At 37.9% G+C, this 288,358-nt stretch overlaps 15 protein-coding genes across 35 annotated transcripts in view; 7 read left to right on the forward strand and 8 right to left on the reverse strand.

Annotated features, from left to right (window-relative positions):
• Positions 1–517, reverse strand: part of LOC131367874 (myelin-associated glycoprotein-like) — a 10,223-nt gene extending 9,706 nt beyond the window's left edge. For all 3 annotated transcript variants that reach the window (XM_058413493.1, XM_058413492.1, XM_058413490.1), the window contains exon 1: positions 305–517. The gene's annotated coding sequence lies outside the window, so the exon portion shown is untranslated. The remainder of the gene's footprint in view (positions 1–304) is intronic.
• Positions 518–7,054: 6,537 nt separating this feature from the next.
• LOC131367875 (myelin-associated glycoprotein-like) lies at positions 7,055–13,194 on the forward strand. The gene is made up of 7 exons (XM_058413494.1): positions 7,055–7,141; positions 8,075–8,140; positions 8,248–8,622; positions 10,595–10,888; positions 11,230–11,329; positions 11,662–11,694; positions 12,594–13,194. The coding sequence occupies exons 2-7, from the start codon at positions 8,095–8,097 to the stop codon at positions 12,748–12,750; spliced, it is 1,005 nt and encodes a 334-aa protein (XP_058269477.1). The 5' UTR covers positions 7,055–7,141; positions 8,075–8,094; the 3' UTR covers positions 12,751–13,194.
• Positions 13,195–36,785: 23,591 nt separating this feature from the next.
• Positions 36,786–49,181, forward strand: LOC131367876 (myelin-associated glycoprotein-like). Of its 3 annotated transcripts, XM_058413497.1 has the most exons (11): positions 38,534–38,632; positions 41,255–41,313; positions 41,421–41,795; positions 42,548–42,841; positions 43,155–43,254; positions 43,493–43,531; positions 44,702–44,734; positions 44,904–46,549; positions 46,847–46,918; positions 48,280–48,322; positions 48,488–49,181. In XM_058413497.1, the coding sequence occupies exons 2-8, from the start codon at positions 41,268–41,270 to the stop codon at positions 44,932–44,934; spliced, it is 918 nt and encodes a 305-aa protein (XP_058269480.1). In that variant the 5' UTR covers positions 38,534–38,632; positions 41,255–41,267; the 3' UTR covers positions 44,935–46,549; positions 46,847–46,918; positions 48,280–48,322; positions 48,488–49,181. The 3 variants fall into 3 exon arrangements, with proteins under 3 accessions (XP_058269479.1, XP_058269480.1, XP_058269478.1); XM_058413496.1 differs by lacking the exons at positions 38,534–38,632; positions 44,904–46,549; positions 46,847–46,918; positions 48,280–48,322; positions 48,488–49,181 and adding an exon at positions 36,786–36,931 and having other exon boundaries at positions 44,702–44,847; XM_058413495.1 differs by lacking the exons at positions 44,904–46,549; positions 46,847–46,918; positions 48,280–48,322; positions 48,488–49,181 and having other exon boundaries at positions 44,702–44,847.
• A 7,425-nt stretch (positions 49,182–56,606) lies between these two features.
• Positions 56,607–77,198, forward strand: LOC131368335 (uncharacterized). Of its 3 annotated transcripts, XM_058414390.1 has the most exons (29): positions 56,607–56,745; positions 56,883–56,962; positions 60,528–60,810; positions 61,897–61,975; positions 62,068–62,448; positions 62,616–62,906; positions 63,089–63,385; positions 63,633–64,004; positions 65,381–65,668; positions 65,792–66,082; positions 66,353–66,727; positions 67,042–67,329; positions 67,423–67,716; positions 67,892–68,266; positions 68,351–68,638; positions 72,855–73,148; positions 73,234–73,272; positions 73,371–73,712; positions 73,871–74,167; positions 74,257–74,368; positions 74,475–74,507; positions 74,606–74,632; positions 74,952–74,999; positions 75,117–75,149; positions 75,279–75,305; positions 75,403–75,453; positions 76,011–76,079; positions 76,335–76,374; positions 76,578–77,198. In XM_058414390.1, exons 4-29 carry the CDS (start codon positions 61,939–61,941, stop codon positions 76,632–76,634), a joined length of 5,046 nt encoding a protein of 1,681 aa, XP_058270373.1. In that variant the 5' UTR covers positions 56,607–56,745; positions 56,883–56,962; positions 60,528–60,810; positions 61,897–61,938; the 3' UTR covers positions 76,635–77,198. The 3 variants fall into 3 exon arrangements, 2 of the variants coding, with proteins under 2 accessions (XP_058270373.1, XP_058270374.1); XM_058414391.1 differs by lacking the exon at positions 60,528–60,810; XR_009207030.1 differs by lacking the exons at positions 76,335–76,374; positions 76,578–77,198 and having other exon boundaries at positions 75,117–75,148; positions 75,277–75,305; positions 76,011–76,053.
• A 9,746-nt stretch (positions 77,199–86,944) lies between these two features.
• Positions 86,945–109,704, reverse strand: si:dkey-24p1.1 (uncharacterized protein LOC556718 homolog). 5 transcript variants are annotated; one of them, XM_058413956.1, is made up of 18 exons: positions 109,565–109,704; positions 100,390–100,456; positions 99,731–99,836; positions 98,141–98,545; positions 97,754–98,044; positions 96,572–96,829; positions 96,107–96,376; positions 95,272–95,547; positions 94,631–94,906; positions 94,249–94,518; positions 93,286–93,543; positions 93,082–93,166; positions 92,459–92,555; positions 90,313–90,443; positions 90,147–90,201; positions 89,889–89,974; positions 89,717–89,783; positions 86,945–88,755 (listed from the first exon to the last, which is right to left on the reverse strand). In XM_058413956.1, the coding sequence occupies exons 3-18, from the start codon at positions 99,810–99,812 to the stop codon at positions 88,534–88,536; spliced, it is 3,129 nt and encodes a 1,042-aa protein (XP_058269939.1). In that variant the 5' UTR covers positions 99,813–99,836; positions 100,390–100,456; positions 109,565–109,704; the 3' UTR covers positions 86,945–88,533. The 5 variants fall into 5 exon arrangements, with proteins under 5 accessions (XP_058269939.1, XP_058269941.1, XP_058269937.1 ...); XM_058413958.1 differs by having other exon boundaries at positions 100,395–100,459; XM_058413954.1 differs by having other exon boundaries at positions 100,390–100,459.
• Positions 104,100–105,239, reverse strand: irgq2 (immunity-related GTPase family, q2). The gene has a single exon (XM_058414319.1). It carries the CDS (start codon positions 105,237–105,239, stop codon positions 104,100–104,102), a length of 1,140 nt encoding a protein of 379 aa, XP_058270302.1.
• Positions 109,705–119,580: 9,876 nt separating the features above from the next.
• Positions 119,581–137,636, reverse strand: mag (myelin associated glycoprotein). Of its 5 annotated transcripts, none has more exons than XM_058413960.1 (13): positions 137,511–137,636; positions 129,400–129,510; positions 128,011–128,084; positions 127,525–127,893; positions 127,130–127,426; positions 126,653–126,910; positions 126,280–126,540; positions 125,778–126,083; positions 125,385–125,484; positions 124,740–124,842; positions 123,501–123,554; positions 120,023–123,197; positions 119,581–119,667 (listed from the first exon to the last, which is right to left on the reverse strand). In XM_058413960.1, the coding sequence occupies exons 3-12, from the start codon at positions 128,054–128,056 to the stop codon at positions 123,057–123,059; spliced, it is 1,935 nt and encodes a 644-aa protein (XP_058269943.1). In that variant the 5' UTR covers positions 128,057–128,084; positions 129,400–129,510; positions 137,511–137,636; the 3' UTR covers positions 119,581–119,667; positions 120,023–123,056. The 5 variants fall into 5 exon arrangements, with proteins under 5 accessions (XP_058269943.1, XP_058269942.1, XP_058269946.1 ...); XM_058413959.1 differs by lacking the exon at positions 137,511–137,636 and adding an exon at positions 132,121–132,311; XM_058413963.1 differs by lacking the exons at positions 123,501–123,554; positions 137,511–137,636 and adding an exon at positions 132,121–132,309.
• A 735-nt stretch (positions 137,637–138,371) lies between these two features.
• Positions 138,372–145,844, reverse strand: lsr (lipolysis stimulated lipoprotein receptor). 2 transcript variants are annotated; one of them, XM_058413965.1, is made up of 11 exons: positions 145,602–145,844; positions 143,724–144,050; positions 143,290–143,409; positions 142,931–142,987; positions 141,779–141,925; positions 141,296–141,490; positions 140,915–140,971; positions 140,573–140,701; positions 139,970–140,237; positions 139,429–139,885; positions 138,372–139,085 (listed from the first exon to the last, which is right to left on the reverse strand). In XM_058413965.1, the coding sequence occupies exons 1-11, from the start codon at positions 145,642–145,644 to the stop codon at positions 139,050–139,052; spliced, it is 1,836 nt and encodes a 611-aa protein (XP_058269948.1). In that variant the 5' UTR covers positions 145,645–145,844; the 3' UTR covers positions 138,372–139,049. The 2 variants fall into 2 exon arrangements, with proteins under 2 accessions (XP_058269948.1, XP_058269949.1); XM_058413966.1 differs by lacking the exon at positions 142,931–142,987 and having other exon boundaries at positions 145,602–145,843.
• Positions 145,845–147,284: 1,440 nt separating this feature from the next.
• LOC131368085 (lipolysis-stimulated lipoprotein receptor-like) lies at positions 147,285–150,623 on the reverse strand. Its single transcript, XM_058413936.1, has 3 exons — positions 150,432–150,623; positions 149,274–149,600; positions 147,285–148,973 (listed from the first exon to the last, which is right to left on the reverse strand). The coding sequence occupies exons 1-3, from the start codon at positions 150,472–150,474 to the stop codon at positions 148,849–148,851; spliced, it is 495 nt and encodes a 164-aa protein (XP_058269919.1). The 5' UTR covers positions 150,475–150,623; the 3' UTR covers positions 147,285–148,848.
• Positions 150,624–156,191: 5,568 nt separating this feature from the next.
• Positions 156,192–162,513, forward strand: tmem106ba (transmembrane protein 106Ba). Its single transcript, XM_058413934.1, has 8 exons — positions 156,192–156,345; positions 157,920–158,111; positions 158,511–158,574; positions 158,813–158,972; positions 159,703–159,843; positions 160,683–160,732; positions 160,828–160,881; positions 161,583–162,513. Exons 2-8 carry the CDS (start codon positions 157,922–157,924, stop codon positions 161,701–161,703), a joined length of 780 nt encoding a protein of 259 aa, XP_058269917.1. The 5' UTR covers positions 156,192–156,345; positions 157,920–157,921; the 3' UTR covers positions 161,704–162,513.
• A 150-nt stretch (positions 162,514–162,663) lies between these two features.
• seraf (Schwann cell-specific EGF-like repeat autocrine factor) lies at positions 162,664–168,630 on the forward strand. The gene is made up of 5 exons (XM_058413935.1): positions 162,664–166,769; positions 166,944–167,039; positions 167,274–167,378; positions 167,735–167,830; positions 168,360–168,630. Exons 1-5 carry the CDS (start codon positions 166,535–166,537, stop codon positions 168,470–168,472), a joined length of 645 nt encoding a protein of 214 aa, XP_058269918.1. The 5' UTR covers positions 162,664–166,534; the 3' UTR covers positions 168,473–168,630.
• Positions 168,631–169,683: 1,053 nt separating this feature from the next.
• vwde (von Willebrand factor D and EGF domains) lies at positions 169,684–193,838 on the reverse strand. 2 transcript variants are annotated; one of them, XM_058413029.1, is made up of 32 exons: positions 193,375–193,838; positions 187,281–187,474; positions 185,698–185,929; positions 185,527–185,592; positions 184,057–184,289; positions 183,702–183,791; positions 183,468–183,597; positions 182,551–182,765; positions 182,382–182,455; positions 181,959–182,235; positions 181,548–181,744; positions 180,551–181,332; positions 180,321–180,457; positions 180,098–180,244; positions 179,384–179,470; positions 177,792–177,906; positions 177,282–177,532; positions 176,586–176,805; positions 176,308–176,445; positions 176,086–176,160; positions 175,573–175,716; positions 175,042–175,419; positions 174,486–174,581; positions 174,303–174,398; positions 173,581–173,676; positions 173,297–173,392; positions 172,459–172,554; positions 171,976–172,071; positions 171,389–171,484; positions 170,762–170,857; positions 170,526–170,623; positions 169,684–170,432 (listed from the first exon to the last, which is right to left on the reverse strand). In XM_058413029.1, the coding sequence occupies exons 1-32, from the start codon at positions 193,448–193,450 to the stop codon at positions 170,424–170,426; spliced, it is 5,133 nt and encodes a 1,710-aa protein (XP_058269012.1). In that variant the 5' UTR covers positions 193,451–193,838; the 3' UTR covers positions 169,684–170,423. The 2 variants fall into 2 exon arrangements, with proteins under 2 accessions (XP_058269012.1, XP_058269011.1); XM_058413028.1 differs by having other exon boundaries at positions 179,366–179,470.
• A 1,718-nt stretch (positions 193,839–195,556) lies between these two features.
• si:dkey-30e9.6 (uncharacterized protein LOC564083 homolog) lies at positions 195,557–197,957 on the forward strand. Its single transcript, XM_058413030.1, has 5 exons — positions 195,557–195,614; positions 195,965–196,423; positions 196,888–196,972; positions 197,159–197,295; positions 197,834–197,957. Exons 1-5 carry the CDS (start codon positions 195,612–195,614, stop codon positions 197,912–197,914), a joined length of 765 nt encoding a protein of 254 aa, XP_058269013.1. The 5' UTR covers positions 195,557–195,611; the 3' UTR covers positions 197,915–197,957.
• Positions 197,958–199,632: 1,675 nt separating this feature from the next.
• On the forward strand, positions 199,633–201,928 carry arl4aa (ADP-ribosylation factor-like 4aa). The gene is made up of 2 exons (XM_058412837.1): positions 199,633–199,791; positions 200,718–201,928. Exon 2 carries the CDS (start codon positions 200,764–200,766, stop codon positions 201,397–201,399), a length of 636 nt encoding a protein of 211 aa, XP_058268820.1. The 5' UTR covers positions 199,633–199,791; positions 200,718–200,763; the 3' UTR covers positions 201,400–201,928.
• Positions 201,929–248,010: 46,082 nt separating this feature from the next.
• On the reverse strand, positions 248,011–266,773 carry etv1 (ETS variant transcription factor 1). Of its 5 annotated transcripts, none has more exons than XM_058412949.1 (13): positions 266,624–266,766; positions 266,084–266,237; positions 265,769–265,847; positions 265,408–265,455; positions 261,293–261,346; positions 258,023–258,152; positions 256,582–256,773; positions 254,946–255,199; positions 253,592–253,660; positions 253,401–253,469; positions 251,802–251,971; positions 250,048–250,149; positions 248,011–249,876 (listed from the first exon to the last, which is right to left on the reverse strand). In XM_058412949.1, the coding sequence occupies exons 2-13, from the start codon at positions 266,126–266,128 to the stop codon at positions 249,655–249,657; spliced, it is 1,434 nt and encodes a 477-aa protein (XP_058268932.1). In that variant the 5' UTR covers positions 266,129–266,237; positions 266,624–266,766; the 3' UTR covers positions 248,011–249,654. The 5 variants fall into 5 exon arrangements, with proteins under 5 accessions (XP_058268932.1, XP_058268933.1, XP_058268931.1 ...); XM_058412950.1 differs by having other exon boundaries at positions 266,084–266,240; positions 266,639–266,739; XM_058412948.1 differs by having other exon boundaries at positions 248,012–249,876; positions 266,084–266,240; positions 266,624–266,773.
• Positions 266,774–288,358: the final 21,585 nt, after the last annotated feature.

Raw genomic sequence — 288,358 nt, forward strand, 5'->3', positions numbered from 1 at the left:
GAGGTTCACCCTAATGAGGCTGCTTTTTTGTAATTAGGTGCTTACTGGTTCGGAGGTTTCCAATTACTTCAGGGTGTGTGTTCAAGTGGTATACAATATAGTGAAACCACATTAATTTATTAATTTATTTATTGTACCATTAGCAATACGTTACTGATAGTTAAGTTTGCCTTATTAAAAAAATAAAACACTGAACAGCATGCATAATTTTACAAATAATATATATATATATATATATATATATATAAATGAATATATATATATATATATATATATATATATATATATATAAATTAACTCTTACCTTTTTCTGTAGACGTCACAAAACTACTAATACTAACTAATTTGTCGTTATTGTTACTGACCCTAACTCAGCATTCGTGTGTTCACCTCTTAATCACCATATTTCCGAAAGGACCAGTTAGATCGCGTGCCTACTATGTGAAAAAGAAATTAAAACTATTTCCTCTGTAAATCCCCTATAAGGTCCAGCTGTTTGTAAGAAAGGAAGTATGTTTGAGTTATCACCAGCAAGGCAGGAATTCTACAAAAAGTAGTTAGTTTCAGTTCTGCTGTGGAGGAGAGAAACTGCATGTGAAATATCTGCGTCTGCCCAGACGATGGTGCTCCAAGATCATGTATTATGATCTGTTGTAGCAATAGACTTTTTTTCTATTACTATTATAAATCCCAAGCTGAACAGAGCAATAAAGACATTAGTGGCGATCCAGGAGGTCTCTTCCTGATGGTGTGTTTGTTGGACCAGTAAGAAATTTACATACAAGGGTAAAACATTTCGACACAGTAGTATACACTAGCTTACATGTATTTGGTAATGTGACCCCCGTTACACATAGTAGACAGAGTAAGAGAACTGAACACATTATTATTTTTATTATTTAAAAAATAAAAAATAAATATAATAATAATAATAATAATAATAATAATAATAATAAAGATAATGTCATAACAAATTTGTATTTGTATTATATATTTTAATAAAATATATTATTATTATTATTATTATTATTATTATTATTATTATTATAGTAAGGGCATCCGGAGTTAAACCTATGCCAAACATGAGGATCAAATGATCCGCCCCCAAACAGCTAACAATCAGCAACAACAACATCAGAAGCAGCAGCAACAACAACATTATATTATACATTATTATTATTATTATTATTATTATTATTATTATTATTATAAGGAGACTGTGAGCCTCGAATTCTCCAAGTGCATTTAATTTAGTCTAAAGATAGTTTGCTTCGACATCTGCATAACAATTAAGAGTGTAGAAAACATCATGTAACACTGACCTCTGGGGGAAACCTAAAGTAACAGTATAAACTTGCTTTTACATTTTCCCATCCTTAGCGAAGTAAAATTAGGGCTTGAAAAGAGATGTGTAATGAAGGGTGTACATACCACAAAAAAAGCAAACACTTGGTTTGTGATCAGGTATTTTGCCTGCACCTCCTACTACAAGAAAGTTAAATATATTTGTAAAGCAGATTCAGTTGATCGCTGAACAGATACAGAATAGTTTTTCTGCATTCAACATCCAAAATGTAAGTTCATTCTCCTTCTATTTATATAATTTTATATAACTAAACAATATTTGTGTTGCTATAATTGTACAGTATTTTTTTTTTATCTGTATGCAAGTGTTTTCTTTGAAATCATGTTTTCTTTGGAAGGCTATACATGTAATATAAAGTTAAGGAAGACAATATTTGAGTGAATTTGAATCCACTTTGAGTTGTGAACACAATATCTTTAGTCATGATACCACCAAATAGTTTTATTTGAAGTTCACTTTTCCAATTTCACATTAATCCATAGTTAATGCCATTAGGCAAATAAATACATAAATAAAACCGATTTGGATCATTTCTATATCATTTGTGAATGTTTTCATAATTGGCGTGAGAGAATTACCACTGATGGTCATAAGAACATAGTAACTTTTTTTTGTTAAAGTGACAGTCAGAATTATTATTTTTTTTTTTTGGCAACATTTCACCAGACTTCCCACAGCTTAACTAAACATGTGTTAAGTGATGTATCTCACATCACTTAAACGTCTCTCAGTTTTAATGAACTAAGCTGTGAAGGTCAGGGGTTCACACACTTTTTTCAGCCAGAGACCTCTTTAGCTAAAAAAAACAACAAAAAAACATATGCACAGATTTTCATAATTTTCTATTTCTTGGAACATTTTATGCTTGAAACACAACATTTGGTTTTCTAGTTATTGAGGATGTATTAAACCCATTTAATTCAAGTGACCGGTCAGTCATATTTTTTAATCACAGGAACTAGATTATTAATAAAATGTTAATAATTGTGTTTTGTCATTTTCACCAGTATAAATCGATTAAACACTTGCTTGAGGAAGACTGAAGGAAATGACTGGCCTCCACTGTTTCAATTCAATTAAATTCAATTCAGTTCAATACATTTCAATTTAATTCAATTCAATTCCATTCCATTTCATTTCCCATTTCATGTATTAAATGCTGGACAGTTAAATGACCTGTGTACAAATGTATTTAAATAGATTAAATTTCATTGTTATAATCATACTTGTAACAAGGTATAACTTATTATTTACTCACCTGCCCCTGATGTACAATAGATTTCTATGTTTATGATTGTAGTCCATTATTTCCAAAGGTTTATTATAATTACTAAAAATGGTTGTTTTGTTTAGAATATCTTACAGTGATGTTGAATTCTTTAATCAAATAGCACTGATTCATTTGATTCATTTTCTATAACAACAAAAACTCAGAAGTTCCAGCTGTAACCTGAATGGTAGCTTGATATTAATGTGCTGGTTTTAATAGATTTTTGCTTCCAAAGTAACAGCTCACCCACAAGAACTTGTATTGCTCTACATAATCTATGGTTCCATCTTCCACATTGATCTTTGCCTCTGTTTTTTCGGATGTGTGGAAAGCAGAAGTTGCCACTCCAATCGAGGCCCTGGTGTCATCTTGTGTTGTGTTGCCCTGCACATTTAATTACCCTGCTGCTCAGTATTCTGAGTCTCTGGTGAAGGGAATCTGGCACAAAATGGGAGACAGGGCACATCGTATCTATGATGAAGATAGATATAATGTCATAGACAACTTTAAAGGTCACACAAGGCCTGTTGGTAGATTGGGTCAGAAAAACTGCACACTGGAAATATCAAAAATATAATCAAAAATTTTGATAAATTCTCTTTTGAGGAGGCGTGTGTACTCATCAATATGATACGTGAGTTTGGTTTTGACACATTTATCATTTTCTGTGTGTTGAAATTTGGGAAATAAGCATTCAATAATGATCAGATATATACACATAAAAAAAAAACTTTATTTATTTAGTGGCATAAACTGCATACACTACCAGTTAAATGTTTTTGACATGTTTGGTTAAACTTCAAGAGTACAGTATACAGTATTTATCAAGATACTCTAGAATGTTATATTTATATTGGAGTGCTAAAAATTATGTAACACTGGACAAATGTAGCTTATTAATATTGTAAATGGGTCATTTATCTATAGGCTTAGAGTAAAGGGTTCATGTTCCACTTGACTTTAACAACACCTTAATTTACAGTTTCATTATAAACTTGTTTGTTTTTTCCTTATTAATTTGCTGATAGTAGGTAAACTAATAAAATGTAAGTAATTCCACAAAATGTTTGACTGGCAGTGTTTATATGTCTTATGAAACTCAGTTTTGTTGTCTAAGAAAGATCAGTGTTGTAGCATCATTAATTTAATAACTTGTTGTAAAAGATGCTTTGTTGAAATTACATTATAATATTTTTTCTATATGAGCAAGTAGTTACAATTGTAAAAAGTTTAATTTATATTCTTAGACTAGACTAGTTAGATAGTTAACCTATTCTTTCCTAAATATCATCCTCATATTAATTAATTTGGAAGTTATTAAGATTTTATTTAACAGTAATAAGTATGCCTTTGCATTTGGTATACAGCTGAACCACATAAACCATCTCTGGATCATGACGAATCTGTGACAGAGGGACTTCCTGCAGTACATCTGCAGACTCATCAAGTTTCTAATTCTCACATAATTTTATTATTATCCTTCAAATCCCCCCACATTCTTGTTGCAGCTGACCTCACTCTGTGTCCGCAGGCTGTCACTGTAGCTAAAAAAACCCTGTGCCTTAATGCTTGGGTTCCTCATGCAGTTGCATACATCTTGCACACAGATAACCTTTCTATACAGTGTTTAATAAGAGATAAAAGATATATATATATATATGGGTGATTCTCACGAAACCACTGAAACACCACGGCACTAATGATTTTAAATAAAAAAAGTGTAATTTAGTAATATAAAAAAGCATCAGAATAAAGACGATACTGTTCTCTACCTTGCACTATGTGTCATTACCGCAAAGTGTCCGGCTGTGTCTGAACGTGTGTTATGATTTAAACAAATTAAAATAAAAAATTTTAGAAAAAAAATAAATGGATTTTCTACTAGATTATTCTAGATGACAGATTTTTTTTTACTGAATATTCATGCATAATAATAATGGAAAAAAGTAGGAATATGATGTGTCCATGCCTGATGTTCTCATCCTCTGCAACACTTTTTGAGGACTGTTTAAACACACATACAGAATGTAAATAAAGTTTGATTATGAGTGATGGAGCACATGGGACAGTTACTTCAAGATGGTGACCAGGTAAGACCATCTTTTTATATCTTTCCTGTTAAATGTTAAATATTCTATTGTCAGAATGTTAACACGACTTTTTGATTATCATTACCGAAACAGGAAGTTTTCTAAATTTCGAAAATTTTAAGATTTACAATTTTTTTTTATGAAAATGTACTTTATTGAGGTCTTATTATATGCATTGAGAAAAAATTAGTAAAGCCATCATGGCTTCTCTATTGTTAGCAAATAGCAAATATTGCGTCTGCCCAGACGATGGTGCTCCAAGATCATGTATTATGATCTGTTGTAGCAATAGACTTTTCTATCACTGTTATAAATCCCAAGCTGAAAAGAGCAATAAAGACATTAGTGGCGATCCAGGAGGTCTCTTCCTGATGGTGTGTTTGTTGGACCAGTAAGAAATTTACATACAAGGGTAAAACATTTCGACACAGTAGTATACACTAGCTTACATGTATTTGGTAATGTGACCCCCGTTACACATAGTAGACAGAGTAAGAGAACTGAACACATTATTATTATTCTTTAAAATAATAATAATGATAATAATAATAATAATAATAATAATAATAATAATAATAATAGCATAACAAAATATATTTGTATTTGTATTATATATTTGTATAATAATAACTAGAATGTTGCATTTCCAGAAGAAAATGCGAGTGTGATTGCGAATATGTTGCTTAAACTAAGACATGCTCAAATAATATTTAAAAGCTAAAGTCACAGTTTAAGGTTAAAGTTTAAGGTAGTTTTTGTGGCTGTAGAGTAAGAATTCAAGCTAGAGGAACAGTTTAAAGATGATGCGTCCTAAAAAAAGACTCTAGCTGACACACACACACACACACACAGTAGCGGTCTGAAGTCCTTGAAAAATACATTTAAAAGTCCATATAAAATAAACTATAATACTTATCAGCAAGAAAAGTAATAGCACACTTAAGCACAACATGAGCAACAGTTTGGCGTTGGAACCATATATATATATATGAGATATGTTGCTTAAACTATTGTGAGAACTTCTCAAATAATATATAAACACAATTCCGAGCAGGTCTCGAGCATGGGAGATGGACGCTCTACCAAATAAGCTAAACTGCGACTTGTAATGTCACTGAGATCAATGGTACTAATACTTTACATGCACTACCGCTAGCCACCGTCAAATACACAATATACTATATACACGCTAAATATGCTTAAACTATTGCAAGACATTCTCAGATAATATACTAAAGTATATTATATTATTATATTATAAATATACTAACAAACTAAAGTCACAGTTAAAATATGAAGTCTAAATGAACTAGGGCGCGCGCTGGGAACAGTTTAAAGATGATGCGTCCAACCTCTTCCCTCCACTCTAGCTGACGTCACACACACACACACACACACACACAGTAGCGGTCTGAAGTCCGTAATGCATTTAAAAATACATATAAAATAAACTATAATACTTATCAGCATGAAATAGCACACTTAAGCACAACATGAGCAACATTTTAGCGTTGGAACCATGTTTCTAGCTATTACTGTTTAGAACTAGTAGCGTGCGGAGGAACCGGAATAATAATAATAAAGAGTGACGATAACAATAAATAGTGAAGATAACAAGAGTGCGATTGCTTACGCAATCACAATAATAATAATCAAAATAATAATAATAATAATAATAATAACAACAACAACAACAAGAACGACAACTACAACTACAATAACAATAACAACAACAACAACAACAACAACAATAATAATAATAATAATAATAATAATAATAATAATAATAATAATAATAATGATAACTCTTTTTATTATTATTATTATTATTATTATAGCTAAGCCAGCCACTGAAGAGTTAACTCTCACTGCCGGTAATAAGCCTGGATAAAATGGGAGGGTTAAACCTGTGCCAAACATGAGGATCAAATGATCCGCCCCAAACAGGGAACAATCGAAACAACAGCAGCAACAACAACAAGAACAACACCACCAGCAGCAGCATCAACAACAACAACAACATCATATTATACAATATTATTATCATTATTATTATAAGGAGACTGTGAGCTTCGAATTCTCCAAGTGCATTTAATTTAGTCTAAAGATAGTGTGCTTTTATTGACATCTGCATAACAAGTAAAAGTGGAGAAAACATCATGTAACACTGACCTCTGGGGGTAACAGTTTAAACTTGCTTTTCATTTTTCTATCCTTAGCGAAGTAAATTTAAGGCTTGAAAAGAGATGTGTAATGAAGGGTGTACATACCACAAAAAGCACACACTTGGTTTGTAGGCAGGACTTTTGCTTGTACCTCCTACTATAAGAAAGGAGTTAAATATATTTGTAGAGCAGTTTTAGTAAATCACTCATCAGATACAGAATAGTTTTTCTGCATCCAACATCCGAAAGTGTAAGTTAATTCTCCTACTATTTATATAATTTTAATAATAATTCTTTCTAGACAATATTAGTGTTGCTATTATTGTACAGTTTTGTTTTATCTGTATGCAAGTGTATATCATATTTTATATAATATTTTCTATTCACAATCATGTTTTCTTTGAAAAGCTATACATGTAATATAAAGTTAAGGAAGACAACATTTGAGTGAATTTGAATCCAATCCAAATTTCTTTAGTAAGCAGACTTTAATTTTGCAGTCATGATCACAGTAAAGAAATCTATGAAATTTTTAAAGGTTGACAGGAAATGTTAGCATTGTCTAAAGTATATGAAAAACACGTCTGGTCTAAATATACTTTATAGTAGAGTTTTTCTGGCTATAAGAAAGCAGAAGCCGTTTCCTGTTCACACAGAGATCCACCAAATAGTTTTATTAGAAGTTTCACTTTCCCAATTTCACATTAATCCATAGATTAATGCCATTAGGTAAATAAATACATTAATAAAACTGATTTGGTGATCTGATCATTTCTATATCATTTATGAATGTTTTCATAATTGGCATGATAGAATTACCACTGATGGTCATAAGAACATAACTTTATTATTATAGTCTTTTTTTGGCAACATTTCACCAGATTTCCTACAGCTTAACTAAACATGTATTAAGTGATGTATCTCACATCACTTAAACGTCTCTCAGTTTATGAACTAAGCTGTGAAGGTCAGGGGTTCACAAACCCCTGTTAGTTAATAAAATGTTAATAATTGTGTTTTGTCATTTTCACCAATGTAAATCAATTAAACACTTGATGGTGTTGAGGAACACTGAAGGAAATGACTGGCCTCCACTGTTTCAATTCAATTCCATTTCATTTCCCATTTCATGTATTAAATGCTGGACAGTTAAATGACCTTGTGTACAAATGTATTTAAATAGATCACAGTTCAAGTTGCAGCATGGATCTGCAGACAAAAATACTGTTCAGCTGGATTTGTCTTCAAGGTATAGAATAACATTCACTTGGGTTACATGATGTTTCGATTTATTTCATTCTTTATTAAATACAGCTGCAAGTAAAACATAAAAACTCTGTTTATCATCTTCCACAGTGATCTTTGCCTCTGTTTTTTCGGATGTGTGGAAAGCAGAAGTTGCCACTCCAATCGAGGCCCTGGTGTCATCTTGTGTCGTGTTGCCCTGCACGTTTAATTACCCTGCTGCTCAGTATCCTGAGTCTCTGGTGAAGGGAATCTGGCACAAAACAGGAGACACGGTGCATCGTATCTATGATGCAGATAGCTATAATGTTGTAGACAACTTTAAAGATCGCACAAGGCTTGTTGGTCGATTGGGTCAGAAGAACTGCACACTGGAAATTAATGGAGTGAAAGACCACGACATTGGTCCATACTGTTTTAGAGCTGAAATCAAAAATTTTGATAAATTCTCTTTTGAGGAGGCGTGTGTGCGCATCAATATGATACGTGAGTTTGGTTTTAAAATTGACACATTTACCAGATTTGGGAAATAAGCATTTCAATAATGATCAAATATACACTATATTGCCAAAAGTATTCGCTCACCCATCCAAATAATCAGAATCAGGTGTTCCAATCACTTCCATGGCCACAGGTGTATAAAATCAAGCACCTAGGCATGCAGACTGTTTTTACAAACATTTGTGAAAGAATGGGTCGCTCTCAGGAGCTCAGTGAATTCCAGTGTGGAACTGTGATAGGATGCCTCCTGTGCAACAAATCCAGTCGTGAAATTTCCTCGCTCCTAAATATTCCACAGTCAACTGTCAGCTGTATTATAAGAACGTGGAAGTGTTTGGGAACGACATCAACTCAGAAATGAAGTGGTAGGCCACGTAAACTGACGGAGCGGGGTCAGCGGATGCTGAGGCGCATAGTGCGAAGAGGTCGCCAACTTTCTGCAGAGTCAGTCGCTACAGACCTCCAAACTTCATGTGGCCTTCAGATTAGCTCAAGAACAGTGCGCAGAGAGCTTCATGGAATGGGTTTCCATGGCCGAGCAGCTGCATCCAAGCCATACATCACCAAGTGCAATGCAAAGCATCGGATGCAGTGGTGTAAAGCACGCCACCACTGGACTCTAGAGCAGTGGAGACGCGTTCTCTGGAGTGACGAATCGCGCTTCTCCATCTGGCAATCTGATGGACGAGTCTGGGTTTGGCGGTTGCCAGGAGAACGGTACTTGTCTGACTGCATTGTGCCAAGTGTAAAGTTCGGTGGAGGGGGGATTATGGTGTGGGGTTGTTTTTCAGGAGCTGGGCTTGGCCCCTTAGTTCCAGTGAAAGGAACTCTGAATGCTTCAGCATACCAAGACATTTTGGACAATTCCATGCTCCCAACTTTGTGGGAACAGTTTGGAGCTGGCCCCTTCCTCTTCCAACATGACTGTGCACCAGTGCACAAAGCAAGGTCCATAAAGACATGGATGACAGAGTCTGGTGTGGATGAACTTGACTGGCCTGCACAACCCGATAGAACACCTTTGGGATGAATTAGAGCGGAGACTGAGAGCCAGGCCTTCTCGTCCAACATCAGTGTGTGACCTCACAAATGCGCTTCTGGAAGAATGGTCAAAAACCCATAAACACACTCCTAAACCTTGTGGACAGCCTTCCCAGGAGAGTTGAAGCTGTTATAGCTGCAAAGGGTGGACTGACGTCATATTGAACCCTATGGATTAGGAATGGGATGTCACTTAAGTTCATATGTGAGTCAAGGCAGGTGAGTGAATACTTTTGGCAATATAGTGTATATATACATTAAAAAAAACAACCTTTATTTAATTAGTGGCATATACTGCATGCACTACCAGTTGAATGTTTTTGACATGTTTGGTTAAACTTCAAGAGTACAGTATACAGTATTTATCAAGATACTCTAGAATGTTATATTTATATTGGAACATATTAGTGCTATAAATTATGTAACACTGGACAAATGTAGCTTATTAATATTGTAAATGGGTCATTTATCTATAGGCTTAGAGTAAAGGGTTCATGTTCCACTTGACTTTAACAACACCTTAATTTACAGTTTTATTATAAACTTGTTTGTTTTTTTCCTTATTAATTTGCTGATAGTAGGTAAACTAATAAAATGTAAGTAATTCCACAAAATGTTTGACTGGCAGTGTTTATATGTCTTATGAAACTCAGTTTTGTTGTATAAGAAAGATCAGTGTTGTAGCATCATTAATTTAATAACTTGTTGTAAAAGATGCTTTGTTAAAATTACGTGTAATATTTTTTTCTATATGAGCAAGTAGTTACAATTGTGAACGGTTTAATTTATATTCTTAGACTAGACTAGTTAGATATTTAACCTATTCTTTCCTAAATATCATCCTCATATTAATTAATTTGGAAGTTATTAAGATTTTATTTAACAGTAATAAGTATGCTTTGTACTTTGTATACAGCTGAACCACATAAACCATCTCTGGATCATGACGAATCTGTGACAGAGGGACTTCCTACCCTGTTCAAGTGTTATGTCACACACACCTGTCCCACACACCCCCCAACTATTGAATGGAGTCGTTCAGATGTTAAACCCCGTGTGACCAATAAGCACAATGGCCATGGAGTTTGGGAGGTGGAGTCCCTCCTGTCCTTCACTGCCACACAGGAGGATGATCACAAGGACATCACCTGCACTGTCACTTTCCACGGCGACATCAAATCTCAAGTTACTCACAAGATATACGTAAAACGTAAGACGAGTTAGATTGCATGTCCTTCATAAATCAGGTTCTTATGATTGGCTTTTCTAAACTAAATCCTCTTTAACACCATATATACAACTAGCAGGTCTTTCCCAAAAGTATTAACTTAAATATTACAAGAAACTCACTATTTGACTATTGTTTCTGAAGTGCCCTATTTACAGTATATGTGACTCTTTGCAAGCATACATGGTATATTTTATGTTAATATTGTTGCAAGACACTTACTACAACTTATTGAAGCAAATAATTAAAGGCAGATATTTTCTTTATAGGCTCATGAACAGTATCATTAAGTGTTTAAAGGCACAAAAATGAATCTTTTACAGGTAAAGAAAATTACTCTCACATCATTATTCCTGTGGTTGCTGTGCTTGGAACCATCATTCTATTTGGAACAGGATGTTTCTTCGTGATCAAGAGATACAAGTGAGTCTGAATGAAACTGAAGATTCCAAGTTGCTGACGTGCATTATACAATTTTTCATGTTTCTGTAATATAGATTTGATTTATTAATGTTGTGTTTCTGGTATTTATGAAATTCTCAAAATTAGTTTAAATTCTTATGCTAATATCAGTTAGACATTCATTAATTCATCTTCAGTAGCTGGTCAGAGATAAGGTGGCTCCTCAGCTGATCTGGTGAACACAGGGCGCACACACAAATGCGCACACACACACACACACACACACTTATTCATAGCTAGCCATGACTGATATAATAGTTTTGGAATTTTTTTTTCTTTTACCTTACGATTAGGAAACAGATTCAAGACCTCCAATCTGGAAATGGGTGAGTAAATAATAATATAATAATAATATATATTATTATTATATAAATATAATAATATTCACATTAGACCATTGTGTTATTTTTAATCATTTGGTGGTATAAATGATGTTAACTGACTAGCTAACACCTGTATTGGGAAACTGTGCAATTAACTACAATTGTATTTGCATCCATTTCCAAGAACAAATAAGGAATATAGGAATATACAATGGGAAAAGCCCATGCAGAAAACTCCATTCTCTCTAAACCAGTATCTTAAATTACTGAGAGATCATCTACAGTAGACATGCAGTAACCTGCTGTCTTATTTAATTAATGAAGAGGGAAAATGTGGTTTCCTGTCATGCCATGTTTACAGGCTACACACTATGATGATGTTGTACACGTTTGCTTATGGCAGTACTGATCTGTTTATGTTAATAAAATCCAATTAATGCAATAATAATTAAGACAATACACACTAACAATGCATAGTGAGAAATTTTATTTTTTCTTACATATGGTAACTTTAAAGGGCCACTAGAAAAAAATAAACTAATAAATAATAAGGGTATGTTTTGATGACATTTTGGCCATTATATAATTATACATTTTTTCTGTTTATGTGATGCTTCATTCTAACAGTAACATTAAATTTAATAATAATGATTGGAAATTACTACATACCAGCATTATACACTTAGATGTGGATAAATTATTTAGTAGGTAGGGCAAGTCAACTATACAATATAAATTTTGTTTTTGATTTTTGTGTCAAAAGAATTACATTAATACATTTTAATTTATGCAGTGCCTTACATAAATTAAATTAAATTTATACCCATTGAGCTTTTCCTCATTTTGTCATGTTATTTTTTGAATTACAAAATTTGTTATTTATTTGCTATTTTGCAAAGCAGAGGGGCAGGCTCTGTGGATTTGGCAAAGGTAATTCTTGAAATGGAGGAGCTGGGACTGGAGGTGAACCAGATTTTGTTTTCTAAATCCACCCTGGTTACCTGTAGAAACCTCTCCACATCCCAGAAAGAAGAAGTTACCAAGTTACTGAGTTTCTGATGTGTTTTCTCCCTTGCATTTTCACACTCATCTCATAGAACACTGCACTGAGACTCTTGGACAGAATCCTCAAGTATTGAAATTTCCAGTATTTGGACTTCTATCTTCGTTTGCATATATAGATCTGAATATATGTGAGGCTGTTTCTCTAATTTATGCTGCATTATTAAAGTTTTCATTTGACTTAATTTTCTTTTCTACAGATATTATCATATATTTAATGGTACTTCAGTGAGTCAGTTGAAGTATGACCCCTGATCAAGTGGTGCCTTGACAACCTATTATCTGCTGCACCTGATGGTTTTTTAACCAGTCTTCTGTCAACACAATGGAAAACACTAACTCGTTCTAGTGTATGTAGCAAACATCATGAGAATGTCCAGAGACCTTTACTCTTTATTAAAATAGCACTGTAGCTTTGATTTTTGTCAGAGCTCTGAACCAAAGTTTGGTGCATAAACTCCTTTCAGTTGAAATGACAACACTGTAACCTGTTTGAATAAAACAACTTAAATACAAGATTTGTTTCATCAAATCTTCCTTTCACTTTTCAGCAATTATATCATATGAGTAGGATGGGATTGGACGTGTGATTTGGACTTTGCCGAAGAACAGAAGCAGATAAGAAGATTCCTCAGATACCCATATGAAAGTCTGTGGTAGATACAAATGATAAATATATAAAACTATTCAAATATACAGAGCTGCAGTAACATCTACAGTAAGAACTGTCCAAATAACTGTTTATCCCAAATCTGTATACAACACATTCTGTATTGGTTCAAACTGATATATCTGATGATCTGATGGATCTGTGATATTAGCCAAACAACAGAGTGGTGTTTTGTGCAAGATTTGCAAGCAGAAAATGCTGCAGTACAGCTGCAGACTCAAGTTTCTAATTCTCGCATCATTTTATTATCCTTCAAATTCCACACATTCCTGTTGCAGCTAGCCTCCTTCTGTGTCTGCAGGCTGTCACTGTATCTAAAATGTATTCCTCATGCAGTTGCATACATCTTGCACACACAAAACCTTTCTATACAATGTTTGTTAAGATATGCCTAATGTTGTTGTTGTTCTTTGGGCTGCTTCCTGGTTAGGATCACTGGAGCAGATCATCTGCTTGTTTGGATTTGGCACAGGTTTTACGCAAGTTCAGACAGGCATAGGCCCAGGCTGCATCTGAGGATGCCATATTGAGATATTGTGCCAATTTGTCTACAATTTTGTCAGTATTAAATTCACAGGTGAAAGAGGCACTGCCATCTAATGCCACAGTGACTCTGCATGACCTGCAGCCTGAAGTCATTTTCATGGCACATTCCAGGCTCTGTTCATATCCCTAAATGAGCAAGCCAGAGGCCACTGCCTGAATGATGATGCCCCCTGCACTATTCAACAGGTTATGGTGGGTACATATATATACTGATCAGGCATAACACCTGCCTAATATTGCGTTGGTCCACTTTTTTAATATATTTGCAGAGCATCATGCTCTGTGTATTCTGACACCTTTCTATCAGAACCAGCATTAACTTTTTTTTAGCAATTTGAGCAGCAGTAGCTCGTCTTTTGGATCGGATCACACGGGCCTTCACCATGAACCCTGTCGCCGGTTCACCACTGTTCCTTCCTTGGACCACTTTTGATAGATACTGACAACTGCAGACCGGGAACACCCCACAAGAGCTGCAGTTTTGGAGATGATCTGATCCAGTTGTCTAGCCATCACAATTTGGCCCTTCATCAATCTCGCTTGAATCCTTACTTCTTCTTCTTTCAGCTTTTCCCTTCAGGGGTCGCCACAGCAAATCATCTCTCTCCACCTAACCCTATCTTCTGCATCCTTACACTTGCCCATTTTTCATGCTTCTAACACATCAACTTTGAGGACAAAATGTTCACTTGCTGCCTAACAGTGTTGGGCCGTCAGGGCCAGCAAGGCCTTCTCTGCTGGCCTAAACAGCAGTTATATGAATCACTGACTTGCATTTTAACAGTGGTGGGCCGTGCATTTCACACCTAGGCCTTCACCGGTGTCCTTCCTGAATTAATCCACCTCTATACCATTATTATGACGCCACGACAATAAATACTATTCAACTGTTAAATAGCAAAGTAAAAAAGAATTTAGGCTACACTATTTCACACCTCACAAGGAATAGTCAATTTTATTATGGTTACTTTTCTCAAAAAAGACATTCTTGATGACGTATGCAGCAAACTGCAATCTCCGGAGGACACAGCATCTGAAATGAGATGCAACGAATATAGAAACACGGTATAACAGTGTGTTGTGTCACAGGCTCTTGTAGTGAACATGAATAAAATTACATTACATATAGCAAAAAACCAAATTAACACAATTCTTAAGGCCTTAAGTATTTTTAAATACTTAAGGCCTTCAGAATCAATAGTGCAGGTGTCCGTAGCTTAAAATAAGTGGCAATGAAATTGTTACATTAACCAATCAGATTTCGAGTTGGTGTCACTGGGGCCATCTAGCAGATATATATATAAATATATATATTTTAACTCACAATGGCTGACAGAGGAGAAGAAATCGATTTGGTCGCAGACATCCTTACAAATGCATTTTCAAGGCAGATAATAAAACTGACTATTCGTTGTGAGGTGTGAAATACCGTAGCCTAATTTAATTTTTACTTTGCTATTTAACGGTTGATTATTATCTATTGCCTTGGCATCATAATGTTGGTATAGAGGTGGATTAATTCAGGAAGGACACCAGTGAAGGCCTAGGTGTGAAATGCATGTGAAATATATCCCACCCACTAACAGGTGCCATGATGAGGAGATAGTGTTATTTACTTAAACTGTCACTACTCAATGTTATGCCTTGGTATATATATACAGGGGTTGGACAATGAAACTGAAACGCCCGGTTTTAGTATGGTGTAGGGCCTCCTTTTGCGGCCAATACAGCATCAATTCATCTTGGGAATGACAGATACAAGTCCTGCACAGAGCTGGTGGGGGTCCTTACGGACTTATTCAACCTGTCTCTAGCCCAAGCTATTGTGCCCACCTGCCTTAAGACCACCTCCATTGTGCCTGTACCAAAAAACTCCTGCATCCCGCCTTAATGACTACCGCCCAGTAGCGCTCACCACCATCATCACTAAGTGCTTTGAACAGCTGATCCTGGCACACCTCAAAACCTGTCTTCCTGCCACCCTTGACCCTCATCAGTTTGCTTACCATCAGAACAGGAGCACGGAGGACGCAGTATCCATAGCGCTGCACTCAGTCCTCTCTCATGTGGACAATAAAGACACCTATGGCAGAATGCTTTTCCTGGACTTTAGTTCAGTGTTTAACACTGTCATCCCTTCCAAGTTAGTCACCAAACTTGGAGACCTAGGCATCAACACATCACTATGCAACTGGCTCCTGGGCTTTCTGACCAACAGGCCCCAGCGTGTTCGGATAGATCACCAATGCTCTTCTACCCTCATCCTTGGCACCGGAGTGGCTGTGTGCTGAGTCCCTTCCTCTACTCTCTCTTCACCTATGACTGCAAGCCTGTACATAGTTCCAACACAATTATCAAGTTTGCAGATGACACCATGGTGATTGGACTCATCAGTGAGAACGATGAGTCAGCGTATAGAGAGGAGGTAGACTGTCTAGCTACGTGGTGCACTGACAACTACCTGCTGCTCAACACTACGAAGACCAAGGAGCTCATAGTAGACTTCAGGAAGGAGAAAGGTGATGCACACGCACCCATTCACATCGATGGAGAGGTGGTGGACCGTGTCACTAGCTTCAAATTCCTGGGTATCCACATCTCCGAGGATCTCTCCTGGACTACCAACAGCTCCAGTCTGGTCAAGAAGGCTCACCAGTGCCTCTTCTTCCTGAGGGCTCTGAGGAAGAACCATCTCTCTTCAGACATCCTGGTGAACTTCTACCGTTGCACCATCGAGAGCATCCTGACCGGCTGTATCACTGTCTGATATGGGAACTGTACTGTGTCAGCCCGGAAAGCGCTACAGAGGGTGGTGAAAACTGCCCAACGCATCATAGAAGTTCCACTTCCTAAGATCGAGGACATTTACAGGAAGCGTTGTCTCTTCAAAGCAAAATCATAAAGGACTTTTCTCACCCTGCCCATTGGCTCTTTGCCCTCCTGCCTTCTGGGAGGTGCTACAGGAGCCTCCAGACCAAGACAAGCAGGTTTAGGAACAGCTTCTTCCCCACACATTGACTGAACACTATTATTAGTGTATGTAACCTTTTTCTGTGTATAACCCTTTCTGTGTACAGTTTACATATGTGTACAGTCTACATATGCAAATGTTTATCATGGTATACAATATCTTCATTGCATACCTCTAAATCATTGCACTCATTGTACATAACTCCTTCTGTGAATACTGTTTACATATTTAATTATTTTCATGGTATACAATACCTTCTTTACTGCACCACCTATAATCATTTGCTCATTCGCACTCATTGTATTTACCTCCCTCTGTATACTGTTTATATATGAAAATTATTTATATATTTTTATGCTAATTATCTGCACTGCGAAAATGCACTTCAGGTAAGATGCTAACTGTATTTCATTGCCTTGTACCCACCCACATGTGCAGTGACAAAGTTGAATCTAATCTATTATATATATATATATATATATAAATAAAACAATCTGCGTCACAGTCACCGATACTATATCAAGAAGGCAAATTAGTCGTAGTAGAAAATAGCACTTCCATTCAGTAGTTGATAATGCAAGTAAATGACTAAAAATATAATTTCTCTCTTTCTCATGCTGTCCATTTTTTCTCCTTCAAAATCATTACCAATTGAGGTGCACCCTAATGATGCTGCTTTTTTGGAATTACATACTAGTTTGGATGTTGCAATTTCTACGGGGTGTGTGTTCAAGTGGTATACAGTTTAAAAAAGGCGGTTTGGGATTTTAATTAATTTATTGTACCATTAACGACAATAAGTTACTGAAGTTTGCCTTACTGAAAGAAAACAAAACGCAAGGCTTTGTTGCTGCATTTGTCGTTATTGTTATTCAAGATTCAAAGAACTTTATTAATCCCAGGGGGAAATTCCTTTGCCATGTTACAGTTTCTCTAATGAAAATAAAAATAAGAGAAAAAGAAAGAAATACAAAAATATGAAAATAAAATGAGAAAAAGAAATATATACACTGTTTTATAAACTGTAAAACAGAAATAAATACAACTACTACACAAATACTAGTGTAGAGCTGTAATATTGCACATGAGGATTGTACTTAGGTGATAATGGTACAGTAGTTTGTACATTATTGGAGAAAATGGTGAAATTGTAATGTGCATGAAAAGGCCTATAATCCTAAAACCACTATTGTGCATGAAATTGCACATGAAAAAGAAAATCTCCCAACACTTAAAGGATTCAAGATTCAAGAAGCTTTATTGTCATTTCAACCACATATAGCTGACGCAGTACATAGTGAAATGAAACAACGTTTCTCCAGGACCTGGTGCTACATAAACATACAACAACAAAGAGTTCAACACAAAAAAACACCACCACAGAGCTAGGACAGAAGTTTGTCTTAGCGATGTAAAGTGCACAGTGTGCAGCTAGGTGCAAACAGAGCATAGACAAGACAGTGCAAAAGACAATAAATACAAGAGACAACACAGGACAATTAGCGCCGAAAAAGAAAGAAAAGAACATGTGTAATGGAATGTAAGTGAAATAAAATAAGATAAAAATGAAATGATGTAAAAAAAAATATTGTGCAAAAATACAACAGCAGCGGTTGAGGTACTGCAAATAGAAATAAACATAAATACAACTATAGCAGCGCGTGTGTGTGCGTCCACACAGTCAAGAGAGAGTGTGTATGTGTGAGAGACAGAGAGTTGTATACAGTTCAGTCCTGAGTGAGTGAGTGTGTGTGTGTGAGAGAGAGAGTGTAGAACAGTTCAGTACTGGGTGTTGAGGAGCCTGATGGCTTGAGGAAAGAAACTGTTACACAGTCTGGTTGTGAGGGCCCGAATGCTCCGGTACCTCTTTCCAGATGGCAGGAGGGTGAAGAGTGTGTGTGAGGGGTGTGTGGGGTCAGCCACAATGCTGTTAGCTTTGCGGATGCAGCGTGCGGTGTAAACGTCTGTGATGGAGGGAAGAGAGACTCCAATGATCTTTTCAGCTGTCCTCACTATCCGCTGAAGGGTCTTGCGATCCGAGACGGTGCAGTTCCCAAACCAGGCAGTGATGCAGCTGCTCAGGACGCTCTCGATGGTCCCTCTGTAGAACACAGTCAGGATGGGGGAAGGGAGATGGGCTTTCCTCAGCCTCCTCAGGAAGTAGAGGTGCTGCTGGGCTTTCTTGGTGATGGAGCTGGTGTTGAGTGACCAGGTGAAGTTCTCCGCCAGATGGACACCAAGGAATTTGGTGCTCTTGACGATCTCCACCAAGGATCCGGTGATGAACAGCGGAGAATGGTCACTCTGTGCCCTCCTGAAGTCAACAACCATCTCTTTAGTCTTGTCGACATTCAGGGAGAGGTTGTTGGCTCTGCACCAGGCTGTTAGATGTTGCACCTCCTCTCTGTATGCTGACTCGTCGTTCTTACTGATGAGACCCACCACGGTCGTGTCATTGGCGACCTTGACGATGTGGTTGGATCTGTGCATTGCTGCACAGTCGTGAGTCAGCAGAGTGAACAGCAATGGACTGAGCACACAGCCCTGAGGAGCTCCGGTGCTCAGTGTGGTGGTGCTGGAGATACTGTTCCCAATCTGGACTGACTGAGGTCTCCCAGTCAGGAAATCCAGGATCCAGTTGCAGAGAGAGGTGTTCAGGCCCAGCAGGCTCAGCTTCTCAATCTGCTGCTGAGGGATGATTGTGTTGAATGCTGAACTGAAATCTATGAACAGCATTCGAACGTAGGAGTTCTTACAGTCCAGGTGTGTGAGGGTCAGATGGAGGGTTGTGGTGATGGCCTCGTCCTTGGAGCAGTTAGGACGATACGCAAACTGCAAGGGGTCCAGCGAGGGTGGTAGCTGTGACTTGATGTGCCTCATGATGAGCCTCTCAAAGCATTTCATCACGATTGGTGTGAGTGCGACGGGATGATAATCATTGAAGCAGGAAATTGTAGACTTCTTTGGCACAAAGATGATGGTCGTTGTCTTGAGGCACGTTCTCCTCACGTCAGCCGTGGTGAGACAGAGCACTGGGTCATTAGGAGGAGGGATTGTCTTCCTTGCTGTTGTGTTGTTTTGTGCCTCAAACCGAGCGTAGAAGTCGTTCAGCGTGTCTGGAAGGGAGGCGTCACTGTCACAGGCAGGTGAAGTTGTCCTGTAGTTGGTGATCGCCTGGATGCCCTGCCACATGCGCCGAGAGTCTCCACTGTCCTGGAAGTGGCTGTGGATTCTCTGGGCGTGCACACGCTTTGCCTCTCTGAGGGCTCGGGACAGTTTGGCCCTTGCTATTTTTAAGGCCGCCCTGTCCCCTGATCTGAAGGCAGAGTCTCTCGACTTCAGGAGAGCACGCATTTTTGCAGTCATCCACGGCTTCTGATTGGAGCGTGTGGTGATGGTCACGTCATCGATGCATTTCCCGATGTAGCTGGTCGATGATGCCGTTTACTCCTCCAAGTCAATAGAGTCGCCGATGGTTGCAGCCTCCCTAAACTTGTCCCAGTCAGTGCACTCGAAACAGTCCTGAAGAGCAGAGATGGCTCCTGCTGGCCAGGTTTTAACCTGTTTCAGAACCAGTTTAGAGTGTCTGACGAGTGGCCTGTATGTTGGAATCAACATAACATGTGGTCCGAGTAGCCGAGGTGGGGGCAGGGCTCCGCATGATGCGTGCCGGGAATGTTTGTGTAAACAAGATCCAGCGTGTTCTCCCCTCTCGTAGCCACATACTGATGGAATTTAGGGAGCACTGTTGAGATTGAAATCTTTGGCGATGATAAACAGTCTGTCTGGGTGAGCATTCTGCAGCTCGCTAATAGCTCCGTAGAGCTCACAAAGAGCCTCCTTAGAATTAGCACTGGGTGGAATGTACACTCCGATAATGAAAGTGGTGGTGAATTCCTGGGGTAAATAAAAAGGTCTTCATCTAACAGTTAAACTCCACTAGCGATGAGCAATAATTAGACACAAGCACAGAGTCCTTACACCATTCCGTGTTGATGTAAACACACCGCCACCACTGCCACGTCTTACTGCACAGAGCTGCATTCCTGTTGGCACAAAACACGATTAGCCTGGCTAGCTGAATGGCGGCGTCCGGAACTCTGTTGCTGAGCCACGTCCCCGTGAAAACAAAGATGCAGCAGTCTCTGAACTCACACCGTGTAGTTTGCTGGAGTCGGATGTAGTCCAGTTTATTATCCAGGGAGCAGACGTTGGACAAGATGATGGAAGGGAGTGCCAGCCGGCTAGGGTTTGTTGTTAGCCTAGCATGGACACCCGCCTGTTTTCCGCGCTTCCGCTTCCTCAAACACCGCTTGCGACGTCCTCTCTCCCGGTCACCGGCATCAGGTGACGCCGAGGACTGAAGGCTGAGTCAGAGTACATCATCATGCAAGTTAATAACTGCATGATTTCTGTACTGTAATATCGTCTGGCGGGCGTATACATGAACACCACTGTCTTTGGTGTCCATGCACTTTTAATTTCGCGCTAAAACAAAAAGAAGCACCATTTTGGTTCCAGAGTGGCCGCTGCGTGCTACTGCCGCGCTGCCATCTTGGAGGTCTCTAATATCAAGAACCTGGACAAACTGAAAGGGAGGAATTGTACAGTTTTATTGCTACAGGGATGAAAGATTTCCTAAAGCGCTCAGTACTACACTTGGCAGTGATCAGTCTCTGGCTGAATGTGCTCTTCTGATTAACCAGCACACTGTGTAGTGGATGAGAAGGGTTGTCCAGGATTGAATGGAGTTTTGACAGCATTCTTTTCTCAACAACAATGTGAACTGGGTCCAGCTCCATGCCAAGTAGAGCTAGCCCTTCTGATTAGTTTGTCCAGTTTATTTCTCTCTGCCAACTTCATGTTACATCCCCAACAGACTGCTGCATAGAAAATGACACCAGACACCACAGACTTGTAGAACATCTGCAGTGTGGTCTTGCAGATGTTGAAGGACCTGAGCCTCCTCCGAAAATACAACCTACTCTGTCCTTTCTTGTAGAGCGCTGTTGAGTTTAGTGTCCAGTCCAGTTTGTTGTGAGTGTAGACTCCCAGGTATTTGTAATCCTCAACAATCTGAACTTTCTCTCCAAGGACAGACAAAGGAGAGGCTGGGGTTCTGGATTTTTTTAAAGTCCACTACCATTTCCTTTGTTTTCCCAACATTGAGCTGTAGATGGTTGAGTTCACACCAGGTGACAAAGTTGTCCAATGCTGTCTGATACTCTAAGGTGTTGCCTCCTTGGATACATCCAACAATCACAGAGTCATCAGAGAATTTCTGAAGATTTCTGGTTCCGAGTTGTGTCTGAAATCTGATGTATACAGGGTGAAGAGGAAGGGAGAAAGAACTGTTCCCTGAGGAGCACCAGTGCTGCAGATCATGGTGTCAGACACACAGTTCTGAATTCGGACATGGGGACGTCCGGTGAGGTAGTCCATAATCCATGAAACCAGATGAGTACACATTCATGTTCTTCAACTTCTCTCCAAGTAGGGTGGGCCTGATTGTGGTGAAAGCGCTTGAGAAGTCAAAAAACAAACCTCACAGAGCTCCCCGGTTTCTCTAAGTGGGTGTAGGTGCGGTTAAGCAGATGTATAATGGCATCATCCACTCCGAGTTGAGGCTGGTAGGCAAACTGTAGGGGATCAAGGAAGGGTTTGACGAGGGGTTGCATGGAACTGAGGATCAGTCTTTCAAAAGCTTTCATCAAATGAGAGGTCAGCGCTACAGGCCTGTAATCATTATGGGCACAGGGCCATGCAACCTTAAGTATCGGTACTAGGCATGATGTTTTCCATAGAACCGGAACCCTCCCCTGATGCAGGCTTAAGTTGAAGATGTTCTGGAGTACTCCACAAAGTTGCAAGGTACAGGATTTCGGTATTCTCAGACTGATTCCATCTGGGCCTGCAGCCTTTGGGGGGTGAAGCCTGTTTAGTTCCCTTCTCACTTGATCCACTGAGATGGTGATGGTTCCAAAGGAATCTGGAATAGTAGCCACTACCTGAGGGGGATGAACTGGTGAACATGTAATGGGGCAGAGGGACGGTTGCATCTGAGGCTTGACATCAAATCTACTGAAGAATAGATTAAGCTCATTTGCATAATCAATATTACTCTCCGTCACCTGGCTGCTGGTCTTGTAGCCAGTGATTGTCCTCATGCCTTTCCACACCTCCCCCATATTGTTATGCTGCAGACCCTTTTCCAGTTTCCTCCTGTTCTGTCTTCGAGGCCTCTTAACTTCCTCTCTGTCTCCAGACTTGAAAGCCCTCTTTTTATCATTGAGAGCAGCTTTAATGTCTTATTGACCCTAACCCAGGGAAAAAAGTCTTAATATGACCTTATGGTGGCATTCATATGTGTTCACCTCTTAATCACCATATTTCCAAAAGGACAAGTTAGATTGTGTGCCTACTATGTAAAAAGAAATTAAACTCTCGGCTAAACTATTTCCTCTGTAAATCCCCCAAGAAGATCCAGCTGATTGTAAGAAAGGAAGTAGGCTTGAGCAAGGTTTGGGAAATGTGTGTGTGTGGGGGGGGGCGGTGTTTGGGGCCACAAAATGGGTGAGAATGTTTTCGATTTGAATCCCATTTCCTGTGTTTACATACATTTAGGGACTATGGAGATACAAATCCAGGAAATAATTAAGTTGATCATAATGATACATTTTGCCAAAAAGAATAGTAGGCTACTAAACTATGTATATAAAAAAAGATGTCATTTTCTTTATCGTTTAATAAGGGCCTTCTCTGCTGGCCTAAACAGCAGTTATATGAATCACTGACTTGCATTTTAACAGTGGCGGGCCGTGCATTTCACACCTAGGCCTTCACTGGTGTCCTTCCTGAATTAATCCACCTCTATACCATTATGACGACGCCACGGCAATGCATACTAATCAAAAAGTTAAATAGCAAAGTAAAAAAGAAATTAGGCTACAGTATTTTACACCTCACAAGGAATAGTCAATTTTATTACGGTTACTTTTTTTTTCAAAAAAGACATTCTTGATGACGTATGCAGCAAACTGCAATCTCCGGAGGACACAGCATCCGAAATGAGAGGCAACGAATATAGAAACACGGTATAACAGTGCGTTGTCACAGGCTCTTATAGCAAACATGAATAAAATTACATTACATATAGCAAAAAAACAAAAACAATTCAGTCTCACAAGTCTCCTTTCACTGCAGCAAAAAAAAAAAAAAAAAAAGCCACTGTCCACCCCGGGGATCTGAAATAAAGGCAAACTGTTTGTTTTGTGTAAAAGAAAACCCAAAAGCATAAATGGTTCTTGAAAAAGCTTACCAACTATTTTAAAGAATCAAAAGAATTTTATTGAAAAGTCTGCCTTGAAAATGCATTTGTAAGGATGTCCATGACCAAATCGATTTCTTCTCCTCTGTCAGCCATTGTGAGTTAAAATATATATATATATTTTTTAGTTTGTGCGGTTCGCTGCCTCTGACTACTCCAATTATCCAATCAAAGGACGGGAAATTGCTGACATAAATCGTATGCCTGCTAGATGGCCAATTGGATGGATGATTGGTTAATGTAACAATTTCGTTGCCACTTATTTTAAGCTACGGGCACCTGCACTATTGATTCTGAAGGCCTTAAGGCCTGGCAACACATGATGTCAGCCACTGGCTGAAATATGAGTGGATAAATACTCTTATCATAAATATACACTACTGGAAGCAGTGCAACCAAGAGAAAAGCTATGAAATGTAGAGAATAGACTATTGGGAATAATTTAATATGCATGGACGGCTTGTGTTACCTGAGGCAGACGTGTTTTTCTGGGCTCCGTCAAGCTGACCTACAATTTCTGCTAAGTTTCCTAGTTTTCTATCCTAGGTCATAACTTTTTATAACATCTTCACTAGCTGATGCCACATAACATTCTCATCCCAAACGCTTTTTATATCACTATTTTTATTTGTTTTCCTGAACACCCGCATACAGCTGGTTAGCCCACTAGCACGCTTACAGCTGGTTAGCCCACTAGCATGCTAACCCGTTAGCCCTGCTATTAGCACGCTAACCCACTAGCCCGGTTATCTCGAGTCTGTTTAGATTTTACATTTTCACCAATTATCTCTGTTATTCTACTTTATTTTAACACTATGTCGGTTGTGGGTTTGCCTTTGAGTGCAGGTGAGGATTCCTTCGAGTTGCACTCGGTGTATGTGGAGCTGGAGGCCATGGAGAAGCAGATCCGCGACCTTCAGGTGAAGCTAGCCCAGCTGCGACAGCGGAGAGACGCTCACCTGTCCCAGGTAAATCCACAGTGTAATACGGTCACTCCCACAACCTCAACACCGCGTGTTTCTCTGCCCACAGGAGGCAGCCCGCCCAGGTTTCGTTCACTCCGGTGCCGGGGTACCACGGAGCCTGGATGCAGCAGGAGTGGAAGACACGCGCCTTGCCCCGGCCAAGGACCTCTCCCCCTCCGCTGCCACCCGTCTTCGAGATCTCGACCCGCAACCGATTCGCTCCCCTTCGCGAGACGGCGCGCGATGTGGTGATCATCGGAGACTCCATCGTCTGGCACGTCTGTGCTATCGCGGCTAAAGGTAAGGTGCACACTCGTTGTTTTCCTCGTGTTGATGTCGCTGCACAGGTATCTGCGATCCTCACCAAGAACATCGGAGTTGTGGTTCTCCATGCTGACACGAATGACATCAGGCTGAGGCAAATGGAGATCCTGAAGAAGGACTTCAAGAACCTGGTGGAGAAGGTTCGCACCACATCACCCCCGATGAGGATCATCGTGTCAGGACCACTTCCCACGTTCCAGCGAGGAATCGAAAGGTTCAGTAGGCTTTTCGCATTTAATGAATGGTTACAGTCTTGGTGTCAAGAACAGAATATACCATTTGTTGATAATTGGAATGTTTTCTGGGAGCGTCCTAGGCTCTACCATTACGATGAACTGCACCCAAGCAGAGCTGGAGCAGCAGTCCTCTCGGACAACATATCCAGGACTGCGCACCATTTGACTGGTAAGTCATTCCTCAGATTATATCTATAATAGCTACTGTTCAACTCACCAGACTAATACAAGTGCACACATAGCTCGTCCTATAGAAACTGTGTCTGTTCCCGATTAGTGAGATTAAAAGAAATTCGTTAATAACTCTCGAAATAATCTTATCACAATTAAACCTGAAAAAGGCCAAATAGGTAAAGAAAAACAATTTCTTAAGTTTGGGCTTCTGAACATTAGATCCCTTGCACCGAAAGCACTTATTAATGAAATGATTATAGTTTCGACGCACTGTCTTACTGAAACCTGGCTTAGACCAAATGAATACATTGGCCTACATGAGTCTACTCCATCAGGATATTCCTATAAACATGAGCCCCGTCAGACGGGTCGTGGTGGTGGGTTAGGGTTAGGGTTGGTGTTGCAACGATCTATAATAATTCTCTTACCGTTACTCAGAAAACAGGATCCAGGTTTAACTCATTTGAAGGGCTTGTCCTTAATGTTGCACTCTCAGACAGGCATAAAAGATCCCTACTATATCTTGCTCTGGCCACCGTGTATAGACCCCCGGGGCACTACGGTGTTTTTCTTAATGAGTTTTCACATTTACTCTCAGATCTTTTGATCAGCTTTGACAAAGTGTTAATCGTAGGAGACTTTAACATCCATGTAGACAATGCTAATGACGTGTTAGGATTCACATTTATAGATTTACTAAATTCCTTTGGGATTAAACAAAACATTAATAGACCAACTCATCGTTTTAAATCATACACTAGACTTAGTTATATCACATGAGACTGATGTTTCCGATATAACCATTCTACCTCAAAGCGATGACATCACAGACCATCACCTCTTAGTGTACACTCTAACTGTAGAACATAGACACGTCTCTCCACGTTATAAACTTGGTAGAACTATAACTCCGACCACTAAAGACAGATTTACAAACAATCTGCCAGATCTGTCTCAACTTCTTATTAGACCCCGAAATGCAGATGCACTAGATGAAGTAACCAACAGCATAGGCAATATTTTTACCAGCACATTAGACACTGTTGCCCCCATCCAACTAAAAAAGGTCAGAGATAAAACACCTGCACCATGGTACAATAGTCATACTCACGCCCTCAAGAGAGCATCCCGTAACCTCGAGCGAAAGTGGAGAAAAACCAAATTAGAAGTTTTTCTAATTAGAAGTGGTGTCAGCTCAATTATACTCCTTCCTACAGGAAAACAATATCCTTGAAGAATTTCAGTCAGGTTTTAGGCCCCATCATAGTACAGAAACTGCACTAGTTAAAATCACAAATGACCTGCTTTTAGCTTCGGACAAAGGCTGCATCTCGATTTTAGTCCTGCTTGATCTTAGTGCTGCATTCGACACTATAGATCATAATATCCTCATAGATCGCTTACAAAATCTCACAGGCATGCAAGGACAGGCATTAAAATGGTTTAGATCCTACCTGTCAGATCAATACCACTTTGTAGATTTAAATGGAAAACTGTCCAGTGTAGTGCCAGTGAAATACGGGGTCCCACAAGGGTCAGTTTTAGGACCTCTGCTTTTCTCAGTATACATGCTTCCATTGGGTGACATCATTAGAAGGCATGGGATTAGTTTCCATTGTTATGCCGATGACACCCAGCTATATATCTCATCAGGCAGGTTCCACTTAAATCAGTCTATTCAATTAGAAAAATACCAAACACAGTAACAATTAAAAGGATCAGCATAGTATGAAAAACACAAGTTACAGAGTTAAGGTCATACCTGGCAATAGAGACACAACAACAGTGTGGGAAGTTCTGAATGCAGATGCTTACCTGAGTCTTTTGCCAATGCACCCTATATACCCAAGAGAGACAAAGGGTTTTAAAATCTATTAGTCCCCAGAAGGCCTGGTTTTGGTCGGGTTGTAAGGACACACCTGGATCAGAGATTGATTGTGATCTATGCTTTTAGTTTTACCACCCAGAGGTCACACTAAATAAGGGTTGTAAAAGACATAGTATGACCAGAGCTCAGATTGTCATCTTGTGGCCAAAGAGGGGGTTAAATAAAGTCATAAGCACATATGTATCACCAACAGGAGTACAGATTGTGTAAACTTTAGTATACTCTAATTTGGAAATTAGACCTTTTTCACCAATCACACCATGACCTTTAGAATGTCATTAAACATCAATAACATCATACAGTAAGTATATCACAATTTTTTATTCATTGAGGTTAGAACCTGAAAAGTAAAAGACTGTAAATTCTTGGTGAGATCCAGAAGCTAGTTCCACCACTGTCTCCTTGAAGAGGGGGAGGTACACAGGAATGTGAATTGTTTTATGACACCCTTCCCAATACCTCCCAAAGTCCCCAAAGTTACTGTTTTTGCTTGAAGATATAACTCATCACACTCAATATTAATACTTTTGCCTGCCACATTACACATTCATGGAAAAATATATTAAATATTTTAACATGCAAGTCAGTGATTCAGATCACTGCTGTTTAGGCCAGCAGAGAGTGTATATAGTGTATATTTAAGATAAGAGCATTTATCCAATCAAATTTATTTGTCCAATCATGTGTTGCCAGGGTTAAAGAAATCTGCCTTAAGGCCTTCAGAATCAATAGTGCAGGTGCCCATAGCTTAAAATAAGTGGCAATTACATTAACCAATCAGATTTCGAGTTGGCTTCACTGGGGTCATCTAGCAGGCATACAATTATGTCAGCAATTTCCCGCCCTTTGATTGGATAATTGGAGTAGTCAGAGGCAGCAAACCGCACAAACTAAATAAAATATATATATTTTAACTCACAATGGCTGATAGAGGAGAAGAAATCGATTTGGTCGTAGACATCCTTACAAATGCATTTTCAAGGCAGATTGTAATAAAACTGACTATTCGTTGTGAGGTGTGAAATTCTGTAGCATAATTTCTTTTTTACTTTGCTATTTAATGGTTGATTAGTATCTACTGCCGTGGCATCATGATGATATAGAGGTGGAATAATTCAGGAAGGACACCAGTGAAGGCCTTGGTGTGAAATGCATGGCCTGCCACTGCCCCCTAATATATCCCACCCACTAACCGGTGCCATGATGAGGAGCTAATCAGTGTTATTTACTTAACCTGTCACTACTCAATTATTTATATATTTATATATATACACATACATACAGTATGTATGTACTGTATAAAACGTAAAACACAGTTGCCAATACTATATCAAGAAGGCAAATTAGTCATAGTAGAAAATAGCACTTCCATTCAGTTATTCCAGTAAAACAAAAACAAACATCTAGTTGATAATGCAAGTAAATGACTAAAAACATAATTTATCTCTTTTTTTCTCATGCTGTTCATTTTTTCTCCTTCAAAATCATTACCACTTGAGGTGCACCCTAATAATGCTGCGTTTTTGGAATTACGTGCTTACTAGTTCGGATGTTGCAATTACTTCGGGGTGTGTGTTCAAGTGGTATACAGTTCAAAATAGGCGGTTTGGGGTTTTAATTCATTTATTGTGCCATTAACAATAATAAGTCACTGAAAGTTACTGAAGTTTGCCTTACTGAAAAAAAACAAAAACACAAGGCTTTGTTACTAACATGCATTTGTCGTTATTGGTCTTGTAGCCAGTGATTGTCTTCATGCCTTTCCACACCTCCCCCATATTGTTATGCTGCAGACCCTTTTCCAGTTTCCTCCTGTTCTGTCTTTGAGCCCTCTTAACTTCCTCTCTGTCTCCAGACTTGAAAGCCCTCTTTTTATCATTGAGAGCAGCTCTAATGTCTTATTGACCCTAACTCGGAAAAAAAGTCTTAATATGACCTTATGGTGGCATTCATATGTGTTCACCTCTTAATCACCATATTTCCAAAAGGACAAGTTAGATTGTGTGCCTACTATGTAAAAAGAAATTAAACTCTCGGCTAAACTATTTCCTCTGTAAATCCCCCAAGAAGATCCAGCTGATTGTAAGAAAGGAAGTATGCTTGAGCAAGGTTTGGGAAATGTGTGTGTGTGTGGGGGGGGGGGGCACAAAATGGGTGAGAATGTTTTCGATTTGAATCCCATTTCCTGTGTTTACATACATTTAGAGACTATGGTGATACAAAATTTTTAAATAATTAAATTGATAATAATGATAAATTTTGCCAAAAAGAATAGTAGGCTACTAAACTATGTATATAAAAAAGATGTCTTATTTTCTTTATCGTTTAATAAGGGCCGACCACCAAGACTTGAGAATCATTTCATGAAGTCAAAAATGTTCACCATTAATGGTGTGTGAATAAAAATTAAATAATGTGAGACTCAATTTCCACTATTAAACAAACTTTTCAACCTAACTGCTTTTCCTGAAAATGTAGAATAAATCATTTATAAACGCATGTGTGCAGCTGAATGGGGCAGTTTTCTTTGACTTTTTTCACATATTTGGGGTGAACTATTAAGCAGATGTGTTTTTCTGAGCTCTGCCAAGCTGACCTAAACATTTCGCTAAATTTTCTCGATTTTTATCTTAAATCCAGTCATACATTATAACTTTTTATAGTATCTTTATTAGCCAATAGTATCCCATAATATTCATTCCAAATGCTTTTTATATCATATATTGTTCATTGTAGGAGACTTTAACATTCATGTACTGTAGACGATGCTAATGATGCTTTAGGACTTGCATTTATAGATTTACTAAATTCCTTTCGGATTAAACAAAACATTAATAGACCAACTCATTGTTTTAATCATAAGCTAGATTTAGTTATATCACATGGGACTGATGTCACTGATATAGCCGTTCTACCTCAAAGTGATGACATCACAGACAATCATCTCTTAGTGTACACTCTAACTGTAGAACATATTAGACATGTCTCTCCACGTTATAAACTTGGTAGAACTATAACTCTGAACATTAAAGATAGATCTGGCAGATTGCTTGTGAATCTGTCTCAACTTCTTACTAGACCCCTAAATGCAGATGATTTAGATGAAGTAACCAACAACATAGCCACTATGGCTAGGGCTGAGCATCTGAGCAAACTGATAGATAGTTTCTTAAGAAACCTAAACTAGACCCTAATGAACTATCAAATTATATACCTATTTTAAACCTTCCATTTATATCAAAAATATTAGAAAAGGTGGTGTAAGGTCAATTAAGCCTCTTCTTACAGGAAAACAATATCCTTGAAGAATTTCAGTCAGGTTTCAGGCCCCATCATAGTACAGAAATTGCTGCATTCGACACTATAGATCATAACAGTCTCGTAGATCACTTACAAAATCACATAGGTATGCAGGGACAGGTATTAAAATGGTTTAGATCCTACCTGTCAGATCAATACCATTTTGTAGATTTAAATGGAGAACTGTCCAGTGTCGTGCCAGTGAAATACGGGGTCCCACAAGGATCAGTTTTAGGACCTCTGCTTTTCTCAGTATACATGCTTCCATTGGGTGACATTAAAAGACATGGGATTAGTTTCCATTGTTATGCCGATGATATTTAGTTATATATCTCAACAAAACCAGATGAAATATCTAATTTGTCTAGATTAACTGAATGTGTTAAAGATATTAAAGATTGGATGACTGATAATTTTCTATTACTAAATTCTGAAAAGACAGAGATATTACTTATTGGTCCAAAAACCAGTACACAAAAGCTCTCGCAATTCAGCTTGCATTTAGAAGGATGTACCATTACTACTAGCTCAACAGTGAAAGACCTGGACGTAATATTAGACCGCAACTTGTCCTTTGAAAATCATATTTCCAATATTACAAAAACAGCCTTCTTCCATTTTAGAAATATTGCCAGGCTTAGGAACATTTTATCTGTATCTGATGCAGAAAAGCTAGTTCATGCATTCATGATCTCCAGACTGGACTATTGTAATGCATTACTAGGTGGTTGTCCTCCATCCTCAACAAACAAGCTTCAGTTAGTCCAGGATGCAGCTGCCAGAGTTCTTACCAGGTCAAGAAAATATGATCACATAACCCCAATACTATCATTCCTGCACTGGCTACCTGTTAAGTTTAGAATTGACTATAAACTAGCACTACTTACGTTCAAGGCTCTAAATGGTTTAGCTCCCATGTATCTAGCCAGTCTTCTAACACGTTATAATCCACCATGCTCTTTAAGATCACAAAACTCTGGAATTCTGGTAGTTCCCAGAATATCAAAGTCTACAAAAGGGGGTAGAGCATATTTGTATTTAGCTCCTAAACTTTGGAATAGTCTTCCTGACAGTGTTCGGGGGTCAGACACAGTCTCCCAGTTCAAACATAGACTAAAGACGAAAGACATATCAGGCATACATTTAATACATCCCAGAACCTTGTAATCCAGTACATCTGATTAAATGCACATTATCATCTAGTGCTGCTAATATTATGAACAGCAGCTATGCTAATTACTTTCCATTTGTTTCCCTTCTTCTACACATCCCGAGGCATACAAAGATTGTGCCAGGTCCAGTGGCATCCAGAGATGGACCAGCTCAAGCCAGGTTCTGCTTTGTGAAGATTGGGGTATTCAAATCAACGCTGCCAACTTTATGTGGATGACAACAACCTCCTTATTAACATTCTACACATGCTGTTTCTGCATCACACAATTGACTATACATAAATGCACAAAGGACATTGTTCATATCACACTCTCCGGTGTTTAGAATAATTTATAATCACACTCTCCGCTGTCACCCAAATGACGATGGGTTCTCTTTGAGTCTGGTTCCTGTCAAGGTTTCTTCCTCATACAATCAAAGGAAGTTTTTCCTTGCCACAGTCGCCTCAGTCACCTCAGGCTTGCTCACTTGGGATAACATCTAGGACTGTGTTTGTTGTTTCTTATATAAAGCTGATTTGAGACAATGCTCTTTGTTAAAAGCGCTATACAAATAAAATTGAATTGAATTAAAATAAACAAAAGTTCATCACAACTGAAACTATATGGAAATGGTCAACAAAAAATATCAGGGCCCGACTTTGTTTCTCTCCCGCCACACAAGTGAGCAGGTAAATAATATGAAACCACGCACATGTGATGTGCCCATGTTTACGAAATATTCTAAACATCTGAACACACACTTCGGCTTCTACAAGAAGAGCATTTAATTTGATAATATTCCAACTGTATTCACTACTTATCATGTACACTTCTTCCCTTTTATCACCAACAAATCAAAATCTCCTGGCCCTTCATACAGCACATAACCTACCTGTAATGTTGTGCTGTTCCTGCTTCTCCCTGTCTCACCCTCTCTGTTCTGAAGCAAGTCCACCTCATCTGTCCTCTGATATGAAAATGATCATATTATGATCATATTAAGTCTAACATTAAACTAGCATCCAGTTATGTTATTACCATCAGTGGTAATTCTAACTTTTTTATTATATTGACAGTCAGAATAATAATTTTGGCAACATTTCACCAGATTTCCTACAGGATGTGACCACACATAAGGAGCAGGAGCATGGGTGGTCATGGCTGAACCCCAAAGCACCGGAGGTGGCGGGGTAGGCAGCAGTGGAAACTACCCAAAAAGGGACATCCCTGAGAATGCTAGCCCTCAGGCATTAGGATTCCTTCCTGGCCCACATGGTGGAGATGGTGGTCTCTCACCCCTAAGCACTGGGCAGCCACCCAGATTTTACATGGGGTGGCTCAGGCTGCAGCGCCAGCCTTCTTTTCCTGCCTGAGCAGACCAGGCTGTGGCTGGTGGGTACTGGCTTAGCCCAAGCTCCTCACTGTGGCAAAGAAAGAACAGGCCCTTAGGAGACACCAGGATGTCTAAAAGAAACATTGTCCCTTTTTTTTTATATCTCTGACAGACTGCCTCTCTGTGGCAACTAAATAAAGTCATGCAACAGCTGATGGCTGTTTTGTGTCGCAGACGGATAAATCTGTGGTCTGGATGAGTTCAGACCTCATGGATGAGCCACTTCCCGCAAATGAGCACCTTTAGCAGATTAGCTACGACTGCAAAACTGCCATTGTGTACAGGACATTGTGTTCGCTCCTTTTTGCCCACATCAAGCTCAGATGCAGATAACATTATATCCCCATCTAGGTCGGGAGAAATCTCAAATCGAGCTCCTGGAGGTATTCATGAAGCCGTGAAACAATGACCGAATCCGACGCATTGCCTCGACAGACGAGGGACTTGAGCCACGCTGCACAAGCGTTTGGCTGGAAATACAAGCAAGCGAATGCGGAATGAGCTTAGCGACTGCGCACAAAATTCACCACCATGAACGCCACTGATTGCTTCTCTCAAGAAGCAGTTCAGTGACATACCACTCATTATTGCCAACATCGAGCTCCTCAGAGTCGGATGAAGACAATAATTCACGTTTGTGTTGGGAGAAATCACAAAACGAGCTCCCGGAGCTAAAGCGGGGAAATCCGAGTCAGGCGAGAGGGAAAGAAAAGGGGATCACCCGTTTCTTGTTCCAACTTTACTAACTCGACCTGAGAGACCCATGATCTAAGTCAGCGCACTGCCTCAGCAGGCTTCACACAGAGCTTCAGACAACTTCCACATAGAAGCGTTACCATAGCCATGACGTAGCATCGAGCTCCCGCGAAAGGGAACTCACATCAATTAAACGTCTCTCAGATTTAATTCGTAACCTAAATTGTGCAGGCCAGGGGTTCACACACTTTTTTGAACCAGGGACCCCTTTAGAACAAAAATAAGAAAAAAAAAAAAAACATACACAGATGTCTTAGGTTTTGAGGGTGTATTAAACCCATTTAGTTCAAGTGACCAGTCAGTCATATTTTTTTAAATCACAAGAACTAGATAATTAATAAAACGTTAATTGTGTTTTGTCATTTTCACCAGTGTAAAACAATTAAACACTTGTTGGTGTTGACTACCACTAAAGGAAATGACTGGCCTCCCCTCTTTACCATTTCATGTATGAAATAGACAGTTAAATGGCCTGTGTACAAATGTATTTAAATAGATTAAACTTAATTGTTATAATTATATTTGGAACATATAACTTACTATTTACTCACCAGCCCTGATGCACAATAGATGTCTACATTTATGATTGTAGTTCATCATTTCCAAAGCTGTCACGGCCGGGACCCTCGCCCTAGGCGGGGCTCGAACCCGCCGTCCGTGGTGCGCGTGCACATGCCCACACGCAGCTAAATGCAAACCCAGGTACAGGATTCAGCGAAGCGCTACTTTTATTACATGAAGACACGACATGGGAAGACTAACAGGATACAAGACATGGCGTGGTTAAAAAAAGGAAAATAAAGACGATACTTAGATCTTGGCTCTGTCAGGAAGGTTAAACGAACAGGATTTGACGATCTAGACGGGCGCATAGACGGACAGGAACCACAGAACGAATAACAGTCAACACTGCACAGTTCGACACACATTAATCATGGACATGCACAGAAGGATAGACATTAGGGTAAACTGGTTACAGGTGACACAATCAGGAGAGAGAACAATAGGACAGGAATTACTCGAAAGACACTTGGGTTCACCTGCCAGCGCCCTCCTCAGGCCTGGCAGGGAACAGTCCAGCAATTCCTGACAAAAGCTTTATCATAATTACTAAAAAAACAAACAAACAAACAAAAAAAAACCTTTTTGTGTTTCTTGGGGCGGGGGATGGGGTTCGGGGTGCATAGTAACTACATATTGGAGAAGTTATGTTGTAAGGTACACATTTTATCAATATACATCTATGGTGTTTGTTATATATAAAATAAATACTAAACTATTACTTACGTCAGATGTTTTAATCTTGTAACAGTTGCAAGACAGTAATACTGTTCGGCTGGATTTGTCTTCAAGGTACAGAACAACATTTACTACATGCGGTTACAGTTTATTTCATTCTTTATTAAATACAGCTGCAAGTAAAATGTCAGTGGGGGGTTATGACAACGTTAAATTTGCAAGAGCTTCATTACAACCGACTACACCACCTAGGGTATAAACGGAGACCCCAGGAACTCCCTACCAAAATAGGTTCGTCATCAAGGTATGGAACAGTGGAAAACACCAACAGAAACTCAGATACACAATTCATTACAATCAAGGGATACAGAAAGAAAAAAAAAAAGGTCCAAAGTCCACACTCAGTAGCAGTCCAGAGTTAAAACAGTCTCAGCTGGGCATCAGAAAATCACAGCCACCATCCTTTTACCCTCAATTCTCCAATAAAGGCCATGGGAATGGTGATGTTGGAAAATAAGAAAACACTGGCAGCAGCCAACGTAATAGTCTCACCGCACTTCATATGCACACAGATTTTCAGTCTACTCAATAACACTATACCCTAAAAAATGAGAATCGGCCGATCTAAAAATCACTTATTTAAGAAAATCATCCAATCTGGTTGTGGACGCATGTTCTTCCCGAGGGTGATTAACAGGAATGTTAACAGTTCCACCGCTAAATCGAAATCAATCGTATTCACAGAATGACCGGATAGCAACCCCGCTATCCAGTCTGGTGTAGTCATGCGCAGAAGAATCACGTCAGTGTTCGCTCTCATCTCGCAGCACCCGCAGTAGACTCCCGCAAACATCCATCCACGCGTGTTGCTCGCCCACAGGGCTCCACGAACCGATAACCCTTCCGGCATTACACCTTCACACAGCCATACAGTAGGCCGCCACGCTGCATACTCCTTACTGGAAACGCTGGCGCAGAATCTCTTCTTCTCCTTCTCCTTCTTCTTCTTCTTCTTCTTCTTCTTCTTCTTCTTCTTCTTTTTCTGCTCCTCCTCCTCCTTCTCCTTCTCCTCCTCCTCCTTCTTCTTCTACTTCTTTTTACACAGCAACCCACACAAAAGCAAAACACCCAAAGTGAGCGCATGCACAAAAAAAGTACACACACACACACACACACACACATTTTTTATTTATTTATGAGCAAGTACTTACAATTGTGAATGGTTTATTAAAAAGGTAAGTAATTAATTATATTGATATTAGACCATTGTGTTATTTTTAATCATTCGTTGGTAGCAATAAATAATGTTAACTGACTAGCTAACACCTGGATTGGGAAACTGTGCAATTAGCTACAATTGTATTTATATCTATTACCAAGAACAAATAAGGAATATATGAATATACAATGGAACAATTCCATGCAGAAAACTTCATTCTTTCTAATCCTGACCCATGTATCTTAAATTAATGAAAGATCATCTAGAGTTGACATTCAGTAACCTGCTGTCTGATTTAATTAATGAAGGGGCAAATGTGGTTTCCTTTCATGCCATGTTGCAAAGTTATCAAGAAGTTACCAAGTTACTGATTTTCTGATGTGTTTTCTCCACTGCATTTTCACACTCATCTCTGAATATATGTGAGTCTGTTTCTCTAATTTATGCTGCATTATTAAGGTTTTCATTTGACTTATGATATCAGAGATGCACTCTACACTTATTGTTTTTGTTATTTAATTTTGATTTGCGTTTCTACTGATATTATCATACATTTTATTGATACGTTAATGGATAACTTGAAGTATGACCCCTGGTCAGCTTGTGCTTTGACAACCTGTTTTCTTACTTACAACGCTTACTGTTTTCTGTAGACGTCACAAGTCTTTGTTACTAACATGCATTTGTCGTTATTGCTACTAACCCTAAATCGAAAAAAAGTCTTAATATGACCTTATCGTGGCATTCATATTTGTTCACCTCTTAATCACCATATTTCCGAAAGGACCGGTTAGATCGCGTGCCTACTATGTGAAAAGAAATTAAACTTTCGTTAAACGATTTCCTCTGTAAATCCCTTATAAGATCCAGCTGTTTGTAAGAAAGGAAGTATGTTTGAGTTATCACCAGCAAGGCAGGAATTCTACAAAAAGTAGTTAGTTTCAGTTCTGCTGTGGAGGAGAGAAACTGCATGTGAAATATCTGCGTCTGCCCAGACGATGGTGCTCCAAGATCATGTATTATGATCTGTTGTAGCAATAGACTTTTTTTCTATTACTATTATAAATCCCAAGCTGAACAGAGCAATAAAGACATTAGTGGCGATCCAGGAGGTCTCTTCCTGATGGTGTGTTTGTTGTACTAGTAAGGAATTTACATACAAAGGAAAAAATTTCGGCACAGTAGCATACACTAGCTTACATGTATTTGGCAATGTGAATTCCGTTAAACGTAGTAGGCAGAGAACTGAATACATTATTATTATTATTATTATTATTATTATTATTATTATTATTATTATTATATAACAAATGCAACAACAGCATTATATTATACAATAATATTATTAGGAGACTGTGAGCCTCGAATTCTCCAAGTGCATTTAATTTAGTCTAAAGATAGTGTGCTTTTATCGACATCTGCATATCAAGTAAAAGTGGAGAAAACATCATGTAACACTGACCTCTGGGGGAAACCTAAAGTAAGAGTTTAAACTTGCTTTTACATTTTTCCATCTTTAGCGAAGTAAAATTAGGGCTTGAAAAGAGATGTGTAATGAAGGGTGTACATACCACAAAAGCAAAAGCAAACACTTGGTTTGTGGGCAGGACTTTTGCTTGTACCTCCTACTACAAGAAAGTTAAATATAGTTGTAAAGCAGATTCAGCTGATCGCTAAACAGATACAGAATAGTTTTTCTGCATTCAACATCCAAAATGTAAGTTCATTCTCCTTTTATTTATATAATTTTAATTATTATTATTTTTAAACAATATTAGTGTTGCTATTATTGTACAGTAAGTCTGTATGCAAATGTTACTTACAGGAATATGAGTTAATCATTTAGTCATTATTTATATAATATTTTCTATTCACAGTCATGTTTTCTTTGAAAAGCTATACATGTAATATAAAGTTAAGGAAGACAACATTTGAGTGACTTTGAATCCACTTTGAGTTAATTGTTTAAACACAATTTCTTTAGTAAGCAGACTTTAATTTTGCAGTCATGATCACTATAAAGAAGAATTTTTTAAAGGTTAGCATTTCCTGTCAACCTTTAAAGTATATGAAAGTCTAAAGTATATGAAAACCACGTCTGGTCTAAGTATACTTTATAGTAGAGTTTTTCTGTCAGTTTCCTGCTGACACAGAGATCCACCAAATTTTTCCAGTTTTATTAGAAGTTTCACTTTCCCAATTTCACATTAATCCATAGATTAATGCCATTAGGTAAATAAATACAGTAATCCCCCGTTTGTTACGTTCCAAACCCACCCGTGATAAACGAAAATCCGTGATACACAGACGCCACCCCAAAATGCTTTTTTTTATTGTTTAAGCGGTAAATGACCCTCCCACACTCTTCAAACACTGAATTCTGCTTCCCTTTCCCCAACTGCACGCAGAACCAGCAGCCAATCAGAATCGTGATTAATTGAATGGGGCATTCCGATTGGCCAGGTTCGTTCCTCCAGCCGTACTGTATATTGATTTTCAGCATCCCGGCACCGCGCTTTCCTAAACAACGCTACGTGTTCTTATTAACATTTTACATTATTCTAATTCATGTTTATGTTTTGTAATTAATAATTATTTTTTTATTAATAGATTACCTTATTTCAACATAAAAACAATTCACAATAAGGTTACCGCGATAGACCGGGAAAATCCGGGAAGAAAATTAGTTATGTTCCAAATAAAAATCCGCGATATACCGGGACCGCGATAAATGAACCGCGATATAGCGGGGGATTACTCTACATAAATAAAACCGATTTGGATCATTTCTATATCATTTGTGAATGTTTTCATAATTGGCATGATAGAATTACCACTGATGGTAATGTGAACATAATAACATTTTTATTATAGTGACAGTCAGGAAAATTATATTTTTGGCAACAGTTCACCAGATTTCCCACAGCTTATCTCACATCACTTAAACGTTTTAATGAACTAAGCTGTGAAGGTCAGGGGTTCACACACTTTTTTTCATCCAGGGACCCCTTTAGCCAAAAAACAACAACAAAAAAACATATGCACAGAATTTCAGTTCAAGTATTTGACTTAATACTCATAACTTTTGAATAATTTTCAATTTCTTGGAACATTTTATTCTTGAATTATCCTCCGACACAACATATTTGGTTTTGTAGTTATTGAGGGTGTACTAAATCCATTTAATTCAAGTAACCGGTCAGACATATTTTTTTTAATCACAAGAACTAGATAATTAATAGAATGTTAATAATTGTGTTTTGTCATTTTCACCAGTATAAATCGATTAAACACTTGCTGGTGTTGAGGGCTACTGAAGGAAATGACTGGCCGCCCCTGTTTCCCAATTCATGTATCAAATGCTGGACAGTTAAATGACCTGTGTACAAATGTATTTAAATAGATTAAATTTCATTGTTATAATCATACTTGTAACAAGGTATAACTTATTATTTACTCACCTTCCCCTGATGTACAATAGATTTCTATGTTTATGATTGTAGTCCATTATTTCCAAAGGTTTATTATATTTACTAAAAAATGGTTCTTTTGTTTAGAATATCTTACAGTGATGTTGAATTCTTTAATCAAATAGCGCTGATTCATTTGATTCATTTTCTATAACAACAAAAACTCAGAAGTTCCAGCTGTAACCTGAATGGTAGCTTGATATTAATGTGCTGGTTTTAATAGATTTTTGTTTCCAAAGTAACAGCTCACCCACAAGAACTTGTTTTGCTCTACATAATCTATGGTTAATAATAAACAGACTTTTTAAAGCATGTTGAAAAATAATTCAATGTGGGCTAATTTAGAAGCTGTATTGTCCACTGGAGTGTTGTCGGCAATCTTGAAAATGTTTTCTCATCTGGTGTTAGCACCTGGTAGACATGCCGCTCTTCTGCTCTGTAAGATAAAGTTGGTCAGTGTAGCCCTTTCATAAGTGAACAGAATTAGAGCTGAAATTGGCCCTAAATTTTATTTAAATGCTAGGCAAACATAACTCAAGATCAGCTGCCCAAGCCTGACCCACAGCACCTCAGTTTTCATTGTCTGAACCCAAACAAACTAAACTGTTTAACATTATTGCTTGAGGTGCACAGTGTTTAAAGAGTGTGTCAGATCAAAAAGATGTTTACCTTTTTTTGGGTGGTGGTGGTGGTGGTCTTATTTGCATAGTGACTACATATTGTAGAAGTTTATATAGAATATATGTTTATGGTGTGCATATATATATATATATATATATATATATATATATATATATATATATATATATATATATATATATAAATTCTAACTTATTATTGACGTCAGATATGTTTCAATCTTCAAACAGTTTAAGTTGCAGCATGGATCTGCAGACAAAAATACTGTTTAGCTGGATTTGTCTTCAAGGTACAGAATAACATTTACTTTGGTTACATGATGTTTCAATTTATTTCATTCTTTATTAAATACAGCTGCAAGTAAAACATAAAAACTCTGTTTATCATCTTCCACAGTGACCTTTGCCTCTGTTTTTTCGGATGTGTGGAAAGCAGAAGTTGCCACTCCAATCGAGGCCCTGGTGTCATCTTGTGTCGTGTTGCCCTGCACGTTTAATTACCCTGCTGCTCAGTATCCTGAGTCTCTGGTGAAGGGAATCTGGCACAAAACGGGAGACAGGGCACATCGTATCTATGATGAAGATAGCTATAATGTTGTAGACAACTTTAAAGATCGCACAAGGCTTGTTGGTCGATTGGGTCAGAAGAACTGCACACTGGAAATTAATGGAGTGAAAGACCACGACATTGGTCCATACTGTTTTAGAGCTGAAATCAAAAATTTTGAAAAATTCTCTTTTGAGGAGGCGTGTGTGCGCATCAATATGATACGTGAGTTTGGTTTTAAAATTGACACATTTACCATTTTCTCTGTGTGTTGAGATTTGAGAAATAAGCATTTCAATAATGATCAAATATATATACATTTAAAAAAACTTTATTTAATTAGTGGCATATACTGCATGCACTACCAGTTAAACATTTTTGACATGTTTGGCTAAACTTCAAGAGTACAGTATACAGTATTTATCAAGATACTCTAGAATGTTATATTTATATTGGAACATATTAGTGCTATAAATTAAGTAACACTGGACAAATGTAGCTTATTAATATTGTAAATGGGTCATTTATCTATAGGCTTAGAGTAAAGGGTTCATGTTCCACTTGACTTTAACAACACCTTAATTTACAGTTTTATTATAAACTTGTTTGTTTTTTTCCTTATTAATTTGCTGATAGTAGGTAAACTAATAAAATGTAAGTAATTCCACAAAATGTTTGACTGGCAGTGTTTATATGTCTTATGAAACTCAGTTTTGTTGTCTAAGAAAGATCAGTGTTGTAGCATCATTAATTTAATAACTTCTTGTAAAAGACGCTTTGTTGAAATTACATGCGTAATATTTTTTTCTATATGAGCAAGTAGTTACAATTGTGAACGGTTTAATTTATATTCTTTATATTCTATAGTTAGATAATTAACCTATTCTTTCCTGAATATCATCCGCATATTAATTAATTTGGAAGTTATTAAGATTTTATTTAACAGTAATAAGTATGCCTTTGTACTTTGTATACAGCTGAACCACATAAACCATCTCTGGATCATGACGAATCTGTGACAGAGGGACTTCCTACCCTGTTCAAGTGTTATATCACACACACCTGTCCCACACACCCCCCAACTATTGAATGGAGTCGTTCAGATGTTAAACCCCGTGTGACCAATAAGCACAATGGCCATGGAGTTTGGGAGGTGGAGTCCCTCCTGTCCTTCACTGCCACACAGGAGGATGATCACAAGGACATCACCTGCACTGTCACTTTCCACGGCGACATCAAATCTCAAGTTACTCACAAGATATACGTAAAACGTAAGACGAATTAGGTTGCATGTCCTTCATAAATCAGGTTCTTATGATTGGCTTTTCTAAACTAAATCCTCTTTAACACCATATATACAACTGGCAGGTTTTTCCTAAAAGTTAAATTAAATATTACATGAAACTTACTATTTGACTATTGTTTCTGAAGTGCCCTATATACAGCATACGTGACTCTTTGCAAGCATATATGGTATATTTTATGTTAATAGGGTTGCAAGACACTTGAAGCAAATAATTAAAGGCAGATATATTCTTTATAGGCTCATGAACAGTTAACTACACAACAACGAATCTTTTACAGGTAAAGAAAATTACTTTCACATCATTATCCCTGTGGTTGCTGTGCTTGGAACCATCATTCTGTTTGGAACAGCATGTTTCTTCGTGACCAAGAAATACAAGTGAGTCTGAATGAAACTGAAGATTCCAAGTTGCTGACATGTGCATTATATAATTTTTCATGTTGTTGTAATATAGATTTCATTTATTAATGTTGTGTTACTAGTATTTATGAAATATTCCCAAGATTAGTCCGATCAGTTAGACATTCATTCATTCATCTGATAACCCACACACACTTATACATAGCTAGCCATGACTGTTATAATATTTGTTTTTTTTCTTTTACCTTACCATTAGGAAACAGATTCAAGACCTCCAATCTAGAAATCCAGATGGGTAAGTAATTAGTGTTATTTTTAACCATTCGGTGGTAGCAATAAATGGTGGCAGCATGGTGGCTTAGTGGTGGCTTAGCACTGTTGCCTCACAGCAAGAAGGTTCTGGGTTCAAATCCTGGGTTCCGGGTTTACTCCGGGTACTCCGGTTTCCTCCCACAGTCCAAAAACATGTACAAGGTGTGTGGTTGTATATCTGTCTATATGTGGCCCTGTGATGGACTGGCGACCTGTCCAGGGTGTACCCCTGCCTTTCGCTAATTAGGAATAAAGTGTATAAAATATAGACAATGGATGGACTAGTTAATACCTGGATCGGGAAACTGTGAAATTAGCTACAATTGTATTTGCATCCATTTCCAAGAACAAATAAGGAATATAGGAATATACAATGGGACAAGCCCATGCAGAAAACACAATTCCTTCTAAACCTGACCCATGTATCTTAAATTACTTCGAGATCGTCTACAGTAGACATACAGTAACCTGCTGTCTAATTTGAATAATGAATGGGAAAAATGTGGTTTCCTGTCATGCCATGTTTACAGGCTATACACTATGAAGATGTTGTACACGTTTGTCTGCTTATGGCAGTACTGATCTGTTTATGTTAATAAAATCCAATTAATGCAATAATAATTAAGACAATATACATTAACAATAGATAGTGAGAAATTTTATTTTTTCTTACATATGGTAACTTTAAAGGGCCACTAGAAAAAATAAACTAATAAATAATAAGGGTATGTTTTGATATTTTGGCCATTATATAATTATACATTCTTTTCTGTTTGTGCGATGCTCCATTCTAACAGTAACATTAAATTTAATAATAATGATTGGAAATTATTACATACCAGCATTATACACTTAGATGTGGATAAATTATTTAGTAGGTTGTGCAAGTCAACTGAACAATATAATTTTTTTTTTTTTTTATATCAAAAGAATTACATTAATAAATATGTTTGTATATTACTCCTGCAAATATACAGTGTGTGTACCAGAGACTAATTCATAAATAAAAGCATCTGTCAAATCTCCAGCTCTACTAACTGCACTGCAGTTCCAGTGCATGATTTTATTTACAGAAATGTGAAGACTGATCTATTCTCATATACACTACATTGTGGTTTATTATTCTAAAAATGATGGTTCTTTTTCTTCACAGAGTATGGAGTCGTCTCTCCAGAATGTCTCGCAGGTCAGCAGGGATTAGCTTGTATACTACATTTTCCTTACCAGTCACAGTAAACTCTTTAGTATTAACTAACTCTCTTAACTATTTAGACGATAGGACTAATTTTTAAGAGATACATTTCCTACACATTCTGTAATGACTGATGTGGTTGTTTTATTCCTTTTATCAACAGGGTCAGGTCAGTGGGAAGAATGAGAGAATAAGTAGACTCATCTGTTGACTGTTTTTATACATACACTTCCAGTGCAAATCACACACACACAGACACACACACACACACACTCATACATGCTGGTACGCTTGAATAAAGTTTTAATATTTACTGCATGTTACTGTCAAACATGACTCAGATGTACAAGACCTTTTACTGATATAGTAGTCATATAGTTGCTATCAAAGTTATAACTGATCCTTTCTGAAATCAGTGCATAACAGTATGAATGTACTACAACCATATTATTCCACGTCACTGTTAATTTCTCACATCTGCTTGATTAAAAATATATATGTATATAAGTTTCAGGGAAAAAAAGTGTTAGAAAAAATGAAAATATTTGGAATAGAAAACATTATGGTGTTATGTGATGTGCATGTGTAACAAAGTTTACTACTTGTCTGAAACAAGTGGAAGATGGTGTTCATTTTAAAACAATACATGTTGTTTTATGTTTTATGCATTCATCAAAAGTAAAATATCCTGTAAATATTTACCATTTGCTAGGATTTCACTTTCTCTCTAACCAATTTGTTATGTTTATGATATTAATGCTAGTGTAATCTATCAATAGTAGAGCATTATTTAGTTCATTATGGCCAGTTAGTAAATTAGAGACATGTTCCTCTAATTTAATGGAGTTCATCCCCTTTAGATGCAGTTCATCCTCTAAGTAGATGAGGTTTATGCTTTAGATGGAGTTTATCCTCCAAGTAGATGAGGTTTATGCTTTAGATGAAGTTCATCCTCTAAGTAGATGAGGTTTATGCTTTAGATGGAGTTCACCGTCTAAGTAGAGGTGGTTTTTGCTTTAGATGGAGTTCACCCTCTAAGTAGAGGTGGTTTTTGCTTTAGATGGAGTTCATCTTCTTTAGAAGTAAATGGAGTTCATGCTTCTAGAGAGATGAAGCAGATTCCTCTTTTTAGATGGATCATTTCTTCATCTATCTGACAAATACAATGCATGAAAAAGTGAAGTGGGATTAATAATTTGTCTTTGTGTAGTATTCTTAGAACTTTAGAACATTAGTGACACTTTTTTATCTTTTTATTTTAGCTCTTTTTCTGTTCCGTTTTTCTGTTCCTCCTTTATGACAGGAAAACGCAGACACGCTCTTACTTAAAAATGCACTAAACCTTGGTGGTTCTTGGTTTATTTGCATTCAGCATGTATGTAACATTTTTTCTTAAAAGAGTAAATAGAGACTTTAGTTGAATAATTAGTGATAGCATTATCTAAGGTATCAAAATCGGGGTTTTTTAACCACACTGACATTCGCCAATTGTCCCACATGAAGGTCTCACATTACTTATACTGTGGAGAGCTATTTTGCAAAGATGACTGGAGCTTCCCTGAAGATATTTTTCAGTTTATAATCATGATGCCTGCTCCTGAAAACCAAACAAATGTTTGGAATTGTAGTTTGTTGAATTATAAATAATAAAAAGCTGAACCAAAGACAAGGTAGAAGTATTACCTTCTTTTATGGAAAGGTTTTATTTATTTATTTTATTTATTTCTAATCTTACCTGACTCTTTATCTTTTATTGCTTAATAGGAACCATGGAAGAAGGCAGGAGCCTGATAGGAATATTGACACTAAGTAAGTAATTCTATTATGAATCTTTATTGGATTGTAAAAACTGCTGCACTGACAGACCCACAATTAAACCCAACAACAAATGACCACCAGAATATTTGTTTGTTTCAATGACTTCAAACGAACAAAAAAAATGCTAAAGGAAACCCAGTTTCTCAGCTTTGTATAGGCCACTTACATGTAGTAACTGAAATATAATATTTCACCTTTAATATTTTATTCTTTGAAGTTTGTAGATTAGATCACGTTTACCTGTTTATATTAGATCACAACCAAATAACCAAATGTGTATGTTTAAAGGCCAAACAATTATGCAAGTACCCTGTCAGGAACAGAAGGATTCTCAAAACCCCGCTGTCCATCTCCACAGAGGTAGAGTATTTTGTGTGCATTTTCTTATACTGTATTCATTTTTAAAATTTACTATTGCTTCACATCTTGTATCTTACACTGGATCAATTAGACAAGAAAGTTAAATAAATAAAAAAAAACATAAAAAAATTTTTTTTTTATTATTATTAATTTATTATTATTATTAATAATAAAAGGTGTCGTAGGTGATGTGATGCAAATTGATAGCGTATCCAACTATAGAGTATAGTTCTTGTTCAGAATTCCCACTGTCTAATGCACTACACCAGCAAAATTGCTATCTGGTTGTTAGTAGATGTTTACCCTATTAATTAAACCAGCATATATCATATATACATTGTGCATACATTACCATGTACATGTGGAAACTAAATAAATCAGACGCAAAGCAAAGCAGCCTAGTCAAAATTCCCCTTTCTTGGTAAGATGGACCTCAATGAGAATTCTATTCTTAGAGAATATCGATGACTGTGAGCAACTATAAACACTCATGAGCAAATAACTGTTTAATGATGTTATAAGAGGAATTACATTGACACATTGATATTTTATAGCATCAAATATAACTATAAACAGGATCCTGCACTCTCATTGCCATAGCCTGGGTTCGATTCCCAGGTATGTAGCTAAACCAGCCACTGAAGAGTTAACTCTCAGTGACCTAAGGTGTCCTAAGCCTGGATAGAATGGGCGGGTTGCGTCAGGAAGGGTATCTGGCGTAAAATCTGTGCCAAATTAAAAATGTGAACCAGATGATCCGCTGTGGTGATCCTGAACAGCTGAAAGAAGCCAACAACATATACAGATAAACAAATAAAGATTTTAATATTTGGCAAATTGCTGGAGTATAAATAGTATTATACACTTTGGGACATGCTATTACAGGAAAATAATCCTCTTTGGGGTGGAAAACTCCCAAAAACTCTACTTTGCATGGCACCAAACTCTACTTTGCATTACTTCTACTTTGCATCTCACCTTATCATCACCACCCTAGAGTGGAATGTTTTCAATCATCATGTGTTATTTCATTACACACTTTTTAGCCTTTGTCCATCCCTAATGTAGTGTAATACCGTATACTTAAAATATTTCTCGACATGTATAACATGCTATGTACAGTGCCTCCTTCTTATACAGCTCTGCAGGAGCATGCTGCTGTAGTATAAGACTTTTATTGTGTTCTTCATACTAATTAGTTTTATTTTTTTAATTAAGCCATGAATTCAGATAACTTTCAATTAATGAAATAGTACTATTAATAGAATAATAGTAATAATGTTATTTCTTGTGTTGTAACGTTTTTTCTAAGGGAAAATTAAAAAAATTAATCACAATCCTTCTTTTTCACAAAACGTTAGTGAAAAAAAAGCCTACAGCAAATCTGGTTTCAGATGTTCAGATGTAAGTCATTCTCATTACATTTCTATTCATTTTTCCACTTTAAATGAACATGATACAATATGATACGATTTCATAGAAAATAAGAAAGAATAGCTTTAATCAATAAAAGATGATTTTGATGTATTGATTGTAATAGAACATTCTGCTTATTTCTTTTCTCTACAGGGCTATGATGATGATTACACCAACGTGGGTGACCTCAACGTGTATGGGAATATCTGATGACAGAGATACACGCTATCATCTCTTTGTTTATGTTTATATATGTTACATTCTTTTATGCTTATAGTCTCTTGCCATTCTTTATGCTTTCTATGTGGAGTTGAGGTTTAAGTGAGGTCAGTCTTAATTTCTTGGCAATGACGAAATGATATTTTGCATACTGGAAAGGTTCACTGAACAGCAACTTCATCCGATGAACTTCGCAGATAATGTGTTTTCAGTGGGTAGTTTTAGTTCCTTTTACTGACTATGAGAAACCATGTTTATGCCCACACACTTATTCCATGAAGAAGCCCACCTAACCATCAACTGTACCTTAAAATATAAATGTAGATAAATATTTTGACGTGGATTTAACATGGAAGTAATGCATTTCGAAATAAGCTTTCATTATGTTACAGAAAGGATTGCTTTGCAAAAAAACCCCCCCAAAACAAACAAACAAAGCACTGATATTTGGATGGTTACATTACATACAATTGATTATTAATAAGTATTAACAGTACTATTATTGTGATTTTCTTTTGTCTCTGACAATCTGAATGTAAAAGAGTACTTGTTAATGTGTTGAGTGTATTTGTTTTGAATATGTACTGATTTTCATCAGTTTGTATAATTAAAAAGGCACTGTCAAGCATCAGTTTTTCAGCAATACACACTGAAGCAAACAGAATACCTGCTAAACGCTTCTAATCAGAATCAAAATTCTGTCTAGAGAAAAGGGACATGCATTTGTAGCTGGGGACTATGTAGTTGTAAATAAAATCATAATAAACTCAACACAAATTATTAAGTAGACTATTTCAAAATCGACTGGTTGATTTAAGATTTAAACCATAAGCTGTGCCAATCTACTATGCCAATTACGTTAACATATGCCCCTGAATATCCATACGTTGTTGTTCTTCTTCTTCTGTTCCCCGTTCGGGTTCGCCACAGCGGATCATCTGTGTTGCATATTTGATTTGGAACAGGTTTTAAGAAGCTCTTCCTGACACAAAACTCACATTTTATCTGGGCTTAATTGGGACAGGCACTGAGAGTCAACCCCTCACTGGCTGGGTTGGTTCCCTTGAGCAGTCCTTTAGAAATTCACCATTCTCTGCTAGCTTTTAAACTATGAATTAAAGAGTTACAGGCATAGACAAGAGAAGCATAGAGAAGCAGAAAAAATGAAACACGGGCTTCTAACCAATGTCTAAAATTTATAAGAATGACTCATTTCCCTATAGCACATAATTAAGTCTGTGGTTGACATCATTCTGTTTTTCTGCTTCTCAGCACATGCTAAATTTCATTACCATTAGGTTTTGATATATTCTGAATATATCTTGCCTTGCACTGCCCTGGTCCTGGACTGACTGTGTGATACAGATACTCTTTAGGAACTGTGGAAAAATATTTCGGTCCACACGAAAGGTTCAATATCTAACACTACTCTGTTAACACTTTGTAATTGACTCCTAACTCCACATTGACCCGACAGCTCAGCTTGTGCAAGACTCTAACTAAAGAAGACGAATTCATGCAGACTGGATGACTGCAGATACAAGGTTTTATTTGCAATCAGCGCTGATACAAGAATTGAGGTGCTCACGCATGAACATCCCAACAACCTCTAAAATGGCGTCTCAATACACAGTCCTTTTATGCATTTTTCTTATCTTCTCACATGTTCTCACGCTAATACCTCTTTGCTGAGAAAGTCCCACCTATTTTTCTTTTGGAACATTAGGTTCTTTTTGGACACCATTATCTTTTAAGTTGTAACTTTTCCGAATACCATTATAATCAAATTTTCAAGAATAATTTTATAAAAAATATCAGCGTTTTCACCCTTATTGGAAGGACTTTGTCCAGCTCACTTTCATCAAACAGCTCATTTGAACACAGAGGACAGCATGGGTAAGTTCTCAGGGCCGTGGCTCCATTGTTGTTGCTTAAATTTAATTATCATTATTCTTCTTATTAAATTTTTGTACTAGCCATTCCCTTATGTATCTTTCTACATATTTAATCCTAGATATCTCTCCAGGAACTATCAGTGCCATTCAAAGCACCCTATATGCGCTCAGGGATGAGATCTATCCCGAGGTGTCAACACACTCATATCTTGGCACGATGACCCTGGGCACATCCCCAACCCTGGCTGCTTTTTTGACACTCCTGTCTGAGCTGTCCCTACTGCTGAGAAGGCCTGCCAGACTGACGCCATCAACACTGCCACTTGCACAGGCCGTGCAGACTACATAGAAAGCTAACAAACGCACCCAGGCTTCTTGACCTGCATATCGTGTTAAACCTTATGTTGTCAAACCCAAACGATCTAATCAATAAATGATACCTGATAACTCAATCATGGTGTCCCCTGGTTATTTTACACAAGTTCAAACAAGAATCCATTCATATACACTCTTAAGTATAAAATTATTTCCCACATTCCCCCCTCTTGTGACTCATAAGTCACAACACATTCAACTTGCTCAGACGCTAAGAGTATGCACTCATTGCATGTAATTAATCAAAATCTTTTCTCCATAACTGCATGATTAGTTTAACTTGTTAGGACAATCAATGTACTAATAAACAACTACATGATTGGTTAAACTGTAAAAAACATAAAACAGAATATAAGTAGTATCATAGTAAAAACATAAAACAGAATATAAGTAGTATCATAGTAAAAACATAAAACAGAATATAAGTATACAAAATGTCAATTCCTTAAAATGTCAATAAAATGTCAATTCCTTCAAACTCTATGCAGGCAACAATTTGTTTTCTCTTTAATACGAATGTTCTATTTAAGCCCAACATTTTTAAATTTATACTTACCTGAACCCCTGCTCTACTTCCAGTATTTTCTTCAGCTGTTGCAGCTCATGATGTTTTCAGTTTTTCACACGGTGACCAGTAGCACGACCGTACTTGCCTGAAGTTGTCCCACCTCGTGAGATCTTACCCGTCTTTGGCTAACTGGCCCTCTTCTCTGGTCACCGGCTGCACCTCCTTTTTAGGTAGCAGCTTTTTCCAGCCCAACCTAATAGAACACAAAACCAAGTTTTAGGCAGGTTCTTTCTGATTATTCTTCTCTTCTGATTATACACAAAAAGTCTCTCAATAGGTCTGCTATGAGTCAGTTTAGGCTTCGTGTGAAGCTCACATGAAATGCTTCTAGATGATGAATTTCTCAAACTATTCGTACACAATACTGTCTTTCTCACGATTATTCAGGGCCAAAAATTCCTCTCCTTTTTCAGGGAGTTTTTCACACACGCACACACACTGTGGTACAATGACCTTGCACACACAGACACACACACGATTCTCCAGCAGCCTGGAGAACACCCAATTTTCTCCACACACACACACACAAACACTCCTCAGTTCTAATTCTTCGTTAACATTTGCAGGTCAATGGTCAAATCTGCTACGATGAAATGTCTCCACAGCCTGAGATCCCGTCCCAGCTACCACACACTGATCCAAACCTCTGTGTATTGGGGATCCCTTAGGGTTGTGGGCCACATTAAATTCACCCTTACCAAAAGTTTTCCTGGTTCCTTTCTCAATAATTCTAGGGCTGCTTCTGCAAACTGTCTCTCAAATCTATTTGGAAACCTGTATCCAATTCGCTGAAAGGGCTGTGGACTACAATGCCGTATTCTCAACCCACGTTTCTCTGCTTTTTCAGTAATGATTTTAGGAATTTCCTCACCTAGTTCTTTTGGAACGGTGAAGTAAGCACTAACGCGATGCCTTCCAGTGTGTACAGATACAAACAACTCCACCATTCAGATGCAGTAATGTTCTAAAATGTGTAATATCTACATATGGACCCCATGTATGTCAGACCACACGCTTTCAAGCAAACAGCACTATTATACAGGCACAATTATACATACAACAGATTCACATATTTTCAATTGGCACACTGATATAAATGTATGCTTGCACCAGGCACTGGTCTCTTACCTATGGTATGTGGATGGACTTTTCAATACGAGATTTATCTTAATTATGAATTGGACCCATGATAATACTACTCTTGGTTTTTCTTTATCATAACTTCATCATAACTTCATAACATCATAAATCATATACTCTTAAGTATAAAATTTCCCACAGAACACATTTTAGGACCGAAATAATCTTTATTTTCACCTAGAAATTCTGTTCTGTTTTGAGAAACCTGTGCCAAACGCAGACATTGCGACAATTTCTAATTTCTTACAGAATTTAGATCCTTTTCATAATAAACTTGCCAAACCACCAGTAAGCACATCAACCACCACGTCTGTTTTTACTGGCATTGTTTGTTTCTTAATAGATAACAAAGCATACTACACCCACTGGATATCCATCTATAAAATACACTGGGCAATAAACACATATTTTACATTTGAAATGAGTAACCTATGACCTATTATGAATGAGCAACAAAATAAAAGAACAGTGAGAGCGCACTGAATTAATAGTATACAGTATTTGTCTATGCCTGTAACTTTACAGTTTAAAACCTAGCAGAGAACTGCGAACCTTCTAAAGATCTGCTGGAGAGCAAATTATTTACAGTACATTAAAAGATGCATACATACATACTGCACATATACATACAGATTTAGCAACTGATTTATCCTGAGGTGTTGCAACCTTTTTTAAATGGTTCATAAGTTTAAAATTTATAAACCTTGCCAAATACTGTTGGAAGGCAAATGGTATTAAATGGAAACAGCCTTCCAATTTTCCCCGTCCAGTGAAAATTAGAAAGCAGTTTCTGTTTCAGTGGCTATGTGTCTTTTCTAGGAAACCCCCCTATGATGCTGCTTTGTTTCGTGTGTGTGTGTGTGTGTGTGTGCGTGTGTGTGTATATTTGGATATACAGTGGGTGGATGTTCTAATAAGTTGCACATTCACTTAAAAACATACATATTTCTAAACTCCCACGGCTGTCTAGCACATAGGGGATAATGGATTTACAAATAGGTTTGGGATTTCATTATGTTAAAGAAAGGTTTGCTTTGAAAAGTAAATAAATAAATAAATAAATAAATAAATAAATACTAATATTATATTATATTATATTATATTATATTATATTATATTATATTATATTATATTATATTATATTATATTATATTATATTATATTATATTATTGTTTTGGGAGTTGTGTCTGTAACTATTAAACTGTAAAAAAAAAAAAAGTACATAAAATTAAGTTAACAAAGTAATATTAACTGTGATTTTGTCATTTGTTTTTAATATACAGATTATTAGATATATAATTATTAAATTTTTTAAAAATGCCTCTGTCAAGCAAAGGTTTTTCAACAATAAAATGCCTACTAAAAGTAGTCATTCCTTCTAGTAAGAAACTCAGGTTGTTTAGGGATAAGTCAGATGTTCTTGTCAGGTTCAAACAATTGTAGTTGTTTAATTTCCTAAACTAATATATTCGCTCTATTATTTCCTACTGTAGTGGGTAAGCTAAAATCCTTTGTATCTAGTAAATATGATAACTGTCACGTCAGTGCTACAAACGGTGTACAATGCAGCCTACAAACAGGGAATTGAGGACCCAGCCATCACAAACTTTCATGTTCATGTTCACTTAAGTTACTTAACTTGATTAATAAATCATCTCATCTCTCCTCATCTCATTGTTGTCTGATAATATATAAGGACTTTGCAAAGTATATGCTCAATGTCCTGCACTTTCTGTTGCCAAGCCTATTATAGTTTGCTGTCACTCACATCTGATATTGATCTTGTTTCTGTTTTTTGCCCATAGTCTAACATAGTTCATTCTGATTGGTTGACCATTGCCTGTTTATTGATTACACCTTCACCTCACCCTTTTGTTTTGTCTGCTTGCAACTTAAATAAAACCTCTGGTACCTGCATTTGCAACAATTCAATGGTATCTACTGACTTACTGCTAAGAGAAATCATTTTTGCCTTTTCATTTTCATGTTTAATTTCATGTTTCTTTGAAGAATGTTCTTAGAACAGTGTCTCATTTTGTTCCTGATCTTGCAAATCATCATTATTTTCTCAGCTCCCAAATTAGAAGGCTCCAAGTCCACTCTCCCATGGTTTCACACTGACTGTTTCCACCACAACTTCTCTCTTGTTTGTCTATTTTCTAGAATTTTATGTTCTTATTATTCTAGTAAAAAAAATCTGTTACTGAAACTGGACAGTGAATGGATTTGTGGTAAATGTCAGTCCTTAAATTGCACCCTGATGCACTATTTAATTTTTTTTTATATATGCAATATTGCTTGACAAATCTAATATTCTAGTAAAAATAATATATTTTTTTCATGTTCCTGGAGATGTACTAAACAACTGTGCATTAAAATTCAGTGTACACATGAACAAAGACAATTAATTTTTTTTTATTGTTGTAAGTTGATCTAACTTACAATGAATATAGTAAAAATTCTATATTATCTTTTTTTCTTTCTTTTGCAAATTAAAATTATTAGCCCATTAAAGAAGTTACAGTAAAATGTAGTTTAATTGCTTACTGATACATATTTTATTTCAGATATTTCTGATCTCCTGATTTTTACACACAGTTTAGAAAAAAACATCCAATGGTTCAGAAATGACTTGAAAAAGAATGGCCAGATATTCATTTTCAACCTCTCCAGGAGCAGGGTTAGTAAACATTATTGGAAAGCTCACCAAACCCTTATGTGAGTATTGAGTGCATGTTGTATATAATATTAACTTCCTTTTTATTTCAAATGATACTTTATGCATTTTTGGGGCAGTTTGACATTGCTTTAAAGAAGTGTGATTGTTGTTCTTTTGGCTGAACTGTTTGGGTTCTCCACAGCAGATATAGCATATCTGGTCCGCATGTTTGATTTGGCACAGGTTTATGCCAGATGTTCTTCCTGATACAAACCTCCCATTTTATCTGGGCTTGGGCCCAGCACTAAGAGTCAGTGGCTGGGTTGGTTTTTCATAACAGCAACAGCTAATCATGTCTGTATAACAGTACGGCTTGGACAGTAATCACGGCTTTAATATCATGGATAGCTTAATATTAATGTGCTCATTGTTCAAATACATTACTGCTTCTATTTATATGGTAACTGCTCACACTATATATATACAGTGCTCACAGTATACTGTATATATTACAGAGAGTCTCTATCGGAGTAATGGAAGAAGGTGGCCTGCTCTGATGAATCACATTTCCTTTTACATCACGTCGATGGCCAGATGCGTGTGCCTTGCTTACCTGGGGAACACATGGCACCAAGGTGCACTATGGGAAGAAGACAAGCTGATGGAGGCAATGTCATTCTTTGGGAAATGTTCTGCTGGGAAACCTTGGGACCTGCCATTCATGTGGATGTTGCTTGGACACGTACCACCTACCTATTGTTGCAGACCATGTACACCCTTTCATGAAAACGGTATTCCCCGATTGCTGTGGCCTCTTTCAGCAGGATAATGCATTGCACATAACACAGCACACCTTCAGGGATCTAGTGGAGTCCATACCTCGGCGGGTCAGGACTGTTTTGGCAGCAAAGGGGGACCAACACTGTATTAGGCAGGTGGTCATAATGTTATGTCTGATCGGTATATCAGCGTTATAGAATAATTGACAGCGCTGTAAGACAGTTCTATTTGGGGAAATATTTGACAGAACACAAAGCTAATCCTAGGTCACTCAGGTTCACTTCTATAATGAGGGTAATAGAAGTGTGGCACATACAATTCTAAATAAGTGGTGGCAACCAGATAAAAACCCAGTTCACCACATTACCTTACCTAACCTCACTTAAAGACACTGTTGTTATTTTTAACGGACCAAAATGATGCCCACATGTTTTCTAATCTCTGAACTATTTCATACATCTGGCTCTACAGCTGCACATAGAGACATCATGCCCATTCAAGCTGAGGAGGCAAGTCATCTATCAGTGACGTTATTTACTTCAGTCTTATTGATTGGCTAGAGCTGTGTCAGATTGGGGATCCCCCAGAATCCGCCCCCTCAAACTACATAAAACTGTTTTAGAATCACAAGTGAGAAGCTAGGAAAGAAGAGCAAAGAAAACTGAAGCATGAATAATTAAAAAAAAAAAATTAAATTAAGAGCAAAAAATAGCAGAAAGGGCAAGCATCTGATTATATTAAGCAAAGAAAATAAAGTTTTGTTTTTAATTCCAAGTAATTAGTGTTCTTTTCTTTTTAGTTTTTGCATTATTTAAAATAGAAAATATTTCGTATTTCATTTTATGATTCGCTCGGAATATTATTAATATTATTGTTATTTTTTATTTTATTTTATTATTTTTATTTTTTAGAACCACGCATGATTATGGCGTGAAATTGACGTCATAGGCGTGGACTGGATTTCTGAGGAGGACTACAAGACATCTACATTGTAAGTATAAAATAAATAAAATAACAAACAAACAAACAAACAAAACGAATGAATGAATGAATGAATAAATAAATAAGGGTTTGTAAAACTGAAGGGTTGTTTAACACAACATGATGACATTTCACCTTAAGCAATATTTTATAGTGCAAAATTGTTTTAGGTTTACAAAATGATTTGATTCAATTACTAATCATGCTTTCAGGTTTCTGTAACTTTTTAAAGAGGTTTTTTCTGTTGCTTTATAAGTACTTCATACTAAATTACACAGAGAGATTAAAGAGGAAGTAAGGAGTATATAATGGTTTAGGAATGAGTTACAGTTACCTTTCCACGCTCACTGAGCACTCAGTGTTGAATTATGTTTAAACAGTTTAAATTGTTTACATGATCAGACACCCTTGTGTTTTTAAAATGGTATTGCTTTTGTTTGTTACTCTGGAAATTATGTAATACATTTATAAATATTGGCTTATAAATGGTTGGTGCAAATCTTAGGTTTGTGTTTTGAAAAAAATTGAAAAAAAAGTGACTGCTTATAATTTGAATGTACTCTCATTTCTGCTTTTTTCCCTTCTTCTTCCTTCATTTTCGCTAAAATAGATTTGCATGAAAGTGTAAAGAGGTGATAGGGATTATATTATATTTATTTTTAATTTACAAGCCTGTAAAACTGTACTTTTTTTTTTTTTTTTTTTTACATATTTTGTAAAAGATGGTTAAAAATGTTTCTTGTAGGATTCCTCTATTTTTTAAATACTCTATCCTCTATTAGTGTCATTTAAAAGATAAGAAGCATATATTTTACAGATTATTTAATTTATCTTGCTAACGGCCACAAACCAAACCTAGAAAATGCTAGTTCAAAGAATTCTGAATAAGCACCAGGAGTGTTAAGAATCATATAGATACACTCTTATGTATATGCAGTCTAAGATCTTCCAGCAATGTCTTGAGGTGATATACTGTATAGGCAGCTTTCTCTGGAACCTACAGTACCAGTCAAAAGTTTGGACACACCTTTTAATTCAATGTTTTTTTTGTTTAGGGATTTATTTTCTACATTCTAGAACAATACTGGAGATTTCAAAACTATGAAATAACACACATGGACTTAAGTAATCCATATGTAATGACAAAAAAGTAACAGTCAGTTGATATTTTAAGACACGTTGGTCAGGTGTTCTGGAATAGTTCTTGCAAGAACAGTATTGTCAAGTGCATTTGCAAAACCCATCAAGCACCATGATGAAACTGGCTCACATGAAGACCATCCCAGGAAAGCAAGACCAAAACTGACCTCTGCTGCAGAGGAGAAGTTCATTTAGAGTTACCAGCCTCAGAAATCACCAATTAACAGCACCTCAGATTAGAGCCGTTATGAAGGCTTTACAGAGCATCAGTAGCAGACATATCTCAATATCAACTGTTCAAAGGACATTATTGAGCATTTTGGCCGCCTTCAGCATTGTTTTATAATGTAGAAAGAAATAAACTTCAGGAAAGACCGTGGAATTAGAAGGTGTGTCCAAACTTTTGACTGGTAGTGTAGTTGCCAAGTTGTGGTTAACAGTTATCTTAGAAATCTGGTCTTGATCATGGAAAATAGAATCATGGCGAGGTGAGAATAAAGAATAAAGAACTGGAAATTAGTTGAGATGACAGCCATGCCTATATCCCGGGAAAGTGTAATTTTGAGTCCTAGAGTGGCACATGAGGAGGAGACACAAATGGAATATTTCATGTCATGGTAGTGGCTGCTTGTCCAATTTTCTTGCTGCTAAGAAAGTGACTAGATTTATGTTGATCATGTTTATCAGCTTATCATGCCTCATAGCATGCGGAATTAGCACATAGTTAGTATTACTTTGAGATACAAGACACTGGCTGCATGCAGCAGGGCTTAATCATTGAAAGAATAAGGGGTCTAATCATGGAGGTACAAAAGGGCAAGCAATTGGTTATATAGTGCAAGATGTAAAACACTTTGAAGATGTGAAACTGAGGCAGAACCTACAGAATATTTTAGACAACAACAACAATAATACTACTACTAATAATAAATAACAAATAATCAATACATGATGTATTTCAGTTACTTATTTTAAGATGGACAGTTGAAGGGAAGTTTTTTTTGCAATTGGAAGAAAACTGTCTTAAAATGTCATAAAAGTTCAACAGTTGCTCTATGGATCAGCTCACTTTTTCGATTTACAATAAAGTCTACTTTTGGCATCAAAACCACATTTTTGAAAACTCCTGCCAGGGTGAAGTTTTTTACAAACTCCGGATGCAGTTAGTGATGTGTCGTTCACGAACGATTCGTTCATTTTGAATGAATCTTTCCCATGACTCGAGAACATCGAGTCATCTCGGGGAGTGAATCGTTCATTTTGTGTAGACTGCGCATGCGCAACATCGCATAATTTTCGATTTCGATTTTAGATTCGTTCACCTTTCGAGTCCTCGGGTTCGAGTCATTCGTTCATCACGTGACAGCCCCGTATGCTAAGGCAGTGTAGTCTGAGCCGGGTTTGAGTCACTGAGCCGGAAACAGAAAAGATTAGTTCACTTTTCGAGTCTTCGGGTTTGTACCGTGACATGACCGCTTTTTTGGGTACAGAAATGAGTTCATTCTCAAACATCCTTACAGTTTTTCTACTCTTACTGTTACGTGATGCATTATAGCTTTTTATTTCCTACAGACTATAAATGTGTGAATATCTGTCATTATGGTTCTTTTCCATAACACTAAATGTTTTAATAAAGAGTTGGTTAATGCTTTAAACTTCATTAGGGAAAATCATTCTTGCCTTCTTTCTTTCTTATTTATCTACTTACTTTTTATTTTATTTTATTTATTAACTTACTGTTTATTTATTCCTTGTATTATTTATCTGAATAAACATCAGCTATCCCTGCAGTGTAGAAAATAGAAATGTATAAATTCATGCATAAAACTGAGTGTTGTTTTTAATCCATATGCAGTTATTTAATAATATATAAAATGTAGAATCTGACCTAAACATAACCTTAATGTATGAAACTAATATTAATTATTCACATTAATAGTGTTATTTGCTTTTATGTTATGCCCCTGTGTCATTTATGAGTTTATGAGTTATCAGTATTATACCAGCAAATGCACAATTGGTGGCAAAATAAACAACAATAGGTACTTTAGGTACTACTTTAACAAGTAGTATTTGTTTACAGATAGAGACAGAACAGGCAAATTAGCATTTCCAAGTAAAATGTGGATTTATTTATTTTTATTTTTAAAAAAAAAAAACCCTCACACACCACACATATACTCAAGAAATATTAAACAATAAAAAAGGAGACTGACAGAATTATTATTTTTCAGAAAATGTTTATTGCACAAATATTTTGATAATTTTATGATATCTTATAGTTTTATAATTTAATACCTTATAAAGTCAATAATACTAATGTAATATTGTATTTGTCATAAGATACTGAGACGGGAAGCAGTCACATTACAAGAACGAACAACGCGAATCCAAAGACTTGTTATGTAAACTAATCTTTTCTGTTTCCGACTCAGACTGCATTGCCTTAGCCTATAAGGATGTCAGGTGATGAATGAAAGACTCGAACCCGAGGACTCGAATCTTTTCTGTTTCCTGCGTTGCCATACGGGGCTTTCACGTGATGAACAAACTGATTCGAACCGAAGGCGCGGGAGATGAATCATTCTGTTGGGTATACAGAAGACAGCAAGGCATAGCTTAGTTTAGGATGTTACGTGACAAAAGAACGAACAAATTCGACCCAAAAATCCGGAGGTGAGGTGATGAAGTAATAGACTGCATAGCCTCAAGACACAGGTAAGCTATTACTTATAATATGACAGTTCTTTCTTATTCGAAATGTAATCAGTATGAGCGTGAGTTTATGTGTTAGCGAATTGAATGACTCTAAAAAAGATTCGTTCATTTTGATGAACGAGATTCAGAGAACCGTATCAGTAAAACGAACTTCCCATCACTAGTTGCAGTGTTATCGAAACCGGAGATTTTTGGCTTGTGAACAGGGTTGCCAGATTGGACTGAAGGTCTCCAGCCCAACTACGGCTTAAAACCCGCCCATTTAAAAAATAAAATGCACACTGTTATAACTAATACAATAACAAACAGTTATAACAGTTAATAACTTTGTGATAACGAGTAGAACGATTACAACAACCCGCTAATCAAGGCTGAAGTCTGACTGGACAGGACTCTCCTGAACCTTATTGGCTCAACTGAACCATATTATTAAAACGTCAACATTACATATTACACTTTATTTAATCGTTTGAATAGAAAAGTAGTAAAATATGTTTATAGTCAAAAATAAAAAACCCGCCAGCTGCATAACAAAAAATAAACCTCCCAGATTTTATCAACCCGCCGAATGCACTTTTTCCCGGTGAGACGTGACCAAAAGAAGCCCAATTGGGCGAAAACCCACCCAATCTGGCAACACTGCTTGTGAAGTCAGGCTTCTGATTGGCCAACATGGCTTTACGGTTGAGATTATATTGCCACCTGTTGGTTTTGCATGCTCTTGACAGATGCTCTTGCGTTTTCATGTGGACGAGATTTCTTTTTAAAACGAAGGAGGAAAAACTCAGTTTTTAAAAAATACCCGTGTATGTGTGGACTAGGCCTAAGTGTGCTAGTATTTCTCTAGTAATGGTTTCACACTGAATAAAATCTACACTCATTGTGGTGGAAGAAATGAGAGGATGCTTGGCATGACACACAAGCTGCCAAGCGCACAGCTCCGAATGGTGTACATGTGGTCTGATGTGTGGTTTCAAGAAGAAGGTTTTTTTGTGATTCTCTTAGTAAAATAAAACTGAACAAATCCTGTATTATCAGGTAATTGCCTTATAATCTTTTAATAATATTATATCATGTCCATTCTAGATTTTTCAGGTCTGTTTATCTGCATCATTTTGGACTGAGAACATGAAAAGGTTGCTGTTACTGTTAATAATACTTTACGGTATGGTGTTTCAAACTTGTTTATGTTTATAGCACAAAAACAGTGTGTTATGAACATAGAAATAAACTAACATAACATATTTTGCCACACAGGCATCCTGTTCAGCAACACCTGGGCATGGGAAGTTAAAATGCCTCCAAGCATTCATGGCCTACACAAATCCTGCCTTGTTATACCATGTACATTCTCCTATTCATACTATCCACCTTATAACCCATATCGGATAGTGTGGTATCAGTATGTTAGTCGTGGATATCCTCTAGTTTTTGATGCTTGGTACCCTGCTTCAGTGATTGATAAGTACAGAGGAAAAACCAGCTTATATAGAAAAGAATACAGGGACTGCAGTCTATTGATTGACCACCTTTCTCCTCACCATAATGGAGACAGAATATATACTTGGATAGACCCTGAAAATATTGGATCGGGAACTTTTGCATTCTATGATGTTTCTACTTTAATTCACATTGATTGTAAGTGTTACGTTTACTTACCAGTTTGTTTATTCCTTTTCAATCAAGTTAACAGTTTAAAAAAATCTGTTTTGTGTGTGTGTGTAAAAATGGAACCTTGTTACATGCAATATTTATAAGGTGAATAAAATTATGTCTGCTTTTTCTGTTAATTTTGAATGAGGTAGCATATCCACAAAAGCCCATTGTTGACATTTATGGAGGAAATAGAATTGGGGACAGCATAACAGTTCGGTGCAAAGCATATCACACTTGTCCTCACGACCCCCCCTCTCTAAGCCTGAGTGGGATAGAAAAAAAATCAGACGACTTGAAATACAATGACTATCATAATGGCAATTGGGAAGTCACACTAACACGTGTTGGGGTCATTCGGGCTGAAAGACAGGACATTGAGTGTTCTGTTAGACACAGGGGTGGCCAATATGCGTCCACTACAAAAACACATTCTGCCGAGTGTAAGTAATATTTTTACACTGTATATTTGTTTTACGCAACATATTATCCATAAAAAATGAAAAAAAAAAAACTATCTGCATTGCTGTGTATTTTCATACAATTCTTTAAAAAGTACGTCTGTTTTTGTGTCATTTTTGTTGATGTGTATTGTCTTAGATAACAACTCTATTATGTATTGCAGGTTCCATTTATCCTCTCGAGATTACTCCTAAGTCAAACACAGAGTTTCTGGAGGGTGTGGTACAAGACATTACTTGTTCAGTTCCATACAAGTGCTCCCGTGATAAACCTAACATTGTTTGGAATAATGGACTGTTAAATGGAATCCAAAGTTATAGAGAAAATCAGTACGCAACATCCGAAGCTAAATCCACTTTAAAGTTCACAGCAAAGGGCGATGATAATGGCAAGACCATTACCTGCCAAAGTATATTTAAAGGAACTTCTCAAAGCAAGACAATTACTTTAAAAGTTAAGAGTGAGTAAGAATTTCTAAAGTTAAGGACATTGTAGTCACCTGTATCCTTACGTCTTAAGCTACTATTATCATTGCATGTATGCATATCACTTGTGAATGCATTTAGGATGTATTCTTGATTGTTTATTACAATGAATTTGCTTAATCTCATCCATAAGTTTTGAATGCTTAAGGTTAGAGCTACATGCAGGGCTTGCAGTTTTATATGTTTCTGTTATGTGAACATTTAAATGTATTTTTGTTATAGAGTCAATGGGCTCACTTGACTGGAGTTTCACAATGCCCAGTGCAATCACTGGCATCCGAGGTTCCTGTGTGGTCATTCCCTGCAATTATGAATTCAAAAACTCCCAGCGTAGTGCCACCATCGTGAGGTGGTATAAAGTCTCCTCTTCAGGATACTCTCTAGTGTATGACACATCATCAAGCAATATCGATGCAGAGTTCAAAGGAAAGACCAGTTTGTTTGGCTCCTCAAATGAAAAGCACTGCAGCTTAAAGATCCAGCCACTTGGGCTGCAACATCAGGAAAGACTGTTTCCCTGGATGGACCAAACACTTACTGAAAACTACCACCGACAAAATTTTAAGGATGTAACTATTGCCCTTGATGTGACAGGTACTATCAGTTATTTTACTGGTGTATACTTATATATTTATGTAATACACAAAATATCAAATTTATTACATTTTATTTATTTTTTTTGTTAATTGCAATCATGATATTACTGGAAGTATGATTTTAAGTGTGAACAAAGAACAAACAAACCCAGAAATGAAGTACATTCACAGAGCACATTATTAGAAACACCTCTACACCTACTCATTTATAAAATTAATTGTATAAAATTGAATGTATATAGAGATGTGGTAGCTCAGCGGTCAAGGAGCTGGGTCACTGAAGCTGGGTCACAGAAGTTTGGGGTTCAAACCAAAGCTACCAACGTTAGAACTTTGAGCAAGGCTCTTAACTTCACCCCCAGTGTCTGCTGTACCATGGTTGACACTGTGCTCTGATATCCCAACTTCCTAATAAGCTGGGATATGCAAAAAACCTGGGGTAGTTCAAGTGTTTAAGGTTTTGAGATGTTGATTGGAAGGTTGGGGCCAGGCTGCCATTGCTGGGCCCCTTAGCATTTCTACGAACTTCCAAAAGTTAGGATATGCAAAGAAAGAATTTTACTATGCTGTAATGTATATGTGACAACATTAAAGACTTCTTAAATTATTTAATCAGATAATCCTTTTGCAGATTATATCAAATAGATAAAAAATCATGCAGATTTGGGTCAGCAACTTTTGGTACTATGATTTTATATCAACCATTATAACGGGGGGGAAAATGTGATTTCAGTGATTTTGACCATGCCATTATTGTTGGTGACAGCTGGGCTGGTCTGCGTATTTCTGAGTATTTGTCATTTCTGTAACTGCTAGAAGATTACAGTTTGTTTTTTGGAAAAAGGTGGAAAAAGTTCTGAAATGATTTTTCTTGATTTTTTTTTTTTCTCTAATTTTTTTTGACATCACAGAAACCTGGCATTTTAACAGGGGTGTGTAGAATGTTTATATCCACTGTAGCATTTTTCTTATATTTACAACGCAGCATAAAATGTGTGTGTGTGTGGGGGGGACAGAACAAAAATATAATGTAAAGAATAATATTAAATTAGGCAAACAATAACAACAACAATAACAAGAATGATAAAGAAAAAAGTAGGCCAGTATTGCGGCACAGCTAGTAATTTTGCTGCCTCACAGTTCCAGGGTTCCTCTGGTTACTGTCTGAGTTTTGCATGTTCTCAATTAGTGGCAGGACTGTCATGGACACTGCGTAACTACAAGATAGGAAATAAAATATGTATACTACATCTTTTAAAAATCCAAGAATCAAAAGAGGGCAAAAAGAGGTGTCTGTAAAAAAAAAAAATACCCAAGTAGTAAAGTACTTTTGTCTGTTTTGTCTAACTAAAACTCTATTTTCTCCTTTCAAAGATTTTGTTGAGAAACCAAAAGCAGAACTTCTTGGCATAGCTAAAGTTGGCGAGCCAGTAACCCTGTCCTGCAGTGTGATACACACCTGTCCTACAGAACCACCAACGCTGAGCCTAAGTATTTCACGTGGGTCTTCAAATGTTATGAATACACCTCTATATCATGGAAAATGGAAGACAACCAAAGAGTTTAAATGGACGGTTGAAGAAAATGATAATTCTGTTACTTGTACTGTGACTTATGTGGGTGGACAGACATCAAAGACTGAAATCAGTCTTAATCCTCTATGTGAGTCTGAAACAATACACAATATCAGTGTGTAAAAGTATGATTACAGTAAAATTACATCTGTTTATGTATCGTTTTGTCCTTGTGTATTGTCTAATATAATGCCTGTCTTATCTGTTATAGGTCCCATTGATCAGGTCCAGATTAAGGCTGATACAGAGTTTCTTGAGGGTGTGAAACAAAACATTGTTTGCTCTGTTACATACATGTGTGCCAAAGACCGACCTCAAATTATTTGGAAAGGTGAAGAGTTACCTGGCAGCACGTTTCAAGTGACAAAGGAAGGAATAAAACAGATTGCTAAATCCACATTAAAGTTCACACCAAAAGCTAGTGATAATGGCAAGACCATCACCTGCCAAGCAGATTTTAAAGGAAATGTTCAAACAGAGGAAATCAATTTAAGTGTTCAAAGTGAGTACATACTTTAAGGCCTGTTAAGGTCTTCTATCCACCTGTATGATTACTGTTTCTTTTTGACATGTATGTCCATCATTCAGCACTTTCTTACATCTGCCAAATGCTATGAATTTTTGTAAGTCGAGTTTTGATGAAGTTTAGAGCTACAAGCAGGGCTAGAAGTTTGAAAAAGAATCATCTTGCTCATTTATGTTATGATCCCTAAATATTTATTGTGATGAAAAATGAACATATAATATCCTTTTGTGCAAATTTTTATTACAGGGTCAATGGGCTCACTTGACTGGAGTTTCACAATGCCCAGCACAATTAATGGCATCCGAGGTTCTTGTGTGGTCATTCCATGCAATTATGAATTCAAAAATGTCCAGCATAGCAAGACCAACGTAAAATGGTATAAACTCTCCAATACAGGCTACTCTCTGGTGTATGACCAACCAACACACAATATCCTTCAACAGTTCAAAGGAAAGACAAGTTTATTTGGCTCCTCAAATGACAAAAACTGCAGCTTGAAGATTCAGCCACTTGATATGCAGCATAGTCAGGAAAGGCTGTTTCCTTGGATGGACCCAAAACCTATTGAATCATACCACAGCAAAAATTTTGATCATGTAACTATTGCCCTTGAGGTGACAGGTATGATCACTTCAATATGAATATATAATATACAATATACATATCATATTTGGTGTATTTTCATTCTATTCATTATTATAGAATAGTTTAAGGACAAACAAAAACAAAGAAAACTGAAAGGAAAGTAAATCAGTATAGTTGTTACCATATTCAGATATATTAAGAACTCACTCTAAGAAATCTAAGAGTGCATTAAGATCTCATTAAAAAATAATACATTGGGTACTACAAAATTTTATAGTAGATATCAACCATTATTTTTCCATGTGAATATATTTTGTATCATTCATAAATCATATGTTTACCTGATAAAGATATTGCAGAGATACCACAGGCAGATATTCTAGGCACAGAAAAAGTTGGTGAGCCAATAACCTTGTCCTGCAGTGTGATACACACCTGTCCTCCAACACCCCCAAAACTGAGCTTGAGTATTTCACGTGGCACTCCAAGCTTAATACACACACCACTTCATGATGGGAAATGGAAGGAAACCATAAAAATGACATGGACCCTTGAGGAAAATGATAAGTCTGTGACTTGCACAGTGAGTTACGCAGGTGGACAGTCAACAAAGACTGAAATCAGTCTTAATCCTTTGTGTGAGTCTGAAACAATAGCCATTGATTTCAAAAGGTCCAGTGTGTCAGATCATATGCTTCACATCTTTAATTAACTTTTAACCTTTTTCTCAGGTGAATTTCAAAAACCTGTAATAAGTCCAGCTCAAGAAGAGGTTATGGAAGGAATCGAGAAGAGCTTTACTTGTACTGTGAACCACACATGTCAAAAAGAAAAACCAAACATAATCTGGAATTACCAAAACATGCCAGTTTCTGTTGAAACTCGTAAGGTTTCCTCCCACAGTTGGCAAACGGTTTCAACTTTAAAACTGAAAGCATCAAGGGATGACCATGGAAAAACATTAACATGTACAGCTCAAACTACAAAGGGAGATATTTCAGATCATGTGACTTTAAAAGTAAAAAGTAAGTCAGTTTGCATTATTTTATTACAAATCCAGTAAAACATTCAGTTTTGTGTTGTACGGTAAAAACAGAGAGGTAAACATCCACAGCATTACTTATCTCATAAGAATATAGTGAATTAATTCTCAAAAATATCTTACTCATTGCATACTGCATTATTTGTTTTCTAATAAAGGGGGGATGTTTTCTTTGGACTGGACATATTCAATGCCAAGTAAGATCACAGGCCTTCGGGGCTCCTGCCTGGTCATTCCCTGCAGCTTTGAATTCAAAACAGAAAAACATAGCAATGTTGAGGTGAAATGGTACCTATACTCCTCAACAACATACCCTTTAGTGTATGGCCCAGATAATGAGAATGTCTTGGGCAAATTCTTTGACAAGACAAGGCTATATGGATTGCCTAGTGAGAAAAGCTGCAGTTTAGAAATCACTCAGCTTGAAAAGTACCACAATGGGGATAGACTGTATCCCTGGATGGATCCAAAATCAGTTGAGACTTTTCACAAGGAAAATTACTATGACAAATCTATTGAACTCCAAGTCACAGGTAACAACGCATATTTTAAAGAGATACTTTAAGTTACCAAAGACTGTATGATGTTGATTACAGTCTAATGCTTGCTTTTGACAGACCAAGCTGATAAACCAAAACTGAATATTATTGGCATACCAAGAGTGGGAGAGCAAGTCACAGTGTCCTGTAGTGTCCTGTATACTTGTCCACCCAATCCTCCAAGTCTTTCTGTGGGGAAAGCACTTGAGACTGACATTACTGAACACACACCAGTACAGGATGGCTTTTGGAAGATCACCAGAGATCACACGTTTATAATTAAGGAAGAGGAGCCAACCGTTACATGTAAAGCCACATTCCATGGAGGACAAACATCCGAAGCACAAGTTGATCTCAAAGCTCAGTGTAAGTAGTAATGCCTGAACAACAGGCTCCCGATTATTGCAAAAGTTGTCTTGAATTTACACTGGTCTTAAACTAACATCTTGCCATATTCCCCTATTGAATGGGTAGTTTGAAAGTTTAGTATTAACTCTTCTAAACTAGTCACAATCCAGTTATTGCTGCCCAAATTTAAAATGGTAAACATGTTCAATATTTTTGAGTCAACATCCTGTGTTCACAGTGGTGCAGCAGGTAGTGGTGCTGTCTCATAGCTCCAGGGTTCCTAGACTGATTCTGAGTGGAGTCTTTGTGCATTTTTGTATTTCCTTGTCTTGAGGTCATTTGTGAAAGACAGTAGTAACTACTGTGAGCAGAGCTGAACCTTTATCCTTTATGATCGTTATAAGCTGAATTTGGGTTTATTCATGAGAAATCCTACAAGATCCCAGCTTATTAAGACACCAGAGTAACATTCTTGACCTTGTAGTATGTGGAGTTAGATGTCAAAAGGCATTCCAGGATACACATGCACAAAAAAAAACTAAACCTCTTTACATTCTTGGTGGATGTGGTACAACTATTAACAATTTATGTCCTACTGTAGACAGAATTACAATATGCAATGCCTTAATTCACACAAAGATATTTTTTCCACACTGCAAACCCCGGCAAGTTAAGATAACTCAAAAGTTTTGAGGTAATAAGTTTCCTCAATTTTTTATAAGTAGATAAACTTAATTGTTTTAAATTAAGTACACTTAATACATAAGAACAGATTAACTCAAAATTATTTATTTGAATAAACTTTTTTTGTTCATAATAAATAAGCTCAATTAATTAAATTTATCGAAAATTAAAGATATTACATGTTTGTTATATATTTTTAAGTATTCAATACTTACAGTTTTTAATTCCCTAAAAATAAAATTTTCATTAATTAAAAGTAAAAAAAACTTAAGAAATATTACCTCAAAATTTACATTCAATAACAAAATCTCATTCTTAAACATTAGAAATGAAGAGACTTTTCAACTCCATATGCAGAAGCAAATGTTTTACTTTGCAATAGGAATTCAATATTTCAATCAAAAGGAGCATTCAGTCTTCATGAATTAACATCTTGTCATTAGCTTTTGAAAAAAAATAAATAAATAAAGTGACACAATATGTAGAAATTCTGGAAATATACAACAGAATAGTTTTCTGCCCTTAAACAAAAATAAATACACATGAACACAAAAAAATCTGTTTTCTGAAAACTGAGCTCAGTTACAATATACCGTAACTGTATTAGTCAAAACAAAGGAAATAATAATCGATGAGTAAAAATCTCTTACTCAGTTTTTTTTCCTGTGTCATGGAATATTTCAAAACTTCTATATTTCAAATATTTAAACAGAACATTGCCATATTAGTCACAACTGGAAAAAAGAAAAAGAAAGAAAGAAAATGAAGTGTACAGGGATCGTACATTCACATCTCTTACTCCTTTATCAGTAGATCATTTTTAAGGCTTAGCAATCGGGGTGTTAGTGGCTTTGAGTCATCTAAGCCCAGTAACACTTTTTGAATGAAGTTGAAGGTGTGAGTCAGCTCTTTCGGATAATCCAGATGTAATGCATATACACTATATTGCCAAAAGTATTCGCTCACCCATCCAAATAATCAGAATCAGGTGTTCCAATCACTTCCATGGCCACAGGTGTATAAAATCAAGCACCTAGGCATGCAGACTGTTTTTACAAACATTTGTGAAAGAATGGGTCGCTCTCAGGAGCTCAGTGAATTCCAGCGTGGAACTGTGATAGGATGCCACCTGTGCAACAAATCCAGTCGTGAAATTTCCTCGCTCCTAAATATTCCACAGTCAACTGTCAGCTGTATTATAAGAACGTGGAAGTGTTTGGGAACGACAGCAACTCAGCCACGAAGTGGTAGGCCACGTAAACTGACGGAGCGGGGTCAGCGGATGCTGAGGCGCATAGTGCGAAGAGGTCGCCAACTTTCTGCAGAGTCAATCGCTACAGACCTCCAAACTTCATGTGGCCTTCAGATTAGCTCAAGAACAGTGCGCAGAGAGCTTCATGGAATGGGTTTCCATGGCCGAGCAGCTGCATCCAAGCCATACATCACCAAGTGCAATGCAAAGCGTCGGATGCAGTGGTGTAAAGCACGCCGCCACTGGACTCTAGAGCAGTGGAGACGCGTTCTCTGGAGTGACGAATCGCGCTTCTCCATCCGGCAATCTGATGGAGGAGTCTGGGTTTGGCGGTTGCCAGGAGAACGGTACTTGTCTGACTGCATTGTGCCAAGTGTAAAGTTTGGTGGAGGGGGGATTATGGTGTGGGGTTGTTTTTCAGGAGCTGGGCTTGGCCCCTTAGTTCCAGTGAAAGGGACTCTGAATGCTTCAGCATACCAAGACATTTTGGACAATTCCATGCTCCCAACTTTGTGGGAACAGTTTGGAGCTGGCCCCTTCCTCTTCCAACATGACTGTGCACCAGTGCACAAAGCAAGGTCCATAAAGACATGGATGACAGAGTCTGGTGTGGATGAACTTGACTGGCCTGCACAGAGTCCTGACCTCAACCCGATAGAACATCTTTGGGATGAATTAGAGCGGAGACTGAGAGCCAGGCCTTCTCGTCCAGCATCAGTGTGTGACCTCACAAATGCGCTTCTGGAAGAATGGTCAAAAATTCCCACACTCCTAAACCTTGTGGACAGCCTTCCCAGAAGAGTTGAAGCTGTTATAGCTGCAAAGGGTGGACTGACGTCATATTGAACCCTATGGATTAGGAATGGGATGTCACTTAAGTTCATATGCGAGTCAAGGCAGGTGAGCGAATACTTTTGGCAATATAGTGTATCATACCAAATATCAAAAGAAAAGCATCAGACATCCTGGAAATGTCCCTCAGAATAATGTCACCTTCCAGCACAATAGCAATCCCAGCAGGGTCAAACTGAACAGTGGACCTTGAGTCTCCATTCACCATGCTTAGAAGAGCTACAGCTGAATCTGCAATGTCTGGCTCTTCCATCTCTTCAGTCTAAAAAAACACGAGGGAACTTCATGAACATAAGCAGATAAATAATTTTATAAGTCATATGAGATATATAAAACCTACATTCAACGTCTTGAAAAAGACAGAGTCATCTTCACGCAAGTAAACAGGGAGAGCTCGAAGTGCAGCTGTGCGTCTGTTATTGATATCAAAGTGCTCCTGTAAAATAAGTATTAGAGGTGCAGAGAAAAAGAAGAACAGAGAAAAAATAGTGATAAAGGACAGGTGACAATGGGAAATACATTTAAAGTGACACAATTCAAAGCTTGCAGTGTTTCCTTATGAAGTGAAACTTGTGACCATTAACCAATTAACATACTATGATTGTAATTAACATTTAAATTTACCAGAAGATCATAGGCATTAAATATGCTTCTCAATGCTTCTGCTATCTTGCCAGTGCGGGCAGCCTTCTGCCTGTAGACAGCCATGAGTCGAGGAGTATGTTTGTCCAGCTCTGCATAGAACCTGTTCTTCAAGTTGATATACGTTATTCTATGAAATTCTGCAGAAATCTGCAAGCAAGCATAGAGACAAAACAATTCTTATATGGGCATATCACCATTTCATGAGTTTTCAAATACCCTCTTAAATGGCCGAAGAGAGTTTTCTCTGAAAAAGGTTGCTTGCACCCACATAAAGGACATTTGTACACCAGCTGGACTCCTGGACATGCATGCATCTTATCCTTCTCATTATGAAATCGTGATACATGAATTTTCAGTGCACTGAATGAAACAAATGTGCAAATGCATGAGTCATAGAGACAAGGTAAAGGGCTAAGCTTTGAAAAATGGCTATGTTGCAAGCCACAATGCCTAAGTAACTGTGCTCGGGTAAGTGACGAGTAATCACATAACTTGCATTTCCAATCCATCATTCAAATCCAAATCATGAAAATGACCAGAGACAAGAACACAATAAGTTATGCCAACCTCAGAAATCAACTGGAGTTTTATAATTTGCTTTTGGTCGTTAGCAATATATATTCACCGACAAATTTTAATTTTACTCAGTATGCTCTGGCCTTACAACCCGAACATAAATTAATATAATGTCAAAGATATGACATGTTACAATGTGATTTTCATATAGTTATATCCTACAACTACATATCTAGGATTTTCATTAACTTGTGCTCTTACAAAGGCTTATAATTTTATTTCCAGGTACCTATAAGGATATAACCATTGACCCTGAGGTGGCTGATCTTGTAGAGGGTGTTGGAAAGAATTTCACCTGCACAGTTTTCCATTCTTGCAAGGGTCAGCCTCCAGCTTTTACTTGGAACTACAAAGATGTACCAGAGACTGTGGGGACTAAAAAAGGCCCTTCATTAACCTGGGCCACCTACTCTAATATATTATATATAGCTTCACTGGAGGATGATGGCAAGAAACTGACTTGTACTGCAACATTTCCCGGTGGAGAGATCACAAATTCCATTGTTTTACAGGTTCAAAGTGAGTGACTCCAAGTTAATAACTGCATGATTAAAGCCGTTTACCATTTACTTTATATAATTCCTTGTTCATATTAATATTCTAGGATATGTGCCCAAAGTGGTGGATCCCTTTGAGAATGACAGTATTTATTTCTATTTTATACTTTGTCAGTATAAAGATTTATTTAAGTGTTCTTATAATCATATGTATCTTAACATCCGTTTGCTTGCTTGATTTCAGCTCTCCACGTTTTCGAGGCAAATGTGGTACCCAAGATCACTGCTTTGATCCGCTCCTGTGTGGTAATACCCTGCACTTTCCAGACTGGGAACATGCATGTTATGCGCCTTCGAGGTCTGTGGTACACTAGTAAGGGTGAATATGTTTACCACACTGGACGGTCCAATATTATGGACAACTTTATGGGCCGCACAAAGCTTCTGGGGAATCCAGATGAACAGAACTGCACTTTAGAGATTGATAATGTCCAAGCGCATGATAATGGGCCATTCTGTTTTCATGCAGAAAAAGGCAATGATAAGTACAGGTTCAACCACAGCTGTGTCTTCATCATCATGAAAGGTGAAACAGAAGTTTTAGCTTGTTTTTTAAACCATCAGCAATGAGCTTGGCTGTGTTTTAAAACAAAGCACTTACACAACCATTAAATGATGGTTATAAATGTATAGAACAAGGACACAAAAGAGCTTGATGATGTCCTTGTTTTTCTTTGAATGCAGCATCTCCTGACAAGCCTGTGATATCAGCACTTCCTGATGTGATGGAGCCAGGCAAGCGATTCACAATAAACTGTACTGTCACACATACATGTTCCTCACATCCGCCAACAATCTCATGGAATGTTCAGGCTGCCAGACAAGTGATGAGCCATGTGGAGAGAAGTGTGGGAAAATGGGAAACAACCTCTACAATTACTTTCATCCCAACTGGCTATGAAGAAGAAGAGAATCTCATTTGTCGAGCCTCTTTCTGGAAAGGAAAAAAAGAAGAAAGCTCAACCTTATTAAGCGTGAAACGTGAATATGGCAAAATCTTTCAACTTAGGTTTATTTGTTAGAAACCATGTTGCCATGAGCTATTGTATAACTTGTGTGTATTTTTTTAGGATATGAAGGACTGGGTATGGACACCGTGGGACTTTATATAATTCTGCCTTTGTTTTCATTTTTGCTTCTGTCTATTATTGGAATTATCATTTATAGGAGAAGAGTCCAAAAGTAAGTTTTTATATTTAAACCTTCATGTTCTTTCCAAAAATGTTCTTTTAATGTTCAAATATTGAGCTAAGTTTTCAATAATGAAATATTGAACCTACCATTACAGGAAAACTAGTGATGAACCTACACCTGAGAGAAGGCAATAATTTTTTATTTTAAATGTTTATATTAAGAAATGCAAATGCAGAAATGTTATTCATAAAAAACTAAATCTGTATTGTTTTTCCTTTTAAACAGAAGATCAGTTTGGAGTCACATATCCAGGTACGAGCAAACTCTAATTCACTTGAAGTCAAACTCAATCTAGGGGGAATTTTAAAATGTTTTGATAACCAATGTGTGAGAATGACAGCTGTAATCATTTTTAAATAGCCGTGTGAGAATGTTAATATTACAGTGCTACACAGTGCCTTCTGACATGTTATAAGCAAAATATAGTTAACTATTCTATTTTTATTGTGACCAAAAAGAGATCAGTTATTATTTAAATTCTTGATATTATAATTGCCGGTCACAATTATTGCTATTCATTATTTACTCCTTTCCAGAAAATAATCTCTTCATCTTAACTTGCATTCTATAGGAGATATGATGGCGCTGCAAATTGGTTAAACTCTCTTGCAGAAACCAGGTATTTACTAATAAAAAAATAGCTTCAAATTTGCTTTTTTGCATTTGTTACTGATAAACATCTGGAATGGTAAAAAATTACGATTGTTAATATTTACGTTGTTAATATGACCAACAGCTCACCTCCAAGGCCTCCAAAACCAGAAAAAAGGTAACCTTTGTTATAAAAAAAAATCACACTTACTAAATACCTGAAACTAAACTGTTTATGTAACTAAAATAATAAACCACAATACTGAATAGCTTAATATGCATTAACTTTATTCCAACCATTTATTAGGCGTAGCGTCTGGAGCAGGTTTTCCAGGTGATGTTCCCTCTGCTTACATTATGATTGTTTTATATATTTTTAGTTATAAATACAAATTTTCCTTAATCATCATCATCATCATCATTTTTTACAGGAGAGGTCCAGTGGCCAGTACAGATCTGACAGTGCAGTACCATAGTGGCAGGTGATATTTTTAGTAATATGTAGATTAAAAACAACAACAACAACAACATGATGTTAAAAAAAGAAAGAAAATGAGCTGCATATGATTGAGATTTAAATACTTTGAAATTACTTTCCTCTTCCATCTGTCCATTACTTCGAGCTTACATCAGTTTTATGTAAGTTGAATGTAATAATGACACATAAACAGCAGCCAAATGCAGTAGAATGGCAACAGATTCCTCTATGTACTAGGCAAATTAAACAAAAGATGAAAACCCACTTGCTACTGTTGTGAAAAGCAAAAATACAGTACACTTCTTTGGTGCCATGTTCCAAATTGTTCTTCTAGATGTAAATATAGGAAATGAAACCTCATATTCTTCTTGATTGCAAAGACGATAGAATCGGCATCATGGTTCCAATCTTTTTGGAAGGGATTGTGTATGAACCTGATCCATCAGATCAGATCAGATTCATATGTATTTGTCATATACACACACAAACACACACACAAACACACACTTTTATATGATAAAGATTATAAATATTAAATACAAATGTGACTATCATTCACAGAACAAGTAATGTCAGTGCATCAGCGACATCTGCAGGATATTCTAAACCGCGCTGTTCATCACCAAAGAGGTACAGTACATTCTCTTTGATAGGACTGAAATGAATTCTGTAATCATTAGATAAGGCCTGAAGAAAAGACAAAGCATATTACATGTAAAGAACATTAGTATAGTATTTTAAAGAATGTCTGCTTTATTTGTGCTGAAATAAAAGCTATGTAAAGCAAAAAAATACATTCAACATTCTACATATGGTTTCTCACTCTGCCTTCTTTCTCTATCTCTATGTCTTTATGTCTATCCTTTTCTAAATTATGCATTACAGTGAGCCTAAACCCTACAAATCAGGAGTTGGCCACTTAGCAGTAAGTATATAATAATCTATATTAATTATATTTTATTATATATAATAATCTCTCTCTCTCTCTCTCTGTATATATATATATATATATATATATATATATATATATATATATATATATATATATATATATATATATATATATACTAAGCTCAGGGCATCTTTAATTCTCTGCTTAATTTGTCTTTTTCCTGAAATTCTCTATAGGATTATGATGATGATTACACCAACACCGCAGACTTCAAAATGTATCGAAAAATGTAATGTAAAAGTCTACGTAAAAGTACTGTTACTGTTTTTATTTTCTATAAAGCTTGGCTGATTTGATTCTTATGCAGTTTTTCATTATGTTTTTAGAATAGTCTAATAAAAACAAAAAAAATAAGAAGTGGTTATTATAGCAGGTGTTTTGCCAGATAAAATTGCAGTGCATCGAAAAGTGTAATGACAGAACACAGAGTCTATGTACTGTTACTGTTTTTTTGCTGTATTTCTCTAAGGCTTGGCTAATTTGAATCTTATGTGTTTTTATAATTATGTTGTTTGTGCACAATACTACAGAAGTGCTTATTGTAGTAGTTGTTTTGTAATGGCAGATAAAATAGTGAAATATTAAAAAACAATTGTGCTACCTGAAAATGTAAAATGTTTTTGTTCTTCATTTTTTTGTTCTTCAACATTAAGAATGTTCTTCAGTTTATTTTCAGATATATGTATGTGTGTCTGCAATATATTATATACATATACACCCATTTATAGCATATTGCCTCTGCCTTCTTTTTGTATCATGTGGAATGAGATATGTACTGAATAAAGACTGGAAAATTAGTTGGTGGCTAATTGAATTATTTACCCATGGTATAAAAAAATAAAAATATTTCTCCCTAGTATTATGATAAACTAGACAGATTGTTGATATTTCTTTTATGACAAAATGATAACAGTTCTAACAATTTGCAAATTTCCACCACATCCATGTCACACGTTTACTTGCAGTGCAAATACAAGAGTCATGGTAATAGTCCATACCAGGGGTTAAAATAGAAAAACCTGAATCTGACCTCTTTTATTAGAAAATTGGTTCAGCACAAAGATAAACAAACACAACACTTATATAATAATAATAATTATATAATAGTCAAAAGCTAAAAATCTAAATATAAGTGCATGGGGAAAGAGAAAACACCCTCCTTTAATTCTGTTTGTTTTCCAGGGCCTAAATAATAATTGTGTAATCTGCTCCATCTTCTATAAGCAAAGAAAGATCCTTAGAAGAAAACGAAAAACAATATATTTAGTCATTTTATCCAATATTCAGAAACCAGGTTTGAAAAAATAAGTACAACCTTCCTACTTCTAAAACCATTAAGTGAGTAATTAGCAGCTAGGTGTTACTAATGAAACACACAAGATTATTAAATCATCAAGAGGCGTAATGGATAATACTTAATAAAAGCAGACATGACCTTAGAAAAGCAATTGTTGCTGCTCATCAATCTGAAAAGGGTTATAAGGTCGTCTCACCATTCTACAGTGAGAAAAATTGTGGGTGTGTGCCCCTGCAAATTCAGTCCAAGGTCAGAATGTTTACTGCTTAGAAAAATGAAGAAAAAAAAAAACAAGAACTACATCATTTGACCTACAGGCCTCAACAAATATGGCTTTCATGGCAGGGTGTCTAGGAAGAATACCCTTTTCTCCAAAATATAGCTGTATGATTTAGGTTTGCAAAACTGCATCGAAACAAACAACATAAATTATAGAGCAATATCACTAGGATTAATGACACAATGGTAGAGATGTATAGTCATCATATACAGTGCCATGCTTGGCAAAACAAACACCAAAAACAACTCATCACCACCATCAAACATGGGGGTTCTGGGGTGATCATTTTTTCAGCCACAGGACATGAACAATGCCAGAACAATTTTCCAGTGATCCTTAGCACACACAAGCAAATCAGAATGGCTAAAGAAGTAAAGGGATGGAGGGATGTTAAGAGAACTTTACCTAAATTTGAGTCTTTAAATGTAAATCTACTGAAGTTCCAATGACTTTTCTTTCTCCCCAAAGTGAAACTGGTGTTATCTGCACACATCACAATTAAATTGCATTGAAAATTTCCATACATTTAACAACATATATTAATGTAAAATAAAGAAAACTACAGCATAATTAAAAAAATGAAAATTGAAAATTTTCATAATTGAAAATTATAAAAAAAAATCAACTGGATGAGTTTATCACCAAAAGCCACCAAGGTAAATGTTACTCAAATATTTTAATAGTCATTATATGATTTCAAGCTGAATCTATTTATCTTTATATCTTCATTCACTGTGTGAGGAAATCACACTTAGCAAGCCAAGTTTTAGACATCTTTAGACAGAGTGTCTTTACTCCAACATTTGAAAAACTGGCTCCTAACACAACATGACAAGGTTAGAAAAGTATCCATGTCATTTTGGTAATATATATTAACTTTCTAACGTTTTCCTTCTACAAATTTAACATTCAGTCAAAGTACAATCAGATATGGTATATTTAGCCACAAATAGATGAAAATACTTACTCAAATACAAGCACACAACAGTGTTCTGCTTTAGCAGAATCATTTTAGAGAGCCTTGCTGTATACCAATTTACTGCACACTGTACAATAAGCTTTATAGACACACATACACATAAATGTTTTTTAACCCTAAATTTTGACCTCATTGTACTCAGTTTTGTCCTCCTCATCTGAAAAGTGCCTATCCTTCTGTGGATTATGGTGTGAAGTTGCAGTGAATGACACTTTTGTGTAACTCACCTCATCTTCTGACTCTGAGGTGTCTGAGACCCAGTTTATATTTGGAAGTGGCTGCTTTGAAGTGCACAAGCCAGACACGTTCACCTAATCTTTATGACCACCCTCACAATCTTTATTGTTGTTCCTGCAAGAAAGACAGAATGAAGTTCTTTTCTGCCACTGATCTTACACTGCCCTTACTTATTGAGACATGCCATATTTTTCCCACCCATCTGTCACCCGTCTATATGTACAGAATGTCATAGATATACTATATATTATTGTAACATTGTGACTCACCACACACCAGATTTAAACCCAAATTGAGTGAACCACAAACAATGCTAAAAAGCAAGTGCAAAGCAAACAAAGAGGATGAACCTCCAAGAGGAGAATAAATAATATTTTCTGGCCAACATATTCTAATGAACTGACAAAGCAAGTTCTTAAAATTCAGAGGTTAAAATTAACCCAGGGTTGGACTTGAACTCACAACCTATAGGTTAGAAAGGAAATAGACAAATTTCTGCTTGGAGACAGGATTGCTTTGTTGCTGCCGCCACAGCAGGCCCTCAAAGAGACACGTCTGCAGGAACTCTTGCACTGTACTAACAAGGCATTAAACTAGATGTGGTGAGAGAGAGTTCATTGTGTGCTCACCTTTACATTTCTGGTCATGCTCCCGGTACTCATTATTGGGCTTTAGTTTGGGGGGATATAAAAAGGCGTTGCAAGAACAGCCAGGTGTTGCACTAATCCATTTCCAGGCTGCGTTTCCAGAAGTTTGTCACTGTGCGCGAGAGGTATGTATCTGGCATGTCATATTTTTGATTGTTAGCACATGTGAATGTTATCGCCTAGCTAATATCAATTTCCTTTGGGAAGTAGGTTTACTACTGGATCTTCGTTGTACCCGAGGTTGATGGATAAGCATCTCGTTAGCTGCCATTATACTCGTCCCTTCTAAAGAGCTGCGCACTTTATTTTCCTGTACCTTTGGAGACAACTGCTGTTGCCTGCACAGTACGTGGGTTTTTGTTTCTCTGCTTAGTAACGTGAAGATTATTAGGCGTATAGATTGACTTTTTCCCTATTTCTAATCTGTTAAAGGACTGGCCACCAGATAGTTGTTGTGGTCTGCATTGTGCAGTAGGTGAAACCTATTTTCTTGGTGCCCGCCATACAGATATGTGCCGTATCTTTTGTTTTAATGTCTTGTTGTATTTTACGTAAATTGATCAGACTGTGAGTGTGCTTTCCCACGTGTCTTCGGTTTCGCATCGCTTACAGCTTGGCTTGCAGCTTCAGCACTGCTGTTTTGCTCTTGTTTTGCTTCTTTTTTGTTGCTCTGTTTTGCTTTTGCTTTTACTGCTGTTTTGCTTTCATTTTGTTGTTGCTTTGCTTTTGTTTTGTTGCTCTGTTTTGCTTTTATTTTGTTGCTGTTTTGCTGCCCTGTTTTCCTTTGCTTCTTTTTGCTTTTGGTTTGGGTTTTGGCACTATTGCTTCGATGCTAACATTTGTCTTGCTGCCGTTTTGGCTTTATTTGCTTTTCTTTTAAGTTTAAGGGTTTTGTTTTGTTTGAACCGTTTTGTGCTAATTTCTCTCTCTCTCTCTTTAGGAGCTGGGGACTGAGAGAAGGCAGGCTAGCTGCTTGTGTGAAGTGGTGTGCCTCTGTTCACAAAGTGTGGTGTGGAGTGGTACATTTTACCGGTGTGTGAGTGATTTGGCGCACGTTTGAGTACTTAATTTTACGGGCATTATTGCAGCCCTGTACCTAGCCTGCCTCTCTATTGGTAAGCCCCCAGCTTCACTTGCTTTTTCTTGCTTGTTCTCTCTTTTCTGGATAATTTTAATGGCGATTTTAAATTGTTGCATTGATAACATTTTGTCTTTTGATTATTGCATTGGATAATTGTCTTGGTGTAATAAAGATTTATATATATTTTTGTTATAAAATATCCACGCCTCTTTCTCCTTGTTGGGAGAATTCGAACCTGTGTGTCTTGGTCTTTTCCTGGGTAATTAATCCCAGGTGGCGTAGTCGGTATTTGTTATGATAAGGTCTCTAAAGTTTATTAAGGGAACATTTTAATATTTTCCGTACAGAAAAAAAACACACCACCCCGCCACATAGATCCTGACAGCAATGATTACACCAGAGGCAAAAGTTCAACAGTCTCCACAACCTCGGTTGGGAGAGAGGAGTCTAGGAGTTGGTCCCCCTCAGGGGCCAGAAGAAGAGGTTCAAAATCACGGGGCAGGGGTAGAGAATCGCTCCCTGCACCTGAGAGAGGGTGTTCCCCCTGATGGGAATCTCCTAAGGAAATTAGGTCCACAAGCCAGATTCAGGTGGGCCAATGAGGAGCCACCAGTAATAGCCAGACTTGGTTAAGACCCCCATAAGCAGAGCTATCGTGGAAAGCATACAGATGGAGCCTTGGCTACGTTTGCACCATTTCAACCAGCCCCATAGTGTCTGGTGAAAAGAAAAAGCCACAGGGGACAGTGGGACGACTTCTCAGAGGCAAACAAAGGAGGCGGTGACACATAAGGAGCAGGTGCATGGGTGGGCATGGCTAACCCCATAAGCACCAGAGGTGGTGTGGTAGGCAGCAGTGGAGATGGCCATAATGTGACATTCACAGAAACCCTAGCCCTCAGGTATTAGGACTCCTTTCTGGCCCGCCTGGCAGAGATGACCAGCTGGTGGGCCTGCCCCTAAGCACTGGCTAGCTGCCCAGATTTTATGCAGGATGGCTTGGACTGAAATGTTAGCTTTGTTTTCCTGCCTCAGCAGGCCAGTCTGGGGCCAGTGGCTACTGTTTGATAGCCCTAGCTCCTCACTGTAGCGAGGGAAGACAAACAGCCTCTTAGGAAAAATCAAGGCAACTAAAAGAAATGTTTTGTCCCTTTCTTTTATCTCCATCAGATTGCCTCTCCGTGGCAACCATGGTTGATGGCATGGGATGTCTTTCTGGCACTAGAGGGCTAAATCTGTGGCTTGGCAGAGTTCAGACATCATTGGTGAGCCCCTCATCACAGACAAACTCCTTTAGCAGGCCAGACTGATACACCTGCAAATCATCATCGTGTGCATCAGTGCAATGGCTTGATCTGCTGCTATGTATGCGTTCCCTATAAGAGCCACCGTGACCTGTCAGGGCTTCAATGGGAGCGCAACTTTCTCCATGTAGCCAACGATGGGGAGAGACTGTTTGAAACGTCTCTTCAACCCTATGCACATACCCATGATCATCTAGGCCCAAAATGGTTGAATAGCAATAGGCTAATAAGGATTATTCCACATCCTCAACACCTTAGTGTGGAGGTCTGAGAATTACGGAACCCAGCACGCTGCCTTCACTGATGGGGGAATCAAGCTATGCAGTGCAGGCATTTGGCTGGAAATACATGCTCCGATTCATCAAGTTACCTACCAGAGCCAATAAATCAGCGTGATTTCACACAGAGCTTTAGACAACTTTTTCAAAGAAGCGTTCCCATAGTGTCAGCCATGATGTAGCACGAGATTCCTCGAAAGGGGAACAAGACATTACTTGCTTTGTTTCATACATGAGCTCCAGTAATCAACCTAACATTGTTTGGAATGATGGACAGTTAAATACAATCAAAAGTTATAGAATAATCCAGGACAAACAATTTTAAGCTCAATCCACATTAAAGTTCACAGCAAAGGGTGATAATTATGGCAAGACCATTATCTGCCAAAGTGACAATTACTGTAAGAGTTATGAGTTAGTCAGAATTGCTAAAGTCAAGGCCTTCACTGTCACCTGTATCCTTACTTCTCTAGCTCCTTTTTTCATTATATGTATGTACATCACTTACTGTATGAGTGCATTTAGCATGTTTTCTTGAGTGGGAGGAAGCCAGGGAACATTGTGAAAACATACTTGATGAGAAAAGCATGTAAAATTATGTCTAGAGAATAGGATCAATGAAGGGACTATGTAGCTGTAATTCAAACCATAATGAACTCTTGATTATGTAGGACAAACAAGTTACTATATAGACTATTTCAAAATCATTTAATTTCCTTAACATATGTTCCTGAATATCCAAACGTTGTTGTCTTTCTTCTTTCAGCTGCTTCCTGTTAGGGTTCGCCACATTAGATCATCTGGTCCACATATTTGATTTGGCACAGGTTTTACACCGGATGCACTCACAGTTTATCTGGGCTTGAGACTGACACTGAGAGTTAACCCAACTTTACCATTCTCTACTAAGTTTTAAACTATGAAATAAAGCCATATCTAGTGAAAGCCAATATCAGCTGATTAAACAGGTGTAATCAGGTGTGGCTTCTGCTTGATTGGTATGAAAACCTGCACCCACACCAGCCTTTTGCAGATAAAACTGGACAACTCTGGTTTATGACCTCATCTTATGGTGGAGATATCCTTTGTTTTGACCTAGAAATTCTTTCTGTTCTGTTTTGATAAACGTGTGACACACATAGACACTCTGTGACAGTTACGTAATTTAGATAATCCTTTTCAGAATAAACTTGCCAAACCAGCATGTCTTTTGTTTATCAGTAGATAACACAGCATACTACACCTTCTGTATAAATACTCCCTGTTGGTCTCAGTAAACTTTTGTTTCTCACTGATTGAGTTTTACTATTCAATCACTGTCTCTGCAAGGTTGTTTGGCACTCTTTTCCCTGATATCCACTCAGAGGTGACCGCAGCAGCGCAACGCAGACGACTTCTCCAAATGAGTCCAAACTTTCTAACAGCTTTACAGCTTTTATCATGATTGCAAGGTCATGTACAATTTACAAAGCTTTACATATGGATACTCAAGTCCCCTGGTGGTCTTGTGGCAGGATCCCACACTCTTACTGCTGCAGCGTGGGCTTGATTCCTACCCACTGGATATTAAACTATAAAATACACTGCGTACTATGCTGTTTAAGTTGTGGAATTAAGCTTTGGAATTATTTTTCTGAAGAATAAAATGTGATCTTAGATAATCTGACCACAGCTAAGGCCACAGTAGATACAGGACTTAACTGAAACTGGACAGTTAAATTGAAAAAATCTTTGCCTGAACCTTCTGGGTCTTCTAGTGACTGTTTTTCATGCATACTTTTCTCTATGTTGGTATGCATGCATACATGATACACACATACATTCATACATACATACATACATACAGCTTCAGCAACTTATTTATGTAATGTTGCAGTGGTGTTGCAACCTATTGCATATAAATGGTTCATGAGTTTAAAATGTATAAACCTTGCACATACACAACAAATAAAGACATACAATGCAAATGCATTGTAGGCCTTAGTAATTGGTTATTACTAATAACATATTACCAAATATCATAAGCCTATAAACTTTCCCAGTCCAATGAAAATGACACTGTCAGTTTCTTAATCAGTTGCTAGGTGTGTCTGTTCCAGCAAACCCTCCCATAATGCTATGTTTTGTGTCTGTGTGTCTCTTTGATATTCTATACAGCCACTCTTCCACATCTGTCTAGCATATAGGGATGTTCTTAGAATCTCAGATCTTTTAAGGAAGGAGACACTGCTTGGTCATTTGTTACTGGCACATAAATTAACTGATCTTGCAAATCTTCATTGTTCTCTGAGCTCTAAAATTAGAAGGCTTTAAGTTCTCTCTTCTATGGTTTCACTCTTACTGTTTCCCCACAGCTTCCGTCTTGTTTTCTTTTTTTCTAGAATTTCTTGATCTTTTTATTCTAGGAAAAATGAGTTACAATAGGAGTTACAATAAATGCCAATGTAAGGAGACGCCAAAGGTGGAAGAGCTAGTATCCATTAGCAGAGTTATTAAATTGTCAGGCAGGTAATCAGAAACAGGGGCATTCAAAAGAAAGTCAAAACCAAAAAAGCAATAAACCAAGCAAACAAAACCGAAAACACAAAACCAAACTCGTAGTAATTCAACAGACAAAGCAATGGTCATACACAGTGATCCACAAACAAGAAAGCAAGGCAAATGGCTTGGTATGTCACATAGGAACGATACTGCGCATCTAACCGCCCCCCCCAGAACACCTCCAAGTGTTCTATATCCAGGGCGGCCCCAGGGTGGAGGCGATGGGAGTAGTCCAAGATGTCACTGGAGTCGACCCATTAACGTTCCTCTGGGCAGTGTCCCTCCCAGTCCATCTCTAACAGAGGTGGTGGCTCACTGCTCGAGGGGTGGTTGTCATTGCAAGAGCATGCTGGCTTGAGGAGACACGTGGAAAGTGGGGGAGATGCGGTACAACGGGGGGAGTAGGAGGCAATATGTGACTGAGTTGATCTGACGGATAATGCACAAGGGGCCGATGAAAAATGGGCCTGCGGCATGAGTTTGCGGCATGGTAGTCTCACTCTTAAATTTTGTGTAGACAGCCAGACATGTTGGCCCACCTGGAACCTGGAGTGTGGGTGCCTCTTGTAATCTGCATGGATCCTCTACCTATGTTTGGCCCGCTGCAGACGGACATGGGCACTCTCCCACACACTCCCCACCATGGGAACAGTGGCAGCTGGTAGCCCAGAATGCACTGTAATGGAGTAAGTCCTGTCGATGAACATGTTAGCGAGTTTTTGCTCAAATTCTTACACATGCCCATTTTTCCTGCTTTTAACACATCACCTTTGAGGACAAAATGGTCACTTGCTGCCTAATATATCCCTCCCACTAACGGGTGCCATGATAAGGAGATAATCATATTCACTTCACTTCACCTCATATATATATATATATATATATATATATATATATATATATATATATATATATATATATATATATATATATAATTACTTTGCATAAAATAAGTCATGAGTGACTGAGAAAATTAGGCAAGCATGACTATTATTTATAGAACAAATAACCTTAGTGCAGCTGCGACATCCATTCCTTTGGAAACCCCACTTTCAGTCACCTAAGAGGTACAGTACATTCTCTTTGATAGGAATGAAATGAATTCTGTAATCAGATAAGACCTGCAGAAAGTATATTACATATAAAGAATATTAGTATAGTAGTATAAAGAATATTCATTTTTAATTGTTCATTTTTGCTGAAAAAAAAAATAAATAACACAACTGTACCATACAATACATTCAACATTCTACATCACAGGTTACAGTGAAACAAAATCCTACAAAATCAGGAGTTGGCCACATAGCAGTAAGTATATAATAATCTATTAATTATTTGAGCAATTATATTAATCATTTTATAATGACTACCACAAATATTCTAACTAGTTTTTTAAACAGCTATCTGTTCAGCTCAGGGCATCTTTAATTCTCTGCTGATTCTTCATTTATCTTTTTCCTGAAATTCTCTATAGCATTATGATGATGATTACACCAACATCGCAGATTTCACAAAAATGTACATACATACATACATGATGACAGAAGACAGAGTCTGTGTAAAAGTACTGTTACTGTTGCTGTTGTTTTTTCCCTAAGGCTTGGCTAATTTGAATCTTATGTGTTTTTATAATTATGTTGTTTGTGCACAATACTACAGAAGTGCTTATTGTAGTAGTTGTTTTGTAATGGCAGATAAAATAGTGAAATATTAAAAAACAATTGCGCTACTGAGAATGTAATATTTTTTTGTTCTTCATTTTTTTGTTCTTCAACATTATTATTTCTTTTATGACAAAATGATAACAGTTCTAACAATTTGCAAATTTCCACCACATCCATGTCACACGTTTACTTGCAGTGCAAATACAAGAGTCATGGTAATAGTCCATACCAGGGGTTGAAATAGAAAAACCTGAATCTGACCTCTTTTATTAGAAAATTGGTTCAGCACAAATGTCTGCACAAAAGTAAACAAAAACAACACTTACAAAATAGTCATATAATAGTCAAAAGCTAAAAATCTAAATATAAGTGCATGGGGAAAGAGAAAACACCCTCCTTTAATTCTATGTTTGTTTTCCAGGGCCTAAATAATAATTATAATAAAAATAATTGCGTAATCCTCTCCATCTTCAAAAAGCTATAATGCTTAGAAGACAACAAAAAACAATATATATGTCAGAATGTTTATGCTTAGAGAAATAAAGAAAAAAAAAAAAACCCTGGACCTGAGCAATGCCAGAACAATCTTAAAACTGTTCAAGTTCATCTATCTAGCTGGGCCAAATTTCATCTTGCAGCAAGATAATGTCTACCTGGTTTTTACAGTTTCTCAAGTTTGCATCTCATCACATTTTGTTTCACTGCACATGTTCTTCTTCGGTGCTATGTGTCTTGTCTTTTGTTGTTTTTTTGTACTTCCTGTTTTTGTACTGTTGTGTCTTTGCACAGTTTGCACCTGGTTGCACACTTTGCACTTTATGTAGCTAAAAAAAACTTCTGTCCTATCTCTGTGTTGTTGTCTGTTGTAATTATATGTTGTATGTTGTTTATGTAGCACCAGGGTCCTGGAGAAAAGTTTTGTTTCACTATGTACTGTGTCAGCTACATGTGGTTGAAAAGACAATAAAAGCTTCTTGATTTGACTAGTGATCCCCAAGAACACAAGCAAATGAGAAAGGCTTAAGAAGTAAAGGGATGGGAGGATGTTAAGAGAACTGTGCAGGAATGTGTCTTTAAACATCAATGTACTGAAGTTCCGATGACAAAAATGATTGCTTCCAAATGTGGTTCTACATACTAGTAAGGATCTTCAAATACATTTTGTCACCAGAATACATAAAAACATAGAATTTTATGAGGATTTTATTTTCTTTTTCCCCCAAAGTGAAACTGGTGTTCAATGACAATAACTGGTGTGCATCACAAACTTTCATACATTTAACAAAATACATTAATGTAAAATAGCATAATCTCTATAAAACAGCATAATTTGAAAATGAAAAAATTCAACAGGATGAGTTAGCACTTTATCAGCAAAAGCAACCAAGGTAAATGTTACTCAAGCTTTTTTTTTTTAATAGCCATTATATGAACTGAACCTATTTATCTTTCTATCTACATTCACTGTGTGAGGAAATCACACTTAGCAAGCTAGGATTTAGACATCTTTAGACAGAGTGCTTTTACCCCAACATTTGAGAAACTGGCTCCTAACACAACATGACAAGGTTAGAAAAGAATCCATGTCATTTTGGTAACATCTATTCATTTTCTTAAAAAAGAAAATTAACATTCAGTGCATTCAGTACATTAAGTACAATCAGATATGGTATATTTAGCCACAAATAGATGAAAAGACTTAACATATAAGACTTGAAATATAAGCACACAAGAGTGTTCTGCTTTAGCGAGCCATGCTATATACCAACTTCTAGTACAACACTGTACTAGAAGCTTAGACACATACGTAAATGTTTTTTAACCCTAAATTTTGACCTCAGTGTATTCAGTTTTGTCTTCTTCATCTGAAAATTGCCTATCCTTCTGTGGATTATGGTGTGATGTTGCAGTGAATGACACTTTTGTGTAATTCACCTCGTCTTCTGACTCCGAGGTGTCCGAGTCCCAGTCTATGCTTGGAAACGGCTGCTTAGTTGTGCACAAGCCAGACACGTTTACATAATCTTCATGAACACCTTGTTGTTCCTACAAGAAAAACACAGAATGAAGTCCTTTTTTTCCCCACTTATCATACTTTATCCTAAATTCTACAAATGCATTATATGACTGATAGTGAAGGGTTTTTAGCTTCTGCTTTTTGGGGTCACTTGTCTCCTACAGGAACCACTGCCCTATCTGCCACCTGTCTATATATATAGAGAATGTCAGAGATATAATATATATCATTGTAACATTGTGACTCACCACACACCAGATTTAAACCCAAACTGAGTGAACCACAACCAATACTCTAGAGCAAATGCAAAGCAAACAAGGAATATGAACAGAAACAGGAGGAAAATAAATAATATTATCTGGCGAACACATTCTAATGAACTGACGAAGCAAATTCTTAAAATCCAGAGCTTAAAATTAACCCAGGGTTGGACTTGAACTCACAACCTATAGGTTAAGAACAAGAACAAAGAACAAGAACAAAGGATAAAACTTATATAAAATTAAACCTTATAAGTAACCTCTGGAGAGACCTCTGACTAGAGATACAACTACAAAATAAAAATAATTTTTCAGGTTTGTTTTTCACCCAAGAGAGAAAAAAAGGAACCTAAAGACTCAAGACAGTGGGTAGGTTAACAAGACAGGGCAGCCAAGGCAAGCAAAAGCCAAGCCAAGCAAAAGCCAAGCCAAGCCAAGCCAAGCCAGCCCATCATAAAGAATAGGCAGCAGAGTAGTACAGCTCACTTTTGTGAAAGATTGTTGAGACTAAATTATTCATTAGATTCCTAAAAGAAATGTTACAAATTGCCTTTACGAATTCATAAGGTTTCTTTCCATAAGTATGATCCCTTGCATGAAAATGATCGTTGCATAATTCATATAAACACAAGATCTATTATGTCCTATAAAGTAAGTGTATTCCTATGGAATCAAAAGACACAGTCTGGACCAATAGGTCATATGTTGATGTATGAGCAACATGACTTACATTTGCCATTTGTTTCTTTTTTACAACTTTAGCATACTCTGGGTCACCAGTGTCACGGCTTGATACACTAGGACAACAACACAAACAACAACATGAGTACAACAGTTTACTTATAATTCAGAGCTATAATCTTTTATAGATTTTTGACAAATTGTATTTCACACTTTTATACCTTTTACTAGGTTTGTTGCTGTCCATGAACTGTAGCATTGCATAGTTCACAGTGGTCAAATCCTCTTCTGAGTGATGAACTTGTTTCTATAAAGCCAATGACAAATTACAGGTTATCAAATTTGCCTTTTGCTTATTGGATATGTTAGATTATGAATTGACTATTTTACATAGAAAGACAAATAGACTATACATTAAATCCTGTCTATACTTGGTTCTTAGTAATAAAGAAAAAAGAAATACTGTAATTTCTTACTACCTTGTTTGGGGACAACTTTATAACATCATATGTTGTTTGAATGTCATAATTTGGCCTGGAAATGGAGAAACATGATGTATAAAATATAACATAGTTATATTGCAACTAAAAAAGTAATATTTTTACAACTTTTATACAATATATGCAAGTATGGAGAGTGGTTCACCTTCCTGCTTGTGTGTTCCTGTTGGCTGGGGGATTTGAGTGAAGAGCGGCGCTTGAGTGGGTGTCTCTGAACCCAAAGATCTCTGAAGATCCCTCCGTCACCAGGTTCTCCCTAGTGTTGTTACGTGAACCCTACACAGCATATAGGTTATTAACTTAAATAGTGTTTGAGAAAATGTCTGTCTAGGATAAATATAGCATAAATGATGAGAGCCTTAAAAACATATATGTCTCTGACTTTGAACCATTACTTACTGAACCACATCAATGTTTTTTGAAATTTGTAGTAGGTTTTTACCCTTCCACTGATCCTTAGCTCAGAATGAGTCTTATAATCCAATGGCACTGATTAGCTTGTTTTATTTATGGCTACATTTTATTGTTATTATTTGTAAATGTTTGTGATTGATGCCACATTTTAAAATGCTGAACATGACATGTTGATGGAGACGTTTTTACATAAATCAATGTAAATATGTCAATGGAATGAATAAAACTAAACATGCACACACAAAAATATTATGTTCCCCTCATTTTTAGTAGCCAGAGTTGCAGTGGATGTGTAGCCTATCCCATTAAAACTAGGCATGAGCCGGAAGTACATACACTATATTGCCAAAAGTATTCGCTCACCCATCCAAATAATCAGAATCAGGTGTTCCAATCACTTCCATGGCCACAGGTGTATAAAATCAAGCACCTAGGCATGCAGACTGTTTTTACAAACATTTGTGAAAGAATGGGTCGCTCTCAGGAGCTCAGTGAATTCCAGCGTGGAACTGTGATAGGATGCCACCTGTGCAACAAATCCAGTCATGAAATTTCCTCGCTCCTAAATATTCCACAGTCAACTGTCAGCTGTATTATAAGAACGTGGAAGTGTTTGGGAACAACAGCAACTCAGCCACGAAGTGGTAGGCCACGTAAACTGACGGAGCGGGGTCAGCGGATGCTGAGGCGCATAGTGCGAAGAGGTCGCCAACTTTCTGCAGAGTCAATCGCTACAGACCTCCAAACTTCATGTGGCCTTCAGATTAGCTCAAGAACAGTGCGCAGAGAGCTTCATGGAATGGGTTTCCATGGCCGAGCAGCTGCATCCAAGCCATACATCACCAAGTGCAATGCAAAGCGTCGGATGCAGTGGTGTAAAGCACGCCGCCACTGGACTCTAGAGCAGTGGAGACGCGTTCTCTGGAGTGACGAATCGCGCTTCTCCATCTGGCAATCTGATGGACGAGTCTGGGTTTGGCGGTTGCCAGGAGAACGGTACTTGTCTGACTGCATTGTGCCAAGTGTAAAGTTTGGTGGAGGGGGGATTATGGTGTGGGGTTGTTTTTCAGGAGCTGGGCTTGGCCCCTTAGTTCCAGTGAAAGGAACTCTGAATGCTTCAGCATACCAAGACATTTTGGACAATTCCATGCTCCCAACTTTGTGGGAACAGTTTGGAGCTGGCCCCTTCCTCTTCCAACATGACTGTGCACCAGTGCACAAAGCAAGGTCCATAAAGACATGGATGACAGAGTCTGGTGTGGATAAACTTGACTGGCCTGCACAGAGTCCTGACCTCAACCCGATAGAACACCTTTGGGATGAATTAGAGCGGAGACTGAGAGCCAGGCCTTCTCGTCCAACATCAGTGTGTGACCTCACAAATGCGCTTCTGGAAGAATGGTCAAAAATTCCCATAAACACACTCCTAACCCTTGTGGACAGCCTTCCCAGAAGAGTTGAAGCTGTTATAGCTGCAAAGGGTGGACCGACGTCATATTGAACCCTATGGATTAGGAATGGGATGTCACTTAAGTTCATATGCGAGTCAAGGCAGGTGAGCGAATACTTTTGGCAATATAGTGTATATATACTGCACCATAAAAACACACCAATAAGTAATTTATCTCGGTGACTCCACTTAATGCCATGTTTTTGGATTAAGAGAAGCCAGAGGAAACCCAGGTAGGCATGTGGAGCACACTTACAGAACCTCTACACAGACATTAAACTGATCTCAGGACCAACCCAGGAGCTATGTGGAGGCAATGGTGACCAGTGCATCATATGCTACCACCATCTTGGAATGTAAATATTATCTTGCATGTTGCAAGTTTTCTGAAATTTCTTCATCTTAAAATAAACAGAACAAAACTAACAGATGAGCGCAGGTTTGACCATAATGGAACTGCTGAGACGAAAAATGACTGTTGGGCTGCCTCATTTTTTCCTAAACATCTTTTGGTCTTGATGATTCTGTAAAGTGAGAAGATATGCATATGCACACACACACACACACACACACACACACACACACATACACACACATATTTAATATATGATAGAAGAGGAATGTAGTTTTTTTGCAGTTGACCATTATGATCTGATCTCTCTCACACATTTTCTTCATTTAGATGTTGTGAACAGTAAATAAAGCTCTTGACTTAAATGTTCCCATTAAAGTGGACAGTGAGTGTATGACAGAGAGACAGTCAGTGATGTTTTCAAGCAACACTTGCTTGCTATGATCTGTGAATTGTTCAAAACTAAATGTTTCCAAAGTAATGTTGGAGAAAGCACCACACTACATGCTAGAAATTCAGAGAAAATCAATCATCCTAGCAATTTTCTGAATATAATGTATGAAAGCAGTAAGTTAAATATTAAATTATATGGATACAATCTAGAAACACAGCTTAAAGATTACAAACCGCACCATTAAGATACCTCAGTTGTAATCACACATTTCTTGTAACAAAGAATATAGCAGAGACATTTCTACCTATGTAGCAGAAACATGACACCGATGAGAATGAGGATGACCAATAAGGATATGACGATCTTAATGAGCAGTTGAATAACAGAATCTAAGAAATAAGAAATGAATTTGAGTCACAGCTGATAATATCTCAGAGCACATTTTTGCACTGCTTACTCATAAACTGTCAGTCAGTAAAAACAGTAAAAAGTGTAAATCTGTACATACTATTACTTATTTTGACTGGTTCAGATGTTGATTTCCCCATTTCATTGCTTGCTTCGCAGTAGTACATTCCTGGGTTTTGTGGTTGTACTGTGTAGTTCTGATCGTTTGATAAGACAGCAGTGTTTTCCTCCAGCTTGTACCATGCAAAGGAAGTGGCTGGTGGATAACACTGAACACTGCAACTCAGGTGAACTGGAACCGCCTCCTCAAATAGACCCATTGATGTCATGTTGTGGGTAAGTGTTACTTGTGGCTGATCTAAACCAGAAAAAAAAAAGTTACGATGAACACGGCTTATTGAAGTACAATAGGTAACAGGATTTTTTTGACTTACTGGTTGAAGATCTTATGCACCATCATCATCATCATCATCATTATTATAATCATTAGCTAGCTAAATTATTTGACTTCTTCTACCGTATGCATTTCAACATTTATAGTAGGAGTGGAACACAGTGTCACTGAATCTGTTTTTTGGTTCAGATTTTTTGTAATTAAGTGGTGGGGTGCCTCCCACTATTTGACATTGGAGAACACAGAAAACCTAGAGATCCCTTCATGCATATATTAGACTTTCTTGCATCTGCCCACAATATTTTCCTACAAATTGAACTTTTTCAAAAATATGAAGAAACTAGTATCCCAAATTAAGCCACTGCAGTTCTAAACAGGCAGTTATTAAGAAAAGCATAAACACAGTAATTGCGATATATTCATGTTACTGAACATGTCCTTTCTTTGGCACATGAGCTTCATGTCTGACTACTTGCTTCTATTCACATGAAAGTAAACCCCCCAAAGCCCCCCAAAATTATTTGTTCATTATGAATAATGCACTTATATGACTGATTTTGTTACATTTCATGAAAATTAGTTTGAATTGTCTCATTAACTGGTCATTTTGAGACATTTTAGCAGTTTATCCATTATCTTTCCATAGGTATTGTGTTATAGCATACGCACACTTGACTCTGATATATATTGTTGGGGACTCAGCACTTCCTATTTCATTTCTGGGGATACAGGAATAATGGTCTGAGTCGGAGCTCTTTACTGATCTGATTATTAATGCCTGGTTATGTCCCAGTATCACTGAGTGTGCTCCAAAATTTTTCTTCCATGTGTAAGCAGACACTTGGGGCAACGATTTAGCTGTACAGGTAAGTCTCAGTTCAGAGCCTTCCTTTAGCTCTTCACCAGGGTATGCTGATACTTTAACATTTTTAGGGGCATCTGCAAAGACAACAGGAACAAATTTCATTCTCAGTAATAGCTTATTTCATAGAAATATTATGATAACAAGCATACTGCACTAAATAGAGCAGATGTAAGTAGTTTTACTTACACAAAACCTCCAGGCGATTTTTCGAGGAGCTTTGTCCCTCTGAGTTTTCCGCTGTGCAGGTGTACACACCTGCATCGTACATGGACACTTTCCAAGTAAAATTGAAAAAGTTGGCCTGAAATTTCTTTATTATTTTGTCTTTTTCTGGGTTTGTCAGAGTGGCTCTGCTTAGTGTGAGCTCTGCCTGGGGTGAGCTTTCCACAGTACATGTGACAGAAAAAAGTTCATTTTCCTTTACTACTTGTTTCATGGTCAGATTTGTTTTTTTGGGGGGATCTGTGAATAAAAGTGAGGGCAACATTTTAGAAAGAAATTACTATATGGACAAAAGTATTGAGACACTTCTTTTAATTATTGAATTCATATGTTTCAATCAGACCCATACCACATGGGTGTAAAGACAAGCACCTAGCCATGCAGAGAGTGGAGAGTTTGAATAAATAATTTTTATTATTGTTTGCTAATATAGAAACATTAGTAGCTGTTGCCTGCTTTTCCATATCTATTAAAGTCCAAGGGGATAAACATCTATACCAAGCAGTCTTCTAGCTAAAGTAGCAGGATTAGTCATAATGTTCAACGTGATATTTCACATGCTTTAAACATAGCACTATGAAAACGAAGAAAAAAACCATACTTACAGTACACAAGAACATCCACTTCAGAAGAGTTTGCTCCAGTACCTATATCATTCTCTGCACTACACACATACACTCCTGCATTACTAACAGCCACTTTCTCAATCCAGTACACCTGATTCGTGTTTGAAAGCAGGAGAAACTGCTGTTTTTGTTCTGGTTTAAAATACCAGTAATAGATTTTAGGAGGAGGACTCGCCTCTGTATCACACTTAAGGTTTAGTGTGAAACCCGACTTTACTGCCATCGTACCCTGAATGTTTGCGTTTTGTGGAACATCTGCAGAGAGAAAAAAAAAAATAATTAGCATTATTTTAAAAACTTTAATGGTGTATATCATTATATACCACTAATATCACTAGAAAAAACACTACTGCTGTAGATCAAATTTATTTAGACTTGAGGCACAGTTTCTATAGACACATGACTTTAAATGGGGTTACGATTTACAGACAACTCAATTACACTAAATTTACATTTGATTTAGGACATATAGTGTGTTTTTTTTTTTTTTTAAATGATTTTGCCATGTGCTATGTTTGCACATGGTTTATTTACTGTCACCTGTTAATTGGTCACAAAGATTTGTGTGTTTTATGCATTTTACTGTATGTAGTTCCCCTGTTTATACTTGCTTATTTCAGGATATAACACTTAGGTTCTTTTTTGTTTGTTTGTTTGTTTAGATGTACTCATATTTGAATGATAAATGTTTTTTCCACAAGAGTAACGCTATAGCATTCAGTGTTTTCAATCTTTTCATTTTTAACATCATAACCGTTTCACTTATTCTGTATCACGTCTAAAAGAATGATAGCTTGTTCCACATGATACTTACGCATCACCGATACTTTGACAGTGTTGGTAGATTTAGTCTCTCCTACTGAATTTTTGGCCTCACACTGATAGTCTCCGTTATCAGTTCGTGTTACACCTGTTACATAGAATGTATCTGCTGTGTGGAGATTCATCTCTTGACCATTTCTGTACCATCTATATGAATAGACTGCTGGTTTGCTGCGTTGCGCCAAGCATGTGAGTGTAAGCATTTCTCCCTCTATGAGCTTCTTGATGAGTTGAGGACTGATTTCGACATCTTTTGGAGCATCTGAGAAACAGAAAACGCATTATGTTTATATTGTATGTGTTCAAATGCCTTCTTAATGCACCGTCCTCATTCTGTTTCTCTCCTGATGATAATCTTCTGAACAATATGCTTATTCTGAGTATTATCCTTAAAAGATCTGGTTCATGACTTCTAAATTCAGAGCACTTATTGATTAGAAAACACACATATACTTACAAATGACATTGATTTCTATGTCACTGGAATTTGCATATCCATGTTTATTTTTAGCCTGACAGTAGAATCTACCTCCATCTTCTGGTGTCATAACATTTAAAGTAAGAGTTTCTCCAATGGAAAAAGAGCTTTGATCTTTAAACCATGTGAATTGAGCCATAGGTTGCGCCTTGGTGGAGCATGAAATTTCCACTTGTTCTCCTTCTTTCACGTCCTTAGGATTTGAAATCTCAGTCACTTTTGTTTCTTTGGGTGCATCTAGATAAATATATAAAATAAATAAATAAATAAAACTTGAACACAGCATTTGTTCTAGTGTTAACTTTGGCTTGAAAAAAACTAGTCCTTCTTAAAGTGGAACACTGCAGACAGTCAAAAACCCAGATAAAAAACATAACAAAAATCAAATTATTTAACTTTGTTCTAAGTCGTCTTTTTTATTTTTGAGATTTTCCTGAGAATTCTCAGTACTGATTTGTCAGGTGTTGATTAATATTTATAACAGCAGATCTTAAAGTATTGTCAGCTGCATGGTGAAGCACAGATTTATATAAATCCTAATACATGATCGTTTCTAACAATTAGTGGCACATAAACATAAAGATTTCTTTTTGTAAATGTTGATATGGTGACTTCATAACAGTCAACCAAAGTATTATCACTTTCATTTTTCCGATACCCGGAAAGTCTTCAGGGCAGAGGGCTTTGAGGTTTCTCTATCACATGACATGCAAAGTTTCAAGAGAGACGAAAACAAGAGGTTGCCGAGAAAACAGCTTGCCTAACTATAACTAAAACATAATAACAAAATATAAACATAAGTATAAACCAAATAAAATATCATTTGTCATTCTTTAATTGACAGAAATGTGCTGGCACTGACAAATTACTGTCCTGTAAGAGGAATAAACCAATTCTGTATATATTGTCATTGCAAGATAATAAACTTCTGGGTGGCGTCCTATTACCCTAACATGTTTTATTCCTCAAATACAGAACCATAATCTTATTCTGTCCTTCTATTCTTTCATAGATTACATACTATGAACTTAAGAGGAAAAGTTCTGCATAATTAAAGATTATTATTATTATTATTATTATTATTATTATATCAATCCTCAAAACATAATAAATAAAAACATAATATATTGTATGTGCAGTATTTTGTTTATCTGTACCCACATTCCACTCTCAGTTTAACACTTCTATCCTGGCAGGCATCATCCAGGCTTTTAGGAGGATGGCATGTCAGAGTTTTGCCATCATCTTTCCAGTTCAGGTTCAAGGTCAGCTCACTGTATTTTTCCCCATCACTATCCTTATTCATGGGAACCTCACTTGATCCAAACACCTGCCAGAGAGGAAAAGACTCACAGGCTGCTGATGTTGCACAGCGAAATTCCACTTTGTCACCTTCTACAAGTGAATCGTTCAGATTTGGTGCCTTGGTGATGTGGACCTTGCAGGGATTTGCTACAATATAAAAGTAACAAAACGGATTAATTATAACCCAATACATTTATAATTTACCCAGAATTAAGAATTAGTTAAGAGTATGGTAGAACTTACCCATGACTGTGAGACTAAATGCACTACTCATAAATTTATTCGTTCCTTTTATGTACCTAAATGTATAGATTCCACTGTCTTTCACTTTAAGATCATTGATTTTTAACGTGCATGTGGCCCAAGTTTGGTGTTCAGCTGTGTCTTCATGAAAAATCACTCTGTTAGAATATTCAGGGTCCTGTGGCCGCTCCTTTGTATTACTATATACAAACGTTCCATCAAATCTCTTTGTGGTATCATTCCACTTAGGATTTTTAAACCACAATAGTTGCATTTCTTTCTCAAATATGTATTTGCAGTTAATTGTGACACAAGATCCCTCTTGCTTTGTTGCGCTTCCTTCAGTGAGTATTATAGAATCCCGTGAATTTGCCATTGCTATTAAGCTGAACAAACATAAAAATGCTGAGAGAACAAAAACAGAATCAGTAACATATGGTGGCCAAGTTGTGCAAAACAAAATAAGTAATCTGAAAACAAAACAACAAAAACAAAAACAAAATAACAAATCAGAAAACACAAGAACAGTTCAGACAAACCGAGAGGGGTAGGTATAATGGAAATGGAATTCTTACTGCTGATTGGACGAGACATCTGTCACTCAAGATATGCAAGTAGGAAATTAGTATCTATCTTTATTTCTTGTACATGTTCTGTGTTCACTTTAAACTGATTCTTTAAATCTAAGAAAATAACAAAAAAGTTCCATTGGCAAGCAAGGAGGAAAATGGATTTCATATGCCATGATTTTGGATCTGCTGAGAGGACGGCTCTTCCAATCAGCCTTAAGAATTCTATTTGCAAAATCTACCTAACTTTTCCAGTTGGCCTGAATTGTTCTGTTCTCATATTTGGTTTGTTTGTTTGTTTGTTTGTTTGATTTTTGTTTTGTTTGTTATTTTATGATTTATGATAACAACTTTCTAATAATTATAATCTTTTATATGCCACAACAATTTTCTCAAAACTGATCACTCTGAAGGTGTTAATTCATTTTCTACGACAGGGTTTTAACAGCAGTGTAACACTAGTGCTGCCACTACTTCAGATCACAGGTTTCTTTTAATGATCATGTTGTAACACACTAAAGTTTCTATAGAAACAGCTCGTTGACTCGGACTTGTGAAGTTGGTGCTCCACATAATATGAGGCTAATAACAAATATTAAAAAATTAATGGAAGACGTCTCCAGTGTCAGTTATTCAGTCAGAGTTAAAGTCTTAAACTTTTCACACACAGAGGGTATTATGGTTTCCCAGTAACAATTTGCAATTTTCATTGTCTTATTAATGTCAAAATTAATAATTTAATAAATAACAAATTAATAAAATATGTTACAGTAACAAGTTGCTGGGGTATAAGAAGAACAAAACACTTTGGGAAGTGCTTTTGAAGGAAAATAATGACATTTGGGGTAATTATTTTAACACCCATGTCACATAAAGCTGTATCAAAATGAATCCATTGTTTATTATTTGTCTATGGCAGCATTCCAGAGTGTTTTATTCCTTACTTAAATAATTGTATGGCAAAGCAATAAAGCAATACATTCTTTTTATATAGATTTTTAATAAACAAAACAATACACACCCCAGGCATGGACAGAATTCCACACTGCAGGCATCTTTTTGTCGGATACAGTGTACTCTGGTTGCTTTTGAAGATATTTCATTTCAAAATCTGATTCTTACAAACTCTAAGAGACAGAAAGACACATCGCTTCTGCTTGTTTGTGAATGCCTACTGCAGCTGCAAGTGACTCATTGTCAATGTGCAAGGTTATAAGGGTTCAATGTGGAACTGAGAATTGTGTTCTTCCAGAAAGTAAAACTTATATTTACTGTAAATTAATAGCATGTATTTACATCCAACACTGTAAACTAAAATCAATACGTTTTCCCTTCACAAATTATGTTCTTTAATTTTAGCTTTTAACCATATAACTATTTCTCTGGATATAATGTAATAGTTTAACATTAATGTAGCAGGGGTTTTAATCAAAATCTCTGCTGTCACTCAAACATATACATTATATTGTAATATTTATAGAAATACAAATATTTGATTTATGTATATTCAATATTGTAGTGCACCATCATTTAAAAATAAAATCACAAAGTCTTACTATTACTCTTCCAAGACATTAGTTAGAATGTTCATAGTAGTACACAAATTCTTAGCTGAATAGAAATGAATTGTAGACTGACAAATGAATTACAAATCATGACGGATTATAAATCGTAAATTACCTTACAGTCAAATCCAGAGATCTTAATAAATGGCCCCAAGTACTCCAAATCAGTTTTCGCGTGAAGTCTTCTAAGTAAAACAGGCCCAAATCAAATCACAAGGAAACAGTGAAACAAAAGGAGAACTTCACTATATGCTAAATTTGCATAATCAACCATACAGAAAACAAAAAGAAAAAAACCGTCTTATTCCAGTTAGAGATTGAAAAAAAGAAGAAGCAGCAGCTAATATTTACCCAACCCACTGATCGGGTGCAAGCTAGCCCACTTCCTGTCGCAAAAATTTTCTCTGTGACTCTATATTAAGACAAAATTCAGATCACATCTTGAAATAGTGATCATTAATTGTTAATACTGCTGCAACTCAAAAACATCCCTGTGCAGAAGCTGCTGCATAGAAAGAAGAAGAATCATTTGTTAAAGTAACGTGTTAGTCCTGCATATCAGTTTCTTAACAGAAACGGCATCCGGCATCAAACCTGTGCCAAATTAAATATGCAGACCAGATCATCCGCTGTGGTGACCCCGAACTGGGAGAAGCTGAAAGAACAACACATCAGTTTCCTGAAAGCTATCAGTTTTATTATTACAAGAAAGTGAACCAGGATTCTTTAACAATATTAAAACAAAATGACAGTTTGTTTACTTGAGATATTTCCGTTAACTACTTCTGTTATTATGACACCCATGCACAAACAAGTGCTTGTGCCTTTTATATCTTTATATAGCAGATATGATTCATGTTTAACAGTGAAAACCACATCTCTATTTTTCAGTTTCATGTATGTGCAGGTGTATGTAGAATTCTTTTGAGAGTTGAGCTAATGCTGTATTTACATGATGTAGGAGGACAGGAAAGCTTCGCCTTATTGAAGTTTATCATTCGCCCACTGGGGTGCTGTGGTATTCCAGGTGGTTGATAGATTGATGTCGCTATAGTATATCAGGTAGTTGCGAGGGTGTTGGTGGAAGGGGCAAAACCCTTTTAATTATCTTCAGTGTAGTTTACAAATGGTTAAAATGTGCAGGAATTAGAAAGCCAGAAATAATACAATTCTAAAATGTAATACATTTTAGAAACATTTTACACTGTTTTATTTCACTTTATTTCTACTTAATACAATTGCAATGAAAGGGAAAGTGAGAATGATTAATGAAAGAAAATAAATGTGTTTACCATGAGACTACAGCTGAGGATGAATTCAGTTATTTCATTAAATTCTGTCTAATTATACACTACCGGTCAAAAGTTTTAGAACACCCCAATTTTTCCAGTTTTTTATTGAACATTATTCAGTTTAATGTCTCATTGCACTCTGAAAGCATAGTACAAATAAGCAATTGGAGTTAAAAAAGAAATCATGGAATCAATTTATAGACCAAAATGTATTCTAAACTTTTGACTCATCAAAGTAGCCACCTTTGGCAGATATAACAGCTGAACACACTCGTGGCATTCTTTCTACAACAGAAATCAAATATTCTTCAGAAAGTTCTTCCCAAATCTGTTGCAGAAGTTCCCATAAATGTGTGGCACTTATAGGTTACTTTGCTTTCACTCTTCTGTCCAATTCAACCCAAACCAGCTCGATGGGGTTTAAGTCTGGAGACTGTACTGGCCACTCCATGTTTTCAAGCTTACCATCTTGTTCTTTTTTCCTGAGGTAGTTCTGGCATAGCTTGGACTTATGTTTTTGGTCATTATCTTGCTGTAGGATGAACCCCTGACCAACTAGGCGCATACCAGAAGGTATTGCATGGCGCTGCAGAATGATGTGGTAGCCGTTTTGGTTCAGCATGTGTCTCACTCTGTACAAGTCACCGACCCTGGATCCAGCAAAACAGCCCCAGACCATCACACTTCCTCCTCCATGTTTGACAGTTGATGCCACACACTGTGGAACCATCCTTTCGCCTACTCGAAGGTGTACACAGATCCTGCGTGATGAACCGAAGATTTCAAATTTTGATTCATCAGTCCATAATACCTTCTTCCAGTCTTCAGTAGTCCAATGGCGGTGTTTCATGGCCCAGGCAAGCCTCTTTGTCTTATTCTGACGTCTTAGCAATGGCTTTTTTGCTGCAACTCGTCCTGTCAAACCTGCAGCTCAAAGTCTCTCTTCACAGTTGAAACTGAGACTTGCTTACTACGACCACTATTAAGCTGTGCTTGAAGCTGTTGTCCTGTGATCTGCCTATCACGCAAGCTGTTAACTCTTGAAGAAACTTGTCCTCTGATTCAGTTGTGGCTTTGGGTCTGCCAGACCTCTTCCTGTCAGAGTTTGCCCCAGTTTCTGAGTGCCTTTTGATGGTGAAGGAAACTGTACTTATTGACACCTTGACTTTCTTTGCAATTTCTCTGTAGGAAAGACCTACATTTTTAAGTGTTATGATGGTCCGTCTCTCTTCCATTGTTAATTTCCTTTTTTTCGCCATTTTTGTAGCAACACACTACTTTCTGCAGTACAATACTGTTCAACTGATGCTCACGAGAGTATGGTACCACAGTGTGTTCCAACACTGCTTTTATGCAGACAGAGGGGGTTATAAGTAATCCAGAAAAGTTGGAACACCTGTAGGAATTAGTAGCACCAGCTTTCAAGGCTTGATCAACCTCCATTGCTGCAGAACAGCTTTAAATTGTTAAGCCATTTTGTGTTCACTGAAAAAGGCCTTTTTGTATAATTCTGAAATGTACATTATTTTTCAGTTTTGGGTAACCTTACCTTTTTTTAACCTCTGGCAGTTCACCACTTACCTTTGTACCATTTCAAGCTATTTATTGGACTTGAATTGCAATAAATAACTGGAAAAATTGGGGTGTTCTAAAACTTTTGACCGGTGTATGTCATGTTTTTTTAAAAATAAAAATTAGAAAAGAAAGTTGCCCACCCAAATTAAGATTTAAAAAAATAGGTAAATTATTCACTACATATCAGTGTTGTTCAAAAAGCATAGTGGACATGTGGCCATAGCTATTTTTTGGTGCAGAGGATGCATGGCACAAATCAAACAGGGGCATGGACTGGGTATAAGTTTGGATATAATCAATGTGTATATGTATTGTGTTCTTGAAAATGGACAATGATATTCCATTTGATATATTCATAGATATTCATATATAGAAGATGCTACACATTGTTTAGTTGTGCCTGAGTGGATGTATATGAACTGATAGGAATCAGAAATTTTCTAAAATAAAGGTTTTTATTTTTCAGATAAACCTGTTTTTCCTACTGGAAGGATCACTGCTAACAGACAGAACCTCATATTTTTGAAAAAAGTCAGACTCTACTCTTGAATCCATCTTTAATGTTTGGTTATTTACAGATATTTTACATATTTAGACTTTAAATATTTATTGTCTTTTTTTTCTTTTGGCTTTAGTTAAGAGAAAAGAATTGTACTTTCATACAAAGTATATACAATACATATAATTTGACTTATTCAAACATGTATCAACCTCTGAAAGATTGAAAATTAAATGTGTATTATGATATCTTGCTGCTTGTAAAATGGAGGCGATTTCCTGTAAAACCCACTAAGTTGAGCAGGAAACTAGAAAAAAAAGGTGGGTCTAATTTTTTTTTATTTCATTTCTATGTGCAGCTTCCATGCAAGCAAAGAATGTCAGTCTTCACTGTCTGACACCTGTGTGCATCTTTCATCAAATGCATTACAGTTTTGGGGCAATGATAAAATGTTGCCAGTCACCGTGACTCCCCTGTTGCCAAAAGTATAATCTTCTCAGCATCAGCACTCATGTCATCAATGGCTGAGTTGATGGTTTGCAGCATGACAGTAAAGGAGTGACTCACAACTCTGGCTTGTCGTGGCATGGCCAGTTCCACCAGTCTCTTAGTGGCTGTGGTGGTTACCTTCTCAGCTGCCGCAAGCCGCTTCTTCACTTCATTTTTGCTGACCTCCACTGACAGGATGCATGTCCTCATTGCGTTGAGCTTGGCAGAGTCAACGCCCCGCTGTCGTGCAAGCCTCTCCACAGAATCATTGTCCAGGCAGAGAGACATCTGGGCCTTTGTTAAGATCCGTACAGCAACACTTGCATCCACCATGGATGCTACCATGGGCACAGGAATAGCAGAAACCCCACCAGAAAGTGAGGCTGCAGCCCACCCCAGGGCTTTGAAGGCATCCTTTTTCTGGGCCACTATGGTAGTGGAGAAGGTCGGCAAAGCCAGCAGAAGGGCATAGGCCCTTAATTCTGGAAGGTCACCCAGCATTACCTCTAAGAGTTTTATGAAGTCCAGCTTTTCCAAAGCAGAGGGATGCACAAGGAAGACTTTTGGCAAAGACACTCCTTCCGCTTTCAGTGCCTCCAGGCTAGCTTGTCTTTTGGCCTCCAGACTTTTCTCAGTGTCTTTTTCAGAGGCCAATAAAGCAAAGTACATGGCTTCTTTCTGCAGTGAGCGTGCCTCTCTCCAGACAGCTACTGTATTTGGACTTGGAATTTGAGTAAAGGTCATGATAACAATGTTATACCTTGGGATTTTATAACGCTCAATATAGTTCTCAGGATCAAAAGAGTCATCATTGGAGATCATTGGCAAATCCCATAGACGGAAATCTGGATGCTTGGGATTTGGGAAAACAGACAGTTCTTCTGGGGCTGCACTGGATGGACAGATAGCTGCCCCTTCATCACCAACACCAAGCCCCCTAAGGGAGTTAATAAAATCTGCTTTCTCTGGCCCCCTGTCCCCAGTGACTGCAATATTGATACGACTTATTAACAGGTCTTCAACAGCATTCTTTATGTCTGCAATGTTGTTCTTCTCAATAGATTCTTTCAGGGTCTCCAGGAGGTTAAGACTCTTCAACACATCTGCCATGTCTCCTGTTCCTGTGATCTGTGATGAAATTTTGCAGGATACTTGGAGTTTACACTCTCAGAAAAAAAGTTTCTGAAATGTTCTAGTTAAAATCTATTAACAAAGTGTTTGCCTTTCAGAAAGGTCTTCAAAAAGCACCAATTTTTTAAAGATAAGAAAGTAACCTTAAGGAAACTTTTATATAAGACTTTAGTATACTCAGTATGTACACTTGGGATAGTCATCCAAAAAGTTCTCTCAGAATACCTCATATATGCTATAAATGGCCCCCAGAGGGACCATTTAGGGTGCTGAATAGAACATTTGTCTCCAGGAAGCTAATATCATAAGCTAATTATATTGCCAGCTATATATTAATTGTTCATCAATTTAACATGCATGCATTAATGCTGTAGGCCTTTAGCTAAAACACAGACACAAAGCATACTGTATCTAGATCCATAATGATTTAGATCTTACCTGGAATTTTCCAAAAAGACATCCAAATCATTTAATAAAAATGATTTCAAGGTAAACATATATGGATGGCTCTCACAGTAGAGACAGACCTGACATTTTGTCCTGACTATTTAAAGATGTTCTTCAGTGTGTGGAACATTCTAATCCTATTAACAAAGACTTAATCTGCTTACATATCCTCAGAAATACAGCAGATTTCAATACCCACATACTGTAAATCAAGTAATATGAGGAGCGCAAATCTGGAAAGGCAAAATAAAGAACACTTAGGAAAGGTAGTTGTTTTTTAGGTTTTAGTATTTAAGTGTTTGTAACAAGTGTTAATAGTACAACAGCTTGTACTTAATAGCAGTGGTGGGCCATGCATTTCATACCTAGGCCTTCACTGGTGTCCTTCCTGAGTTAATCCACCTCTATACCATCATTATAACGCCACAGCAATAGATACTAATCCACCGTTAAATAGCAAAGTAAAAAAGAAATTAGGCTACAGTATTTCACACCTCACAAGGAATAGTCAATTTTATTACAGTTACTTTTCTCAAAAAAGACATTCTTGATGATGTATGCAGCAAACTGCAATCTCCGGAGGACACAGCATCCGAAATGAGATGCAGCGAATATAGAAACACGGTATAACGGTGCGTTGTGTCACGAACATGAATAAAATTACATTACATATAGCAAAAAAACAAAATAACAATTCAGTCTCACAAGTCTCCATTCACTGCAGCAAAAAAAAACAAAAACAAAACACAGTCCAACCCAGGGATCTGGAATGAAGGCAAACTGTTTGTTTTGTGCAAAAGAAAACCATACATAAATGGTTCTTGAAAAAGCTTACCAACTATTTTGTCAGAATCAAAAGGATTTTCTTGAAAAGTCCACCTTGAAAATGCATTTGTAAGGATGTCCACGACCAAATCGATTTCTTCTCCTCTGTCAGCCCATGTTGAGTTAAAAAATATATATTTTATTTAGTTTGTGTGGTTCGCTGCCTCTGACTACTCCAATTATCCAATCAAAGGACGGGAAATTGCCAACATAATCATATGTCTGCTAGATGGCCCCACTGACGCTAACTCGAAATCTGATTGGTTAATGGAACAATTTCACTAATTTTATGCTACGGGCGCCTGCACTATTGATTCTGAAGGCCTTAAGGCCTGGCAACACATGACGTCAGCCACTGGCTAAAATATGATTGGATAAATACTCTTATCATGAATATACACTACTGGAAGCAGCGCAACCAAGAGAAATGCTATGAAATGTAGAGAATAGACTATTGGGAATAATTTAATACACATTCATGGAAAAATATATTAAATATATTAAAATGCAAGTCAGTGATTCAGATCACTGCTGTTTAGGCCAGCAGAGAAGGTCTTGCTGGCCCTGATGGCCCACCACTGCTTAATAGTAATACTTAACAGTCATTTAAATTATTTTAGTCCATTGCAGGACCCAATGCATAGACACATTCACACCTTGGGCAATGGTTTTGGGAGGTGGGACTAAGATCAGACACCTGGAGCAAAATCAGGTGGTTAAAGAAACTCCTCAAAGACAATGGCTCAAGCTAAGTATCTAACCTGTGACCTTGGAGCTGTGAAGCAGAAGTGCTACCCATTCTGCCACCTTGCCACCTACTGTAGTTGATTGAAACATTGGCACAAACATTTTTATTCAAAATGATAATCAGACACTCATTCAACACTGTACTTCATCATAATTAACTTACTGGAGCTTACTGAAGAGTTTGGGAGAGGGAGACAGGGAAAAGGAGAGAGAGAGCTGACTATAGTATCAATTATTCAAATGTAAGGTCACTGCTTTTTAAAAGTTTGATTAAATAAAGGACAGAAAAAAATTTTGAACAATTAAATATGTATGTATGTTCAGTGGCGGCAGGTGCTAAAAATGGGGGGGGGGTATAATACCTATATATATAGAAGCTTAAATTCAAATGTTTATAAATAAATAATAAAGAGAGGAGATTTCTAAAAAGGTATGCAATTTTAAGATGGTAAGCAAATTAAAAGATGAAGGATAAATAGAGGGGATTTTTATGGGACTTTGCATTCGATTGCACTGAGCATGACACTTTGTGTCTGTTGGGTGTCTTATTGCTGAAGATATCTTCTGAAGAATTATCTGACTGCAATAATACCAAGGTTTGTTCCTTCTCATCCAAGCCTGAAGAATATTTATTGTTTATTACATTGTTTAATATTTGCAAGTAAGTGATAGGAAATTGGAGAAGACCTTATACTCTGAGTTCCAACAACGCCCCTCTCCCCCTTCTCCCCCTCCTCCCCCACCTCAAGAAAAACCTTAAAAATGACACTGTCCATCCTTGAAAGAGATATTAACAGAGTCTCCAAGAGACAGAACCCACGCAAAGCAGCTGGATCTGACTGTCTCTCCATGCACCTTGAAGTACTTTGGAGATCAGCTGTCTCCAGTATTCACAAACATCTTTAACACCTCACTGGAGATATGCCAGGTGCTAGCCTGCTTCAAGACATCTACCATAATCCCAAGACCCAAAACCCAGGATTACAGGACTTAATGACTACAGACCTGTTGCTCTGACATCTGTGGTAATGAAGTCTTTTGAAGGGCTCATGTTGTCCCACCTCAAATCCTTCACCCTCTCCTGGACCCCCTGCAATTTGCACCTGCACTCCCTAGGAAATTATGCTAGGATCCTGTTTGTGGAATTCAGCTCTGATTTCAGAACCATCATTCCAGCTCTAGTACAGGACAAGATATCCCATTGTGCCTGATTCAACCTGTAAGTGGACACAGACTTCCTGGCTGGCAGGAAGCAGCATGTGAGACTGGGGAAACATGTCTCTGACTTACAGACCATCAACAATGGTTCCCCACAAGTTGTGTTTTTTCTCCTCTACTTCTCTCCCTATACACCAACAGCTCACCAGTCCTTCAAACTATAAACTAAACTATGTTTGCAGACAACACCACCCTCACTGAGCTCATATCTAATGGGTATGGGTCTGCCTACAAGAGGAAGATTGATCATCTGGTGACCGGTGTAGTCAGTACAACCTGGAGCTTAATGCTGTGAAAACATTGGAGATGGTTGTGGACTTTAGGAAGAACCCAGCACCACCTACACCTATAACACTACATGACTCCCCAGTCAATACTGTGGACACATTCCACTTCCTGGGAACCACTGTCACTGAGGACCTCAAGTTTGGGCTGCATATAGAATGTTTAATTAAAAAAGCACCAGCGGTTGTACTTCTTGTAGCAGTAAAGTAGTTAAGCCTACTGTACCAAAGACGATGATGGCGCACTCACCTCCTCTATCACCTCCTAGAGTGTCATTCAATCTGCTGAGAAGATGATTGCCTGCAATTTACCACCTCTTCAGGACCTGTGCACTTCTAGGACTTCAAGACAAAAACCTCACGACACAGAAAACAGTTTCTTTCTATCAGCAACTGGCCTCATCAACAATATGCAGGACCCACCATGGTCCCTTATTTGCATACTTGGACATTAACACACACAAACGCACAAACCCCCTTTGTTGTGTTCATATGTGTCACATTAATGCACACAACTCACACAACCTTACTGTACCTGATCTTACTTTTCTACCTCAAACTGTGAGTTTTGTGCTGGTCCACTAATGAACAATTAATGTACAGTTAATGTTTCCTTTCCTGTACTGTATATAGCATTTGTAGCAGTTACATGTAGCAGTAGCACGCAGCGGCCACTCCGGAACCAAAATGGTGCTTTCTTTTTGTTTTAGCGCGAAATTAAAAGTGCATGGACGCCAAAGACAGTGGTGTATATTACAGTACAGAAATCATGCGGTTACTAACTTGTATGATGTTGTATGACTCTGCAAACTTCGCGAACTCGGCTTGCTGCGAAGTCCAGGCCTTCAGTCCTCGGCATAGCCTGATGCCGGTGGCCGGGAGAGAGGACGTCGCAAGCATTGTGCGAGGAAGCGGAAGCGCGGTAAATGGGCGGGCAGGAGAGTGTCAGTTTACCCTAGCCGGCCAGCACTCCCTTCCATCATCTTGTCCAACGTCTGCTCACTGGATAATAAACTGGACTACACGGCGTGAGTTCAGAGACTGCTGCGTCTTTGTTTTCACGGAGACGTGGCTCAGCGACAGAGTTCTGGACACCGCCTTTCAGCTAGCCGGGCTAACCGTGTTTCGTGCCGACAGGAATGCAGCTCTGTGCGGTAAGACTCGCGGTGGTGGCGTGTCTGAAACAGGTTAAAACCTGGCCAGCAGGAGCCTATTCAGGACTATTTCGAGTGCACTGACTGGGACATGTTTAGGGAGGCGGCAACCAACGGCGACCCTTTTGACTTGGAGGAGTACACGGCATCAGTGACCGGCTACATCGGGAAATGCATCGATGACGTGACCGTCTCCAAGACCATCACCACACACTCCAACCAGAAGCCGTGGATGACTGCGAAAGTGCGTGCTCTCCTGAAGTCGAGAGACTCTGCCTTCAGATCAGGGGACAGGGCGGCCTTAAAAATAGCAAGGGCCAAACTGTCCCGAGCCATCAGAGAGGCGAAGCGTGCGCACGCCCAGAGAATCCACGGCCACTTCCAGAACAGCAGAGACTCCCGGCGCATGTGGCAGGGCATCCAGGCGATCACCAACTACAGGACAACTTCACCTGCCTGTGACAGTGTTGCCTCTCTTCCAGACGCGCTGAACGACTTCTACGCTCGGTTTGAGGCACAGAACAAAACAACAGCGAGGAAGACCATCCCTCTTCCTAATGACCCAGTGCTCTGTCTCACCAAGGCTGACGTGAGGAGAACTCTATGCAGAGTTAACCCACGGAAGTCTGCTGGACCAGACAACATTCCTGGCAGAGTTCTCAGGGAGTGTGCAGAGCAGCTAGCAGATGTCTTCACTGACATCTTCAACATCTCGCTGAGCAGCTCCATCATCCCTACGTGCCTCAAGACAATGACCATCGTCCCTGTGCCAAAGAAGTCTACGGTTTCCTGCCTCAATGACTACCGTCCCGTCGCACTCACACCAATCGTGATGAAATGCTTTGAGAGGCTCGTCATGAGGCACATCAAGTCACAGCTACCACCCTCGCTGGACCCCTTGCAGTTTGCGTATCGTCCTAACCGCTCCACGGACGACGCCATCACCACAACCCTCCATCTGGCCCTCACACACCTGGACTGTAAGGACTCCTACATTCGAATGCTGTTCATAGATTTCAGTTCAGCATTCAACACAATCATCCCTCAGAAGCTGATTGAGAAGCTGAGTCTCCTGGGCCTGAACACCTCTCTCTGCAACTGGATCCTGGATTTCCTGACTGGGAGACCTCAGTCAGTCCAGATCAGGAACAGTATCTCCAGCACCACCACACTGAGCACCGGAGCTCCTCAGCTCAGTGCTCAGTCCATTGCTGTTCACTCTGCTGACTCACGACTGTGCAGCAATGCACAGATCCAACCACATCGTCAAGTTCGCTGATGACACGACCGTGGTGGGTCTCATCAGCAAGAACGACGAGTCAGCATACAGAGAGGAGGTGCAACATCTAACAGCCTGGTGCAGAGCCATGAACCTCTCCCTGAACGTCGACAAGACCAAAGAGATGGTTGTTGACTTCAGGAGAGCACAGAGTGACCATTCTCCGCTGTTCATCACCGGATCCTCGGTGGAGATCGTCAAGAGCACCAAATTCCTTGGTGTCCATCTGGTGGAGAACTTCACCTGGTCACTCAACACCAGCTCCATCACCAAGAAAGCCCAGCAGCACCTCTACTTCCTGAGGAGGCTGAGGAAAGCCCATCTCCCTTCCCCCATCCTGACTGTGTTCTACAAAGGGACCATCGAGAGCGTCCTGAGCAGCTGCATCACTGCCTGGTTTGGGAACTGCACCGTCTCGGATCGCAAGACCCTTCAGCGGATAGTGAGGACAGCTGAAAAGATCATTGGAGTCTCTCTTCCCTTTATCACAGACATTTACACCGCACGCTGCATCCGCAAAGCTAACAGCATTGTGGCTGACCCCACACACCCCTCACACACACTCTTCACCCTCCTGCCATCTGGAAAGAGGTACCGGAGCATTCGGGCCCTCACAACCAGACTGTGTAACAGTTTCTTTCCTCAAGCCATCAGGCTCCTCAACACCCAGGACTGAACTGTTCTACACTCTCTCACACACACACACACACACTCAGGACTGAACTGTATACAACTCTCTGTCTCTCTCACACACAGATACACACACACTCTCTCGACTGTGTGGACGCACACACACGCGCACACACATAATTTATATTGTTCATTCCTTATTGCACTACTTCAACCTGTCATCCGCTGCTATAGTCATATTTATGTTTATTTCTATTTGCAGTACCTCAACCACTGCTGTGTATTTTTGCACAATACTTTTTTACATCATTCACTTTCTTATTTTATTTCACTTACATTCCATTACACATGTTCTTTTTCGGCACTAAGTGTCCTGTGTTCTTTTGTGTTGTCTTTCTTGTATTTATTGTCTTTTGCACTGTCTTGTCTATGCTCTGTTTGCACCTAGCTGCACACTGTGCATTTTACGTGGCTAACTTCTGTCCTAGCTCTGTGGTGTTGTTTTATGTTGAACTTTGTTGTTGTATGTTTATGTAGCACCAGGTCCTGGAGAAACGTTGTTTCATTTCACTATGTACTGCGTCAGCTATATGTGGTTGAAATGACAATAAAGCTTCTTGAATCTTGAATCTTGAATGTAAAACCCACAGTACTTGGCAATAAAGCTGATTCGGATTCTGTACCTGCTCCATCACTGTGCCACCCACTTTAACAGAAAATGATCAAACCATCTAAATTCCTGTAGATACTTTATTCAACATTAATAATGAAAACTTGCTTCCTTTTATTACTAAGAAGGGCAGCATTTAATTGGTCTATTGTCTATAGTCACATGACCTACTTATTCTATTTCATAGAGGTAATTAGCTGTTTCTGCCAGAAGTGGGCAGTGTTACACTGAGTACGCCACTTTATTGGGTGCATCTGCCTTACACACACACACACACACACACACACCCAAGTGTTTTACTGAATACATAAAGAAAGCTCAGTTTTTAAGACTAAATGTTGCTTTATTTCATTCAATTCAGATGATCACAATCATGAGTAAATCCTTCATGAGCAAGAATAGTACATATTTACAGTATCAAAACAATGTTTTAAACCTTTGCTGCAAACTTGAAATGGTTATATATGGTATTTTAAAAAGAATTTTTTTATTCAGAATTTGCAAATACTGCCCTGCAATGAAGCCTCGTAGTATTTTTAATTTGAGCTTTTATTTATGTTTCTCTCCCTCCCCAAAATTAGTTTTGTGCCTTGCAGATGCAGGTGCTCTTTGCTACTTTTAAGGTAATCAACAAGCTGTCTGTAATGTATATAGCTACAAAATAGGGGAAGCGGTTTGTTCAGTTTTCAGACAAAAAGCAGAATAGAAACAAAACAAAATGAAAAAAAAAACAGAGTTGGGTTTACAGGCTAGTAATGCAAATATTTGTGCTGTTTAAGGCATGTATAACTTGACTTTCTTAGAACATAAATAGCGAAATCTTCCCACAGTTACTCATAGTTAAAACGCCAGCGCCGTTCTTCACTGTCCTTCTTCGATATAAACCATGAGAACTGACCAACTATACTGATTAAACCTGCACTTCCTCTAACTCCACTTGCTCCAAGTCCGCTCCATCTTGCTTTGCTCCATCTTGAGCCTCTCCACCATTCTTCACTCCATCCTGCATGGTCTGAACGTCCTCTCCTTCATTCAGCTTTTTTATCTGAATCTCTGCATAATCACTCTCCACGTTTTTTGGCTTTAAATCTCTGTCATCTTTCTTCTGTAAAAGTGAATAGTTGATAGAGGCGTAGTCAACTTCATTCACTTCTCCTGCTCCTTCTGTCTGTTCCTTTTCTAAGATCTTCCTCTCTTCTTCAGTCCCACTACATATTGCAGATGTGTTTGCGGAGACCTCAGCAGGAGTCTGTACTTGAAGAGGGTCCTGTTCTTCCTGGCCTTCATCAGACTTCATCACTGACTAGGAAAAAAAAAATTAAGCTTTAACTTTTTAGCATCGGCCAGTTCTTTTAAAGCCCCTGAATTATGACTGAATGGATTTTTTTTTTCTTTCTTCACATGCACCACATTTAATAAGTAAAGGCATGGATTATCTGCTATTATAAATATGTGACATAAATAATGAAGTTAATTTTGAGAAACATTATTGCTCTCCAGTCACAGCTGGTTCACAATAATAAATGGGAGGGAAAAATTATCAAAAGATTTGGCATTATTATGGCCGAGCCTATTATGCATACATGTAGGAACACACTCAATAAACTGCAAACTGGTGGCACCATTTGTGATGACCATTTTTATACACCTCTTTTGATTAGTACACAGAAAAGCTGCATTTGCTATTAGCCAAACATAAAGCCTGCCTGTTCTTTTGATTGATTGTACAATTTTGGCTTAGTTTATTTACTTTTAATTTCTTCTTGAACAGCATTTTGAATAATCAGTGATCAGGAAAGTATGTTTTGTGACATGACACATGAAATGTATTTCAACGGTACCCTTTAATCACTACAGATAATATGCTATGGATGCGACAGGGGACATTGCTTAAATAAATGAGCTCTTATGCATACCTTGGGGCATTTCAAGTTCAAGTGCAATCACCTGACATGTCATTGAGAAGCTGCATGAATCTACACTCTGGGTTAGAAATAAATCAGCCCGTCTCTACTTTAGACAATTCTGTGAAATAGACTACTACTAGCAATTGGTTAACTTGTTATTATTGGTTAATTTGTTGGAAAGTAATGCAAACGTATTATTTGCATTTTTTTTTTTTCTTTGACTAAGAAGGAAGACTTTGCTCTGCTAGCAGTCAATACCAGGCTCTGTTGACTCTTTGTCATTCTAGAGGCTTGCACAAGATGAAATAATGAGTGATAAGATCTTACTTGGTCATGTTGTTTAACAGCCTCTAAGATTATACTTTCTTTGTCTGTTTTGGCATCTGTTGCTTTGCATCTGCACAGAAAATGTGTGGAGAAAATTAGAAAAAAAAAAACAACACTAAAATGAGATTGATGCAAGATTATATACAGACACTGTTTTAGATACAAGTAGCCTTATGCAGGTTTCTGTAAATCATATTGCATTTGCTTGCTAATTCCTCTGTGAACCTGAAATTGCTGCCAATATTAACTAGAGAATTGTTTATTAACTATCCTAGAATTTTTGTCTATGCATTGTTAACACAAAAATATCCACATGCACAGACACATGTACACAATACACACAAACAACTTTGTACGTGTCGGTGTTACAATTACCAGCAAAGGGTACAGACTAGGCTCCAGACAAGTATAATCTATTAGTATGTAATAAAAATGACATGGTTTCATGGGTTGAATTGAAATGGTAATGGAAATTCTTTCCTAGTCATAGCATTTGCCACTTTCACACCAAAACAACTAAAAAAAAAAACATTAAGCTAGTCATAAAATCATAATCTAGAACTAATTCTTACTGTACCTCTTGCAGATGGCCACAAAGCACAAGACAATAGAGAAGATAAGCGTTGAACAAATCACTCCCATCAAAAATATGAGAATCGTCCTCAGGTCCAAATTCAGAATGAGTTTGTCTTCAGATAAAGAAAACACGGTGATGTAAATAGTAAGCACTGTATATAAATATGTGAATTACAAGCTACAACTAGAAAAAGGAAGTGAACACCTGTCAAAATAACAACCAGTAGAAGTGCAAAACTATTTATGAATTGAACTGAATTATGAGATTTATTTTAAAACAGCTTAACACATTGTTATCGTTCCTTTTTATGCAGGATGGTGAACGACCGCTGTCTTTAGATTGTCTCTAGTTAACAGATCTGTAAGAATTCACAAGCCAAATTGAATGAAAGGCTAACATTAGTGTACATGCATTCGGTTCATTCATTCATGCAGTACATAATCAAATTATAAACCTCATATAACCCATAGAAAGTTTGTGAGTTTATTTTCTGCTCTTTGCCTTTATTATCTTAGTTCTGCTTTTTTTTTCACGTGGTAGTGTTTTTTTCTTCACACGTGGAATGAGGAACCCATCTCATTCTCTTTTTGATGTTAGTATGCTCTGCCCGTTTTAGGTCTGAACACTCCTTGTTACCATGTTAAAATCTTTGAGTGATGCTAAATCTAATCCAAATCATATGCAATCATTAAAATACCTGCGTTTAGTAATAATGTTGCCGTTTAAGAGTGAAAGTAATTCCCCCTGTATATGGAAATTCCCCCTGTATACTTTCTGTTCTAAGCAGCTTTAATGCTATAATAAAAGGTTTATCAAAACCATAATCATTATAGTAGACATCCTGATGGTAAGGATATGCTGAGACTTTGATCTGAATAACGTTTTGCATGTAAGTATCTTGCACATAGTCAGATTGAAAATAGCTCTATGCATGAATTACAGTTGAATTTATTTTAAACAACAGGCATATTTACAAAAGTCAAAGTCAAAAAAGTCAAAGAAGCTTTATTGTCACTTCAACCATATATAGCTGATGCAGTACACAGTGAAGTGAAACAACGTTCCTCCTAGACCAAAGGTGCTATACATAACACAGACAGAGTACAGTGACGTAGACGTAGAGCTAAACATAGAGATAAAACTAAACTATACTTAAGGTGCAATCTTTAGTAAAAATTTTGTATTTTGTATCGTGCTCATATTTCATATTTCTACCAGTCAAGCTGCAACATTCACAATAAGGCTTCCAGTCTGCAACACTAATCACTTACACGAAGTACATCATCTTATCTTACATTTCAGTCACATTATCTGGGAATACTTAATAATGAGGAAGACATGACAGCTGTGTGCCCAATCCTGAACCTACCGCACTATTTGGCTTACATGCAACCAAACAATACACGATTTTATACAGATATGTTTGGATGCTCAATGCTAAAGTTCAACATGGAGTATAGTTGAAAATATGTGTCCAGGAATAAATCACAATGCACATGGAGACTCATATACATGTAGAACTTCAAGTATTTCTGACCCATACTGACAAATTGACGAACTCCGCCTTGCTTTGTGGTATGTAAGAATATTCGTTCTAGTGAAGATACATGTGTTGGAGATGGAAAAAATGGTACTAGTCCTTAAGCTTTGTGTGTCATCCAGATCATATGTCATTCACCTTTACTATGATTTACAACTGTGACCCCTTGAGGGGACCTCTTGACTAACAAGCAGGGAGGGCTTCAGTACTTGTATTCTCTAAATGTATGGAATATGCATTATATAGGGAAACAGTTTATCTAAAAGTGAATAAAAAAATGAACATGCATGAATAAATTATATTAAGAAGCTACATCTGTCTCGCGTTACAGTTTAGCTTTAAACACAGCAAATTACCCCCAGTCCCTGAATATGTTACTTATGAGACTGAGACTACCCTATTACTCTATTTACTTTATTACATTCCCAAAACCTATTTTCTCAGTATCTGTTATATAAACTAAAACCTCTGGGTGCGTTTTATTGTAGGAAGTCTGTATTCACATACACAGAATCTTGCCTTTTAAATGTTTTTTTCTAAGTGGTGACTTGACAAAATAATGCTGAATAATTCATGACAGTTTGTGGCAATAGACTTTCATTAGTCATTGGCTACGTCAGTTAAATTCCTTCTTTCTTATAAAACAGATAGTTTGGGGGCATATTTATCTGGTTTTTGCTTCTTTTTCTCTTTTGTACAGCATTTTCTAATCCCTGCAACGATGTCCATGCCAGCAGCTACAACACCCAGAACACAACCTGGCCTACAAACATGGCGGTCATGGACTACAACAACCAAAGTGACCTCTGTGTTCATGTTCACCAGATTCCTGATCACAAATACCTGAACCTAGTAATGCAATAATAGCCACAGAGTATATAAGGACTTTCACGCCAACCGATCAATAAGAAGTATAAGCTCTGTGTTGTTTACCAGTTAATGCCACACCTTTCTATGGTCAGAGTCTTTATCATTTAACCATTGCCTGTTTATTGATCATGTTTTTGTCTTATGATTTAGATTCTCCTGCAAGCTTTGGAAATCAAGCCATTGTTTACCTCCATTCGTAGCTGTTGATGGACAGCTGACATTTCCAGATTTTGTTGTGGCCACAGAGGTTCCTGAGGCAAAGAAAAGTTAGATAGAAAACACTATAGATTACTAGAAGAAATTGTCCAATTTAACATTAAATGGTAATAACTTACTATAAGGACATGGTCAATTATTAGCGTGTAACCCATTCTTAAGGAATTACCCTTGAATGGCTGATTATTTTCCAATAACAAGCTGATACTCTAGAACGGGTTGTTACTATAGAAATTATAACGCATTAGAAGATCACCAGATTTATAGAAACCTGTGATTTGCTCCAAACTAAACATCTAACAAATCAGATTAGGGAATACAACAGTGCTGTGGTATAAATTAATACAATAATCCTTAATAGATATTAATTATTAACAGTAAATATAGAACAAAATGTTACCAGTTATATGAATTATTTATTTGAATTCAGAAAGAAATTTGTAACTCACCTGCTGATTTCCCGGTACTGGGTGCATTCGTGGGAACACTGGTATTGTTCTCACCATGAGTCTTAGAGATGGAATTTTGGGAAGTTGTGTGGTTTGTGTTGACGACTGCATTGCTTTCCACCATATTTCCTTCCACCATGTTATGTTCGGACGAGATATAGAAGAAAGTGTTACATGACTTGTATTAATTAATTAAGATATCTCAAGCAACTCTGTAGAGATAGAGCACTGTTTAATGCGTACATGGCCTCCGACTCATTTACACCTGTTTTACGTGTGTGTGTGTGTGTGTGTGTGTCATACATATGTCATCGCAGACCTTTTAAAGTTAAAGAGCACTGGAGATGTGTATGTGTATGCTCTGAAACTTTGAGATGTGCAATTACATTAATAGGCTTGCTTAACAACTTGACCAATGTGGTTAAAAAATAGAGAAGATGTTCACAGACCTTCCGCTTGCAAAAACCAAAGATCTGAAGTTAACATCTATGCAACAATGAATGATTAAAATGTTCCTATTTAACACATCTCTAACCCACTAGATTTAAATTAAGGAGCATTGGACAAAGCTTCAGCAACACGCAGTCTGCAGAAGTTCGCACGTAACCAATAGTTCCAATAGCACTATTACACTACAACCTAGAACTTACTAAAAGATATTACTTCAGAAATGGCTGACTTCTTATCTTTAATCAGAACTATTGCTGTTTACCTAAGATTTTGAATATAGAAAAATGTTGAAAAAGAAGTAACTAAATAAAATGGCAAGGTCCAGAATGTTAAATATCTCATATGACAGTGACTTGCCAACAGTTTATTTTTTTTATTAATGAAAAAATAATTATTATTTATTCTAGTACATATATAGTAGCGGTAGGAGGGGACCTTATATAATTTTGGGGAAAACACAAGAAAAAAAGGTTTTGTTGAATAATGATGCAGCTTTATTTGACAAATGAAAAAAGTGAAAACAGAAAAGTGACACCTTTACCTGAGTGTTCCTGATTCCCTGAAACCTGTTATCTATCTATTATTATTATTTCCTGTCTGAATAGTTACTGTCTGAAGGAAAGGAGTTTTCGTGCGCAAAAATGGGTCATTGCTTATGGTGTTACCTGAAAATTTTTTTAATAATTACAATGTATATACAGTAGGATACATGACAGAGAGCAGAACCTACCTTTGCTATTTAGTGTGAATGGGAAGAGCAATACAAAGATTAGTAGCACAATCATCTCTCAGAATTCACTCGAACCCAAAGCCAGATCTGCGTATAATTAAAAACATTCTTATTCACACCTCTCTATTATATAATCACAATAAACAAGAAATTGCATCAGTAGTATACTAACAAATATGCTTAAAACAGCAGCTTTGTCAACCCAACGTAACTGTGTTGTGTATCCTCTTATAGACCTTGAAGGATGCTAGCACTACTGAAAAATTACTTCGACACCCCCATGAAAGATCCATGTACTCTTCCCTGATAGGGGTAACGCTGATACTATTTACTTTAGTGCTTGTAGAACAGAAGCAACAGCTAACCAGCCACAGTATGCCACCGATTACTATCCACTATCATGATTATCACAATCTTGCATATAAAAGCCAAGCTAACTCACCTCTTTCTTTCTGTCACGTCGTCCTTTCTCCAGCTCTTGTTTAATTTTGACTGATGATAGAATTTGTGTGGTGTTAAAGGCTGTTCTAACTGCTTTCACATCCTTCCTCAGGCTTTAAAAAGCACTTCCACTTTTTACATGCCCCTAAACATTTCTTTGCATGAGTGTTCTAACCACAAGTGTATTCAATCATGCATGACTGCCCTGGTCTCACTCAGTCACACTCTCACACACATTTATACATTCTTACACACTCTCACACTCTCTCTCACACACACACACACACACACATTTGTTTCCCCCCTTTTTTATACTGGTGGGTCGAAAATGATGTACACTAATAATTTTACAGTTCCTTAAATATATTTTTTCATCCTAGAAAAAAAAAAATTATAAATCCGTCTCTGAATAGCATTCAGCTCACATTTTTTGAAAAAAGCTTCTTCTTTTGACTTAGACGTGAAGGTCATTTGTAATTTGATGTGGGCCGCTCTAAAACACAAACAGTGATTATGACAAGTCTCTACAGAGGAATCCCAGTCCTAGTTAGGTCTCTCCTACTGTACAGTCGCTATATACAGAAGCCAGAAGCTGATTCATGCTTCCTCCATGGCATATGAACATGAATGTGTCGTGCAGCAAATTTATAACATCATTAAAGACACCATTCTCCAGAGAGCAGGGCCTAATATGCTCACTTCATCATGACCTTCATAAATTTAGTATCTGAATTTAAATTCATACAATGATAGTATGGCAATATTACAATAATATGGGGAATTACTCTTAAAAAAGGAACAAAAACACTGCTGGTAATCTCTGACCACATTATATATTCAGGATCACTTTGCTGCCTCAAGGCCAAAGAATTACATGAAACAAAACCACATGTTAATCACCAACAGCCATGGTAGCATGTAATAATGATACATTTGCATTAATACATAGCATTTGGGATGTTTCTGTTGGTTTGTGTTTCAGTGATTTTTTTAATTACTACACACTAATCTAGCAATATATGGCATTTTTACCTTTCGCATTTTTAATTAAACAAAATGTACAGTAGGTGATTTTTTCTCCCATCTTGTTTACTTTATTTGTTTGTTTTAAAGATGGCATTGAAGGTGAACATTTTTTAACAAAACAAAAGAAAAGGAAAAAAAAAATCAAATGCACGATTAGCTCTGAACAGTGTTGTTTTGTTCAAGGGTTGCAAAGTCCCTGTATAAATTATTACATAACTAATAAAACAAAAATTCATCGTTATTATCATCACACAGTCAAATGCTTACAAATACTCTTTACAGTACACAAAGTAAATAATTAGACTGGACTAGCAAAATGCTCTCCTAAATGTATGCATTTTTTTTTTATAAATAAATCTGTTATTAATAGCCTGTTTTATATTTCTGTGCTGCAACTCCAATAAAAAAAACCCCTTCTATTGGGGTTTAAAGGATTCACAACAGAGAATAGATGCATATTTACATATTTCATATGCCTTCATATTGGTGCTTTTCATGAATTCTTTACAAATGCAAGGTAAGTGATTTTATGTGTTAAATATTTAGTAAAAATCAGGTTTTATAGGTTAAGCTTTGAGATATGTACATACATTGTACATAGTGATGAATTTGCTATAACCTCAATAGAGGATGTTTTAAGGATAATAAATAATACATTTCATTAAAGCACCCCGGGTAAAGGGATAGTTTTGAATATGACGTGTTTTGTGTATTCATTTTAACAGACTTGCTCTGTGCTTTGAATATGTATTTGGCTGTGTTGGATTGCATTCTGCTGTCTTCGTGGTTGGTTGGCCGATATTCTGAATTCACCCTTAGAGTAGAGACTTTGTAAAAATATAATAATAATAATAATAATAATAATAATAATAATAATAATAATAATAATAATAATAATAATAAAAATAATAATAAAATAAAAATAGTCTGGAGATGTGTCTCCAGCTTAGAAACAAAACCAAACACAATTATATATTGGCAAGAAATGGACTACAAGAAAGAGGGGGTGTAAATGTCCACTCCTTTTGCCATGTGTCTTAAATGTGTAGAAAAGCAAGGTCATTGACACATTAGTCGTGACACCCTTTCCTCTTTAAAACAGTACTTCACATTGTAATAGCACTGAAATTAAATGCCTATTATTTTTTCCGCAAGGAATACTGCAACTTAAACCAATTTCACTTTTCAAAGGCAAATAAGTGCACTAATCACCTCTTAAGCTTGTATGTATGACAGGGGAAAATTAACTGCAAAAGTTTCTGTTTGATCTAAACATCATCAACATCATAAACATCATCACTCTGCGCTATACAGAAGAAAATGACCAATAACCAGCCAGCCATTCCTTTAACCCACTTCAAAGATTTTCACTAGGTAAACAATATCCTTCTCCTTACTTTGTGGAGTCACACAAACTCTAAGACAATCTAACAATCACTCTAGGGTATATCATTAGAAATACAGAATGCATACATCACTGAGCACTTATCATGGTACACTTAGAAAGTGGCTGAGAGATCCTCTGGAGAAAACATTCTTCTGGAGATAGTGCTAGAAATTCGAGACATGCTGCATGTCTCGTTCCCTGACGCTTCGGCTTGCTGCGGACACAGTGTGAATGACCACTAGTGAAAGAGATCCGAGAACCAAGGCCTTCCTCAACAAGTACTTAAAAATATAAAATTTATATAATTCTGTGAATGGTGTAGGACACCTCTTGCAAGACCGTTTGGACTCTATACTGCATTATATCTAAATGCAGCAATGCTATTACTTATGGTTGCATTGCAGGGACTGGCTTCTTTTCAGAAAACCTTCTTTTCAGAATCATTACAGTAAAATAGGCAAACATTGCCCAAGCCAATAGAATTATACATTTGCGTAATCATCAAAACATCAATTTGGGCAAGCTAACTGGTATAGATTAAAGCAAACTGGGCTAAGGTATTTGTTGGGAACTAGAGGCCACTGTATCCCTTTCGGACGAGGCTTCAGGGAAGGATCGCGATTCATTTGGCTTTGATCTCTGTGTAGTCAGTGGTGTCATCCCCCCTCCCCAATCCTCCCTCTCGGCGTCGCCCAAGAAAGTTCAGCTCTTGCCTCTCCATGCCTGCAGTCGGGCCAACATGCTGGTAATCGCTGTCTTCTCCCTGCAAGAATAGAGCAAGGAATTACTGCCTTCAGAGTCAATTTCTGGATGGCCCTATCAATTTTTCCCCATTGTGTATCCTGATAAAATAATGACATGAGTTGGCAATCAAAAGCAGGTTGTTAGGTCAAATGTAGCAAAGGCAAAGAAGCCAAGCATTGGTATCATGTTAGGCAATAACCAATATAATGCAAGCATGATAGAATGAGAAACAAGCTTAAAGAAAATATAGTCTCAGTGCACTACATTGTTTGTTTTCTACATAGGAATACTTGTACTCCAGCTGTTGATTTGTTAGCCTTACCGTGCTCTCTTCTAGGATGGAATTAAACTTAGAGCCCAGCAGCTCAGTCTTAAGCTGTTAAGTTAGGGGAAAGACAAAAGAGACAGAGAATGCAGAAAAGCAGTGAAGGAGGAAAGAATAATCAGGAAATGCTTTGAAGCAAAGGCCATCATCAGGCATGCAAATAACCACGCCAAAACTCCTCAAACTATACCACCATGTAATACTGGGAAAATATAAATTTATTTGGGAAAGACAAATAAAACCCAGGCTGTTCCCTTTACAACATCGTTTTCCTTTATAACATTTTACCTGAAAGCACATAATCCTGTGAAAAGTACTGTACCAGTACAGCTCAATTACTGTAAGGCAACATACATATTATCATGCTGAAGAGACACAAATCTCATTTTCTGCCTTATTGTGATTCAGGTCTGGATTTTTCAGTACAGTGTGAAAATAAAATTGTTCACGGTTCTAAATGAGATACACAAAAATGAGAATGGTCAGTTTGGATGTGGCTTTTTCATAGATGCACTTTAATGCATATGTGCATATAACTGTCATCATCTCTCAGTGTCTGGCAAAACAACAATGCTGGACAACAACAGCAGTGACTATATCCAGTGAAAGATGGGTAAATTGGTGATTTACTTGAAATTTGGGCAAATTATTAGATTCAAGAAGAACTAGAAGGAAGCTACAGACCCTGAGTAGATCACTCAAGAAATGGCAAAGCGTGGGCACAAACATAACTAAAATGCTAAAGTGCTTCAAGAGTAAGTTCAGAATAGACAAACACTTGAGTCAACATAGAGGCCATGGTTGCTTAATGTGCCTTGAAAAACATGAGAGCCTTTTCGGTGATAAACCCTCCTTTTTCTCCCATGGAAATACGCAACAGCTCATAGGCCATAGAAGAACACAACATTCATTTTTAGCTTCTACTATAACAGAATGTCTCACATATGTCATTTGTTTTTCCTGTTCAGGCGTGTCTGTTCAGGATGTTTTGAAGGACAAATGTGAAGTGTCAAGAGAGACAGATCAGTATTGTGCAGTGTAGCTTGTAATGTGAACATAGCCTACGACATCCAACGAGAGTATGAAGGAAACTTCAATTGATAATTTATTGTACTGTTATTTTTGGTGCCATTGCAAAGCATGTAACAACCCCAAGACATCAGCAATACACCACTATAAACAACTGCACATGTAAAAATAGTATTATAATCATAATTCATCGTCATAATATCTCACCACTTTTTTCCTGAGACTTTGTTTGTCCTTCTTGACTGCGCTGTAGTACATGGAGGGATTCTCCACTCTAGAGCCCACGTCCTGCCCAGGGTTGCCATTCTCTCTGGAGGTTGGAGTCAGAGGATCAGACTCTGTCTCACATGGAACGACGCTATTGACTAGCTCAGGGCAACACTGTAAGCCTGGGCATCCATTTTGAGAAAGGCAGATCACTTTTGCCTCCCTAACCAAGAGGCTCTTGTAAATTGCTTTTTTTTGGTTCCATTGTCAAAATGGGTGGAACTGTTTTTTGACTGTTGGTTGGAGCATAATAGTGGTTGTATATTTGCTGAAACACTTGAGGTTAAGTGCCTTTGCTTTGTTTAGCTTAGCTTAGTGTTTGGGGCTAGAAAGCAATGGAAGGCAAATCAAAGTCTTGTTAGTCTGGTCATCTGGAGTCCACATCATGGCCAACACTGTCATTTTGTTTGCCAACTCGTTGCATGTACCATCTTACCCTTTGATCAAATTGTTTCAGCTCTGAATGGGTCACGTATATACCAAGATCCAAAAGAAACACATTTGAGAATGGATGACTAGGCTTTGGTGTTTCCTTGCTTTGCCCCTTTCCCCAGATCTGTCCAATGGGTATGGTAAATTACTTACTTTTTATTGTTTTGTCCCACATATCTTACGGCTGCAATGATAAAAGCAATAACTGCCACTCCACCAATGGTTCCCACTATCACAGCCATCAGGTATTTTTCTGAAACATGATACAAATGTCTTGATTGATATTCATGTCAAAAAAAAAAGAAAAAGAAATAGTTGCAATGAACCAGCATAATCATTAGCATTAGCATCATTATGTTTTTTTAAAAAAACAATAAAATCCTGATTCTTACATTTCCTAAATCCCACCATGCAATTAAATGACCAAACTGTACTTCAAATGAGACATATAACTGAGCAAAATGTTTAAAGTCAACAAATCTCCTGGATTAGGTTTATTAAGATTTTATTATGTCAAAATATTTTATGGTTATCTCACAAACTCACTTTCTTGCTGCAGCTCCAGCTGCATAGACTGAGAGCCATAAACGTTAGAAATGCTGCAGTGTACATGAACAGCAATGTCTTCGTTGTTTTCCCGGTCACCCTTCTCCCTCAGTTTGATTATGCCTGTTGATGTATAGCCATCCGAATGCGTGTAGAAGTTGAAACGGCCATTTGTATCATTAATGGTGATATTGCGGTCAGGCAGGTAGAATAGTATGGATGGCTCAGGATTCCCTGTGGCTATGCAGACACACTGCACACCCTCTCGCACTATGGTGCACTTGGAATCTTGGAAAATGGGAGCAACTATGGGGACAGACACAACGGTCAGGTCAACTTCTATATTTAATTTATATAACATGTTATCTGTTCATAATTTCTTAAAGAAATCAGAAGCTCTACGTATTTTAAGGTTTAATATGTCTCTTATCTGCCTGAAAGCCTCATTAAACATATAGCTTTCACCAAGCTCAGAAATTTAATCAACTTTCAATCAACTCACACTCCACAGTGATGTTTAGAGAACTGCTGGCCCGGCCATATTCATTCTCAGCCAGGCAGCGGTAAGTGCCATCAGCCTGTGGGTTGATATCTGTAAGCTCAAGTTTGGACAGCTCTCCAGCTTTTATGGTTCCTATCAGCGCTCCATCCTTCAGCCAGGTAATTGTAGGGGCAGGCTTGCCCTTACTGCTGCAATAGAGAGTCAGAGAGGTGTCTTCCATCACCACCAGAGATTCGTTCACCACTGGTTCTCTTGGAGGATCTATAAGACAACCCATCAATTAAAAAAAGAGACTGAGCTAGAGGCAAATGAAGCAATGAAGCAGTGAGATACAAAAAACATAAAATATAGCATGAGAGACGTAATGACTCACATGTGACAGCCAAGTACATGGAGGTGTTCATTGTCCCATAGCCATTGTCCCCTACACAGGTGTATAAACCGTCCTGCTCTGCAGTCACGGAATCCAGAAAAAGAGAAGCATTTGAGGCAATTTCTGACATCAGCTCATCATTCTCAAAGTACCATGAAATCCGTGGTATAGGGTTGCTGTCCACATCGCAGTGAAGCACCACTGAACTCCCCTCCATGATCTCCTGAGAGGCATTTACCCAGATATTGCGAGGAGCATCTACAGAGAGAAAGTTGGGAATACATATAATTTGTCAGCAAGACAAAATCTCAACCTAACATCAACAGCATCTATTGCCTCCAATTTAATGGGACTAACTGAATTATCTTTGACTTATTCTCCCAAAGAGCAAAGATGGGATTATATACATTCATAAAGCCCACTGTCGTGTTTAATCAGGCAAAGAAAAGAGAGAATGCTAATGGTTTGTATGCTCACACTTGACATCCAGGTAGATAACACGCTCATAGAACAAATTGGTGTTGGGGTAATGGACTCTGCAGCCCACCATTTGACCATTGTGCATAGCTCTGGGTGTGAAAGAAAGTGTGCTAGACATCACTGCTGTGTTGCCTTCCTCCGCATATTCTGGTTCAAAACGAGGATAAGGGAGATAGTCTGTGTACATCCAGTTGATCTCAGGAGTCATGTCAGGACAGTTGTCTGGAGCATAGCAAATCAAATCCAAGCTCTTATCACTGATTATTTCTTCTGGGACGTCAATGTTGGGCTGGTCTGAGAGAGAAGCAGAGGTTTTAATGCTTACAGAAGACCAAACATATTATCATTTATAATTGATAGTCTGTCATATTATACTATTATAGTGGTCTTACCCAACACCCTGAGCTCAGTGAAATCTGGGTAGGTGTAGATGTTTGCTCCTCCTAGATCGGCTCTGAAGTAGTACCTCCCTGAATGCTCAACTCCAAGGTTGTTGATTTGCAGCGTGCAGTTCTTCTGCGAGAGATCACCCAAGAGCTTGGTACGACCTTTGTAGCTTTCATGCACAATGTCTGTGCGCGACTTGAAAACCACTGGAGGGAAAAGTTGTGGATAGGGCTGGCCAAAATACCAGATTCCATGTGTGCCCCTGAATGGCCTGACTCCCGAGGGGTATATGAAGGTGCATGGGATTACCACACAGGAGTTAGTCATGGCTGAGATGTCCCTGGGCATCCAAACATTCCATTGAGCATGTAAGTCTGTAAAAGGGGGCAAAAATGACATTTAAAAATTTATTGGAGGAAGAAAATCTCGTAAGTGGGATGTCATTTTCAGTCCAACATTGACACCTTAGGTAACAGACATGAGGTTATTACCTCTTACAAGTAGCAGTAAAGGCAGCAGCAGTTCCAAGGACTTCATAGTGTCGGTTTAACTCAGGACCATTAACCTAAAAACATTTCACAAGAAATGTTTTATTATTAGATTATGTTAAATGTACAATGTAAATATTCTTGTATAAACCAGCAGCATTTAGTTATGAATATTTACTATAGTTAACAGAATTTCTTTTACCAGTTGTTGTACACTATCCTTGTTATACAACAAAACACAAAAGTCACTTAAACATTCAAGGAAACATACATTAACTGGAGAAAATATCCAAAAAAATATTAAAACATCATGCTGTGTTATGATAGGCCTTTTAACACGCATTTTAACTGTGATAACATCCTGTTAAGTCATTTGGCAAAAACCACATTGAATTGAAGGCAACCGCTACCTCTATATCACATTTCATCTCTAACACTTTTTAATCTGCTGCCTTTTTCAGTTCTCTAAACACAGCAAACATAAGGGTGATCAGAATGACATTAGGCTTCTTCATGAGCAACAGACCCCAAGGCAATCATATGCATGCATCATACACTCAGCACCTGATGTCTACAAAGCTGCAGTGTGTGGGAGAACAGAATAGCTTAATGTGACGTCAGACTTTGCTTCTGTCTGACACGGATACTTGGTGATGACACATCATTCAGAAATCATTAGCCAGAGTGCAATGGCATCACCAACTGCTTCAGTTTATTTACAAGCTGTAATGGTGTGCTGCCAGTGTGCATCCCCTTGTTAAGGACGCACACACACACATACACACACACACACACACACTTATAATTTCTTTCTTTTCTGTCTTACACACAAAGACACATTCTCCAAAAAAAAAAAAGCATCCTTATGAACAGACGGGCGCCACAGATGGGGAGATTTGGAATGGATTGTTTAAGAAATCTCCATGATGGACATGTTTGAAAATTCTCCAGACAGCTTAAGCTCATAAGCCTGACTCACTGAGGAAAACATAAAACTTCTGTTCATTTTTAAAGAAAGAGATAATCAAGAAAGGTGTGTAATCAACGCTTTGACAATCAAACACTTACTACACTGAAAGGAAGAAGCAGGTCTTTATCTCACAACACATACAAGGAGATGATATATACCAAGCCAATTCTCGCAAAAGCATAAAATTTTTTGCCAAATCTTTGTTGTTTTAAATAACTTTGCTAGCTGACCAATTTAGACTCACTTACTGAAATAGTGAAACATCCATGCCATCATATCTACAGCAGGATCTAAGCACCATTTGACTGTGACTATGAGTAAACATCGGTGCCTCTCCAGCTCTGAAACACTGCCCAAGCAAAACAAGCACACCATTCATAGCAGACAAACAAGACTTTCACAGAATGGTTAAAACTACTTGCCTCATACCAGCTCCAGCTCACTGCTCTGCTCTGGCCTTCTGAAGGCTGAAGCTCAATTCTTCCCACTCTGTTTCTGCGAAAGCTCCACTGCTTCGCTTCTCTTGGAGATCTCTGATAGTCCAGGAGACAAAGACATGGTTAGGGAAAGGAGGTGATAAAAGGATGCATTAGTTATGGATGTGAGTGAATGCTTGCAGTGGGCAGTTTTGAATATGCAGACATTTTCCTCCATGCTCCAAACCCACACCAAACATTCCTCTTCAGTGGCATCCATCAATCTAATTTTCCTTCAGTGCCTTTGGAGATTAAACTGTATCCACTGGTCGTTATGTCTTAAAAATGATCTAAATTAAAATCATTTCAGTCATTTGTGAATACTGAATGTGACCTGACCCTAGTTCATACACCTCCTGATGACCTTATGATGGCAACGCTATCATTATCTGGCTTCTCTTTTTCTTCAAACAACACATAAAATTTTTTTTGAACTAGCATCATCTATTAAAAAAAATGTTTTATTTACTGTTTTTAACTAAAATTGTTAAATACTGTGCCTTAGTCATCCGATCTGTTTCTTTTGCAGTAGGTTATACAGTATAATATGGTTGGTATATGTAGAATGAGAGCCCCTAAATGTTATTCTCTTTGATTATTTTTTTTTTTTTAAGATGTATGACTTCTAGAGAACTTAAAGGGTTAGAGCACATCATCCACTGGACAAGGAAACGACTGTCATATGGAGTAGATTCATGTAGGAAAGATGAAAGAAAGACAGTCAGAGATGGAAGCTTAACAAAGCAGACTGTGTAAAGTTCATGTCAGACAACATGCCACAGCATCCCACGGACAGGGAAAAGTTATTCCTACACACTGACTGAAACACACTCCATTACACAACTGTTAGTACAACAAAGAAGCAATGAGACCTTGTTAGGCAAATCATCTGTAATGGGGAGAGAGAGAGAGAGAGAGAGAGAGAGAGAGAGAGAGAACCAGAGAAAGACAGCGAAGAGAAGAGAGAGATACCCAAGAGGTTTAACAAGACATATGATGGTGCCTGCTATTAGATAAACAGTGTAAAGTCATGGGACTGCTGAGTTCAATCATTTACTTCTTTAAAATGTGTTATTCTCATTGAAAAATAAATTTTCAGAATGCAAACTTTAAATAAAAGGAAAGCATTTTGTACTTAAGTTACAACGGATTTTATCAAGAACAGGCCGATGCACAGCTTGCCTTGTGGTTAGCCCATGACGTGCACTCTGTACAACAGCGCAGGTGTCTACTAAAATTACCCAAGGACCAGATGGTCTCAAAACATGACTACTCCCTTGAGTTTGAGAGTAGGCCTATTGTATATTTGTGCGTACTGTGTAAGTAAAGTCTTAATAAATGTAGCCTAATTGAGTTAGACTGCTGGGTTTTGGTGACAAAACAAATGTAAATATAAAATGATGAAAACCATCATTTTGTAGCCGTGTGAAAACTGTGTGAGGTCTCAAATGACCGCTTATATCAGACTTGTCAATCAAAGAGAAACCATTTTTAATGACTAGTTCAACTAAAATATATGTTACATATATTACAGCCAGCTTCCATTTTTTTTTAGATGTTCACACATTTGGAGCCAGTCGGGCAATTGCTCAGTTGTGGCCTTAGACTTGTTTGTTCTCATGTTTTCTTGTAGATTATGAGCAACTGATTAGTCACCAAAATAACACTGTACATTGGCAAGGCTCATACTCTCTCTCTTTGCTGTGTGCACTAGCAATGTTATTTATCTGCTGTATACTTGCATCTATGGGCAGATGGTGGACTCAGTGGTCTCTCTGTGCTACGCTGTAGCTTCCTGCCCACACCTCAGGGTGGAGAGACTGAGGCCTGGTTCCAATTCAGAGGAGGATCTTCTCCGTATTTCAAATTGTTATTTTTAATAAAAAATAAATGTAACCATTTCATTATTGTATAACTGCGTTTTTCCTTCAATACTATATACATTCCTTTAACAGGGATAAAAATGATCATATACTGACCTAAATAAAAAATAGATATAAATAGAAATGACCATATGCTGAACAAAATATAGATAGATGTAGATATAAATAATAATTACCAATGCTGACTAAATTAAGTCATTCCCAATTAAGCAAAAGATGTCATAATTGCAAATTGCCAATGACAGGTCCTCGAGGAAAGGATTAAAGCAAATTTATCTTTAAGAAATACCAAAAAAATAAATAAATAAAACAACGAGGCACAACCTTGTTCTCAGTAAAGCAATGAAACCTGTCAGTGCAATGGTAGGTAAATCTGTATTAATAAAAAGAATAAAGTGAGCATACATCCCAGGTTTTCCACCCCCTCCTTAACCTGAGCATCTCTCGCTATTGCTCTGTCACTCCATCCATGCATTGGCTCTGTCTCAGTAACATCCTGCACACTTATGCCAGCGAATGCAATCCTCTCCAAGCCGCCCACACTCAAGATTATCTCCAGAACAGTGTGACACCGTCATATACACGACTCCTTCTCTGACCGCCACAAATACCAATGCAAAAAAGTCAAATTCATGGAATTACAAAAAGCCAACCCGGAATATTTCGATTTTTTAGCATATAATTGTAATCCATAAAAACATGTACAAGCTGACAAAAAAGGCTGTATAGGTTTTACACTAGTAGATAAACTGAAATCTGATTTTAATTTTTAAAACTCACGCACCAAATCACTCCAGGCCTCCTCTTCTGGTCAAATAGCAAGCATTAATCAGCAGGGAGAGCAACCGTATCCTGATACACACTCACCCCCACATATCCCCTTGTACCACCCAACCTGGAGTCAAGTTTATTCTATCTCTCCTCCCCCTGTACCTTGCCCCAACACTCTCTCCACTCCCTCTATGCTAGATGGAGATGTCAGGGGCTGCAGTGTACAGAGCATTGTTCTACCCGTGAGGCCATTCATAAACCGACCCCCGATGCTGTTCAAGGCACAATAAGCACCACTGTTCCTCTGGCACAACACAAAAACGGGTGAGGCAGAGGGAGAAAAGAACAAATGATGGGACGGAGAGAAAAGAATAAGTGATATGCTATTTCTATGCTGGGTGGAATGACTATGTGAGGGAAAATGCAAATAGGTCAAGGAGTGATGATACAATGTTTGGCTTTTTCTCTGGATTCTCTGGAGTTAAACTTGTGATGACTCAGGAGCAGCATCACCACAGCGGCCCTCCAGCACACCACAATTTTAGCGGTTTAAAAGTAGTAGCAAAAATTCGTCATCGGTATCCGTCTACAGATAATGACACCTCATGAAAAAAACTGGGATATAATTTTGCACATTTATTAGAAATACATGATAGCTAGAGAAATATCCCTTATGCTCAATGTGTCAATTCACTAATAGTTACAGGGTACAGGTTATAGCAAAATGATTTAAATGCAAAATGTGTGTATATGTGTAAATCTTTGCACACCCTTAGATGTTATGACGTTGACCCAAGTGACAAAATGGTCAAATAGTGAATGTTAAGATATTACTAGAGAAAAAAAGAAGAATAAGATTGGTTTAAAATAGGGTTAGGGTTTTTTTTAAATATGATAAAATGTGAAATCCATAAAAAGTGAGTATGTACAACATGTAAAATGTTAAATATTATTGACTTGAATGGTTCATCTTCTGTTTTTGTCACCTAGAAGAATAATAATTTTTAGAGCTACATATGCACCTTTTTCACTTTGCCAAAATCTTTTGCACTGATGTTAAAAATTAAGTTAAAATGGAATTGTGATTATAAGAATTTGAAACAGGTGATCAAGAGGACACCCAACCCTTCCAATTTCCAAACTCCTGGAGTTTTGTGGTGTGATGTTTTCTTTTCATGGCACTATGACTCAGATATGATGTCACTGCTTTGGATAACACTGTACCACATTTTTTCATGGTCCCTATCTGACAATAGTACACTCAGCCATGAAATGCTAAACTCTCAATCACCCAACACACACGCGCACACGCACACACACACACACACACACACACTCACGCCTGCCCCTTGTGTCTCTACACACTGAGTTTATTGTCCGAACAGGCCAGTTCGAGCCTGACACCACACGACACAGGGAAGTTGATGTACGGTGATAATTGTCCATCACATCCAACCCACCCCCTCCTTTTTACATTATCTGGAATGTTTGTCTCAGCCACTTTTTGCGTTCTTATTCTCTACAGTAAATACCAATCGTGCTTTTCTGCAATTACATTACAGCCAAATACATCTCCCTATACCAAAGCCCCCTTGCTTGCACTCGGCTTTATTTGTAAAGGTCATGATGTCAGTGCTGCGCAGGCCAGTGCTTGTGCCGTTCAGGGCAGGCTCACTGCTAAAGAAAAGGGCTATTGTCTCTCTAGCTGTTTGGGGAGACAGACTAGATGGATTGGGTTTATGGAAGAATGAAGATGGAGGAGATTGTAGAGAGAGGAGTCATGGAACAGACTGACTCCAGCAAAAATGTGTGAAGTATCGGAATGACGACCAGCCTCAGTGGTCTGAGGTGACCACACTGCAGAGTGTGTAAACTACTGCTCTGGTACAAAACTCTAATTTCACACTATTGGTATGTAGTGAAATGGGGGAAGAAATAACTGGAAGATATTTTTTTTTTTATTATTAAATATGAACTATCCCACAATAAACACTGGAAAATACTGGGCTAACAAAAACTGGAGGTAGAAAAATGCAGATAGAAATGTCAGGAATGTTTTATGAATTCTTGCTCTAAAAGTTTCTCAACCTCAGCTACATCGCTCAGGTTCATAAATGGTCTCAACAAGAAATATGTTTATTTTTTTCTGCACAAACAGATATCTCTAACAAATTTAGTTGGTGCTATTTTCTAAAATATAAACAAACTAGCTGCCCACTCGAAAACATCATTAGTCTGAACAGGCAGTTACTAATAATGCTGAAATTCAGGGTTCTTATCCTTAGGCCTCATATCCACAGAGGGCTGATGTAGCTACAAGGTTTTATTCCAACCAACCAAGATGAAATGAAGTGTGGCTTCTGACAGATTGGAATGAAGCAACCTGCAACCACACTTGCAAATAACATAGATTTGTAAATGCACTGTACAGCAGCGATGTTACTAAAGTTTGTCTTGTTTTGTTCCATGAACTTCTTATCTACCACTCATTCCGGTTCACATGAAAGTAAAAATCTCCCAACTCATTCATCAGAACTCTGATGTCTTTAAAAAAATAAAAAATAAAAACAGACAGCTCATCATACAAACAGGGAACATAGAAACTATTGACTTAACCTTACAAATAATTTGACACAGTCAGTCCTATTTAAATACAGACAGTAAACACTTCTATAGCACCCAAGTCGACAATTACACTTTGTATTGGCGGGACACTGACAACAGCCGAGCGAGACCCGTCATAGTGTCAGACCACATTGTGATACTGTGGATAAGAAGAGTTAACTGCATGTTAAGGACTTGCATGAGCGCCAGTCAGTGCAGCACACAGCGCTAGGCCCTGGAAGGACAATTGTTTTTTGGGAGTTATGAAAAAAATTTCAATTTTCCTGATGGAGTTTCCAGTCCTCAAGTAATCCACGGGCCCATATGTCTTCTCAGAGGAATTGCAGAAGATGTGATGTCTCTTTTACTGTTTACTCGGTCCAGCCTGTGGTTTGAGTAATACCGAGGCTTTAAGATTGTATGCAACTATTTGAGTTCCATCTCCCATAGCCACAAAGAATGAAGAAACTCTTCTGGTACTTGTGGGTGATTCTGCCCCCTCCTTTTGTCCCATGGGTGCAGTGGTAGTACTAGTAGTATACCATCCTTTCCTGTAGGACTTGAATGGATTCCTGCTTTTGGCTTGATCTCACAACCACCTTTTCACTTTTTCTGGGTTATAGAAGCACAACCAATTGCTAAAATTTAGCAACGTGACATAACAGGTCTGTGGGTAGGGAGGTTTGTTGGGGGGTTGGCATATAATAGCACAGGTTTTTTGTAAGAACTCTCTTTGTCGAATTCACATCCCAGCTCACAGACTTTTTCTGATGCATTGCCCTCTGCCCTCACATTCTTACAACACCAAGAGGTGGTTCCTCTTTCATACCTCACAGAGAGATTTTAGAGTGCACTTAAAGGCTAGATGACCGAAACCACAATACCGGCATCTGTTATTAGTTGACCTCTTTTTGTTAGAAAGTCAAATGTTTGAAATTGGCATATATGTGTTGTTTCTTATGTCACAGTATGTGCAGTATGCACCCATTGTGTTGGTTGTGGGTATAACTGGAGTTTAATGAGCTTTAAAACTGCTGTCTTCTCTGAACCAAGAAGGACAGTGTTGGGTTTTTCAGCAGGCTTTGTACACTCCTTGGGATCTCTCATCTTGCCCATGCAACTGTCCTCATGCTAGCTTTGTGAAGTGAGGTGGAGTTTAGAAAAGAGCCAGCTCTTCAGCCAAACCGCTTTAATAAGGTAAACTATGTTTCTGTAAATAGGCAACATTGAAAGTGAAGTGAAAGACTATCAACTTTATACAACTACATAACTCTTTGTGAAAATAATATGCATATTATAAATAACCTAGGCTACTCTTAAACTACTTCATTCTCTTAAATAAGCACTGCATCCCTACTGCCTGTTTTCAACCATGAGGTGTTCACATGCTGACGTTGTGAATTACGAAACACAGCACAGCTCCATATTAATTGTGTCACAAGCCTTAACAACATACACTACATCAATGGAAAGTCACCAATTCAACAATATAATTTAAGAACAAAGTAGTGGCAAAATCTGTTAGCAGTCAAAACTGCATGTATATCACACGAGCATTAATATATTGTGTATTCAGCTTAATGAAAGTCAAACTTAAATAAATAAATAAATTCTCAGCACTCAGTGTTTCTTGAGTTGTTTTGCAAGAACAAGGTCCGAAACTATATTTTCAAGAGAATGACGAGTGTAGGATGATACTATACACACCCAGCAACTAAATATAACATCAGGATGAAAGCTGAATCCAAATCACAGCCTGACTGAGCAAAAAAGATGGTGTAGTCCAAAAGACATTAATCAGTCATTCATTCATTTTCAGAAACTTCTTTATCCTGGTTGTGATGGATCCATAACCAATCCCTGGAGAACTGGGCATGAGGAAACTGGGCAAGGAATGCCAGTCTATGGCAGAGAGCCATGAGCATACACACCCACACACATATATACACTCGTTCACACCTAGGGGACAATTTAATGTTCCCAATCAACATGCATGTTTTTGGGAGGTCGGAGGAAACCAGAGAACCTGAAGCAAACCTACACAGCATGTACACAGAAAATTTAACCTGAAGCCCAGAAGACATTATTGTGGTATAAAGGGTTATTAGTTATTATAAATGCCTTGTTTTTCCAGTTAAGGTGGGTCTTCTTTAATCCATCTTCTTATATTATTTCTATTTATACACATTGCATATTTATAGTTGAAAAACAGTATCTGTTTCATGGTAGACTCTCATGAATTTGCATCAGTTGTAGCTGCTTGGATCTTCTTTTAGAATCATTACTAAACATGAATACACCAACGTGTTGCTAAAAGCAAGACACTGCATGCCTACTTCACACTTGAGGCTGTTTAAGTATGTAGTTGATTTTTGCATATGATCTGCTTGAGCAGGCATTGCTTTCGTGTACAGCAACCACCACTCCTGCACTGAAGTATATCACTACACAAGGAACTGGTAATAAATAGGGAGCGGGGAATGATTACTCAAGACACACATTAATCATAAGTAGTTAAAAAGTAAAAATTAATTTTTTTTATTTTGTCTTTATATGCCAATAACAATTCATCATTACAATTTGATTAAATGTAATTCCCTAGATACTGGTGCATGCTCAAATGTAGTAACTATTTGGACATTTATTTGTACTGATCTTTACTTTTGGAATTTAAAGCAAGCATACTTTATGACAATATATTCCATATTCTATTACAGAATTGCAGACCAAATTTCTAATAAGCCATCATTCTGGACCTGAAACCAATCACAGGTAATATTACGGAAACAGCACACTTACCTTAGAGGAGGATCCTCACTCCCTAAACAGCACGACTGAAATGCCAGCAATGCCAGTGTGATGCAAATCTCCTTCCCCATGGCATCTGTGTGCCCAAGCCCTCCCTTTTCATCCCACTGTCTACCAGATCCCCTTCACCCAATGAGCATGCACACACACTTTATCAGTGTGTTTATCACAAGTTTTCTTTGGCCAAAGGTAATTTTATGGTGTTTTGTCATGAGTGAGATGACCGGTTTACTACTGTGTACAATATTTAACTAGATGTTTGGAGAATTATGATTTATTTACCGAAAAACATAATGAGTTCTGATCAGCTGCTAAGGCTAACGGACACTTCCTGTATCAAACCACTACATAACACACATGGTCATGGGAAGTGCATTTTATCTCTTGCTGGTGCACTGGATCTTGCATAATTGTCTGTAAATGGTATATTCTTAACAGTTTAAACAATGAATATGCAAATATATGGATATGAAATGAATTCTATTCTAATTGAAAACTGAATTTTTACCATAATAATAATAATAATAATAATAATAATAATAACAACAACAAAAACTCAACAGATCAGTGCAGTTAAAGTAAAGCATTTGTCTGGATTTCTCCATTATGCCCACTAATAAAAGATTTTCATTTATCATTAACAGACATCAACATGGGAAGCTTTCATACACATAATGATCTACATTATGTGAAATGTGAAAGGTCTTTTGGCTGTCGAACTGGAGGCCCAAATCACATTCAGCTACGCAATACAAATATGACATGACTTTACAAGAAATAGTGACACCACCTAGTGGCAGCAAAAAGAACATCTAAAAGCTTGTTTCTCTGTCAACATAAACAGCAAACATATTTTATTTAGAAAAGATTTATTGTCCAGTGATTTCTAAACCATTAAAAAAATGTATCACATGATCATGGTTAAAAATATAAGTATAACAAATTACTGAAAATGTATGAAGGCAATTTACAGGTCTGGTTAATTCCATTATAAAAAAATGCACAGTAAAGAATTTCTAAAACTTACAACATTGTCAAGAGAGGCAGCATCTTTTCTTTTGCAAGCCCTACAACTTGCAATACAAAGAAATTAGTGCTGCCAAACTAATAAAAAACAAATCAGTGTTAAAGCTTTTTACAGTAAATACAATGATCTGTAAAATTGTTTTTATTATACTTTATACACATTTACAATTCAGTTTCTAAGCCAGAAGATGTAAAGCTTGTTATGTGTGTTATTACTGCCTAGTCTTAGTGTCACATGGATATTTTAAGTAAAATATTCAATATCAGAACAATAGCATTTTAAAAAATGCATTTTTCATTATTATAAAACAGTGATTTTATAAAACTACTGAAACAGTAACATTGAACAAAATCATGAGACTCTCTCTCAGATAAAAATCGCATTCACACACGTGCATCCCCATTTAATCCCATAATAAACATTTAGCATCGGACACTGAAAAACAGACTTACAAATCGTAATAAACACATCAAGGGACATGTTGACTGCAATCTCGTAGAGTTTCACACCACCAGACTCTCACGACTCACAGCTCCGTTCTGTGGAAGACAAACATTTTCACATAAACTTGCGTTCTCAGACCATAAAGAAAGATGACACCCTGAAATTATACAGCTCTGCCAAGCTTGTGATTTTAAGATATTACTTTAACTTTTTTGGTAATGCTGGTGTAAAACGTCTCGCATACACTCAGTGGCAAAAATAATACTTTGAACATTAATGCAACCTAACACCCAGTGAAGAAAAAAAAAAGAAAAAAAAAAAAAAAGAAGTCCATTCTAAGAAGTCCATTTGTTTTCCATATTGTGAAAATTACTACTGGTAGAGTTTCAACAGCTCGGAAAATAATTACTGTGTGTAACACAAGTGAGAATTACTCACCTTGCGGAGATTGCTCTTCTTGGATGATGCTAAGCTGTCTGTATCCTCAGCGTAGGATGGTGGTGGTGGTGGGAAGCCGGCATTGTTGGCACGTCGCTGATCAGGATTGCCTGCAGGCCTGCTGAGAGGGAGTGGTGGTGGCCCTGCATGTCCTCCCCTGAAGCGGTCTGAGCGCTCACTGTCGCTGTCAAGACGCTCACGGCTCCGTGCCCGCTGCTGCTCGCCCAACTTCTTCCTCTCCATTGCCTCCCGCAGGAAGCTGTCATCATATGCATCCCGGCCTCCGACACCCCGCCCACGTTCCAGGTCCATCAAGTCATCTCGGCTACGACTGCGGCGGCCTTGGAAGCCGACACGAGCGTCATCACGGAAGCGATCGTCAGGAGGATATTCCCGGGATCGGTCATCATGGACACGGTCATATCCACGAGCGCTGCTGCTCCATTCATCATCAGAACTGCAGGGAGAGCAAATTGTTTATACAATCAGGTATGATTATATTCATTCAGATTAGTTATAAGCCACAAGCTTCTTAGCTCACCCTCTTCTGCCTCTTCTAGGGGGATAATCACGGTCTCTGTAATTTCGGCCGATATCATCAAGGTTATCCATGGAACGAGCCCGGCCATGGCTAGGACCACCACCACCTCCTCTCCTGGGCTCATCTCTCCGCATATTCTGAGATACGCTGCTGATGGTGCTCATGTTCTCATCATCAAATACTGAGTTCAGCTGGGGAGGCCTGGAGCGACCACGATTACGAGGGTCTCCGCTATCATGCAAAGAACTGATCTCACTCATACCATCAACTGTGTGAGAAAGAGAAAGAAGAAAACAGAACAGCAATTGGAGGAGGAGGAGGAGGATAGTGTTGGTAGAAGGAGAGAGGTAGTGAGTAATGGGGTGAGAATGTGAAAGTGTGGGAAAAAGAAAAGGGTATTTGGAAACAAGGAATGTGTGGGGGAAAAAATGAAGAAACCAAAAAACAGTTACAAGTCATTACAGTGTCACACCTAAAATAAGCCTAGATAAAAAGCGAATCTAGTGGAGACCAAATATAGTTTCCCAGATTTCTCCCCACCCACTCCTAAACAATGACCCCCCAAATCAATAATGTTCAAGATAAAGTCTCAAGAAAACTCACGGCGACTAAATTTGCCTGCAGCACCAACAGGCTGACTGGGGTCTATATTGGCCAGCTCTCGCTCCATATAGTACAGCAAACGAGTAGGATTTCCATCCTGATTAGCCTGGATACGGTATCCACTACGGGCTGAAACAAAATAAATGTAGTGAATGAGACATTAGATCAGATTTACATCTTGAGGTGTCACACAACTTTTATTAAAGTAATCAAAAGTATTGGAACAGGTAATCCTTACATACATACATACATACACAGCTAATAGCTGATGAAGGGGGTAAAAGTAATACAACCAGATTATTAGTACTCAACCAGATTAGCAACAAAACATTTTTAACTTACTCTGGCCTGCACCACCATCATGGTCATGTAACAATGGTACCTGGGATCCCTGACCAACTACAATAGAAAACAAAGCAAAAGTGGAAAGTCAAACACAAATTATTCAGATTCATTAAATGACCCCAAAACCAAACATCTACTTTTCGTACAACACTACAGGAATACTATACAAGATACAGTTGAGCATATGTCAGTAGACCGTTAATATTGTACATAATATTGCACATTCTACCATACCCAAACTATACACCCTATAGAATGATTACAGGTAGTAGTGCAGGACATAAATGAGGTTCTCAAAGTGAAAGACTGCATTTTTATTATCAGCGTTGTCGCAACAAGAAAGAATCATGTACAAAGAGGATTGTAGAGGTTACCCACCTGAGCTGGCTACATCAAAGTCCCTGCCATAGCCATTAGAGGGAGGGGCGTTGACACCCTGAGGCATGGGCAGCATTGGGATGGGTGGTGATGGCCCTCCCATATACACTGGCTGCCCATACACACTAGGAGCGAACATACTGGCTGCATACTGACTAGGAACACCCGCCTTCACAGCTTTACCTGCTTCATACACTGTAATCGAAAGAACACAGTTAGTGTGTCCATTAATCTTTTTTTTTTTAAGATTTGGTATTTACCTACAGTATATGGTGTGCACACATAATGCAATTCCATAATAAGTGATCATTCTCAATTAATGTTACCATAATCATATCATAAACCATTGCAGCAAAAGTTTTAAAATTCAAGTCCAACTACAACAGGAAATTATTGCTCATGCAATGTGCTGACTTTTAAAGGAACACAATTATGAGGAGAGAGACAACAAGGATAAATAAATACAGGCATGATTGTACTTACAGGCTCTTGGGCAGCAGCAGCGTTCTGGGCAACACGGGCAGCTCACATAACAGCAACACGTGTGAGGGCAACACTGACACCAACAGATCCCAATGAACAGCAGCAGCAAAACGAAACCAAGCACCACCAACACTACCAACAGCCAATCTAACAGAGAGGACAGAGCAAAGAAAGAAACATTAAACATACTGAACTATACTATTACTAAGACAGATTAAGCATCAGACATAGGGATGGGAAAAACAATTGATTATGAGTCCCTTTTGGGGGGGGGATCTAAATCTGAGAATCTGTGGCACAGTGTGAGGACAACATGCATCCAACCTGAACAACCTGGAGCAAACCTGCCTGGAAGATTTTTACCTTCCCACTGTTTGGGAATGTGAAAATCCTTCCCAAACAGTGTTCAAAAGCTGGAAGGAACTTACCCCAACAGACTTAAAGCTGCTAATGCAGCAGAATGTTTGAAAGAGCTAATTTTTTTACTGTCTCCAGTAAGAAAATATATATATATATATAATATTTTAAGAGCATATTGGTTTATAATACAATTACTGACTGGAACAATCTATGCAAGTATCATTTGTAATCCACACAAATCTGATGGCTATTTTGCAAGGCACTATATGCACTAAACTACAACAAAAATGGGCCTGTCTCCATTTTCCATTGCAGTGAACAGAGTACACCATAATGCAGTGCAGGAGATCTTCAGATTTTTAAAAAGGAAAAGAAGGAAGAGAAACCAGCCTGACAGGTCTGTCTCATTCGTTGTACTGCCACCAAAATCATAACAAACATAATTGCACACACACCATGCACACATTAAGCACAGACTCATGTCTGAACATTTACTCTCTCAAACCCTGAGGTTATGTAATGTTTATAGCAACGTCTACTACAGGCAGAGCTGTTTCCTTCTTCCAGGGTAAGAGAATGAACCTTCCTTCATACAGACCAACTGTAAATGATCAAACTTTTAGCACCAGTTAAGGAGATATATATTTTTTTATCCAATATTCAGATTCTTGAGAAAGTCAATGGCCTTCAGTCTTTTATCTGACAAGAAAGTAGCTTTCCTGGTGAAGGAGGTAAAAGTTGGGACGGAACACAATGGGAACTTCTAGTACTAAAGAGGTGCACTTAGTGTACCTTCCATGATCAGTAAGTCAATGCCAGGCAGGAGGTCTGTAGTATTTGACTTTCTCTCTGTGAAAGAAGGAGGACAAAGCCATGATTGAAAAAGATTTTGCTATGACTATCCAAACAGAAAAAAAATGTTCTCCTCTTAAAATGCTCTACTCTACACTTCAACCATGAACCTGCTCAATGCCAGCTAGTATGAAAAAGCTCCGCAAAAGTCAAAGACTTCACCTCCTGTACAGATGTTCTAACACACCCCACCATCAAGGGAAAGGAAAACTAATATACAAGTGGCAGCAAAATTACAGCCTAAAGTTTGGCTTCGTGTGCAGATTTGAAATCATCATCAATAAATCAATTATTCTTACCCAAAACAATGAGCTCTGTATAGTCCTCGCCATTTCCTGAGAGGTCCTGGGATGAAGCAACAATGCAGACATACACACCGCTATCACCCCATGCAGTCTGAGCAATATTAAGGTCGGCATCTGAAGAAAAAAAAAAAAAAGAAAGCCATGATTTAGTGGACATGCATTATTATGCCTCTGAATGTATTTGGATAATTAGCATTTCAAGTAGCGCTTATTTATTGACTGTCTATTAAAGCTAGCTCTAATGGCAATTTGTAAAGCACATTAATATTATACTGCATTTTTTTTTTTTTTGCATTAATCATGTAGCCTTTGCACATTTTCTTAATTTCCATATGCCTTTGTAAACTAAAGTTCATTACAGTGACAATGGCTCTGTTAGAAGTAAAGTACTTCCTCCGAAACTCCAAATCATAATCATTGTCTCTTACTATTAATGATGCTGATCTTGCGGCCCTGGTATTCTGTTCCCAGCGTGACCGAATTCTGCTTAGAAGCCACAATGCGTACAGTCCTTGATTGGTCTGAGCATTCAATGTTGGGGTTGTAGTTGGGGTTGGCCTGGGCAATGGCATTTTCCGCACTGCCTGGGTTTAGGGCAGCTTGGATTGGATCTCTGCAGAAGGACTTGTACTTCCAGGTGACAATAGGAGGCACTGTGGCTGTGGTTGTGAAATCGCATCTAAGAGTGACTGGCTGGAAGAGGATGACCACATAGCGTTTCACTGGGCAGACAACATTGACCCCCGTGGAGAAGCCTGTAAGAAAAGAGGAGGTTAGTCTGTGATGGTTCATAATGTATGGCAAATCCAGTAGTATAACCTTAATTGTGTAGGAAATGTTTTTGTCCTGCTGTACTAATCTGTTATGGTCTCAATGTAGCAATCCTAGGATTAAGGCCTTAAGCACCCATTCTCATTCGTACAGCACAATTATTCAACGTGATACCACAAGTGAATCATTTCAGGAAGAAAAAAAAAAGAAACGCTGCAATCAGAAAACACTCAGGTGTGAAGTGGTACAGCGGGGAACTTTAAGGCAGAGTTAAAAAGGGTACATAATCTGAATTTTTCATTTTGATTAGGAATATTACCAGCTGCACCAAGGGTGATTTCCTTTAGTTTAAGTACATATGAAGTAAAATGTAATAAGGCGATCACTAATAATTAGAGACTCAATTAACATTTATATACATGTTGGCCTTATAAATATTGTAGACGTGTGATTTTGTGTATATTTTGAGGGCTTACTGATTTCATTTCCATTATTAGTAGCACTAGCTAACCGATTGCGTACAAATAGTATCTCACATTGGAACACCACAAGAAATCAAAGTCGTCTGTAGCGTTCCAGAAAACAGTCTAACTTTTGTTAGATAGTATGCAATCACTGAGGACAAAGAAGAATTAACTTGACTGTAAATACACAAGACCCCTTCAGGTGCTGCACTACAGCCCTTTGACAGACACATCTGTATATTCATTAGAACAAAAGCAGCTTTTCTTCTAAGGAATGAGATGCCTTCCTGAATGGATACACAGATAAGTGAGTGGTGCGTCACTTTACTATGTTTTGGATGTCGTCTTTGAGGATATATTCTTTAATAGTATACCACAATGCAAAAAAAGAGAAAGAAAAACACTTGAGAGATTGTGCTAACTGAAACCAGCAGCTATGACTCACATGCTTTAGAAACCATAGCTGAAACCAGTGGGTCATGCCATAACCCTCTGACACACACTGATTTTAGGCAATGGAATGTAAATTTGTGTTAAACAAAAAAATATTAGAATATTAAAGTTGTTATATAACTTTCACCGCCAAAAAAAGGAAGAAGTACCATATTAATAAGTGTCAGTTTGTTCTTCTTGCCTATATATAGTTACTGCTTTATGATATTTTGATACTGTGATTGCAAGCATATGTTGAAAAACACTACTGTAAGCCCTAGCATTAGAAACATAACATAGTATCCACCCTATAGACTATATCATCAAATGTGGAAATAATAGCAAGTCAAAAAGTTCAGTCCCAAAATATCCTACACGTTAAAAGAAAAAGAAATACAGTAAGTTAATAAGTCGCAATAATGCAATAAATAGGTTATTTGTAAGCACTGAATAAACAATGTGCTCGGCTTAGGCCTAGAAATTCACTGCATGCCACAGACTGTCAAAATGACCTCGTCAGTTGGCTATAAGAGTTCAAAACAATAGTAAAAAGATGGAAATGAAGGAAGAAAATAAAGAAGTAAAAAGAAGAAAAGCTAGACATATGGAGACAATCTGAATATTGTGAAATACCCGTACCTGTTACCACCATAAGGATGATAAGGATCACAAATAAGCGCATTTTCGGAACACGCTCTTTTTAAAACTAGGCTAATAATATACTTAAAACTGACTTAAAAATAAACTATCGCTAATAACAAACTCAACACAACATCTGTGAAAACCTATGTCCGCCTTGCTGTCTGTACTTGTTTTCCCTCACACAGGTGAATCCTCCATTTTGTTCGTGCTCTGTTGTGTAGGTGTGTGAGACGGCAACCTGAAACTGAACAGGTGAAGGAGGAAGGGCGACTGTACCAAGACCGATTCCACCGAAACTCACAGGGGTTCCCTGCAAAAAATATTTCATTTGTATCGCTAATTTAGTATTATATGGGACGCGCTTTTCCTTGTATAACGTCTTTAAAAGGAACTCAAATGGTTAACTTTTTATTTGTTTCGACGTAGATTTGGTGCGCGTTACGTTTCACAGTCCACTGGCTACGCCCGGTGTTCCTCAAAATGTGTGACAAATGGTTTTGTCCTGGTACACAGACGATAAGATGGATAAACATTGCATGAAAAGAACAAAGTGAGCATAACTGATAAAATCTACTTCCAAATTTGCACACTAGTCGAACTGAACAGGCAAATGAAGTAGTGTCGACTTATTGTAACTGTGTGAGATATTATAAGACGTTTGTATCGGGGGAATTTGGGGGAGTTTTGTGCACTAAAAGCCTTGCTTGGGTTCGTATCATCATAACCGGTAGTATACAACGTAGTATAACAGCTTGTGTTTACTGAAGCTAAAAATGTTATTCCCCTTTCATTTTCCACATACAGGACATACATGTTCCACTATGAAACAGCAGCACTTTGCCTGATTTTATAACAAGCTTCACATGATTGAGTTGGTTGGCATACAGTATTACTACCCCCCCCCCTTCACACACACACACACACACACACACACAATACACAATACCTGCCAGATACTAAAGGCGGTTAGGTCACTTGGTTCAAAGCTTGATTTTGCTCATCATTATGTTGGCTTGAAAGAGCCAACATACTGTTTTTCTTTATAAGCTTATTATTCTTCTTCTTAGCGAATTAATTTCTAAAATTATTGCAGCCTAAACCATAAGAGCGACATGCACCAAACTCGGCACGTTTGTTGGGCCTGGTCTGGAGAAGTGTGCTATTACTTTTCTAAGGAATCGGAATTCCCGGAAACATATCAAAATCATATCAAAACCCTCAGCACAATGAAGGGAACTTTGTGACTTGTGTCGGGTGACGTCACGTACGTGCCACGCCCCCAAAATAAGCAGAATTGCAAAATTGCTCCAACATACACATGTGACATTTCAAAATGTTCAGCCCAATGAGGGGAACTTCGTGACGTGTGTTCTGGTGACGTATCCACCCGCCTCCAAAAGTTTTGGCATACTATCGATCCACTCGCATCCAGATGAAACAGGAACCTATCTGTCTGCACTTCACCAAATATACTGCCATCCAATCTCTCCACCCGTCTCCAAAAAGCATCGGAAATTACAACTACTTGCTTCATCAAGCCAACATCAAAGTTTGTCGCAACAAACTTTACAAATCTAGTTTGATATTACATTTGATATCTCTTTCATACCACAGACAGTTCTGTTTAATCATCAATTCTGCTTAGTCAGTGGGTGTTGATTAATTTTCTATAACAGCAGCTCTGAGAGTAGTTACAGCTATAATTGGAATTTTGTGTCACATATACACATAGACATACATTCACACACACCAACAATGGCATATCTAGTGGACTGGATTTTGAGTTTGAGCCCCCTGAAATATTATAGTTCTAAATGATTTTCCTGAATACTCAGCATTCATAGAGTACAGATAAACATACACTGATCAGGCATTACATTATAAGCACTGACAAGGGAAGTGAATAACTCCTCATATTAGGTAGCATGTGAACATTTTGTCCTCAAAATTGATGTGTTAGAAACTGGAAAAATGGACAAGCCTAAGGATTTTGCGAGTTTGACAAAGGACAAATTGTGATGGCTAGACAACTGGATCAGAGCATCTCCAAAACTGCAGCTCTTGTGGGGTGTTCCTGGTCTGTAGTGGTCAGTATCTATCAAAAGTATCCTGTAAGTCCATGGAGACCCCACCTTGCAACTTACAGGACTTAAAGGATCTGCTGCTAACATCTTGGTGTCAGATACCACAGCACACCTCCAGGGATCTACAGTAGTGGAGCCTGTGCCTTGATGGGTCAGGGCTGTTTGGCAGCAAATAGGAGACCAACACAGTATTAGGCAGGTGGTCATAAAGTTATGCCTGATAATTGTATAAACCTCTTACAAAATCTTTATATAGAAGTTAGTTCTGGTTCAGAAATCTAATCTAAACTTATATGTAATAATTTTAATATACACTGTGTATATCACTTTTCTCGTTTGTGTTCCACTTCTTAGTATACTATACTTCTTACAATAGTGACATAAAAGCAATATCACACACACAATCATGTTATACTAAATATAGCACAACCTTGATAACCCACTGTATTTGCTATGTGTGATGATATAAAGTTGAACTGCACTATTGCCAATGCTACATGTAATTTTAACACAATTACTACATTATTCACTATTTTTATGATTTTTACAAGAATTGCTCTGTATGTATTGATCTAAACCACACAAGACGTCAAGCTTTCATTTTTTAAGCGTATTTTATCGGCTTCCAGCTACTATTGTGAGAAACAGCATTGGCCAAATGTAACTCATGCATTTTCACCATTTGTGATAGGAAACTAGACTGTGAGAATAACAATATTGGGAAGACAGCCTGTGATGTACAGGAGGTTTTCTGGTGGTGAAAAAGAATATCAGATCAGATTTCCTAAGCTAAAATGTAATTTGCGGTGGCACGGTGGCTTAGTTAGCACATTTGTCTCACACCTCCAGCATCCTGGGTTCGAGTCTTGCTCCTGCTGTGTGGTGTTTGCATGTTCTCCCCGTGCTTGCTGGTTCAAAGACATGCTTCTAGGCTGATTGGAGTGATCTTATCCAGAGCGACGTACAAAAGTGCTTCTATCAATTAATATATTAACACTGGTTCAATAGGTTACAGACTTGGAATACAATTAGCCTAAAACTGAGTTGTTGGGTTTTTTTTTTTTATAAACATATAACAATACATAAAAGCAGGGAAAAATAAGAGCTCGATTAAATGCTTCAGGAAAAGGTAGGTCTTCAGATCTTCAGGTCTTCAATTTTTACTCCAAAACAATGAGCTCTGTATAGTCCTCGCCAGCTCCTGAGAGGTCCTGGGGTGGAACAACAATGCAGACATACACACCACTATCACCCAATTCAGTCTGAGCAATATTGAGGTCGGCATCTGAAAAAAAAAGAAAGCCATGATTTAGTGGACATGCATTATTATGCCTCTGAATGTATTTGGATAATTAGCATTTCAAGTAGCGCTTATTTATTGACTTTATATTAAAGCTAGCTCTAATGGCAATTTGTAAAGCACATTAATATTATACTGCTTTTTTTTTACATTAATCATGTAGCCTTTGCACATTTTCTTAATTTCCATATGCCTTTGTAAACTAAAGTTCATTACAGTGACAATGGCTCTGTTAGAAGTAAAGTACTTCCTCTGAAGCTCCAAATCATAATCATTGTCTCTTACTATTAATGATGCTGATCTTGCGGCCCTGGTATTCTGTTCCCAGCGTGACCGAATTCTGCTTAGAAGCCACAATACGTACAGTCCTTGATTGGTCTGAGCATTCAATGTTGGGGTTGTAGTTGGGGTTGGCCTGGGCAATGGCATTTTCCGCACTGCCTGGGTTTAGGGCAGCTTGGATTGGATCTCTGCAGAAGGACTTGTACTTCCAGGTGACAATAGGAGGCACTGTGGCTGTGGTTGTGAAATTGCATCTAAGAGTGACTGGCTGGAACAGCATGACCACATAGCGTTTCACTGGGCAGACAACATTGACCCCCGTGGAGAAGCCTGTAAGAAAAGAGGAGGTTAGTCTGTGATGGTTCATAATGTATGGCAAATCCAGTAGTATAACCTTAATTGTGTAGGAAATGTTTTTGTCCTGCTGTACTAATCTGTTATGGTCTCAATGTAGCAATCCTAGGATTAAGGCCTTAAGCACCCATTCTCATTCGTACAGCACAATTATTCAATGTGATACCACAAGTGAATCATTTCAGGAAGAAAAAAAAAGAAACGCTGCAATCAGAAAACACTCAGGTGTGAAGTGGTACAGCGGGGAACTTTAAGGCAGAGTTAAAAAGGGTACATAATCTGAAATGATCAATTATAAGCATATACAGCAAGCCAAAAGTATTTTCATTTTGAATAGGAATATTACCAACTACACCAAGGGTGATTTCCTTTAGTTTAAGTACATATGAAGTAAGATGTATTAAGGCGATCACTAATAATTAGAGACTCAATTAACATTTATATACACGTCGGCCTTATAAATATTGTAGACGTGTGATTTTGTGTATATTTTGAGTGCTTACTGATCAAAAAGTCAAAAAGTTCAGTCCTAAAATATCCTACGCATTAAAAGAAAAAGAAATACAGTAAGTTAATAAGTCTCAAAAATGCAATAAATAGGTTATTTGTAAGCACTGAATAAACAATGTGCTTGGCTTATTTCTAGAAATTCACTGCATGCCACAGACTGTCAAAATGACCTCGTCAGTTGGCTATAAGAGTTCAAAACAATAGTAAAAAGATGGAAATGAAGGAAGAAAATAAAGAAGTAAAAAGAAGAAAAGCTAGACATATGGAGACAATCTGAATATTGTGAAATACCCGTACCTGTTACCACCATAAGGATGATAAGGATCACAAATAAGCGCATTTTCGGAATACGCTCTTTTTAAAACTAGGCTAATAATATACTTAAAACTGACTTAAAATAAACTATCGCTAATAACAAACTCAACACAACATCTGTGAAAACCTATGTCCGTCTTGCTGTCTGTACTTGTTTTCCCTCACACAGGTGAAGGAGGAAGGGCGACTGTACCAAGACCGATTCTACCGAAACTCACAAGGGTTCCCTGCAAAAAAAATTTCATTTGTATCGCTGAATTAGTGTTATATGAAACGCGCTTTTCATTGTATAACGTCTTTAAAAGGAATTTAAATAGTAAACTTTTTATTTGTTTCGATGTAGATTTGGTGCGTATTACGTTTCACGGTCCACTGGCTACGCCCGGTATTCCTCAAAATGTGTGATAAATGGTTTTGTCCTGGTACACAAACGATAAGATGGATAAACATTGCTTGAAAAGAACAAAGTGAGCATAACTGATAAAATCTACTTCCAAATTTGCACACTAGTCGAACTGAACAGGCAAATGAAGTAGTGTCGACTTATTGTAACTGTGTGAGATATTATAAGACGTTTGTATCGGGGGAATTTGGGGGAGTTTTGTGCACTAAAAGCCTTGCTTAGGTTAGTATCATCATAACCGGTAGTATACAACGTAGTATAACAGCTTGTGTTTACTGAAGCCATAAATGTTATTCCCCTTTCATTTTCCACATACAGGACATACATGTTCCACTATGAAACAGCAGCACTTTGCCTGATTTTATATCAAGCTTCACATGATTGAGTTGGTTGGCATACAGTATTACTACTACCCCCCCCTTTCTCTCTCACACACACACACACACACACACACACAATACCTGCCAGATACTAAAGGCGGTTAGATCACTTGGTTCAAAGCTTGATTTTGCTCATCATTTGATATTACATTTGATATCTCTTTCATACCACAGACAGTTCTGTTTAATCATCAATTCTGCTTAGTCAGTGGGTGTTGATTAATTTTCTATAACAGCAGCTCTGAGAGTAGTTACAGCAATAATTGGATTTTTGTGTCACATATACACATAGACATACATTCACACACACCAACAATGGCATATCTAGTGGACTGGATTTTGAGTTTGAGCCCCCTGAAATATTATAGTTCTAAATGATTTTCCTGAATACTCAGCATTCATACAGTACAGATAAATATACACCGATCAGGCATTACATTATAAGCACTGACAAGGGAAGTGAATAACATTGATTATCTTCTCATCATGGCACCTGTTAGTGGGTGGGATATATTAGGTAGCAAGGGTACCTATTTTTCCTCAAAGTTGATGTGTTAGAAACAGGAAAAATGGGCAAACGTAAGGATTTGAGTGAGTTTGACAAGGACCAAATTGTGATGGCTAGACGACTGGATCAGAGCATCTCCAAAACTGCAGCTCTTGTGGGGTGTTCCTGGTCTGCAGTGGTCAGTATCTATCAAAAGTATCCTTTAAGTCCATGGAGACCCCACCTTGCAGCTTACAGGACTTAAAGGATCTGCTGCTAACATCTTGGTGTCAGATACCACAGCACACCTCCAGGGATCTAGTGGAGCCTGTGCCTCGACAGGTCAGGGCTGTTTGGCAGCAAATAGGGGACCAACACAGTATTAGGCAGGTGGTCATAAAGTTATGCCTGATAATTGTATAAACCTCTTACAAAATCTTTATATAGCAGTGTGGAGTTGTAGACTTTGACAGGACTTTGGTCCAGGTTAGAAATGCCACACTCTAGCCTGCTGATCATACCATCTTTTCTGTGCTGCTTGGGCTTCTTGAAGATTCTCCTTGGCTTGGTCTCTATATTTCTCCAGCCGGTCCCTCATCTCCAGGATGAACTTTACAATGCTTCTCTCTTCTGACTCTGCTGGGGCCTTCGTCCAAGCCCTTTTCAGAATATCCAAGGGTCCTTGAACTGGCCAACCATACATAAGCTCAAAGGGCGAAAACCCAGTGGAAGCCTGAGGAACCTCCCTGTACGCAAACATAAGAAAGGGCAGCCATTTGTCCCAGTCACGGCCAGTGTCAGAGACGAACTTTCGCAACATACCTTTTAACGTCCGATTGAATCTCTCCAACAATCCATCTGTCTGAGGGTGATATGGACTGGTCCTCAGTGACGTAATGCCCAATTGTCTGTGGAATTGACTCATCAGGCGGGAAGTGAAGTTCGTTCCATGATCTGTGAGGATCTCATCTGGAATGCCTACCTTGGAAAAGAGTTGAATAAGAGCTTGTATGACCTTTGGTGTGGTGATACTGCGAAGTGGGAGGCCTCTGGGTAGCGTGTAGCATAGTCACAAATGACTAGGATGTACCTGTATTCTGCGCTGCTCTTTTCCAGTGGTCATACAATATCCATGGCGATACGGTGGAAAGGGGTGGATATAATAGGTAATGGATATAACGGTGCTTTACCCACTTGCCATGGACCTCAAGCCCTCCTGTGGAGGATTTGGGGACTGGAGTACCCAAGTATTTCAATAAATGACGCTGTCACCATGTCTTTCTTGGGCCTTTGACCCCGTCCTGCAACAGACTACTATCCAAGTCTGGCAGAGGCTGCAGGCCAACCTTGGCTTGAGCCCTTGTCATTACAGGAAATGAACAGATTGGTGACATGGCATTCATAATATCAGTGCCCTGATCTCCCTTTTCATTAATCAGTTCATGTAGGACTGAGAGATCTCTCCCCAAAATCATGTCTGCTGGTAGTGTTGGTACTACTGCTACATTCAACAAATACATTTGTTCCTGCACCCCCACTAACACTTCAGCCCTGGCATACCTCTTTATATCCCCATGTACACATTGTACCCCAGTGACATTAGTATAATCAACCTTAGAGGCATGGCATGATTTAATCAATGAAAGTGCACTCCTAGTATCCAACAAGGCCTTCAACACTTGTCCATTCACTGTAATGTCCAAAAACATACTACATTGCCCCCCTCTCTCAACTGAGTCACTTCCAGTATCACTTTCTCTAGGAGCATAACAAAACCCTGTCAGCTTTGACTTACGTGCAGGGCACACTGATGCTTTGTGTCCCACCTGCTGACATGAGAAGCAAATCAGTTTCTGGTGAGTTACAGTCTTCAGGTCATGTGTAGCCTCCCGCTGTTGCTCACTAATGTGTGATGTATACCATTACTGGTACTGCTTTACCTTTAACTGGTTTGGTGCACAGGCCTGAGCAATGGGCGTTCATATGGTGCTGAGCTAGTTTTGCCGCTGCCAGACACAATCCCGGTTCATGCTCTTTGACCCAGGTACGACTGTCATAAGGTAATACTCGCAGCAGCTGTACCAAAATAACTAGCTCTCCAATCTCCTCCTTGGAGTGTAAATCAGGACATACCCAGCACTGATAAAGGTTTTGTGGGCGATGGTAAGTTTCTATCGGTGACTCATTCGCTGGCACTGTCAAAGCCCGGAACCGCTGGTGGTAAGTCTCCTTAGAGATGTTGAATTTTTGCAGCAATGCGTCCTTCAGATGATCATAGTTTTCGGCAAGGTTATCATCCATGGCTAGATATGCTTCCAGCGCTTGCCCAGTCAGTAATGGCACAAGTCGGCAGCTCCATTCTTCCCGTGGCCACTGCCACTGCTCAGGGAGGCCCTGGAGTTGGAAGTTCCATCTGCATGCTTCCACTATCACTCAGGGTTGCCAGTGAAGATCTACCTGGGTGCTGGATAGACTCCCTGAGTTCCTGTAACTCTTGCAGGTACCTCTCCTCCCTTGCTTGCTGTGCATCAAGGAATTCCCTCATCAGGATCGCCATAGCCCCGCTGGATGAGGTGGAAGCCCTGCTGGTCCATGGTAAGCCAGGTATTCTTGACGCTCTAGGGGGCTCCACTAACCTGACTTCTGCTCCCTCTGATGACACACTGTCCCAGGCCTCCCCCTCCTCCTTGGCATCATGCTTCGCTTGGGACCTCAGCCCCGGCCTTTTCCCCTTTGGTGCTTTTTTCCGGGTAGCCATCCCACTTCTGACACCACATGTGGAGTTGTAGACTTTGACAGGACCCAACTGGGTTCCCTGGGCCTACTAGGCAGGCTAGGATTCCCCCCCAAAAAATGATGGCTCACCCATATATACTCTCCAGAGTATGATGTGGTTTTATTTACAATGCACCAGAAGAAAAAAAAAAACAAGATCCAATCCAGCAGTGAGGATATTTACAATGTCCAGACTCAGAAAAAAATATCCAATCAACAATACACAAACAAACAAACAAAACAACAAAAACACAAAAAACTTTTGTGTTTCAAAAATGAATACAAGTATCCTTTTTCCTTTTAACACACAGCCCCGACTGCATGCTTACTTAATTAGAGCAAAACTCAACGAGAGAAGAAAAATCAAACCAAACCGTCATGCCACGCTATCTGGAGTCTGGCTACTTATTTAATGGCCAAGCTCCACCCCCTATCTTGGGACATTACCATTACCAGGAAATTCTTACCTATTTTCATCTCGGAATTCCCATTTAATTCCTCCATCTGATGTCAACCAAACCTAATATAAATCACTTTAAATAAAAAATGAACCATAAACATAAGTGTTTTCCTATAGTGGTAAACCAGCGCAAATCTTCTTATTTCCTGGTACCTCTCAGGAATAAAAATTAAAGAAATAAATACCCATGGTTTGACTGAGTTCCGGTTTCAGTAAGCCATCGCGGCACCATATGTGACATCATATCTAGTAGCCCTTGATGCGCTCGTGCTAGCCGGCTTTACTCCGGTCATCCCCACCACAAAACAATCGGCAAAACTAAAACCCAATATGAATGTATAATATGTCCGAATAAATTCATAGCGCACCATGTGATATATGGATAAATGTCCCAGAAGCAGTTAGTTCTGGTTCACAAATCTAATCTAAACTTATATGTAATAATTTTAATATATTTAGCCACACTGTGTATATCACTTTTCTCGTTTGTGTTCCACTTCTTAGTATACTATACTTCTTACAATATGCGCTCTAATTCATCCCAAAGGTGTTCTCTGGGGTTGAGGTCAGGACTCTGTGCAGGCCAGTCAATTTCCTCCACACCAAACTCGCTCATCTACGTCTTTATGGACCTTGCTTTGTGCACTGGTGTGCAGTCATGTTGAAACAGGAAGTGGTCATCCCCAAACTGTTCCCACAAAGTTCAGAGCATGAAATTGTCCAAAATGTCTTCAAACGACGTCTGAAGACCTACCTTTTCCTGAAGCACTTAATCGAGCTCTTATTTTTCCCTGTTTTTATGTATTGTTATATGTTTATAAAAATCAGGTTGAGGTCAGAACTCTGTGAAGTTCCTCCACACTCATCCATCGTCTTGGTATGCTGAAGCATTAAGAACTGGAACTAAGGGGCCAAGCCCCTTAGGTGTGTCTCAAAACATTTGGCAATATAGACTATAAAATAAATGAAGACAGTCACTAGTCCTAATGCTGTCAGGCATCCACCAAAAATACATGAGTGGGTCAGGCTTATCAATTTAACTGAACAGACCACACAGGTCTGCTCTGCTATGGCAGAAAGAAAAAGAAGCATGGCTCAATTTTCAGTCCAGTAAACAATAATGAGACAAAATATTAAGAACTGATGACTTTTCTTTGTAAAGTATCACCACACTGGTGTCGCATCGAATGACTCGAAAACGTGTGAAACATAAACGTGCCTTGCGCGAGATCACGCTTACGTACAGCGCGCGTGCGCACGGGTCTGCGCATGCGCGTTTAATCTTCACTCGTCAACTGCTTCCCCAGTGTTGTCGTTACAGTGGGATTAGGACAAGCAGAGAAAAGCCGTGTGTCGGGAAATATCAGGAAGAGGAGGAACTGTAAACGAAGGTAAGTACAGGATCGAGGAGGTCTTGTTGATTTCTGTTGACTGGCTCTAATCTACATTTTGTACACGATGTTTTCTTCCTCCGTCTTTTATTAATGGTTGAATGACGACGTGACGCAAATAATGTCAAGTCCAAAACAAAGCATAAGGGTAGCTCGACTAACAGATATGATCAGACTAACACCATAAAGGATGATTAGTGAATATCTGTATGATTATTATTTATTTTCTGTTATAAAGTACAACATGTCCTTATTGACGTAAGAGCCTAAAACACCCCCAGCCTCATGTCAGCTCTGCTACACTGTTTCTGTTCAGCTTTAAGCCTGTATTTCACTGTCATTTCAAGGTATTGTTCATATTCGCTTTGGATTACATTTATACTAAATCCCCCCTCTAAATTAAAACCCTTTTCCCGTCGATTTATGACCTGAATTATTATATAACACATACACCGACCAGGCATAACATTATGACCACCTGCCTAATATTGTGTTGGTCCCCCTTTTGCTGCCAGAACAGCCCTGACCCATCCTGCACTGTGTATTCTGACGCCTTTCTATCAGAACCAGCATAAACCTCTTCAGCAGTTTGAGCAGCAGTAGCTCATCTGTTGGATCGGATCACACGGTCCAGCCTTCGTTCCCCACGTGCATCAGTGAGCCTTGGCCGTCCATGACCCTGTCGCCGGTTCACCACTGTTCCTTCCTTGGACCACTTTTGATAGATACTGACCACTGCAGACCGGGAACACCCCACAAGAGCTGCAGTTTTGGAGATGCTCTGATCCAGTCGTCTAGCCATCACAATTTGTTCCTTGTCAAACTCGCTCAAATCCTTACGCTTGTCCATTTTTCCTGCTTCTAACACATCAACTTTGAGGACATAATGTTCACTTGCTGCCTAATATATCCCACCCACTAACAGGTACCATGATGAGGAGATCATCAGTGTTATTCACTTCACCTGACAGTGCTTATAATGTTATGGCTGATCAGTGTATAACTTATGTAACCAAAGATATTGTCTGAAAAGTTATCCCATACCCATTTACGTGATCATTTCTGCATGTATGAATATCTGTATGTATATTTTAAGTCACACTTTCATAACTAAGGTCAATAAGGAAAAGGTTGAGTTTTTTTTTTGCTGCTTTGTTGTTACCATTATCATATTTTGCACGTTTAGTTCTATCTTTAGCCCGGAAACTTGAATATACTGTAGCATGCCTTTAAGAAATAATTGAAGTTATATAATGGAAGCAGTAAGGCATACCTCTGAAAGCTAATGGTACAACGCATACACCTTCACAGGTAAAACATACATACTCAACTGTGACATGAATAAATACAAATAACAAATCTAATAAATCTAAAGAAATAAAATACCAGACTCCATCATTTTTGTCACATATACATATGGGCAGAAGCTAGGTTTGTGTTAAAAATCAGTTGTGCATGTGATATGTGTTTTCTGATCTAAAAATGATGCTGTCGTTCATTTTATGTTATTATACAGATATTAAATGATGTCCTTTGCTCCAATAGTCTTCTCTCTCTTTCTCACTTAAATGCAGCCATGGGCAAGTCTATTTTCTCGTTGCCAAAAGACAAAAGCGAGGGCAAGGAGAAACTGACATCTGATGATCCTGACTCTGAACCTGTAGAGGAGGATAAGAATGAAATTTCACAGTTCCCCTATGTTGAGTTCACAGGCAGGGACAGTGTCACTTGTCCCAGTTGCCAAGGAACAGGAAGAATACCAAGAGGTAAAAATGATTAGTTATTTATCCCCCTCAATCATCTCAGGTTTAAGTAGCTAGCAGTGCTTAGTTTAGTGTGTTGCCTATTTATTATGCATTATTATGTTGTATTAGAGTTTGGAACTGGAGGAGTGTAAAGACATTTAAAAAGATATGTCTAGCACCAATTTTCATTAATCAGCAGCCAATCTGTCAACAGTGAAAAAAGATCTCACACTGTCAGACCAAAGTAGTGCCAAAGTTTGCTTTGGATCTCTAGTTTCTCAAGTGTCACTTAACACTCCTCTGGTTTCAAGCTTTCAGTATGGTGCACTGTAACTGTAGTCCATAAAACTCATAAGCATGGCTTGGGGCAAACACTGAGGGTTTAACATAAGCAAATGATGTGCTTTCTTTCCTGCACAGAACAAGAAAACCAGCTCGTTGCCCTGATACCATACAGTGACCAAAGACTGAGGCCGAGACGAACGTATGTTTCATCAGGACACTACACAGATCTGTTACCTGTCAGCTTAAATGAAAGACTCATTGATGCACATTCACGTTCAAGATAATTTATTAAAATGTATTACTATGTATTGCTAGATTTATGACTATTTATTACCATGTCATATACATATATCCTACCAACTCATTAACCCTTCCTGTACATTCATGCTGTGACTGGTTTTAAGAGATATCTCTGATCAAATCTGTGTGTTTTACAGTAAGCTGTATGTGAGCTTGTCAGTGATGCTGTGCCTCCTGCTTTCTGGCTTGGCCGTGTTTTTCCTCTTCCCCCGCACCATTGATGTCGCCTACATGGGTGTGAAATCTACATCTGTCACATTTGATGCACAGCAACGAATCGTCTATCTCAACATAACAGTGAGATCTTTTGCGTTTTTCTGTTTTATTGATGGCTTTGGTCAAGTGTTTAGTAGCTGAAGCTGTATTATATTGCTTAATATGCATGTGAAAGACAAATGGGTAGCAATTTTAAAGGATTCATAATTTGGCATTTCATTACATATTTACAGGATAATATGAATTGTAAAGTTTAGGTTATTTATGGGAGGTATTTGCCAGTATTTGCAGGATACAATAAAATGTCAGTGTTAATATTAATTAATAAGTAAATAATATACAATGGCATAATATTAACTTTTTTAATCCTTCATGAATGCTGCTTTGTGTGATGTTAATCAGGGTCTTCTGAAAGTATTCTACAGGGCCATTATTCGCATACATTTATTGTAGCTACTCAAATGTCACATGAATTGAAGCAAGCCTAAATATTCAGATAATTGTGGTTTAATCAAATGCATGCTTGTCAACATCTCATCATCAAAATGCAGTTGAGGGAATATCTTTTGGAAGAATGATGTTCACTGCACAAGTAGACTTTTAGAATGATCGGCATAATACATTAGAACTGCTCTGGTGGCTTGTAACACCTTAATTACACATCTTGTATTATCTGCCCATTTTATTGCCCTTTATTATTTGTTTCCTGTCTGATGATTTGTTTTTCTATGGTTTGAGGTTTAATGTGAAGATAAGGAGTGTCATTTCAAGCTGTGTAGAATTAATGAAGTTACGTTTTGTCTCATTTCAGAACACTTTGAACATCACTAATAACAACTACTATCCGGTACAAGTGGCAAACATCACAGCGCAGGTGCAGTTCTATAAAACAGTGATCGGAAAATCACACGTGAGCAATCTGACCAGCGTAATGCCCCTGGATATGCAGCAGGTGCGTACATTCGTTTACACCAGGTTTACTTTCACATCCACATGCAAATAGGACCAAACCTCAGAGAGTGCTACATGCTCTATAGACTGGTGTTTAACCGTTGAAAATGTAGCTCACTGGAGCTTGAGGGGTTTGAGTGTTCACACAGCTCAAAACGCAATTGATAAATGTTGTAATATGTAAAGGGTTAACTTATATGTTAATTTTAGAATCCTAATAAGTAGTATCTTGTTAGTCAGTTGTTCATCTTTAAATCATATATACGAGGTGGGAAAACAGTAAGCTGCGTAAGTGTGATATACTGTTTTAAATGCGTTTTCTCCTTTTTCACTTCATTTAAATAGACCTTTTTTTGTGGATACATGCAAAAGAGGAACATATGATGCAGAATGCCAGTCTGGAGCAGCTGACCGGTCTTCTGACTTAGACATTAAATTGCCCATGTAACTCATTGCTCTAGGTTATGGGTGATTGTTCTCTGCCTTTGGCTAAAGTGATTGTGTCCTGCTGCCTGTTAGTCATTAGTTTACTTTAAGGAGTGCCTTTCCATGTTGTTTTTAGCGCCTGTTTAAAGTGAGTCATCAACTCCACCATATATCCAAGATAACAAAAGACCTAGCAATGAGTTGTTCTGCTGAGCGTACAGAAATAACTACACGGTACTGAAAATAGTGTATTCTGACATGTACTTCCTCACTGAGTGGTTTTACATTTTAAGTACTAAAAGACTAAAAGTACTTTCCTTCAACTCTTGACTATCTAATCAGATGGCTCAATGCTGTGTAAATACCGTAAGCACTGTTAACAGCCTGGTATCGACTGTGCCTGTTCCTGTTTAGGTCGATTTCCCTGTTTCCACAGTCATAGCCAATGAGATGAGCTACATCTAGTAAGTACTCTGAGTTTGGACATATGCTTAACTACTAAAGCACATGCAGCATTCATTAACGGGTTTGTGTGTGTGTGTGTGTCTTTGTCTTTCAGTGACTTTTGTACCATGCAGGCTATAAAAGTGCACAACATTGTGGTCATCATACAGTAAGTTTGTTAATATATTGCTATAATATAGTGCAGTGTAACTGCCCAGAGATAACCACTGGTCATCAGCGATCTTTATACCACATTGTCCAACTACAAGGCAGATCACATGTTTATATTAACGTGCATATGCCAATATAATATTCATTTCTATAGTAACAAATTGCACAGGGAAATATATCAGACATGCTACATGAATGGATTAAAATTAATATTTTGAAGTTTTCTGGAAGGAGGCATTTACATTAATATAATGAAAAATGACAAACTGCATTTGTTTTTTATAAACTTGAAAAAGAGTGTCTGGTAAGGAAATGATCATTAATATAGCTATTAGAATGTAAGAAACAGCAGGAATGCACTTGGAATCCACTCAAGGATGTTCCACAACAACAAATGTAACTATAAATGGATAAACAGTTTGCCTTACTTTAATTAATGAAAAATGATAAGAGGAATAAAACACGTAGGGATGTGCCGTTTAGTCTTAAGATAATCACAGCATATAACAAGAAGTCACAGTTTTCATCTATATGATGGCATTATATTTATGGCATCCTAAAGGCCATAAAGATCAGTGTTGAGTGAGAGTTTTTAATTAGCAATTTCTACCATATTGTGTTAACCTTTGTGCTGCAATGCTTTTTCGGAGACTCCGTCATTTCATTCCTTCACCTTGTGCTGTGGTCTGTGTATTTCAGGATGACCGTCACCACCGTGTACTTCGGGCATGCTGAGCAGGTCTCTCAGGAGAATTACCTGTACGTGGACTGTGGCTCAAACACTACCAGTCTCAATGGACACATGACAGTGATACAGTGACACGTTACACCTTGATATTTAGCCGCAGCGTGTACTGTGTCCACGCGGAGCGTCTCAATGATACGTTTTAACTGCTGTGCATGTACAGGACCAGGGTGAAGCTTCAGCCAGAATGCTCTCAGACTCCTCTGTGGATGACTTTTGTAGATAGATGTACAGGTAAAAAGTTGTTTTGACATGACTGCAGTGACTGACTGGTCCTCTGTGGTTTGAGATGTAGAAGGAACACACTACACATTAGCGTCACTCTCTACTACTTATTGACTGCACTCACATAAGCTGCGTTCTCTTGGTTTTATATGAACCACTTACCTTTTTTTCCCATTCACTATTTATTCTATTTACATTCAGAGCAGTAGGTATGGAGGGAATATTATTTGCAGGATAGATGGACATATGAAATCTAAGCTACCTTTTTATACCTTGTATTTTACAAGTATTTATTTAAATGAAAAATCTGAAATTTAAGAATAATTATCGTCAGTGATATGGGGGTAGTGAGTTGAGTGGGTGTGGCGGGGTGTCTGTTTGATACACAAACTACATGTCAAATGATATAAAGATATTATAATGAGGTGCTGTAAATGTTAATTATTGAAATGTGCAGTTATTATGTGAAGCTAGGCTATTTAGGTTTTTAAATAATCAGTAAGGCTATATTTTATTTTACCACTGTAACAGAAATCTAAATCTAAAAAACAGTAGAGCTTCACAAATTTTGATTGAAAGATGAACCAAGACTTTTCCAAGACGTGAGTTATTTTTTTTCTGTTTGATTTGATGTAACATTAAAAGATTGTTGTAACTGATCGTTTTTTGAGACGGTGCTCAGATTATTTGACCATTTGCCTTTTTTCAGACTTTCCAAATTATATTAGAAAAATAATTATGTTTCGATATATAGTTTAATTATATTAACAGTTATTAGTGCACAGGATTGAGATTGAGATTGAGGGTAAGTTGTACAGGAAGGAATCAGAATCAGAAACGATTCATTGCTTGTGACTTGTGTTCACAGGATTTGGTTTTGGTTTGGTGCTAATGTGTAACATTAAACAGTATATTAGAACAGACTGGACAGCAAACCACAGCAGACAGTTCAACACACTACACCAGACGGCGCAGCCAACAAACAGGGCAGCAGGATCAGACTGTAGAGTTAACAACAAATTATACAGTGGACAAGTTATCAGACAGTAGACAATAGACACTGCATGTTTGAGGGAGTTGGGTGGAAAGGAATTGGAGTGTGGGGTTACAGGATTATGTAATGTTACTTTTGGGATAATTCTGTGTGCATCCTTCATTCTCTCGTTTACATGTGTCCCCATTCACCTCTAACAATCTGACTGTAATTGATTTAAAAAGCTTTGGATAGGGGCTTAGTGGTTAGCATATTTTCTTAAAACATCCAGGGTTAGGGTTTCAATTCCTGCCTCTTCCCTGCATGCATGTTTTCCCCATATTCCGATTTTTATCCCCCAGTCCAAATACATGCATTATAGGCTGATTGGCATCTCTGATTATAACCTCTGATGGGTTGCTACCTTGTCCAGGGTATCCCCCACGTGGTTCCCTGGGACAGGCTCCAGGATTGCTGTAAGCCTGTGTACAGAAAATGGATGGATTGATTGTTATTCTTGTTATTCCACTAGGGGGCAGAATATAGCTTAAATAAATAAATAAATAAATGTATGTTCTAATGATCAGAAAGTATGGTTTCACATTGTAAATGAATGAAACACGTTTAAAGGACATCAGCTGCAAATGATCTCGGTGCTTTTGGTGGACACAAAGTAAGTGGACTTAAAATTCCTTATTAGCAATGATCTCAGACCTCTTTTTTGTTCACATCACAACTCCAATAGATATCAGACCCCAGCTATCCGCTGTTATTCATCACCTTTTTCTCCAGGTACTCAAGTACTTCTGGCACAGCTTTGTTACTTTTACACAACATTGCAGTGCTCTTCTGCTGTAACCTCTATCCTATTTTGTGCTTTTTGTTTTTCAAGGCTGATATTCTTATGTTTTGTCCAAATGTCAATAAGGGTAGTGGTCTCCTCTTGAAAGCATACAACACTATGGCCAGACATTTTGAAAAGTTTAGTTTGTGCCACTGATGGGAGATGGCAGCTATGTTTGTCAAGCGTTGAGAAACTGCTGGCCTAATGAAACGCAAAGTGGACAGGTGGATCTCTTTGCTTATACATCACAAATTAGTGGCAGGTGAAGATAATTTTGAGCCTTCATATGTACATGTTTTATTGGCCCAAGTCCTCTTTGAATGCCCAAGTTATGAAAGCTGTTATGCTTGCTGTAGTTGTTTTTATCTTTAACGGTAATTAATTGAAGTTTAATCTTTAAGCTATGTGAGAGTGTGTGTTTAAACATGGATACCTTTTTTGCACATGCACACAAATGCCAAACACCTTTGAAAGAAGTAACATAGTAATCATACTTGGTCTTTAGTGGCACTGGAGTAGGGAGCAAAGTGTGCTGGACTCATGAGGTTAACGGTCCTCACTAACTCTGATATACCTTCCCATACTAATGCTGCTCAAGGTCTCTGCAAGGCTTCTGTCAATGGAGCTTTACTGAGCCTCAAATTTAAGAATTTTCTTGCTGTGACTTGATCATCACTCATTGCCTGTGCATGACCATACATCTATTTTTTACATCTTATAAGCTCGATCTAGTCAGTCAGTGAGGGTGAGCTGGTCACTTGTTGCCATTTGGTATATACACCAATCAGCCATAACATTATGAGCACTGACAGGTGAAGTAAACAACACTGATGTAACACTGGGATATATTAGGCAGCAAGTCAACATTTTCTACTCAAAGTTGATGTGTTAGAAGCAGGAAAAATGACAAAGGCCAAATTGTGATGGCTAGACGACTGGATCAGAGCATCTCCAAAACTGCAGCTCTTGTGGGGTGTTCCCGGTCTGCAGTGGTCAGTATCTGTCAAAAGTGGTCCAAGGAAGGAGCAGTGGTGAACCGGAGACAGGGTCATGGGCAGCCAAGGCTTGTTAATGGATGTGGGGAGTGAAGGCTGGCCCGTGTGATCCGATCCAACAGACGAGCTACTGTTGCTCAGATTGTTGAAGAAGTTAATGCTGGTTCTGATAGCAAGGTCTCAGAACACACAGTGCATGATGGGCCACAATATTAGGCATAATGTAATATAAAATGTAATGTAAAATATAAGTCATAATGTTATGGCTGAGTGGTGTATTATACAGATGTTGGAACACCACCCCCTGGTGGTGGGATAGAACAACAGGTAACATATAAACACAGGATAACTGCTAGTATTCCCTGTCACTAGGATGATCAACTATTACTAATCATTGATTTCAGGGTTTGTTTGTTTTTTAATTGTCGAAAGTACAATCAGAGGATTCTTCATTTAAAGTCCTAACAGCAAATATCACCTTCCCTGACATCTGTACTCGAATCGAAGAGGGATTTGGATGTATGACTGTTTTGATAAAATCTGAGGTCATTTTGAAAAAACAGCAAACTTTTCCGAATTAATTTTGTGTTCATACTGACATTATTAAAAATGATTTTTTAGTAAACCAACTAACGCCTTTTTATGTTACTGCTTTGAAGTCCGCTAGATGGCACCATTTCTCCCATTTGAAACCTTCAGCTTAAATTTTCTTTTCTTTTTTGGGGGATATATAGCCTATTTATAAATTAAAATATTAAAATAACATGTAATAAATGCACATTTTCTCTTAGTGAATTAATAACTCTGGAATCGGTGTAACATATAAACTATTTAAATTAAATTAGCTTATTTAAATTAGGCTGGTTAAAAGTACTCCCCTGAACTCAGTGAGGAAAAGGCCTCCTGAGGGAACAGCTATGGCATCTGTTAATGCCATTAGAGAAAAACTCTTGCTTCCTTCTTCACTTTTGAAAGATATGCCTGTTTTGGTTCCTGAAAAAACGTAAACACCTGAAAAAACAGCTGGTGTTCATAATCTGTTAGCCGAAAGCTCAGGGAAATTTATATAGCTTTTCAACAACTGTGATATCTGCATACAGAGAGATTTAGCTGAAATATATCAGTGTAAAATCTTTAAATTAAATTCTACAATTTACAGTAAAAACACCAACAGTAAAACTAGTGAAATAGTAATAGAATAGATCATTTCAGCCCAGAGATCATTAGTTAAACATGAGCAGACTTTATGCAATTGGCAGTGTGTTCATCTTACATGCAGATCTTTTTGTCTGGGAGAAAGAAATGAGTGAACTCGGGTCTGAAAACATAAAGTTGTACTCGTCTTGAAGAGGGGGATCATTTGGTGCACATCTGGAAAAACCATTTCCTTACATCTGGTAATGTGATATGTTACAAATAGACCATGAAAGTTTCATGAGAGACTGTAACCATGTTTGTGGACTACAGTTCATAGACATAGTACTATACAGTATTTTATGGTTGTTAGTCTTTATACGAATATTTTTATCTCCAGATCATTACTACAATTTGATATGATTGAAATTTGTGATTAAATGCTTATCATTTTAAAAAAAAAATCACATCAAGATCTCTCACTGTGTAGTACAAATCTAAACTCACAGCTAAAACAGTCAGGCTCACCTGTGTGATTTATCAAATGCCCTATACACCTTTAAAATATTTAGAAATCACACTCTTCACATTCCTTGCTCTCCATGGCTCTGTGTCATTCCTTCTCTCTCCTGCAGGTGTGCTGTAGAACAGGGTGGTCGATCCAGAGAGCTGGACACCATTCCCAGACCCTCACTCTTGCCTGTTCCTTGTGTGTGAGTGTGTGTGGATACAAGAATGGCAGGGTTTAGTCAGTCATCTTCACTGCTCTGGATTTATCTCTTGATGACTATGCTGGCTCTGCTAGCTGGTGTATGTCTGGGAGGATCGGACTCGCCCCGTGGCGTCTCGTTACCTTTTGTGTTTGATCTGAAAGCAGTATGTGATCCACCATGCAGGCATGCTGGGATCTGTATCCGAAACAGCACCTGCTTGTGCTCACGGGGTTATGAAGGAGAGACCTGCCAGTATGGTGATGTTTCCACTTTTTACTCATTGAAAGAGTGTGGGAGGATGTGAGGAGTGTGTGTGTGTGTGTGTGTATGAGAGAGAGAGAGAGAGAGAGATTTTCTGCATATTGACACAATTATATTTTTTATAAACCAAGAAATTTGACTGCAGTATTTTAATATATTGTTTATTTCAGCTAACTGTGAGCCAAAGTGTAAAAACGGGGGTGAATGTCTCCGACCTGGAAAGTGCAGATGTCCTCCAGGACTTGGTGGAAAATATTGTGAAAAAGGTATTTTGATCATTTTCTACAGTAAGCTCTCACTTTTACTGTTGTGACTTGAACCTGTGAGAAAATAAAATGTTTGAGGTTCAGATTTCACATTTACAGGATAAAAGAAGTAAAAAAAAATGAGAGTGTTCATTACTGTGTAAATTACTGTGACTCTTATTTGGCGAACAAACAGTGACAGATATTGCAAACAAAAGAAAGATTACTAACCATGGAGTTTTGTGTCTTTAACAGTGGCATGTGATGGCGGCTGCTGGAACGGTGGAGAATGTATTGCAGTGAATGGACACGCCAAGTGCATTTGTCTTTCCAGCTGGACTGGATCCAAATGTCAAGAAGGTTTGTTGATTTTCTATACTAATATATTATTTTCCAAGAAATAATGACATGTAAGTAGGAGTTTTGATTGAATTTAGGAAATTGAGGACATGGGGGGGATATAACATTCTAATTATGTCTTATTAATGATACATTCTCAAAACTCAAAACACATCTGAGGTTTATCTGGTTTTATCCTGAAGATGTAATTTGTAGTTTTGCAAACAAAACAGTAAACCTTTAAACTAATGATGAATTGAATAATACCAGGCTTAGCAATAAAGATACAGTACAAGAACATGTGGGTGTGTTTCATGACTGAATGCCATTGTGTGTGTGTGTGTGTGTGTGTGTGTATGCTGGTTCTGTTTCTACAGCAATCTGTCCTCAGGGTTGCCAGAATGGAGGCAGCTGTATGGCTCCAGGAATCTGCAGCTGTCCTGAGGGATGGCTGGGGGGAGCCTGTCACATCGGTGAGCCAAACTACATACACACACACACACAAACACACACACACACACACACATCGAGAAAACTATACTTCTTATATACTTCTTATATTCTCACATCAGGTTATCTATCTATCTATCTATCTATCTATCTATCTATCTATCTATCTATCTATCTATCTATCTATCTATCTATCTATCTATCTATCTATCTATCTGTCTGTCTGTCTGTCTGTCTGTCTGTCTGTCTGTCTGTCTGTCTGTCTGTCTGTCTGTCTGTCTGTCTATCTATTATTTATATTAACATATATATTGTGGCTATTGAATAAAACATTTCAACATAGAATTTAACCTCTGGTGACGCTATTAAATAATATTGCTGGACTGTACTATTGATGGAAGCTTAAATATAATCCATACTGTATAATCCTGTAAAATATAATTTGAACTGTGTTTTTTTCTTTAGTCTTTCTTTAAACTGCGATGCTGATCTCATACCAGTTTCAGATAAAGCAACACGTTTTCCGTTAAGCACACTGCTTTCTCTCCACAGCTGTGTGTAAGAAGCCGTGTCTGAACGGTGGAAAGTGTGTGTCTCCGGACAAATGCCGCTGTCGCACTGCCTTCTCTGGCGCTCAGTGCGAAGACAGAAAAAAACCCTTCTGATCTCCGCACTTACACTCTGTCAGAGATGGACAGTTGACCAACATGGTGCTATTCATTTAAGTTTGTTCATTTACTTGTACTTTTTATATTTGTAAACACATTTGTTACATTATATGTATGCTGTGTGATTTTATGACAATAAATACATTTAAATAGTAGTTTGTGTGCGTGGTTGATTTACTTTCATATATTATAATAATGAACATTTAGTTCATTCATTGTCTATATCCGCTTTATTCCTAATTAGGGTCACGGGGGTCTGCTGGAGCCTATCCCAGCGCACATTGGGTGAAAGGTCGCCAGTCCATCACAGGGCCACATATAGACAGACAACCACACACACTCACTCCTATGGGCAATTTAGAATTACCAGTCAACCTAATGTACATGTTTTTGGACTGTGGGAGGAAACTGGAGTACCCAGAATAAACCCACACAGGCACGAGGAGAACATGCAAACTCCACACAGAAAGGCCACTGCCTGTTCGAACCCAGGACCTTCTTCTAACCACTGAGCCACTGTGCTGACCAACATTCAGTCCAATGGTAGTGTATTTCCACTTCACTGTTACTAAATGTTCACCTTTTGTCAGAATTTATTTACCATATCCAGGTTCTATAATGTAACTGATAACAGATATTTAACTAATAACATGCTTACGAATATAACATTAAATGAGACTATAAATAGTTAACAAGCATTACTTAATAAATAAAAAATAGAAATCATTGTCAAATCACTGTTGTTGTCATTCGGCTGCTCACTTTTTGGAGTCGTCACAGCATATCATCCGATCTGCATATATGATTTGGGACAGGTTTTATTCCGGATGCCCTTCCTGACTCAATATTCCCATTTTATCCGGGCCTGGGACCGGCACAGAGAGTTAACCCCTCAGTGGCTCAGTGGTTCTGAACCCTGGCCATGGCAGTGAGAGCATTGTTAAATCACTATAAGGGGAATAAACCACTGCTCTTATAGGAAAATAATCCAACACATCACCAGTATGGATCATATTCCTATAATATTCAGAAAAACATTTAAATGTTTTATTCTTAAATTTTATTCTTTATTCTTATTTATATAGTTTATATATATATATATATACACACAAAATTCACACAAATACACCAGGATTACAAGTGTACTTTATAATAATAATAATAATAACAACATTTATTATATTCAAATATAAAATACATCAGATAAACCTAAAACAGAATATATTTCTCTAAAATGGTTGTTTTACAAAATAAAACAAATATGACAGTAAAATTAAGAAAAAAAGAAAGTTCCATTAATTTCTTTAAGAAATGTACCTGTATAGAGTAAAAGCTCATCGGTCTGTTACAGGTCACTGTTAGTTGTAAGAACATCATACTGACACATACTATGGCTATAAAAAGTCTATTCACCTCTGTTACAATGGCAGGATTTTGAGATTTAAGAAATGAAACCAATTTAAATCATGTCAATGTTTTCTACCTGCAATGTGAAATTACAACATATAAAAATAAAGTAAAAAAAACAAAACAAAAAACAATAAGAAAAATAAAAACAAAAAAACATACCATCGTATATGTTCTTACAGTTTGTATTATACAGTGTGCATTATATTGTCTGGCTTAAAAACGGATTATTTTCTGGCTGAAAATGGAGAATATGATAAGGCTCTCATGAGAAGTACACTTGGCACTCAAATCATGATAAAACAGCAGCGTGAAACTGCAGAATTAGATGTGCGATCGTAGCAAAGAGCAAAATTTGAGTTCTGGCTGCTGCCTGAGATATACATTCATAAACAGTTCCATACAGTTCAGTACAAACACACCCTCTCTCACGCACATATCCGCTCCAGTGGAGTTTATACTGTGTCTGAAGTGGGTACGGACAGTGTACTATAAAACAATCTCCTCATATGGTATGTTTCTGTTCCCTGTTCTTCTTTCATCATCTGGTCTGGAAATACAGAGTTCAGATGTTCCATGTTAATGATATACCGTAATGTCAAAGTGTAGCCTGTAATTAAAAAGAAACTGAATCTCAGCTTACTCTGGCAGCGCAGGTCGATCCCGTGTACCCTGAGCGACACTGACAGAAGTTTGGAAACACACACTTTCCTCCATTTTGGCACTTGTGCTTGCAGATGGCTGTATTTAATGATACAGTATCAAGACGTATCGTCATCAGGTGTCAGAAAATCAACAAAAGGACAGAAAGTAAAAAAATCCAATACGTTAAAGATTAAAAAATGGAATATATTACAGAAACACATCAATTAGACTTACGAGTCTGGCACTGTAGGCCTTCCCATCCAGCAGGGCAGTGACATGTGTTGGGTCCCACGCACTCTCCTCCATTTTTACACTTCTGTAAACAAACCGCTACAAACGGAAGAGAGATTATCCTCAATGTGTATGCTTAATATGTTGTGATGCTATCATGACCTACACTGAATTGTCAGTAAACTGCTTTAGATAACTATGAAACATTTAAAATACAGCAATATTGTTCCAGGTAATTCCTGTTATCTGTTCTGTATTATATTACTATAATTCAGTACATTTGCTCATTTAGCTGCTCCCGGATTCAAGGAGCAGATGGTTAAGGGTCTTGTTGAAGGATCTCATGACATGGCAGCCTCTGCTATAGTAAGATGTAACACGCTTGCACTCATATAATGTTTCACTAGCATAAAAAAATTAAACCACCATACCCTTGCCAAAAACAAGAGATATCCCATGGTGCATTAATTTAATTATAAACCAAAACACTTCTCTATTGCCTAACGGTTTACAGTGCAATTTTGTAAAAGAATAAAGCAGTACTTTGCTATAAAAAAAATATTGTACCTTTGAAATTTTTTTATTATAAACATATTAAAGAAGACAGGTCTTATATAAATGCTCACTTACGGACATCACAGACTTTTCCTCGCCAGCCAGAAGCACAGGAACAGGTGTTTGGACCCACACATTTTCCTTTATTCATGCACGTCGGATCACACACACCTACACACATACATGTGCGAGAGTTAAACAAGATTGGAAAAACTATTTAAGCAAAAATAGGTTTGCTTTCCTTAGAACTGAAACCCAGGACAAAGTGAATTGAAAAACAATTCTAAAATGTAACCAAGTTACATTTTCCAATACTATATAGAAGTGTCTTGTTGTACAACAGTGATATGTTGTGCACATAGATATATGTAACTTAAAACTTGTGTGCTTTATGTCCAAGTAGGACACAGAACTGTAGTGTGTACAAGGTCAAATCTGTTTGTGAAGCAAAATGGACCCTCGATTCCATAATAAGTGAAAACAGGCACCAAAATCTTGAACTAAATTACACACAGTCAGTGGAAGAGCGGGTAAAAATAAGCAGGAACTTGAAACACAGATAGAGTTCTTACCTGACAGAGACTATTAGCATGATATAATGCTTTTAATGCATTCATTATATCAGTGAATAATATTCATTATTATTCATAATAAACACTCACTCATTTGACATCTCTTGCCAGTGTAGCCTTCAGGACAGGAGCACACGTTGTTCCTCATGCAGTGACCACGGTTTTTACAGGGAGGATTGCACACAGCTGCAACATAAAACCCAGCAATTAAACAGCTAATAGCACCCAATGAAATAGTAAAGCAATAATAAAGCAACATGAGTAAATCACATTGCGTCACATTGGTGCAGCATGTAGCATTGTTGCTTCAAAGCTCCAAGGGCCCAGCTTCGATATTGAGCATGGGGTTGTATCAGCCCAGAGAGTTCTCACCATGCCTCCCAAAAACAAGACAAGTTTGTGGATTGTCCATGTTATACTACCCCTAGAAATCAACACATGTGTTTATGGTGCCCTGAGATGGACTGGTGTCCCATCCGAGGTGTTTTGCCAGCTCTCATCTAGTGTTTCTCTGAAAGTCTTTTGTAAAAGTATCACAGTTATCAAGTATAACAAATTGCTCTGGCACTGTACCTATCTGGCACTGTGATCCATAGAAGCCACTAGGACATGCACAGATATTAGGCTTGATGCAGGTGCCACCATTCAGACACACAGGCTTACAATCAGCTGAAAGACAAACACATTACAAATTATTATTGAACAGTTTAGAGACACAGGCTAGGTTGGTATGTAAGTCAGCCTAAACATTCTAAAGCAGTGTACATAAATGGAGTGGTAGCTCCATAGGGAAGCTATAAAGGGAAGTAGTAGCTCAGTGGTTAAGATGGTGGACCACCAAGCTGCCACTGCTGAACCCTCAATTGCTTAGTTGTATAAAAAAAGGAGATGTATGTAAGTCACTCTGGCGTCTGCCGAATGCCGTAAATGAGTGTGTAGAAATCTAACCCCAGATTACCAGGCACATGGGGCTAAATATCAATAAGAATCTAGGTTTGATGATGAGGATGAACAATGATTGCGCTACCATCACTATTCTGTGCCCCTTGACAATTCCATTTGCACTACCGAACATTATGCTGCTCCCCTACAGTGTACACCACTACTGTGTATGTATGCACTGTGTATCGAATGTGTATGTATACTGTGTATTTTGTGCATTGCATGTGAATGTTGTACCTTTTGCACAGGTGTTATTTGCATACCTGCATTTTTTACTGCACAGCTACAGAGAACACACCTAAGATTTAGACCACCTGGACACTTGTGGTTACGGTACAGTTACACTAAAGTGTTTTTATTTGATTAGAAAAGTGCAGAATATAATGATGGGCTAACAGTTAAACAGTGTAACAGTCAATACTGATTCCCCCACTGATTGTGCTCCTATCACAAAGTTAAGAACAGGTACCTGAATTACAAGTTGGTCCATACCAGCCAGGCTTGCACTTACATACTTCAGGAGATACACATTCCCCACCGTTCTCACAGTGCCGGGTGCACACCACTGTAGACACAGATTAAATCAATGTGCAATAATCACAAAACTGGATCTGGGAGCTGTACAATATCTGATCAAATCAAGACATCATCAAATGACGCATAAACCTAAAATGTACATGATATTTTTAGGGTAAACAAAGTTTTTGGTATTCACTGTTTAAAGAAATAAAATCCAATGATAAGTCTGCTCACTAATTTCACACCGTGGTCCCACATAGCCATAGGAACAGGTGCACAGGTTTCTAGACAAGCAGCTGCCTCCATTTTGACACGGAGGATCACATGTAGCTGGAAGGCAGAGCAGTAAGAACATTCTGACAAACACTTTCAGCTTAATGCACAGCAACATAAGTGATGCACTGCAAAAGATTCAAGTGAAAATGCATTAAATATAGTCAAATTTAACTAGTGTTTTCTATTATAAGATTACAATAATAATGTAAAATCTTTTCAGCTAATGTCTCGACATTATTTTTTTTTACTTATTTCAAGTTTGAAATTGTTTCGTTCTATTCTTGTTCAGTTCAGCTAATTTTAAGCAGTTTATTTCATTCATTTCTTCCCTTCTATTAAGAAATTGTCTGCAAAGAGAACAAGAAAATCTTAAGCTTGAATTTAGTAAAAATATCTAGAAATAGGTTCAATGATTTTAGATTTGATTTTATTGTAATCATCTAAAAAGAAACACAAGTCAAAATGTGTCTATATTCAAGATTACCTTTCCTTAGATGTTATTTTTTGCAGTGCGGAACTATAGCGTATAAGCATAGATAAATAAATAAATAGATAAATAAATAAAATGTAAAATTAATAAATAAAATAAATAGATATAGTGCATAATTTCACTATAAAAATATATGCAGTAAAATATCAAAGACAGAGAGACAATAAATTATATCTAGCACAAATCCCACCTTCCTCGCAGGTTGGTCCACTATATCCTGCAGGACACTCACACACATTGGGCTTTACACACCTCCCTCTGTTCTTGCAGTCTGGGCGACACACAGCTGATAGAAAGGAATAGATTTTGTATGACAGTATGTAATGTGTAAAGCTTGCTGAGGATAGCAGCTAATGGAGGAAACACGGCTCACCGATGTGGCAGTTATATCCAGTGTATCCTTCTTTACAGGTGCATGTGTTAGGCAGAGTGCACTCCATGTTCTGTCCACACGGATAACGACACATGGCTGCGCACAGACCATAAAACCACAATCATGCATTGTATAACATTCTTATGAACTAAACTTGTGGAAATAATAATAATGGAAATAATAATCAGCAATGGGTTGGTGTGATGGTGTGAAGTGTTTTATTCTAGTTACCACAGCAATTTCCATACAACTGCATTTGTTATAGAATGACGTTATACTTTTTTCATTAACGTTATTTAATGTTTATAGTTTTTAAATTTCCTTTTATCACTTGTTATAAATTCCATTCCCAGCCTCTCTTTTTTCTTTCTCGTGAAGTGATAAAAAGAACGGCAACTTGTATTAAGAAACCACAAACTGTAAAATTCTGCCCTAAAGACTTTCCTGTAGCGAAAAACTTTAAAGTTCTAAAAGGAAAAATGTACATCAATCAAGCATCCAGTCATCCAGTGATTTTAGTGGACTTAAAGTCTAATCATAAGTAGGAAGAGCTAACCTTTACATGTGATTCCATCCCCCCTGTATCCATTAGGACACCGGCCACACTTGAAGTGTCCAGTGGCAGAAGGCTCACAAGGCACACCCGGAAAACAGGAAGAGTTAGTGCAAATCCCGCCATCTTTAACAACCACAGGCTCTGAGTTCTCCTCATGAAGTGACCCTCCAGGGCCTGAAGCTGTTGCAGATGTGATATTATGGTTAACAGGGCTTAAAGAGGTCTTTCTTTCAATGAGTGTTGGTGTTTTCTTGTTGAACAGAGGCATTTCTGCTATGACAGAGGTTTCAGGGAATTTCTGAGATGATGAGGAAATGGAGACTGATGAAGAGAAGAGGACATCGGGTCTGTTTCCTTCTCTAGTTCCTGGTGTTAGTCCTGTAAAATGTTAATGAATATTCAGTCAAAACATTCAACATTAATATCAATAACCTTGATCTCAAAGATCATTTCAATGACACAATCTGTTTTCACTGGTCTAGTTTTCTGTGACATAATGACCACAACCATGTCTATTTTATCTTTACTTACTGTTTTCTGGTCTTGAGGTGCAGGTTTGTCCATTGCCATGGAGACCTGGAGGACAGGGACCACAGATATATCCAGCAGATATATACACACTCTCGAAACACTGAACTCCTGGGTAACAGGGTCGACTGGAACATGGGCTCTGAGCTACAGAAGAAAGATTATTGATGTTGATAATAAGCAAAACAAGAAAAAGATCTTTAAAGCTATAACTAGTTTTTCATTGCATGCCAGAAGGTGGGCAGATGAGGGCAAAAGACAGCATTTGTATCAGCAAGTCATACTTGGGCAAATGGCTTATTTTGGAATGAGCTAACTAATGTAACTTGACCTCACAGGATATTTAGCTAGCTTATGCTAATTACTAACCGCTCTCTCGCTACTGTATAATGCTAATTTTGTCAGATGTCTATCAAACCTCAGAAGCGCGCTATATAAATCTACAAGGTCTTAATATAAATGTGACTCTGCAGTATTTCCAAATTTTTAGGTCTACATTCAAATAAACTCTCCTACCTGGGCTGAGGTTGGGCTTGAAGTGTCTGTGGTTGACTCCTTGATCTTCTGTACGGTCTCGGTGTCTTGTTTTACCTTTCACACCAGTACAAACAATTTCCATTACTACTACAACTACTATTACTACTAATAATAATAATAATAATACAAAAGATTATGATTATGATAGTGGACAAATCTTTTCACTCACTGAGCAAGTACAAATTACATATATAAACTCACGGATGCAGTTTTTCCCATCCCCTGTGAAGTGATCAGGACAGGATCCACACACAAATGACCCTAGTGTGTTTTCACATGACACTCCAGGGAAGCATGGAGCCGACACACACTCATCAATATCTTCCTCACACATCACACCTGCATTAAACACAGCATCAAAAAGGCCTCAGCAAACCCTAACCATGATAGCAAATGTTTATCTCACTGACCAGTCTGTTGATCTATAATTATATCTATACTGAATAACAGCCATGAAAAAAGTATGTAAGAGTGCATACCAGTAAATCCTGCTGGGCAGAGACATGTGAAAGTGTTCAGTCCATCCACACATTCACCTCTCTGACATGGGTTTGATTTGCAGTCATTCACATTAACCTGACATCTCTCTCCTTCCAGACCTGCTGGGCAGACACATAGATACTCGCCGCTCCCAGGAGGGAAGTTCATGTTGGTCATACACGAGGCTCCATGTTGGCAGTCACAATGGCGAACTGAGACCTGGGAAATGTCAAGGTGGTGAAATTACTCTGATGCAGTAAGCTCAGATTCAACAGCACTGTGTTTTTAGATCTAGGTTGTAAATCACTGGCCTTAATCTGTTGATTATTCAGTTTCATTACGATATAAACAGCTAGTATTCCTTTATATTAGTCACAAAGGTTCTGTTGACAATCTTGTGGAAACCTGAGCTGGGTGTGCATATAAAGTTTTACATCGGTGAGCTCACATTTTATGAAGCCACTTGCCACCCTCTTGTGGTCATGAAATGCACCAAAAATCACAGTCACACATCACATACAGATAATGCGTTTATTTAAAATATGCAGCATATGTAGAAAAATACATTCATCTGTTTAGTTTATTAGTTTTCCCTTTGGAACAAATGCTCACCCTGAAGCCTTGCATAAATTAAATCGGCACATGCACTACCTAAACTGAGTGTGGGTGTGACTAAGTAAACAAGCATACCTTACCTTTACAACAGCCTGTGTCTCTGCATTACAGTCATCTATTACAGACAGTTCAAAGGTCACAGGCGAGGATGACGAGGCTTTCCAGATGAGCAGACCAGCAGGAGAGAGAACTGCATCTTTGGGTCCAGACAGCAGTGTGAACAGAACTGCAGAACCTTCTGGATCAGTTGATACAAACTGGTATACAAAGTTTTCCCCATAAAATGTCTGCAGGTGAGTTTGCTCTGGATGAAACACGGGAGGTTTGTTTTCTGGAACACAATCCAAAAGAAAAACCTTTACACCTTGGTCTAGTTCTAGATGTTGATTACATGACTTATGACAAAGCAGCATGTACTTACAGTGATTCCTGCTCATTTTATAGCATCAAAAATATTGCATGACATATAGAACAAGAAGATATTATGACACGGATACCATGATAGGAATAAGTGGTCTTTAAACACGAACATCAGCAGTCACACAGATGACTCCTATTTAATATAAACTGTATACACTACGGTGTCGTACTCTCACTAATGGACCAGCTGGACTTGGAGAGATCAGGTCGACAGATGAGACAGGGGCTGCTGGGACTGCGGTCACTTTCTCCATAACACTGACCATCAATGCTACAGCTGCTGTTCTGAGAAGGCAGAATAAACACAAGCCATATGCAAATCTTGGTAAGAACAAACAGAACAATCAATCAATCAGAATTGAATCTTTTTAATAAGCAGCTGTATAATTTTTATAAACTGCATTTTTATGATTTCTATCATAAACTGTACTTTCTGATTTCTTAATCTCAATTTTCCCATGTTTCTTAAAGAATTATTCATCCAACCATTTTCTTTAGCACTTATAGTACACAAGGTTGTGGGGAAACTGGAGTCAATCTCAGAGGACTTGAGGCACAAGGCAGAGGACACCCTAGATAGGGTGACAACCCATCGCACAGCACAATCACACACTACGGACAATTTAGAGATGCCAATCAGCCTGCCATACATGTGTATGGATTGAGGAAGGAAACCAGAGTACCTGGAGGAAACCCCTGAGGTACAGTGAGAAAATCTCTGTGCACACAGGGCAAAGGAGAGAATCAAATCCCAAAGGTCGAGGCAAACATACTAAACACTAAACCACCATGCCACTCTCTTAATGCCTTCTATTTTATTATTATTATTATTGAATTTTAAGAGCTGTAATCTTATCCCAGTATTAAAGGTGCTATACAAATAAAGATCATTATTATCCATTATTACCAGGCTTGGAAATGCCATATACAAATATAATAATGCAATTAACTGCTGGGGATTTATCAAAATCTAAAAACAAATGCTGATAAAGTGATGGAGAGCCCTACATTATATGTATCCAGTATGGAAAAGAATAATGTCATTATTGTGTGACTGATCAGTGCAAACACAGGGGCCTGCTAAATTGTTTCCACACACACACACACACACACACACACACACACACACATAATGGTTCAGAGGAATGCGTTTCAAGATTTTTAAGTAACTGATGTGGAGTAAAGTAATTTTCCATGTTTAGTAATGATTACAAGCAGGTGTGGGCATTGGAATAAATAATAACTGCAGAGAAAAATGTGGCAGCTCCACTAAAATGTCATAAGACAGCATAAAAATGCACAAAAGCAGCTATAATTGTACACTCTTCAAGAAAATCAGTTTGTATGAATATGAAATTAAAAGCCCCCCTTACACATGGTCAACCCATTACCCAGGGAACCTGTGTTGCCTGGCCTACATCTGAATACTGAAACTGGCCAAGCGCCAACATTTGCCTGTGTTTAAGTACTCCAATTTTCCTATTATATTTTCAGATTGCTTTGGTATGTCTGTACATTCAAAATATTTAGCTTTCTAACGTTTCTAGCTGTAAACGTTCAGCAAAATGTGTGTCTTTAAGACATTTACAACTCAACTAATCCTTCCAGAACTTTCTAAGCATTAAATTAGGCCACTATAGACCACAGCAAATATACATATAACATACAAGACGTATGACTAATACCTTAATGCTAGCTCTACTGTGTAGAGATCCCAGTATGCATATCTTACACACGTACACACCTTTAAAATACAACGAACCCCACTGCTGAGTGTGCACTCTTGGCATGTGCCATCAAACAGGGTTAATATCTTGGCATTGCTGAAGCTGTAGCCATCATTAGAAACCTGCGCAGAGCAAAAAGAAGACAAAATAGCTTAATTTTAATCCCCTAGTCTCCTAGACACAGATTCACTAAAAGCAGTGTGCAAGCTGTGCATTTCACATTATGCATATTGTGTGTCTTGAATGAATACCCAATTTCAAGCATTTTCATTTAATATGCAAAATACAGTATGGTGTTTATATCAATCCATTCTTTCCACATGTGTAATATGCTATCAAGTACAGGTATTTTATTTGCAGGTGTCCTTTATGTCACTTTAAGATGATATTATAGCATTACAGTTATGGAAACTCTCTAAATGAATTTAAGACATGTTTATTGGTGGGAATGGAATGTAGATTTGGTCTCTGTGGATTAAGTCTGCTACTTTAATCAAATTTGATCTGCCTTAGTGTGTCAGAACAATGTTTCTTATTGTAAAAGGATAATGTATTATTGCTGCATAAAAGCAGGCCAACAGCCTACAGCATATCAAACAGATTTTTCACAGTGTCACAGTGCAAACAGTATGAAATGATTCACAGTGCAAACTGTGTGAAATGATTAAATTCATATTTAATTAGAGAAGTGAGAACTGGAAGTTGGAACCATCCATGGTTCTCAGAGTATAAAAAGGTTTAACAGGAACCTTGATTTGCCAGCGAGTGACAGGAGGGTGGTGGACACCAGCTGACTGCACATCTTCAACAGGGAGCTGGCACTCTAACGCAGAGGAGCTGAGGAACAATGCAGGAACCATCAAAGGATCACCCAGTGACGACTCACCATCTACTATCTGTACAAAAAGTAGACACTGTACACAGAGATACATCCAGATATATAAAGCCGAATTTTTTTTAAAAACATTTCACCTTCTCCTTCATGACTTCACATTTCAGTTCAAATGTATTCCTAAAACCTTTCCCAAGAACTCTGACAGTGGAACAGGAGCTGTGTTTAACATCACAGAGTCCTCCACCCTCCAGTTCCGTGATCTCTGGGGTCTGATCTACAAAAATTTTTAAGTTACTGTTACCGTTTTCCAAAAATATTCATGACAGACATTTATGACAACAGACATAGTTAACCATCCTGGACTCACCAGAGACCTGGCTGCAGTCAGGCGATCCAAACCCAGGAAAACACATACAACCACGCTCAGTGCATTGTCCATTGCCACTGCAAAGGTTTGGGCACCTAAGGAAGGTGAGTATGTCTCGGAGCTCCTCCCTTCTCCCAACTTCTTGCACTGCTCTTCGCTCACACTCGTTCTCCAGAAGGGGCACAGTGGCTCCGAGCCAGGTTCTTTCATCCTTCAGCTGTTGATCTACTATACACATCTCCAGTGCTTTCTCTATCACATCATCCAACAGGCCAATACAGCCACGTGCCACAGAGGAGTTGCGCAAGGCATCACCACACAGCCGCTGAGCATCCGCCTCAGTCAGGCCAGACTCAGTAGGCCACGTTGGTGCTGGTAATTCAGGATGTGTGGATAAAACCTGGTCTTCAGGGAAGAAATAATTAACCTCTGAGTCTGACTGGCTTACACTCTGATATGCAAAGGGCGATGGAGCTTGCCTGTGATTCTGGCGCCTCCCTCGAGTCCTGGTGCCAGTGTCCTGTCGCTGCACCTTCAGATGGTTTCTGGCACTGTCTGTGAGACGCTTGATGGGTCTGATATACTCTGCTGTGACATCCCGAGCAGGGATTATAAAAGGGGAGCGAAAATGGGCCAAATGAGAGCAGGGGAAAGAGCTGGAGGGAAGATGAGCTCGAAGGTTTGACGGGTGTGGTTCCTTTGCACAGTGACAGAAGTGGCGGATGCTCATTATGCTCTCATAAGCTGGGATTTTGTCAAAAAAGCTGCTGCTGGGTGCTAGCCTAGGGAACAAAAACACAAACATCATAAAACATAAAATTAAGAATAGGTTTGAAACAGAGTTAGTGTTTGTACCATAATGTAGCAGTTCATTACTGTATAATCAGACCAAATAGAAACAACCTTATTGTGAAAACAGAAAACCAATTCATGGGTTCAAATTTTTCATGAGATATTTTTCATCAGGTTCATACAAGGTGAAGGTAAGTAATCTTACCTCCATGTGCTAATAAAGGTAGTACTGTCTTCTAAAGTTTCCCCTCCTGCTCTGTGGAAGTCATTAAGCGGTTGTCCATCAAAGGTTCCACAAAGACCCTCAGTGTGGCTTCGATCAGAACCAGGGGCCATTACAGTCAGACTCATGCCCCACTCAGCTACATCTGCCCGCACAAATGCACCTGAAGAGAAGGTCAGCTACAGAAGAGAGAGAGCTTATAACATATATATTCATACATCTACACAAGAGCTGCTATTTCTGTTGTACACGACTAATAAATTTCTACTCCTGTATTAAGACCATTGAAAAATATCCTGACTCTACCAATTTAACAAACCACAAACTATAATATTGTAACTCACAAATGTATACAAGAGCACTACCCTATTTAATGATTTAACAGTGGCTTACAGTGACTTTGTGACCCTGATAAGACTCTGTGATGCGAATGCCGCTCTTTGCCAGGTCTCCATTCTTCACCAAGAGGCGTGGCTTTGTTTCTCCGGCCAGTCCGTTACACATGTCAAATGAGATGACCTCAGCTCCATCTCTGGCTGCGAAGCCACACACACAGGATGTGGGGTGGGCTGTTATACTAGCACACTCCCACTGGCGTACGTGAACTTCGAACTGCCGAATTGTGCTTTTGTACAGCACAAATGTGCCTATGTGAAAGTTATCATATCTCCTAGGAACAAGAAACAGGCAAATGCTTAATGGTCAGTGCTTCCAGTACTTGTGTAGATCCAAGGCATGTAGATCTGGCTTGTAACTCACTCACTCACTCACTCACTCACACATGCTTCTCTCCATGATGTAGATGTATTACTGTACCTGCCATCAAATGTTATGATGTGAGGATCAGTGAAAATGTAACAGTAGGCAGGTAGGACATCCTTTATGATGATCTAAAAAGAACAAAAGCATATAATTTCACAAAATAAAATACACAAATACATACAAATAGATCATTACATACTATATGAGCAATATCTTTTTATACCTGCACACTTTCTGGTGTATATCCATTCCAGAGGAAATCAGTGCTGACTATGGGTTTGATTGATATCTCAGTGCTCCTGTCTCCATCCTTGCTGATATCGGTCACGGCGCTGTAGTGAAGCATCGCCTGACTGCACACTCCCTTGTGGCAGGGAGCATGAGACAGCTTCACCTCACAGGAGGACAGAATCAGATCAGGACCCAGCACTTCCTCATCTGAACAGACAACACCTTAGGCTATACATGTGTGCTTTAAATTTAAACTACAGACCAGAAACCACGAGTAACTTTGTCTTTGTTAAAAATAGATGTTATTGTCAGATTATTAAATATAATATGTTACATGGTCACTGATTACACACACCAAGCCATGCAAAAATCATTTTTGACAAGTGGACATCCTTTTTTTTACTAGGTGAGGAAGTTGATCCCGTAAGTTAGTTCAATCATCTCTTATGGCTGAACATTTTCAGTACTGCTCTTTTGATTACACATGCTGTGTTGGGTGATGGTTAAATGACCTTGTTGCAAATTGTATTTGAAAGTTGCCTCTGTTCATTTAGCTTGCACATTCACATTCAATGTCAATTCTTCGTTTGTACAGTAAAACAATAACACATAACATTGATCCAATTTGCTATACTGGATTGGTCATTTTAGTCATTGATAGTTTGAACATTAATTAATGCAGGTATTGATTATGTAGCTTTTTTGTCTTATTATATAAAAACATAACCCATATTAGTTACTTATTGGACAGTTGATGCTGATATACATGGTTTGTTAACAGCAAAATCAGTTTTGGTATGTAACATGTTGCCTAGTAATTAAATTGCATGATATCTCTACAACTCAATGGAATAAGCAGCAGAAGTTGAACCTCCATGTTGATAATGAATGTATAGCAGTCTTATGTACCTTGGCTGCTGGTGCTGAGCTGTAATGCAAGACTGCATGTCTCTGAAAGACAGGGTACAGGAACGGTGCTCTCTATGACCAGCTCATACTCCTTCCCATCCTCTAAAATGGAGGCAAGTTTGGGCTGCAGCTACAATCCAACCAAAGCAAAGAAGCTATAAGGTTACATGTTGTGATGAGCAGTATAACCACATTGCAAATAAGAATAAAAAAACATGGTGTCTGTGGATATACTCGAATCCCTGCAAAGAACTCCTCACTCTCCACATCAGGACTCTGTCTGTCAGGAGCATCTAGAAAGAAACTGGAGCAACTGCAATAGATCTGTGCAAAAAGACAGAACGTTGGCATCCATATACTGCACAGCAAAGTAAACAGGATAAATACTTCTACTAATAATAAAGAGTATAAACGGGGTTATATCATGTTTTATTGGTTGCAGTAGTGGAGCCTATTTTATGATTTATGCACCAGTGTACACATATGTGTACATGCAATTAATATTATATACAGTATATTCATTTTTGCTGTTATGATGTAAGGAATCTACTGTATGGAAATTGTACATTGTGCTATAAAATTCATCTACCCTGTCTCCAAGCCGAAGGTTGATACCATCCAGCTCAATAAAGGCTGAAGTCTGTAAGGTCGTCTCCTGCCTGAGTTCCTCTTTGTTTCCATTTGGAGAAAGACGCCACCAGGTCACCACAAATCCTAGAGAGTTGTTCCCACTGTGGCCATCAAATGTACACTTCAACAACACACTGGGGCCTGACAGCTCAGCTATAATCTCTGGAACTGACAGAGATGGAGGTTGCTTATCTGCAGAGAGACAAAAGAATGAGATGAATTAAACTTTCACTGTATCAGGTGTGCAAGTAAAAATATAAGCTTAGTCTGGGAAAAACCTGTGAGATGTTGGTAGAATTCTGGAAAACAACTAAGAGAGACAAAAAACGGTTTTGAGCTTGAAATGAACTTAATGAAATCAGAAATATGTTTCATAAAACATCTGTAATATGTGGTAGCATGTGCTTTATTAACATAAATCCAATAACCATATTTTGACTCCAAACACAGAAGAACAACATCAAACAGGAGTAATCCATAATCAAGGCTGAAACACAGGCAAAAGTCTAATAACCATCATGCAGAAACAGTACATAAGAAAATGACACTCATACTTTTAACATTTACATTTACATTATTTAAGATACACATAGTCAAAATAAGCCTTCTTACTAAAACAAAGAAACAGTTGGCTATATTCCTCAAAAACAAATGGACATGACTGAGTAACAAGCCAATGATAGGATGGGGCAGAGACATGACATGACATGACATGACAGTACAGAAACAATAACATAAAAACACTGTGATTGACACCATGAGAACTGCAAGGTGAAGGGGGGATCTATAACAGTAACATGAAAATGTTTCATTTACTTTTAAATCTAGTCTAGTCTAAGTTCTTATAAAGATCATGTTGGCTGAGGAGATGCTAAACCACTGAGTCTGCTAAAGGTGTCTAAAACGTTGCTAGCTAAGAGTGATTAAACTCAATTAACTGGAATAACAGTGATGTGATTAGGACATGTATTCTATTATAATGGTAATTAGGCTATAAATAACTACAGCCTTCAAATACACACAACACAAAGAAATGTGGGACTCAAAATCCTTGTGGAGAAGTTGTTGCTTCTACGGTAAGTGACTGGGCCCCACCGATACCAGCTGAGTTATTACTCAATTCAGACGGATGCCATGGCAACATTGCAGGCTAACACGCAATACATAAACACATATGCTAAGCTCATTCGGAAGACATTCTGCAGATTTGACTGTAATTATTTTTGGCTTGCATGAAAAAGAACCTTTAGAAATCCAACAAAGTGCTTCTGAAAATAAAACTGTAGTCAAGAAATCATTCCATAAAAATGTATTTATAATACACTTCTCACTAAGTTGTTAGGCTTGGTATAACACCAAGGAATTATTTTGTTTAACCGCAGGAATTATACATTATTTTACAATAAATTTTGATAAACTGGCAACTTACCATTGCATCTTCCATCTCTGTTCCTGTGACCCGGTTCACAGGTCGGTTCAGTGGTATCGGACATTTCTGTACATATAAAATTCAGGGAAATGCAGAAACAAAGTACAAATGGTGTAAAATAATGATCATTAATATATAATATGTTTATATTTAGGAGTCAGGGTGACTTGCCCTCAGCACAGTAGGCCATACACCCCTGTGTAGGCTGGAGTTGATACACATAGAATTCCCCGCAGTTACGCACAGAGACAGGCATTCGAAACAGACAGCACTCTTTATTGGGCCCGCTAAACAACTGCCAGGTAGCACAAGCAGTCAGCTTCTTAACCTCCATGGGGCGTGGGAGGGTCTCCCCTTCAGCTAGAGAAAGCCACACTGGAGCTTGGGTACCACAGTGATTCACCTAGGCAGACCACAGAAAGTAAGAGCTTTTCAATATACACTGATCAGGCATAACATTATGACCACCTGCTTAATATTGTGATGGTCCCCCTTTTCCTGCCAAAATAGCCCTGGCCGTCATGCACTGTGTATTCTGACACCTTTCTATCAGAACCAGCATTAACTTCTTCAGCAATTTGAGCAACAGTAGCTCATTTGTTGGCTCAGATCACACGGGCCAGCCTTCGCTCTCCATGTGCATCAATGAGCCTTGACCCCCCATGACCCTGTCACCGGTTCACCACTGTTCCTTCCTTGGACCACTTTTGATAGATACTGACCACTGCAGACCGGGAACACCCCACAAGAGCTGCAGTTTTGGAGATGCTCTGATCCAGTCGTCTAGCCGTCACAATTTGACCCTTGTCAAACTCGCTCAAATCCTTACCCTTGCCCATTTTTCCTGCTTCTAACACATCAACTTTGAGGACAAAATGTTCACTTGCTGCCTAATATATCCCACCCACTAACAGGTGCCATGATGAGGAGATCATCAGTCTTATTGACTTCACTTGCCAGTGGTCATAATGTTATGCCTGATTGGTGTACACTATATGGCTAGTCTGTGGACACCACATTCCAGATTTAGTTCATCATGGGCAGTGGTGTTGAGGTTAGAGCTCTGCACAGGCCATGTGTATTCTACACTAACCTTGCTGAAACAGATTTGGTTCCTGTAAAGGGAAACTGTAATGCTACAGCATGCAAAGACATCCTAAAAACAATTGTGTACTTGGTGGCAACAGTTTGGGGAAGAAACACATATCACCAGAACCTTCTGGGCATATATACTGTACCACCTACATACACACGTGGACACCGCACTGATTTTCAAAATCAGATTAGACATTGCAAAAATGATGGTACCCCTGCAAGATTATAAGATAATTTGACCATAGGGACATGTTAAACTAAAGTGTGTCCTTTAAATAGCATCACAGGTATCATGAAACTTGTAATCAGTCTATCATTTGTCCACGTGTGTATGCGTTAGTACATGTACTCAATGTGAAAAACTAACATATAGCTGGAGACTATTTGGTAATCTGTTTTTCAGTACTATATCACAAATTTCATGAAACAACTTCATTTTTCACATATTTTTCAGATATTTATGTCTTCATGTTGCTAATATTTAGCCCAATTGTCTCATTTGTTTCAAATAAAAAAGGCCAAATCAAAAGACAGTGGCTTTCTATTCAGTGTGTTTGCTCATTACATGGTTAAGAGTAGAACATAAGCCTACATATATAGTGCACTTTATAACAGACCCTAGTCTCTGTTCGTGGATAAATGAAACATCTTTACTGTACCTCCACACACTTGGTGGGCATTTGAGCTGGTTTATCAAAGATCTGGAACTTATACCATCCAGGAGTCAGTGAGTGGTCACAGACAAGCTTCTCCTGCAAGCCCGACTGAAGAAACTGCTGAGAGCTGAAGCTTGTGCTTCGGGAAGGGTTCTGCAGAACCGTGTGACCCCCTGGACTGCACTCAGGAGGATCCACTAAAGACACACACACACACACACTATATTATTTTATTTATATATATATATATATAGGCATATATAAAGGAGGGTATTGGCTGATATCGATAATATTTTACCCTTAATAGTTCTGTTGTAAAAGTGATACTAATCTAAAACTAAAAATGGTATATAGATGGGGAAAATGGTTTGAAGTCATGTTTCAAACTGTGATAAAAACTACTGAAATGATCAGTGTAGTGATTAACTGGCAGTTAAAGACAAATAACAACAGAGTTTTCTGTTGAGATTTCTGTTTTTGTTCTATTCCTCTTTTCCATGACAGGGTAGAATTTAAAATGAAATGTTTTGAATCAAAAAGAAAAAACAACAACTCTAACAACTCTTGAGAATCACTTCAAGATGGGGACGAAAATCCTTGATGAGAAAAATGACAGCTATCCAAATTCAGCACAAGGCAAGTAGAAAAAAGTAGGGGTATGATTTATAGCAAAGAATATTAGGCATACTAAGGTACTGAAAGATATGTACGGTTTAAATATTAAAATCATAAATTAAAAATGAGTGTCTTCTAATCTAAGCACAGATGATACCCATTATACTATCAAAATATTGAGCAAAATATCATGGTTTCATTGTCATATTGTCATATTTCCCAGCTCTGGATAAAAGGACAATGTACAAATACCCTTCATCTGGTATTTATATATATGTTGTTTTTCAAAGTAATATGCTTCAAGACGGCAGACCAAGAGATATCTTTTATGAACCCATGATGTGATTTAAACTGCTAATCTGACTGTGTTATAAAATACTGTTTTTTTACACTGTGTTTTTTTAACACTATCACATTTGCAGATATGGGTGAAGATGCCTCAAGTTTCTCCTAGAAGATGTGTTTCTCTAGAAAGCACTCTTACAAAAATGAAATCAGAGTCATATACCAGCCATGAGCCAGCCTCACTGTGTGGTGGGTCCACAGACTTCCCCTGTCCTACTGAGGTCTCTAGACCTATTATGATTTGGCAGCGAGAGGAGAGAGAGGAGATGAAGAGGAAGGCCCAGCGTGAGAGAGAACAGGAGGTTCGAGTCACTAATTTGGGTCTGGACCGTAACGTTCTAGTAACCAGAGAACAGAATTCACTGGAAATTGACCTCCAGTCCGTATCCTATCCAACAATCTTATCTGAGCAGATGTCACTTGGGAATATCAATCTGGATGCATCACAGAGCGAAAACACTGATTCATTCCACTTAACAGAAGGTGATGCATCAGAAAAATATGAAGTCAGTGAAAATCTTACATCAGGTGGTTTATCTCTGAACAGTGAAAGTGAATATGACCAACAAAATGGGGAAATTCTAACAGATCTTCAGACCAGTAACATAGAAACATGTTCAGATATCAGTGAAGGCATAGTTTCCCCAAATTCAGAGACTGTCTCAAATCCCAAAACTTCTACCCCCACTTCCAGAAACATCTTACCTCCTTTTAGCTCTTTTATAAAATGCCGTACTGAATCTCGGCCGCGAAGGAGGTCAACAGGTGACATTGACACCCAAACTTTCCCTCAAGTTTCTCCTAGAAGATGTGTTTCTCTAGAGGGCACTCTTACAAAAGTGAAATCAGAGGCATATACCAGCCATGAGCCAGCCTCACTGTGTGGTGGGCCCACAGACTTCCCCTGTCCTACTGAGGTCTCTAGACCTATTATGATTTGGCAGCTAGAGGAGAGAGAGGAGATGAAGCGGAAGGCCCAGCGTCAGAGAGAACAGGAGGCTCGAGTCACTAATTTGGGTCTGGACCGTAACGTTCTAGTAACCAGAGAACAGAATTCACTGGAAATTGACCTCCAGTCCGTATCCTATCCAATAATCTCATCTGAGCAGATGTCACTTGGGAATATCGATCTGGATGCATCACAGAGTGAAAACACTGATTCATTCCACTTAACAGAAGGTGATGCATCAGAAGAAAAATATGAAGTCAGTGAAAATCTTACATCAGGTGGTTTATCTCTGAACAGTGAAAGTGAATATGACCAACAAAATGGGGAAATTCTAACAGATCTTCAGACCAGTAACATAGAAACATGTTCAGATATCAGTGAAGGCATAGTTTCCCAGAATTCAGAGACTGTCTCCAATCCCAAAACTTCTACCCCCACTTCCAGAAACATCTTACCTCCTTTTAGCTCTTTTATAAAATGCTGTACTGAATCTCGGCCGCGAAGGAGGTCAACAGGTGACATTGACACCCAAACTTTCCCTCAAGTTTCTCCTAGAAGATGTGTTTCTCTAGAAAGCACTCTTACAAAAATGAAATCAGAGTCATATACCAGCCATGAGCCAGCCTCACTGTGTGGTGGGCCCATAGACTTCCCGTGTCCTACTGAGGTCTCTAGACCTATTATGATTTGGCAGCGAGAGGAGAGAGAGGAGATGAAGAGGAAGGCCCAGCGTGAGAGAGAACAGGAGGCTCGAGTCACTAATTTGGGTCTGGACCGTAATGTTCTAGTAACCAGAGAACAGAATTCACTGGAAATTGACCTCCAGTCCGTATCCTATCCAGTAATCTCAACACAGAGTGAAAACAGCGATTCGGTCCATTTAACAGAAGATGATATATCAGATACAAAAGTCAGTGAAAATCTTACATCATATGATGTATCCCTGAACAGTGAATGGGAAGATGAGCAACAAAATGATGAAGATGAGTTTTTTTTTTTAATTTTTTAGATTTTAAGAAAGTCAGTTTGAGAGTTACATTCAGTTCCAGTTGAGTTACAATCTTTTGTTATGCAACACTGATTCACCTTTTCACTTGTATAGAAAAAGAATGCATAAATAAAACTATTTAATGAACATGTTATTATAAGCTATAAAGGTGAAAACTAACTATTATTTTTAATTCTGCAAAACTTTGGATGAAATAAGATAAAAGTAAAAAAAAAACAAAAAAACTAGTCTTCGTTTTCGTAAGGGGGCACACTGAACAGAATTAGTTGAATGTTTTCTAAGAAGATGCTCCACAGTGTCCTGATAGGTTTTCAGAACCACAGCATATGGCTTACAGGCATTTCTATACTCATTTTATCCTCATGCATTGAGGAAGGAGGTGGCGTCATTATGGATAAAAAGAAGAAAAATGTATCATAGGATAATAGGATTACGGTGAGTAACTTTATTGATTTTCAGTAACTCTTCCACTGAGAGGAAAAGTAAACCCAAACTATACCAGCAAAATAAATAGCCTTCTCAATGAACCTTGTGCACGTGACAGTTAAAGTCAGTCACATTACTTCAGTATCAGATTTTAACGACCCAAGCCTGGCGCTTTCTTGCATGCTAGGTCAACATTGGCCACCAGAGGGAGACATGAGTAAGCAGTCTGCCAGCTAATTATTCTCAATCAGGCTCACCTGTAGCTGGCTCTATTTAAGGGAAACTTTCAGTTCCCTCCAGTTCCTGGAGATGATGTGTGTGTTGTTAACAGCTGGATTGCTCTATGATGACAAGCCTGAGACTCTGACGCCTCATTAAGCCTTTGAATGAGTTTTCACAGACGTCTCATGTAGTCAAATACAGCATTATGTATGTAACATTTATACGTGTTTGCAGAAACAAGCATGGAATATCTGGTAGCATGCCATAAAATATTCAAAGGTAATATTTACATAATGTAAACATTTCTTATAACTTATTTGAAATGAATCTAATTACATCAGCTTACTTTTAAATCAGTAAGTTGTTTTTTTTATTTTGTCCTGGTTATGGCTTGACAAAAACAGTACTTTTTTTTGCTCCTTATTTTTATTTCAATGATGATAATGACACCATATAATAATGTAAACTAACGGGATGCTGTGGGTGGAACAACCCTTTAGAGCTCACTGTAGAAGATAAAACATACAGTACATGCATTTTGAAGTATAAAGGACAAATCTTAGACCTTACACATGGAGTCTGATTAGACCTTACACATGGAAATAAATGTTAGCATATCCCTTCAAAACAATGTCTGTCCTGTAATAGAGCTACACATGTAAGCTTTGGTCAGGTTAAAAAGAAAATTGGTTACAGCTGTTTGTCTAACTTTTGTGTGGCAGCTTAAGCACTGTTATGAAAATGACTGAGAAGAGCTGATGTACTGAAAGAGCTGTAATTTGGTAATATTACATCAGTATCAAGACAGCACATAAATAAATGCTGCATTAAATGCAATATAATCTTTACCATGATTACTTGAAAAATGTTCTAATGGTTTTAATGGTTCTAATGGTCAGGGTGCATGTTTCAGTGAAGAACCTTTACGATCCATGGAACATTTCCAATACACAAAAGGTTCTTTGTAGTGGAAAAAGGTTCTTTAGACTATAACGGTGTTCTTCATGGCACTAAAATGGGTTATTTTAAGGACTATTTACTTAAAGATTCTATGGGGAACCAAAAATGGTTCTTCAATTCCATTATTGTGAAATTTTTTTGGCACCTTTATTTTTAAGTGTACAACACAGACTCAAGATTTCAGCTCCCACAGGCTATTTGATGGATTCAGACATGCATACAAAGTTTAACTCAAATATTATAAGACAAACAGCACAATAAAAGCCCATAAAACTGTGGTGAGTGTGGTAGCTGCAGTTTCCAAAAAATTGGTCAAATTATAGTTATCTACTACACATGGTAAAAATACACTGATCAGCCATAACATTATGAACACAGAGGTGAAGTGAATATCACTGGTTATCTCCTCAACATGGTACCTGTTAGTGGGTGGGATATATTAGGCAGCAAGTGAACATTTTGTCCTCAAAGTTGATGTGTTAGAAACAGGAAAAATGGGCAAGCGTAAGGATTTGAGGGCCAAATTGTGATGGCTAGATGACCGGATCAGAGCATCTCCAAATCTGCAGCTCTTGTGGGGTGTTCCTGGTCTGCAGTGGTCAGTATCTATCAAAAGTGGTCCAAGGAAGGAACGGTGGTGAACCAGCGACAGGGTCATGGGCGGCTAAAGCTCACTGATGCACGTGTGGAGTGAAGGCTGGCCCGTGTGATCCGATCCAACAGACGAGCTACTGTTGCTCAAACTGCTGAAGAATTTAATGCTGGTTCTGATAGAAAGGTGTCAGAATACACAGTGCAGGACGGGTCAGGGCTGTTTGGTAGCAAAACACAATATTAGGCAGGTGGTCATAATGTTATGGCTAGTCGGTGTATTTTAAGGGTAAATACAATATAAACTTTTAACCATTATAAATAGACTATACTTTTAAATACAGTTTAGAAGAAATTAGAAAAGACTGGGTCTCTATGGGTTACGCGAGTTTAATATTTAAATAATTCCCGCCCCTAGTCACGAAGCTCCGCCTCCCGGATCTTCTATGGCCTGTATAGTGTCTATAAAATGACTGACAGGAGGCGTATCCAAGCACAAATAAGCCTTTTCAGCGAATTATTTTATTGCAAAAGCAACAGCTTTAAACCCGTTTTTTTGTATATATATACTTGAAATCAAGTTTCTCATATTTTTAGGCTATTTGTAAAAGTAAGAAATTTAAAAAGGAAAAAAAAAGTCTACTGATTGACATTTTTATAGCTTCTTCCCACTGAATAATATTGGGTTGCAGACATAAATCACAACTCGGGAAAGAATCTCTCGGTTCTTAGGTAAATGCAGTGATCTTAAATAATACGACAGCCCCGAGTTATTGAACAAAAAAAACGAAGAGATCAGTGCAAGATGCATTTCAAGGGCAAACTCCAACACCTCTGATGGAGCCAAGTCGAGATAAAAAGCTTAGAAGTACACCAGGCCAGTTTAGAGAGTCAGCTTGTGACTTGCGCAGATAATCGTGCGTCTTGTTTTTTTGGCATTTTATCTTATTATTTCTATAAGCTCAGTGTTTTAAACTTACCAGACTGCGCGGTGTACAGAACAGCAGCCAGACAGATATACCCCAACCAAATGTCTGCACTCATCGCTCTTCCCATCTATGTCTCTCTGTGGTTTGTTTTCGACGCGTCGTCCCTCAAAAGCCGTGCTCAAACAACAGACTTGGGGTTTGTCCTCACTGTATATTCCTGAATCCGACCAAAACCAGCCTCCTTATCCCGGTCCACTTCAGCGAAGCTTCTCTGTGTATCAGATCGAGCGCTGCTCTTCATCTGCGCGAGCGCGAGCGCCTGCGCCACTTCATCACCGGCGCTCAGATAACGACCACAGACTTTCAACACCTAGTAATGTACTCCTGAGTCGCTTTGAAAATACTCTTAATACTTAATAAATGTTGTGGAGTCACAACTTGAAAAAATAAACCTGGCTGTGGGCTACACACTTGATTCAGACAACGCTCAAAAGGGGAGTCTCCCTATACCCCAGAGCCACATTTACTGCCTTTCAGTAGAAATACGAGCTCTGGCAACTATTTGAGCTTTGCAAACTATACCTTACAAACTAAAATGAACATTGCATTCTGGACAAATATTTTCCAAAGAAAATACTGAAAAAAAATATCTGCATGGGTCATCAGTGACGTCAGTATTCTTTAAAGTGACTTACAGTGTGCACGTGAAAAGTAAACTTGCATGTCAATATCTCTCGAGTATTCATTAAAGTAACATCATGTCATCTTTGTACAAATAGCCTCTATTTTCACACTTTGGAGATGATGTATGCTTGTCTGCGGCTGACACGTGGAATGAGCCTGCCTATATACAGACGTGTTAAGGTAAATAGTACTGTATGTGTGGTCTCAAACGTCTTGTTGAAAAAATAAATAAATAAATGAATTTCCCAAAAATTCACAATAGTTTTACAGCGAGAGATATATCCACTCATCCGTTTGCTGCACTGCTTATCCTACATAGGGTCAGGGGAACAAGGTGGGAGACACCCTAGACATGGGGCCAACCCAGACGTATGAGGCAAACATGCTAACCACTAATCCACCATGAACACTTAAGGTCATTTTGCATTGATTAGCTAACACTAACTAACATTCACTATCTATTTCATCATGTTCTGGTAACAATGTTTGTATAAGCTCTCAGATTAATATGTCTAGCTTTTTTTTCTCTCCTTTGTTTCTCAATAGATCAACATCACTGCTGTACAATTTTTTTTCTGAGCTCAAATGGTTCTCTCTTTTTTGGTAGTTTTAAGTGACCTTAAGCAGTGACTCTTCCGATTCTAGTGAGAGGCAAAAGGATGATGAGGTTATGGGTTTACAGTACCAGTTTGTTCTCCGGACAGGTTCACGCTGCACTACTCGTAATCACCTCGCCTGTATTATCCGAAACAACCTGATTACCCCAACAACTGTGTGTAAACTGTGACCAGCTGAAAACTCTTTGCCCAAAGCATTTGCTCCCCCACATGGCTTTTAACCCAATAAAAGCCAGGTGTGAACTTTGACCTATTGACAGAACTGCTTGTAAAAGACACAAGCTCTGTTTTTGGTTGTTCCACGTTTAACCTTAATCCTACCACGTCTCAACAATGTCTGCAGGTAGATTGGCTACATTAAATTGCCTTTAGATAGTGTTTGTGTATGTGCATGATGCCTGGATGACTCTCATCCAGGGTGGGCCTCATGATCAGTGTTCCTGGAATAGAATCTGGATACGCCTTGATCCTTAGGTAAACAATAATGAACCAATAAACCATCTCTCTCTCTCTCTCTCTCTCTCTCTCTCTCTCTCTCTCTCCATCTCTCCATCTCTCTCACTGTCTGTCAGTCTCTCTCTGTCGCTCTCTCTCTCTCTCTCTCTCTCTCTCTCTCTGCACATGCACAAATATGTCTTGTGCTTCCCTCTGCTGGTGTAAATTTTGTTCTACACAGTGCTTTTAACTTGAATATTTGTAAGTGTTTGGTGAACAGCAGTGAAACAGTTGTTAAAGGTCATTTTACCGAGATTGCACGTTATTATTATTATTATTATTTTTATTTTATTTAAAAATACATAATAAAATAGTTTCTTTTCTCTTCACAGTGTTTCCCATTATGACTAGTTTTCTGCACAAGGCCTCTAAACTAAAGCCTCCTAGCAACCTTCTTTATTGTTCCAAGTGCTTAAAACTTGCACTCCAACACAGCAACCCGCTCTCCCTGCTGTGCCACACACATATGACTGACGGATTACTGAACTGGGAATGGTAGGATAAATGTTTTTTATTTAATATTTAAATTAAATTTGGGTAAAATGTGGTTATTGCTCAAATGTTTTCAATTTTTTTTGCTTTAACATTTCACTTTTTTTGTAGACAAGAAATAATATCTTTAAAGCATTAGTATTGCTGCAATCTTTTATATTTAAGCATCTTGAATCTTTAATCTGTACTGCAGTTTATTTTATATTAATGTATTGGTGTGGGCTGATTCATCGTTGCTATATCAATAAGAACAGTGTGGACATACTTTATGCTCATACAAGAATATATCACAAAGGCAGATGTATTGATCATTTCAATATTGTTTTGTGATATCATCACTTATTTGATCTCAGGACCAGGCACATAAAATGAGCACCACGGAGATGATGGATTCAGAAAGGTCATTCACCTTCAATAGGCAGCTCCTGTTCACCGCCAGTCAAAATTTAATCACAAGCCGAAGTAGGATTCACAGACTCGTACTACCAACTGCAGCTGCCAGGCACACAGACCTGTGGGAAATAAAGCCACCTGATTTTAGCCCAAAACTTTACCGTACTTTAAGCTTGCCTCGAATCAAGAAGAAAACTCTAGACTCAGCTATACTTAAAGAAGGATTAGAAGAATTATCTCAAAGCCTTGATAGAATGCCTCCTGTCATGCAATCCAAACAAGAAAAAAAGAGAAATGTACCAGAGTTTGTCAGATCATACAAACCTCCTGCACTACTGGAACTACAGCTACAGTTTGTGAAGTTGGGCCAGTTTCCACGTGATCCCTACAAAAACCCGAAGCCTCACAATTTCAGACCTGTAAGTTTACAGCAAGCATGTACATCACTATACATTGAGTATATTGAAATTAACTCAATATCTGTACCCCTATACATTCATGCAGTTATCCAATCAACCAATTAAATTCTTACAGCTTTTTTTTTTTTGCAAAATAGAGAAAAGAGTAAAGCTTTCCCTATTGAAGAGGCCTGTGGGTGTGTGAATAGGATTGAAACGTATAATAAAAATATATCAAGTAATTATACCCTTCACATTGACGGTCGTAGTAATTCAAACCTTTATAGTTTAATCTACTGCCTGTATTATTGTGTATTGTGTTCTCTATGTGAAGTGCTTACTATCTAGTATGTTTTTAGGGTATTTATGTCATAACAAGGGCTGATAAACTTTAGTATAATAATCTAAGGAAAAATATAACGTATTGTAGCATATTGACACAAGATGGCAGTGTTTAAGAGGCCTTCGCTATTTTACTACTGTAGTGTGATGAAGACCTGCCAGACATGGTGACCTCCATAGCAAAGGATTCTGGAAATTTGAGCCTTAAGACTCAGTATTTGGGAGCAAGTGAGCTTAATTTATTCATATTATTTTATTGTGGTATTAATGTCATTAATAATACAGCACATTTATAACCATGAATAAATAGTAAATAGTTTTGACAAGTAGGCAAATATTGTGGTATGAAAATGTAACATAAGCTTGTGTTTATTTATAAATTTGTAACTCAAAAAAATAATAATTATAATTCAGCAATCCAGCCTGAGCCAAATCCTCCAAAAGAAGAGACAGCTTGGAAAATGATTACCTTCAAACCAGCAGAACCCAAATGGGACACAAGACTCATACTGCCGAAGTCCCCATGGCCACCCATGTCCGCCACATACACAGTGAGTGGAGTGTTCACTGTTCATCATCTAAATATCAGTAAATCATTCATTTAAAGCTCACACAGTTATCAGTTATAATGATAGCATGAACGTCTACACCTGGCTATACCAAGATACCTGAACAATAGATTGGAGACTATGTAACTGTGCTTCTTTTGCTTTAAGCTGAAGCTATGAAGCTAACAGGAAGCTACTGCCATTTGGCATCATGCAAACTTGCTAAAGTTTTCATATACTTTAAAATGTATTAAAAGAAAATATATTGTGGCTTTTGGTGCTACTTTACATACATAGTGCAGTGCCAGGATTTTTAAATACAGACCCACTCAATTTTGTGTTTATATTATTAATGTATTTTTAGACAGTTTTTACCAGTTGTGTACTATGCTATCAATATTTCCCCCCCAAACCATTGCTTTAAACCAAGAAAGCTTTAATTCTTGTTTACTCATTTTCTAAATGTTTTTATGTATAGTACAACTATCTTATTTTGGTATAATTTAAGAATGTTTATAAAAGTTTTTTTACACTTTTTCAGAGGCATCGGTGCAGGAGAGGGGTGTACAGTGCATTTATGGACCGTGTGGAAGATAAACTCAGCAGATCATGGATAAAATAATAAAAAATTCTAACAGTCAAAAAATATAGTTATATATAAAATGAGTTAAGGCAGAATAAACTGTTTTATTGAAGAAAATACCACTAAAAATAATAATAATTTTAAAAAAAACAACAACAACTGTGGCTTAATGTCTGTGTGGAATTTCTTTCTGTTAGTTGCTGCATGGGTTTCCTCAGAGTCCCCTGATTTCCTCTGACATCCCAAAAACACACCAGTAAGTGGAAATTTGTGTGTGCATGGTGATGGACTGAAGGGTGTTCCCACCATACATAAAGTGTTCCTGGGATAGGCTCCAGATCCACAACCGCCCAGCCCAGGATGAAGCAGATACTGATATACACCCATCAGCCATAACATTATGACCACTGACACCTGTGAGTGGGTGGGATCTATTAGGCAGCAAGTGAACATTTTGTCCTCAAAGTTGATGTGTTAGAAGCAGGAAAAATGGCCAAGTGTCAGGATTTGAGCGAGTTTGACAAGGCCCAAATTGTGATGGCTAGACGACTGGATCAGAGCATCTCCAAAACTGCAGCTCTTGTGGGGTGCTTCTGGTCTGCAGTGGTCAGTATCTATCAAAAGTGGTCCAATGGAGGAGTAGTAGTGAGCCGGCGACAGGGTCATGGGCAGTTAAGGCTCATTGATGCATGTGGGGAGAGATTGCTGGCCTGTGTGGTCTGATCCAACAGACGAGCTACTGTTGCTCAAATTGCTGAAGAAGTTAATGCTGGTTCTGATAGAAATTTGTCAGAAAACACAGTGAATCACAGTTTGCTGCGTATGGGGCTGCACTTTGACATATACCACCTACTTAGGCATTGTTGCAGACCATGTACACCCTTTCATGGAAACAGTATTCCCTGATGGCTGTGACCTCCTTCAGCAGGATAATGCACCGTACCACAAAGCAAAAATGGTTCAGGAATAATATAGTACAACAACGAGTTTGAGGTGTGGACTTGGCCTCCAAGTTAACCGGGATCTAAATCCAATCGAGCATCTGTGGGATGTGCTGGACAGACAAGTCCGATCCATGGAGGCCTCACCTCACAACTTACAGGACTTAAAGGATCTGCTGCTAACATCTTGGAGCCAGCACACCTTCACGGATCTAGTGGAATCCAGGCTCGACGGGTCAGGGCTGTTTTGGCAGCAAAAGGGGGACCAACACAATATTAAACAGGTGGTCACAATCTTATGGCTAATGTATGTATTTGTTGTGCATCCTCTACATTTATTCCCCCTTTTCAGTTACAATAATGTCCAATCCTCTGGGACAGCTTTCTACTAGGTTTTGCTAAATGGCAGCGGGGATTTGTTCCCTATTTAGCGTCAGGAGCATTAGTGAGTTCAGGTACTGATGTTAGGTAGAAAGCATGGAGTAAGTGGGGTTAAAATCAGGGCTCTGGGTGCAGGATACACGAGTACCTTTTCAAACCATCAATACAGTGCATCGTGTCATTTCAAATGAATATCTCTGCAAAAGTTTTTGAAAGTTTCTATATCCTTTTCTTCCACACAGATGCTATAATAATGAAAACGATTCGAGTCTAATCACACAATCGAGGCGCTCATGTAAAAGCCACACACACACACACACACACACACACACACACACACACACACACACACTGCAGCTCTCTCTATGCAAAGCGGCCTGAACTTGCACCTGCAGCTTGCGTCATGCTTTATAAAGCGCGTGCTTCTCCGCGACCAATCATTTCAAAGGTAAACAAATGAGGAGCTCGGGGCCGACTGCCGCGGCTCAGTGGGGCTCAGAGTCGGAGCTGCTGCGTGGATCTGGTCCGAGTGGCTGTAATCAAATAAAAAAATAAGTGGCGGAATTTTCTTTTATAAACAGTAAAATCCGAGTGGTAAGTAGGAAAAAATACTGACCCCTGACTTTGAATGAATTTGCTCGTTTTACTATAAATGTAGTGTATATAGTGGACACCTACATGTGGTCAGTGGGTGTTTATGTGCTGCGTTTGCAGTTTTAGTTGGGAGCTGTGTTGTGATTCAGGAAGAGGGGATATAAGAGAGCCGTTTTGCAATGACCACATGTGATCTCGCTTTAAAAGTGACCTTTATTATATTCTTTAATGATGTCACTTTGTATAATAAGCGAAAATGCTGATTTAACAACAAAACCCAAAACAGCACTACGTACGCATCTCATAATCTATATATAAACTTCTAGGAATTGTGTAATAATGTAATGCACCTTAATATTTGTTATTAATGACCACCATTATCTTGTTTTGTTTTTTTTCTTCCACCCGCGCTATGTAAACCAGCTGCATTGAAACTGTGTTCCCGAAACATTTTAGGATATTAGTACGCATCTTTGTTTTTTTTTATTAAGACAAGATCCAGCTTGTTATGTGACGAAAGATGTGGACTTTAAGATCAACAATATGCAACAAAAATAACTCTGGTACAAGAAATACTAAAAATATAGTGCGGCTGGCATGAGAGCGAACTCCCGCAAATCACGTGACCTCCAAAAGACCCGTGCAACTGTTGTTGTTGACCATTTCTTACAAATTCCCAGGCCTAATGTCCATCACTTTGAGAAGTATGTGTTCGATATTAGATGGCAACATTGTTAGATCACTGGTTAGTTAGTTAACTAGTTAACTAACCAAGTTGGATTGACAAGTTGGGGTTCTATGATTGTCATCCAACCCAGAAACTCAGTTATATTAATAACATTATTCTTAATAAAGTATCTGATCATGTATTCAGTTTGTTATTAAAATCATTGGCATTTTTGTTTCTATTCCTTCTTTTTCCCAAGATTCATTTTGGAGTAAAACCAGACGTTCAGTTATGGATCTTTATTCATGCCTTCTCTTAATCTGACACCAAACCAGATGAAAATGGGAAACGGTATATCCGGTCAATCCAGTATCTTTTCTAATCTTCCTTTCTGGAAGTCTCTGCACATTACAATTTTGGGTTTGGACTCTGCGGGCAAAACTACAGTTCTGTACAGACTGCAGTTTAATGAGTTTGTGAACACTGTGCCTACGAAAGGATTTAATACCGAAAAGGTCAAAGTGGCCCTCGGTCGCTCCGGGACGGTGACCTTTCATTTTTGGGATGTTGGCGGTCAGGAGAAGCTGCGTCCGCTCTGGAAGTCCTACACTCGCTGCACTGATGGCATCGTGTTTGTGGTCGACTCCGTGGATGCTGAGCGGATGGACGAGGCCAAAACTGAACTTCACAAGCTTGCACATGCGTCAGAGAGTCAAGGTGTTCCCATGCTTATCGTAGCAAATAAGCAGGACCTGAGGAACTCTATGACGCTGGCAGAAATTGAGAAGATGCTGGCGCTGGGTGAACTTGGCACCTCTACCCCATGGCACTTGCAACCTTCGTGTGCTATAATCGGTGATGGTTTACTAGAAGGACTCAAAACACTGTATGACATGATCCTCAAACAGAGGAAGAGGCTAAAGCAGCAGAAAAATAAGTGAAATGTTCAGAAAGCAATAGAAATGGGTTTATATAGTGGTGCTGTTTGATTGGCACTCATTTGGTAATAGAATTTGAACATGGTATTTATCAGATGACTGAGTTTTATCAGTTTTATAGTCTAATGGCTTGTTAGTTAAAGCCCATGGCTTTAAACAGATTTCTATTAGACTAAGCATGGAGAATGGAAGAGATGTTTTTTAATACTGTGCAGGTCGAACATTTATTATTTGAAGTGTGTTGAAGGAACACGAATGAAGGAAGTATGAGTGTTGGGGGTGTGCTGGTTGTGAGAACTGTGCATGTAGGACCTAAAACTACTTCTAGAATTAAGATGTTTTGATTTTAATTTACTGTATTTTGATATTTTTAAAGTTGATCTATAACACTGCCCCTCATTTATTTTTCATGTACAGGATTTTTTTTTTTTCCAGAAGAAGAAACCTTTTCTGTATTGTTTACAAGCACTTTAGAGACATACTTACTTTATGTAAACATCTGAGAATATTTAGTGAATATTTTATTAATCCAAATAAATATTTCTGTTGCAAAAAATATCTGTTTAATGCGTGTGATCTTTTCACATCACATATCTTAAAGACTTTTTAATGAATTCTTTTTACACCCTGATGTGGATTGTTGCTTTGTAGATGATGATGAAAGAATCCTTATTTTAGTTCCACTTTTAAGTACGTCACTGATGTTGACATGCTGTTGACTTCTTTCAAACACAATGTTTTCCAAACTCAGCCTTATGATATATTTGATTTCATTTTTCTTTAATTTGTTTACACCTTGCAAGGTGGCCAATAGCTCATCTGCAATGGTGTTGAGTTAAAGGCAAAAGTATAACCGTTAAACATTATATAATTGTATAGTGCCTTTTGGTCACACACAAGGTTCCTAATAATATTATTTTAAATGGCAGTTATAGTAAAAGGATTAAAGAATGTACCTGACAGCGTGAGCAATCTTATTGTGCTACAATTTATTCCATATGTAATCTTCTAAATGTAAACTGTGGTGATGAGCAATTTATGTAGAATGGCGCTAAATGGGAAACCAATTTTTTCATTCCTCAGCCTTGGAACAACCTAGACACATACTATTCACACCTTCTGAACAATCTCTGGCAGAGGCCCAAAGGGCAGTGATTTTCCAGCATTGTGCAAGTTCATCTGTGAATCAGTCTTCAGCTTTGTGCTTTAGCACACGGCATGAGTGTAACCTCTGAAACAAAGGCTTATCTCAGTTTCCAGTAAGATCATCAGATCTCACTGCAGCTGAAACTGTCGGAGTCCTGAAGTTAGCCGAGTGCTTCTCAAAAATCTAGTGGCTATTTGACAGTTTTCTTTTTAGATAAATAAAAGTTATAACAACTAAAATTTGAACTGAGCTACAAGCTAAAAAAAAATACTGTTTGGCTTTTTAATCCACTAAAGTTTGGGTATTGAAATATATGTTTTGTTTCTCACACTGCTATTAAGGAAGTGGTGTGTGTGTGTGATGGATTTTATGGTAATATATCATGGGAACATTAAAATAGCAGGGAGAAGTTTTGTGTCATGATCTACACAAACAATCCGGGCAAGTCAAACTAGTTAGTCTGAGCTGGACTTTGTAACATGCTGCTTTGTGTTCAACAGAGTTCATTTATAGCACTATAGATAAGAATCTTCAAGCTTGACCAACAAGATTAGAGTGTAAAAAAATAGTCAAGAAAATGTCAGTGGATCAAAATATCTTTCACCCAAATAGCTGCCCAGAGTCATGTTCCATCTTTTTCTATTTATGCCAAGGCCAAATGACTGTTTTCCCCATTTTTGAATCCTTATGAGCAAAATGCCAAACCACATTTACATTACAGACAACATTTAAGAGTAGAAGATTTAAGAAGCAAACTAATTGCTTCCTTCTTCTGACTTGTTATTGTCTATTTCCTCATTGAAACATACGGAACAAAATGTCAAGACATTCTTCATGAAGTTCAGTTGACACTAATACTATCAGAAAAACACCCATGTTGTCATATAGTCATATAGTCTAGGTAAGGTGAAAAGAGACTTTTTTTTCTTTTCTTTTTGGATCCTGTTCAGGCAGGAAAGATGAGAACATTTATTTTCTTTACGAAAGGAAGGAGGTGGTATGTGACAGGAACTGTGTCAGGGGTTGATTTTCAGGTTTCTTTGGAGAAAATTGCAAAACCCCATAAATACCCCATAGGTACTAAAGAAGTTCCTGTATACTGGTAACAAAGGTGAATAAGAGGTTATTTGCACTTAGTATAGATTAAGTAATGAATGAAACATGATGGTGCATGCAGTTAAAGGACAATAATTACAAAGCTGTCAGTAACAGCACGTTTTTATTCTTCTTACGCTGCAGTATTTCGCAATGATTATTTTTAATTTTATTAAACGCCCATGAAACAAATTAGTTCCTTTTATCCCTTGTCACAACAACTGTGTGTTAGTTTCCTCACCAGTCTGTCTTTTGTTTCTCTTGCAGTTATTAAGCTGCTAGGAGCTTTGCGAACAAAAAGGTGCAAAAAGTCACCTGTCCTGAAGATTTGTTTATGACAGAAAACTTATTTACTGCTTCCTTTCTGACTGTTAGAAAGCCCTGACCCTGGAGACTCCTCCCAAAAGTGCTACATTAACAGATAATGTCACTATAGCAAATGATTATCTATTTGACATTTTTAAATCCGTTTATAAGAAAAGTCCCTGTGTAAGTCGTTACTATAGAAAACAATGTCATATTTGCAGCAGGAACTACATTCCAAGCCATGCTATTCTTGAAAATTCATCATCATCTGATCAACCATAATCAAGCACTTAACAGTGCTATGGATAAATGTGTGTGGAAAGCACAGCCAGTGAAATGCAATAACTTAAGATAAAATCAAACTGAACTCCTTCTATTAAGCTCCATCAAGGCAGAACGGGTGTTGAACATTTTAATGGTGAAGCTTTAATGGACTGAGCTATGATCATGGTGATAGTAGAGACAGTATCTGTAACTTATAAATAGCAAATAGGCACAGCTCTAAAAGCGGTGCAATAAACACTGAATAAATCATTGTCCAAACGTCTTGTTGAAGATAACTAAAAGCAAAGCTCAGCGATCGTATTAAACTGATGAGGAAGTTTGGCACCACTCTCTACCCTTATTTGGCTTAAATTATTTAGAACAAGTGGTTATAATAAATGACTGTGTGTGTGTGGTTAAATGAATAGGTGGGAGCTTACGGAGAACAGCCAACATCCTCTATAATTAGCCAGCTGCTATATGGACAGATGGCAAGCAGAGAGCAGTCAGCTGTTTAATGCTAGCAAGCTCATTTTCATCCTCTCTCACATTTTGAAACTTGAGCTCATCAGAGAGCAGACTAACTAGTGTCCATGACAAAATAAATGATGTGCAGGATTTTTGTGAACTTTATTTTTATAAATATAAACCTTTCAAGTAATCCAAGAACACTGTCCAAGCATCTGGCCCGAATACTAACCAGCTTATTAACTAAATCATTTCATTTCTCCCTTAATTTCCTTTAGTTTAGTTATTAAGTGCAATATGTTTATTAAGTTATTCTTAGAGTAATATTTCAAAACAAAGTATATAGTAATTTTTCTCCCTGGGGCTGAGGAGGAGATTTGACTGGTTCAGATTGAAGGTCCTAATTGCTTATGGTTTTATCTAGAATGAGTTGAGTCATAAGTTTGACTCTAATCCAAAGCCCATTGAGACTCGAGTTCCCATCTCTGTGTAGCTGTTCTCAGGTATGGAGTGGGTGAGAACCCCAGCAGCTCATATTGCAACTTGTTTATCCACCTGAACAGAAAGTTCGCAAAGAACAGTGTGGAAATCTAGGTGTGTCCAGAGCATGTCTATTCCAGAAAAAGACATGTTAGGCTCATAGTCCAGCAATAATGAAACTGACAGCAAGCTGTCTTTAATGAGATAATCAGATGACTGTGAGGAATCGAGTGTGACACTAAGCTGGTTTTCACACGGGGCATGTTTGCTGTGGTCTGAATCAGAGGGATTGTTCCCAGCTCCCCCACAGTGTTGGTCTGGTTTCACTTGATTCTATGAAACCCTGTTCATCTTATGTCATCACAAGTGTCCATAGAGACACAACGTATTTCTTTTAATTGTTATTAATTCATTTTTTTAATTATTATTATTTTGGTGATGTTTTTGAGCACCTCACATCTTCTGTATTCCACAAGGGTCCCCTGACAATCATGGTACACATGTTGTGGAAACTAATGATATTGTCATCAGCTAAAACACAAGCTCAGGTTACTTTACTTCCTGAACAAGTACAGACCCGAGTATGAGTTGTGTTCACATTCATGGGAACATTTCCAGTGCAACCGGACTCATACCACTTCCTACAGATAATCTCAGGTTCAGTACCCTGGTGTGCTTCCCTGTCCACATGACAAATTTCACAGTTTTTCATGCAAACCATGCTCTGTTTTGGACTAAACTGCCAGTTTGAACAGGATGTAATAAACTCAGAGGCAGTACAGAGCATAGGGCTTTACACTAGTTAATGCTGACCCTCAGGATTTTCCATGGAGATCTTTTTATCAGAACAGGACAGGGCATTGTGTGTGAGGAAATTTTGTTTTGCTTTTACAGTGAGCCAGGTGTTTCCTTGTGCACATGCCAGACATGTCTCAATGTATTGTATGTCCTCGGCACCTCAGCAGATGGATAATCACAAGCAGAAATCTTGCTTTGCTGGGTAAAAGTATTCCTGCTAGTCTTAGTATAAAATTTCCTCTTACCAGATCCATTTCATTAGAAGAGCTGCATCAGCAGTCTGAGAAAACACAATGATCTAATAGTTAAGAGACAAACAGCAAGAAATGGATAATTGGGCAGGAATGTTGCTCTGCTGGTATGACACATGTGTCTGTGTCTGGTCAGAAGAGAAAGAATGAAGCAGATCTTATATCACCAGTTTCCTCCAACTGCCATTAGCTGTAATTTAGTAACCCTTCATTGCTTATCCAAGATTTTGGTTTGCACATTTGCATTATTTCACTCCAAACTGGGTGGTTCAAGTCATGACGGAAAGATCTTTGTTACGAGTTGAATGCACATAAACACCCCCGCAAAGCTGTAATTACGTTTTCTTATTGACACATCCCTAACTCGGAAACTCTGACCTCATAGAAAACCCTGAGTCTACGAATTGGGTCGTGTCATTAAGAAAACTATTGATGCAACAACTGTAGTTGATGGTTCAATTCATTTGTGTTAATACATTAGCACTGTACTATTGCGATATAATACATAATGATAAAGGTTACAGTAACTTTATAAATTGATTAGAATCATGAAGCAAAATATACTTGATGCACATTCTTCAACTGTTCTTCGAAGTAGAGTTAAGGTAAGGTCATTTAAGGTCAGTTAAGGTAAGGTATACAGTGCAACAAAATTTAGTTTGGTAACTCTCAGACTATGAGGGCATTTAAATTAAGAAGTTAAAAAGAGAAGGATTAAGAATAAATAGTGCACTGTAACATAAGTGAAATGCTGTGTTATAGGAATGTATATGGAGATGTACACTGAACAGCCATGATATTATGACACAACAAATACATACATTAGCCATAAGATTGTGACCACCTGTTTAATATTGTGTTGGTCCCCTTTTTGCTGCCAAAACAGCCCTGACCTGTCGAGGCATGGACTCCACTAGATCCCTGAGATGTTAGCAGCAGATCCTTTAAGTCCTGTAAGTTGTGAGGTGAGGCCTCCATGGATCGGACTTGTTTGTCCAGCACATCCCACAGATGCTCGTTTGGATTGAGATCTGGGGAATTTGGAGGCAACACCTCAAACTTATTGTTGTGCTCATCAAACCATTCCAGAAACAACCATCAGGAAATACCGTTTCCATGAAAAAGTGTACATGGCCTGCAATAATGCTTAGGTAGGTGGTAGGTGTCAAAGTAACATCCACATGGATGGCAGGACCCAAGGTTTCCCAGCAGAACATTGCTCAAAGCATGACACTGCATCCGCCAGCTTGCCTTCTTCCAATAGTGCATCCTGGTGCCATGCCATTTAATTCAATTTAATTTTAAATTTATATTTTAACAATGGACATTGTCTCAAAGCAACTTTACAGAACATAAGAAACATGAGAAACATAGTACGAAAGTGCTTTTTGTTTGTTTGTTTGTCTAACATCTAGGCCATCCATGTGATGTAAAAGAAAATGTGATTCGTCAGACCAGGCCACCTTTTTCCATTCCTCTGTGGTCCAGTTCTGCTGCTCACGTGCCCATTGTTTTAGCGCTTTCGGTGCACAGGGGTCTATGCAGCCCTATACACAACAAACTGCGATGCACTGTGTGTTCTGACACCTTTCATCAGAACCAGCATTAAATTCTTCAGCAGTTTGAGCAACAGTAGCTCGTCTGTTGGATCGGATCACACGGGCCAGCCTTCGCTCCCCATGTGCATCAGTGAGCCTTGGCTGCCCATGACCCTGTCACCGGTTCACCACTGTTCCTTCCTTGGACCACTTTTGATAGATACTGACCACTGCAGACCAGGAACACTCCACAAGAGCTGCAGTTTTGGAGATGCTCTGATCCGGTCATCTAGCCATCACAATTTGCCATGATGAGGAGATAATCAGTGTCATTCACGTCACCGGTCATAATGTTATGCCTGATCTCTGTAATACATAATGATAAAGTGAGGTAAGGTCATCGTATACAATACAACAAAATTTAGTTTGGTAACTCTCAGACAGCAGCAAGGACATTAAAACATAAAACTAAAGAGAATTTAAAAAAGAATTAAAAATAAATGAACAGCGCACTTAAAAAAAATAAAAAATACAAGATTGCACGTAAGTGAAATACCTTGATTATTGGAATGTATCTGGCAATGTATATATTGCACATAGTATAAAAGAGATATTGTAAGTTAAACTAAACTTATTGCAATTATTGTAGTTAATTATGAATAGGTACACCTCCATCTTGCACTGACCAAAGTGACTTGAATGCACCAGAGTCGTAATTACAACTTTCCAACTCGTAAATACTTGAACTTCCCAGAGTGAACACAGAGTCCTAATTTGTGTATTGATGTAGCTTGTCTACTCTGTGCATTAGTGCTAATACGTGCTGTATCAGTTGTTATTGTCAGATCGACAGCCGAGCGTGAAGGTTACAAATGTTGCTGTGGTTGGCTTTTCAGCTGTCTGCTGACAAAATTCTCCTTAATCCAAGAGTTTAATCTGTGTAACATCAAGAGGCAGATTTCACACCAATTAAATTTTACCGTCCATGAAGATCTCCTGAAACTTTTTTCTAGTCTAAAGAAGTGTGAAAAAACGCTCAAGGCAGCGTTTCAATAGCTGCCAGAAAGTTAAAAAATGTGCCTTTTCCTCACAGAATTGATATCGCATTACTCATTTTCACAGTTTCTTATTGGACAGTCATGTCTAAATTCATTCATCTGCTATTTTAGTGCACAAGCAGCTTATTAAAAAAACACTCTGAATGATGTGTATTAATCATTATAAAAGATCACATATAAAAATATGATCTTGACCAGCATCCAAGATTTTCTTTGTAGTCTTTTTTTTTTTTTAAACTTTTCTCTAAGAAAAATCTTTTCTTAAAATGTCTTTTCAACCTGTTGGTCTATAACTTTGGTTATTGCTCTTATACATTTATCCATAATACTCATTCATTCATTCATTCATTCATTCATTCATTCATTCATTCATTGTCTTACGCTTATCTGGAACCAGGTCGCGGGGGCAGCAGTCTAAGCAAGGATGCCCAGACTTCCCTCTCCCAAGACACTTCCTCCAGCTCTTCTGGGGGGATGCGGCCAAAGGTCAGATAACACAACCACAAGGTCGATTATCGACCTCTGGCCTAGGGTGTCCTGTCCACATGTACTGATGGGCACCCTAATGCTTGAACATGCTGAGCGCCCCAACGCCAGGCCTGGCTCTAGGGTGGGGCCCCGGGTAATGCCAATCTGGGCGACGTAATGGTCCTTGATTTTCTTCTATTCATGAAAGGATTTGAACTGCTCTTAGTCTGACCAGTCACCTAGGACCTGTTTGCCTTGGGAGACCCTACCAGGAGCACTAGGCCCCCGACAACATGACTCCTAGGGTCATTCGGGTACTCAAACCCCTCCACCACAATAAGGTGGTGGTTCAAGGAGGGGTATCCATAATACTGTTTGACTTTTGATAGAGTGAATGATGGTAAAAAATTATGTACATAATAATGTTGTTTACTCTACACATATAGAGAGCGATGCAACGGCACTTTAGTCCTTTAGTCTGTCTGGCTCTTCTGTACACTTTCATCTCTACACTTAAACAGATCAGCTTTCAAAGCTTCTAGTATCTTACTAATTCTGCCATCAATATCCTCATGTTTTTCTTGTAGATATTTGCATTAACATTGCCTTGTTACATACCTGATACCTTGTTGGATAATTGATAACTAGCTGAGACCAGCCAAGTCTTTGCTGTAACTTCATGCAAATGATTCTTATAACTGTACTGCTTTCTGGAACTTGATTTTGCTGCTTTGAGCGGTGGTAGCTCAAGTGGTTAAGGCCCCCAACCCACCTGCTCCAGGGGCACTGAATCATGGCTGAGCCTATGCTTTGACCCCAATCCTCCAAGGGTATATGCAAGAAATAATTTCACTGTACAGTAATGTCTATGTGACAAATAAAGGCTTCTTACTTACTTATAAGCTGCATTTCTTTTTCATTTAGATATTGAACATTACTGGAAATGCTGACAACATTGCTTATTGCTCTTGCACTTTTGTTAACAGTGAATCCTATACTGTTTGTGATTCATATCAAAAATATTGCAGCTGTGCTTGCATTGTTCCCGGCTAACATCTCACTGGAGTGCTAATCAACAGAAACCAGTAAATTAATACCAACAGTGTAACAAGCAAGAAATCTATGTAGTTACAGGAATAAATAATGTCCATCCAGGCCAGCCAGCAGATCAGACTTGTATAGCTTAATCTGTATGATTAGATGTTTTTCCCATTTACTCTCAGGCTGTAGCTCAGAAAAACACTCAACTATGTCACCCAGACGTAATTAGACATGCACACAGATGCTGTTTGGGTTGCATTAAAGGTAAAGTGCTTTGGCTGTGTCTCATGTCCTGAACTAGTCACACATTTCTCTGCACAAGTTCAATGTTCAGACTGCACCCTCCTTCACTTTTTCTTTTTGCGAAGAGAGGATGCAGGTGTGTGCTGCTTCCTCTCGCTAATAATGTCCAACATTATGGAAAAGTGCAATGCAACATGCTTATTGAGAGTTGTTGTGAACAGTATTCATTTGTATGCCTTCTGATCTGAAATAAAAAAAAAAAAAAAAAAATAGCTGAATAGGCCATGACTGTGGAGATGCATTTAGGCTACTAGATTATTTATTTATTTTTTTATTTTTTTTAGATCAATCTTTTACCCAATCGTTTTTTTTTCCACATCGCTAAATATAATGTGCATATTTTGCAGAACTACTTGACAGAACACCTGCCATCAAAAAGAGCTTGTTACTGGAAGACATGTGCTTAGCATATGACTCAGACCCGTATTAAATTTTCTACAGACCTACCTTTTTCATTTCAGTGTTCATTTAGCCCTGGTCATGTAGATAGGAGGTCTGAGTTTGCCTGAATTCTGTATAGGGTTTTCTGTTTACATTTCACTCTATTGCTTTATAAAGGATTGCTTTGGAGATTGAGGCACTAAAGATTAGGCACTTAAACAAAATTATAGGTTAAACATTAGCAATGCAATTACTCATTAGTGATTCTAAATGTTTTAGGGAGTAAAATGAGTTACGTCAAGTCATTAAAGATGTCACATCATTAAAGATGTTAACTCATAAAACGTGTCATGTCACCCCCTTAACCCCTCACCACCCCACCCTGGTCTACATAAGATGCACATTATGTTTAGGAGTTTGTCATGTTAAAAGCCAGTAAAAAGTTTAATACAAATACAGGCATGACTCACTCCAAGTTCTAACAGTATGAATAAACAGTGGGTGGTTCGGTCTGACATGTCGTGTCATTTCAGAGTTTAAGAGACACAGAGGAAACAATGTGTCATCATTTGTGTTAGTAATATTGATTAACAGCAAAAGCAAATCCTAAACTACACCCTTTTCCAGAAAATATCCAGAATCTAATAGAATAAACTAAATGAATATTAATGAAGATAAATATTTCTGGCTTTTCAGTCAAGTAGAGGATTTTATATCTACCTTGTATCTATAATCTCCATGGGGACTAACACAACAGGCACAACGAGCACAACACAAGAGCATCAAGGAGGACTTGGACATGATACAAGAGCAATACAAGACTTAAAGTGCACAATAATCTCACAAAGCACCGGAAAATAAGAAAATAATAAATTTGCATAACTCTCTAAGTTATTACAACCAAGATCTGATCTCAAAGGAGAATTGAACTGTGCTGGACACGGACACACACACACACACATACATAACACACACGCACAAAAAAAGAACTGAACTGTGCTACATAGTCAGACACACACACACACACACACACTAAATTGTCCTGTTTGCACACACATCACTTTACAATTATATTTATATTAATCCTGTTTATATGTGTCACTTTAATATCTGCAATCACTGTATACACTGTTCTTTCATTGACTAACATTGTCTTGTTCATTGCACAAAGTCGGCCTATATGTTGTTTGTCTGCATTGTCTTGTCTTGTCTTGTCTTCCTGTGCACTTCTGTTGTTTGTCTAGTTCTTAAAGACTGCACCTTAAGTATAGTTTAATTTTTTAGTTTAATTTTAATTTTTAAATTATAGTTTAATTTTTTATCTCTGTCATAGCTCTATGTTTGTCTGCGTCACTGTACTCTGTCTGTGTTATGTGTAGCACCTCTCGTCTAGGAGGAACGTTGTTTCACTTCACTGTGTACTGCACCTGCTAAATATGGTTGAAATGACAATAAAGCTTCTTTGACTGTGACTTTATTTGCAAGTTGAGGCTGGGATTTCTGTACAGATTAATTGTACAAAAGATTGTGCAACTGCTTTGTGACAATGCTGTTGATAAAAGTGCTGTTTAAACTGATTTGGACTTCAAAACTGATTCATTTTTTTCTGTATGCAGTTACTGGTTGCATACTATCTGTTTTAATGCATTTTTATGGAAAACGACCACCAGAGGGCCACTGCTGACCAGATACAGTATCATATGAATGGTGGCTTATTCTGAGCAAAGCCAGGACACTGACAGGCACAGCAGTGCTGCTGGGGTTTTAAACATCTCACTGTCATTGCTGTGTTGAGAAATCATTGCCAAACAAGAATAACAAACAGTGCTGTGGTCAGAGACTGCCACTAATAAATGCTTAGAAGATGATGAATACATTGTTTGTGCAAACATTAATATCTAACTGTGCACCTATGAACTGGATTCACTAAGTAGGTGCTCTGATAAATTGTACATGTAGACTGAGATGGTGTAATTGACTCAATCCTGAGCTCAGGTCACTGTCTCTGTTTAGCCAAACAACCATGCTCTCCTCATGTTTGCTAAGGTTTCTCTGAGCTCTCTAATTTTCTTCCAAAAATATGCTGCCAAGTGAATTTGACTACGTTAACCCTTGTGTTATGTTTATTATGTGTATTAAATTCACTTGGGTTTTAAAAGCACTACAGAAATAATAATAAATAAAAATACATAAAAGTCCATTACACATATTGTTTTTATCTCAATCCCAAACAATCTATAGATAAGGTTTGTAATTAGTGTTTGGAATTACTAGATCACATTTAACTGATTTATCAAACACTGGTGATGAAAAACAATATAATCATGAGAAATAAAAGATTATTGCAGGCACTGGCTGTTAAACACAGCTCTCAAAACTGCATCTGCCAATGTGAATGTGGATTTACAAAAAATACAAAACACTTTTAGTAAAAAAATAGACATTTGACAAGGGTTAAACTGTCCATAATGACGGACTGTTTACTGAAGATGAAAGATGAATGAATGATCGTTATTACATTAATTCTCCTAACACTTTCTTAAAATCCTCTAGCTTCAGTCACTCGTTCATATCCTCTTTTCCATTTCTATAACCCATACATCTTACCTATAGTAAAATGTAACTGGTCTAGCTAACTACAAATGCTGACATTTGAGATTTCAATGGGGAAATTCAATCTCAATCAAAATTCAATTTCAATCAAAACAACTAAATAACTTTCCAGTAGAGGGCGCCATTGTATCTTGTTAGGAAAAATATTAAACGACAATTAACTGGCATGCACTGAAAGGCACAGCAGGAGTTTTTGAAAACTTTCTATACCAAAGACTTTTCAGTTAATTCCTAGTATGCATGTGTATCGGATCTCCACATAAATTGTAGTCACAGATTCAGGACTCCATCCACATGCGTTACTTTTTAACTCTGGTGCCTGAATGTAAACATGCAGGCTACTTGCAATGACAGAAAACATGGGTAGAAAACTACCGCACAGACATGATCATACGGAATCTTGATAACAGAAGTACTAATGCGCTATAAATGTTGATTGATATCAGTTCAATTCACATTAGCGCGTGCCGTTAAGTCAAGATTTTATAAAGTTTGTTTGATGAGCTACGTTATACTTTTGAAACTTCTCTGCACATTATGAACACCTCCTGTGTGACACTTATGGGTTAAGAGTACTATGCTGAGCTAATGTATGTAATAAATTTAACAAAAGGTAATGAAAATGTATACAAAGCTAGTGATTATATAAAACGTTATACCATAACAAATGTACAAATTTCCCCCCTTGTCGTGATAATCAGACTCCATCACTCTCTCCTTCCTGTCTGTCTCTCTCTAACACCTTTGCTCTCTCTAGTGCTGCACAAACAACACATGAACGAGAGCGTTGGAGTGGCGGGCGGCCTGCTTGATATGCACGCTCACAGCCGCGCGCTAGGACGCCGCTCTCTGCCAAGCGCGTGATTAATTAACATCCAGCTCGTAACCCCCGAATTAGCGCCAGAGCACACGGGCTAATGAGCTCACTGTGATCCTGCAGGTTACAGTGACTCCTCCGCTGCCACATCCATCAGACCCATCAGATCCGACTCTGAACGACGGAGATGGACGTGACACTGGGAGAACGACTAGGCCAACAATAGAATAGTTTATTATGTATGTGTGTAAGCATGTAGAGAGAAATGGTCAGATAGACAGCAAGAGGAAGTGAGTAGATCCTTCCAGTCCTGTCTATTAGAGGTGCTTGAATTCTGTTTACAGAAGTATTCTGAGTATTAACTCTCTCAAAGCGCCACTCACACTGTCTTAAAAAGTGCACCAGGAGGTTAACCACTGGCCCAAAGTTGTTTTTAATTCTTGACTGAGATAATGTCTCCCACAGTTGAACCTTAGAATGGCACTGAACATAGTGCATAGCATACAACACCATTTTTTTTTAGACCAAAATATCCAACGTTGCTATATCTAGAAACTCATGGGTGAGGTTATTTCATAGATATCTTTAGTGACTTTATTTTAAAAAAGAGCACTTAGCTCACCAGCACCCATAAGACCCCTGTCCTGTTATTGGTCTGTTGTCTATTGTGTTCAAACCTGTTTGCAGTTGCTCTTAATTAGTTGGTCTATTTATACCCCGCTCTTTCTTGAAGTCTAATGCTGTGTCCTAATTTGACTACCTATAATGTACACTAAAAGTAAGTACATACTTTTTCATGTGTAGTAGTAATTACAGGGACATGCTAACAAGTCAAATAACGGAAGAGAATGATGTAGCCTAGTTAAGCACACTGTCACTGTAAACAAATGCTGCGTTGCATTTCAACATATCCATTATTTCTTGATATAATTTATTCTTTTTAATTTCCATTCCCTTGATTTATTATTATTATTATTATTATTATTATTATTATTATTATTATTATTATTATTATTATTATTATTATTATTATTATTTGTGTCTAAAATGTGGCAAAGCAATCTATCGCAAAATACCATTAGCTGTAGTGTGCCTGGATCCACACTAAACCATCTGGGTACCTCTGGTATACTCATTATAACATACTATATTCTGGGATGCACTAATTCTAATCTTGGATAGTAGGCAAACTGGGATGAAGCACAAACTATGTTTTCCATGTTCTCTGCTTCCTGGGTTTGACCCTCTGCTGTTTTCCTAATTTTTTGATTATGGAAATTCCTTGTGTGACGCTTCCTACCTGCTCTTTGACCTTTGCTATGGAGCATGACAGCAATTATACTATTATACTACTCACCGTAATAAACACATGAGCATACACACTTGCATCCTGCACCTCAACTCAAATGTTGCTAATTATTTTTCCTAATTAAAAGAGTCAATTATAGACCTTTTTAAACCTTCAGTAAGTTTTGCTTTAATTTAACTTGCTGGTATATGTTTAATTATCCATTAAAACGATTTCCTTTATTATTATATCGGATATATTGGCTCATGATAGGTTCTCAGAGTCAAGCCTATTTCATCAGTCGTAAATAGTCTTATTTTTACATTTAAATTTAATTCATAAATTGAATACATCCATCCTAAATGAGTAAATAATTAAAAAATGACTTAGAAGTAGTTTGTACCCATTAATTATCTTTCTATTTTTAACACTGTTTTACAAAACATACATGATTATACATTTAAAACCTTTCATCTGTCAGTTAATGTAAATATAAATATAAAAACTGCTTCCTTTTAGAATTCAATAATAATACAGTATGTTGAAATATGCCTACTATGTATGTATGTAGCGTTTATTTTGAAGAGTAAAATGATTCTGAAGATGATTATAATACAGAGGGACTTGCAGTGCGGTCTGAATGTAAAGCGAGCTGTGTAAAGTGAGCAGGTAGGGTCAGTGTGATTTAGTGTGGTCTCTCGCTGGGCACAGGTCTGTCACAGCTCTGGCACCAGGCAAACTACAGAGCCATGATAAAGACGTTGGCACACAGACTGAGGCTCAGGTGCAGTCACAACACTTACCGCAGCGCCCACAACAATCTGATCACCTCTCTGCTAAGTGATGGCAGAGAGAGGGGGTGGGGGGTGGGGTGGGGTGGAGGGGGGAGGTCAGGGTAGTACACACTATAGGTTTGCTTTGCATTTTAAACCCCATAATCCGAATACAGAATTATTCATTCTCTACATTAAAGGCTTGTTTATGCTGGTTGCCATATGCTGCACTCACATTATACTTAAATCTGGCGATTAATAATATTAATACTACAGCACTGTCAAATTCTCAATTCTTATTGGCCAGAAGGTGTTGATAAATTGTCTATAACAGCAGCTCTGACAGTAGTGCCTGCTACAAGACAAATCACAGGTTCATATTAATATGCTTGTTGTCGTTTCTATAGTAACAGCTTACACAGCCACGCTCCACATAAACAGATTTTCTCTGAGAAGACATTTGTTTAACATTTGTGGAAAGACTCTCCAGTGTCTCCAGTAACAGAGGTGAAGATAAAACTTTACGATTTCTCTGTAACCTGAGCAGCCGTGTTCTTTGCCTTATTAACTTCAAGTGAAAAAGAAAATAAGAGAGAATTACTGTCCATTGTAACATCACTATAAATGAGTAAAGCATATAAACTGACATTCTTTAATAAATAAAATGTTGCAATCCTTGGCAAGTTGCTATGGTATAAGAGGAATAAAGCGCTTTTATTTGGAAAATAATCAACTTTGGTGTGGTAAGAGTAATTTCACCCAGTCCTGGGTTATTTTCCTATAAAAGAATGACCTCAAGGTTTGTATTCCACTCATACCAGAGCAACCTGCCAATTCCAGAGCTATTTTTATTTATTAAAGAACATGTTCTATTCCTTAGTTAATAGATTATGCTGTATATTATAAATGAAGATGATATGAACAGTTTGGACGATGACATATGAATGTCTGAATGCATAAATACAGTAATTATCTTGGTAGTATTAGTAAGTCTGATGTAAGATGCTGGCAACAACTGATAAAAATAAACAGACTGTAATTAACTGCTTAACCCCACTTTTAACGGCTGAGACTTCACCTGAGTGGCTCAGTGCCAAACCACTGTATTAAGTGTGTGTGTGTGTGTGGGCTCTTTGTGCATCTAAGCATGTGAACAAGTCCATAACCACCCCCTGGGATGCCATTAATCTGTCCCAGGTCTGACGGCCATTTTTGTTCGGGTTTGCTCTGTGTTAGGGAGGGTGATGAGGGTGTGTGTGCCTGTGTGTGTGTGTGTGTGGGTGTGTGTGTGTGGGGGTGGTTGAGCTTGCTCCTTTAAACGCACAATGCCATATTTATAAGCCTGTATTTATAAACACATTTGCATAGATCAAGATGAAAAAGTTGTTTGAATTGGGGGGCCATTTGCATTTGGCGAAACATATGGCGTAGCCGCGGAAGCCACGGGCCATGCCTTCATTAAGCCAGCTCCGTTTCATCAGCGCCGCGCGCATCCCACTGTGCTCTCCTGCTGCGCTGCCTTCTGTCCCCGAAGGTTCCTCTGACAGGGGACAATATGTCCCCAAGGTGAAACGCACCCTGCTCTCAATGATTATTTAATCTGACTCATGCATCGTTCCTAAAAGGGATGGGACAGAGAGGGACAAAGTGGCTATTTTCTTGTGCTTATAATTAGCAAGGCTTGGGCTACAGGTAAGGGATCACGTGCTGTCTGGTAAGATCGTGACTGCAGAGCAGTATGCAGTACAGGAAAAGTGTGTGGGCATGCTTGCACTGTGCTGCAATTCATTCTTTTCTACAGTTTTACAGACATAGGTCAGTAGATACATGTACAATATCAAAGGGTTAAACTGTGCTGAGGAATTTTGAAAGCTTGTCTCTGCTACATACGTGTAAATATTACCTATTGTCTTGCAGTTTCACTCTGTTTTGACCATTTTGTTGCGTTACTTTCAAATGCTACTTATTCTGACACAAACGTGACTATTTACTTATTAACAATTGCAAGTTATTGCTAAGTTTTCCGATAATCAAACCACAACAGTGTGTCACCAATCACTGTAACCTTTCTGAAGTCTTTTCAGCAGGAACTGAATACTCGGGGAAGTGTGTAAGTTAAAGGTAGGAGATTGATTTATTATTAAAAAGACTAATTATTGAAAGCTGGAACTTGCTGTAAATCACTTAAAAGTTATGAATGTGAGATTAATTCATAACTGCAAGAAAGAAAAATGAAAGAGACCGAAAGAAAAGAATTATGTGATATCTCACGATTGATAAATTTGCATAATATTTTCCCATATCCGTAAAAAGAAGCTTGTATGTCTGATTATCTGAAGTGGGCAAAAGTGATATCTAGTTCTGTAATAAGGGTTGAATTTTACGAGATCCATTTGGATGAAGATGCATTTTTTTTATTTCTGTTTTGTCAGATTTGATATAAAAATTTCCTTCTGTTTATATTCTGGCTAATATACAGTATTATTATTGCAATATCTTCTAACTAGTTAAATAAAAATGAGCATCTCAGAGTCTCTGGTCTCTTTTATCCAAAATATTTTTTTAGTTGTGTAACAGGCTTTTCATCCTGGCCTGCCATATCACTCTCAAGTCTGTTAAACTCAAGATATGATAGATGAAACGTATATCAAATATAATTTATACTGCTAAATATGGCCAAAATTATGTGGACAAATGACCATCACACCCATATGTGCTTGCTAGTCCCCTTTGCTGTTGCTTTTAGAAAGGCTTTCCACTACATTTTAGGATTTGTCTGTGGGGATATGATATTTGATCATTCAGCCACAGGAGCATTAGTGAGGTCAGGTACTGATGTTGGGTGAGAAGGTCTGGGGTTCAATCTGTGTTCCAGTTCTTTCCAAAGGTGGTTATTGGGGTTGAGTACAGGGCTCTGTAAAGGCCACCCAAGTTCTTTCACGCTAACCTCGGCAAATCACGTCAACATGGAGCACACAGTATTGTCATTATGAATCAGGTTTAGGCCTCTTAGTATCAGTGAAAAGAAACTGTAACACTACAGCACACAAAGAGATCCTGTACAACTGTATGCATCAAAGTTTTTAGCAATGGGTGTGATGGTCAGGTGTCCACATTTGCCATAAAGCTCAAAAGCATTAACTCAAAAAACACTTAAAAAGTAAGACAATTGTAAGCCTTCGCAAAATGATGAGGCACTAAGAGAAATTAATTAACCTTTAGGTAGTAACAGTAACTTCACTATATTGGGTATTGGGTCACATCACACCACCCCGTTGTTGATTATCTTCCTCTAATAGCACTACCTCTTGTGATGTGCTACTGCTTTAACTTTGTGGTATAGTGAATTAAACACTAACTACTGCTGTAACAAGGACAAAAGCACATTTACTGCTCGCTTATTTATTCACTGAAGCATCCAGATTTACAGTGGCTCCTAGTATGAGATAATTCAAAGCCTAGGAACACACACACACACATACCGGTTTTCATGTGAAGGAGCCTCTCACAAAGCAGGTTGATGTGTTTTGACACATGATAGTCTCTGGTCAGCGCTTTTCATAAGTGTGTTATTCTCAGCATTGAAATCCAATATGAGGGCAGATATAGTGTCTGTACCACACGTTTCTAATCCTGGCTGTTTTTCTGGCTATTTACATAACTGATCACATTTTCAACCGCCACTGGACTGAGGGTCTGCTGCCTGAAATAGCCAACACTCCAGAAATATGCACTAAAAACCTGGGTGTGTGACCACCCTGGGTTTGAGGAACAGAGTTGCACAGTGTTGTTCATGTGTTGTTCCATTTCTAACTGAACACTTACCACACAGTTTGATGTCAGGCTGAATATTTAATTATGGGATTTGGAGAAAATGTCTTACAAATATATCCTGAGCAGAGTCTTGCAACACGCTGTATCAGAATCCAAATCAGGTTTTTGTTCGTATTCACTCAGATGAATCTGTTTTTCGTGCTTGTTTTGGATCCTTATTCGCATTAGCTTGTGAATACGGAACATTCTTCCCCTAATGACTTGCTTTTTTATGTTATAATTTTTTTTAAACGAGATGGAGACATTTCCACTGTCCGGCATGCATGATAAAACATGATGGGCCATGTTGTAGCAGGAATACATTCAATAATAAAATGGTGTCATGCAACTCAACTTGAAGGGTAGTTGATTATTTTCCAATAACAGCATGTTGCAAAGTGTTTTATTGACCTTATACCACAGCAATTTGCCACAATTGCTGTGCCAATTTCCTGCTTTTTATCCATTTAAAGTTTTAATCTCGTAAACATCCAACATAGCTCTTGATATCACTTGTTTGAGAAGCAATTCCATCATCAGTTTCTTTTTTCTCTCTCTTGAAGTTTTCTGAGAGTTATAAAGTTTTGACAAAGGAAACCCCTTTCAAAAATGCTAAATAACTTGCATCCTTTTATTAGACCAATTGGAAATTTGGAGACTTAAGAACTCAGCAGCACTGTGGTATAAAGAAAAAATAACGGTTCATACTAACTAGATCTGTAAAAGAGAAGTCCAAGACGTTTTCCTCCCGGGCTTTAAAAAAAATCTGGGTTTCTCTGTTAAGTACACTTTCATATCAAAATACTAGTTTAACTAATTGGCCAATACGAGAATTCTAACTAAGTCAAAAGCTGCACTTTTTTGTTTGCATTATTGGTGGATTTGGGAGGTGGTGGCGACCAGCCCATATCGTCGTGAAGTTGGGAATTAAAATACGAGGGGGCATGTGAGACGGTTGTGTTATTAAGCCACCCAATGACGTATTCCAACTGGGAAAAAGCATCGAGTCGCTTAAATAAGTAATGATCGCCAAGATCAGAGGAACCGTACAGTACAGCAATTCAAGTTAAGCACAAGCTTTGATAATGAGTCTTAATAATTAAAAATGTGTAATTATCCCTTTACAGGAAAGCACAACAGTAGCTGGAGCAGAAGCTGGAGGGATTTGGGCAATTAGTGGAAGATTGGGGTCACCCATTCCGACCCAGTCCTGAGTGAAGGAGGCAGCAGGAACAGCAGGCGAGCGTCAATATAGTGACGGGTTGCAGTGTTCTGAAAGAATAGTTCAGGACTAAATCATACAGTATGTACCCTGATCTTACTTCATCAGTCATGGCATGGTTTTTTTCTTCAGTATTTCTCTGAAAGTGCAGGATAACATAGCTAACAAGTAACAGAATATGAGTGCCAATAAACATCATGGAAATTCTGCACCTGTTTTACGGCACAGCATTTTTTCCCATATAAGCATAGCATTAATTATAGTCAATTTTCATAGTATGCCAGTAATCATAATAATTTTATGTATGTCATTACTTGGCAATTAAAGCTGATGTCACTGACAGGATCAGTAGTGTTGGTCTTACATTATTACATCTTCTAATCTTCTTATTAGGTAGCAGATTAGTCAAGATTGTTATGTTAAAAGGGATCAGGACTTTTTGACCTCCTTGTTCACATTGCAAGTATTGTGAAGGGCAGATTTAAGCTGATTATTACGAGACTGGCACTGCTGTATTTATTCAGAAGGCGATAGCAGAGTTTACTAGTGTTTGTAGCAAAGCAGCCGTAAAGTGAAATGGTCAGTGTTCCCTCTGAGTTCTAATATCATTTAATATCTGATCCACAGCAGGAGCTTCTGTCTGGTGTTGACAGAAGGCACTGGTACTTCATTGCTCCTCTTTGTCTGGCTTTTGTCTTAAGCAAGGGCTCTTATTCTCCACATTTCAGCCGGGTAAAAGGTCCCACATTTGCAACTTGAATAATTGAGATTAATCACCCAGCTAATCACTGTATTTGTCTTCCATCCATTTGTGTTTCACAATACACAGATGGAAAAAAAAAGGATGAAAAGAATCAGCGTTCCTATTAAATCACTATCTTTTAACAAGCAGCGCACTCCTTTCATGCAGGAGGGCATTCAGTGGAGCCACTTGGCACTCATTGTTCGGTTAAATGAGTAATCATAACATCAATGAGGCAGTGAAACGCGACGCGGCGCACATTGACAACCTTTGCGCCCCTTTCAGGGAGGGGAGTTAATTTGATCACCATGATCTGGGCTCCTTTCAGGCACACACCACCACAGCCAGCAGCTGGGAGGCCTAATCCCCCAAAAACACACAGCACAAATGCTCTGAAAGAGAGAAAATATGGGATCCAAATCGCCCCTTTCAATACTACTGCCATGCATCTATCTAGTGGGCGCTAGACCAGCGTTAGGAGCCCTATCCTGCTCTCATTACTGAGTATCACTCGTGCAGTTGCGGCTGAGCCAGAATGAGCCTGAGAACCTTAATTGCCAGATGGTGAATATTTATCTCCCCCCTTCTTCACTCAAAAGTTGCATTAATTGCAGGGTGGCCCAGGGGCTGAGTTTCCCTGATCAGAGTGATAGAAGCCTATGACCCTGATTAAACCCCCCCTCTCTCTTTTGCCCTCGCACACGAATCTGCGGCAAAGGTGGCGCTGGCTGTGTGCAGGGTGGTGAAGGAGGGAGTGGGAAGTTTGAATTCTTACCCCAGTCATTTGCCTATTGAGCCACCTGGGCCTTGACACTGGAGGGTGGGGGGTGTGAAGAGGTTGTGTGTGCCTGTGTATGTGAATAGCTGCAGTGGGTTGGCACAGGGAGGGCTTAAGGGGTCTCGGCATTCTCAGAACCCTCTATCCTCATCGTCCCCCACCTCCTTTTTTCCCCTCCGGCATGGCGTGCTGCCCCATGGCAACTCTCTATCTCTCTCTCTGTCTCTCTCTCTCTGTCTCTCTCTCTCTCTGAGCCTGGCCTCGTTTACATATCTCCCAGAGATGTAATTGAATTAAATGAAGCTTCTGGAGGGCAGCTGTGGCAGCTGCTGTTTGTGGCATGTCAAAAGGGCCGCCACTTTAAGAGCACTTACATATGCTCCAAATTAGCAGGTCAGATAGGCACACGCGCTCGATGACAGGGGCACTGCTGCCAGCGCAACAAGGGGCCCTGCAGCTGTGGGCAATTCACTCTGAAGGGCCTTTATCACAGGCTCATTATCTGTATGTGTGTGTGTGTGTGTGTGTGTGTGTGTGAAAGAGAAAGAAAAAGAGAGAGAGAGAGAGAGAGAGAGAGAGAGGAACGGGGTGATTGTTTGTGTGTCGTGGCTCACAGGTCACTGAGGGAATTAGACTATAAGATAGCCTATTAGGATGCTAATAATATGTGGAGGCGTTTAGGTCATGGAGTCAGGACCTAATGTTCAATATACAGAGTTTTAGATGAGATATTAGTAAATAAGCTTTTATTTGTTCCTGTAGATGTTGATTTGATATTAGTTGTTGCAGATTTCTACAATTCTTTCAAAATTTGCATGCTGACATACTACCACTGACACACATATACAGGTTCAACACTTCAATCTTAACAGACTGGTGAAAACAGTAAAATATTAAATACACATCCTGTCCTGCTTACAGGAAGAGAAGCTTTTTGTTTTATTTTTTGTAATACCACACAATGTTGGGGAACTTTCTAATCTGAATCAAGTCCTTAAATTCCCAAAAGAAAATCACACACCAAGAAAAACTTTTTCTTTATTTATTGGGTTTACACTGGATTTCCAGTGCATCATGGCTATATAATGCCAATATAGTGAATTACTCAAATATTAGGAGTTTTCAATTAAAAAATAAAAATAAATAAAAATAGACTTACATGTCTAATAGTGCAATATGTATTATCAATCTTATTCATTTCCTAGTGAATCTGTAAAAACCTTGAACACTGTACCAGTATCTGACAACTCACAGATTACTCTACAGTCAATTTGTTGCAGTCTGGGAAAACACACTGGATAATGCTGAGGCTAGCGTCTGGAAACTAGCCACAAATACAGAGGGATTTTCGCTATTCTGTCAGTTATCTATTTTGTCATCTCCACTTTCAGAAATCTCTAGTTAAGACACTTACTAACGTTGACTTGTTGTTCTACCTGCAAAGATCACATTGTGTTAGGAGCCAGTTGAATAAATGTAGTGGTGTAAACAGTCAGTTTGCCTAAAATAGTCTAAAACCTTTTACATTTTATCTTGTAATCAATCACTAATCCGATTATGTGTCTCAAAATGTCTGCAATGCTCCTGCGCTGTCACATCATCAAAACGGTGTAAAACGCTCACAAATGACAGTAAAAAGTATAAATGTTCTAAAAGAAATTTAGCTGTAAAAATAGAACTGACTGAATTATTCAAGGATTATTTCTTGAGCAATGTGGGCGATGCTGATAATCAAAATGAGAGCTCATTTTTCAATGTATGTAACTTATAATTCTGGAAAGAAATAGCAGTAATGTTGTTTCCATAAGTCATTATTAAATGTAAGGGAAGGCAGGATGTCTTTCAGTAGAACTGAAAATTTTTGCACTTTTACAGCAAACTTTACATCTGAAAACTTTACATGAGGTTGAAATTTGTGCAGCCTAGAGGCATATTTCAGTTCAGGAAGTCCCTATACACCAATCAGCCATAACATTAAAATATGAAGTAAATAACATTAATTATCTCATTACAGTGGCACCGGTCAAGGGGTTAGATATAAGCAAGTGAACGGTCAGTTCTTGTGTTGTAAGCAGGTAAAACGACCCACATTGTAATGGCTAGACAACTGCATCAGGGCATCTCTAACACAGCAGGACTTGTGGGGTGATTCCAGTATGCCGTGGTTAGTACCTGCTAAAAGTGATCTAAGGAAGGATGACCAGTGAACTAGTGACAGCATCATGGGCACCTAAAAGCACACTGTTGTGTGTGAGGAGTAAAGGCTAGCCTAGTCCGATTCCACAGAAGAGCTGTTGTTGCATAAATTGCTGAAAAAGTTAATGCTGGTAATGATATAAAGGTGTCAGATTGCACAGTGCATCACATCTTGCTGCATATGGAGCTGTGTAGCTGCAGACTGGTCAGAGCGCTCATTCTGACCACTGTCCACTTCTGAAAAGTTCTATAATGGCCATGTGAGCATCAGAACTGGACCATGGAGCAATGGAAGAATGTGAATGGTTGCATGTGTTCATCAGTTACCTTGAGAAGAGATGCACTCTAGGAAGAAGGCGGACGCAGTGTGATGATCTGGGACGTTTTCCGATAGGAAATCTTGGGTCCTGGCATTCATGTAGATGTTGCTTGCTTACAGGTTCCACCTGCCTAACATTGTTGCAGACCAAGTACACCTCTTTGGTGTACCTAATGACAGTGTCCTCTTTCATCAGGATAATGTTTTCTGTCCCATGGCACAAAATTGTTCAGGAATGGTTTAAGAAATCTGGCCTCCAAATTCCTCAGATTTCAATTTGATCAAGCATCTGTGGGATGTGCTGGACAAACAAGTCCAATCCGTGGAGGCCCCACCTCACAACTTACAGGACTTGCTGCTAACATATTGGTGCCAGATACCACAGCACACCTTCAGAGGTCTTGTGATGAGGATCAGGTTGGCACCATCAAAAAGGTACCTACACAATATTAGTCAGACTGTTTTAATGTTCTAACTGATAAGTGTATATAATATAAATCAAACTATATACAATAAATAAAATTCACAGGTCTTCGAATATGTGCTACAGCTGAAGACTTTTTTCTATACAATAATAGCGTCAGAACATTTGAATAATCTATTCAAATTAACTTACAGGACAAATACTACTTTGAATCTATATATTTTAAAGAAAGTATCTCTATTTGTAAATACACTCTAATTGATTCCCACAGTTTTCCTGTAAATGTAATTTCTTTCTCTGTATGAGATCATATGTAAATATTTCTTATTCTGTAACTTAACAATTGAGTTTACCCAAATGGCTTACGGAAAATGACTGTCCTGACTGAAAATGAGTGGCCTTTAATCACTTTAGCTGTGTGAGCTGCGGTAATGAATGAAATAAATAAAGATAAATCACCATGCGAAGACACAAATGAGTCAAGGGAGTCATTTTCAGTTAACCATTTCTGAGCCTCAGCAAGCTGCTGAATTATGCGATGAAGCTGTGTAAGAGGTGTACTGTAAGCAAAAGACATTACAGAACATAATGTGGGAATATAAATGTGTTTTTAGACCTGACACTCTCTGGGTTATACTTATGCTGCCAGATTTTGTTCCCAAACTCCCGTAATCTACTGGGAAAATATTTACACGTCGTATAATTTGTGGGAAAGGTGTTAAATCATTTCAGTTCTCATGTCAGTTCTTGATATAATGAATCTAATCGTATATATCACACAGAGGTCTCACTATGAATGCAGATGAGTACTCGCTTGCTCGGGTTTCCAAGGTGTTGCTGCGATATTTGAATAATACTTGTCACTGACTAATCAGCTGTTGTGAACAATTACCTAATGGCATGTCAATCAAAGGCTGTCAGTCAAAAAAGTGTTTTGCAATTATGTTATTTTTATTCCGAACTGGGTGATGTTTATGAGAAACAGGGCCTTATGTAATTGCAGTGAGCGTTACCTAAGAGCTGTGCCGTTTGATTAGCCACCAGTGTGATTGAGAGCAATAAATAAACTGGCTCGGGATACGAGTGAGTTGCACGAACAACACTGTGTGTGTGTGAGTGTGTGTCTGTGTGTGTGTGTGTGTGTGTGTCTGTGTGTGTGTATGAGAGAGAGAGAGAGAGAGAGAGAGGGCGAAGGGGTGAGAGAGAGCAATCAACACTACAAAACTTTAATTAAAGGTCAATATGAGTGTGAGTACAGGGCTAATCTTCACACAATCACTAACTCGGTATAAGTAACGAACAAAACACTTCTTTTAAGCATGTGCAGTTATAAAAGACATGGTGGTGTGATTAAGTTGTGATCAGGTTCCTATAACAGTATATTCCAAACAATTCTCTCTCTCTCTCTCTCTCTCTCTCTCTCTCGAAGTTAATAAGACAAAAACCCACAAACAATCATGTCACAGAGGAAGCGTTGTGTGGACTTCTAAAACCTTTGCTGTGATTTAAAACTTAATCTGGAGACCTTTTTCCATAAATGATTAAATAAAAGCACATTTTATTACTCCTTATGCTACGTTAAGTCATACAGGGACATGCAGCAACAAAGTGAATGGATTTTCAATGAGTGACAGCAAACACCGACGACTAAATGTGGGCGTGTCCAGCAACGTAACAAAAATTGCTAAAAGTTTTTGCATTTATGAAGTGACTTGGTGCAGTGACTACCAATGGTTCCAGTGGGTTCCTCCTTCATCTTCTACGATATGATGGACTGGTGAATTTTATATGTAAATAGCAAATTACCTTCAAGAAGGTTTCATTTCAGTGGTAAAGAAACTGATTTGTTGTCAAGCAGAATGCCGGTTGCACCACCCACTGATAAACATTACTATGGCAACCAGTAATAGGAATGCATACTGGTGACTTCATAGTACAGCGATTGATGACTTGCAGTGTTAAAATCACTGTATGTGTGAATACAGTCATTATGAAGCTTAGATTACGTTGAGTGTCTACTGTACAATTCCCTTTGAGTTCTTACTATACAAATGAAAACAAATTCAAACAAGCACATTAGTATATTGGCCGTTAGTCAAATTGAATTCAACAGCACTGTGGCATAACTTCAATAAATGACTGTTATTGAATACAACATTTTATGGTAATTGTATTCTCCCAGGTTCTATAAACTGTGTAATAGCTGTGTAATTACTCATAAACTGACATGTAATGATATAATATCTACTGAAGATATACTGCACGGCTACAGATGGATTAAAGCAGAACATTTGATGTAAATGCACACATTTTCCGGTGTACCAGGGTGTACTCTTCGGGTGTACCAGGACCTCAGGTCTGTCTCAGATGTTATGGGGGAAGGTAATAACATCTCTATGACAAAAACTGCAGTCTAACGGCATGTTCTAATGTGAGGTAGACTGATAAAACCCTCCAAATAGTGAAATTGTGACATTTTCTACAATATAAATTTCTGAAAACTATAGGATTTCCTGAACTGAAGTATATTTCTCCTTTCTGTGTATCTCAGACACAAGTAAAGTTGCAGTGTCTAAAGAAATGCATCTAAATATTTGATTTCATGTTAATATTCTATCTCTGTTTACACACTGAACTGATGGTTGATGTCAGTTTTGCTTCGGCACATACATAGCTATCTACTGTGGGATTATTTTTTATGTTTCCTTGATTACTTGATGATGATTTAAGCATTTAAGGCCTATTCAGTGTGTTTTTTGCATTCATATGTTTTCTGGCTCACAACAGTTTTGCCCTTGTTCTTGTTTTTTAATGCTTTTTCTCCTTATTTTAGCCTTTGGAATGATCTACTGTATATTGTCTCAACTATGTCCCTTGTGCAGTATAAATGTCAACTATTTCCAACTTATCTTTAGACTATAAAGTGCCCAGGCTGTATTTCTGCCCAATAAAATTATTACAAACACAATAAACTCTCTTTGACTGTACACTGGTTCTTAGTCTCTTGATTCTTCAGTCTCCTGATACTTTTGGTCATCCTGAATGATTTTCCAACATCAACAGTGAGTCAGTGTGAGGCTGTGAGGAAAATCACATGTAGCTTGCTTTACAAGGTCTTTACAGACTGCTTTTACTGCTCCATTAAACTGTTAAACGGCCTCCTTACCAAACATCTTTATAGAAACACAGCTTAGGCAAGAAAATACATAAAGGCTGTTTCATATCTTTTGGGCATGAAATTGTCCAAAATATCTTGGTATACTTTAAAAGTTCCTTTCAATGGAATTAAGGGACCAAGCCCTGAAAAACAACACCTAATATCAACGATTTGGAGGGGTGTCCCAAAACCTTTGGCAATATAATGTATATTTAAAGGTTTTTCTTAAAGGTCTAATAATTTGTGTTCATGTCGATACACATGTACAGTATATTTCGTGCGTAACACAGTTAACATTATAGATGTCAAAATAGTAAAGGTGCACAATGTAAAATCAATTAGACTTGATAAATGCATAATACACACACAATTATTCTAATTATTCGTATTCTATTATACTGATATTCACACTATTAGACCAAAATTATTCTGTAACTCTTGCACAAAATGCCAAGCTGAACTTCTGCATGCTCTTTTAGTTGGTTTTCGGGTTGAAGTATAAAGTATAAAGATCATCTTCCTCTTTTGTGTTTCTTCTGCTCTGGTCAAAAAAAGGAAAAAAAAAAACTGTGACTCAGCTGTTTGCATGCTGCATTATAAAAGAATGGCAGTGGAGCGGCAGCAAACAGCGCCGTTAAAAATGCATGAGCCGCTACCCAGCACCGCTCTCACCGCGTCGAATAGAGCTATCACGGGTGCCTGTTATCTCCAGAAGCCCCAGGTAGAAATGGTAATGATACCACTTAACATCGCTGCACATATGGAGGGAAAATGGAAATGCCAACAGCACCTCAACTATAAAGAAAATCAAATTGAAATATTAATCCGCTGATTAATATAACATTATGAGCGCCCATTCTCTTTGTTGTTTAACAACAAAGGGTTGCAAAATAAGCAACTGCCTAAGAGGTAAGGGGTTTAAAAGAGTCCCACTGAGGTGCTAAAATCCCTTTCAAACATCATTACCACACATAATGTATTCACTTCCACAGTGCTGAGATTTTGATATTGATGTTTACTCATTTATTTTTTAATTAATGTTCTTTGTTAATGAATTCTTTGATGAGAGGCGTTTTGTAAATCATTAGCCGATGAAAAAAAAAAAAATGCACCTCTGTAAAAAAAAATTGGGAATCTGAAAGTGTACAGGATGACCAGTTCAAGTATTATTTTTAGGTCATTTTTTTTTGTTGTTTGTCATATGATTTTTGTCAGATGGAAATCTGCTCTGGAGTTTGTTTAGGGACAGGCAGCACTGCCAGCAGCGATCTAAATGAAACTAACTCAGAATCTCAAATGAACTGCTGTGAGGAGGAGATTTAGATCATCATGGTGTGTTGGAAAAGTTCATGTCTCTCTGTAAAGGAGTTTGTCCCCGGTAGGAGGAAAGGTCGACAAATTAATAGCAGGTTCAGTAGAACGTGTAGTTTGAGAGACTGGATTGCTGCAAAAACTTAACCCATCAACTAGGAGCACATTCCATAATGTCTCTCATAATCGCACACTTTTTGATGGAAATGCCATCTTTGGATGGAAACTTTTGATTTAAAGTAATGTCTGATCAAATGTTGAATGAAGAGGTTGAATTTAAATCATTTGGTCAAGACTGAAACCAACAAAATGTTTGTTTGTTTGTTTGTTTGTTTATTTATTTATTTATTTGTTGGCTTATTTATTTATTTGTTTGTTTGTTTGTTTGTTTGTTTGTTTGTTTACAAACCCATTATCCAAACTACGAGCCTATTGTCCAGTTGTGGATTATTAATTTCTTTGAATTGTTTTATTCTTCACTTCAGCTAAATTCTTTACTTTTCTCCAGTAAGCTCTGTGTGATTACCTGTACACATAGACAAAAAAAAAAGTAAGAACCTTCTGGAATTTCTGCTCCCCCAACTTGTCCTCAACTGCACAAAACCAATCTGAACTTCTGCAAGAAACTTGGAAGGCACCATAAAATTCTCGAACGGATGAATACATTTTGGAACGAGCACATGAATTTTGTGTCGCTCATGCGGTGTCAAAACATGGCCTTATGCCATTTCATATTCAGCGAGAGCAGAAAATGTGCATTTTACTCTTTGAAACAAAGAAAATGGTTTGCTTCACCCCACAAATGACTGATTGTGTTTGCAGTACCTCACTTACACTATGGTGCTATTTTTCTTTCTATCCTTCAAGCCAGTCTAAATGAAGCCAAACTATACAACCCTAAAGGCACATTCATCACCCTGCGTGGAGAAGCTCTGTGCAGATGTTACGCAAGTAACTGATTGCTCCCACTTTCACAAAAAAAAAAGAAAAAAAACGCAACTAGAATTAGGCCTTTTCATCAGCAAATATATTTCACTTGTGATTAATTGCAAGACTCAAATCCAGATCATTTCTACACAAGAGAGAGCATTTTGGCTTTGTAAAAATGATATAAAGAAAATGCAAATCGTTGGTGTTCTTGGCACCAAACATATGCTGCCACGATGCCAACAAGCCTGCCCCTGACGCTCCCAGCTGGAGGCTTCTAAGACTTGCTTTTGGCAAAGGATTTTTTTTCCCCATCCCGTTTTGCAAATGATCGACAATTAATATGCCAAGCATCCAAGCCCTATTCTGCACCTGCTTATGTGTAAGTTTAAATGTGTATGTAATGTGTGTAGGTGCAAATGCTTTATACTGATTATAATATGGGTGAGTTTATGATTCATAGAGCACAAAAAAGCCCGGCAGATACTGACGACATTATCGCTATTAGAAATAACTACACCACACTCTGAGTGGGTGTAAGAGTTTGACGAATATCAAGAACAGTCTTTAGAGTGTATAAAAATCCGGGACACTTTAAACCTCGATGTCTGACGTTTATCTTAAAGCTTTTGTTTATGTATTTCAGACTTTACGCACCTGAAAGCCGAAACAAAACCTGAGATTCACATTTACAACACATTTACATCTTTCCAGTCAGCCATTTTAGGGAGTTAGAACTGTGGTAAATGCAAATTCAACAAATATTCAAATGTTGTTCTTGCTTTTAGTATGATGGGAAATCAGACTTAGACAACGCATCGACTTCCATTCTTTATGAGCATTGCTAAAAAAACTTAACATACAATAGAGTAATGTACAACACACAGGTCCAGCCCTTAGATAGTCAAGCATTCCTATTAAAATGTAATAAACCTTTTAACTGTCAGGAGACTACAAGAACAGGACGCACTAATCCCATAGCTGATATCATGAAGTGCTCTAACGGAGTGGTTTCTGTTCATGACTCTCCTTTCTGGCTCATCTTCCTCGCCACACAACTTATGATGGATAGGAGGCCTTAATGAGCTTCTTACAAGCAATTAAGTAATCAGGGAGCCCTGCTGCTCTGCGATGAGGCTTTAGAGAGCGCTGACAAACGGTGGGCCGTCAGCGCTCCAATCAACAGGACACAGAGCTCAGCTCCGCCACCAACGCTATTTTAGACAACGAGCTAATGAAAACATTCACACATCCGTGGATTTATCAGTTTTTGACAATAAGGTCACTTGCTGAAAAAGGCATAAAATATTTCATTATCTATTTTGGTAATTGTAACCCATTTGCCATGTAAACTGACTCACAGCCATACTGATACTGACACTAGTCATCAAACTAGATGTTTTTAACAAGCTAATTTCCCCACACAGCTGTGTTGTAGTCAGTTTTTAGAACAAAGCAGCCATTTCAGAACGACGGTGTGTTAACCTTAAAGCGAAAATGGTATTTACATAACTTCCACGCCAAACATTCAGTCAGCCATGACGTGTTTTGTGTCTGCTGTGTGCTTCTTTGGTTTTTCACTGAAGCTGAAAGCTAATCTAGCCATCAGTTTAGCATTGCACAAAACACATCATCATCATCACACGCTCACCCTTTCACTATGTCATGATGGTTCGTAGCTCAAACAGTTCTGCTTATACGAATTCATCGTAACGCTTAAGCACTTTCTGCCTCAGCTCATCTCTCAGAGTGCTACCTGTCACTCAGGTAGGCGGTGTGACAGAGTTTGTAGGCAAGACGTGATATGGATGATAATATAGCTCTAATTTCATGTATACATTTATATATTGTTATTAACTCTGCTTCTTTATGACACTGTTAAATAATGTTTAATTATTTATGGCATGTGGGTAACCTGTTAGCATTATTAGCTTTGGAGTCCCAGCGGAACATTACATACATTAAATTGTATTATACTAGAACTTGAAGTAGTCACTGTGGATAAAGCCAGCAGTCAGATGATCTTTGGAGATGATCCTGTTTCCCAGAGCAGAGTTATAAATAATAACTACTAATGCTAGTAGCACCTAGTACTAAACACCACTAATGCGAAGCTACTTAAGTAGCCTGATTTATTTTCAGAATTTATCCATCTGTTTTATGAAATAATGTAGTAGGCTGTCACCATTCATTTCAGCCTGGGCCACATGTGCATTTTGTGAGCACCTGAAGTGCCATAAAGATAAGTCTGGGCTCTGGCTGGGTCATTCAAAAACACTGATCATCTGGTTGTATGCTTTGGATGTATGCTTTGAGCTGCTTGTAGCTATTTTTGATACTTTCCACCTTCATCAAAGCCCCAGTCCTGGTTTATGAAAAGCAGCCCTAAAGCATGATGCTGCCACCACCATGCTGCATCAAGGGTATGGTGTTGTTTTGGTAAGGTGCATTTTTTTGCACCAAACATATGTTTTTTAGAAATACAAAATTATTATAACTTTTGGAATGGGTTTTATTAAACCATAACACGTGGTTTTTGGTTATTTAGTTGAGCTTGGATTGAGTTTTTCTTTTTGTAAGAAAGGGCTACCTTGCTAGTCATCCTACACCATAACCCAGATGTGTAAAGAATATGAGAGATTGCTGTCACATGCAGAGAGTAATCAGTACTTGTCAGATTTTCTTGTAGCTCTTTAATGTTGCTGGAGGTCTCCTGGCAGCCTCCCTGGTAAGTTTTTTGGCTTTGTTCAAAATTCTGGAGAGACTTTCGGTTCTTGGCTTCTTTATTTGATATTGATGGCCTTATGGTCTTTCATGGTATGTTTTATTCCCCTCTCCTGATCGAGACCTTTCTACAAGTAAGATATCATGCATGCTTTGTAAGCTCATTGAGGACCATGACTTCAGTATCAGTGTACATGTCATTACAATGGACATTCTGTAGCTTGAGGACTCTTAATATTTACTGTCATTCAGGGTATATTCTACACATTTATGTTTCAGGTTGCTTCACTCTTTAATCCTTCTCTGTAACATAATTTCTTCTTGACAATATCTCCCTTGCGTGGTGTTTAAAGCTGCTTTCCCAAATTAAAAAGTGGCACTTCTTTCATTGTAATTAGCAATATTTGGTCTCAGGAAAGCTCCCTGGGTTGCAACAGTACAATTCATACTGTGACAGGGAGAGAAAGAAGTGCATTTTAATTGCAAGAGCAGTCGTGTTCCAAATGCAGCAGGCTCAGGGCTATGACACACGACGCTCCACTCTGAATTCTCAGCTCCATGTTTCTCACCCAAAGGAGACAGGCTGAGCATCCCTGGGTGCAATCACACCTCAGCCTCGGCGATGACTTCCTCACGTATTAGAACGCAGCCCCCTGCACGGCTGCAGCTGAGAGGCAGGGAGTTATTGGAACACGGCAGGAGAAGTGTGCACTGCAAAGCAAATATGTTGCTTATTAATAGGCTGGTTTGGTGAGTAGTACCTGGAGCAGTGCCGGGAGGGACCGTGGGTGAATGCCAGAAGTGTGTGTGTGGGTAAGGGAGAGATGGATGAGAAATTTTGCTGAGAGAGCAGAATCGTGCCATACTGGTATATCACACACACACACACACATACAAACATACACACACACTATGTGTTCAAATAGATAAAAGTACTACATATTCCATGCACATCTTTGCCCATAATGTTTGCACACACACACACACACACACACACACACAGAGCAAGCCAAGATAAACTAAAAAAAAAAAAAACTGAAAAAGAAGGATTTATGACACAGTGACTATGACATGCGTAATGAGGACATTTTCCTTTAGTATGGACACGAGTGGTTGGTCAAAACCTGACCTCAATGCTGAATAATTAATGGCAAATGTTATTGAAACATTCAATCAAAACATTTGTTAAATGTTTCATGTTTATGTGGTCACAGTATGACAACAACAAAATGCTGGCCAGTTCTGTGTAGCACTCGTCCATATGGCTGACTGCCACTTGGAGCTCTCTCTCTCTCTCTCTCTCTCTCTCTCTCTCTCTCTCACCTCATCTCTCTCTCTCTCCGCGTTCTCTCCACACATGCTTATTCCTCGCAATCTCTGTGTGAGTCTTCAAACTCTGTGTGTGTGTGTGTGTGTGTGGTTTTGTTTTGCTTGTGTGTGGGCGCTTGTATTCAGTTTGCTATTTTTTCCCCTTCACTCTTTCACTTGCTCACTTTTGTTTAAGATTTTTTTCCTCTTATTGTTATTTTTTGCACTCCACAGATACACAGTGATACTGGATTCAGTAACAGTAGCGTTAGTAGATGATGACTTTTTTTTTTTTTTTTTTCTCGCAACATCATTAGATGCACTAACTTGGCATTTTCACATGTATTTAAATAGCTGTTCTGTAACTGATTACGAAATACTTTGGATCCCAGAGCGACGGAGAAGCGCTGTGCCACAGAGCCATGCTCCTGATTCCATGCAGATAGCACAAGCTAATTATGATCTAATAACTGGCAGACCGTCCAGCATTATTACAGGAAGGCAAGGTTAAATTAATAGCTCATCATCTGCCCTCAGAATCAGTCATTTTGTTATAATGATCATAATTTCGACGTTAAATCTTCATTACCTGCCAAGATCTTAAAGGAGGGCTGTCAATTTGCGGCCTCGAGATGAGAATGAAGGCCGGCATTGTTCAAGTCAGGGTCTGTTTTTCAAACGGAAAAAAAATAATCGAGTTAACAAGGTACACAACACGACAGCAGAGCCTCACTCAAGAACATTTTTCAGCTTCTGTGGCGTCCAGCGTTCTCCTAAGAAAAGCAGATGTTTACTAAGTAATAACTGCTTTGCACAGTTTGTTGTGTTCTTTGCTAATTTACCCACACTGGCAATAAAAGCAGGGCAATTAACTTGTGATTTTGGATTTTTTTTCCCCCATCAGTCCTCCCGCTGAACATCATCAGAACTGATCGTGTTTTACATATTCAGATTAAACTTTTTAAGAAATATCCAGTGGGCAGAAACTATCAATTACTTGAAGTGTAAACATGAAAAATAATGCTAATTTGTTCTTAAGGAGTGTGGCGTTGCATAAATTCTATCACAGGCGGCCTGTCCTGGTGGAATTGTTATCAAAAACAAACACATTTTCTGTGCTGTAAATATAAAAAAAAACCCAACAAAACAGACCAAACTGTAGCTTCACACGGCTGCACGCTGAAACACAGAACTGTTAATTGGAAAAGCGTGAGAGACGATAAAGCTTAAAGGAAAGAAACAAGACCACAAATCCACATCTCTCCCCGTCTCTCTCCTTCTCTCACTCATTCTCTCATGGTGCCTTTCCGCTTTTCTGTTTGTGGTGTCATGGTGTGTTGATTCACAGCAAACAGCTCCAGGCTTCAGGACAAGAATCAGACACAGACAGAGACGTGGGGAAAGATTCACAGATGAATTAGAGCGAGGTCCGGGAGATATGACGTGTTACACAACACGGACTCGCCCCTTGCAACATTTCGAACAATCCGATTGACTCAAATCACAGGAAAAGACATGATGTTTTGAGGTCAGTGTTGAAGGAGGGATTTTAGTGCTCAAAGATTTGCTTACAGTGATTGAAATTTAATTTGTATGGATTGTTCATGGGATTAAGGCCCAGTTTCCTGAAAACACCGTGAAATTAAGATCACATTAGTGTAAAAAGGGAGAAAATGTTCAGTGCGATACTCACGCAACCCTTTAATAGTCATGCTGTGATTACTACAATAGTACATAGCACTGTATAATATAATACAGTAAAATATTATATAATGTAAGTGACAGTTATTAGCTGTTAATCCTAACAAACTGACATTGCACATGTATTTTTCTAATTTATTTATTTATTAATTAATTGCTAACACAATCCTTGTTATTCTCAGACAGGTTAGGAATTAGCCAGATAAAGCTGTTTGCAAAACATTTGTTTATTCATTTATTTTTTTTTAATTTAATTGTATATTTAATTATGTATATATTAAAGAAATTAAAAGACAAAATATAAATTAAAGGAAAAAAATATTCTTTATTTCTTCTTAGATGGGAAAAGCTGCCCTTAAAACACACACTATTATCTGCTGTAAACTCTCAGTCTCTCAGCTCGCTCTGACACCTTGTGAAACAGCACCTTATGTGCCATGCGATCTCATCCTCACTGCTTTCAGTAGATGATAAACATTTTTGGACCTACAGGAATGATCGTATATAGCTTACTGGAAAATAGAATTTAGTTCATAACCTCTGATCTGATCTGATCTGATCTGATCTGATCTGCCTCCTGTGCAGCTTGGCAAATGAACAGCATACTTTTGTCACTTTACGTGGCATAACAGGTGATGTTTATGTCATCGACCGATATTAATGCATTTACTACTCTTATGTTCTCCAAGTGGTATCCGGGGACCAGGGGGAGGATGAATTTTATATGTTATAGTGTCACTGTAAACCACAACCTATCATTATTATTATTATTATTATTATTATTATTATTATTATTATTATTATTATTATTATTATTATTATTATTATTATTGAGTTATGATGGTTATATTTAGGAGCCTGTTTGACTGATCACTTTAATCTAATGGCTTTAATTGGTTTGAAACTCAATAAATAAATAAATAAATAAATAAATAAATAAATAAATAAATAAAAATAATAATAAATGAAAAAATCAGACTATAAATTATCTAATAATTAAATTTTAACTATGATAACAAGTCAAAAGAACATGTACACACACACACACTCACACACTGTATAACAAATATGTTTTCTGTAATGAAAGTCAGTTTATTCTATTCTAAAGTAAAATAATATTAGCTTTTTTTGATGAATGAAAGCTGTTGATAGTGGAGTCAGCACTATCCGCTCAGTCCAACATCCTGGCCGTGAAAGATCTGTGATTTGTGGCAGTAAATCAATCGAGTGTGTCTGCCGTTATGGATGCAGTCGGTGCTAGAGGTGCCATCGCTGAGCCTGGTGCAAAAAGGGCAGATTCGAGCTCATCACATCCATGTGAATGAGCCTACTGTGCACATCCAAATCATTTACCACTGCCAGCTCATTACAAGACTGACTACACACTATCACTTTCAAAGAATGGACTGCATCGCATCACACACAGTGTGTGGATCGAGTGAACAGGAAGGGCACTTTAGTAAAATGGCTGCTTATTCAGATATCACAATAAGTTGATCTTCTCTTATATTTCCAGCATTATGCTTATACGGATTGTGAAGATTGAATTGAAAAGCTTGACACACGTTTATGTATATTGTCTATACTCTTTATTTACATGTACACAATAATGATTCAAACTTTTGGTAGAAAATTCTTGTACCTGCTTGCAAAAATCGAAAATTTATGTAACAGATAATAGACAAAAGGCAGGAAATGAAATAGGCTCGGCTGCAAAATTGCTCAATTCGCTCTAAATTCAGTCCAACAGGAACAAAGAAACAAGCAAAAAAAGGCCCAGAATCATCCAGATTAGATACTCAGTTCTCTCTCTCTCTCTCTCTCTCTCTTATTCTCTCTTCTTCTCTCTCTCTCTTTTTCCTTCACCACCTTGACACATAAATAAGACCTTAAAATGGACCTCTCAAATTGAGCCCCGGCTAAAACAACCAAGTCATTTCACCTCCCGACAACAATTGATCAATTGTAATTACCGACCTGCGGATTGACCCTGTGGTCCGTCTGCTGTCCCTGGAGGGACCCCACAGAGCGAGTGAGCCCCCAGTAACAGGTAGACTCTGTAGGACAGTGCAGAAGATGGAGGCTTTTAATTGCTCTGTGCAGTGCGTAATTGAAGGTTCAAGTGTGTTGCCATGAAGAGTGTGACTTCACTTGGCCTTGTCTAATTAATCCCGTCACACGATCCTTCTGCCTTCAATTTTCACGTTCGGTGAGGTGAGAATAAAAGCTGGAAATATAGGTTTGTAACTGTATGCCTCTCGCTGAGCCAGATGCACACAAATAAAGCCATATGGAGGAGCGAGTGTGTGCTGGGATTCTAAGTTGAAGCGTTTCTTTGGAGACTTGAAGAGAGTTAAATATAATATACAGTTGTTATAAATAACAAGTTATTATTTGGAATAAATTCAAGGTGTTGCCTTATCAGAATGTAGATTTTCTGTGTTTACCCTGTGCTGAATTATTAATTAGGTTTTAAATCTGTGATGCCTTGTACTCCACACACACACACACACACACACACACCTCTTACAGTAAATATCGACAATTACGCTCGTATATAAATTTCTAGATATTTTAACACAAATTACTGCTGAGCTCACTGTAATGAAAGTGCTGGATAGTGCACTCGTTGTACAACACCGGGTCAAAAGGATGCGTGATGGACTGTTTGTTGGCAGACAATGAATGAACTGCTTTAGCAGGAGAGTAGAGGGGGAAGGGAAGCTCTCGAAGCCAAAGCTCAATGCTTAGAACTGCAGAAATATCTGAACCACTATTTTAGCTTGGATTCCTATCTAACAATACTGATCACAAATCTCAACTATATTTAATTTAATTAAGGATACAAATGGATCCTGGAATCAGCAGTAAGGTGTTATCATGACAGATACTTCATTCAGTGTATGATTAACTATTATTATTATTATTATTATTATTATTATATCAGTAATATTTGCCAAATCATCAAGCCTGAGAAAAGTTACTATCAGGGTTTTTAAAAAAACTCCTTTTTTCCTTATGAAATATTATTCATTACTACCACCTACTAGTAGAATTTCTTTTTTTTTTTTTTGTAAAAGGACTGCTATTTTTCCAACCTAATATACAACATGTATAGGATATTACTTTGTTTCCTGGTAACAAAACTCAAAATTGACCCATAATAAAAGTCTTCAAATCAGTTGTTGAATTCTGTCAGATGTAAAACTACAGCAGTCTGAAACACAGTTTCTGAGTGAGATAGTTATGAGAGAATTTCTATTCTTTTATCTAACTTTTGAACACAAGCTCAATAAAACTGTAAATAATACTTCTTTAAATCGCTCTGGATGAGAAAGTCTGCCAAATGATGTAAATATAAATGTAAGAAATTCTGGTTGCTCGTTTGTTTGTTTCCTCCATTCCTAAAGCAGTGAGAGTTAAGGGCCTCGCTCAGGGGCCTAACAGTGGCAGCTTGGCAGCACAGGGGCTTGAACCTTGACCCTCAAATTAACAACCCAGAGACTTAACCACTTGATCTACCACTGCCCCATATGGAGTTCTTGCTATGCTTTAAAGGTTTCGTCTGGGTGCTACAGTTTCCTCCACAGTCTAAAGACTTGTGTTGTAGGCTGAATGACATCTCTAAATGGTCCACAGTGTGTGATGGGTTGGCTCCCTTTCCAGAGTGTCCCCTGCCTTCTGGTCAGAGTACCTGGGATAGACTCCAGACTCCTTGTGACCCTGTGTAGGATATCTGGTACACAAAATGGATTTATGGATAAGTGATTCATTGGCTGCACCAACCACTATCCTTCCAATCTTTTCTTGGTCAGAGAATGACATCAAAACAGCTTTTCTGTGTAACACAAAGATCTCACAAAGATGTGTATCTGTTCAAATTAATTTAACCAAAATATTTCCCAAAATATAAATAATTGTAAGTACCATAGCCTTGACTAAGCAGTTAGAATGAATGAATGAATGAATGAATGAATGAATGAATGAATGAACACTGCACCATTGTGTTCACATTAATGAGAGTTGTCTTTCTTTGTCCCACAAGCTTCATACCAAATGCTCGCACCCACAAGAAAGTGAAAACCGTTCATTGTCTACTTTTAAGCAGATGCCTATTTTCTGGCATGTAAATAAATGTGCCTCTTTTAAATAAATGAATAAATAAATAAATAAATAAATAAATAAATAAAATCTATATTAACTTCTGTTAAAACATTAGTTCATTCTAAATAATGTATTAATATTCTGTATCTGTATAACACACATAATACGTACGTATGTTGTAGATAGATTTTAGGAGTTTTGGTTAAAGACTATTTCTTTAGGACTTTATTCATAAAATTTAAATGCATAAGATTTAGAGTTAAATATGTAAAAATGCAGTTATTTCAGTTTTACTCTAACACCAGATGTAACTGAATGAATCAGTGAAAGCTTGTCCCTGAAACATAAGGTTGAGTTCGGAGCCAGGAGAATGTGAGACTGGTCTCTTTTCAGCAGCTTGGGTCTTTAGCAACGGCTAAGCGTTAGCCTCTGTTGCTTGCTGTCACTCTCCATACACCAATGAAGCTGAGCAGAAGCTGAACAAATAACCCATTAGCCACCCAGCAGGTTTAGTCACAAGCATGTTGGCTAACTTTCACAAGGAGGAGTCGATATCAGCACTTTCTTGCTCTGTTTATACAGTTACATATGTCTGCATCCACAAGACCCCGAGCTCGCGCCTGAGCAGAGGCCGGTGGCAGAGTTGGAGAGCAGGAGCACCGGCGCCACCTGACTTCCTTCTGTTCTGTTCGCAGCACATCTGAAGATGGCAAACGGCACTGTTGCTCACACCCCTCCTCGATCGGCGCATCGTCGTTGGACCCTTGCCACCAATCACGAGCCAACCGAGTTAACAGACACTTCCGCTCCACACACAACGAACCATCTGTTTTTAAGGCAAAATAAATAATGAAATAATGTCCCTCCTAACACCACACCACGTGTCCTATTTCTAAAGCTGCATAACAGCGAGCTGTAATTTATGTGGGTTTGTTCTGACATGGCTCTACATCAGCCTGTAGTGTTTTCTTGAATCTGGATGGCTGTGTGTGTTATTTTGCTTGGATATGCGTTTCCAGACGTTTTATCTTAATTGACTTGGCCAGGCTTCTTAGCATGATCTTTCTCTATGACTATGATGGGTGAACGTGTAGAGCAACGCACTGCTGTAAAAACCCAACCAAGATCTATATGACCGGTTCTATCTCTGCATTATCACTAAGAATGACAGAGCTCTGCAATTATCCTTCTCGAATATATGTTTAGTTTGTGTTATGCCTTATTTCATCATTTATTTTGGATCACTTTTGCTTGCAGTAAATATCAATGTAAATGTGTAATAATGTCCGGTTTCCTACAAATTATTGGACTTTATTTATTTAGGAATAAAAAATTAAAGTTCAAATTATTGAACTTCATTCATCTAGTAGTAATAGCCATCTAAGCTCTTATTTAATCACATTAACAAATAGAGATCCGTTGTCATTTATCAAATGCTCAAAATCTTAAATCCACAAAGGCCTCACTTTCCTCAAGCATTCAAGTTTCATATCCCAATGTTCCGAATTATTATTCAGTTATTCAGTAAAACTAATAGGGAGGTATGCAATTCCAAGAGTAAGGAATTATAATATTTATATAAGGAATTATAATAATTATAATAATTTATGATCTAAATCAGCAGAAACATTGTTTTACCTGTGCTACAGGTATAAAATTGATGTCTGATGTGTGACAATTTTCACTAAAATGAATAAAATGCTTTTAGTTTATGCTTTTGAGTCTGTTTTGAGACTTTTATTTATTTATTTTATTTACTTATTTATTTTATCAACCCGAGGAGGAATGGGACGTGATTCACCTTTATCCATTTACAGATGGAGGTGTGAATTGTGTCTGTCTTCAAGTGTTGCAACTACAATCCTGTTGCCGTTAGGGGTAAGACACATTCTTTTTTTTCTTTTTTTTTGTCATTAAAGAGTTAAGTCACATTGTAATAAATGCATTATTTATCAGATTTGACACCGAGGCCATATGTTAGCAGAGAGATCTAATTTCTCTGTAAAAACTAAGCAAAGGAGAGAAAGAAATGTCATCATTCAAGGAACCTGTTTCTAGGTTATTTTTTAAAGGCTATTTCAGGAGCTGGATATAAATGTGTCTGCCTAAATTTACCTCGGTCACATTAGTCTCAACGCCACCCCTATTAGTGTATTTTCCAAGCTCCTAGATGACCACACTTCATCTGTGGAAATTACACAGGCCAAGCACATGAATTGTAGTCTTTTAACTTTTTATAAGCAAGAGTTCATTATCTTTTCAGTTGAAGTGGATTTTCTGTTCCAAGGTTCATACCTGGGGAAATCTGAAGCAATTTATGAAGGTTCTCTTAAAGTACTCAGTCTTCGCACGTTTAGGTATCATATATCCAGACCTCGTCTCACTCTCCCCACCTCTAACCCCCTTTTCTCTTTCCCTCTTTCTTTCTCTCGAGTGACAGATGGGTTGGCCCACCTCTCTGAGGACGGTCTTAGGCAGACCTGTGTACGCCTGACAGGATGGCACAGATCAGACGACATTGTGGAAGGTGAAGAGCCTTTTTGTTCGCCAACATCACTGTGTGATGCGAGGCAAAGGGGGCCAGTGGCAGCCTGACTGGCTGGGACGGATTCAAAAAGTGCGAGACCCTGTTTTGTGTACAAAACGATGGCACAGGCAGCTGGCAGAGAGCACATGACTGATAAAGTGCTGTTTGTCCTGCGTGTTAAATCATCACTCTGTAATGCTAATCTTTCTAACTTCTTTCATGCACCAGAGTAGAACAGTTTTTCCTAACATAATGACCCATACTACATTTACTATACAACAATTAGTTCAGGAGTAATCTAATCTAATCTTAATCTAATCCCAACTAGATCCAGTTATATATTTAATACTGTATGCACATTACAGATATTATTTTTTATTTCAGAATCTCCTGAAGTGTTTTATTCCTCATTCTACAGCAATATGCTATCAATTATTATTTGTTTATTTGTTAATGAACAATTTATCATTTTAAATTTTATATTAAATTTAATCTTGTGGACGGTCCATGAAACAAGTTAGTTCCTGTCATCACTTCCGCTATAGCAGCTATAAACACCTCACCAGTTCCCCTCACCAGCCTCTCTTTATTCTCTCTCTTGAATGTAATAAGAAGAAGAAAAACACACCTTGTTATGTTAAACAGAATCCAAAAAGTGTGAAAGTCCTCTTTCCTGAAGATTGTAGAAAATGTGCTAAGCTTTGAAGCTGGAGATTCCTTCCATAAATATTAAAGAAACATCTACTTACAGAAAAGTTCTCCTTTTCAACAAATCTGTGTTTTGTTTGTTAAATAATAGTTGAAAAATGTTTATTAATGTTCATTTAATGAACATTAATAAACATTTCATGTTTATTAATGTTCATTCATTAGATTATGCAGAGTATCTGCAATACAGGCTCCTGTGTTACTAGAGAAACAACTAAATTAGTACTATTAGAATTAGCACATTAATAGAAACCTGTGATTTTTTTCCTCGCAGACATCACTCCCATCTGACCAGATAATTTTTTATTTATTGTTTTTTTATTTTTTTTATTTCATTCTGTACATATCTCAATGTTACTATTTGTAATGTATATAAGAATGTAAAATTAATCAGGTTCCTGTTTGTCAATGATCTTTTTTTTCCAAAATAACTTAAGATTAATAATAATAATAATAATAATAATAATAATAATAATAATAATAATAATAATAATAATAAAACTAAACAGAAGTAACTGCTTTGCATTACTTTGCATATCCAAAAAAGCCAACAGTGCTTCAGTAATCAGTTTCAATCAGTCTGAACTCTGGTACATTACATAGATTTTGCTTTTTTAAAAATATCCTGCAGAAGTAAACTTCAAAATGCATGCAATTCACAATCACAATCACAAGATGCTTCTCTAGATGTGTGTGACCCTTGGCTACAGAGATGCACTACAGCCAATTTCACCACTATATGAGCACACATCAAGAGCTATTCATCAGTGTCATGCATGTCTCCATAAAGCCCCAACCCTGTGGGGTTTTGTCTGCCGTAAAGCCGCCAAGAGAGCAACGGGCAGCAATGTAATGAGTGTCAACCAGTGGCAATGCCTAGAATCAGTCTCTGCTCACCGTCAATTACTGCTCCAATGCTACACCGCTCTCTGGAGTCAGCAACAACAACGCCGGCTTTGATCGGCTTGCTGAGAGCAATTATCAGCCGAAGCCTTGGCGCGTAAATCCGATATGAGATCAAAATGTAAGCTTGAGCAAGCAACGGATGCACTGAGGAGGCCTTCACGGCAATAATGTTGCGTTTATTAAAAAGCAAGACCTTTGATCGTGATGTACATTCACAACAAAAAAGCGTAGCGTGTACTGGATAGGTGTGAAAGCCGAAATGGAGATGATTAGGTCATAATTGTGTTCTGGTTGAGAAATATATTTACACAGTGATCATGCTTTTCAGATTAATAAAACTCTAGTCTCTGTGTTGTATAGCTTAAACAAAGCTTCTACAGTTGACCTAAATAATTTGCCTTTGCACTGTGGATTACTCTGTGAATGATTTATGTCTTTTTGCTGTAAATGGATGGCTATTGATGTGCAGTAAGTGCTTTTTCTCAGGTTTTCTTATGTGCATTAAAACTTGTTGAGGTGCTCCAAAAACATTTGGTTACACTAAGGCCCATTTGGTTTCATTTCACTTGTCAAACACTGCCAACTGGGACATAAACCATTTCCTATGAGCAAACATGGCATGCTGTAAAGCAAAGTGAGACAACGTGAGCCTCGGCAAACACAGGGGTGGATGGATGGGCACGGTGTGCCGGGCTAAATGGCTTAACACCAGCTACTTTACTAATGGAGCTGACAGAGCAAGCAGGCGTTTGCTCACTGTAGAATGGGGGAGAATAGCAGAATTACTGTCAGCCCAGAGAAACATATGACCAAAGTGTTTGTTAAATACACATTTTAAGAGATTGGGTGAATTGATTATGCACTCAGTTGTTGATAGAGTTTCTGCAATGTTGGAGGTACAATGATTGATTTTTAAAAATTTATAGCCTGTATTCTGCTACAATAAACAGAGGAAAAAAATTAAACTGCTCACATGAAATAGGCACGGCGGCATTACACTGACTGGAGAGCAGTGTTTCCATTTTGGTAAAGGAAACATCATTTGTAAGGGATTTGACTTTATGACCCTGATAGCAAACCTGAGCAATGAGGGAAGGAGTGTACAGTGAGTGAAGAGAAAAGCTTCGGAAAATCATTCTTAAAAATCAAAAACAATTACTCATTACATTAAATAATATTTACCATCATTTATTTAGTATTTTGCCTCGAATAATCCTGACATAAAAGCTGTAATGATGTACCTGGTGCAGTGTCTTGGTACATAAACTATGGAAGGATTAATGTTATAAACAATGAAGATTGCTGACCATATTTTTTTTAAACAGAAATCTGTCCCAGTTTTGATGATTCAGGATGTTGTGGTAAAATCTTTATAAAGTAATGCTTCTGAATAATACAGTGGAGGTATGACAAAAACCAAACACCATGATCCATCCATCCAGCCTTGATCTATGTGGTTGGAAATTATGAAACCTTTCTTTTATCAGGATTCCCCTTCTCAAGGTCTGTCATTTAAAACGCGATATATTTTGAGGGCAGAGAAGGTTTTGCATGATATTTCAATCTGAGCCATTTGAATGAACCACTATCATTTGTGTCCTCTTGAGAACCGTGACGATCATTTTACCAGACAAATTTGACCACAGCTCTGTGCTAATACATGTGCAGGTCTCTCTGTGGCCCTGGTTGCCCTATGTTCACACAAAATTGAGGCTTTAAATAAGGAAAAAAAAAGAAACAGAGAGATTCCACTTTGATTTTTTTGTCCAGGAGACTTTTTTTGTGTTAGACTCCAAAGGAAAAGAAAGAGAAGAAGGAACAACCCAATTTGACATTAAACTCTAATCAGATGAATCTGTCACCTTGTCACCTGAGCTTGAGGATTAGTGCCATTCTCAAAAGGTGTGTTAACACAGGGGTAGATTTGTAATCTCACCTTTCTTGGTTATGTGGAACTTTAAATGATCCTCGCCCTTTTTTCGGAATAATGTTTCAATGTGGAAAGCTCTTCATAGGCCTGCATGAAATGAATCACTGGTAAAGTCCATTATCTAGTCTTCACCCACTTTAGTCTTTGATTTAGTTTTTCTTTATATTTGTCAATATAATGCCACCGATGTGTCTTAATCGAGTAACCAGTGAACGTCTTATAACTGGTGTATAATTAGCTCCTGAGACTTCACTCTCGTTCCCACTGGACTCCACAGCCACAGACGCAAAGCTCGGGTTTGATCTGAGGTGTAGGACACACCACTGGTTTGTAAGCTGGGGTTTATTCACATGATCCTTTCAGGAAGACTTTTACTAGGATCTTTTAAATGAACTATTTGCTAAACATTATTATGTTGCACATAATAATGAAAATATCTTCTTGAAAGTTCCTTCCTATTTTCTTTGATTCCACACACACACACACACACACAGTTGGATAGAACTGGAAAGGCGCTGAGCACAGGCAGTATCTTTTAATCTAGTTAAATCATAATCAAGTTACGCTGAGCATTAAGGTTTTTTTTCCATTCACTGTCATATTTGGGGGAAAAAAATCCATTCAAAAACCTTGAAAACAAATTGTAAGTCTACATAAAACCAACTTTTACTTAATAAGACAGAATGCTGAAAGCTTCCTTAAATTTAATGTGATTTAAGTTAAATTAGATATTGATTTTCCCTGGACTGTCTTTTGACTAAATTCACTGTGGTTGGTTCTCTAAATAGGAAACAAAAAAACGAAAAACAAATGACAGAACCTTTTCCATCAATTTCTTTTTCTATAGCTGTAACTTTAGCTAAATAATGTTCCTCAAGCATCTGCTACCATTGTTTATGATTACACTACCTGTTCTCTGAGATTATTAGTGGAAGATTTTAATCAGCAGCCCAAAAATACCCGACAAAATGACTAAAAAAGCGAATTTGATTGTTTGAGGAGTGACCACTCATTTGTAGTTCAACACCGTTTTATTACAGAAGTTTAGCTATTGCCATTTCCTCCTCAATGCTGAATATATTTTTACATTCAATAAACACTGACTTTCATTTTTTTTTTTCTGCTGTAAAAAAGACAAAAACATGAATGAGTGTACTGCAGGGCATAGCTGCCATCTGTTATGGAACAACTACATGTATCCAATCACATGAAGAAGCAGCATCGAGGTGTAGTAACCTGAATATACATGTTCATATGTTCAGAGATTACGGAGGAGTCGGGAAATGAAACACTGATCTCCAACCATAGATAAAGAATAAAAAAAAGGTCTACAGGAGAGCTGAAATGTACACAATTATTAGGATCTAGATCTGGCCTAAGAATGTGTGAAACAATGGCTTCCGTAAAATAATGGATTGCAATGGTTTAACATACCTTGTAAAATATATATATTTTTAAAAATCTTCGAAATGAAAGAAATTAAAAGACAACAGCATAGGGTCAAACCAGTTCTCAAATCTGCAACAATCAGTCATCGGGAATGTTTATTATCTCTCCATGTTCAGGATGGACCTGATCATCCAAAAGAAACAAATAACACAGACATTTGTAGTTCCTCTGTTGTAGTACTTCATCACTTATTTCCTAATAACAGGTAAGTGGCTTTTATGAGCTCTTGCTCACCCGCTGAACTGTGAATCACCTTAAACATGTGCTTGTTTCATTCCACGCTGGAGAGTTTGATAGGCTTTATTTGGATACAAATACACTGAATTATTAGCTGCTACTCAGCATGACACCAAGTAGATGGGTAATGAAAATAAATGAGCACTCCACAAATGATTTAAAGAGATCTTAGTAAAAGAGGTTGAGATTTATTCACCCACATTCTCCAGACTAGAAACCTGTCTAAATAGATGAACACATATTTCCAGAAAAAGCCAATTTCTCCAGAGTTTGCCCTGTGTGAATCTGGCATGCTCGAATCCACCCCCCACCCCCCATTTATTGTAAAAGAAACAAACATCAAAGGAGCGACGACCGTAACTAGGACAGTAGGTTTTACACTCTGCCCGTCTCTGTCCATAAAGTGCACTCTTTGTCCCGGGGAATGACGGAGACGACAGAAAGAGGAATCCGGAGAAGTCCTGATCTCACACAAAATTCATAAGAATTCTAATGACTGAGAGAGATATTTTTTGTTGTTCTTGGATGTCATATGAATGGAGTTGTAAGAACAGCTATGAGCGATTACCCCCCCTCCCCCCTGCCCCCACCACCACTCAAATGTTCGTAACTTTTTCATACTAGTTGTGAATTCTTACGAATTTTTTAAACGGTGAGACCAATGTGGCAGAGTCTGTGCTCGATGATCAGTAGACATAGCCTTCGCTGTAAGGGTGAGGGTTGCAGTAGGCTCCATCCTGAACATATGCCACGCTTTCGTCGTAGTGTGACAGTGGCACCGTCTCCTCCTCGTTGATTTGCCTCTCCATGTCGGTCTTCAGCACGGGCCGCTGATTGTCAGGGAAGGCCATGGAGAACAAGGCCTCGGGGTCGCACACAAACTTATACACGTATCTCTCACCTGCCACCTGAAGAGCCATAAAAAAAGATGTGATCAGTTTCACTTTACAGTGCTGCTTGAACATGGACGTGAACATATTTTACTAGCTTTGTAATAGATTTCTGCAGAAAAGGTAATACATATTAGATAAAACGTAATGCATTTTTTCATAATGCATTAGCTTTGTCACATCCTTTACCTTCTGCATGATCCCTTTCTCGTAGTAGTAGCGTAATGAGCGGCTGAGTTTGTCGTAGTTCATGGCAGGGCGATTCTTTTGGATCCCCCAGCGTCGTGCCACCTTCAGAATAAAAAATGGCCATAAGCACAAAAGAAGAATTCATTAATTTTCGACCGCAATTGGTCTTTATCACAGAATAGTCTCTGATTATATACGACACATATTATTTTAGTCTCTAAAACTCCTTCAGGTGGACACACTGTATATATCATTAGAAATGTGCTCATTAGGATGAGTGAAGCATGGCAGATGTTATGGCACCTGTCCGTACACCCCCTGCTTCTTTTTCAAATCTCCCTCCTTCTATTCTCCCTGAACCTGCCACAGTCGGCCTTTTTTCATTCACGTCGTCCACCTGCCTGGTCAAACCCTGCAGCCCTGGGTCACCTGATGGCATGAATTGGCCCCCTGTCCCCTACAGCTGCCCAATGGGCCTGTGCCAGCTTCCTCCACACACACACACACACACACACACGCACACACAGGCTAAAGGGAGCTCTGCTGTGCTGGATGCAGCTCACAAACGCCGCACTGTTAGTCTCCTTGAAAAACCTCAGCCAGTCCACATAGCTTTCACTTTCGAAATATTTAGCAGTCAGCTCTCCGATGCATGTTGTGTTTGGATGGACATAAAAGCTTGCTGTCTATAAAACAAGGCCTTGCCTTCTTTATGGCCATCAGCTCATGGCTGTGAGTTCAGACTCAACATTTAACCTGGTGGTTTGTAGGAGGAGTGAAAATAACTTGAGTAAGGTTTGCCTTAAATTTGATAAACTGGATGAAGTAATGAAGTAACTCACAACATATTAGTGCTATGGAACCGGATTATACACCGGACTTATGTAGAACTTACTGAAATGTAATAAATGTTTTAGGTATCATTAATGCATTGTTTAAAAGCAACTTTCTGAAAAGCAACACACCATAAATACTTACATAACTAAAAAAACATAACTTTTGTGTTCTCTTTATGTTCAAAGTGATCAATTCTAATTCCAAATAAAATCCCTCACATGAGACTGTATAAAAAGTTTAAAAAGTTAAACCAATCCTTGGCACATTTCCCCATTTCTTATGTTCACTTTCTTATTTATGAGTGCAATTTGGGCATCAGGAGAATTCCCACAAAAATGTAATGTGAATGTTATTTTGCCAGAAATATTAGCAATATAATCATAGTAATAGACAATAGACGGTGGGATATTTAATCATCTAACACTGTTGGGTTGTTATTCATTTTAAAGTGTATTAAAGGAAACCACATATTTGTATTTTTAATCAATTTTAAATACATTTCATAATTTATCTTTTTTTTTTTTTTTATTAAATTGTTTTATGATTATAATTTATCTATCTATATAGTTATATATACACCGTTATTTATAATATAAATAAATAACAAAGTTAAATTTAGGTAATTATTCTCACATCATGAGATTATATAATAATAATATTATTAAGCCTGATATTAATCTTGAAATTGTTCTTTCTAATACTAAGCGCTAAACAATAAAAACATTTGCTGCCAAAGAGCAAAATCGTTTTTAAGCTTGAGGATAAATATAGCTAGAACTAGCTGTTAATAATAATTAAACTTCTCTTAGCACCTAAGGAGAAACATCATCTAAATTTGTTGAACATATTTTTTACTCATTAGGATGTCCTCTTTTGCAGTGAAACGCTGAAGCTAGGATTAACTTTGGTTGCAGTACCTCCTCAGGTTCAATGAGTTTGAACTCCATTCCTCGGCCAGTCCAAGCAATGAAGTGGGAATTGGAAGGGTCGTCCAGCAGAGCCACCAGGAACTGCCAGAGCTGCAGTGAGCCACGCCTCTGATAGGTGGGACCCTCACGGTAAAGCCCTGCCTCCTGTTTGATGTCCCCTGTAGGCATGAAACAGTGGATAAGGTCAGGGTTTCAATACTGTGCTTTCACTGAGGAGTACAGTCAATCTCCCAGGCAAGAACACAGGACACTTTATCTCCAAAAGAAAGCAGGTCATAATAGTGGACAACAATAAAGCAATGCAGATTCGCTGCCTTTTAACAAAATACTAGAGTTCTAGATAGATAATGGAGAATATCCAGAATACTGGGAAATAATCTTTCATGTGGGAGCTCATTAATGCTAAAAAATAACAGAAACTAGACATAGATATTCATAAATATATGACATAATATTAATTATTAATTTTTTCCAAATCTAAAGTCAAAAATCATGTAAATAGAGTTAGATAGTATGTTAAATATCAAATGATAAGTATTATGTTGCAATATTTATCACAACATTTAATGTTGAAAAGCAAACAGTGTATAAAGTATAATAAAAAAAAAATTGAAAAATTTTACAATAAATAATATTTTAATATAAAAATAATATTTTTTTATTTATACATTACATGTTTTGGCTTTTGCTTAATATTTACAAGAAATACCATTAATTAACCATTGAAAAGTATGTAAAATGACACATATGGGCTGTGAAAGCACAGACAGCTGATGATGCACGTAGGAAAATTTACCCTCTGGACAAATAATTAAAAAAACAAACAAACAAAATAAATAAATAAATAAACAAATGACAAACGTGTCCCTGTAATTGCTATGAAAATTTAACTTTCGTTAATTTTAAAGATCATTATATTTTTAAGATATTAAAGGACTTTTGACTTGATAATAACACAAATAAGAACTTTATTTCTCTGAAACTGTTACACTTCCTGTGTAAAGCTGAAAGCCAGCACCTATTTCTGACATTATAGCAGTAATTACAGTAATACCTAATAACAGTAATTGTTTTGGACACTGATTTTTAATTGAATCAGTTTGTAATTATGTTATTCTAACTATCTCTTTATTGATGAAAGCGAAACATGCCAGAACCCGTATGTGTACACACACACACACACACACACACACACGTCAGTATTCCTCTAGTTTGCATGGGCGTGTTTAATCACTAACCATATATGGTACTAATTTCCAGACAGTAAGAACCTGAAGATCTGATATCGTCACTATGAAGTGTTACGCATAGGAATAGACTGCGGCAATTAGTGCTGTGTGTTAGGTGTGTACATATGTTTAGATTTATATTTAGATAAAATATGTGCTGTTACAACACATGGGGAAAATACAAAGCTTTCACTTAGACGCAAAGATTTTCTCAAATGGCAAAGATGCATTCATTTTGGAAATGCTTTAACAAATAAGGCTTTGAACTGAATTTCTGATAAATTTGGAAATGGATAATGGACTGAGGTCTTACTATTTAACATCTACAATGATGATTATGTTCCAAAATCAAACTTACCTTCAGCCTTTTCTGGTACTACACACGTGTCGTCATAGAAATGCCTGACGCCTTTATCAAACATGCAACCTGCAGCAACAAGCCGGGTATTATTATTATTATACACAGAATTTACAGGAATACAGATAAAACACACAAGACCTACTTTACTTTATACTGAACAACTTTTAATGGAATTCTTTAAACTATACCTTCAGTTCTGTTTGCATGAGCCAAATAACCCTCTTGTCTCAGGTAAACCGAGTGGCAGCTAGGCACTTCTGCAGAACATACAAGAATTGAATTGAGTACAAATACATTTCCATTGCCATAAATTACACTATGCACATAACAAAAGCTCTGAAACCTGCAAGCACTTGGCACTATATATTTCATTTTGTTATCTTGTTGTGTAATTCAATCAAAGCAACGGTGCAGATTCTAAGTGAATGCTCAATAAAACAGCTAACCCTGTTCATTTGAGCCTGTAAAGATCTTTCAAGGCCTCATCCAAGTAATGGCCCTGTCAAGGAAATTACTGTTAATTAAATTAGACACTGCCCTCCCATCCTCTCTACAGCACACAACAAACACACTCTTGTTATGGGGCTAAATTCTTCTAAATGACAAGACGAATACACAAAACACTCCAAGGTTTCCCTCCCTCGAAGTAAAAAAGTAGGGATTAAAGAATTGATTATATAATTATAGAAAATAGAAATATTTCAATAAAATGTAGACTATAATGTAATAAACATAAGCATCAAATAATAGATTTGGAATCGGAATTAAAAATAACATTTCAAATTTATTTCACCAAAATGCAAAGCGACATGTCTGTTTCTCAGGAGAGGGGATTAGGGCATGTGTCCTGATTCACATAACCACTACAGGAAGCAGCTGAGGGCCAGACGCTACATTCCTTCCTGACAGGCTGCTCCAGTGTACCTCTACTTTTTTTTTTTTATGAATGAACAGCAAACGCCATTTCATTCATGCCAGAGCTGGGCCAATAGCCTGGGGGCCCCATGGGAGAGATTAGAGGGGCCCTTCTCTCCTCCCTGCTCCAGCCAGGCCCTCAGGAAATGAGACCAGAGCCCCTTTTCCCTACTAATGGACTAATTCTATCAGTCACCCCATCCCTCACAGAGCCACGATCTGCCTTTAGAAAAAAAAAAAAAAAACCCAGCATTTACCGGAATAGTCTCAGACTCTTTCCTGTCATACTTGCAGAGGTTAATACTCGGCTGAGGGGAGATTATTAGCAAATTTAGGCTGACTGTTCCCGCTAACCAAATGCTAAACATCTGTGTTCTATGTATAATTAATTAATTTGTAAAAATGTGCTCCAGAAGAGAGGATACGCTGGAACGTGCACGGTTACACACACAAGGGGGATATGCTGTAAATAAGATACAAGTCATAATACCGTATTAAAACCTTTCTGTAGGATTTGCTTAATTTAACACAGAAAATCTTACTCTAGCACCTACAGAGCAATGTCTTACTTCTTATATACAACATATACCATATTACTAAGTGCGTTTTTGCCTTTATGTAAATTACCTGAGTCATAGGTGAAATCTCGTGGCTCTTGCTTTATCATCATGGAAGGAGGGTAGGATTGAGGCAGGGGGGCTCCCACCATGAGTGGATGCTCAAATAGCGGATCTGAGTATTCCTGCTTGAACCCTTGAGACTGGAAGGGAATGCTGGGTTCAGACATTTGTCTGTGGTACAAGGGACGCCCGTCTCGCCCCATCGGAGCCGGAGCCGGAGAAGGAAATGAATGACACGGCTCTGACAGCTGACGCCGGAACCTGAGGAAAGTCAGCATGGAATTTTTTGCAATGTAAAATTAAAAACGAACTTTTAACACGTAATTGTAACTGTGCATCAGCTCAAATCTGAATACATTTCTGCCCTGTGAAACATCAAGCAAAGCCAAAACAATCGTCTCTGACGTCTCTCATTCAGCATTACTCACATTTTAGTGCCATCACTAGTTTAGAAAACATAAACGTCTTTACCTCAATAAAAAACAAAAAACAAAAAAAAAACTGAAGAGCTGAATAATATTTCAGTCTGGAATGGAAAAATGTTTTTCTTTATCAGATTGCTTCTGTATATTTGCCCCCACTTCAGACTACATCAACATCATTTAGAGTTAACTTAGGCTTCTACATCTTTTGTATCACATTCATTATTATTTAACGTGACATTTTCAATGTTGGTGTCTTCTGCTTTATTGTTGACGTGCACACACACACACACACACAAACCCATCGAGTGACATTGTATTGCAAAAATGAAATACATTTTTTAAATAATAATCATTGGTCTCACTGTCACACTTATTTTGGACATTTTTTTTTTCTCATTGTCCTTCCAGTTTGTTGATATTAAATAATTAATAGTAACATTCTGTCATCAGTGTTTTGCAAAGTATCTTGATCCACTGAACATTTTTCAAAACTAAAATACTTGAAAAACAGAGAAACACTTTTATTGTTGATCTGAGAAGTGCTGCTGAACTTCTGACACTGATTTCTTCCATCCAGTTCTGTCGTATTGCCCTGGCTAGTTAGTGTACACTGAGTTTTCCAGTATCCAATTTCTTATATATATATATATATATATATATATATATATATATATATATATATTGCACTTGTATTTGCACTTTAATCCAATGTACTGTTTGTTGCACCATGCTCATAAACAAATCACATTTTCTATAAAGGAAATAAAATAATATTAATTTTCTTTGACTTCAGATGACACTATATTTGATTTGATGTTATATGGGTGTGAACGGTTAGTAATATATTATTAAAAATATTTCAATTGACTTGCGAAATTGATGAATCATGTTTGTTTTTGATGTAAAAACCTAGAAATTTCATAATAAGTTCTTTAGCAATAAAGTGATAGCCTGCCTAAAAGTGTTAAACATTAATACAGTATAAAAGTGAAGGCTAAAGGAATTACTGCTGATTGTAGTTCCCAGAATTCCTAATAAGACACTGGTTAATCCTGGAATTCTGGGTTTGTGGTAGATCTCTTTACTATTTAATAAGCTTCAATAAATCCTGAGTATTGACTGTGTACAATGGCAGTGTACAGGTACAGGTCTATATCTAATATTTCCTATATGAATATGTAGCTGGAGCCTGTTTTGGCTCAGTATTTGCATAAATACCTGTGGTCAATGTTATAGGTGGTATCAGGGAGGGGCTGTGGGCCGTTGAGGTGAGGGTATGTTCTGTCTGGTTTGGGGGTGAGGCCAGCACTAGGAGACACATGGTGCTGATGGGGCGATACGGGCGTACTGCAGGGTGTAGTCGCAGGACTGGAGCCCTTCATTCCGGCTGCATGCTTTTGCTCGTAGGCACTGCAATCATGAAGGAATGAGAGGAGATTGGTTAGAGCTATACGGATGTGCAGAAAAGAAGCTGGATCTGGATGAACTGATGGAAATATATGTAATTGTGTACATTAGCTGGAGAACTTTGTTTAACTACCTTGCACGTGAGATGTGCAGCTGACATCAACACTTCAACTTTGACTTTGCAAATGCAATTACGTGCCATTCAGACTCATTTAAACATAACACGCGCATTTCTAATCATTTCATCCTTCAGCTCAAAAGAGAACATCGTTCGCACCGAGCTCGCTAGTTTAGCTCAGGTGTCATCAAGCTAGTCGTATTTTTCAGCGCTGTGTTCGTTTGAGTCCAATTTACACCCTTTACAACATGAAATGTCATGAGTGTATCATCAAATCAATGGAAAGATGACTGTAACCAGGCAACCGTTTCATGTGGATGGTTGTCCAAGTGGAGAGAAAATAAGGAAGGCACATGTATTGTGATATAGTAATTGCACTTTTTTTTGCCCTTTCGATTTTAGACGCACCTGCTGTTTTGTTTCACAAAGAACAATTTCTTATGAATGAAAAATTGGGGTTGGGGTGGATGGGGGGGGGCATGTTTGGTGTAAATTCTGAATATTGCAGCAGTACTTTTTGAAAACATAGCTTCAGACTGGAAACTTGAAGCACAAGGATCTCTGATATGAACAAGAAGTAATTGTACTTTGTATTGTGCAATATATATTCAATAAATATTCTAAGAGACACACAGCAAGCTGCATTAAGCTGCATACACACACACACACACACACAAGTGAATCACGCTACGTTTGAACAGGACCATGCAGACTTGGACTGTGGGTTTCTAAGGCTGCTGAAGAAATTAATCAGGAAAAAATTAAACACAGCAAGAAAAACCAGCAGGACAATTAAACAGGGAAAAAGTAGAGAAGACTCGAAGTTATTTAATACTGCAGTTATGTATTGTGAGGATGATGGGATATGTATAAATTCTGTCTCTTAAAGCATTACTGATTATCCAGTTACTACAGTTGAACTAATAGCAAGTGTATAATATATAATAACAAAATAATATATGTGAGGTGTCTAAGGGATAATGGGATAGAGGAGCACTACAGTCTTACTTACTGTGTTTTCATTGTCCTTTAATCTTTTGTTATGTTTTTTTTTGGCCACATAGACCTTATTCTGAATGCAGTATAGATAAATTGCTCGTGTGTGTGTGTGTGTGTGTGTGTAATTGACCATACCTGATGTTGTACATGCATTTCTCTCCATAGTGGAGCTTGAAGGGTCTCTCCTGACTGCAGGCTGATCCCAGATTAGCACAGGGGCTGTGGGGCTCCCTCTTTATCCTCAACTGCAGCCCGTGGAATGCCACTGTGTACATGACAGAGAGAGAGAGAGAGAGAGAGAGAATGAACCAATGAAAGTAGTAAAGAAATTAGAAATTCACTGATAAAAGAGCTTCAGCTACCAACAAGGTGCTGAAACACCCAGAGAAAAACCCATTTAATGAGTCGTTAAAACACATGTAGAGATGGAAAAAGTTAACCCAAGATGAAATATAATTAAATATATTTCATTGTGTGTAAGAGACATGTCATTTCCTGGTGTGGGTGTGACCCACTGAAATCGCATGCTCTCTTTTTAGCTGCATGCAGATATCGCCCAGACAAGATGGATATCATTGATCATCTCTCTCCCTCTCTCTCTCTCTCTCTCTTCGCCTTTCCACACCATTCCCATTTTTCTTGCCTTAAAGGGCTGCTAAGAGCTGAATGACTGCTGATGAATCTCCTGTCCTTCTGACAAAAGATCAACCCTAAGTCAGTTAGCCTAGCGAAGCAGCTTTTAGTCAGTCTGTACTGTATTGAGAAGTAATGCAGCACTGCAGACTGCTGCCACTCACTAAAAATGGACTGGTCTATACCTGGAAAATATTAATTTCAGTAGTTATCCAACCACCTGGACATCTATCTATCTATCTATCTATCTATCTATCTATCTATCTATCTATCTATCTATCTATCTATCTATCTATCTATCTATCTATCTATCTATCTATCTATCTATCTATCTATCTATCTATCTATACTGCTTTCCACTCATCTATCCATTCATTCTGTTATGGATAAATAAAGGTTGGATAGTCTATTAAAATAAAATCCTCTAGCAGCTGTTCTCACCATAGTGGAAAACCATGGAGACTAATTCCCAACCCCCTGAGAGAATTGACCTTTTACGATCATTGATCGAAGGTTAAAAAGGCACAAGATAAAGACCTCTGACAATGTCGAACAGAGTAACACTCGTTAAGCAGTGGCTCCATCGCCGTAATTATGAGGGAGTAATGAGGGTGGGGATGCGTTATTCCAGCTGATGATGATGGCTTCTGACATGACCAGCCCCAAGGTTTCAATTTCACCAGCTATTTACATTTAGTCAGACTTTTTCTTTTTCTGATCATTATGTAACATAAAATAAGGCCATGTTTTTATTGTCCTGATCAGCAGTAGCAGGTGGATTAGTTACTGTAATATCAGTACATTAAAGCCAATAATCATTTTATTACCACTGGAAAAGAACAACAACAACAACAACAAAAAATTAATACTGTTTTCATTACAGTAATATTTACAGATTATTATCTATGGACCAAAACAAGAACCACTTAAAGTACAGAAAAATACATCATTATAGATTTCAGTCTGAGGAACAAAAGTATATAAATCAATACAAAATGTATTTGCTCTTCAGCGAAGCTAAACCCTATTTTCAGCGGGGGGACGTCATGCGTGCGACTCTTTCAAGATTGCAGCAATTACAGACACATTGATTTCTCTTAATGGACGGCATTATGAAGGATTTGTCTGTGGCATTTGCTGCTATTATTCATTTCCACAAAATTTGGACGATAGTTTAAAGAACTAAGACGGACAGATTCCTCTTTCACATTTGCACATGTCCTATTGTTATGGAAAACAGAATATATCATGATGAATAACCTAATAATAAGAATAATAATAATAATAATAATAATTTTAGTTCTTCTAAATAAATAACACATTATTATTAATTATTAATTTACACTGTTTGTTCTCATGACCTGTTTTTTTTTGTTTACAATATTAGAAAAGAAGAGTCGGAAAAGCATCATGATAAATTGATCCATCACTAATAATTAAGGGCTGTATGTTTAAATAATACAGTTATATTGTGGCAAGACTATAGATTTAATTGGTAGATAATGATATGGCTTATACGAGGAATCGTAAGTTCTTATACACACACACACAATGAAAACTATTACAGTTTATCTGGCTGTTACATAGTCTTTCCATATTTTGTGTGAGCTTTTCTTCTGAAGAACAATACCACAGTAAACTCCCAGGCTGCATTTCAAACCCAAACTCTACAAACCCAGCATTCAGTTTTAGTTTTCTCACAAATCCTTCCAGTTTATTCACAGATTTATTTTCTCTCTTTTATAGCCCTGTGCTTTGTGTGCCTGTGTGCTTACAGGGAAAGTGAGCGAGAGGGGCCGTGCCAGCGTGGACACATATGGGAGGGCTGCATGCTAGGCTGCCTGTTCAGGAGCGCCACAACCGCGCCCTCGCCCTCCCACCATCTGCCTGTCCCTCCTCTCCTGCCCTGCTCTTCCCTCGCCTGCATCCACAAATGCCAGCTAACAGCACAGAGCCGGCTCAATGACACTGCACTACACTACACAAAGAGGATGTGTATTTAAAAATATACATCCGGGAACACAAGCTGATTCAGTACAGTAAGCACACAGTATCCTTCATTGTGCAGGATTCTATTAGGTGAAGCAGTATTTTATTGCGAAGTGAGGTCACACAATAAATCCCTGGCTGTCTTAAATGCTGTTATTGTAATCTCACAATCCTAAAACTGTTTCACGCTTTACACCAAAACACAGAGCCAAGAAATCCTGATTTAACTCATGACGAGGAGAAATACAGCCGGACACAGTGCTGTCATAAGCAACATTATTGTGTGCTGCTGGGTGAACTTCCGTCACAAGACAAAGCCCTCTGTTTTTTTCAGCATCCTCAGTGCGGCGGTGTGTTTTGGCTTCTCTTTAAGACATAAGCTGGCCTCATACCCCACTGTGCCACACACAGTCCATGCCACTTCCGACACTGGCACTGAATTCGCTGATCGCCCCGAGCCAAGTCTACTTCCTATGGCCATTTAAAGTAGTACCGGTGCTAGCTACACACACACACACACACACACTCAACCTACAACTCAGTCATACATCTACTTACAGAGATAAGTAGTAATAAACTAATATCAAAAACTTTTTTTTATTAAAAAAGTATTAGAAAACCTAATTGGAAGCTTAAATGTTTTTTTTTTTTAATATGCTAATTTTATGAATCGTTTTAGTTGCATGTGATTATTTTCCTATCAGCTCACAAATCATGCAAAACCTATAGTAATTTTAGAAACTTAAAATACGGAAAGCAAAATAAAAAATGTATTACACTTACAGTTTTCACCCTGAAAGTCGGGAACAAACTGCTCATCGTTGTCCGGAACTTGAGCTGAACAGAGAAAAGAAAAAAAGAAAAGAAAAGACGAGAACAGGACCAGATTAGTTTCTTTCCTCCTTGCCTGTGGCTAACTCGAAGAGTTAACACAATCTGTATTTAACTCATTTCCTCTATTAAGCTCCAATGATTTAAACAGTAATGAATCAAAAATCGTAATCCTACGCATGAGGACATTTATTCATTTATAACAAAGGAGACATATCCTCTAATTATGTCAATAATCTAATTTAGACTTCATTTGCTGGACAGAACGGGGCCCTGCGTGTGAAACACCTCCTAAATCTCTGTCAGTCTGAGATAAAAATTTTGTGAGGGTTAAATCACCAAAAGAAATATTATTATTTTTGAGCAGCAAAGATAATAATGACACTAAATCTTCCATTTAGAAAATATCTGTGATGTTTCCTATTCTTTGTTTTGACTAATCTTTTTTTTTCCTTGAGAGAAAGACAGGGGGACAGCCATGCACCCAAAAAAACACCTATTGTTCACACCGTCTAATTGGGACACGTCCCCACTGGTGAATGCACCTGTACCTGCCGCGCCGGCTCTCCTCCAAACCAAGCATCTCTCCTCCACTGCTGCCTAATGCTAAAATAATGAATCCTTCAGTGCAGGCTGCAATCAGGCGTCTTCATGTTTATGTCCCACACATTTTACACTTTGTGTGTGTGTCTGTTTCCCACAATCTTTGCCCGATCTGGTGTAAAAGCCAGGGAGGCAAAAAGCAGTATGAGACCTCTGAGCGCCAGGCTATTAGCACATTCGTTTTGCAGTGATAAATATGGATTTCCATTTTCACACCAACATGTCAGGACACACAAATATAAATATACAAATACACTGCACTTTTATTTGGGTTAATGAGGCCAATAAGTTAAGTTTTTGCTTTTCTTTACTCACACACACACACACACACACACACGTGTCAGCTCTGGCACATATTGCATGCAAAGCAGCTGACAGATGACTTATCTTTATGGTACAAGCCTGTGTGATTATAAAGATGCTTAAAAGCTCGAACAGCACTTCAAATATACACAGCAACATCACCGTTACGAAAGTGCCACCCATCTGACAGATCAGCTCAAATTTACACAGAAGAAGCTGATAACGGTCATGTCTACTGTTTAGCTACTAACCTTTATAATGAAAGGAGGCACAAAAGACCGAGTATAGGTTAACACAAATGAGAGGGAGATGAAGAGACAGGGAGAAGGAAGAAAGCTGCAGGACACAGCAGGGTGAATGAGAGAGCCTGTGAATGAGACAGCTGATCCAGGCAGCACTACTGAGGACGGCCTGGGAGTTGGAGCATTGCCGTCATTCACAGAAAAAAAAAAAAGAGGCGCACAGTGAAATTGCAGGCCTCAAGCGGCTCAGTCGTTACACACAGATGCACAATGGTACAAACACACTAATGTGAGCTGTACGGAGCAGTTAAAGTAATAAATTCAAGACCATGCAAAGGAGTTTACCTTTGTGACACGAAACTACAACCAAACTGAATTGACCTGATAAATTATTTTTAATTATTAGCTCCATTTCAGAAGATGCTTTCCTGCATGACTTTGGTAATAAGAAAAATATTTTTTATAAAGCGATGCAGATTTCCAAAAGAGACTGGCTGTTCTGGCAAAAATGACACGCGCATGTCAAATGACCACCCAATCACCTCTTACGTCTCTCACGTCGGAAATACCGTCTGTCTCTCATACGTCTTCTTCTTCTTTCCAATTACCTGGGACGATAAATCTCTGAAATGATTCCAGTAGTTTTTCGTTTTGGTTCTAATGGACAGGAAGTCGTCTATTAAATCTATCTACAATTTGCCTACAACCTCTGGCCACCGCGGCTGACTGATGTAAGACAGACTGAATTGGGTTCGTCACTATAATATCTACAGCAGTGGACAGTTCTTCTTTTTTCTAATCCCCATCTTCCTTCCTGAGGCACTAAAATATTTAAATGATGTCTTATTCTTTTAAAGGCCCTGAGGTGGAATCACTATAATCACACTGGCACTGAGGAAAGTAAAGTATCCTCAAATCTATTCCTAAGCGGGCTCCTTCATTCGAAAATTCTTTAGCAGTACTTTCGAAGATTTTTAAGCGTGTTAAAGAATACATGACGATGGTCTAAGGTTATCAAATATTGAGATTCTTTCACACCTGTGTGTGTGCGGCGACTCATATTTTAGTCCGTTTGATGGTAACGATGATATCTTTATACACATTTTATTACACTGAACTTTCGTCAAGCACGCTATAACTACAATGTCTGTGACTCGGATTCACCGGGTTAATAATAAACATGAATAATTGATATATGTTTTTCTTAAATGTCATGACTTAATTATTCGGTGTTCAATAATACTTCTTGATGTCAATAAAGCTAAAAGGTGAAATCATAAACACAAACCAGAACATTAATTTTAAGTGCTTATTTCGTGTACAGTACAGACCCTAAGCAACAAAGACGTAGATTGTGGAAATATGTCCCTAATGCAAAGTGCTGGTCCTAGTTTTACAAAACTACTTTGCATAATTTTAATGTGACAATCTATTTTGTTTATTTAAAATATGCACATAATAGATGAGGCTGACCCTCTGGGTCAAACTGCTAGGGAAGATATTAAGAAATCTAAACTATAATTTCTTGCAGGTTCTTATGCATATTCATGTATTATAAACTTTTCAAAAATATTTAAAGCAGTACTATAATATAATAGCATAAGAAATAAGGCACTGTTTAAAAAGAAACCCTAAAAAACATTTACAATATTCTTACAAATATAATAAGAATTCCTACAAGTCTAAAGCCTAATCTTATAATAAAGGCCACAGATTGCATTTTTTTTTAATTCTATTACATTTATTTTGGTGTAAACCAGCTATCTAACTTTTTTTGTCCAGAATAATAAATAAAAAATCATGCAAAAATATTTTAGTTTATACAAAATAAAGCTTTGACAAAATTTTTTTAGATTCTTTTAGTCAAATGATAATAAATTTATTATTTAAGTATAATATAATATAATGTAATATATAATATAATATTTAAATATTTAAATATAATATTTATTTATTATATTTAAGATTAGCTGCAATCACTACTATACTACTATAGTTGTCTATCAAGATTTAGACATTTTACCTGTTAAGTTTTTCTGAATTATATACTAAACTTTTTTAAACACAAATAGCTACAAATACTGTATGTTAAATTGCCAGAAATATCACATAAGACAAAACATACAACACTAACCTAAAGGCCGGTGCTGCAAGCAAGAAGGAAACAAGACGCTGGCGCTCAAGTCCTGAAGCATCCCGTTACACCATAACAAGCATGTCTTTCCATCAGAAAAAAATCAATCACTTCAGAATGGTAAAAAAAGATGAATTGCAGAGGCTGCGGTTCACACTGCAACCCTTCGAAGCATTTTCAAAAGTTGTCCATTTGTCCAAAAAGTAAAAAAACACTTAACATGCAGCAGTGACAGCTGTAGTTCTTTAGAAAGATTCATATATAGACACTATAAGAGGATGTAATGGAGAGAAAGACAGAAGCGGAGAGAGAGTGTGTGCATATGCGAGAGAGGGAAAGAGAGAAGGAGAAGGAGAGAGAGAGGGATGGAGAGGGTGAGGGAGAGAGAGAGGTGGTGGTGGTGGTGGTGGTGGCTCGGCTGCCTTAGCGTTTGCCAAAAGCGGGGGAGAAGAGAGTGAGTGCGATCGCAAGTTCTCCTGGTAATTTGTGATGACACTCGCAGTAGAAGCTCCTCGGTCTCCCTCTAGACTCCTCTGCCTCTTTAATGTATGCATGACACATGAGGTGCCTTCGCCACACACGCATTAATTGGACTGCATATTAGGCATTGTAACTTGAGGCATATTGCTTTCCCCTCCCCCACCTTATCTCTCTCTCTCTCTCTCTCCTCTCTTTCTGTCTTTAACACAAAAGCGCTTGTTGATCATCCAACCAACTATAGATAACTTTAACAAGGCCAAGCTTTTAACACAACACACACACACCAAAAAAAAAAAAATGCTTACCTTCTGCCAGCCAGGTCTCCTGAAGTTGGCTGAGATCTTGGAAAAGCTCTGTGACAAAGGACAGGCGTGCAATCAGAAAAAAAAACAAAAAAAAAACAACCGCAATGAAAAGCTTCACTTATATTTCACTCCACACTTCGGTTTTTACTACTCTGGTTCAACAACGCACACCTCAGTCTGGATCTGAGAGCTGGAGGAGCATGTTGTGAAAGCTTCTTCAGAGGCATGTGGTTTCTAATTGAGATTTTACAGCACAGAGTGCAGGTGGAAACAAGCAAATTGCATTTTGTGAAATGTTAAGAAGCCGTGAAATGAAGATTGCCTCTTTCAGCCTCCCCCCCTCTACATGTTCTGTGCTTACCCTCAGTGTCCAAAGCCAGGTCAGAGTTAATGAATTTCCTTTTCTTGTCTTTTGCCAGTCTGTTACTGCATGCCTTCCCCTGTGGATTTGAGGAACAGACAAACAAATCCATTTATCCCTGATGAGCCAGAGTGCTCGGGCTGTAGTGTTAATATTGGATTCAGTTGAAAGTTTTTTGTTTTTTTTAAATGATTTTCACTTTAAGAGCTCGTCACATCATGTGTAAGCTGTTCGCTGAAACATAATACGAATAGCCTACTTTCGTGTGTATCTGTGATGCAGACCAGGCAACATGCAAACTTGCAGCCTACTTACATGTGCATGAATGAAAGGCACTCGCTGGTCGTAAAGTGTGTCCATTCTGTAGCAGTTTGACTCTGTGAGGTCTGAGTGGAGCTGTTAGCTGGAGCTGTGCGTTCAGTGCGCCGTCCGATCAGCGCCTGAGCTGCTCTGAGAGGATGGCTTGAAGCTGCTTTAGTGGAGAGGGAGGGAAAAAAAGCATGAATGAAGTGCTCGAACCCGCAGAGAAGGTCCGCTTTCAGATGCTCCATTCACTAAGACGCATACAAGCGTGTAATCTGGCGTCCCGCGCTCCAAACGTGAAGTGTCGCTCAGCGTCAGCGCGGCTTTAATATCTAATCTGTCCGATTCATTTCATACAACAGGTTTGAGCAGCAGGTTGGTTAACGTAAACTAACACTTAAATTGCGGATGAATTAACACACCCACGTTTAAATTAACTCTTGGAACACCGCGTAATATTTGCGTTTCTGTTGCGCGCAGCAGTGTTAACGTTACACACGGGATTTTACGCGACGCTACGGACTTTCTAAACTCACCGACAGTCGCACTCACCTCTGTGAAACGCACCGTGTTGTATCCACGAGCCGAACCGGAGAAAAGGCGCTCAATCTCCGCGTTCTCGCCACACAAATTTCGGCGATCCGGTCCGCGAGTTCTCGGCCTCCCTTCAAAGCCGCGCCGCCGCTGCGCATTCTCATTGGCTCCGAGCGCCGCGCCGCCAAACCCCGGAGCGCCCCTTCTGCCCTCCATAGTCCTGTTTACACTCCTCTAACACGATTTAGACCGAATTTACATTCATGGACAGCAGAATAAAAAAAGGTTTGTCACGATCAGTGGATTTTGGTTATGATGTGTGTCTTAATTTTTAGGTAAAAAGTTTATCTATCTAATAACATCTATCTGATTTTTTTTTATTCCTTGGGGATCCTCCAGTACATTCTCATTAAAAAAAAAAGTACTAAGCTGCACTTTTCCTCATTCCTGGGGCTTCACCGTCAAGGGTACAAGGGTATAGCTTTAAAATGTATAGCATTAAAAAAAAAAATTCAGATAGATGGTATTACTTTTAACCTAAAAATTAAGACACAAATCCTAACCAAAATCCACTCATGGCAAACCTTTTTTATTCTGCTTTTACCTCTAGAGGTGGATGTAGCATAACTTTATAATATTGACTGTACATAAATAGTACAGTCAAGCTTTAAAGTTACACTACATGCACTAACTTTCTAGTTAGGTACAAAAAAAAATATACCCTTGAGGGTGAGGATTCCACCCCATTGAAAAGGAATGCCAGTTTAGTACTTTTATCCCCATGAGTGTATTTTTTATTTTTTATTTTTTATTTTTTACAGTTTATCTTCAAATCATATACACACACATGTTTAAACACACAAATGCACACACATACATTCACAATGAAGGTGAAAACAACAGAAAAAGTTTGAATTTAGGGCAAAATTATATATAACCATATCCAAACTCTACTGGTTTGAGGTGTGCATACCGTAGAACTGTTAAAAGTAGCAAATAACTGCAAAGAGCAAAACCCATCAATCCTGCACACTGAACTCACAAGATATAGTGGACTTTTAAGGACTAGTTTTAAAAAATGTACAGAATTTTCACCTTTCACAGTAATTGATCAGCTCAGATCCAGTATATTTCATGTCTGACGTTGTTTAGTTTTGCACTGGTGCCATGAGGGTGACATAGCTGAACAACGGAAGCTTATAACCTGCTGTTTCGCATCATGTAAACAGCATGACTAAATCATCACACACTCAACTCATTTAGCACAAAACATCATTGCTACATAATCAGTTTCATAAAATATCTGGGGGAAAAAAAAATCTGGCAATCCAAATCCCTTCTAAAGTTAAAATCATTTTTTAAGTCCTATGCTCATGTTGAATGATAAACTACATGCTGGTTGAAATTAATTGAATTTCTGCAAAAATCTTTTTTTTGTCGATTCTGAATTGAATTTAAGAGAATGTGTTAATGTGATTCCAAATTAGTTAGCACAGTTTAAGGTAATTATGTGATTTTTAGGATTTCTATTTGCATAATAGAACTATTATCAGCTGATTTGTAGAATCTTTGTTCATGCAGTTGGCCAGCAGCATGTATATATTAACACTATATGAATACATAGTATCTGTAATATTAAGCTCCAGCTGAAGTGCTTTCTCTCTATGGGACTTGAGAACCTCTACTAAAGACTGTGAGGATTTCATTACAGGAACATGATGGAAATACAGAGTGACACTTTAGGTTATTCAAGCTACCCCTAGAGTTTTAAAATGCACAGTACACATACAATTTACATTAGGCTGAAGGGTAAAATCAAAGATCCATTTAATATGAAGTCAAAAGGGTGAGTGTTGTTCAGAAGGTCTAAGGTTGTGTCAAGGTTACACACGTTGTGATAAATTCATTAAGCACTAAGTGAATCAGGTAAAATAATTTAAATTAAGAGTATGAAACGTGACATTCACAAATTTGTGACATTTTATGTATTTTTAGCCTTAACCAAAATACTAGCATGATCTTTTTAAATTGGTGGCTTAAAACGTTTTACATTGAAAAGACGCATTGTGTTTGGCAATACAGTGAATAATTCCTTGGTCTGAAAACTAAAACACATAAATAAGATATTTTGAGAGAACATACCAATAAATAGATCAAAGAAAGGCCCACGTGGGAAAAAATAAATATTACAAATAATGCAACTGCTCTCATTCATTCATTCATTCATTCATTCATTCATTCATTCATCTTTAGTATCTGCTTTACTCTTTGCTCTTCAAAGGAAAATCCTGGTAACACTAGAGACAAAGCAGAAAAAACACACCCCAGTTTGATTGACAGTCACAGAGTGCCATGCACACATGCGTTCACACTTATTCACACATAGGTTTAATTTAGTGTAGCCAGAAGAAAACCAGAAAACAATGAGGAATCCCATGTGGAGGAACATGTACAATTATCCTAATGGCCAGTCAAGAAATTATCGTGTAGTTTTTACTTTATGCATTTGGATTTTTTTCAATTTTCTCCCTAATTTAGTGTGGGTCCATTCTCCCAAACATGCCAGGTCCCCTATTATATAACTACCACCCAGTGGTGAAGACGAGTGAAGCTAGACAACCACGTTTTTTTTTTTTTTTTAACAACTGCTCATGCTTGAACACAGGGTGGCATAATGCATTTGGTCAAAAGTGCTATCTGCTCATAGATGCCCATGCTTAGCTAGTCACTGTGACTTACAGGAAAAGTATGGCAGGCTTTGCTTGCTTGAACTCATGGCCACGGATGGCTGTGGCATCTTTGGTGGACCATCGGTGGACAATAAGGTGAATTCTAATGCTCCATTGATCATATAAATTTTTTTTAAAATGGGCTTCACTGAACAAAAACAATAAAGAGGTCACAGTACATGCACAGTACAACCCTTTATGAACTGGTATATAAAAGGTCCAAGCATGCAAAAATGTCAAATAAAAGAAGCAGGCACTTCCATATGTACACTCTAGAGTTTGCATGTATGTACAGTACCTAAATGCTCTTTGGTCAGTAGACTGTAAGATATGAATGTTTTCATGTGATACATGTGCTCTATTTCTTAACCTGCTCATAACAGAACAGCTATGCAATATTAATAAGGGCTTTAGTCTATATAAAGTTTGAATATTGTCTGAACACCTCATGAAGTTCAGCCACACATAAGGAAGTGTTCCATTAAAAGTAATAAACTGCCAACTGCAGCTGTAAATTAGTTGTTTTACATATCATCTCTTTTTTTTTCACTCCATAACACTTGTTAACATTATAGTGCAAATTTAATTGGGAGCTATGCCGAGCATCAATTATAATTCAATATCAACATCAAGAGAGCTGTAAATATCAGGCATACTTTCAACTAACCTTCAAGCTTTGCTGATAAAAGCCCGCAGACATTTACTAAGATAATAAGAAGGTAAATGGTAGTAAATGCCTCAAACAGAAGCTGCCTTAGATCTTCACTTCACAGGAAAAGTCAACATGGCATTTGTAAAAGCCAAAAAAAGAAACAATATGACAATCATCAAGATTAGCAGTAAGTGTGGGGCCAAAAGGTTTCTGGGTGCAATGGAATACGGAGTGCTTAATCTCATTAGCCATTTCATCAGGAACACCAACATTTATCCATGTCAGTATTAATCTCTAGGAATGATCTACCAGCTAAAATAATATCTTGTGAGTACTGGTAGTCCTTTTTAACAACATTTAAAGCATTTGCAATAATATTTTACTTGACAATGTTCACACACCCGTCCCAAATAAATAACAACTAATATTATAAAAATGTGCCCTGTGATGGGTTGGCACTCCAACCAGGGTGTATCCTGCCTTGATGCCCGATAACTCCTGAGATGAGAGGCACAGGCTCCCCGTGACCCAAGTATAGTTCGGATAAGCAGTACAGACAATGAATTATAGAAATGTTAGTGATAATGGCGTTTATTCATCAGAGTTGTTTATGGTCAAACTTGATCATGAAATGAGCATCAATACAATCCATTTATGTTTTTTTTTTTATTCAGTAATTACATTTTTGGTATATCTGTCCAACCAAATTTGAAGGAAATGCCTTAGCAATCAAGACCCTGATAAGGAAAAGAGTCATATTTACTTTAAATCTTAGGTGATGTCCCTGGGACTTTAGTCTTCCCATTAGTGCCATCATTGAATGAGGGGAGAGGTCAGACAAAGAGCAATCCTAAAGACCCACAGAGAAAGGACCAAAAAATTCCAGGTGTACCCATTCCAAATTAGGTTTACCAAGACTTATGCCTGGAGCAGGCCTGAGGGTGGTGTTGGCAGTTAAGTACCTGTGACTGGACCACCCACATAACCCAGTTAGACTCAGTCAAAAATTGGAGCTATCTTGTGGTCCAGGTGGCAGGTATGCAATGAAGAGTCTTACATGGATTAAATGCTGCAATAAGGGCTGACTTTGGGAACATGCATTATTATTTTGCTGTCACGGAGTCTGGGCTATGTGGTGTCTCACTCCCTGCTGGAGAATTCACCTTTGTGGGGATACTCACCAGTCTGAGGATGAAGGCTCAACAGATGCAGTTTTCCCTACTAGACAAGTGGGTTGATGTAATATGATTTTGAGTCTAGAAAATTATTATTATTATTATTATTATTATTATTATTGTTATTGTTATTATTATTATTATTATTATTATTATTATTATTATTATTATTATTATTATTATTATTATTATTATTATTATTATTTTGCATATGCACCAAATAGCAGTGTGTACTCAGACTTCTTGGAGCAGGTGCTCAAGAGGGTAACTCCTACTTACTCACTAGTGTTACTGGTGGGGCTTTAATTTGTCGTGTTGGGGATGGTAGAGATTCTTGACTGGCTGTGATTTGCAGGAAAGGCCTCTGAGAGCTAGACTGCATTCAATGAAAATGTTTGTGGTTGTATCATTTAACACTACTCAAACACAAGGTGTGCAATGTGCTTGGTACCAAAGCAATAAATTACATTATCAGGCTTATGTTTTGGCTACTTGACTGAGGCAGAGCTGAAAGATCATCACTGCTCGGTTGTGAGCTGGAGTCATCTTATAAGTCACCAGCAGGACTTAAATCAAGACTTAAATTAGAAGAGTCTTCCTGGTGGCTTAAACACATTTGGGAGTGCATTGGGAGCACAAGTCCCTCTGAAAGTACTTCTCCTTTGAATCTGAATGTGCCCATGATCACGTCTTCAACAAAGGCCATTGCAAGAAGCTGTGAAAAGAAGGCTGTCATGACAGCAGTGCTAGGATATGCAGGTGGACACCAGCGGTGTGGGAAGCCATTAAATTAAAAAAGAGGGAGTCTAAGTCATGCTCAGAGAGGCATCTCCTGATTAGGAGAACTGCAGCAAATGCTTCGTAGGTAGTACTGCAGGAGTATGGGACATCTGAGTCTGTATTTAATGCAGTTTGGTCTCAGGAGCTGTTTTGCTAAACAGAACAAAAATCTTCTGTTAAATTGTATTCTAATAATATTATATTATATATTGTAATATATTGTATTGTAATATTGTGAGTTTGCTAGTACCAGCATAGTTTTAATATGAAGATGAGACTAAAACCCGAGTAAAATATTTCATTTATGTATGTATATGTTTAACTATTAAACTACAACATTTTGTAAGATCTTAGTGGTTAAAAGAAAGTTTGGATATCGGATATTGTTTGCCAGCCAACAATGGTCAAGGAAAGGTTTTTGTTTTCCAAACAAATGGTTTGATTTACACACATAGACAATGCTGAAGATCTAGTAAAAAAAAAAAAAAAAAGCTGATTATTTTGAGGAGGACCAATGATGATGGTTATATTGGACTCATCATGCTAACTAGGCATTGTGTTGTCCGACTTTAAATCAATGCTCTGAATTGTCTTTCTAAAGATTTTGTCCACCATTAAAAAGAAAAGTGAACATTTTTTGGACCGTCCTTCCCTCCGTTTAAAATGTATTAACAATTGACATTTCAAGTTTTTATTCTGAGTGCACATGTCATGCATGTGTTAAGGATAGATAAAAATAATATCTTTATTTTCAGCATCCTCCGAGGCTTACACAATGTTCCCTGTCAGCCCAGTTGTGTCCACAAACTCAGCTTCACAGAAATGTTTTTTACTTCATTTACTTTCTTTGCTGGATCTTATATGATACGCTTTCTCATTGTTGCAACACCTGCATTAATAAGAACATAGTTAAATTATGTTAACTATGAATAAATATGTCAATTTGTTGTATATGAGGCTTATATACATTGGGAAGTGTTTTACTGTACATGACATGTAAATATTGGACCTGGGGGCTGGAGCTTGTTTCCATATAACTTAATTATGCCTTGGTGGAACGTCGGTTTCATGAATCAGACACAGGTTCATTTGTACATGGTTCCTGCCACTCTAATCAATGCTTGTTTCTATGCATCTTTGATGATGAAAGGCTAGTAATCCTTGAACTAAATATGTTGCACCAATGCCGTAGGACCAATTATAAATGTTATGTGAAACATTCTCAGAAAACCTGACGGATTCTTAGAATCAAAAGAACTGTAAAATTCAGTAAGATTTTGTCTAAATTAAAAATCGAGACATCTTTAATAAATGGGCTGACTATGAACTGGAACATGTATTGAGTGAGTTCTATCCCATATTTTGCTCATATACAATAGAACCGCTTTTATTCACTGTAAATAATGAAGCAATATTGATTTAGAAGTTCAAAAATTACACACTCAAGTTTTAAATTGTGCTTCTTGATGGGATCGCACGGTTTTGGCCATGACCACTTAAACATAAAACTGCTTTCTGATTCCTGAATGGGTCATCAGCAGGCTTTATCCACCTAAAGATCAATGCCAACAGAGACAGAAGGAAAGAGTTCTGAATGCTGTGATCTGATCTGTGGCTCAAGTGCAATGGGAAATCATGTCCTATTCATCAGTCAGTTAATAAAAGTCAAGCTGTGCAAGCTTCCTGATCCTCTACTGTACTGTGCCCCTGGATTTCCACTTGGTTTTCCCACTTGGATTTAACTATAAAGCTATTTGTGCTCACAGAGACAAACAGAAAACTCCAAAAGGGATCTACTTGCAGGGTTTCATAATTAAAATCACTAAAAATGTTTCGGTGACTATATTTTGTTCTTACTGTGGATCATATAGTAATCTATCAAAGGCACAAAGGCAAATAATCCACAAAAAGAACAGTAACACTTGAATATGTAATGGATAGATACTGTATATTGGAATTCCTCTTGCCTTAACCTAGTGTATTTGCTAACTGGAATATTTCAATGGGCTATTTCACTTGCCTGAAGTTCAATGTAGAGCACCTTTACAACATGGTATTTGCCTATAAGAAAGGTTTTCCAGTAAATCCTTTTTTTTGGAGGATACAAACTTAAAATAAATTCCTAAAGAACTCATGATAATCCCATTTTCCTAAACATGAACCTGATTAGAACTACACAGTTCAGGCATAGCATTATGACCACCTACCTAATATTGTGTTGGTCCCACTTTTGCTGCCAAAACAGCCCTGATCCATCAAGACATGGACTCCACTAGATCCCTGAAGGTGTGCTGTGGTATTTGACACCAAGATGTTAGCAGCGGATCCTTTAAAGTCTTAAAGGATACTTACAGGACTTAAAGGATACTTTTGATAGATGCTGACCACTGCAGAACACCCTACAAGAGCTGCAGTTTTGGAGATGCTCTGATCCAATTGTCTATCCAACACAATTTGGCCCTTGGTCAAACTCACTCAAATCCTTACTCTTGTCCATTTTTCCTGCTTCTAACACATCAACTTTGAGGACAAAATGTTCACTTGCTGCCTAATATATCCCACCCGCTAACAGGGGCCATGATGAGGAGATGATCAGTGTTACTCACTTCACCTGTCACTGCTCATAATGTTATGGCTGATCGGTGTATATTTTTTGTTCATCTGCCTGTTACATGTTAAGATCGTTCATTGAGGTTATCAGTTAATATTGTTCCCTAAAAAATGCACTGCTGGAATGATTAAGTTGATTAAGATGATTAAGGTGAACATACTTGCAACAAATGTGAGTACACAGAGAATTAATGGTGTCTGGAACGTCTTTGTTGTGTGATTAAATGCAGTGCAAATCCCCATTTAGGTTAAAAAACAAAACAAATGAGAAGTCCCCAAATTCTGGCTGTTTTTTTTTTTTTTTTTTTTTTTTTTTTTTTAATTCCAAGCATAATGGTTAGTTATTCATATTCAATCATATCATTCATATTTCCGAGTTATGAAATGTGGACACATTGACATCCTGGCAGTTTAAGTAGTTAAACATTGCCTGAAAGATGATTCACATCCTTGTCACAGATATCAATAAAAAATACTAACTGCAATGCATTACCATAAGTACAACCACAACCACAGGAATAAGCACAATGTCTGCAGACTAATCAGCATAATCAGTTCAGCAAAGCAAATGTTGGAAACAATTCTGACTTTGACAGCAGCGCCTCCCGAGCATTTTATAGGTTAGACAGCTACAAATGAAGTGTTGACAGGGTTGTCATGGAGATCAGTAACACCAACGTCAGTGAGGTCGCTGCCAAACTTTAGCAAGACTTTTCATCAACAGGTATGAGTGCTTCTCCAATTACTCGTGCTGTTATGCTTTTCAGCCCCCACCTTCCATCGCAGACGGAGTGAAGCACATGTAAATGAACACTGCACTTCATCCAAGATGCTTTCAGAGAAACAAAACTTTAATTAAAATCAACCACAACTCCAATTCTTGCAAATTAGGTGATGTGATTTGAGGGAGAGAAAAAAAAAGTTAGTAAACAAGCAGAATGCCACATCGAAGGAGTTGTTAAGTGAGTTATATGGATTTGACACAAGCTGTAAGGAGTGACTAGCTCATTCATGGGGAACGTGGCAAAATTTTCACAGAGAAATTCGTGTGTGTGAACCGAATTAACTCAGGTGTAAATGAAGTTTAAATGTAAGCCCGAACACTACACAGCCTGGCATGCATGAAGATGCAATGTTGTATTTGTCATCAAACCAGGCACAGCATGCCTGAGTGACAAAGGAAAAGAAGAAATAATAATCTCCGCTCATTTCATTTGAATCTCCATCAAATACTCACGAAACACACAGACACGCCACGTGCAGTGCAGTTTGCATTATTTAAAATAGCCCCATGGTATTATAATAACATTTAAAGACTATTAATATTATCTTAGATCTTTGAACATCGAAGTATCGTAATACTGTTTAGACTTTCCTTGATCTAAACTGTGCTAATATTTTATTATCAGCCAGGTTCATGCTCTTTGTGTTCAAAGTAAAAAAACAAGTATATGAATTAAAATAAAGAAATTTACAAACATGGAGTCTATCTGACCCCAGCAATTTAGACCTCTGGAATTTTACAGTTATTTTTGGCAGGTAATTTATATTTCTTTGTTACTTTGACTATCTAAATAGCTTTTTAAATCAAACATACCCCCAAACCCATTCTCCTAAACACCCAGAATTGCTAGACTATAGAAAAATGTACAAATCACTGTAAAATCTAACTGATTGACCTCAAATTGGACAGGAAGACCTTTATGCTAATAATAATAATAAATATCCTTTATTTGTCATATATACATTACAGCACAGTGAAATTCGTTCTTTGCATATCCCATCCTTGAAGGAGCAGAGAGGGTTAAGGGCCCAACAGTGGTTGTCAGTAGTTCTTGCAATACCACAGGTATGTTTATGTAAGGTTAAAGCAGAGGGATGTTCATAAAGATTATAAAATTCATTGTTATTGTGACCTCAATATTATCCAAAACAGCAAAAAGGGCCTTGGTAGCTCAAGTGGTTAAGGCTCTGGGTCATTGACTGGACGATTGTGGTTCATGCCCCAGCGCTGCCACTGTTGGGCCCCTGAGCAAGACCCTCAACCCATCCTGCTCCAAAGGTGCTGCATCATGTTTGTGCTCTGACTACAACCATCAAAGGATGGGATATGCAAATAATGAATTTCACTGTGCAGTGATGTTTATGTGACAAATAAAAACAACTTAACAAAGCAAATGAATGTATTTTTATGTGTTTTATACCGCCAACACCTGGTTGTCCCCATAAAATTAGGAAAAGTTATTAAATATAAAGGGATAACTGAGACACCACTGTTGCATGTATGATCTAGGACTAGACTAGGCTCATGTATAATATTACTCATAGAGATTTAGGGGCTCTTTCACATCAATCATTAACTATGACTATATATGGCCATACTGTGAAGTGTGTTTATGATTGTGCCCTGCCATGGAATGGCACCTTGTGCCCCAAGTCCTCTAGGATAGGCTCCAGGATCCCCATGACCCTGTGCAGAATAAGTGATAGAGAAAAGGGATGGATAAATGCTTATTATGCATTAAATTTAATTGCCCTTAAGGTATATAATGAAGATAATTCCTCAAAACATTGTACAAAAGATACAAAAAAATGTCCTTGTAGTTTTCATCTTGTTCTACTTGCATCCAGCAGCTGAATAGAAAGGCTAGATACAGACAGATAGATAGAGAGAGAGAGAGAGAGAGAGAGAGAGAGACTGTGTAATTGTGAAAATAAACTATTCCATGTTTCATCCTTCTACAGTCTCAAATATGTTCAGAAGCTGATTCATTTTTTCTAAAATTTAGAAAAGCTCAGCTCTGACAATAGCGCCAACTGAAAGCTTTAATTAATACACTCATTCTAATATGTCATGGTCATTCACAAAGACCTTTATGAGAACTGCTTACTAATAATGAATTAATTAGAACCCACTCTTCTTTAATATGGTGAGGTATTCTGTGAGAAGAGTCATTTAGTATTGTTAGAAAGTGTACGCACTGATAGCACTTTGTAACATTCAGAATTAAAGCAGTATTTTTAAATTCATAGACATGGAAAAGTCTTCAAAATGGAAAGTTTTGCATGTTGTGGTTTCTCTGTAAAAGTGTTATTAACACCAAGAGAAAGGAAAAAGAGAAGCTGGGGAGGAAATTGCTGTTTACAGTTGCTGATAACAAAAAAAATGTTTTCTGATATAAAATGTAGCTATAAGCAACTCAAGTCAAGAAGTTTTTATTTGCATTTCAATTATAAATACATCAACTGGTGCAGTATGCAGTAAAATCAAATAACATTCCTAAAGGACTATCTATTTATTAATAACTTTCAGAAATTGTAATGGGTGTAAGGTAGTGTCCCAAATTGTTTTATTTGTCTTTTACTATGCCAGTGATCATTTTCCCATGTGTCCCTTTTGTGTTTATTTCTTATTCAAGCCAGAATGTCGCGTTCAACAGAACCAGACTTTAGCAGTGAAGCAGGAATTGTAGTAAACTCTGACGAGAAGGACAAGGAAGAGCAGAGAGTAGAGTTGTAGAGGCAGAGAAGTGTGGAAGAAAGAGGAAAAAACTCAGACAGCCCTGATTTGGAACATTCACAGTCTGCCTTCCGCTCTTAAAAACCATAAATTGTCACCGTTGGAGAAAAGGAGGGGAGGGGGAAAAAACACCAACAAGCCACAAACAAAACACCTATTAATTAGATTGCGACACTGCTGCAAAGCAATCTTGTGTTCCCATATAATTATTAATTTCTTTTTTGTTTTGAAGTTATGAGCATTGATTTTTCCCCTGTCGGAGGTCCAGTGTCGCACTGGGACCATCTGTTCCGTACAGCTCCTCTGAGTCTTCCACTCCTCCTTACACACACACACACACACACACCTCATCCACTATCCACAGCCAAGCAACAGTCACAAACAAGACAAACACAAATAAACACCAGAAATAGTCACTGGAGAGGGTTAGAGATTTCACTGTTATACGTGTGATTATCTTACCTGTACTGTTTTGTTATGTATAGGAACTGATTAGAAATCATTAGGAATGACTGATCCAATAACAACGTATCTGTTATAGGTGTTAAATTGTTGCATACATAGACTGACTATAGTATGTATTATTTACAGTTTATTCTGGCTGTTAGCTTAATTTGTGTGGTATACATTAAATGTGTTCATATCGCTCATATCAGCTGATTAATAATACTGCAGGTCTGTCTGGTTTTATCATGTAAGGATTGCAGAAACAGATGCAAAGTGCAGCATGATGTTTTACTAAAGAATCCAAAAACTGGTGATCATCAAATATCAACAATAGAGCAAAATCCAGAATCACAAACAAAGCACGATGGACCTAACATGTGTCATGGACATTCCACAATGTTAACTGTTACAATAAATGGTTAAATATACATGTATTGTCCACTTTATTATTTACATACACCTGTACATTTACAGCTAGGTATTCAGACAATCATACAGGTCAAGAGCTTTGGGTAATGTTTGTATTGGACATCAGATTGAAGTATGATTTCTGTGACTTCAACTGTGACGTGGTCGTTGGTGCCAGATAAGCTGGTTGGAGTATTTAAGAAACTACTGATCTCCTGGGATTTTCACACACAACAGTCTCTAGAGTTTACACAGAATGGTGTGAGAAAAAAACATCCTGTGTGAGAATGGTCTGCAGGCTGAAACACCTTGTTGATGAGAGAGATCAGTGGAAAATGACCAGACTGGTTTGAGCTGACAGGAAGTCTATAGTAACTCAAATTAGCACTCTGTACAACTGTTGTGAGCAGAAAAGCATTTCAGAACACACAATACGTCAGACCTTGAGGTGAAAGAGTGACAACGACAGATGGCCACATCAGGTTCCACTCCTGTTAGCCAAGAACAGGAATCTGAGGCCATCATGGGCACGCTCATACTGGATAGCTGAAGACTGGAAAAAGACCAGGTGATTTGTTTTCTAGTATTCAGCTTTCCTGTTTGTGTGAGTCTGTGCCCATGATAGCTTCATATTCTTGTTCTTGGCTGACAGAGGTGGAACCAATGTGGTCTTCTGCCAATGTAGCCCGTCCACCATAAGACTTAATGTGTAACCTGAAGCTCTTGACCTGTATCTAGAGGAAGAAGCCTTTTAATTTTAATTACATGTAAAACTCTTTCTTCACAACTTTGCTATGATACAGCACCCCTGGAGCAAAGAGGGTTAAGGGCCTTGCTCAGGGGCCCAGCAGCAGTAGCTTGGCAGTGGCTTGTACCCCCAACCATCTGATCAGTGACCAAGAGCCTTAACAGCTTGAGCCAGCACATTTTTTTTTTTTGCACTGTGCAGGTGCCACATGACTGGCTGATTAGATAACACCTTCAGGTGTACAAATGTTTTAAATAAAATGGACAAATTTTTTTTTTGATGTGATAAGTTAATAAATAAATTATAAATTATAATCACTGGCAAATTTCTGTGGTATAAGAGGCATAATACACCTCAGCACATTCTGTTATGAGAAGCAGAAATCTACCTCTGGGCTGGTTACATTTCCTATAACAGCATCATGTCATTTTCATTCCTCACTTACAGCAGTGAAAGATCATTTTGAGTTAATCATCAAAACCCCTGAGTAAGATCAATTCATTTCATGAGATTTCCATCACAAACGTTCCAGGCTCCATGAACTGCATTTCCTAGAATTCCTTGCTTATCATCAAGCCAAAGTCCCTGATCTCAGCCAGTTACGACCAACCATCTGATTAGACTTACGTCAGTTTCAGTCATTCATGGTTAGGCCTTGTTTGTGCTCATCATTTATTTGGTTTGATAGATTTATATTGATTTTTGCCCTTTGGCTTGACCTGCTGTGTGTTATTTAATTTTTTATCATTTCTACCTGACTGCCTGATTTTTATTGACATTGTCATTGTATGCCAATTTATTTTATGCACCATTAAATAAGTGTGTTTATCATTGGAACATTTGTCTGGCATTTTCCTTAATTCACATCTCATCTAGTAACCTTTTGTTTCACAAGGATAAATTTGCTCATAGCTCTTAGATATCAGCCGAATTCCCAGCTGCAACTTTATCCGGATTAAATAACACAATTCAAATGCCCCTTTGCTACGGTTACCTAGCAACTCCAGGCAACAACAACATAACACCTATGAAATTACTACGGCCTGTCGTCATAGATACTGGTTTTGAATGGAGGCCTTGCTGGCTTTTGAGAGTGTGTAGACAGTTGTGTCATTTCTGAACCCAAGTTCTTCCAGTGCTCAGGCCTGAAGGCCTTGTCACATAAGTGCTAAAAGCTCCTGAATTTATCGCTGACAGTGATGGGCAATCTCAAGAAAATGCTGAGGGCATTCCACACCTTTCTACACCACATACCATTCATTTATTCTCATACACAGCCAGGCAAACCACCACCAAGTAATTGACTTCACTGCAAATTCATAACTACTCATTTAATTAAACAATGGTAAAGATTTTAAGTTTTTCATGACTTTGTTCTTATAAAAAAATTTTTTTTATGAGATTTCTAATTTGATTAAGATATAAGTACTTTCATACTTTTATATAACTTTTACATTTAATAAAATCTACAAAAACTACAAATAGTAAAATAGTATGTGAAGCATTATATCTTAACCAGTAACATTTGAAACACAGTCATTTAGATGATCCTTTAAAATTATGAGATCAAATTCAAATTATGGGATCACTGAACCCAATCCTTGCCTTTTTATTAATGTAAAGTAATGTTATCATTTGCCTTATACAACTGATAAACCATTTTGCTGATATTAAGAAAAAAAAGTACCAAAATTGTGCCAAAGCTGTATAATAATTATTATAAAATAATGATTTCATAGTAGTGTGAAATTTTGGTATAAAGTTTGTTTAATATTTTTCCTATTTTACTGCCATTATATACATTTTGTGGTATTAATAATAATTAAACTACATTAGAACTGTAGTTCAAAAATGTCATTACTTACTGTATTTACTTTTTTTGCAAATCAGAGACACAGGGCACATCCACACACAGATACACACTCCTCTTCATCTTGTACTGAATATATCACCATTCCTGTCTTTCAGTGGCTACAGCAGCATTAGGCGATTACTGAATTGCCCCCTCTGCTTTAGACACAAGCGGAGCAATGGTCTGGAGGGTGTGTGATGCTGTGCCTAGGCAGAAACAAGGGCGAAAGTGTCAGGGGACATCAGTCTCCCAGGCATCTTTGGCATCCATGTTGAATAATTCAAATGCGCCGCCATTCCCTTCCACCTGAGGAAGCCTGTCTCCTGGCGTCACCAGTGGGGCCACTCAGCAGCTCCTGAAAGGTCAGGCTCTCCCCTGGCTGAGAGTAGAGTCTCTGGGACTAATGCACTCCCACTTTAGCACTCGCTAATACACACTCCTCTGATCTGACAAGGCCAAGCCACTCACCTTGAAAACACCTTCAGCAACCCGACGCTTTTACCGCTTAAGTGCCTGAACGTGGAGTTGTATTTACGTTTTCACGCCAAATCAATTGATCCGATTTTTATTTCTCCAGAACAAACAGAAGGAAAGAAGTTGGGATGAGGTGACTGGCCTGATCAGCATGCTGCTCTTTGATTTATCCTGAGCTTTTTCAGGGTTTGCAGTTTAGACTTAGGTCATTCTGATTGCACTTTCCTGTAGCTTATTCACTTTAAGTGATATGGCAGAGAGATGGAGGGTGCAGCAGGGTATTATAGCAAACATGCATGATACAAATGGGTGCATTCATCAGCACCTGACTTGTATTGACTGAAATTAAAGAGCACTGGGTTGAGAGGCTGGGTGACCTGCAGTGATGCCCAGGAACTGTAGTGCACAGAAGTCGAAGAATAATGGATTTGATACCTTTAAACTGAGGAGGACAGTGGAGAGGGATTAATGAATGGGTTACTAAGAAGTTGGAACCTGGATTGTATTGATCCAGAAGCACTCTACAAATGATCATATGTGTACTGAAGGTAATAGACTGTGAGTCTATTACCTTCTACAGACTTTGAGTTCTGTAGATAATTCAATGGTGCAAGGTCAGTATTTTCAGTTATTTGAGAAAGGCCTAAATGTATGATTTTGTGTGACGTTGGTCTCACTTTTGAGAAATTCTTGCAATTCACATAACTTGTATAGTTGGTATGAAAAGCTACAAAAGTTAGAATTAAAGGTGAGGCTAGCATTTCCGTATTTTCCTTACGACTTCATTTGTCTGCATTTAAGTGAAACCTAAAAACATTTGTATTCATATGAATTTCTCATGAGATATTTTTTTTTCACAAGTCTATCAAATCATAAGTCTAAATAATAGAATAAGATCCCGCCTGGGAAAAACAACACAGTAAAGCTATTCACTCTGAAATACAATCGTTTCACTTCTAAAGTGTTCTTTGGCAGTCTGTTTAAAGCAGGTGATTTCTCCTGAGGGAGCCTGCTGCTGATGTTCTGAAAAGCTGAACTTGGCTCAGTCTTGTCTCCCATTCCAGTGTGATTGTGAGTAAAAATGCTCCCCTGATACAGTCCTGAAGAGTTCCTGTGAACCAAAACAAACCCTCAAAGCTGCTCTGATGCCTCATGAAAACGAATGGACATGTTTGGAGTCATCCTCTGGTAATACTCAGGGATTTGGTCAAACAGGGAGAACAGAACAATAGAGGAAAGATGAGAAAGGTGATATTTGACAGATTTAGGTTCATGACATGTGGCAGCTAGCATTGTCCTCAGTCCCATTCTTACTTGTTAACATGTGTCTACATTATGGTGTGTGTTCATTTTAAACATGCTTCATGAAGCCACTGATGCCCTCATATTATGTAGTAATTGTACTTTCAAACTATATAAATGAAACACACCAATAAATGACAAATAATAAGTCATTTAAAATAATGGACCTCGTTTATCAAGTTATCAGTTGTAGTCCAAAGCAGGCAAAAAAAAATCCCACTAGATTTTGATTTTCTTCTTGCTTACATGATGATAAATGACAATGACCCATAAATTATAAAGCAAACACATTGCACATATTTGTTATGCCCACAAAACTCCACGAGAGAACTACAAAATAACAGCTAAATGGTAAAAGAGCGAGTTTCCAAACTGGAATTTTTATTAATAATCCCACATAACGTAGCGTAAATGCTCATACAAACATTAAGCCTCATTTATCAATATTTTGGGAAAGTTCAGTGTAAATGTTTCTGTAAGCCAAGCTGAACTTTTCTTTTGTCATAATTGATGAGTCTCTATTTCTGGGTTTGTCTTGGCTCGCTTTCTTTATTTTTTATATTCTTTAAATAATGCAAATAATATAAAACAGCTGGCTTTTACAAAATGTTCTTGACGGTGTTCTTATCCCATGACCTAGTGAACTAGCATGAGGATGTGAGGATGTGTATTATATTACTCCAAAGTACTTTTTTGTACATCACTCTTACCCATGAATCAGGGCACTGGTTAAATGCAAATATAATAAACATAATAATAAAAACAAATTTCAAAATATAATCCATATGCAAAAATTCTATGACTTGAAGTCAAGTTTTCCAGAATTTAGACTTCTTCTGCATACATACAGGTGCATCAGGGGTTTTTTTTTCAGTATTAGCTGATTTTTTTTTATTTTTTTTACCACATTTCTTGTTGAAATGCTCCTGTGAACTGTTTACAGATAAATCCATTTGCATAAACCTTGATAAACGAGCCATGGGCCATTCTGTTCAATGTTCAAATTTAAGTGACAAACATTCATATTCTCAAATAATCAGCTTGTTTCTGAGGGACTGTAATTTAAGCACACATGGAGCCTTACAGCTGAGGAAATCACACTGTGTAAGTCGTTAGCAGCCTGTAAAAAAGTGTCGGCACAGATCATTAAAAAGTGACATACAGTGACTTGAAGCAGATCGCCTCGTCCCTAACTAAAGCCCCACACCTTAATTCAACGTGGCACTGGTGAAATATTAATCATGAACCAAATGTTACCTCAAAGTTGCCTTTGGTTAATCAAGCACAGGGACAAAAATGACTTCACAACTCACTGAGCCATGGGAATTTGGCATGATGGAACATTAAACATCATATATACATTTACAGTATGTGGCAGACACCTTTATCCAGGGCAGCTTACTTTTACACATCTGAACAGTTGAGGGTTAAGGATGCTCAAGTAAGCTTGGAGATCCTGGGATTTGAAGTCACATCTTAACCAGCACCTTATCCACTGAGCTACCATTTTTTCACATGGCTTAAAGCAGAGGCATGGTGGATCAGTGGTTATCACGTTTGCCTCGCACCTCCAGGCGGTTCAATTCTTACCTCTGCCATGTGTGTGTGGAGTTTGCATGCCCTCCCTGTGCTCCAGGGGTTTCCTCTGGGTTCTCTGTTTTTTCCTCAGTCCAAAGGCATGTGTTGTAGGCTGATTGGCATCTTGAAATTGTCCGTAGTGTGTGTGCCATTGTCCCCTGTGAGAGAGTTGAGAGAGAGAAAGAGACAGTTGGCACCCTGTCCATGAGTTAGCACCCCATCCCCTGCCTTGTTCCCCGAGTCTCCTGGGATAGGATCCAGGTTCCATGTGACCCTGTGTAAGATAAGCATTACAGGAAATGGAAGGATGACATGAGTCATGTAAATTCTTACAGATTTCCAAGTGCATGAGAAACTTGAAATAATACTGAATAGAAAATTGATCCACAGATATTAAGACCCTGATGAAGCCATATGTGTAAATGTCAGAGAAACGTTTTAGTCCCATAAGAAATATTTTTGTTCTGAATGGGGGCAGGGTTAGCATTTGTACCTTTTCTAACACTTTTCAAAACTAAGCACATCATGGCTTGTTTGAGTTTGTGCTAATGTCTCATGATATCAGGTGACTGAGAAATACCACAATACCACTGCAATCGTGCTTTACCTTGGACACCAAACATAACCTCTTTGGAATTCATAATAGTGGTTGGCCTCTTTATTTTCTTGATTATTTCATTTTATTTTTGCCCGAAAATTGAATGCTGAGCCTCTTTAGTCTTCTGATGAAACATTTCTGAATTTAGCACAGATGTTATCACACTTTACAAGCCTAAAGTATGAAGAAAGTGCAATGAACCACTTACCACCCTCATTAGCATGGCTAACTATTATTTAATTATATTCTGAAGAAAACTCTAATATGCCTCAGACGGCTGTGTTATAAATTGCTTAGCCTTTATAATTGAGTTATTCTAGAAGTCATTAATAACCACATGACTGTGCAGACATAGGAACAGACAAACATGATATGACTATGTACAATAGAGGAACACAGAGCCCAAGTCAGGGTAATGTACAGCCTCTGGCCACATTTTTATATGTCACCAAAGTCTGATTTCCTCTGAGTGATTAATGATCTTCAGTGACTGACGTTGATCTTTGATCAGAAGCTAATGTAAACTGAGCTCCAGAGGTCAGAAAGGTCAGATGAGTTGTCTGCTCACAGCCAGAGTCCTGCAGGCTCCCAGCCTGTAAGTAATGGAAGTCTGGAGTGTGCAGAGCTATCAGACAAGAGGAAGAGGCAAAGATGGATGGATGAAGGCCCATCTTCATTATCACTCAATATCACACCCAGCAGGTCATTCACACATAATTACCTGAGGCTCTGCGTCAAGACAAGGTAACAAAAGAGATAGTTTGATCATGGTCCCCAAGATTGAAGCATGCAATTATTACAAATACAAAGTGCTGTACGGAAAAGACAAGATATACTGTAGGGAAGAATTATTTCTATTCTCTTCTAATGATTATATCTGCATTTTCATTGTAAAGCTTTTGACTTGGAGTGATTTCTTCATAGAACTTTTGAATATACAAAGCTCAGAGTAGCAGATGAAGATCACATCTGTGTGTAATCTTGGAAGTATGATACCAATTAATCCCTTTAACTCTCATCTTATTATTCAGTGTCATTATTCATCTGTCTTAACAGCAGATTATGCAGTCCCTACTATGAATATTTCAGTAAATCTGATAGAATAGTATAGTTATGAAAGACACACGGATTGTGATGTTTAAGAAATTAGAATAGTTCCTTTAATATTATGTTTAGCCAATTGTAAGTGTTGATTAGAAGTTGAAGCCTGTCCCAGTAAACTATTTTTTAATATACTCCTTACTTTAGTTCTGTTTTCATTGTTATAACCTTGATGTAGGAAGCCCGTGAGGCCTTTGACATGAACCCACATAAACAGTTATTAAGGTTTATTTTAATAGGTATCTGCTGTCATAGAAACTGCTTCTGTTAGTTTTATATAATGCTCAAGTCAAGTGACATGAAGAGGTTGTGCTGTAAAAATATCTGGGTTAAGGAACATTAGAACAGTAAAATATATAATACTTTGGACTTAGAACAAGTGCACTTCTGTAGCTTAGAGCACTTCGTATACTACGCTGTACAGTCACTAAAACATTTACTATGTAGAAATGGTTTACATGTCCATATTTCCACCAAATGTTGAGACTCCAGAGAAAATGTACAAGACCTCTAAACTTTTTGACTGTTTATAATTAACTAAATTTAGTCAACTACATCACATCATCACTGTTATGTTAACCTGTCATATCAGAATATATAGAACTGTAAAGGCAGTTGTCATGACGTTCAGATATAATCCAGCAGCTTGTGACTTTAGACGTTAGAACGTGTGACTGCCTTTTTTACAATGCTATGCCAAAATTTGCAAGTTACTGCAACTAATGTGTTATATTAGTGCAAACATTCATTAGAAACGGATCCGGACACAGTCCGCAATACAAAAAAAAGACAGAGAGACAAAAGTCAGGAGTGAGGGCTGTAGTGACAGAAGCAGTGTAATAATGAGTCGGTCAAACAATCCACATTTGCATAATCATAAGGTAATTACAGAATTAGAGACAGTTCAGTAATATGATTATCATAGAAACTACACCTCAGATCATTGCTTATAAAAAGCACTTAACCTCAGAGCAAGGAAGCTTTAGAAAGACTTCTACTAAACCACATGAGCCAGACTCCTCATGCTCCAAGTCCAGTGAACGACCTAAGAGGTTAATGTAAGTGGTCCTTCAATTAAAGACAGGTCACAGAGCCGAGCACTGTCTTCACTCAGCATGTAGCCTCAATGGATCTTGTGCACTGCTCATCACAGAGAAAGTATCAGTCCGGCTGAATCTTCATAATAATCACCACTTTCAGCTTGTTAAGGATTCGATGTAAAAAATATAAAACTTTAAAACAAAACAAACAAAATAATGAAAAAAGCTGAAACCCAGGAACAGTCCCCAGTTCACCATTACATTCTCGTTATGGGTTTAGAAGAAATGCAATGGATTTTTAGACTTCTGAAAAGAAGGATCTTAGAAACTCAAAGAAAGAAAGTATGCTTTATAATCGATCTATATCTTTGTAATTAGAAAGGAAGTGACTGCCTTGTCATTTGGTTTAATTCAGAATGAGACTTTTTAGTACCTCTAAAGCCTTTTAAAGCATCTACAAAATTGGCAAAATGTCTTCCCATCAGTCACAAGACTACTGCAGAAAATTAATCTCCAAAGGAAAAAAAAAAAAAAACATGCTGATGCGCAGAAATGGCCCAGTAAAAAAAATAGCCTGCCTTTCACTGGATTCCAGCCCAACAAGCGGGATGTATTAGTATAAGCAAAGCAACAATCGCTAAATTATTGATTTCCTCATTAGACTCTTTGTCAGGACCATTTAGCGATGTTAAAAATGAGCCTTCATTAGCCACTTGCAGGAGCGCCACGGCCGCCTTTG

This window comes from Hemibagrus wyckioides, linkage group LG17, assembly GCF_019097595.1.
Source record: "Hemibagrus wyckioides isolate EC202008001 linkage group LG17, SWU_Hwy_1.0, whole genome shotgun sequence".
NCBI lineage: Eukaryota > Metazoa > Chordata > Actinopteri > Siluriformes > Bagridae > Hemibagrus > Hemibagrus wyckioides.

What these genes read in the sequence shown, in the direction of transcription:
- seraf (XM_058413935.1), top strand. Translation starts at nt 166,535, where the DNA reads ATGGCAGGGTTTAGTCAGTCATCTTCACTGCTCTGGATTTATCTCTTG. An exon ending in TGGAAAATATTGTGAAAAAG is followed by an intron (nt 167,040 to 167,273) that starts GTATTTTGATCA and finishes TGTCTTTAACAG; the next exon opens with TGGCATGTGATGGCGGCTGC. An exon ending in GGGGGGAGCCTGTCACATCG is followed by an intron (nt 167,831 to 168,359) that starts GTGAGCCAAACT and finishes TTCTCTCCACAG; the next exon opens with CTGTGTGTAAGAAGCCGTGT.
- vwde (XM_058413028.1), bottom strand. Translation starts at nt 193,450, where the DNA reads ATGGGAAGAGCGATGAGTGCAGACATTTGGTTGGGGTATATCTGTCTG. An exon ending in TCACTCGCTGGCAAATCAAG is followed by an intron (nt 179,471 to 180,097) that starts GTTCCTGTTAAA and finishes TGCTCTGCGCAG; the next exon opens with GTTTCTAATGATGGCTACAG. An exon ending in TGGATATAACTGCCACATCG is followed by an intron (nt 174,399 to 174,485) that starts GTGAGCCGTGTT and finishes CCTTTCTATCAG; the next exon opens with CTGTGTGTCGCCCAGACTGC.
- LOC131368335 (XM_058414390.1), top strand. Translation starts at nt 61,939, where the DNA reads ATGAAAAGGTTGCTGTTACTGTTAATAATACTTTACG. An exon ending in AATTACTTTAAAAGTTAAGA is followed by an intron (nt 63,386 to 63,632) that starts GTGAGTAAGAAT and finishes TTTTTGTTATAG; the next exon opens with AGTCAATGGGCTCACTTGAC. An exon ending in AATCAGTCTTAATCCTTTGT is followed by an intron (nt 67,330 to 67,422) that starts GTGAGTCTGAAA and finishes CCTTTTTCTCAG; the next exon opens with GTGAATTTCAAAAACCTGTA.
- si:dkey-24p1.1 (XM_058413956.1), bottom strand. Translation starts at nt 99,812, where the DNA reads ATGAAATATCTTCAAAAGCAACCAGAGTACACTGTATCCGACAAAAAG. An exon ending in TGTCAAAGTATCGGTGATGC is followed by an intron (nt 95,548 to 96,106) that starts GTAAGTATCATG and finishes TTCTCTCTGCAG; the next exon opens with ATGTTCCACAAAACGCAAAC. An exon ending in GTCATGTTTCTGCTACATAG is followed by an intron (nt 92,556 to 93,081) that starts GTAGAAATGTCT and finishes CTCACTTTACAG; the next exon opens with AATCATCAAGACCAAAAGAT.
- LOC131368085 (XM_058413936.1), bottom strand. Translation starts at nt 150,474, where the DNA reads ATGCGCTTATTTGTGATCCTTATCATCCTTATGGTGGTAACAG. An exon ending in CATCCTTATGGTGGTAACAG is followed by an intron (nt 149,601 to 150,431) that starts GTACGGGTATTT and finishes CTTTTCTTACAG; the next exon opens with GCTTCTCCACGGGGGTCAAT. An exon ending in CAAGATCAGCATCATTAATA is followed by an intron (nt 148,974 to 149,273) that starts GTAAGAGACAAT and finishes TTTTTTTTTCAG; the next exon opens with ATGCCGACCTCAATATTGCT.
- tmem106ba (XM_058413934.1), top strand. Translation starts at nt 157,922, where the DNA reads ATGGGCAAGTCTATTTTCTCGTTGCCAAAAGACAAAAGCGAGGGCAAG. An exon ending in TGCCCCTGGATATGCAGCAG is followed by an intron (nt 159,844 to 160,682) that starts GTGCGTACATTC and finishes GTTCCTGTTTAG; the next exon opens with GTCGATTTCCCTGTTTCCAC. An exon ending in AACATTGTGGTCATCATACA is followed by an intron (nt 160,882 to 161,582) that starts GTAAGTTTGTTA and finishes TGTGTATTTCAG; the next exon opens with GATGACCGTCACCACCGTGT.
- arl4aa (XM_058412837.1), top strand. Translation starts at nt 200,764, where the DNA reads ATGCCTTCTCTTAATCTGACACCAAACCAGATGAAAATGGGAAACGGT.
- etv1 (XM_058412949.1), bottom strand. Translation starts at nt 266,128, where the DNA reads ATGGACACACTTTACGACCAGCGAGTGCCTTTCATTCATGCACAT. An exon ending in CCTGGCTTTGGACACTGAGG is followed by an intron (nt 265,456 to 265,768) that starts GTAAGCACAGAA and finishes CCTTTGTCACAG; the next exon opens with AGCTTTTCCAAGATCTCAGC. An exon ending in AGAAAGGGATCATGCAGAAG is followed by an intron (nt 249,877 to 250,047) that starts GTAAAGGATGTG and finishes ATGGCTCTTCAG; the next exon opens with GTGGCAGGTGAGAGATACGT.
- lsr (XM_058413965.1), bottom strand. Translation starts at nt 145,644, where the DNA reads ATGCGCTTATTTGTGATCCTTATCATCCTTATGGTGGTAACAG. An exon ending in TACAGAGCTCATTGTTTTGG is followed by an intron (nt 142,988 to 143,289) that starts GTAAGAATAATT and finishes CTTCTTTCACAG; the next exon opens with AGAGAAAGTCAAATACTACA. An exon ending in CTTTGATGTAGCCAGCTCAG is followed by an intron (nt 140,972 to 141,295) that starts GTGGGTAACCTC and finishes TTTCTATTGTAG; the next exon opens with TTGGTCAGGGATCCCAGGTA.
- si:dkey-30e9.6 (XM_058413030.1), top strand. An exon ending in AGCCTCACAATTTCAGACCT is followed by an intron (nt 196,424 to 196,887) that starts GTAAGTTTACAG and finishes TTACTACTGTAG; the next exon opens with TGTGATGAAGACCTGCCAGA. An exon ending in GACTCAGTATTTGGGAGCAA is followed by an intron (nt 196,973 to 197,158) that starts GTGAGCTTAATT and finishes ATTATAATTCAG; the next exon opens with CAATCCAGCCTGAGCCAAAT.
- LOC131367876 (XM_058413496.1), top strand. Translation starts at nt 41,268, where the DNA reads ATGGATCTGCAGACAAAAATACTGTTTAGCTGGATTTGTCTTCAAG. An exon ending in TCACAAGATATACGTAAAAC is followed by an intron (nt 42,842 to 43,154) that starts GTAAGACGAATT and finishes AATCTTTTACAG; the next exon opens with GTAAAGAAAATTACTTTCAC. An exon ending in TTCGTGACCAAGAAATACAA is followed by an intron (nt 43,255 to 43,492) that starts GTGAGTCTGAAT and finishes CCTTACCATTAG; the next exon opens with GAAACAGATTCAAGACCTCC.
- irgq2 (XM_058414319.1), bottom strand. Translation starts at nt 105,239, where the DNA reads ATGGCAGATGTGTTGAAGAGTCTTAACCTCCTGGAGACCCTGAAAGAA.
- mag (XM_058413960.1), bottom strand. Translation starts at nt 128,056, where the DNA reads ATGAAGTCCTTGGAACTGCTGCTGCCTTTACTGCTACTTGTAAGAG. An exon ending in CATGTACTTGGCTGTCACAT is followed by an intron (nt 126,541 to 126,652) that starts GTGAGTCATTAC and finishes GTTGTCTTATAG; the next exon opens with ATCCTCCAAGAGAACCAGTG. An exon ending in CCATCCTAGAAGAGAGCACG is followed by an intron (nt 123,198 to 123,500) that starts GTAAGGCTAACA and finishes CTATTCTTGCAG; the next exon opens with GGAGAAGACAGCGATTACCA.
- LOC131367875 (XM_058413494.1), top strand. Translation starts at nt 8,095, where the DNA reads ATGGATCTGCAGACAAAAATACTGTTCAGCTGGATTTGTCTTCAAG. An exon ending in TGTGCGCATCAATATGATAC is followed by an intron (nt 8,623 to 10,594) that starts GTGAGTTTGGTT and finishes CTTTGTATACAG; the next exon opens with CTGAACCACATAAACCATCT. An exon ending in GACCTCCAATCTGGAAATGG is followed by an intron (nt 11,695 to 12,593) that starts GTGAGTAAATAA and finishes TTTGCAAAGCAG; the next exon opens with AGGGGCAGGCTCTGTGGATT.